Raw genomic sequence first — 286,635 nt, forward strand, 5'->3', positions numbered from 1 at the left:
TCCCATCACTGTACCACGTTGGGCAAGCTGCTCTCACCAATTTCCAGCGAAAGGCACAACAGCTCCTACAATGGCCTTGCCAGGGGGAAAAAGAAGTGTGGCTGGCTGGCTGGAAGAGTGACCAGGCCTTTCTTGAAACCAGATTGTTGAGGAAGTATGTCAAGATTTGCTGAACCCCTCTGATATGTAGAATGGAGACAGAGCAAATTGTATCCTTCTGTTCTCTATTCTGGATGCACGTCAGAAAGTGACCACCAGTGGGTATTACCCTCCCCCGACCTATTCATTAAATGCAGCGTCTATTGCTGTTCTGTAGCTGTGCTCTTCCAGGCCTCTTAAAGCGCATGGAGTTCTAGGCTCGACGAGCTGTCTCCGCCAGAACTCAGGCTCTGCACACGTTCTAACAGACACAGGAGGACACGTGTCGGCCACGGGCGGAGCCTGCCCCCGCAGCCTGGCTCCCGCCCTGTGCATGATTAGTACGGGAAGGGGCCAGGGCGCGGGCATCCATGTCGACACGTGTGCTTCTCTAAACACTTCTCCGTCACGGTTACAGGCAGTCGAGGCTGAGCGCCCTTTAAAACACGCCGGCAGGACAACTTTCAATGGCACCCCGTTAACTGGATGATTTATTCCTTTTGGAGGGACCCGGGTTGTTTTGCGCGCCTTCCAGGCTTGCACTCTCCGCGGCTTCTTCGAAGCGAACCTGGACAAAGTGATCCCCCAAAAATGGCCGATCCGAGATCTATGGCGATCCTGGGCTCGACCAGGCGGGGGCAGCCGCTGCTTTCTCTGCAAGTAGCGCCGGATGTCTCGAAGTGGGCTGGGCAGGGCTGAGTAACGGCTCCCTTTGTGTCTCCACGGCGTGCGCACGAACTTTAGGGGAGGCGGGTGGAGAGCGCGTAAGATCCCGGGTGATCGGGGCGGGGAAGAGAGAACTCAACTTTTCCTGCAAAAAAATGCTGCAGTTTTACGTGCGCACTTACTTGGGCGCAAGAAAAGCCCCGATGGATTCCAAGAGTCTTACTCCCGAGTAAACACGGCGGAACTTGGTTTGATCTTTATGCTCTCAAGCAAAAAAAGTGTATTCTCACATGCATTGAGATTCTCAAGGAGGCACACTTTGCTTTCTGAATTTAAAACACAGCAGTGGACTCTTGGGGTCGAGTTTAAAACGCGCGCGCGCACTATCTTGCAACTTATTGTTCAGCGTTGCGTGTCTTGCTTTCCAGGGCTTGCATTTCTTAGCCCCACGGAGAAAACGGGGGCTTGAGGAAAGCGCGCCTGCACAGAGCTGGGCCTTGAGAACAAGGGATGGGGTGGGGGCACATCATTAGGGTAGATGTTTACTCGGCTGCTCCGTCCCCACGAGCGGGCTCACCCGGGAGCCCCGCACGCGGGAGGCGCCGCCGTCGCTCGCCGTCCGCTGGGCGGGCGATGTCTGCAGGCGGGCGGTGCCGGGGGCGGCGCCGACGGCCGCGTCCCGTCCCCGGCCGGGCAGCGAGGGAGGGACTGGTGGGAGGCAGCCGCCGCCGCCTGGCCACGGCGGCTCCGTACTCTCGACGGGCAGCCAAGGAGGGCTCTGCCGTCCCCGCCTCCCCGGGAGCCGCCGGGGATGGGGAACGCCGAGAGCGGGGAGCCGGGCGGGGGCTCCGGGCTGCTGCCGCCCCCGCCGGGGAAAGTGCCCATGCCGGACCAGGGGGAGCTGGAGGAGAGATTCGCGATGGTGCTGGTGAGAGATCCCTCTTCCTTACCCCACCCCCGCTCCCGCTCCGATCCCCTCCTTGATCCCTCGCATCCCCTTCTCGACGCTGCTGCGGGTAGATTCCGTTGCAAGGCTCTCCTCGGTTGAAAAATCTCCCTAGTCCATCCTCGCTGCGGGAGGGATTCCTACCCGCCCTCTCGATAGGAACAGTTTCTCCTCCCTCTCCAACTTTTCCAGACACTTTTCCTGGCCCCCTCAGATATGGGACACCATTCTCTCGATCTCCCCCCCCCCCCCCCGCCTTCCGCGGGGTTTGCAGCCCTGGTGGTTGCATCCAGAATCTCCCCTTGCTGGGGTCTGCAGATCTCCCACCCTGGGCTCTTGCCTGACCGGGGCTCTCTGGTCGATTCCTCCGCAGGACAGATTACTCGCGGTTGCTGAGATGTTCCGGTAGCTCCCCTTCTTCTTCACCACAAAAGTTCCCAGAAGTTCTTTCCATCTCTCTTTCACCTCGCTCTCCGTTCGTTTTCGCTAGATCCCTCAACTGGTCTCAGCTTTATAAATCTTATCTATCCTCTTAGAGTCCATTAACTCATGATTCTGACAGATTCCTCCCCCTTTTGTGGCACCATTCTGAGTGGATCTCAGGCAGTCAGCTCACACTGGGAACTTCAGCGTTATCTTGGCCCATCGCAATGGGCCAGGAATCCAGGGTCCAGTGATCTTCCGTCCTCTTCCACAGCTTTTCTCCATCTCCACATTCTGACCCATAGCATGCCTGATCCCCAGTTGAAGTGCCTTCTTCCCCAGATCCTTTTGCCCATCTGCCTTGACCTCTTCCACACTTTGATCACTCCACCCCACAATCTGAGGTCCCATTTTTGTTCCAGTGGGTTCGCTCTTCCCAATTCCTTTGCAGCTGCGTTTCAAGCATCTATACCCCCCAATTCCTTCAAAATTTTCAAACCCCCCACCAAGACTGGATTCCTGCTCCCATGCATTAGGATCCTTCTGCAGTAGAAGCGTAGCATCACCTTGCTACCCTCAGCTACCCTAATGGAGATGCATGACCCCCACTTGCCATCCTTTTCCTTGGAACCATTTATCTTTCCTTGGTTGGCCTCTGATATCCAGTCCCTCTCAATCCAGTTTCTCCTTGCGGGACCCTGTGGATGATCCCTTTATCAACCGAGAGGCCTTGTTTGCTTGCGTTGTGAACCAGTTTTGTGAGGAGTGGTACTGGCAGGAATGTGGAATACCTCAGGTGCCCCTCAGCATCACTGCACGCTGTTGGCATGCATCCTGCAGAGGGCATGTAGGTGGTGGGTTTGGTGGGGATTTAAACTCTTGTCCTTGGAAGAAGGAAGGAAGCGGACCTGGTCTGGAAAGTTATGAGACTACCTTCTTGCGTCTCCACTGTGTCCACAGAAAAGGCCACTCTTAACTTGTGGGTGAAAGGAATTAGTCTCTGATTGGATAGCTGCTAGTGGCCCAAGCTTTGCCCAGGAAGAAAGGAAGAAGAAGAAGAAGAGGGATCAGGAAAAGAGGAGCAGAGAATATGGTCTTCCTAAGCAGGGTCTGGATGGTGCTGCTTGTTGTGAACCTTCTTGTGAGATCTGTAGAATATGCCCTCGCCCTTGGAGCAGAGTGGCTGGCCTGTTTAGCCCTCCAGATGCTCTTGGGACTCTTAACTCCTATCAGCTCCAACCCTGCATGGTCAGCGATTATGTGAGTGGTAATCTAACAAATCTGGAGAGCCATAAATTGTCCACACCTGCTGAAAGGGGCTTTGAGTGGGGAAATGTTCCATTTTTATGCAGGAGGCCTAGGATAAGCTTAGTGTGCCAGGCCAAGCTTTGTGAATGGGTGACTTCTGTGAATTCAAGGGACGTATTCACCTGATCATTTCACCTCTTAAAGTATTCTTATTTGTGTCTTTGTCTGTATAAGTTTTGCCTTTTGGAAGACTGCAAGGTGGTGGTTGTGATCTTCATGCATTAGAATTTTGAGTAGAGGCTTCTGGAGGTTGAAACCAAATCAGTGCAGGACCGGGACAATGCTCCTGTTTGTACATATTATCTGTTTGGGGAAGTTATCCCAAAGTGCGGTGTAATGATTGGGTAATTGGTTGATCTGTGTTAATTGCTGTGATGGAAGAACTGATAGGAAGGAATTCATTCCAAAAGAATTAAAGCCAGAAGAGTAGAGAGTGGCTTTGTGATTGCTCCTTAAACAGTGGAAATTTGACCATTTTGAGAACCAGAGTTCGTGCTGCCCATTTACTCATATGGAACATCCCAGTGGACGGCCCCAAGGGTTTCTTGGGAACAAAGGGACACTTCTGTGGTCATCTTTCTCTTTGCAAAGTAAAATTGCCTTTCCTTCCCTGGCTTTTCCAAGGAGATTCTCTCTTTGCTTCTTGACTTTTCATAAAAGGGTTCTGACACATCGGATGTGACTGTTGAGATTCAGAGACTGTGGCTGAGCCGTTAGAGATGCTTGTTGTGTAGAGAATGCTTGGGGATTTCTGGGGGATTTTTTCCTTCTTGATTGTGGAAAGTATGTTTGTTTTTTTCAAAATTCCACTCCAACGATGTCAGAGTGACAGGAAGCTGACAGCATGTGACACATAGTTCCCTCCTCTGTCCATTCTCCCTACAGTGGTCATGCAGCTGTTTGAATAGTTCCATTTTCACTCTGATTTGTAGGAAAAGGGGTTGTGTTTCAAAATCCACACGATACAGGGTTGTTGGTAATACATTGAACGTAAAGAGCTTATACTGAGGCAGATCATTGATCCAGCCAATCTAATATTGTCTGCTTTGAATAGCAGTAGCTTTCTGCATTAAGATCTTTTTAAGCCAGAGTTTTCATTTCTTTCTTTAAAAGGTAGCAAGTTTCTAGCTCTCATTGTTTTGAATATGTTCTTGGAAGCATGTGAGCTGTGCTTTCTGAAATTTCAAAAAACAGTGTGATGTGCTAGTCATGGGACTGGGCTAAACAAGATTTCCAGTGGTGGTGGGGTTAAAACTCATGTCCGGTATAGTTCTTTCAGTTTCCATGACTATCAAATCAGAATAAATTATTTAAAACAGTAAACATTGCAATTATGCAAAATAGGTGAAAGTTATGCACCTTTGTGTAAATTATATTGGTTACATAATTTATTCATGCAGAATTTGAATTCAGTAGATGCAGAATTGTAGGAATTTTTTTTGGTGTTTTGAAGATGAATGTGCAGACTATTCGTAGCCCTGGGCAAAGGTGGAACAATCTGCATTCATGAAAGTATCAATCTTATTAGCCAAAGGCATGAAGAAGAAGAAATCCATGTTATGTTCCTGTATATTCACAGCGCCATTCATCATTCTGATACTGGTGATTTATGATTTAAGCAGATGTATAGTACTTTTTTTTGCCTTCCCTGGGGCAGAATTAAGCATTATGCTATGTACGTGGTTGCAGAGGAGGGCACATATCAGAGCTCTATCTGTAGTGTAATTTGAGAGCCCAACTGAGTCTGTAACGGCCAACAATAAAACTTTCCCATTGTGCTACAGTGCTGAAGCAGCTAGTGATAAATCAGATGGATCCACTCTCCAATCTAGGTGCAATGTAGTTGGTCCGCTGTCCATTCCAGGTTTGGTGCACCAGTCCTGGCATAGACGCTGCATCCAGTTGCCCAGTTCTTATTGCTGCTATCGACGGGTCAGAACTTCGGAGTTATGGAAAAGCAGTGATCGCATCTGCTCTCTTGTTCGCTTTCACAGAGGTTCTGTAATATTCCCTGCAGTCCATAACACGGTTTCTCGTCTCTAATTCCGTAATGTAGGGCATATGGTTGTACGCTCCACTCAAGTGAAGTATATGGTAGTAAAGGTAAAGGGGCCCCTGACCGTTAGGTCCAGTCGTGACCGACTCTGGGTTGCGGCGCTCATCTCGCTTTATTGGCCAAGCGAGCCGGCATACAGCTTCCGGGTCATGTGGCCAGCATGACTAAGCCGCTTCTGGCGAACCAGAGCAGCACACGGAAACACCATTTACCTTCCCGCTGGAGCGGTACCTATTTATCTACTTGCACTTTGACGTGCTTTCGAACTGCTAGGTTGGCAGGAGCTGGGACCGAGCAATGGGAGCTCACCCCGTCGTGGGGATTCGAACCGCCAACCTTCTGATCAGCAAGTCCTAGGCTGTGTGGTTTAACCCACAGCGCCACCCGTGTCCCTATGGTGGTAGTAACCTGCCCTAGATGAGGGACAGAAGGACCATGGGGGTAGCATTTAACTAAGTTTTACTCCTAGTAGACACACTGGAATTAATGGACCTAACTTAGTCATGCTCATAATGTCATTTGGCTTGTTCTGAGCAAAAATGTGGTTGACTTCCATCCCAGATGTGCTACCTTGCCCCTGCAGTATAGGTTGAGATGGAAGACAGAAACACGCCCCTCCCCCATGTACACAATGCTGTGCTAGATCATGATGTAATGTAGCACAGGGAGGGCTTCAGGACAGGAGGGGCTGTGATAGCCCCAGACATGTCCACCTCCTTTGTTGCCCTCCTCCTTCCAAGCACAGGATATCAATTATATGTCTACCTGATTTCAGTGTAGACCGGAGAGGTGGGAGAGGAAACTGGTGAGAGAGGTGGGAAGATAATGCCCAAAGTTACACACTTGACAGTCTGTCAACAGCTATGTGTAAGTCAGGCCACACAGGGCCACCTGTTACACCATCTTGGGTAGACCAGCAGGTTGCACTAGTAGGCTGAGGTGCTGTGATGTTTGAGAGAAGCATAACTTATGATTGGTGGCGATGCAAGTTAAAAGAAGGAAGGGAAGATTCCCAAGGGATCATTGAAAATACTTGAAAATCTACTTGTGACTTCCATGATTTCACCCATGCATTTAACCAACTGGGAAACATTCTGTTGAAAACAGCCTGAGAAATCGCATCTTGAATTTTGAGGTCAAATCGCAAATTAAAAACCAGATTTTTAAATTGTATTTTGAATTATTCTGTGTTGTGAGACCTGACCAATATTGTGCTTTGAACTGGATAGCTTTGGAGGTGGGAATAAGGACTGGGGAGTCAACCCGCTCTTTCAGTTCCTTAAAAAGGATGCGGAAGCTGTGGCCCTCCAGACATGGCTGCACTTCAGCTCCCATCAGCCCTAGCCAGCATAGCCAATGGTTAAGAATGATGGGAGTGGTAGTCCAACACCATCTGAAAGTCAAGCAACATCTCCCCAGCCCTATTTTAAAGTGGATTGCCGGCTGGCCTCCTTGAACAACCACCACCAGTCTCCCCACCCATTTCGCCTGCCTTCTGTGGGCAGCTGAAGGGTCCAGCTGGTACCCATTGTGAAGCCTGAATTGTCCTTCCAATTGCAGATTCCTTCATTATAAGCCAATTTAAAGTGCCACATCACTGGGAGGGTTATCATAATATTGTTTGTGAATTGTATTGTCTGCCATTTACTTACTTGAGATTCTGGAACTGACCTTTAGAGTCGTGAAAGGCCTGGGCCCACCCTTCCTTTGGGAGAAAAACCTTCCATGCACAAGCTCTTCTGCCCTTTGAAATGGGCTGGGAAAGCCATCTTTTTAAATGTCATTCAACAAGCGGTGACATTTGTGGGGGCCGGGAGTGTATTTTGCTGGACCTATGAAATTTCTTTACCCAGTGAGGCCTGCAAACACCTTATCATCTTTAAAACATTTTTAGTTCCCAAAGCTTTAAACACGCCTCTCAAAACTGAGTTATAGATATATAGAAGATTGATAGATAAGAGATTTTTTAATAATTTAGTTGTGTAATTTTAGGCTGTTGCAGACAGCCAAAATCATGAGGGATGCTGAAGGCCTTGCCTCAAGTAGTGAATCTGAACTGCAACTAAGGATTGGTTTTACTGTGGCATCAAAGTTCCCTCCCATCGAAAACCTTTCTCCCGGAGATGGTACTTTTCTAGCTGGAGGGGATTTTTGGACGGAGGAGACCTCCACCTATACTGAGAAATAGTATAGCACAGGCAAAGATTTGCCATCTTAATGAGAATAGGGGCTAGTGTAGGTTTGGGGATAACATCTTGCCAGCGGGTTGGATCCTGAGGTCTCTCAGCTGCTCCCATGGGCCACTTTGGCAGGTGGGTTTGCAGAGTGTGGCCTCAATTGTTTCCTTCCTTTGCAACTCAGCAAAGACCTGTCTAACCCAGAGCCTTTTTCCTGCAGTGGCACAACCAGGTAAGATAAAGGTAAAGGGTCCCCTGACCGTTAGGTCCAGTTGTGGCCAGCTCTGGGGTTGTGGCGCTCATCTCGCTTTATTGGCTGAGGGAGCCGGTGTACAGCTTCCGGGTCATGTGGCCAGCATGACTAAGCCGCTTCTGGCGAACCAAAGCAGCGCACGGAAACGCCATTTACCTTCCCGCCGGAGTGGTACCTATTTATCTACTTGCACTGGCATGCTTTCGAACTGCTAGGTTGGCAGGAGCTGGGACCGAGCAACGGGAGCTTACTGTGTTGCAGGGAATCGAATGGCCGACCTTCTGATCGGCAAGCCCTAGGCTCTGTGGTTTAGACAGCAGCGCCACCCGCGTCCCGACGCAACCAGGTGCCTGTGAGAACCAATAGCCCTCCCAACATTGTTTCCCAGCGATTAGTATTCGGAGGCCTTGGATCCTGGAAGGTAGCCTGTATCCATGAGTAGCGGCCATGAATAGCTTTATCCTCTCATGCACACACATGCCCTGCCTCCAACATCCTTGGGCAAACTGGCTGCTTCTTATATCTTTGTGCGATTACCATGAAGGTCTGGAGGCTTCCCCCGCACCCTGAATGTAGTTAGAAACCTCTCCTCAAACAGGAACTCTGGCTTCTCAGGGTTTTTGATTGTGAGGGCAGTTTACAAGTGTGCACAAACAGGTGTTTTTTTAAAAAAGGTTTCCTGACCTTTGACTAATGATCTTGCACCTCGGGATGTTGTGACATAGCTTGTGACCTCTACCCCCAGTTTAACCCTTCACATATTCAGGCCGGTGCCTGAACACGGTTTAAGAATGTGTCCAGTTCCCTTTTAAAGCCTTAATAATTATTTTATTTATACCCCATTCATCTGACTGGCTGCCCTAGCCACTCTGGGCAGCATTCAATATAATAAAAACACAGCATGCACCAAACATTAACAGCTTACTGATATAGGGCTGTCTTCAGATGTCTTCTAAAAGTTGTGTAGTTGTTAGTCATCTGATGGGAGGGCGTTCCACAGGGCAGATGCCACTACCAAGAAGGCCCTCTGCCTAGTTCCCACTATCCTCACTTTTCGCGGTGAGGAAACGGCCAGAAGGCCCTTGGAGCTGGACCTCAGTGTCCAGGCTGAATGACAGGGGTGGAAACACTCCATCACATCTCATGGCAGCAAATTCCACAGCCAAGGTGCCCGCTGTGTGGAAAAATACTTCCTTTTGTCTGTCCTAAATGTCCCACTATTCAGTTTCATTGGGTGGCAGGGAGAAATATTCACTCTGTCCACTGTCCCCATAGCGCCAAACCTTTGCACTCAGACTGTTGCTGTAGCCCCCTAATCGTTTGGGTTGCCCTTTTCTGTACCTTTTGCAGCTCTACGATATTTCTCTCTCACACACACCCCTCCCAAAAGGTGTGGCAATCAAAACTATACCTATTCCAAGTGTGGTCAGACTGTAGATTCAAAGCATGGGATTCGCTCCCCACCCCCAGACGCTGTACACTGGGTTGACCACCAATATCCCTTTCATATACCACCGGTCTTGAAAGACCTACAGTGACTCCCAGTACGTTTCTGAGCACAATTCAAAGTGTTGGTGCTGACCTTTAAAGCCCTAAACGGCCTCAGTCCAGTATACCTACCTGAAGGAGCGTCTCCACCTCCATCATTATGCCCGGACATTGAGGTCCAGTGTCGAGGGCCTTCTGGTGGTTTCCTTGCTGCGAGAAGCCAAGTTACAGGGAACCAGGGAGAGGGGCTTCTCGGTAGTGGCACCCGCCCTGTGGAACACCCTCCCACCAGATGTCAAAGAGAAAAATAACTACCCAACTTTTAGAAGACATTTATTATTATTACAGTGGTACCTCGGGTTACAGATGCTTCAGGTTACAGACACCGCTAACCCAGAAATAGTATCTCAGGTTAAGAACTTTGCTTCAGGATGAGAACAGAAAAAGTGCTCCGGCGGCGCGGCAGCAGCAGGAGGCCCCTATTAGCTAAAGTGGTGCTTCAGGTTAAGAACAGTTTCAGGTTAAGAACGGACCTCCGGAACGAATTAAGTACTTAACCTGAGGTACCACTGTATTTCAAAGTCATTCCCTGTCAGTTCAGGTCCTATGATTGTATCTGAGAAGTTGGGATTCTTTGCCACACCTTAAGCCACATTTGATGTTTTATTATTAATTCATTCAGTTTGGTGTGAACCTTCTGGATCTCTTTGTCATCCCTTTTAATTTTCCCCACCATAAATAATTTGGTATTGTCAGCAAAGATGACCACAGCTATGCATAACCCTAACTCGGGGACATTTTGGAAGGGGGGGAAAAAGCATTAGTCTCAATACAGAACTTTGAGGGGTGGGGGTGTCCTTATCCTGGGGCAAGGGGAGATGGCTTGCTAATAGACAGACAGATCTGACCCATGGGCTATAATCCATTGTGAAGATCTTTACAGGCCCTCTTAAAAGAACAGGTGCTGGATTTTAGCAAGGCTCATACAGAATTTCCCCAGGAATTGTATTCTCCGGAAGTCGGTGAAGGATGTGGAGCGCCATTTGACTTTAACCCCTCAAGCACCAAAATCCCTTGGCTGACCCTGGGTGCAAGAACATTTGTGTGTGTCTCCTTTGAAAGGGTGTGTGGGTGTAGAATTATGAGAAAGTGCCAGATCACATTTATGCAAAGCTGAAATCTCCAAAGGCTCAAATGAAAATGAAAATGAAAATGAGGTGATTGATACTTCTCTACACTTTAGATTCAGGCTTCGAGTAGCTATAGTTTGTAAAGTTCATTTTAGCAACTATAAAAGCTAAAACAGTGGCCGGTCTTTTCCACAGAGGAGCAAAAAAAAAAAACCCTATGCAAAATAGAGGCTGCAATCCACCTTATACCTAGACCAGGGAAAACCCGTTATTACTCGTTGTGATCAGTTGTCTTTTAAACTTTAACTCTCAAAGCTTGCAGCACAATATGCAAGATCTGTCTCTGTTCTCCTACTTCCTCGCTTTTTCTCTCTCGGCTTCATTTAAAAAAAAATATATAAAAATATTATTATTAAAGGAAAAGAACCCAAGGAGAAACCTTATTCAATGGAATCCAGCTGCCTGGCTGGGTTGTGTTTCAGAATTTGGACTTCCGGTTTGGGATTTCAAAGGCAGCTGTCTCTGGCAGGGGACTGAATTTCCCACACAGCCATAGACACAATTACTAAGGGGATGGCGTAATAGAAGCATATGGCATCCCTCCTCGTGCAGTTAATTCCGTACAACGTTGGGTAGAAAAAGGGTGGAAATAGCTATCAGTTTCCTCTTGGCATTCTTCCAGCAGGAGAGAGAAGCTCGTACATCTTCGCAGCGTCCCATCTGGAAGAAACACCCAGGGCTTTATTCTGGCAGGGGGGACTCGAATTCCTTCCTATTCAGAGGGGGAACGGAAACTGACGTTGAGGGGGAATAGCAGACCGCAGCCTCCCAAGCAACCCAGATAGACTCCCCGCAAAGCAAGCCGAGTCGTCCAACGAGGGGACCGGTTTGGAAGAGCTGCCCAGTTGGGTGGGTTGCCAAGTCTCGACGGAGACCCAAACGCTTAGGCCTCATTACGGATTGCAGTCACATTGCATCACTTCCCTGGAAACAGCATCTCATCGAGGGGGAGGGCTTACTTTCGGAAACTTTGTTCCATGAAAGATGGGAGCCTTTGCTAGGGTAAGGGGCTGGGGGGACGAGCCAGGGAGCCCTGCTTCTGAGAGGACAGCGCTGTGGGTTTGGCTGAAGTGGGAAGGTGGGTTTACTGGCACTCTGCTCTAGCCATGCGGATACCCTGCCTAGAGCAGTGTTTCCCAACCTTGGGTCTCCAGCTGTTTTTGCACTACAACTCCCATCATCCCTAGCTAGCAAGACCAGTGGTCAGGAATGATGGGAACTGTAGTCCAAAAGCAGCTGGAGACCCAGGGTTGGGAAACACTGGCCTAGAGGATGCTGGGGAGACTGTACCTTGTGGTTGCTTAGCAACCACAGCCTATCCTGGAACAGGCAAAATGGCTGCCTAGGCTTAGGATGAAGCTGGTCACGGGCAAGAAATGGTGCGTGAAGCAGGGCAAGAGTTCTGTATCTAAATCAGGGGCTTGCAGGAGAGGATCCTGTGATTTCCAGTGTGGAAGGATGGGAGCTAAGAAGCTTGGCTGCAGCTTTTAGAAATGAAGGCCCCCTCGGGCGTCCCGTCATTGAATGCTTCAATCTGCCACCAACATGTTGTGAGGGTGTAATTAACGCTTGAAAAATGGCAATTGAGGAATAATTAGAAAGCAGCTGCAACTAATTCCAGGCTTGCAATGCTTTGGCTCCTCTGTTTGGATCTTTGGCGAAAATGTTTTGAACAATGGGGAGGGTGGTGGGAAAGAACTCTGATGTTTAAAAAGCAGTACAGCCTAATTGTTGCTTGTTCTTTTCTGAACACTGTTTGAAAAGTAAAGCTGCTGTCATGCTTCTATTGTCTGTTAGTTGTTAGCCATGCTGGAAATACTTGCATTGGAGGATAGGGCATGAGTTTGTGGAATAAAAAAAATATAAACTTGCCCAAGTTTTGCCGTGTAATAAATTGTGAGGTTGCGTTGCCTCTTCCCAGTGCTGGGTTTTAGAGCTTTGGGGAGTGTAGAGCAAAATCCTGGCTCCCATTCCCAGGCTGTCTTTTAGCATTGCCACTTGTTTCTGGCACGGCTACTGCAGCTTCAGCAGACAGACATCCAACAGGTACAGCATCTTCCCTAGTGTTTGAAGGTGCGGTGATAAAAATCTGGATTTTTTATATCTTTCTGCAGCAGTTGATGGTACTTTTCATGGGTGATTCTTTGGTGGTCAAGCACTTGGGGGGGGCAGAAGGGGGATTTAAGAGTTTGATCACCTTAGACTTTTATACTGGCTTTGAGAAATCTTTTTTGTATTGTGTATTTGACTTTTAATTTTGGAAGTTGCTTGGATATGTCTTGTGGAAAGCGATCAATAAACAAAACAAATGAATAATGATTGCCATGCAGCTGTTTAATGGCACAACTGCTTTGCCCCCCCCCCAAAAAAAGTAGAATAAAAAGACATGGGGACTCTTATTTGGAACCACAATATAGCTGGCCTTTCATTTCTTTAAACCATATACCATCTAAGACTCACATCGGTATGCAGAATTAGATACTATTCTCATTGTCCTAAGCAGATACCTTAGTTTAGCAAGCCAAAATGTCATTTTAACAGGCAGTCCATGTTTTCTAAACACTCATATAATGTGAGAGATTATGCAAATGCAGTTTATCTGTAGGCCTTTTAACAACAACAGCAGCAGCAACATCATCATCATCATCAACAACATTTAGATGCCTCCCATCTGCCTGGGTTTCCCCAGCCACTCTGGGTGGCTACCAACAGAATATTAAAAACACAATAAAACACCAAACATTAAAAACCTCCTGATACAGGGCTATCTTCAGATGTCTTCTAAAAGTTAAATAGTTGTTTATTTCCTTGACTTCTGATGGAAGGGTGTTCAACAGGGCAGGTGTTTCTACCAAGAAGACCCTCTACCTCTTTCCCCATAACTATATATTCTGTTTCCAATATGCATTTTGAAGGAATATGGAGGTGCTTTTATTTGCCAATTACTGGGAAATTAGAGGGTTATGGAGATTCAGCCCTCGGATGCCATAGGTTTTGGCCAATAAGTAACAGCCTTTGGCAGGACTGTGTATGTTCTGGGCTGCTAAAAAAATGAAGAGTTCTGCACCAAGAACCTCTGTCAGTCATGCAAGTTTTCGTATGTTTGCTTATTTTACAACTTTTTTCTGCTTCCCCTGGCTAAAGAAGGGATAAGGAATTGCACGTGCCTCTGAAACTTCACATCTCCGCCATATGAAAGCCCACTTACCGTAGTTCTCCCCATGGCTCCTTAGATTTTGCCAGGCACATTCCAGCCTAGTTTTTGCAGTCTTGAGGAACAGAAGCTTGCTTCTTTTCCCCCCCAAAAAAGGAAAGCTGAGATTAATGGGACATAGAATTCTGTGTCAAAATACCAACATCTACAAATGTCCCATGCATTTGTAGGATGCCCATAGCTGAGAGACGGACAGGGAGGGGAGCAGAACTGATCCTGAAACTCCACTTCCTGGCCCTTATGTTACACCAGACATTGTTTGTGTCATGTTTTGAAGCCACAGGACTAGAAACTTAGTATGAAAGAAAATCGAAATTCTTCTGATGCCACCAAACATCAAAATCCAAGACAGTTTGAGCCTACAAAGCCAATTCTGGCCCAGCTGCACTGGCTAATGGTTGCTGGAAGAAGAAGAGTTTGGATTTGATATCCCGCCTTTCACTCCCTTTAAGGAGTCTCAAAACGGCTAACAATCTCCTTTCCCTTCCTCCTCCACAACAAACACTCTGTGGGGTGAGTGGGGCTGAGAGACTTCAGAGAAGTGTGACTGGCCCAAGGTCACCCAGCAGCTGCATGTGGAAGAGTGGAGACGCGAACCCGGTTCACCAGATTACGAGTCCACTGCTCTTAACCACTACACCACACTGGCTGGACTTTGGGAAGGAAGTGTGGGGACTCTGACAGGGTCCTTGAGTCCTCCCACCTCCTTTCCGAAGCCTAGTTAGTGCTTTCCCAACTTTGGGGAAAAGGTTGGAGGGCTCTAGCACCCTGCCAGGGTCTCATGCCTCCTTCCCAAAGCCCAGAGCCTCGCATCAAAGGGGGGCATCAAATTTTGGCTTTGCTTCCGCCCTGCATGCGACAAGACAGTGCGCAGCCCACAGGTTCCATGTCAAAGTGCTCATGTGGCCCGCTTGGTCTGAAAAGTTGGGCTGCCCTGGTCTAGAGAATGCTGAGCAAGATGGACCAAGCCGGCTTCTCCTCTTTCTGATGCAATACAGTGGTACCTCTGGTTACGTACTTACGGTAATTCATTCCGGAGGTTCGTTCTTAACCTGAAACTGTTCTTAACCTGAAGACCACTTTAGCTAATGGGGCCTCCTGCTGCCGCCAGAGCACGATTTCTGTTCTCATCCTGAAGCAAAGTTCTTAACCCGAGGTAATATTTCTGGGTTAGTGGAGTCTGTAACCTGAAGCGTATGTAACCTGAAGTGTATGTAACCCGAGGTACCACTGTATAAGGCTATTTCATAGGTTCTGTTGTTGCCGATGAAGCTGCTGCTAAAGGCAGAGCTCAACAAGACAATTTAAGTACAGTGGTACCTCAGTTTACGAACTTAATCTGTTCCGGAAGTCCGTTCTTAAACCAAAACTGTTCTTAAACCGAGGCGTGCTTTCCCTAACGAGGCCTCTCTCCGCCGATGCCCTTCCACCATTCGGATTTTGTTCTTAGACTGAGGTAAAGTTCTCAAACTGGGACACTATTTCCGGTTTTGCGGAGTTTGTAAACCAAATCATTCTTAAACTGGGCTGTTCTTAAACTGAGGCATCACTGTACTAGGAACCTTAAAGGAGAATGACTGTGCAAGGCCATAGCAACTGTGGGCCCTGTAGCAAAGTCATTGTTTGAGATGGTATTTGTATGGTGCATCTGGAGTTCAACAGCAGTAGATTAACGCACATGATGTGTCAACCTTACTCAATCTAAGTTGGTCTGGGCATTGTCAGGGCTTGAATGGGAGATGACTGGAGAACCATGTGCACATTGACAGACTATACATTCAATATCTATATTGTGGTATGAAGTTAGCAGGACTGGAGAAAGCTATTTTGCAGCTCCATCTGTGAGCTTTTGGGAATATAGCCAGGAAGGGAAGAATCAAGACCAGAACAGATGCAAATAATGATTTTGTATGGGCTTATATTTGTCCTTTAATCCAACACTGTTGATGATCACACTCACCGCACAGATGCCATCACTGATAATTACCCTCTTGCAGAGCCCATGGTGTGTTGATACCCAGGCCTAGTTCTTCCACCACACACAACTTTGCACCACGTGCAAAACAGAATGACTGCATTTTGTAGGTTGCAGGGGGTGGCTCGGAGGGTGGACAACACAAGATGGTGTGATTAAGTTGACAATTATCCCATGATGTGCGTTAAGAGGGATGGGTGGAGTAAGACTATAGTGGAAGAATGATCTAATGACTGCATAGCTTACAGCAGGGGTAGCTAATGTCATATCCTCCAGATGTTGCTGGACTACAACTCCCATCATCCCTGACCATTGACCACGCTGGTGGCAGTTGGAGTTCAGCAACAACTGGAGGGCACCACATTGACAACCCCTGGCTAACCTGTGAAGTAGCCAATAATGGCAAATTTTGGAGATGAGGTTTTTAAAAAGAGGCTCCAAATAAGTGGATTAATTCATGTTGGAAGCTAGGGCCATGGAAGAGTGGAGGAGAAATTCCATTTGGTTCATATTTTAATATGTAATCTGAAATGCAGCTTTCTCTTTAAACTTGCACTTTTCTGAACATTGCAGTGTAGTTTGCCAACCAAAAGAAGTGTACAAAAATGTGTGTATTAGGGGAAACTGCATATATAAACTGCATCTATGTGGATGGAAATAACATACAAACATGCATTACTGTTACGTGAAATGTGTGTTTTAGAAATGTATGTATTGGGAGGGGAAACATGCTAAAATGTTGGTGAATTTTGGGGAGGACTTAATTGTAAACTGATGCAAAAATGTGGGAAATGAGAAACTGGGAGAAATCAAAGTTGACAGATCCTTCCCTCCCTAGGGCTGTATCTTCATTAGTAAAGGTAAAGGGACCCCTGACCATTAGGTCCAGTCGTGACCGACTCTGGGGTTGCGGCGCTCATCTCGCTTTATTGGCCGAGGGAGCCGGCATACAGCTTCCGGGTCATGTGGCCAGCATGACATAAGCTGCTTCTGGCGAACCAGAGCAGCGCATGGAAACGCCATTTACCTTCCCACTGGAGTGGTACCTATTTATCTACTTGCACTTTGACATGCTTTTGAACTGCTAGGTTGGCAGGAGCAGGGACCGGGCAACTGGAGCTCACCCCGTTGCGGGGATTCGAACTGCCAACCTTCTGATCGGCAAGTTCTAGGCTCTGTGGTTTAACCCGCAGTGCCACCCACGTATCTGCATTAGTATGTTTGAATTCCTCCCAATTCAAACTTACAGACTCACTGTTAAGACCGTTTTCATGGAAGACAATCTTACTCGGCTACGAGTGATCACTGAAGAAGAAGTATGTTTGAAGGGCAAAAGGCACCCATTGGCCCTAAGCATCTTGGTTATGTGTTTCCTGTTTATGGAGGATGCACTTTCCAGAGGGAGGCATGTGGCATCTCTGTGAATCACATCTTCCATTTTCCCGAAATTTATCCCCACGTGGAGGGGTCCATAGACTCTGCATCATAAGAGATGAAATTCTGTGTTTTAACTTTGAACAAACTGCAGAACCTGGATTTGATGGCAAAGGGGTATGGGGAGCAAGCAGGAGGTAGTTTAGGATGTATGGACAGGAGGAAATAGCCAGGAAGCCTTTGCTTCACAGCAGAACATCTGCACTGGAGAAAAGATTTGCTTTCCGTTTCCCTGGAAATCCCAAAGGCCAGCTTTTGCTCGCCGGTGATTTATGAAAGAAAAAACTTTGTTGCCATAACTAAACACAGGCAGATTTAGTGCGGCCCTGTTTTCTAAGGGGCTAACCCTACACATGATGTGCAAAATTGTGCAGTGGAGCCTAGGCAGTGTTTATTGTTGTTGCTTTAAATGAAAACCAGCTTGGGGAGGGGATGATTCTGAGTGAACAACCAGTGTGTGCACGCTTAATGCTTTCCCCATGCACCAAAACAGCCCCCCACAAACTATTTTCTTATGCTTGCGCACAAAATCTTAGTCATACATAGAATTCACCTGCTGAAATAAATGAACTTAAGTCCATTGATTTCAGTGGGGCTGCTCTGAGATCACCTTTAGCTTGTGATGGAGCCAAGATGCCCCCTATAACTTTTGGGCACACTCATTTGCTTACTCCAATAGTGGCCCTCCAAAGGGAAGGGGCCATTGGTCAGTGATGGAATGTGTGCTTTGTATACCTCAGGCGCAGACTCAATCTCTGGTATCTCCAGCTAAAGGAACTTGGGTAGCAGAGCTGGGATTGCCAGCTGCACAAGACCTTTGAGAACCACAGTTACTCAAATGAGACAGTCCTGGGCTGCAATGGAACTTGGTTTAAGGCAGCTTCATTCATTCAAAAACACACAGCTGGCAAGACAGGAGTGCAACAGGAGTGCATATGCCTAAGAAGTATACCAGTAAGGGCACACATACTGTTTCATCGCATTCCCACGTTATGTTGGGTGTACACCCAAACAAAATTGTCCAACATCTGAAGCCTTTCTTGACACGGCTTGAATGTGTGCTTCTCTTTTGCCCAGTTTTCAACAGATGACCACAATGCCGAATCCACAAATCTAAAAATACTGTTTTGGCAGCGTTGCACTTGAAATAAGGGATGCTGATTGCCATGATGTTCTGGAATACGGGGCAACCTTTTACCGTTAAGGGCCAGAACGTAAAAGAGCAGTTAAAACTGCCTTTTCTGGTGCATGCCTGAACCCCTGGGCTTTCAAATTCTTGATATCATATTTGCAGCCTGCCTTCTATTCAAATTGCTGGGGGTGGGGAGAACAGCTTTTATGTGTGCATGTGTTTTTAAAGCAAAGGAAATGCCGACTTGTGTGGTGTGAGCGGAACAGGACCACAAAGGCCGGAAACACAGGCGCATGGGCTAATGCTTGAGACGCTTCTGGCAGTATCAGCTGTAGGGATAGTTGCAGACCTAGGCATACCTGCTAGAAGAAAGCCAGTCCTGTTACACTCAGTGGGTCTCACACCTTCAAAGGTGTCTTTCAGGTTGGGCTGCTAAAGTGGGAAAGAAGATCTCTGCTCATGGCTGATGTTCTCAAAGTGGGGTGGTCCTCCAGAAATGTTGCTGGACTGGTCTCACAGATCTACAGCATGGGCAATGGTCAGAAATGATGGGAGTTGGAATCCAGCCTTTTATGGAGGGCTGCAATCCCCCCTCTCCACTGTTTTAAGATAATTCTGAAACCACGGGCAAACAAAGCTTTGTGACTCAGGGTGAGATGATGAGGGTTTAGTCTCATGGATTATCTGATGATTTTTGGAATACAAGAATTGTTGTGCTGGGATCTGACTGATGGTCTGCCCAGAACAGATCACTAGCAAATGTTTTTCAAACAGTAGCTAGTCAGATACCAGTGGGAAGTTCACAAGCAAAGGATCATAACCCTGTCTAGCCCTGCTGTTAATCCCCTAGGGAGGTGACCAGATGCAAAGGAGGATAGCATCCCATGCCTTTAGCAATGGTGAAGAAGAGGGTTTTTTCTCTCTGCAGGTGCAGCTACACATGCAGAGATGTCTCTGCTGAAATTCCCTCTTCTATATCTATTAAAGCAGGGAGGGGAAACTGGTGGGCCCTCAACACTGGCTAGGGTTGACGCGAGTTTGAGCCCACCAACATCATCTGGAGGACTACAGCTTCCTCATTGCTGTGTTAAAGGAATAGGCATCTGCAGCTTTCTTTTGCATCTGGTTAGGGCTGCTCAGTTGCAACTCAAGTTCCTCCCCTTTACATTTTCTGCCACTGTATTTTGGGACCTGCTATGGATACATCACACAACAAGCTAGCCAGGGAGAGGACATCCATGTGGGCAAATATTCCGGGAAAGAAAGGGTAGGAAAAGCCACAGTCACCCTATTTTGTGTCTTGGACCCACTTAAAAGCAAATGGAAGAATTGCTGGTTTGCAATCCAGGAATGCTATATATGGACACCTCAGTCATTGGACTTTGCTAGTCCACTGTGAGCATACTTGCCTTTCAACAAGGAGGTTGCGCTTTTGGCAATCGTGGCCATTAGTTCTGTGCTTTCTGGCTTGTGGCTATCAAACTGCCCTGTGGCAACAACTTTCTTAAAAATCCCACAGCAGTGGTTCTTAGTTGAGTTGGGGAGTGGCTGAGCCACAGCCCTGAATCTTCTACTCTGCTCTGCACCCCTTCCAACCAACACTCACATGCCTCTCCAGACACATCCTCTGGCTGCTTTTCTAGACACTGCTGCTATTCCTTCGCCATCTGAGCTGTTAATGGAAGAGTGCTTAGCTAGCCAAACAAGCCCTTTGTCAGGGAGGTTAGACCTGTGGCCCTCCAGTGCTGTTGCCCCACAGCTCGCATCATTGTTGGCCATTGGGCTGATGGGAGCTGAAGAATGCCTGGAGGGTTACAGGTTCCCCACCCTGTCTTAGCTCCAGTAGTTCCACATGTGAGCACGTAACTGCCATTCCTTGCCAGCAACACAGTAAACCTATCTGAACGCTTGAATCAGCTACAACCCTTCTAGCCCTTGGAGAAGAACTTTAAAGGTAAAGGTAAAGGGACCCCTGACCATTAGGTCCAGTAATGACTGACTCTGGGGTTGCGGCACTCATCTCGCTTTATTGGCCGAGGGAGCCCAGCATACAGCTTCCAGGTCATGTGGCCAGCATGACTAAGCCGCTTCTGGCGAACCAGAGCAGCGCATGGAAACGCCGTTTACCTTCCCGCCAGAGCGGTATCTATTTATCTACTTGCACTTTTGAACTGCTAGGTTGGCAGGAGCAGGGACCGAGCAACGGGAGCTCACCCCTTCGCGGGGATTCAAACCACTGACCTTCTGATCTGCAAGTCCTAGGCTCTGTGGTTTAACCCACAGCGCCACCCACGTCCCTTGGAGAAGAGCTTTAGGAGACAGCTAATATTTGTTGAGGCAACATTAGGGCTCAACTTCATTCTGATCCATGGTTGCTTACACGTGGGATGGGCAGAATCTGTCAGTTTTGGTCTCTCTCAGTTTCTGATTTTTCCAATCTTAAGTTCACTTCTCCACTTTTCCACATCAGTCTGAAATTTGAAAAGTTTCCTTTGAAAAGTTATCAGCATCTTTAATTTCTCTGCATATGTACACGCTTGCAATTTTCCTTAACATACACATTATTGCAAAGTGATTTCCCCTAATGCAGTTCATCCCTTCCCCTGCTAATATATGTATCTTCATGCACACTTTACCCCAGTTTTGCAAAATTCAGAGAGGTGTGAATTTTGAAGGTCAGCGCTGCTTTGTTTCGTGTACTGTTTTGGAAGTGAGATGTGGGTGGTGCTGTGGGTTAAACCACAGAGCCTAGGACTTACCAATCAGAAGGTCGGTGGTTCAAATCCCTGCAACGGGGTGAGCTCCCATTGTTTGGTCCCTGCTGCTGCCAACCTAGCAGTTCAGAAGCACGTCAAAGTGCAAGTAGATAAACAGGTACCGCTCCGGCGGGAAGGTAAACAGCGTTTCTGTGGCTTAGTCATGCTGGCCACATGACCCGGAAGCTGTACCCTCGGCCAGTAAACCGAGATAAGCGCCGCAACTCCAGAGTCGGCCACGACTGGAACTAACGGTCAGGGGTCCCTTTACCTTTACCTTTTTACTGTTTTGGAAAGTGTGAATGGGGTAGATTCGTCTTTAAATGTGAACTGAATCAAACTCCTCCACCACCCCTAAGCAAGGCACACCCACAGACAGACCAAAGTGGGGCTGTACTTTTACCCCCATCCCTGACATTTCACCTGCCTTTCCTAACAACCATGCATTGCACACATTTGTCTGTAGAGAAAAGCCAACACATGGGCTTCTCCTGACATGCAGGGGCTCCACGTGATTAGGACCCCTTGCTGTGTCGGTGCCCTGATCACGCAGAGTCTCTGGTATGCAAGGAGGAACTCGTGTGTTGGCTTTTTTATAGAGCAACCACACACAAAGCACAGTTGTTGGTATTTTTAAAAAGAAGATTGGACATCAGAGTTGCAGCACAGTTCCGCTTTGGTCTATATGCAGGTATGCCCCTTATGCTAGTCTTGCACATGTAGAGGCTTATGGGTGCCTTGATTCTGTGCTCTTGGTAACTCTTACCAGGTAGATATGAATCCTCCTATCTATGTTTATTCTATTCTTTGATTATTCCATGTAAGTGCAGGAACTGGCACTGCATACTGAGTTTAGAGACTTTCCACTTTCTCTGAGGGCTGGCTGAGGTGAGGAAACAAGCCCACCTTGTTTCCGGTGTGGTGTAGTGGTTAAGAGCAGTGGACTCGTAATCTGGTGAACCGGGTTCGCTTCCCTGCTCCTCCACATGCATCTGCTAGGTGACCTTGGTCTAGTCACACTTCTCTGAAGTCTCTTAGCCTCACTCACCTCACAGAGTGTTTGTTGTGGGGGAGGAAGGGAAAAGGAGATTGTTAGCTGCTTTGAGACTCCTTAGGGTAGTGATAAAGTGGGATATCAAATCCAAACTCTTCTTCTCTTCTTCTTCACCTTCCCAGCCCTTAATGACACAAAGAGGTTTGAAAGGTGACAAATGGTGCAATTTCAGAGGCAGTGGGAGGCGGGTTCGGTGTTTGAAAGGGCTAGAGGTGGAGCTCCAGTGCTTGGTACAGCTCTGTGCCCTGCCACTTAGATAGCAGAAGCAGAATCTTATGAAATATCAAGAGCATGCATTCATGTGCCTCATCTGTACAGCTGATGGGAATCCAGCTTGTCTCTGTGCAGAAGGAATTTTGCTGCTGCAACTTCCACTGCAGAATGTACCTGGCCTCGCCTAGGTGCTTTTAAATATGTCGGGTTCCACTCAGGCCTGCGCTTGGAGCTGTTGTTTCATCAGTGATGTAGACCAGGGGTCAGCAAACGTTTTCAGCAGGGGGCTGATCCACTGTCCCTCAGACCTTGTGGTGGGCCGGACTATATTTTGAGGGGGGAAATAATAATGAATGAATTCCTATGCCCCACAAATAACCCAGAAATGCGTTTTAAATAAAAGCACACATTCTACTCATGTAAAAACATGCTGATTCCCAGACCATCTGTGGGCCAGATTGAGAAGGCGATTGGGCCGCATCTGGACCCCGGGCTATAGTTTGCCTACCCCTGATGTAGACCAAAAGCTTACCTCTGAGGTGCTGCAGGCTCCTCCCCTTCCTGGCTCTCTGCCAGGCCCTGATCCAGGCAAGCACTTCTTGCAGCTCCCTCTTCTGTGTTAACTGATGTGCAGCTAGCGGAGCAGTTTGGTGGGGGTGGCTGAGGAGTCTGCCTTCTGTCTGTGGCTCTGGGGGAAAGCCAGCTAGGACTCCAGGCACCGCTCCCTGAATCTCAGTGGGGACTACTCTTAAGAAGGGCCTCCACAGAAGATCTGAATTCTGGGGAGGCAAATATGGGGAGAGTCTGCATCGCTAAAAGTCCTGTGTCCTAAATATCTAAAGGAGTGCCTCCTACTCCTGGTGAGTAGGAACCAGGAGAGGTCTAGCGCTGGGTTCCTTTTCTTGGCTTGCTCCTCAATTTAAGATGTGATTATTTTATTAGGTTTCTAGAACTCTAGTTTAGAATGCTTTTGAGTCCCTTTAGTGGAGAATACAGCTAATAAGCCTCGGGGGGGGGGGGGAATGAATGAATGGATCTAACCCACTCCTTTGCCCCTGACCAGAATGAATAACAGTTAAACCATTCCAGACAGAAGCTGATGTGACTATTTTCCAGAGTTTCCCATCACTGGGTCTCCACAAGCTCCCTTGGTAATTTGTTCCATTGCTTGGCTATTATTATGGTTGGAAAATTTCTGCTGACATTTTTTGAGCTAAATCTTTCCTCCTGCAGTTGGAGTTCATTCTCCTTTGCCACACAGGAAAGGGGGTGTGAGCACAGCCCCCATAGTTGCTGCTGCCACCCTCCAACTGCGTCACTCTGATGTCACCTCTGCCTCTTTTTTCTTGCCTTTGTCAACTAAGGTGGTTGTGGAGGAACTGCACTCTTTCCATCTGGTGTGCCACAGTCTCTCACCTGCAGCAGAGCATGAAATGCAGGGGCTGAGCTCCCTGATTTGAGCTCCATCACCCCACAGAGCATATATATGGGCTGTGTGCTTTGTGGTTGTCTTTTTAGATGCCAGTTTCTATCCCTTAAGGATGCAGAGATAGGCTTGAAAGTGTCTTAGGTGATGGCTTTTAAAACTCAAGGTAGGAGGGGAAAGGGTGGGTTACAATAGACGTAGTTCTGACCCTCCCTTTGCCTCATCCAAAACATGAATGACTTGTTTAAACTAAATTCACTCAGTTGTTGGCCATTTTTTCCCTACAGGCTTCAAAATCCAGCTTGGTACAGAATTCAAACTACTTAGTACAGAACATTTATATTCTTAGTACAGAGTATTTATTTATTTACTGAATTTATTCTCCACCCTTCCTCCCCAGAGAATCCGAAGCAGCAAACACACACACACAGTTTAACAACAAAGCAAAAATATGTTTAAATAGTCAAAACATTCTACAAACAATTACAATTAAAAACATGTAAAAGCAGCTGAAAACATTCTTCCGTTAAGTGATCATAGGATTGCCAGGAATGGTATTCTTCAGCCACCAAATGCCTGGGTAAATAGGAATGTTTTCAAATTCCTCCTGGAAGTGAATAATGATGGAGAAAGATGCACCTTGCTAGGAAGGGCCTTCCACAACCAAGGAACCATCACTGAAAAGGCCCTGCTAGTACCATTACTTGCCTGTATCTAAAAATATAAGGAGCAAGATAGTAATAGATAAGAGCAGTTTGTGCCCATTTTCCAGTCCTCTGACATTTAAGTTATGCTGTGAACCTGGGACCAGTGAGCACCTACAGAAGCAATGCATCCTGGGATACCACCCCCGGAAGCAAATGGGACCAGACATGAGAGCTTTTCCCAACCTGGCACCCTTCAGAAGTAGTTGGAACACCCAACTCCCAGCATGGCCGGTGACCAGGAATGATGGGAATCAAAGTCCATAACATCTGTCAGGCCACAGAACAGGGAAGTCTGGAGCAGTTGCTTGTCATCTGAATGCTTGATAGCAGCAGGTGCCATCGCTTTTTTTGTTGCCGCAAGAAAACATGGCAGTCGGGGAACGTCGTGTCTGATGCTCTAGCCGTCAAGGGAGCTCTGTTCTAACCTGCCGAATGACACTTAGCCTCAGGGGTTCCAAAACTCTCATCACCTTTTCCCAGGATTACCTCAGTGTCTTGCTACCTGAGCTTGAAGCCGCCAGATCTGAGGAAATTCCACCCAGCTTGGTGTCTGCCGCCTTCTCAAACATATAAAACCAGTGTTCAGCACCTTTCATGGGCTTGCTCTATAAAACACAGTCTAGGTCAAGGTGAGTGTCTTTATATTTTGGGTGGCTCCCATCCCACGATGCACTGTGGATTTTAAAGAGGACTTTGGAGTGGCACTCCTGCTTGCTGGACAAATGGGAGCCCATTGTATGAAAGGAAGGAAAAAACAAACAAATCCTTTCTCCACCCAAGATACAGAGCCTTTGAAACAAGGCCGTTCCTATGATGTGGTCCTCTATAAATTGTTGGACTGCAACTCCCATCATCCCTTACAATTGGCCATGCTGGCTAGGGCTGATAGGAGGTGGAGTCCATCAACATCTGGAGGGCCACAGGCTCCACACATCTCCTGCATGCACAGACACACAGAGCCATAATAATAATAATATATAATGATAATTTATCATTTATACCCCACCCATCTGGCTGGGTTTCCCCAGCCATTCCAGGCAGCTCCCAATCAAATATTAAAAACACAAAACATCATTAAACGTTAAAAACTTCCCTAAACAGGGCTGCCTTCAGATGTCTTTTAAAAATAGGATAGTTGTTTATTTCCTTGACATCTGATGGGAATGTGTTCCACAGGGCGGGTGCCACTACCGAGAAGGCCCTCTGCCTGGTTCCCTGTAACCTCAATTCTTGCAGTGAGGGAACCGCCAGAAGGCCCTCGGAGCTGGACCTCAGTGTCCGGGTTGAACAATGGGGGTGAAGATGCTCCTTCAGGTATACTGGGCCAAGGCTGTCTAGGGCTTTAAAGGTCAGCACCAACACTTTGAATTGTGCTCGGAAACGTACTGGGATCCAATGCAGGTCTGTAACTGAGCTCCAAGAAAAGAGAAATTCTGTGCTCCACCTAATTTAAGCAAATAATTGTGAACCCAAATCTGCTCAGCATTTTAAACCTTCTTACCTTTTAACCCAAGGAATGGTGCATTTTTCAACCAGTATGCAGGGGCTCACTCCTTTTACGCAAAGCCTTACTCTACGGTTCCTCAGTAGACACTGCACAGGGCATGTCAGGAACACTTGAGTTCCTCCATCCAACCTTTGAGTGCTCTGCCTTGACATCTTCTCCCTTTGCAAATCTCTCAACGGCAAATCCCTAGCCGTTGTAGAACTACGGCTGCTAGTTCTCAAGTCCCATTGTGCACGTTTCATCTAAGTGAAGTTTCCTTTGGCAGGTAGCTCTGGGATGCCGATGGCTACTAGAGTCATATAGGTGATCCTGAAGGCAGTGGACTACATCAGCCTTTCCCAGCCTTGGGATGCTGTTGGACTACAGCTCCCATTATCCCTGACTGAAGACCACGCTGTCCGGGGATGAAGGGGCTTGCAGTCATCTAGAGACCCAAGACTGGGAAACACTGGCACCCCTGTAATTGAGCAACAGTACCAGGCCCTGCTGCCAGTAGGTGTTGGGGCTATTCTAGAACCAGAAACCTTTGTTTCAGTGCATGTGGCTGCCCTTTGTGGTGAGGTAACAGGCCTGCACCTTGGAACATCTTACCTGGCAGTGATGTGTTCTCAGGGATCAGGAGTGGCCATCACCTACCCATCCTGTCCTTTGGGCCCTCCTGGACAGGAAGGGATATAAATGCCTTCCTGTTTGGCCTGGAGCTTTTCCTGAGCAACATGGCCTTCCTGCCTCTGGAGCATTTCTGTGTGTCCCTTGGCTCTGACTCCCTGGCTCCACTCCTGGCTTACCTCTGACCTCTGTCCCAGGCCTGCATGCTGCACGCTGAACAGTGTCACACTGAGAGCTAAGCTATCTTTGTAAGCCATCTTGAGCTGTGGGAAAGTGGCAGAAAGTATTATTTAAAAATACACATGCATGTAATAATAATAATAATGATGATGATGATAATAATAATAATAATAATAATAATAATAATAATAATAATAATAATATTTGAGCCCACCCATCTGGCTGGGTTTCCCCAGCCACTCTGGGCAGCTTCCACAGTGACCAAAAATACACTAAAATGTCAGACATTAAAAACTTCCCTGAACAGGGCTCCCTTAAGATGTCTTCTGAATGTCAGGTAGTTGTTTATTGCTTTGACATCTGGTGGGAGGGCGTTCCACAGGGCGCCACTACCGAGAAGGCCCTCTGCCTGGTTCCCTGTAACTTGGTTTCTCGCGGCGAAGGAACTGCCAGAAGGCCCTCGGTGCTGGACCTCAGTGTCTGGGCAGAACGATGGGGGTGGAGACGCTCCTTCAGGTATACTCGGCCGAGGCCGTTTAGGGCTTTAAAGGTCAACACCAACACTTTGAATTGTGCTCGGAAACGTACTTGGAGCCAATGCAGGTCTTTCAAGACCGGTGTTATGTGGTCTCGGCGGCCGCCCCCAATCACCAGTCTAGCTGCCGCATTCTGGACACATGCATGTACACATGCATACACACTTATACATGCAATCCCACAAGAAACTGAGAATTTGTCTGGTATGTTGGGCCAGTGACCCATTTTGGCATTATATGGTAATCGCAGCAGGGACAGTGGCTGGCTCTTTCCTACCTTACGTGTCTCTCCAGCAGGTATCAGAAGCTTTGGGTCTAATAAACCCTGCATTTTTCTCTCCCTGCCTCCCAAGCTTCTTGCCTATTAATGTCCAGCTCACTGAAGGGAAGGGCCTGGAGACCTGGCCTAACTGAAGCTTTACAGCTTCTTCCAACCTGGCAATTTGTGGCCTGAGTTGTTACCAAAATAAAAAAAGCTTGTTCTATTACGAGGGCAGAAAGTAGCCATTGTGCAAGGCAGGGCTTTCAATTATGAGGGACCTATATTTAGCTCTGTGTGGCCCTGCCTGCTGGAAGCAGATAGACAGTAGTTGCACCTTAGACAGGGTGTGGAGAAAATAGATAGATCTTCTCCCTGCCCGCCCTCCCGGCTGCCTCCCTTTCCGGTAAGAACTCAGGGTCACCTTGTGAGACTTGAAAACAGCTTGCTCTACATTATGGATGCTTCCCTGCAAGGCACAACACAGCTGCTGGAAAAAGTGGCTGGGGATTATGGAACCTGCCGCCAGAGGTTGGGTGTGCTCTCTGTGCCCCAAGAACCTGTCGCAGAATCCTCTGCGGTGCGCAGGGCTTCCTGGTCAGGGAAGCCAGTGTGGAAGAGGGTTCCTTGAAGGAGAGAAGTCTGAACATGAAAAGCCTCATGGTATGAGTTGCCTGTCGCATGATGCCGGGCTGGCCCAAGGCCTCAGCTGACAGTACATTTTGCTCAGTTCAGTCCCTTTGGGTATTTAAATGCCACTGGCAGCAGAAGCCTGCGAGGGAGGGTTTTAAAGGCTAGAGGAAGTGGGAACAGTGTACTTGCCCTCGAGTACAGCAACAACCTGGTATGGAGAGCTTGGAGGTGATGGCAAGGCGTATAGTCATAGCAAACTAACATGGATAGAGAACAATTATGTGAGTGTTAGTTCTTATATCGCCTGACACAGTGACACCACCCACCAATAAAGGGCTTGTGGAAACCCACAGTTTGCAAAAGTACAAAAGGGGGGAGCCTAAATTGAAGGGGATCCTAGGCAGACCTAAAGGGACTGAGAACGCTTAGTGGCCACAGAATGCTGACCGTGTTACGCAAGGGTAGAGGGATGGAAAACCAAGTTGGAATTGAATGAATTATCTTGGAAAGCTGAGTAAGAGCACTCCACACTACAACATTTCGTTGCAGCCCCCACTTGTCTTTCCAGAGTTAACAAGTGATTTGTTTCTCAAAATTGGTCTGGGAATCATACTACGTGATCCAGAAGTTCCTGTTCCAGGTATATGTGAGATGGTATTTCATTCTGTTTTTAAGTGGCAAAGGAAATGCATTTAGCACATGCTCAAATTAACCCATCCCACCACCTGCTTTTTTACTTTTTTTTTACTACATATGTAGAGCTGCACATAGGCTGTGAAAAGGTTCCAGGAACAACTATAAGTGAAGCCTAGCAAAAATTAAGCATTATATTTACCCAGCACTGTTTCTGTCCTTTTATCATTCTCCTTTCCAGGCAGCCACTGAATTGATCATAAATTCAGATCTAGCTAGCCATTCTGATAGGCTGGGGAAGGTGTAACTATTCTCCATTTAGCAATCAGCTTATTCATCCTGCAGTTTGCCTTGCAACTATAGATTGTCAGTCAGTTGGCCTGGAAGTGCTATTTTTTCTGTAGTGCCCAGTAATTTTAGATGATTAATAAATAATCAACAAAGGTTCTCCATCACCTCCCTTCCCAGGGACTCACAAAATGTCTCTGGCCACATAGGGCAAAAGTTGTGATTGAGGAATGGCAGAGGAGACGGCTGCATGGCTGTTTGAATTCCCCTGGAAGTTCATGCACTTTAAGCAACTGATGGACCTGCTTCGGAGTGTATATAGTCATTTTTGCTCAGTTAACCTGGAGTATAGCCCACAAGAGGGATGCTGGTGGCGCTGTGGGTTAAACCTCAGAGCCTATGGCTTGCCGATCAGAAGGTTAGCAGTTTGAATCCCCGTGACAGGGTGAGCTCCCGTTTCTCAGTCCCTGCTCCTGCCAACCTAGCAGTTTGAAAGCATGGCAAAGTGCAAGTAGATAAATAGGTACCGCTCCAGCGGGAAGGTAAACGGCGTTTCCGTACGCTGCTCTGGTTCGCCAGAAGTGGCTTAGTCATGCTGGCCACATGACCCGGAAGCTGTACGCCGGCTCCCTCGGCCAATAAAAGCAAGATGAGCGCCGCAACCCCAGAGTTGGTCACAAGCAGAACCTTTCATGGCTAGTACTGGTGTGGTTGCCAGCCAACTGGTTTTAACCGGGTCTGAGCATGTTGTCCAAACTACAGGAGAGAGAAATTCTCATGTGCACAAAGATATAATGCCAAAAAATCACTTAGTCACAGAGCAGAAAGAGCTCAAAGTGCTATGTTTTGTAGTGCCTCTGATGAAAGATTTTAACTGCAACATGTTCAGCTGAGTAAAATCATTTCATGCCCCTTGGGGGGACTCCTCCTTTTGCTCCTCTATCGGTGCCTTCTTTCCCTTGTTCCTGAGCAAGATGTTGACCTCTAGATATGTTTCCTGTTTCTTTCCTTTCCCTTTGCTTGAGTCTTTGGCAACGGGCTATTTTATAAATGAACGAACAATTTGCAAATGAGCCATTTCCCCCACTTTATACGAGATGGTGGCAACCGCAGATATTGTCTGTGGAAGTGGTGTCTCTGCTTGAGCCCTTCTGCTGCATGGTATGATATTCAGGAAGGAGTGAAAGATGAAGAAGCCATTGACTTGGAAGGAATCCAAAATTACAGCAGTGTACGCATTTAAAGCACATCCTGTCCCACAAGAATTCTGGGAAGTGTAGTTTGTTAATGCTGTGATTTGTAGCTCTGTGTGTGGTAAACCCCAGTTCCCAGGATTATTTCAGGGGTGTGCGATTTCAATGCACGGTGTGTACACAGCCTACATGTGTAGACCCTGGATGTTTTGGCCCTCACCATGCCGTAGTGTTGTCAACAGAGGCGTGTGGTAATACAACGAAGCTCCTGATATCACTGGAAGGAATTGACAGGGAAGGCACTCTTCTTAAGTGGCAGCAGTACAACAACAACAACAGGTATTAAGGCAATGTGTCCCCGGGTTAGAATGAAGCAGACACTCTGAAATTAATCTGGAGTGCTTCTGATGTGTTTTGAGATTAAAGTTGGCAGCTCAGTGGGGGTGGTTTGAACTTCTTACTACAATATTTCATGCCTCTTGGCTACACAAGCTTATACTGCAATAAGTCACTGTGCTTATTTAGCATTTATTTAAGCTATAATAGAGGACCTTGAGAGACAGGGCCCGAGGAGAGGCCTGAGGAACAGGCAGAAGGCCACATAGGCTCCTGAGCCTGAAGTTCCCCATCCACTGAAGTTCTCCATTTCATTGCCATTGAACTCCTACATTTTCCGCCTTTACACCAGGTGTGGGGAACCTTTGTCCCTCCAACTGTTGCTGAACTGCAACTCCCATCATCCCTAGTCAACAACTTTTGGAGCGTCTTGGCAACCCTAGATGCACATGTGTGGACATCTGGAGCCAACCTAGTTGTTATGTTGTGTTAAAGAAGGAAGCCTGTTCTCTAAGCCTGTTCTCAGCACAAATTCTTCAGGGGCACAGACCCCCATATTGTGTCCATATGTTTCCCCTTCTGGGAGTAGCAGCAGCTCCAGGAGGGAGGGAGATTTGGATTGGGGAAACAGCGTTAAACCCACCGTCCCCACTGCCATGACTCTGATCCACATTGCAGGAGTCCCTCAATAGACAATCTGATGTGCAATGTGCTCTCTGCAGGCAGAAAGTTTGAACACTGTTGCTCTAGAGCGAGGAAGTTCTCTTGGGTTCCCATGTTTATTTACGTGCCACAGGCAAACCTTGTCCTCATTTCAGCCCCTGGCATGAGAGGTAGCCTGGGGCAGGCGGACCAGGAAGAGGGAAAACCTAACAGAAACTGGAAATGGTAGCTAAGTGTTGCTTACAAGGCTGGCAGATCTGCAAGGAGAGATAAGAATGGGTTCCTTTCCTCTGCTTGATGGGATGGGGGGGCGGGGTAAAATGCCAAGGCTCTGCCCAAATCAACTTTTAAAAGTGCGCGTGCACACACACACACGTACGTGCACATGGAAGGCTGGGGGAGGAGTAAAAAAGAAGAAGAGGGAATGGGGTGTAATTTTAGCTCCTTGAAAGCTGATCTAGTTCAGGAAGAGCTAAAAGGAGGAGAACAGGAGGTAAACAAATGAGGTTGTATGTGGCAGGCGGATGGTGGGGGGACACTCAGTCCAGCTGGCTTGAGTTAACATGCTCTTTCATTGTCTGGGCCTTTTGGAGGTGAAGTTACAGCTCTAGAGTTCGAGCCAAGCAACACGTGGGGAGTGTGGGGGTGGGCTGGGTGGGGAGAAGTTGAGCTTCCGATGAGATTTTGTGCGCTTGCCCTGAGCACGTGTGCAAAAGGGGGGTGACGAGTAGTTTTCTCCTGCCTCCTGGTTTCTTGTTCTTTGTACTCTGATCTGAATACAGTGGTACCTCGGGTTAAGTACGTAATTCGTTCTGGAGGTCCGTTCTTAACCTGAAACTGTTCTTAACCTGAAGCACCACTTTAGCTAATGGGGCCTCCTGCTGCTGCTGCGCCGCCGGAGCACGATTTCCGTTCTCATCCTGAAGCAAAGTTCTTAACCCGAGGTACTATTTCTGGGTTAGCGGAGTCTGTAACCTGAAGCGTATGTAACCCGAGGTACCACTGTACAAGTCCAGAACTTGGTATACTGCCCCAGAATCCAGAGGCCCTCCATTCCTCCAAGATTCTAGCCCTTGCGGTTGGTGAAGCAGGCTTGAGACCTTAAAAGAGCCTTCGCAACCAGGAATAGGAGCAAACGTTCTGTTAGCTAGCCTGTGCCCCTCCTCATCCTTTTTCTTGCAAGAATAATTTAAGTGAAAATTACATTTTCAGACTTCATTCCAGGTGCAGAATTTGGCATAGATTTTGTTTTTAGAAAAGCAAAAAACACAGAGCATTCTTGAGTCTCCCATGGGAGACTGGTAGCTTTGTCGACCAATAGCCTTCGGAGGGGTTGCTAGTCATCCAGGGATCATTTACTTACCTTATTTACTTAGTCTCTTTGACAGCGCACACAGATTCACACTTGACGTCTCCCTGTTTTCTTCCTTCTTGTTCTGCCTTCTCTCTCCAGCAGCAACAGACTTTGCCACTTTACAAGGACACGGTGACTTACAAAGTTCATGGCGGGGAACGTGTTTCCTAATAGTTTGGCATTGCGCACAGGAGAGTTGGGAGAGTTGCTGTGTAACGTGGAGACATCTGCCCCTGGAATCAACTCTGTAGCATGGCCTGCCTGGCTCCCACAGTTGTCCCTGTCATCCATATGGAGCAACGGTGGAGGGAGGGTGGAGTAGACCAGAAACTTCAATGCATGCAAACGGCGGAACTCAGCTGAGCGCATTCAGTCCCCCAGATAAGGATTGTGTTGATGTCATCGCAGCTAAAAGTTAGCAAATGAAGATGGGGAGGAGCGTTATTTCTGAGCTGTTGCTTTAATACTTTCAACCTGCCTGTTTTGTCAGATAAACCATGGTTTATAATAAGGTTACCAGATTTTTTTCAAAGAATCCGGGGACACTTTTTTTTTTGAAAAGAGGAAAAAAAGTTATTGTCAGGACTGCCGCTAGGTCCCAGCTCACAGAGGACCAACGCCCAGTGGATGTTATATACAAAAGTCTTTATTAAAGTTTAGTTTCCATTTCCAAGCTCTGGGCGCGCAGACCCACGTCTTGACGCTAGACCGGCTAAGTCCCCTCTGACTCACTGCTCCACCCACACCAGTTTAAGATTCTAGCCCGGCTCCACCTCTTACGCTGTTCTTTCCTTCGCTGGGTCCTTCTGCCCTCTGGGGTTCCCTCCTTCCTGGACTCCTCTGACGCTGAGCCTCCTGAGTCTTGTCCCTCCCTCCGGCGGGCTTTAGGACCTGGCTCCCTTCCCGGGCTCCCCGCTGTGCCGCGCTCCTGTACATTTGAACTTGGCGCGCGCGCCCAGCCGGTGACTTTCCTTCTGACCGTTTCCCCGCTTCCTGATGTGGGCGTTGCCAAACCTGACTCCTCTCCTCCCTCTGGTGGTGAGGACACTGGTCCCGACTCCTGGGACTCCCCCTCCCCACTGCGCTCTGGTGGAGAAGCTGGTCCTGATTTCCAACTGCTGCTCAGGGACTCCCCGCTAGCCCCTTCCTCCTGGGGCTTCCCCCCTGGAGCCCCCCTCGCTCTGGCCACCGGCGCTCCCTTCTGTGAGTCCTCCGATTCGCTAGAGAGGCTTGTGGAATAACTCTGGCCACTGTCACTGCCTGCGCCCCCCTCGTACTCCTCCTCCTCACTCTCCATTTGCTCCCCCTCCTGTGTCTCTCCTTCTGAACCCCTGACAGTTATTATTATTTTTTAAAATATCAAGTAATATCTTCTTTTCTGTGGTCTCTGTCGCATGGCCTTCCCCTGGTCCCTGGCCTGCTCTCTTAGAGCGCTAGCCGCCGTGGAGAAGGCTTGGGTCTGGCCTGGGCTTAACCACGTGTCCTTGCCCGCCCAGTGCTCTCCTACCTCTCCTCAGCAGCAGTGCAGCAATGTCGGGGCTCCCCTCTTTTTTCTCCTTTCTCTTTCTCTCTCGTCCTTCTCCTTCTCCTCTCCTCCTTCTCCCTGTGTCTGCTCTAGGGTTTTTACTGGCACCGGAGCGCCGCTGGGCAGTCGGCTGGGTGGCCAGACACTCTTACTCCCAGCTCGATTTGGGTCGCAGGGTGGTGGTCAGTGGTTCCCCCAGTTGATGCGCTGGGCATCCCGGGTTCCCCCTTGGCAGTGATGGCGGTAGCGGCAGTCTCAGCAGCCCAGAGTCAGCCTGGTAGCGCACTTGGCTCTGGCTGGCTTCAGGAGCTGCTCACTGCCGTGGCATCCGCTATTTTGTCTCACCAGAAGTTCCCATATGATGTGTATTGTGCCATTGAACCAAACACGCAACATTCATTCCCTACTAATAAATCTACAACACTTAAAATATAAATCTGGGAACATTAAATGAAATCCGGGGACATTCCGGGGACAGATTTTGCCCAGGGACAGATTTGTAAATCTGGTGACTGTCCCCAGGAAACAGGGATGTCTGGTAACCATAACATATAAGCTGCAACAAGTCAAGGGCTCACACCTTCCCTTCTGCCTACCTGACTAAGAAGAGGACTCTGGAAGCATTTAGTTTCACTTTCTCTTAGGGGGTAGGCAACCAAAGGCCCGGGGGGCCAGATGTGGCCCAATCGCCTTCTCCATCAGGCCTGCGGACGGTTCGGGAATCAGCATGTTTTTACATAAGTAGAATGTGTGCTTTTATTTAAAATGCATCTCTGGGTTGTATGTGGGGCATAGGAATTTGTTCATTCCCCCCCCCCAAAAAAATAGTCCGGCCCCCCACCCACAAGGTCTGAGGGACAGTGGACCGGCCCCCTGCTGAAAATGTTTGCTGCCCCCTGCCTTAGACTCTGCTTGTTGTTTCATCCAAACTGGGAGTTTTGATTTGCAGTAACTGTGTTTAGCTTAAGTTGACCATAGTTTGTGATAAACCACAATCCCCAGTGCAGATGAAATGACAAGCTGTATTTAAGGGAAACGGATAGTAAAAACTGCCAAAGTGCTCCAAGCCATGCAGGACTCAGGAGGCAAGGCGAAGATAATCAGTGACTATATGACACTTTAAGGGATGCAGGTGACGCTGTGGGTTAAACCACAGAGCCTAGGGCTTACCGATCAGAAGGTTGGTGGTTCGAATCCCCGTGATGGGGTGAGCTCCCGTTGTTTGGTCCCTGCTCCTGCCCACCTAGCAGTTCGAAAGCACGTCAAAGTGCAAGTAGATAAATAGGTACCGCTCTGGCGGGAAGGTAAACGGCGTTTCCGTGTGCTGCTCTGGTTCGCCAGAAGCGGCTTAGTCATGCTGGCCACATGACCCGGAAGCTGTACGCCGGCTCCCTTGGCCAGTAAAGCGAGATGAGCGCCGCAACCCCAGAATCGTCTGAGACTGGACCAAATGGTCAGGAGTCCCTATGCCTTTACCTATATGACACTTTATCACAGTGCATGCGTTCGAGCCCCACATTGCCCAAAAGATCCCTGCATTGCTGGGTGGTGGACTAGATGATCCTGGTGGCCCCTTCCAACTCTACAGTTTTATGATTTTATGATTCCATTAGCCCAAAGGGTCAAGCTGTTGTGGTAGCTGGTGCAGAGTTCTGGCTGAGATGGAAGTAATTTTTAGACAACCTTTTTATTGAGCATCCAACCCATTTTGTTTGTACAAAATGTGTGAGGAGGTTGTACAGTGTTCATAAGATTTGTTTGTAGGGAGACTATACGACATTGTGTCAAACAGCTGTTATCTCACACTTTCAGTGTGCTTCCCCATCATTTTCCTTACTGCAAAATGTGTGAGGTAGTTGTGGTTGTTGCCAAATCTACATTAATTAGGCATACTGAAATTGTCAATATGTAATTGAATCCCACCCACACAATCGTGACCATATGGAAGATTTGATCATCATAATTTATTTTTATGCCACCATCCCATAATTAAACCATGCTCAAGGGCGCAAAAAAATTACATAATTACAGAAATATAACAAAATTTAAGTAGTCATGAACAATAAATGAAACCAATAAGTATACAATTAAATTAAGCAGTCCTCACATAATTCACAATAAGATCTAACAATAAAGATTTAAAAATACAATACCAGTAAAATGAAAAGTTTGCATCTCCAAAAGTAAATCCTGACACACACACCTGAGAAAAAGCTTGTAAACAATAGTCACTAGGTTTCTTGAGCAGCCAGTCTTGCAGGACTCATGGGTAAGATTTCACATGCCAGATTTCTCTACAATATACAGTGGTACTTTGGGTTACATACGATTCAGGTTACAGACTCCGCTAACCCAGAAATAGTACCTCGGGTTAACAACTTTGCTTCAGGATGAGAACAGAAATGGCAGCACGGCAGCAGCAGGAGGCCCCATTAGCTAAAGTGGTGCTTCAGGTTAAGAACAGTTTCAGGTTAAGAAAGGACCTCCGGAACGAATTAAGTACTTAACCCGAGGTACCACTGTACAAATGTCTGGGAGAAAAGATTCTAATGGAGCCACCTGTTCCAGACATAATGATGATGATGATAAATACAGTGGTGCCCCGCAAGACGAAGGCCTCGCAAGACGAAAAACCCGCTAGACGAAAGGGTTTTCCGTTTTGGAGGCGCTTCGCAAAACGAATTTCCCTATGGGCTTTCTCCGGGGACCTCTTTTAAATGCTAGCGGTGGGGAGCAAAGCCTTTCCCCCCCTCCGGCCTTCAGAAGAGGTCCAGGAAGGCCGGTGGGGGCCGAAAGGCTTTGCTCCCCACCGCCAGCATTTTAAAAGCAGTCCGGGATAGCAGGGAAGCGCTTCCCGCTATCCCGGATGGCTTTTGAAGGCAGGCGGCGGGGGGGGGAGCAAAGACTTTCGCCCCCCACCGGCCTTCAGAAGAGGTCCTGGACCTCTTCTGAAGGCGGGCGGGGGGCAAAAGTCTTTGCTCCCCCCTGCCTGCCTTCCGGGAGAGCGGAGAAACGCAGCGCTGCGTTTCTCCGCTCTCCCGGGAAGGCAGGCAGGGGGGACAAAGACTTTTGCCCCCCGCCCGCCTTCAGAAGAGGTCCAGGACCTCTTCTGAAGGCCGGTGGGGGGCGAAAGTCTTTGTCCCCCCTGCCTGCCTTCCCGGGGGCTTTTAAATCGCCCCGGGACAGCGGATAATTCCTCCACTGTCCCGGGGCGATTTTAAAATGCTGGCGGGCAGCAGCGCTGTCGCCTGCCAGCATTTTAAGATCACCCCAGACAGCGGAGAAGTCCTCCACTGTCCCGGGGTTTTTAAAATGCTGGTGGGCGGCAGCGAAGGCTTCGCTGCCGCCCGCCAGCATTTTAAAATCGCCCCGGGAGCGGAGAAGTCTCCGCTGTCTGGGGTGATCTTAAAATGCTGGCGGGCGGCAGCGCTGCTGCCCGCGAAGCCTTCGCTGCCGCCCACCAGCATTTTAAAAACCCCGGGACAGCGGAGGACTTCTCCGCTGTCTGGGGTGATCTTAAAATGCTGGGGGACGGCAGCGAAGGTTTCGCTGCCGCCCGCCAGCATTTTAAGACCGCCCCGGGAAGGCAGGCGGGGGGGGGAGCAAAGACTTTCGCCCCCCACCGGCCTTCAGAAGAGCTCGGGGGACAGACTGTCCCCTGACCTGGTCTGAAGGCGGTTTCCATAGGAACGCATTAATTGATTTTTAATGCATTCCTATGGGAAACCGTGCTTCGCAAGATGAAAAACTCGCAAGACGAAAAGACTTGCGGAACGAATTAATTTTGTCTTGCGAGGCACCACTGTACTACAAAGAACATATTGTTGTACTAAGCATGACATTAACACATCAGCAAGGTGAGGAACATCTTGGTTCCATCCATTGACAAGTTGACTGTTGGAATCCTGGAAGCCAAGACCCAAGTTTGGGGCAAGTAGTCTTTGGTCAGAGAACCCCAGCAGAGATTTAACATCACAAAACACGCAGCAAAGGAAAGCATGAAGATATACTGTAGGCTGTAAACCTTTTAAAAATGTGCCATTGCAGAGAGTCCCAAAATGTCCCCCTTTAAAAGCTCCATCCAAGCCATCCCACTTCCCTAGTGTGGAGCTAGACCATACGTTTGATAAGTTATTAAATGGTTTACTTACAAAACTTTAAAGGTCTGATTCATGTGCTTTTCCATACAGCGTCAGATAAGATGCACAGGCAGTCAAAATGTTCCTTAGTTACAAAAAGTTAAAGTTTCTAAACTACTGGTGTAGAAAAACACTAGTTTCAGACTGAAACAAAAGAGGCTGCTTAAAGCCATGCGGCTGACTGGAGCAACCAGCTTAGAGCTCCTTACGTATTGAAATCCACATGGAGCGAGAACCTTACAAGGACCAAGAACTGTAACAAGATGCCTTCTTTCTCCTTTTTAGAAAGAACTCTGTTGTAACTGTCAGTTGTCCTGTGGATGCGGACAAAGGAAAGGACCGTGAGTTTGGCCAGTCATCACCAAGCATAGGCACATGGTGAAGGTGTTAGGAAAATTCAGTTTCTTTGGATTCTGTGCCTCTCACTTGCCCGCAATCTTGAAATTTTAATGTACAGTTTTAAATATTGTGTAAACTGCTCCAAGATGTTTGGATGAAGTAGGATATGAATCAAAGAAATAAAAAGGCACAGGTATAAAAGAAGCTGCAATTTGGGGTAATAGTATTGCAGTCAACTGACTTTACGCAAGAGTAGACCCACTGAAATTAATGACCATGATTCACTTCTATTAATTTAAAGGGTGTACTCTTAAGTGAAAATTATTTGAATTGTTTTGCTGCAATGGCTACTCCTCTGGAAATACAGAGTTGGTATTAGGATGGCAAGCCACTTGAATATTCTGTCTGAAGGACCACAGAAAAGTAAGCAGATCTGGACGTCTAACTCTTCATAGATACAGACATTCCAGCCTCTATTGCAATCCTTCTTCTGTTTCTCTCTTAAGGCCTGGTCTACACAAACAACAGATAAAATGCCAAACCCTTTTCTGGGCTGCAGCAGTTCATGGTAGAGAGAACATGTTTAAATTTTTCACACTACAGAGAGAGAGAGAGAGAGAGAGAGAGAGCGCGCGCGCAAAAGCATTACATGAAGAAAAGTAACGGGGAAAAGCTAAGTTTGAAGCCTTCTCCCTGACTTCCAAGTTTTCTTCGTGTAGTGATGGTTCACTTGTAGCCTGAGGTGGTTCAGTTCAGGACCAGCCCTCTTGCTAGGGTATACCAACACTAGGGACAGGGCGAGATTGGTTTGGTTCACATATTCATGCACAAGTATGTAATTTGCACTTCCCAAACCAATACAGAAACGGAAACACAGCTATCCTCCCCAATCCACACTTTGTTGAATTCTGCAATACAGATCTCCCAATCTCAAAAAATGGGTACTAAAATAAAAAGAGCCTGTTAGGGAAAGGTCACACAAAGAATGCATATATTAGTTAAAATAATGTACCTAAAAAGGATTGTATAATGGGAAATGTCTTGCAAATATGCATGTATTGTGCAAAATGAATGCAAAAATGCATATACTAAACGTAATTGTGTACACTACAGAAATGCATATATTAGGAGACGGATTTTCATGTAGACTTCCCTTTTCTTTTCAAATTGCAACCTGATGTGCTGATACGAGAGACCTGCACCAAAGGCTGAAAAAATGAGAAACTAAAATTGACAGATTTGTCCATCTCACTTAATACACTTTCCCCTTTGCACCTTCCTCCCACCCCCCATTCTGCTGGCCTGCTGCTTTCTAATGCAGAGTGTGTCCCTTTATCCCCTGGGAGATGCTCCAAATTGGACCAGTTCCGGTTTGTTAAATGCCTCTCTCTCTCTCTCTCTCTCTCTCTGTGTGTGTGTGTGTGTGTGTGTGTTGGCCAGGCCAAAGCCCTTTTCATCTGCCCATATGTTGCTCTTCCTTCGCCTCCGGAGGGTGTGGGGACAGGGCTTGGCAATTATGCTTCAGAATATTTCTACCTTTTGTTTGAGAGTTGCAGCCAGGCAGGCATTTGTGTCAACTGAAAATACAGATGTTTGCCCACCATTCCTTCCTTAAAAAGCAGTCCCTTATCCCAGAGCGTCAGCTGATCAGCTAATGTCGTCTTGTTACCTCTCGGGCAACATAGTTTTATAACAATGCTGTTTCTGTCTCTCTTGAACAGGAATATTCCCTCTCCCCACTTCTCGACTTAAAAAACAAAACAAAAAACCATGCTGGAAAGAAACCACCATCTGCTGTTCTGTTTTTGTTTTTCCTCTCGCCCACACTCGCTTTTCTTCTTCCTCTTCTTCTTCAATGGAGCCTCCTTTTTTTCTTTTTTTTTTCTTTTTTAAAGGATACAGCCAACCCTTGCCCTAAACCAGTTATTCTTTGGCTGATTCCAAAAAAGATAGGCAGCCTCGAGCAGAACTCAGATGCTGGTGGGAAGGAACCTCGGTGACTGCATGACGTTCCATTTCCCGTTCACGCCAGAATGACAATAGTGGCTGGATCTTAACTTTGTTTGGAAAAGCTCCATGCATTGTAGTAATCAGCTGCCTGAGCTTCTGCAGAAAGTCTGACTGAGATGGGTGCAAGGCCAATTCAGAAGAATGTGTCACCCACGCTGCTAAGGGCCGATTCACACGACCTCGGAAGCACATGGGGCAAAGCTACGTGGGCTCTGTTGCTTGGGTGCATGTGTCCTGCGGTAGGAAGAGGTAATTGCTGGCTCAGGGGCTCAGACTGAAGCCCCGAGGCTTCTTATTTGGCCCCCACAATAGCTCCCTACTCAGTTATACGCCTCCTCCCCTTTCACTGCCCTCTACTCCTTTTGTAAACAACTGCTTGCTTACTTATGTTTTAGAATGCTTTCTTGTTATGTAACAGTCTGAGTCTTCATCGCAATATTGAAAACACAGCATATGGGTTAACGCTGTAATTATATTCCTCATTCCAACAAATAATAAAAATAATATGTGCCAGTCTAGATCTAACTATTTTTGACCACATGTTCTCTGAACCCTTTGCAAGGTCGCTGTTTGGAGAACTCTCCCTCCCCCCCCCCGCCACCTTGCAGCTGATACATGATTTTGCTCTAGTTGGCAAGCTCAGAACCAACTCCAAGATTACATTAGCAGCTCTCCTCCTCAGATAACTGGACAAGATCATTTGTGCACCAAAGGGTGTGAAATAAAACATGCAGTCATTCATTCAGGGAATCTTATAGCCTGCTTCCAAAACACATCTGCCGTAGAACATTCCCAAAATACGTATGCATAAAGTCAGCATAGCATTGCCAATATAGCGATCATACACCACATCTAATTGTATAAATGTTTCTGCCTATGGGTATCCAAGTATCACGGGCACTGAACTTTGAAAAAGCTTTATGAGATTGGAGCTGATGATACTTGTCTGGACTTTATTCCAGACCTATCTCCATTAATGTTCCAGAGCCTACCTTCTAGATCTCTTTCCCATTTCCCCCTTGCATAGATTTGCTTCATCTGTTGCCCTGATTCAGCAGTAAATAATAATTTTTTTTTCCAGTTTATACTTTTGACTTTTTTTGCATCTTAGACTGCAATCTTATACACACTCATTTGGGAGTAGCTGCCTTTGAACGCGGTGGGGATTCCTTCTAAAAAGAAATTCATAGGTCTGTACCGTTTACATTTTACATTTAGATCTTGGCCTTAGCCCTGCATATTTTGATTTCTTTACTACACCATATCTCATTTCTCACCACATTGGTCTTGTGAAGTAGGATATTTCTGTTCCATTTTACGTGATAGGAACGTAGTATGACGTGTTGAAGATGGCCTCCCAGGTAATCCACGACCAGGTTAAGTGCTGAACCCAGCTCAGTTCCAGAATCGTGACACCGTGTGGGAGCCAAATTCCTTGTTTTGGTGCCGCCACCACCCCGGCCTTGCAACAAACATAGTTTGGGCTTGAGGGCATGTTGCCATAGCAACTGCCCCCTTTAGGCCTACAGTGCTGATAAGGGCCTTTGCAGGAGTCTCACGGTGTGCGGTCTGAATGCTTATTTCCTGCTTTCAGCAAAGAGATATTGTGTGTGCGTACATGGGGAGGCAGGGAGTGTGTGCCTGCCATTGCCACAAAAGGTGTCCCACAACATGAGGCCCACTTTAGAACACGGCAAGAGAATGAATAACAGTATGACTCCATCCCGCCATTCTTAATTAGGAGTTCCAAGGAAGGCCACCCAACCATTATTTCAGGTCTACTAGATCCTCCTTTAGGGCGAGAACATGGGAACTTCAATCTGTTTCTCTCACAAGAGGCCTTCTAGAAAGGAATGTGGCCAAGATCTAGCAGTGCTTAACAGGCTGCCAGTTCATAGGGTCATTTTTGCAAGCCTATCAAGGGCTGGACCCTTCATCTGAGATTTACTGGCTGACTATCATTCCTGAATCAAAGCCAAGAAGCACAATCTGGCTTGCCCAAGTTATCTCCACAATCTGAAAAGGGAACCTATTCTACCCACCCACCCGGAGCCCGCCCAGGTGCCTGCAGGTGCTGCCTCTGGGATCCATTTCATGTGGTGGCAAGGCAGAAAGACTCGTTAAGCTAAAAATCTGGCATGCTTACCCAGAATGCCTTGCTTCTCCTCCCAGCCCCAATTCTATCAGTTCAGGAAATAAATGACAGCACCATTCCGTGTCTGCGGTTGATGAACCACAGGAAGTTGGTTTAGACAGGAAACATAAGTCTTTATGATGCAGTGAGACTTTGCATAAATGAAATTACCTTTTAGCACCACAGCAACTTTGTTAGTAAAGCTAAGGTGCCTCTAAGCGTGTCCAGGTATGAGGAGATGGCAGCCACCGGGTCTGCATGACAGAGCTAGCCAGAATGCACTTCAGACGTGCATTAAAAGTATGGCATTTCTTTGTTGGAGGAGGAAACCACAAAATTCGGATGACTGCAAATGTCAAAGGATGGCTGTGTTTTGGTTTGCATATTGTTTCGGAAGGTGAGGATTTGATAGGTTTGGCTTTAAATTTCTCCTCCATCCTTACCTGATAGGAAGAGGCTTCCTTCGTTCCTCCTGGGTTGAGGTCAGATGCCTCTTCAGCTGCTGCTCAGGATGGGATGAATGAGGCCTTTGGAGGGTCATGAGGGGGCCAGGCAGGCTTTTGTTTCTGATTGTCCCAAGTGTAGGTCCAGGACCAGATGGCCCCTTTTGAAGGCTCCTTTTCCGTTCTCATTGCCAACAGGTCATATTTGGTTTCTCCTGCCTGCCAGGTTCTAACCAGGACTCCTGGAGATGTTTAGTCAGAGTCGGCATGCAGCTGAAAATCTAGAGGAAGAAGAAATACTTAACATTTCTCCAGCAGTACAACGTGTTTCGCTTACGTTGTCTCAGGAATCCTTTCAACAGTTGTGTACAATAGGCCACAATCAGCCTATTTACAAATAGCAAACTTAATTCTCCGACTGCTAACCGTTAGCCAGAATGGCACCATCCACAAACTACAGGAGGGGAAACCTCAGATTTGCAGAACCCCAAGGTTTGCAGAAGTACAAAAAAAAAAACACTTTTGGGGGGAGACCCTGTAATGAGGACTATTATGGACTCACTGCCTGCACAAAGTGCTGAGTGACTTGACAGTGGAAGGGAGGGTTGAGAACTACTCAGCCCTGCAGTGTTTTGGTCCCAGTTGTCATTCTCTGTGTGTGTATTTCAGAGAGAGAGAGGGTCCGCCTCTTAAGCAATTGCGGGGGTGCAATTAGTGCCAGCACCGTCCGTTAAGAGTTTGGGTGTAATCTTCGACACCTCCCTTTCCATGGAGGTGCAGATTGCAGCTATAACAAAGGCGGCATTTTTACATCTCCGCCAAGCTAAGCAGTTGGCTCCTTACCTCTCTCGCCCTGACCTAGCCACTGTGATCCATGCGATGGTCACCTCCAGACTGGATTATTGTAACTCGCTCTACGTGGGGCTGCCCTTGAGACTGACCCAGAAACTCCAGTGGGTGCAGAATGCTGCAGCGAGACTCCTTACGGGGTCTTCGCTGCGAGATCACATTCACCCGGTGCTATACCAGCTGCACTGGCTCCCGGTAGAGTACGGGATCAGGTTTAAGGTGCTGGTTTTGACCTTTAAAGCCCTATACAGCCTAGGACCCTCATACCTATGGGACCGCCTCTCCTGGTATGCCCCACAGAGAAACTTACGGTCTTCAAATAAAAACATCTTGAAGGTCCCAGGCCACAGAGAAGTTAGGCTGGCCTCAACTAGAGCCAGGGCTTTTTCAGCCGTGGCTCCGATCTGGTGGAACACTCTGTCACAAGAGACCAGGGCCCTGCGGGACTTGACATCTTTCCGCAGGGCCTGCAAGACAGAGCTGTTCCACCAGGCCTTTGGCCAGGGCACAGCCTGACTCCCTCCCTCGGCAATCTTCGCGGAGCTCTGGCCCAATGGTTGCCAGTGGCTTGATTTGAATTAATTTTATAATGAATGGTTTTAGAGTGTTGTTTGTACTGTTTTATTGTTGTTAGCCGCCCTGAGCCCGGCTTCGGCTGGGGAGGGCGGAATATAAATATTATTATTATTATTATTATTATTATTATTATTATTATTATTATGCTACAACATGGGGTAAGTAAGTCTTACCATGCTCAGTAGAATCGGAAGCACATTATACTAAGGGTGTCTTCAGACTGTCAGTATTTTATGGGAGTGATTCGGTTGAATGCCAGAACTTTAGGTTTATGCAACATGCTCTTTAAATCAATCAATCCACTTTAAATAAGCAAACGAAAACCTGGACTTCTTGCAGTCTGGAAAGTGATGAGACAGTGCATTGAAAAATGTTGAATGAATGAATAGCTAATGAGAAAATGTATAATCCGGGTGAAAAACTCATTGTAGTGTAACTGCTCTGCAAACAAATCAAACAAATCAAAGCAAATTCTCAATAAAGATTGCATATAAACTCAGCCCTGCATAGGGCTTTGTGAAAGCGAATCAGGATGAATGCTCCACATAGAGGTCATTTGGAGGGTCCCTAAGGACAAATCTTTCAAAGGGCATCAACATTGCAACTCACTGGCTCCATCTTTTGGCCAAACAGAACCCCCCGCAAATGTTGGGCCTGTGGCCCCGAAGATTATGTGGTGAGGGGACATAAGAACTCACTGCTGTGGGGGCGGGGCATCACACATCAATGCAAAATTGCAGAAACAAAAGTACTAGTGTTCTGATATGTTTGAATCTTCATTAATTCATTAAATATTTGTAATAAAATAAAACAAAATGTAGCACTTGGCTGCAGGAATTCCACCCTCAGTTTCTGTCAGTGGGGGAGCTGCCACAAAATGTTGCAATGGGGCCTGCCCTCCCCTGCTCCCTTCTCCCAATTAACCTCCGTCTCCAGGGTCCACCCCCATGACATCACCAGGGACCACCCCTAGGTTTCAGGTTTTGGCTTCTGAACTAGGATGCTTCTGACCAACAGTGGAGGTAAAACCAACCAAGTTGGTGGCCGTCTAGTATTACTCTTCATCAGGGAAAGCGTAGCCCCCCAACCCTATTGTCCACAACCCACAGTCTTTGGTACCACGCGTGGCAAGCGCCTTATTGGATCATTTGAGGGTATCTAACTGGCTTGAGCCACCCCTGGCAAATTCCTCTGCAGCCCTAGGAAGCAAATCTCTTGGGTAGGGCCAAGGGTCTGAGTCACCAGTGGCTGCTACTGCACAGCTGCTTGGGCCTCTCCTCCCCATTCCCTCTGAATTCACAGCGCAGGACAGTTGTGGGTTGGGAACAGGATAGTGGAGTACTAGAAATGATTAAGACCAGATGGCACGCATGCCAGAGCTGTAAAGGAAGGAGTGTGCCTCTTATTTCCCCCCTCAAAGTTTATTCTTCGACTAAGCTAGCCTTGATGGTTTGGAATTGGCATGATTTCTTAAAAAGTAATGGGCATAGTCCCTGGGCATCCGCTAGGTGGGGATTTGGGCCCTGCAACCCATTTGATGTTGAGACCCCTGCAATGCACAGCCGTTCCTCCTCCGTTACCAGCATGGGGAGAAGTCAGAAAGGTTTCCATAGCTGGCAGCTGCAGAGGCCGGAGGGGCTTTGTTGAGAGCAATTTGGAGGAATGCGATGTGGGCCCTTTGCCTTCTCGTGGTTGCTCTCGTCACTTCTGATTTCTTCCCCGCTAGAACAAAAGTGACTTTGTTGAGACTCCCGTCCTCCTTGCATTTCCAAGGAGTCAGAGAGCGAGTGAGTCAGAGTCTGCGGGCTTTTCAGTCTGGCAGGTAGCCTGAGTAGAGCTGGCCCCGTTATGAATCAGTTCTGGGTGTGTGTATAGATGGAACCCTGGACTGGGCGGAAGCAGGAATGGTAGGAAGGAATAAATGTGTGCATGTTCATTGTCTAAAGGGCAAGTTTGTAAATGGTGCAAGAAAATGCATGGGGATGTGCATGAATGGGAACAGGAATAAATGGTGTGCTTATTTTTTCCCTATGCCACCTTTTGTACCTAACAACAAGGAGATGTGTAAAACCCAGGAGCAATCCATTGACAAAAATAAGACTAAAACGGCAGACACTAAGTCAATGGCAGGTAGTTAAAAGAAACCAGGTGGTATAAACAACCAGCAAAGGCATCAGAGAACAAAAGGGCGCCACTACTGAAAAGGCCCTTCCTCTGGCCACCACTAGGTGCAGGTTGTGGTATGACCAGAAAGGCCCTGTCTGATTGTCTTAATGCAGGGGGCAAGCTGATATTCAGAATGGTACTCCTTCAGCCAAGCTGATCCCAAGTTATTTAGGGTTTCATAGGTCAAAAGCAACCCATTAAATCTGGCTTGGTGGCATATTGGCAGCCGCTAACTGCTACGGACCTGCTCCTTTGCGGGGAGCGAAACCCTCTCTAGGGTAACCAGACATCCCATTTCCCAGACCCAGGAACCACCTAGCCTCTAGACTTCTATCTTGTTGGCTCTCAGTGGTGCACTCAATGGGTGGGTGGGTGGGTGAGAGAGAGAGACTTATGTATGTCTGTATGCATTAGTGTGTGATTGGGACAAGATTATATTCTGTATGATGGCAATGTGGGGATGAGTGTTTGTGTGCGACTGGCTCATGTTCTCCCGTATGAAGAGAACATTAGAGCAAGCTTCTAGAAAGTGGGTTGCAAGAATTTTCAGATGGGCATATTCCCCTCCGCCCCAGTTGAACAAGTTCCAGGCTTTGAAGAACTGTGTTTGTTAAACACATTATAACATGACGCAACTTTTCATTTTATTTAATTTTCCTGTGTAACCTGAGACCTTTCTTTACCCGTCCTCTCTGTTATTGCATTAAAGCACTCTCCTGGGGCTGGAAACCAGCACCGTATTATCTGTTGGTGTACACTCACAGCCTTCTCCACTTCGATCAGCAAATTCTCATCTTCCTCTAGATTACCAGTGGGGAGGCTGAGGCACAAGGCCTCCAGAGGCGATGTTTTCAGAAAGCTGTACTGTGGAACTGCCTGCCACAAGGAAATACTCATGGTGAAATATTTAGCAGTTTCCCCAAAAGGGATTGATTAGATATCCACAGAAAATGAAGCTGGTGATTGCCAAACCATTATACCAAACTCATAACAGAACTGGGTGAAACCAATCTCATAATATGAGGGTTTGATTAAGGTGAGGCATTGACAGGGACAGATGGTTCTCTGCCTGTGGGTTTATGGCATCCCTTGAAAGCATCATATACACTGATCTCCTTTGTTGGCATATTCCATCTGGCAATTGTCATACACGTTGTTCAAGAGTTTTCCTTTTCCTCCTTCCCCTTTTCATATAGGGCAAGGGAGATGGGTTAAGGGGAAAGCCTGAATTAGAAATGCCATGTGAATAGTTCATTCAATTAAAAAGGCAATGTGATGTTTTGATCTCTTTATGGGTGGTGGTGGTGGTGGTGGTGGGGAGAATACTAGATAGTAGTTGATTATTATTTTTTTAATGCCCAGAAACAAGAACTATGCATGAGACATTTGGGGCTGGAGCCACTGAGGAGCACATAACCCACTTATTCTTGGGGTTTCTGCATTAACAACAGTTTTGAGCCTAGAGCAGTGACGACCCTCCCCTGAAAGTGAGCAATTCTACTGCACCTCTGCATTGGAAATCCAGTGACACCCAGCAGATTTATTCATGGTGGAGGCTAATTTGGAGGAAGCAAGTCCAGAAAGGTGAATCATTTGGAGATGTAACAGGCAGGCTTTCTCTGCAGATGGCATTTTGGGCTCACAGGAGACTTGAACGATGTTCATTCATTCGTTCACCAGTTCATCCATAGCATGCTAGCAGCTTTCTTGTAGCAAACAGGTTCCACCTTGACCACTGTGGACAACGAACCACAGGCAAAAAGGGCTGAAAGCCACACGTCTTGGTTGATAATTGAGATCTGCTGGACTGGAGTGACAGCTCTGCCCAGGAAGCAATGCAGGAAATGCTTATTTCCCAGCTACCTTGCAGTGCTTTGACAGCATCCTACCTCCTCACAGTAGAACCCAAATTGAAGTTCATGTGGTTTCAAATCCAGGTCTTCTTGCCTGAAGGGCAGAGGGTGTGTGTGTGCTGCAGCCTTTAGCTCTTCGTGGCTTTATTATACCCAGAAGCTGCTCCTAGTAATCAGTTTTCAGTGTGAAGCTGTGGAACAGGGCTGTTCTGGTAGCTGAGGGCACCACAACCCATTCATGATTGTATTGGAGTGAGTCATGTTTGGTTTTATTTTTAGAGATTTCTTAAATTTCCTGCAAATGAACACTTCCTTGGCTTGGTAGAGGAGATACTGCAGGCACTTTGTACTGCTTTTATAGTCCAAAAGTGGCACACATGCTTTCAAAAAAGCTATAAATAAATGTCCTAATTTCCTCCTCGTATGAAGGAGACGTGGTGGCTCTTCTCTTTTTCCTTACTCTCTTGAATTTCTTACTGCAGTACAGGGAAATACTATTGAGCATGCCTGAGTCTTTTACCAAAAAGTGAGCAGTGTTATAAACTCCTAGACTGGCTGGTACAGGGTTGAAGAGGCAAGGACCTGGAATGAGGCAAGGACCTGGAAGGGCTCAGCCCTCCTGGCTTTCAAATTTAATTACAAGGAGTATCAATCAATCAATCAATCAATCAATCAAACAAACCTTTATTGCATTAGCATACAGCCATAGCAGGATAAAACAAAAATGCTAGAGACAAGCAACCAAACAAAATTCAAAGCCATATTACTGGGGTTATGACATTTAAATTACCCTAAGACAATAATGTAAAGATTTAGTTGCCGGCGCCGGGAATCTAGAATGCGGATGTATATAAAGCATATAATGGCCCCAAAATAGGCTCGGCACATTAGGTTAAAAAGGTAATAAAGAGTTAAAACAGGTCCAGGTCTAGGACACACTACCCAGTCATAGTTTCTACCCTGAGTTTCAAGGCCTGCACTATAAAGATTGCCACCCCACGTGAAACTTGGGGATTTGCGTCCACAAGAAGCGATTTCAAACAGTCTTCCTTAGATGTGATGGTGGACGGGATCAGGAGGAGGAGCTTAGTTCTTATTAGCTCATAAATAGGGCAGTAGAAGAAGAAATGTATGAAGTCCTCTACTTCATTCATTGTGCATGGACATAGACGCTGAGTAATAGGGGTCTTAGAGTAAATCCCCTGCAGGATTTACTCTGCAGGAAGGCCGCGGGTATAGAATGGAAACGGGCCATGGTAAACGCTCTTCTCAAATTGGGCTCCGTCAGGTCTATCAAGTAGTTGGCAAGAGATCTTACCACTTTCACTTTAGGGAGCCACATGGAGAGGCGAGCTGTGGTGGACTGTGCCCGGTCCATGGCCTCGTCTCTAATTACAAGGAGTAATTCCCCTGGCTACCAGCCTGTGCCTATGGCAAGGGGGAGTCATGCTTCATCTAGATGTTATCAAGGATGGAGAAAAGCGAGAGCTGAGAGACATAGAAAAATCACTGTATTTCTGTCTAGGGTTGCTGAGTACCTTGGTCTTCATCTGGTGTGTCACCCCAGAGAGGGAAGCAGAAAGGAAAGGATGAAGACAGGGAGACAGAGAGGAGGAGAGGAAGACACATGTAGGCTAAAGGATATAAAAGCATGATTTATTTATTTTTGCTGCATTCCTGTTTACCAGGAGCGGATAACCTTTTGGGCACAAGTGAAGGGGTGCCATATTTCAAAAAGTAAAATCCAGGACATCCCGAAAGTTGTTGAGTTCCTTTCCTTTCAAAAATGCCAAAAAAAACGTGATTTTTTTATTGACTTGCCTAAGATCCAGGACAAAGTGCCACATTTCGAAAATTCCCCCCGGATGTCAATTCCACCTTTGAAATCCAGATGTATGGCAGCCCTACACAAAGGAAACCTTTGCAGCCTTGGCTAACCTTCCGAGGGCCACTAGTGGGTGTGGGCACCTCTCATGCACATTCTCACATGCACACCCAGGCAGTACACAGATGGCCGCACAGAACACACAGAGTGGGGTTACTAGCCCCTCCCCATTAATCAAAGGGTTGATTTGATGATCAAGCAGAGAGGGCAATGTGCATACCCATCAGTGGACTGTGTCTACTTCTGGGAGAATCTTTCTTTCTTTCTTTCTTTCTTTCTTTCTTTCTTTCTTTCTTTCTTGACAAATTGACTGAACTGTAGTTAGTTAGCTATCCCTTGCTATAAAGTCTAACCTGAGAGAAAGTCTCATTGAACTCAAGGTCACCTCCTTCTGAGTAGGCAAGCTTAAGATTGCATTGTAAATGTGGATCCATGTTGCACCTTTGAAATTAAAGGAGGGCCGTTTCTTGAAAAGGCCATTGGTTCATTTCAGTAATTTTATTCCTGGGTTTGGCATGTTTTTGATTAAAATACTGGACACTAGACAAGTCAGTAGATTATTCTGATGTCCAGACCAGACCAGACCAGTTTGCCAGCCTGACCCATCATCGCCAAGTCAGCACATTGCTGAATGTAACCAATATGCTCCTTGACAATTCCATGTCTTGCCTACACAATCCCATGTCTTTCAAGAGAAAAAGGAAGTCCTTCCATGCTTCCCAGAATGTATTCCATAGAAGCAGTCCAAGAACTCCATCCACACCACCTGTCCCTCTGCTCCTCTCCTTAGAGCTCCATGAACCTCCCTCCTGACAAGGCTCGTCTCCTCCGACAATATGACAACGAGAAGAAATGGGACCTCATTTGCGACCAGGTAAGGTGGGGCTGCCCTGTGGTGGTTGTTGATGGGGTGAGATTGCACTCTGTCATTAAAGCTACAAATCATATCATGGCAGAGGCTGATGACTCAGACAGGGTCACTGCCAGAAACAACTTCATCTCCCCTTGAGCTACAGTTCCTCGACTCCCTTTAGAAGAGCAGACCAGATCCCCTTATCATAATGCATTTTTCCTACTTGACTGCTTAATTCTGTGTTGTTATGAGAATGCTATCCCTGTTCCCCGCATGATTAACGGGAAAACGTAAACATCTGACCTCCATGTGGGCCTGTTTCAGGCCATAACATTATTTTAGCTATTTATATACTGCACAATTACCAAAGTTTCTAAGCAATGGAAAAGCTCTTTCATTTGATTTTGAGGTTGCTTCCATGCCGGGCATTTACTGTGGAGCATAACTATTTTGCTCATGTACTTTTCACAGGGCATCTGCACAGCACCATGACCAGAACATTTGGCTCCTGTGCATTCTGCCACCTACCTGCTGAGCTCAGAAAATTCTACAGGCCCCTACCTACAGTGTATAGACACACCCAGCTACTCATAATACACTGTGGTACAATTCCTCCCTGTCTAATCAAGAAACCCACAAAATTTAGGTTCAGGGGAAGAGAGTGGGATGAAATTGTCCCTCCATTTATTTTCAGTCACCCCCTATTCCTATACATTTAACATCAGCTTGATCTGAAGTTATTAGCAAGTGATAATCCTTATCCCTATGTTATAAGCAACTTGGAGGTTCTTGCAGATCAAGGTGCTGATAAAGGCATAGGAGTGGTCCATGTCATTCTTCCCTAGTCAGTTGACAAATCCTATTAGCAGCTCTTTGTGCCGCTGCAACAGTAGCAGCCAGCATGGGTATCTCTCTTTGTGTTGTTGTCCTCTTAAATCCTCTCAGGTCCCAGCCAGCATAGCCAGCGGTCAGGACTGATGGAGGGCATTAGGTTAGGTGCCCCTGCTCTTTAAGGGAGGCCTAACAGATATGTGGGTTCATCATCCAGGTTACAGCGATGCATTTGTAGTAATAAACCAAGAGCCTATGTTCCATAAATCACCTTGGACAGTGACTGGGGACTCATGGAATAACGTTTTTCTCCGCCTGTGGGTTCCCAGATGAAGATGTTGCTTTAGACTGGTACAAAACCATGAGAGGGAGACCATAGGTTCTTACAGCCCAGTTCTGTGTATGCTTATTTAGAAGTTAAGTAAATTCCTTTGAGTGCAGTGGGGCTTGCCTAAGGTTGCAATCCTAAGGGGAAAGGTGCAGATTTTGCTAGCATTTGAGCGGGACAGAAGGCCACAGAAGAGAATGCACCGTATTTTTCGCTCTATAGGACGCACTTTTCCCCCTTCAAAAATGAAGGGGAAATGTGTGTGCGTCCTATGGAGCGAATGCAGGCTTTCGCTGAAGCCTGGAGAGCAAGAGGGGTTGGTGTGCACTGACCCCTTTCGCTCTCCAAGCTTTAGGAAGTTATCCACAAGCCTTCGGAGCGCGGCGGGAGTTCCTGCCGGGCTCAGAAGGCTTGCGGATAGCAGCAAGCTCCGGGAGTGAAGGAGAGGTTGCGCGCAACCTCGCACCCGCTCCCGGACCTGTTCTGGGGGCTGGGGTTGGGGGATGCTCGGGCTTCCCCCACCCCAGCCCCGCTGCTAAAAATGAAGCCAAGACAGCGAGCGGGATCCATCTCGCTGTCTTGGCTTCTTTGCTCTTTGGGCCTGGGGGGGGGGGGAATAATTTTTTTTCTTTATTCCCCACCCTAAAAACTAGGTGCACCCTATGGTCCGGTGCGCCCTATGGAGCGAAAAATACTGTATATGGGTGGAACAGAGAGTGGAAATAGCTTTCCTTTCAAGCTTATTAGATCTACAGGCATAAAGGAGCACCTGGAATTCAGATTACCCAGGAAGAGCAAGCCACCAGACAGCGTTGTCATTGGTGCAAGTCAGGGCAACCCTGAGGCTTGCTATGTTAACAAATAAATAGTGGGGACCTTTCCCCTGTGGTGACCTAGGCCAAGCTTGGCTCTGTGCTTTTGAAGACCTAACAATCATTATTCCTGCCTTCTGCTTCTTTCTTCTTCCTTCCTCTTCCCCGCCCACCCTTGACCTGGAACAGGAACGATTTCAGGTGAAGAACCCACCCCACACATACATTCAGAAACTGAAGAGCTTCCTTGACCCAGGAGTCACCCGGAAGGTAAGACGCTCAGAATACTATGCAAGTTCCATTCACAGATTACTTAAAATGGTTTACAAGACTGGAAACATCAAACAAAGCATTGGCCATGCAATATGACAGTGATGTCCTCCAGGGCAGCCCACTCAGGGCATGTTGCCACAAGAGGAACAACCTCCCTTCTCCAGCCCACGGCTCTGGGGATTCTCCAAACACACACCCCTGAGCCAAAATGGAGGGGGAAGTGCTAGCAGGACTCCATGTGCTGTCTCCCACTAGCACAGATCCTTGGTTGGCGCCAAGGCCGCTGCTCTCCCTTTGTTAATACCACTACCAGACTAGGGCGAGGCGGTCCTTCAATTTGAGGATTTCTTCAAATAGAGGCCTTAAAACAGAGCACGAAGCTATCCTAGGCCAAGATATCACTTGGCCTGGCAGCGCCCTTTCCACTGAGACAAGTTTCTCATCCTGAAAAGCAAACTCTGAGGCTAGGCTTTATAGCAGAGGTGGAGAACCCCTGCAGGTGTTATTGGACTCAAACTTCCATCAGCCACAGCCAGCATGGTCATTGGTCAGGGGTGATGGGAATTGTAGTCTGGTACAACTGGAAGGTGCCAAGATGGCTACTCCTGGTCTGTGCCATAGTAAGGAATCTCACAGGCCCTCCCGTTCTTGCAGAAGTAGTATTATTGGTATAAAGAACAAGGGGTATAGGAGAATATAAGCAGGGACTGGAATTAAACACAGAGAAGGTAAAGGTAAAGGTACCCCTGCCCGTACGGGCCAGTCTTGACAGACTCTGGGGTTGTGCGCCCATCTCACTCAAGAGGCCAGGGGCCAGCGCTGTCCGGAGACACTTCCGGGTCACGTGGCCAGCGTGACATCGCTGCTCTGGCGAGCCAGAGCTGCACACGGAAACGCCGTTTACCTTCCCGCTGGTAAGCGGTCCCTATTTATCTACTTGCACCCGGAGGTGCTTTCAAACTGCTAGGTTGGCAGGCGCTGGGACCGAGCAGCGGGAGCGCACCCCGCCGCAGGGATTCGAACCGCCGACCTTTCGATCGGCAAGTCCTAGGCACTGAGGCTTTAACCCACAGCGCCACCTGCGTCCCTAAACACAGAGAAGGAGGTACGAAAATAACGGATGCATTTAACCCGATGGTTGATCCTACCCTCCTATGTAGGCTTGATTGTAGATGAGGAAGGTAAATTGCTTGTATCCTGCTAGTAAAGTGTGGTCTTTATGCTTGTAGAAGTTCCGTCGGAGGGTGCAGGAATCCACCAAAGTGCTGAGGGAGCTGGAGATCTCTCTAAGGACCAACCACATTGGGTAAGTCATTGGTGGACCCTGTCTGGGTCTGAGATATTACTGCTCTAACACGCTCTGCATCAGCGTTCTTTAGCCTCGGTGCACACAGTGTTCTGAGGACTGCTCAAGGCTTCTCTTGCCTTAAGGCAATCACCAGATCCTGCCAACATTACATGGACGTGTGTCTTTGTTTATTGGCTGTTTATTGACCTAGTGGCATTTCCGAAATGCGAGCAACAAGATCCATGTTGGAGGCGGACTAAGCGGTGAGAACTAGAGACTGCAATCGACACACAAGTTATGTGGGGCATGAGCCAGCTATTTAAAAACCCCTTGAGATTCAATGGCAATGTTTAGCACATGCCCAGATCTCTCCCAATGAAGTCAATGGGATTTTAAAGTGCTTAATTTTGAGTGGATCATACATGCTATGTGTAGCCGGGGGGCAGGAGATTTACTGTGTGTGCAAATGGGTTAATTAGGTGGTGCAGTTTCCCAACTTGACTTGGTTCTCTCTCTGTTTTCAGTGTGTGTGTGTGTGTGTGTGTGTGTGTGTGTGTGTGTGAATAAGCACCTTCTTCTTAATTTGGGTTATATAATGAGGATGGTTTCTATAATAAAAGAAGCTGTATAGGTTTTGGCTAATACGTGGATTCCCAGGTGAAATGCAGCTGCTGAGGAAGAGGTGTGGAGTTTTAGCAGTCTTCTCAACATCAGTTAATTTCTGGAATTTACCCAAGGTGGGGTGATACGGATTAGATAGCTTTAAAATGGGCATTAGACAGATCCATAGAGGTTGAATCTTTTGGTGGCTACTAGTCATGATAGTTATATGGAACTCCCCAGATCGGTGGTAGCAGGAGATATGCCACTCAATACCAGTAGCAGGTTGGGAACATTGGACAACAAACCCTCTTTTGTAAAATTCCTGGAAGTGCATAAGCTAAGTAAGCTACAGCTTAGGACCCCAGGTTCTAATGGGCCTCCAAGGACATCTTTTAGAAAAACTAAATTTCAAGTTTTACCTAAGTGGTTAAAAAAATAATAGGCTTCTTGCTATATATATATGTTTTAATTAGTGTGTTAGCTTTTCGTTGCATCCTAACCTATGTATTGGTATTTTAATGGTTATAGGGGTTGCTCGTGTGTAAGTTGCCGCCACTCCTGGCTAGGTTGCCTGGTTAAACCTTTTCTGTCTGGACAGCCCTTCACTTCGTGGCTGTTTCAGTCGCTAGCAGAATCCGTCAGTGGGCGTTTCTTGAACCTCTTCCAGCAAAGAAGTTCTTTGACGCCAAGTCTCCGCCTACTCTCCCTGCGCGGAAGTCTTCTGCGCAGGGTGGGTGTGGGCAGCGGAGGACCCGTGCTCTCCCCGCTGGTCTCTGGCGAGGAGTCCTGGAGCCCCCTCGCCGATTCCCCCATCTGCCCCCCTTTATCCCTGGTGTTACGCTGATTTCCTTCCCCAGCCGATGAGCTGCCTCTCTCCCTGCTGGGCCCTTCTCCAGCATCGCTTTGAGCCTTGCCTCCGCCTCTAGCTCCGATGGCAGTTCCCTGACAGGTATATATGCAAATATGAACCTTTATCATTTTTGCTTTCGATGTCCTTTCTGTTGTGTTCTTTGTCTTCTGTTACAAAACCTTTAAAACAAAAAGTAAATGGGAGGAAGTTAAGAAAGAGGTGGGGACATATTTTGGTGATGCTGTGGGGCCTCTTAAACTTGAGATAGCTTAGGGTTCAGCATGTCTGCTGGTTGGCTGCTGTAGGAAGCCAGATGCTTCACTCACTGGCCCTCTGACCTGATCCGTTTGGGCTCTTAATGTCCAACTGTCCTAGGAATCAGTCCAACGAAGCAGAAAATGGTCCACCTGGGTGATGGTCCATTTGACAGGCAGGCCAAGGAAAGCAATAAAAGAAAAAAGGAGGGTGGGTTAGATGAGGACGTTCTTCTTCAACGCTTCCCCTCGGCCTGCTGATAATGCTCTAGCCTGCCTGAGAGGCCCCTATCCTCCCAAAGGTTCCCATGCCTTCTGTTGTGAGCTAGGAAATGTGCCGCTATCGCCACCTGTCCTGGCTCCAGCTGGAAGGGAAACGCCGGCAAGAGCAGGAAGCCGAACTGTTCCTGTCCTTAGTTTCTGGTCACTGCCGGCCGGGCGGGACTTCCTCAGGGTGGCTGGAGCTGACACGGGGAGGGGTTGCTTAGTCAGCAAGACTGTTTGGTCTAGGCAATGAAAGAGCGGCAGTTTGGGTGTGAGAGTCAATAACAAAGAAGGGGGGATTGCTAGGGGCTGGGGATGAGAGATTGTGAGTGAGAGCGAAATATTTTGAGGTGTCGTTAGGGTTTTCCATGAAATGGGGATGGTGGCGTCTGTGGATTCATGGTGGAGAATCATACAAGTGTAGTGCCAAAAGAGGCCTTAAGAAGGTTATCTATTCCAAAGCCTTGCTCCCAGACATTAAAAAGGCACCTATCCAGCACAAGGTCACAGGCTCTATTATCTTCTAGATTTTAGCAGGCAGTTGACGGAGAGCAAAGGGGGCCAAAGTCTACTGACGTGTTCAGTAATGTGCACCCGAATATGTCTAGGTCACTTGTTCTGCAGAAGTGCAACTCTGCCTCCCCCAACCTACTGCAAAAGTCATTTGCTAATATTATCTGCAAATTAAACCTTTTCCATGTAGCCCATAATATTAGCAACTGATATTTAGTAATACACATTGGTAACGACCAGCCATTTATATGAAAGCCAACTCACAATATTCTGTTACAAATGGGTGTGGCCAAGAAATAGAACTGGATGTGTGCTGAATTTTCGCGGGGTTCATTTTTTACATCTGTCTAGAATGGTAGCTTTCCTCAGTGTCCTTCCAGACAGCCTTTTTATTGTGCATTTATGCTGATTCTTATGAATGATATTATTGGAGTGATTATAAGAACCGCTCTTTCACTTCTGCAAAAGGTTTTGGGCGGACATTCTACCTTGTTTCCAATCAGCACATGTCCCGTGACTTCCTACCACAAATTGTTGGTATATTTTTGTTGTGCCCCTCCAGACAGAAATAAAACAATACTATTGGGGAAGTACCACAGAACAACTAATAAAGCAGGATGATGTCTGGAAGGCCCAATATAAATCCAGCCCTAATGCGCCATTATTGTATCAGTGCCAGCTCAGATACTCTTAGTATAGCAGGAGCAGGGATACAGTGGTGCCCCGCAAGACGAAGGCCTCGCAAGACGAAAAACCCGCTAGACGAAAGGGTTTTCCGTTTTGGAGGCGCTTCGCAAAACGAATTTCCCTATGGGCTTGCTTCGCAAGAAGAAAGCCCATAGGGAAATCTCCGGGGACCTCTTTTAAATGCTAGCGGTGGGGAGCAAAGCCTTCCCCCCCCCCGGCCTTCAGAAGAGGTCCAGGAAGGCCAGTGGGGGCCAAAAGGCTTTGCTCCCCACCGCCAGCATTTTAAAAGCAGTCCGGGATAGCAGGGAAGCGCTTCCCGCTATCCTGGACGGCTTTTGAAGGCAGGCGGGGGGAGCAAAGACTTTCGGCCCCCGCCGGCCTTCAGAAGAGGTCGAGGACGGAGGCTGAAAGTCTTTGCTACCCCCTGCCTGCCTTCCCGGGGGCTTTTAAATCGCCCCGGGACAGCGGATAATTCCTCCGCTGTCCCGGGGCGATTTTAAAATGCTGGCGGGCAGCAGCGCTGCCGCCCGCCAGCATTTTAAGATCACCCCAGACAGCGGAGAAGTCCTCCGCTGTCCCGGGGTTTTTAAAATGCTGGTGGGCGGCAGCGAAGGCTTCGCTGCCGCCCGCCAGCATTTTAAAATCGCCCCGGGAGCGGAGAAGTCTCCGCTGTCTGGGGTGATCTTAAAATGCTGGCAGGCGGCAGCGCTGCTGCCCGCGAAGCCTTCGCTGCCGCCCACCAGCATTTTAAAAACCCCGGGACAGCGGAGGACTTCTCCGCTGTCTGGGGTGATCTTAAAATGCTGGCGGGCGGCAGCGCTGCTGCCCGCCAGCATTTTAAAATCGCCCCGGGAAGTCTCCGCTGTCCCGGGGGCTTTTAAAATGCTGGGGGACGGCAGCGAAGGTTTCGCTGCCGCCCGCCAGCATTTTAAGACCGCCCCGGGACAGCGGAGAAGTCTCCGCTGTCCCGGGAAGGCAGGCGGGGGGGGGGGGGAGCAAAGACTTTCACCCCCCACCGGCCTTCAGAAGAGGTCGGGGGACAGACTGTCCCCGGACCTGGTCTGAAGGCGGTTTCCATAGGAACGCATTAATTGATTTTTAATGCATTCCTATGGGAAACCGTGCTTCGCAAGACGAAAAACTCGCAAGAAGAAAAGACTTGCGGAACGAATTAATTTCGTCTTGCGAGGCACCACTGTATTAGCCTTAGGCAAGCAACTATCTCTACTCCCTGTGCATCATGCTAGGGTGCTAAGGTTAGGAGCCTCTAATGCAGTGTGTGTGTATTACTGGTCTAACTTTTAAAGGTAAAGGGACCCCTGACCGTTAGGTCCAGTCGTGGACGACTCTGGGGTTGTGGCGCTCATCTCGCTTTACTGGCCGAGGGAGTCGGCGTACAGCTTCCGGGTTGTGTGGCCAGCATGACTCAGCCGCTTCTGGCAAACCAGAGCAGCGCATGGAAACACTGTTTACCTTCCCGCCCAAGCAGTACCTATTTATCTACTTGCACTTTGATGTGCTTTCGAACTGCTAGGTTGGCAGGAGCAGGGACTGAGCAACGGGAGCTCACCCCGTCGCAGGGATTCGAACTGCCAACCTTCTGATCAGCAAGCTCTAGGCTCTGTGGTTTAGACCACAGCGCCACCCGTGTCCCAGTCTACCTTTTAGGACTGTTTTAAAGATTAATGTGGGAGAGTGTGTGGATCACTTTGCACGATTAAATAAAGCACCACGTATACCTAATCTATTCTAATTACTACTAAAACCACAAAGGGTTTGTTGTGGAAATTACAAAGATAAACACTGACTGGAACTAAAAGTATGAAATTGTTTATAAGAGTCATAAGGAATAAATTACAGTGCCTCCTGTAAGTCAGTAAGAAAGGAATGCATCTTTTGTTAAAAGTAGGTATGTGTAAAACTCTTTTTGCTTTATAACAGTGCAAGCATACATGGGAGTTCTTTTTGGGACTATCTCTGATACTCAGCTATTGAAGAGGAACAGAATAAACAAGCCAGCTTATATTCCGCATGCAAAATTGCAGAAAGCAGTGAGCAGTGTTGGCTGCACAATACAACAGAATTTTGCACTTACTTTAAAACCAAGAAGGTGCTGGTCCTTAAGCCTGCAAAAAAAGGCTTGAGAGTTTGTGGGAAATGTCTGATCAAACTGTGGCGACAGGAATGATGGTCGTAGTCCTGGAGTAGCTGCGGAGGACTGACAGCTGTCATGACATACAGCTTCAGTGCCATGCCTATCTGTTTGTCCCTCCCCTTGAAGTGGAATAAATTATGCAAAATAAGCATATGTTTTGCATACCACAACGTGATTTGCATAATCTGCACAGCTGCTGGTTTCAGCTTTTCAAGGAGCAGAATGTGAGCTAACTTGGTACACAACATTGAAGGGTGTTGTTGTTTTAAGCACACGGCTATGACAAGAATATGGTCTGAAAAGCAGGCTGGGTTTGGAGACAGCATTGCACTTTTGATGGGAAGAGCCTTTTTTTAGGAATGTGTGATTGGGACTGGGGAGGGACAAGAGGGAGAAGAGCAGGCACTCGGAGCGTGATCCTTGGGGTGAGAATAGGAATGTTGCAAAGCGCACAAGGGAGTCCCTGTGTTCATCTTTGAAATGCCGAGGGGGGAATGTTCTTGCATGCAAACAGCCCTAATCTGCTACAAACAGTCTGCCTGCCCTTGAGAAAAGTCCCTCTGTTTTCCCGGAACTTACTTTTTCTTTCCCGTAAGCAGCGCAGCCTTGCCTATTCAACTCAGTAATCCTTCTGGAGGGAGGGAGGCAGTTCCAGAAGCGCAACCCAGTATGGGCATATTCTAGAGCAGCAGTGACATGTGCAAACATCAGAGAGTCATGGGTCACTCGCTTGAGGCACCTGGAGCTATGTTTTCCCTGCAGGCAGCCTTGGCGTGGCGCCTCTTTTGCTCCTGTTTCTCCCCACGTAACACAGAGGAGACTGGATTGCTTGGGTTCAACAGTACGTTCAACACTACTCCTGTTTAGCCATTTGGTCCTTCCTAAGCCTGTTATTAAGGGACGCGGGTGGTGCTGTGGGTTAAACTACAGAGCCTAGGACTTGCCGATCAGAAAGTCGGTGGTTCAAATCCCCGCGACGGGGTGAGCTCCCATTGCTTGGTCCCTGTTCCTGCCAACCTAGCAGTTCGAAAGCACGTCAAAGTGCAAGTAGATAAATAGGTACCGCTCCGGTGGCTCCCTCAGTCAATAAAGTGAGATGAGCACCACAACCTCAGAGTCGGCCACGACTGGGCCTAACCGTCAGGGGTCCCTTTACCTTTACCCTTTAAGCCTGTGATATTCTCTCTCTCTCTCTCTCTCTCTCTCTCTCTCTCTCTCTCTCTCACACACACACACACACACACACATGTGTACATGTAGATATGCATGCACAGTCTTGTGTCTTCACTCTCAGATGCAGTCAGGGACATGTAGACAGATTTGTCCGAGCATATGCACATGTGAAACTTCCTTAATCTTGTTCGACAATTAGTTCATCTACTGCAGCTTTATCTACTGGCAATAGGAATCCAGAACTTAGGGAGATATGTCTTTCCTGAGAGATTTTCAACTTTTTGAGACCGTCACCCTGCAAAATGTGTTCTCTCCCATGGACCTACAGTCAGAGAATACAGGCATGCCTGCTCATAAGCACATGAAAACATGTGCACCCACTCAGTTTCCTTTGATGCATACGCCCACGATCTCCTTTCCTGTACTAGAGCGTGGCTAGGATTGGATTTGCCTTGGGCAACTTCTGCTCCCACCTCTGTGCCCTTTAACCTCCAGCAAATGTGTTGAGGGCCCTAAAATAGCAGCCACTGGAGTCAGACAGGAAACACACAGGGGTGGAGGCTGGAGTTCAGACAGGCAGGAAATGGGCGGGAGTGTTGCTCCCCTGTCCCACAGAGAAAGAGAGGGAGGGGGAATGAACATATGCATAGTTCCAGTATCCAGATGATTGATGGACGAAATCACATTCAACCACGACTACTTCTGGAAATAACATACACTGAACAACCAGCCTCCAAACAGATGCATGCACCCTCCTTCATATTCCAGAGTTGGCACACCTACACAGAGAGAGAAACAAAGCCACAGATACACAACCACACACACACTCCTATACTGTATTCCTTTATTTCATACTCCACCTGGTTCAGTCCGATCCCTTGATGCAGAGTAGCATCATATTCATAGCTTCATGTTCCTTCACAACTTGCACCAGAGCGAGAAGGATGGAGAGAGACATCCCCAGCGAATGTCAAAGGGACTGCAGGGCCCTGAGCGAAACCCTCCCTGCCCAGCATCAAAAGATAACGCCCTGCCAGTTGCTTTATTTATCGGCAGCTGGGGATGCTGCAATCTCCCCGCAACACACATTGGGTGGGCCATGGCTGGCTTCCTTCTGAATTTTATCATGTTCATCTGTCTCCTTTGAACCCCCTCCAGTCTGTCCCTGCTGCAAAGGCACAGGGCCCCCAGACTGAATGAACACCATTCTGTAAATGAGCTGAACTTGATCTGTGTTATACAGAGTGAGGGAGCTGTTGATGTCTTGTGTCTCGTAGCCTCAACTGTGTTTAAGGCTTGGAGGCAGGCAGTAGTCTGGGAGAGACATTGCTTGCATCCCATCATGTTCTGTCTGTCTGTCTGTCTGTCTGTCTGTCTGTCTTTTGGCACTCTACCAAATCTGGCCAAACAGGTTTGTTCAGGTTTTAGAAACAGCATAACCCTCACGCTTTCTGCAGAACCTGATTAGAGCAGGTGAAAGCATCCACAACAAAGAGAGACTTTTCTTTGACACCATCTTAAACTATTTTGGAGGTGGAGGTGTTGTCTGTCTCTAGCCTTTATGAGCTTGATGCAGCTCCAAGCTTGCCTTTTTGGATTGCTTCTTAAAAACAACAATAAAAACAAAACCACTTCTTCCATAAAGCCTTTCTTCCTGGACCACCCTCACCACTTCTGCTCTGTCTTTACCACCACATCCTTTCAACTCTTTTCCTTTTCAGTTTCCCCTTTCTTTTATTATCTTCCTTCAGATTTGTTCTAAGTTTACTTTGGGGCTAAGTAAGGCAGTGTGCACTGGGTTTAGTGAGTTGCATGCTGATTTGTTACTGCTATTTTGATCTGTCCTGCATTCTGTGTTTTAATTGTGATATTCATAATGTTTATGGTTTTATTTTCTTTGTACGCTGCCCTGTTCAGTTTACTGGAGGGTGATCTAGAGACAGCTTTTAAATGAATACACATTCAATGGCAATTAATTAATCCGTGTGTCTACAGTAGCATCCTCAGCCACCCATCAATGGGTCGTGTTCAGTGCAGCATGAACCAAAATGTTCCATCAGCGCAAGCATTTCTGATTGAGCACAGAATGCTCTCCCCCCCCTCCATGCCCCCTAAATCCATTTCAGGTCCCCCCCTCCCCAACCCTCCAGAGCAGATTTGGGGGTGGTACTGTGGAAGGAAGGGGGAATCTCATGGCAATAACGTAATCTTTGCTAGTGCAACTATTCAAGTGAAAATCACATGATGGTATGATGGATAACGGATCACAAGTCAACTTCTGCAAGTCAACGTGAGCTGCCCTTGGGTAATAAGGCCCCATTTGGGGTTTTTCTTTTGCAGGTGGGTGCGCGAGTTTCTCAATGACGAAAACAAAGGCCTGGATGTGCTGGTGGATTATCTCTCCTTTGCTCAGTGTGCGGTGATGTAAGTGTCTGCATTTCCTTTGAGGTGCCCCAGAATCTTCCTGCCTCTTCATACCACTATTGGAAGCAGTGGGACTTTGAAGGCAGGTTGCTGGACATAGTGAGTGGGGAGAGTCCTCCAAGCTTCCCATAGACTCCGAGTTAGAACAGGATGCTTGGCTGGATGGACTGCTGGCCTGATCCAGAAAAAGCTCTTATTATGTTCTTATGAAACACATTTTTAGACAAAATCGGTCCAGAAGTATAATAAGCTATCTGTTTTTTTTGGTTTTATTTTTAAATCAGTCTTGGGGCCTAGTCATGTTCTCATTCAGAGTCCCAGGCAGGCAGAATAATGTTGTTGAATTCAACATTTTCCATCTGGAACATCTTTTTTTTAAAAAAATATTTTTTATTAATTTTCAAATACAAATTTATAAAGCCATATCAAAATTTATCACACATTTTTTTCTTTTTGGACTTCCTTCAGCTTCTCTGCCAATCATCCATTCTAGTTTTTATTATTTACACAGTTCCTAATTTTAATATTGCCTTTTAATATACCCTCCCAATCTTATTTTCTTTTTTACAATATTCCTTATACTTTCACAGAGCCTCTTTAAAACCCACAAGCGTTATCTGTTCATCACATATAGTCTGGAACATCTTTAGCTGGCAACCATCTGCTGCAATGGCTTCCTGGCTTCCCTTTTTCAACTTTTGTGATAGTCATCACCTTGGGGTATTTATTAGGGGCATAAATCTGCTTGCTAGTTGATTAATCATCTGGCCTTTCAGTGATGAACTGGTTATGCTAAAACTAATTCAAATATTATGAAAACCTCAGTTCAGGTGCCTTTCCAAGAAGAAGCGAGACAAATTTGCATCAGTGTCTGTGGGCAAGTTCAGGTGGCAGATGGCTGGGGTCACACTGGCACTGAAGTCAGGGCACTGCTGAAAAGGCCCTCCCTTTGGCCCCCACTCCACCTCTTCTGAGTGCCCCGAGGAAGATTCTTACAGTTTGAGGCAGGCTCACATGGAAAGAGATACACCTGAAGGCACTTTGATCCCAAGCCATTTAGAGGTGCAAAACAAGGGCAAGGAAACTCTTTCAACCCAAGAGCCACATTTCCTTCTGGGCAACCTTTTGATGCCAGTGGTGGAGCCAGAGGTAAAAGTAAGCAGAGCAATGAGACTCTGTACAGCAGGCTAGTTTCTGCACACATGCTTTAGCCTCTATATAGGCAAGCTAGAGGCATCACCCCCCCCCAGCCCGTCAAAAACACCCAGAAGAGGGTGCAAAACAGAGGGAGGGTATGGCTGGAGAAGATGTGTAACCTGGAGAGAGAGATTTGGAGGACCTCATTCACCCCCTGAATCATAAGGTCCCCACCTGTGCTGTAAAGGTTAAGGCCAGTATTTCAAACTGGGATTTTTAAATGGACCAGGAGGCCAGTGTAGTTGCTTTAAAACTCTTCACCGAGATGCAGAGAGCAGCATGGGAGCGACTTGTGAGTCCGTGCCCTGCTGAGCGTCCAGTTCCCCTTTTCACAAGGGAATTGCTTTGGCAGCAACCAGCTCTGGAGGTCTATCGTAATTGTAGTATTGTAGAGATGGAGGGGACCGCGAGGGTCATCTAGTCCCACTCCCTGCAATGCAGGAATCGTTTTGCCCAACGTGGGGTTCAAACCCACCACCCTGAAATTCAGAGTCTCATGCTTTCTGTGACTCTTTCCAGGATTCAGTGGACACAGCTCTAGTAGCTCCCAGGAAGCAAGCTGGTGTGTGCAGCACCTGCTCTAATGTAGACACCTGACTGCCAGGTGGTTCACTTCTAATGAAAAGCCAGCCTGTAGCACAGTGCAGATTGGCCTGTTTGCTGTGAGCACACATCTGATGCAGTGCTAGCTTGGGAATTTGTCATAGGGCAGGCCCAGCCTTAAAAGACATGTTTGTCTGTCTGCCTGCCTGCTTGCGTGTATGTATATATATATATATATGCCTTGTACCTGGTTTTCTTTGTGCTCAGTTCCTGCTTACGCAGGGGGAGATTTGAGCCTATGCCTTGTCGCATGCCAAGCTGCTGGGCTTGTGGCCTGTTGGGAGGAGACCCCGTGAATCCAGAGCTTGAGCGCTCTACGCAGCTTTTGTTCTCGAACGTCTCTCTCTGTGTACGGCTGGGGGGTGTCTGTGGGCATAGGTATGGTGTGTGATCCCTCTCTGCCCTCCAGGTTTGATTTTGAGGGCCTGGAAAGTGGTGAGGATGGAGCGCTGGAAAAGCTGAAATCCTGGAGCAGGTCCATAGAGGATCTGCAGCACCCCAGCACCCTGTCTGCACCCTACGCCAACAGCCTTGCTCGCTCTGCGCGCCAGTCTGCCCTCCGGTATGTACCTCTGCCCTGCTGCGCCTTCTGGTGTGTAGCCTTCTGAGCTCTGTAATAATAATAAACCCCCTCCCTGCTTTCTGCCCTCCAGGGGATGCCGTGTGCTGATCTCTTCTCCCCACTCCCATCCTTCCCCCTTGATGCTCCTCTGGCGGTAGCTGGCCATGTCTCCTCTCTGCTCCAGGCCTTCTCTTTTGCCATGCTCTGTTTGCCTGTCTTTGCTGGGTCTCCTGTTCTCTCTCTTTCTCTGTCCTTGTCACCTGGGTAAGTATTTCTGCACTGGGCTGCTGCGTGAGGAATTCTCTGCACGCTCCCCGGGCTGGACGGTGGCCTAGGTGCATGAAGATGTGTGCGGGAACAGAGAGGGGGCCCCTGCAGTCCACACTCAGGGCTGGTGGCCTGGTGGCAAGCAGGTGGCCAAGCGGCCAATGGGGACAGATGATCCAAGAGCAAGGTCCAAGACTCCTGGTACCTCGCTGTCCGGAGGTTCCTGTCCTGGGAATGGACATGGTTCAAACTCCAACTTAGTCACAGGCCCGTTGGCTAACTTTGGAAAAGCTCCTTCTCTCTCAGACTCTGATTCCCATCTGTAAAATGGAAAGAAAAACAGTTTTACCTCGCAGGGCTATTGCTCCTGACAATTTTAACTGTAAGCCTGATGATTCTTGATAATAGTAGGCATTCGGTACTTTGAGGTGGCTGGATATCCTTGCAGGTCCAGCAGAGAAATTCTGTGGTGTATTTGTTTATTATTTGTTTCATAAAAAATTACATACCACTTGATTGTAAAAACAAACGAGCACCCAACCACAACCTCAAAGCAGTTTACACATTGAGACAGCTATTGAGCAACAAGGGCTGCTGAAAGATTATTATCATTTTTCTCCTTCAAAGAGTGATGGGTGGTTTGAAAGAAGTATTGCTGTTTGTGGTATATACATTCATTTGGGAGGCTTTTGTGTTTACCTAAATCCTGCAAAACATAGTTGACCAAGATAAGAAACAGAACACGTTGAAACAATGCTTTTTTTGTATCATCTCCTACTCTTTGCCTCTAGCCTAAGAAATATTAAACCAAGTTTAGAGGGTACTCCAGGGATTCAGAAGACAGGATGCCTAAATGGTACCCATGGGTTGGGTGGACTCCTTTTCTTAGTTTGGTCATCTGGTTCCCTTTCCAGCTCATGACTTTAAAAATTGGGAGCTCATGAGTACAGACATTTTTAGTTTAGGTGAGAGAATCTGCATAATACCTGTGGGAACTCCATCTTGGATGAGGGTCGTGGCTGCAAAGGGATCAGTGTCTCCCCATACTGTCCTGGAGAGACATGGCAGATATATATGCTGACCCCCAACTCACCCAAAGGCTCAAATCAGGCCAAACATAGTTTTCCTCCTTGATCACTGAGCTTTTCGGCCCTTGTGTTCTTTCTGTGTCTCAAACACCTAGAGAGTATTCCAGATTTTTGACAAGAAACTTCTTTATTCCTTTTGGAAACCCCCATTTAAATCCCCAGTGTATTTACAATATTTTTGCTTCAGGTTTTTGGGAACTGTATATATATATTTTTAAGCAGCATGACTTTAATTTCTCCTTGTTTCAGCAAATAAAAGCTGAATGCCCTATCTCTTGAGGGGTGTTTGTTCATGTGTTGAAAGCTAAAACTGACAACGGTGGTCTCCTGGAACTTAGCTTTTAAGAAGATTAGCAAAACCCCTGAGTTGATCTTAGACTCCAAATGAGCGGTAGCCATTCAGCCTTTCTTTTACCAGCGAGAAACCCACATCTTGGGCAAACTTTCTGACAGAAGCTGGTGGTTCTAATTACAGCTCTCCCTTCCTGTTCTTAGCTGCGGCCGTGACCTCATCACTGGCATGGGGCAAACATTTTTTTGAGCCTCACTGCTTTTTCTGTGTGTGTGTGTGTGTATGAGTGTGCTAAATGTAGGACTCTCTTTTTGCCAGATACACCACCCTTCCCAGCAGGAAAGCCCTGAAGAACTCACGGCTGGTTAGCCAGAAGGATGACGTCCACGTTTGCATCCTGTGCTTGCGAGCCATTATGAACTACCAGGTAATGCTGACAGAACCGTTCTATTGCCTGCCTCTAGCTAGGATCAGGGATGCCTGTGGGCTGCAAGTCTAAACCCAACATTTCATGAGTGGGGAAAACTGAATTCTACCCTAGCAGAGTAAAATAAATCAAAATGTGTGCTTGTACTTATTTATTTACATTTGTAGCCTGGCTCTATCTAAAGGGCCTGGGATGGGTTGTGGGAGTTGGAAACAAGTGCAGATTGCAGATGATTGGACACATAAGACGTGTGTGTGTGTGTGTGTGTGTGTGTGTGTGTGTGTGTAATAAATCTGAGCCAAAAGAACATTTTTGAGGGGCTGGGGGGAGGCATGAACCCCTTTGTTATTGTGCGATGTGTGATATTCCTTTGAAAACGCATCATTTATTTATTTTTAGTAATGCCAGTTTCCTAGATGATTGGCACTATATAATGACTCCACTCCAGGCTGTGCCTGGGCTGCTAAATCAACAGTTTCACTGAGGTTTCACTGGTTCTTTCTACTCCTAATACGTCTATGCATTTCTTCCCCTTTTTGCATGTCAGTATGGATTCAATCTGGTCATGTCTCATCCTCACGCTGTCAATGAGATTGCCCTCAGCTTGAACAATAAGAACCCCAGGTAAGGCGGCTGGGTGTTCAGGTGCGCCCTGTGGAAACGTGGATAACTTACCCTCTATAGGTAGACTAATGTGGCTCTGTTTGTTCGGCTCTTAGTGTGTTTAAAAATGCCAGGTCCTGCTCGCCTTACAAGCATTGTCAAGCCTCTTCAGCTGTCCCTTGGGCTTCTCCTACCAGTAAGGGGTTTTAGTTGTGTAATGGGACTAAGAATTTCACATCCACAGAGAACTGCTGTCCTCAAAACTCTTCACAAAGAAGTCAAAGCTGGTGTCACAGGTGCTCCCCAGCCAAAGGAAAGCACACGGCAGATAGTTAACTCTTCATTGACAAAAGTGGACGCTGAGAATAGTTTCTAGGACTCTGAATACTTACACATACCAGTCTAGTGTCTAAGCTGCTGTTCACAGCTCTGCGCTCTACAGAGCAGCTGCAGGGAACCACTCCCCCTTCACCTTTTTATGGATCTCCCCCCCCCCCCAGTTCTGGGAGACAGTGGTGTGGGAGCGGGTGGGGAAGCCCCCAACCTCCAGCTCTGAAGCTGTCATGGACTCGCTGGGCACAGAGGAGTGGTGGGAAACACCAGCTGGGGAACCCCCAAGGAAACCCGCAGGGGAAGAAGGTTCAGAGCCAGGGGTTTGGTGGTGAGACAACAGAAGCTGCCTCTGCCTCTTGCCTCCTGGCAAGTAGAGGTCCCCACAAATCACTGCTCTCCCACAAATCCCTTCCCCTGGCGCACACGAGTCAGCATCCTTCTGGTCCCTGACAGCTGGAGACAGACACTTGTTCTTAAGTGAGCTGAAAGTGGCTTGAGAGAACCATCACATTCCATGAGGCCCTCCAGACAGATTGATGTTTGTTGTTGCATGTGATTGATGCAGTACTAGTGCACCAGGGCTAGATTTATACAGTGGTGCCCCGCAAGACGAACGCCTCGTAAGACGGAAAACCCGCTAGGCGAAAGGGTTTTCCGTTTTGGAGGCGCTTCGCAAAACGAATTTCCTATGGGCTTGCTTCGCAAGACGAAAATGTCTTGCGAGTTCCTGCGGGTTCCCCCCCCCTTTTTCTAAGCAGCTAAGCTGCTTATCAGCTGATCCGCTAAGCTGATAAGCCGCTAAAAGCCGCTAAACCGCTAATAGCGCTAATCCGCTAAGCTGTCAATGGGCTTGCTTCGCAAGACGAAAAAACCGCTATACGAAGAGCCACACGGAACGGATTAATTTCGTCTTGCGAGGCACCACTGTAGTGCATCATCCACACATTCCACCTTTTTAGATGTCCTCTGATGCTTCCCCAGTGTTATTGCCCCACACTCTTACACTGCAGTGCGACAAAAGTGGGGGTCCTCTAAGAAAGAGAACATTTGTGTTATGAAATGTTACAGGATTTCAGCAGGAAATTAGGGGGCATGCACTGATTGGAAAGGAAGCAGTAGAGCCACCCTTAAACGTTTGCTGCTATAAGGGTACCAAGGGGTTGCTCGAGAGCAATCAGGCAAATCCCTCCTGGTCGGCTGTAAAGCCTTGTTATTGGTGCCAAAAAAACCCTTCACCATGCAGAGCGCCACTATTCCGTGGCTCCCTCATTCACTGGCAGAATCTGAGAAAGGGCGGTCCTTAAACCTTCCCCAGCAGAGTAGTTTCTTGACGCCCAGTATGCACTTCCCCTCTCTGCACAGAAGCCTACTGCGCAAGGAGGGCGTGGGTAACAGAGGACCTCTCTCCTCCCCGCTTTGCCCAGGCAGGGTGTCCTGGCACTGCCTCGCCTCCCCCAAGCCCTGCAGCTCCTCTCCGCTGGAGGCGTGGTTACTCTCCTCCGCTGAGAAGGTGCTGCTTCCCACGATCTTTGGGGGCTCTCTGTAATCCATCCGCCTTTTCCCCTCTCACCCCTGAGCCGATGGCAGTTTCCTGACAGATAGATAGATAATACTTTATTCGGCTATAAGCCCACGAGGTAAAACCAATAAATAAAATAGCATTTTACATTCTAAAATATCAACTAAAATATTTCAACGCATAATCTCCTTCACATTACATACAATCTCTAGATGTACCGTATTGTGGCCTTGAATATAAAGATGGTGCATAGAGTTTACTAGATTTTTAATAGTTATGCAGCATTCCATGAAGTCTTTTCTATGAAAGAACTGAAATCAGGAATCTGGCAACCTGTAATGTTCTATAAGAGTCAATGTCCTGGAGTAGATAGGCTAGATGTAATTCAGGTGGTTTAGCAACAGTTTCCAAAATGATTGAACTCAGAATCCTTGATCGGGGAACAATATATAAAGGACAATTAAACAAGATATGATAAAGGGATTCTATTGATTTGTTGTCACATGCGCATAAAACAGAGGTTTTACCGTTAGAAAATCTATTGCTCAGCACATTTGAGGGGAACACATTAAATCTGGCTCTAACAAATGTGAATCTATGTGACGCAACCGATAAGGTAGACAGATATCGAGGTATCTGGGACATAGATGTAATGCCCTGATTTATCGGGGAACATGTACCTCCACCTGTAGTAAGATTTTGTTGCAAATCAACCTCCTCCAATCTTTGTTTGATTACCTCTTTAGCTGTAATTAGATCTAAATTTAGTATATCGGAAGGAGAGATTCCATAAGACAACAGTTTGGAATGGATGTTTGTTGCCCATGGGCTGGTGAATTCATCTCTCCAAAGGCACTGAATAAGATGGTAATTAGGCAATTTATGTCAAAGGGACAGCCAATAATTAAAGGCATGTCTCCACATCAGAATCTCTAAGGAGGGGGTCTTAAGTTCTAAGCGAATAGCAGAATTGCTTACACAGGAGGGTAGTTTCAAAAGGCGTCTGAGAAAAAGATTTTGCAATGTCACCAGAGGCATGAGGGCAGTTCCCTGACAGCTGGCACAAACAGTATTGAAAACAGGATCGTGTATAACTGCCCCAAGACCATCATGAGCACAAATCATAACAGATGCACAATAAAAAGGATGTCTGGAGGGGTCCGTGGTGTGTGTGTGTTTGTATGATACCATGGATCCCTCCATATATTGCCTCTGGTCAAACAAGATTTGCAGTTTTTTGATATGCTTCACAAAACCCTGCAAAACCTGTTTAGCCAACATGGAAATGGGATGAGTTCACACGCTATTAGCAGCCATCCCTCCTTCAAACTGCCATCGGCTCTGAAAAACAAACCGAAACAATGGCCTGCCTCCAGCTAGTGAAACTGATTTCGAGCAGGTTTTAATTTGCAGAACAGATGTGGACTTGGACAACTTTCCCCTGTTTCCTCATATTGTTTGGCCTAACCGAAATCTCTGTGCACAGCCAGAAAAACTGTCTGGGCCATGTTGTTGATATAAAGTGCATTGATCATCTGCAGTTTCCAGGCCTTCCATTGCAAAGTTGCTGGTTTACATCTTGTGTTGGCTTATCACATATCCAGTCCTGGCACTATATGATGAATGGGCATTTATACAGAGGGAAGCAAGCTCATGAGTGAACCATGTCCCTGGGGGTCTTTTGGTATGCTCTGCAAAGTAATGTTTACAATATGAACTGCAAAATATAATTTATATACAATATTTCTTCTTCTTGCATAGACGTTATAAGTTTGCACTTTTTTTATTGCCTCCCCTTGCCCTAACAATATTAATTCAGCATTTGAAAACGCATCTCGGTTAGGAAACTCCCTGCTGGGCTCAGTCTAATGACCAATCTTGCCCAGTGTTCTGTATTTGATAGCAGCCAAGGAGACTTGGGCTGTTTTTTTAAAGCCTTCACAATACTTCATCAGGATTTTAGTGTGCATTTCCCCCCCTATGTACACGTTTGCATGCAATTTTGCCAAACATGCACACTTTTGCGAACAATTTCCCCTGAATACAATGCATTTTTTTATACCACTACGCCATCTCAGCTCTCCAGAAATTAGAAGAGACACCAGGTTTTTTTACGACAGAAAGTGGCTTATGCCAAATCAGAACATTGGTGCATCTAGCTCAGTACTGCTGACACTGGCTGGCAGGTTTCGGGCAGGAGTCTTTCCTCAGTCCTACCAGGAGACACCAAGGATTGAACTTGGCACCTTCTGTGTGCAAAGTAATGGCCATTCCTCATTACATCTGGGCAAATCAAAGTCAGCCAGTGTCACCCACCTTGGCAAAGTGAGAGAGAAGGTACCTTTTAATAACTGCACCTTTTAATAATTGTGTAGAAGATGGAATTTCAGCAGGTATAGTTTGCATGAAAATCAGTGGGAAGCACTGCTTAACCAAGAAGGCAGTGGGGCCTGAGGAGCAAACCAGATACAGTGGTACCTCAGGTTAAGTACTTAATTCGTTCCGGAGGTCCATTCTTAACCTGAAACTGTTCTTAACCTGAAGCACCACTTTAGCTAGTGGGGCCTCCTGCTGCCACTGCACCGCCAGAGCATGATTTCTGTTCTCATCCTGAAGCAAAATTCTTAACCTGAAGTACTATTTCTGGGTTAGCAGAGTCTGTAACCTGAAGTGTATGTAACCTGAAGTGTATGTAACCCGAGGTACCACTGTACACTGTTGTTCAGATAAAGTTCTGCAAGCTGTCCTTTAATTGGTAAGGTGAGAGATACAGAGAAAAACAAGCTATTTTTCACTTGAAAGCTGCTGTTAAAGTGGCAGGATCATGCCAGACATGGGCGTAAAATACTTAACTGACTGACCAATTGCATCACAGATAACTCGGTTCTGCCCCCCTGACATAAAGCCTGCTCCCCGTAAAATAAATCCTGGCTCTGCCCATCTTGCCAGATATATGTGGAGTCACTCTGTCCCTGCATCCCTAGAGGGGGACCCTCTGTTTTACCTAGCATTAGTTGCCGCACCAAAGGATGTGTTGAGCTGGAAGCCAGAAATGATCAAACTGCACTAGGAGCAGGGGCAAAGCTGAACAGTCAGGGACACCTGCTGATCACAAAACCTACTCATGTGTTGCAAAACTGGAATAGACAGCGGTTTGTTGGAAGCATGGCCCCCTGACAGGAAAGCCTCAACTTTGAATGATAGGGGTAGCCAGTTTGGTACCCTGCGGGTGTTCTTGGACTTCAGTTCCCACCAGCCCCAGCCAGCATGGCCTGTGATTGGAGATGATGGGAATTGTAGTCCAACGACACCTGGTGGTTACTACGTTGGCTGCCCCTGCTGCATGCCTCTGCAACAGTTGCATCAGAGGGATGCTGTTATCATTGTGGGATATATTCTGCGTCACCAGCAAAATGACATTGCTTTTCTTTCTGGTTGGTGGCACATCCTTGCTTCTCTCTTTTCTCTCCAGGACAAAAGCCCTGGTGTTAGAACTGCTGGCAGCTGTTTGTCTGGTGCGTGGCGGCCATGAGATCATTTTGGCTGCTTTTGAGAATTTCAAGGAGGTGAGGACTAACCTTCAGCACCCTGGGGGAAATCAGCAACGGGGAACCTGCAGTTATTCTTGAGCTCCCATCAGCCCTGATCATTGGCCATGATAGCTGGGGCTGATGGGAGTTGGAGTCGCAGAAACATCAGAACGCCACAGGTTCCCCATACCTGGGAGAGACATGAAACTTGGAAGAGGAAGGGAAGGCAAGATGAGGGAAATAGATGCAGGAACGTGGCAATGAACGGCTAGAGGGGTGTGCGTGGGAGTGGGGACAATTAAGTAAAAAGTTGTGCGCACAAGGACAAATGGAAAGATAGATACGCAGGTTGAGGGAGGGAGGTGGAGGAAAAGTCGTGTAGCATACATGGATAGAGTAGCATTGGCCAACCTTTGATCCCAAATCAGAGCCCATGTGTTAGTGCCACTTAGGAGCAAACTACAATACCAGCACACCTTAGTACCTGTTTACCTCTGCTTTCCTGAGCTCAGGAGTGGGCCTCTACACAGGTAGCTCCACTCCACACCATAACTGCACTTGAAAGCCCACCAGTCCTATTTTTGGATGGCATAAAGCCCTGTAGCCTTTCATTCGAGGTGAAGTTGATTGAAGGCTCTTCTCTTGACACCCTCCGTGTCTGAGGTTAGACAGGTGGACACCAGGCCTCCTCACCCACATAATGCAATTCCTTCCCTACATGTGTGAGCCTGGCACCGTCTTTTAAGTGCCAAGCAAAGCCTGTCCTGTTTGCTTAGGCTTTTAATATCATCTGATCTGCCTTTTTGTGGCATCTTCTCCTCCCCACTTTTTTGTGTATTTTGTCTTAATGGATCCTGCTCTCTTAAATGATTATTATTAGCATTATTAATTGTTTTATTCTACTGTTTGCCCCCTTGAAACATCCATCAAAGGCAGGGAATTCTAAATCCAAAATTAAAATTTAAAAAGAGGTGGAGCCTGCATATGCAGGGTAGAAGGAGAAGGAGCCAATTTTTTTTCTGCCGAGGGATTCAAGCAGAGCTGCTTGTTCCTCCTGCCCGGGCTGCTCATGTGTGGCTGGGTAAAAGAATGAATACAGGAATGTGCTTGAGAATATCGGAATGTGCATGTGAATCTGGTAGAAGGGATGAATAGCTACGTGAAGGGGTACTTACGGAGAAGTCTACAAAGACTGCATACCGGGAACAGTCTGTATTTGGCTGGCTCACCAGTACTAAAGCACCCTTAAGACCCTGCTGTGCTCTCTGCTTCTCAGGTTTGCAAAGAGCAGCACCGCTTTGAGAAGCTGATGGAGTATTTCCGTAACGAGGACAGCAATATTGACTTCATGGTAAGGAGCAAAAGCCCTGGTGCCCTGAGTTGCATAAAAGCGCGAGTCACTGTTCTGTTTATGCCAGCAGCTCCCACAATCTGATGCAAAGGGCAGATTGCGGTATATACAGTGTCTCTTAAATACAAGATTATATACATGCTGTCACTGACCGTGCTGTGGGCAAGGACACATTCCAGCCAGGCATAAACAGTCGGGCCAGTGGGGAATCTGGCCAACAGAGTGTGGCCCAAGAAGAGTTCTGATATCCGGACAGAGCCGTCAGTATCTTCTCCACCCCTGCTGTGGATAATAGATGGACCAATGTTCTTTTTTTAAAAAAACTATTTAATCATTTTTTTGATACAAACATCAACCACAAAAGACACATACAACAAAAACCTTAATAACAATAATAACACAATTTGATAATTCAGATTTGAATACACTGATATACCTATGACTACACCTTTTTTAACAATATTTCCCCACCTCTCTCTCCTCCCACTACTTTCCACCACTATCTGCCTTATCACTTAAATATTTGTTCCAGATTTCTTCATATTTATCCATTCTTATTTTGCATCAACATGGACCAATGTTCTGACGCAGTACGGGCGGCAAGCATTTTGCACAGGGGTTCCATTCCTGGCCCCTCCGCACATTGGCGGAGCACACATAAGTGCGACCCACTCCATTTTACCCCTTTATGCCCCAGATCTGCCCTCTTCCCATGTGTCAGCGATCACATGCCAATTGGACTTGCCTAAAATGATCGCCACCTGCATAACACAGTTCCCTATATTTCTAATTACCATGTTCCAACATAGAGCTGCAAAACCCCAGTATTAAAGCACACTGCATCTGCATGCTAGCCGATAGAATTTTAGGAAGCAACATAGGAAGATGCTTTACTATTGGTCCACCCCAACTGGCAGCCGCTCTCCAGAATTTTGGGCAGAGGTCTTTTCCATCACCTGACTCCTGATCCTTTTTTAAAAACTGGACATGCTGGCATGAAAAGTGAATTTCTGCCGCTGAGCTGAACTCCCTCCTCTTAATTATGCAAAGCTCCTCCCAAAAATTATGGTAGCTGAGGTGCAGGGATCTCAACCCCAGAAGCCTTCCCCATTGTGCAGGAATTCCCATTTTACACTGTGAATTGGATTGGTAGAGTCTGCATATGGACAGCAAGTTACTGGGTACCTATCTCTGCTATGGGGTAGGGACTCTTTCCCGCCCCCCCATCCAATTTATGTACTGTGCAAAGACTGGCAGCGCTCTTGCACACAGTCAATATATTTTTATTGATTGATTTAATACCTATTAATCAACAACAAAACAACTCCTAAATGGTTTATAGTTTACAGTGCAAGCTGCATGGTTTACAGTGCAAAACAGTAACTTGGCAGCCTATGTTCCCATCTGCCTTTCCCAAGTGCTTCCACCTAGTGGGCCATCATGTATTTTAAAGGTCTTCTGCCTATTGCCATCTATCTCTCAATGCCTTTGCAGACCTAGGTCTGGCTCTTGCCTCTTCATTCCTTCTCCTTCCCAGCAAATGGATTGATGGTGGGACTTTTCACAGGTGCATTCCCCAACTGTGGTGTCCTGGAACGTAGGCTTTTTAAACATTTGATCCTGTATCGGTGGAACATCTAGACCAGGCTTCTGCAACATGGTGTATTCCAGATGATCTTGGACTCCCATCTCCCATCAGGCCTCAAACCAGTATGGCCAACAGCCAGTATAATGGGGTATTTTTTTTTAGTCCAGCAGTATCTAGAGGACAACATGTTAGGGAAGACCCTGGCACTCTAGACAAAACCACAGGGGAATGACAAATTGAAGTTGTGCGCCATAATGCCAGCTGCCCTCTCTCAATGTGTTTTTCAGGTGGCCTGTATGCAGTTCATCAACATCGTGGTGCACTCTGTTGAAGACATGAACTTCCGTGTGCACCTACAATATGAGTTCACCAAACTAGGTCTGGAAGAGTTCCTACAGGTAACACCCAGTCTCTTCACAAGCCAATCTAGGTACAGCTGATAGAACCTAGTCCCGGTCAGACTTTTTCCAAGAATAGGCCAAATGGCTGACAAAGATGGGCAATGGGGTTGTTCAGCTAGATCTGAACCTTTTATAGTTGCATGTGCTGCTGTCTCCTGCCCTTTTGGCGCCTGCATGCTCAGTTTGATATCTGCAAAGCGGCACCTACTTTAAGTAACTCTGGTGGAATTGCATCATGACCTGGGCCTTCCTAGATTTGGGGCAATAACTTTTTCTGTTTTGACTGGTGCCCATTCTGAGAGGTCCTCTATAGTAAACTCCTGAGGCTCCACAGAGCGCACCCTCTCATCACAGAATACTTTTAAATAGTATTCGTACCATGTCTGAGATGGGACAGTGTTAGTCATGGAGGGTCTCTTGTCAAGGGCTCCAGAAACTAATGCTGGAATCGTTAGCTACTGTTGCTTGGATTCAAAGTTCCCATTGTTTTTCAGTGAATAACTTGTTCCTCCTGCAAATTAAGATATGTAATTGGTGTTTCAATTTAAAGTATTCCTCCGGCAGTCTCTGCACACTAGAGTCTCTATAGTGGTGATATCTAGTTCTAACCTGTCCCTTTAAAGATAAACATTCATGGTTGAACCAACCAGTTGCATTTTTCCTCACCAGATTTTTCCGTGACTGGGGTTGTGAGCTTAATAGTCATGTGATCTGACACATGAATCATTAAATTTTCATATTCATGTATGGTCTCTTGATCTTTGTTTAGGTCCATTGATTTTAAGTTAAACTCTACCAGGGTGTTAAAGCTAATTAATGGTTGAAATTTCTCAGAACAACTTGTGACCATATGAGTCTGGGCAGAATGGCTTGCTCAGATCCATCAGTGAGGGACACCTACATGAGAGGGGAGGAATTAATAGAGAAAATCACAGGAAGGTGGCATCTACTCACACTTGACACCTAAATGCATAGGCGCTTAACGCAAGCAAGATTCCTGCATTTTCCCTGAGCTTAGACAAGTTTTGATAAGTAATGTTGTTCCTTCTAGAAGTCGTTGTGCCAAATCCTTGAAGCAAAATCGCTTTGAGGTTTGAATCACACGCTGTGCTGGCCTTCATGAAAAACATGGGTGTGTTACACTGCAGTCTTGTTCACAGATTTTTCTTCATTACCTTTTTCTCCTGGTGCACAGAAGTTACCTTTTGAGGGGAACAAAATGCCCTCTAGGCTTACAGTTATGATTATTGGCACAATATTTATGCACTAACATGCAAACTAGGCTGAAATACAGCAACCAATGTGATCAGTACCAAAGATCAACAAGAAAAAACAGCTGCTCATCCTTTTAGTAGAGGTGTTTTCAACTAGAAGTGAACTGTGTCCAGGCAGGACGTTTGTGTGTGAGAGAGACAGATTGACAGAAAGGCAGCATAACGTACTCCTATTGGAGAGTAACCTTCATTTAGAGTATCTTTTGGAGCCTTTGCTCCAAAATACAGGGTTACTCTTGTTAGCCTGTTGCAGCAAAAGCAATTAAGAGTCCAGTAGCACCTCTTCAAGACTATCAAATTTATAGTGGCATAAATGTTTGAGGTCCAGAACCCACTTCATCAGAGGCAGATAAAGATCGCCTGGAACTGAGGGTGCTTCCAGACGGGTGTTTGTTGTGAGATTGTTGCTCCTTATGCATTCGTGAGGAAAATCCAGGGGAAATTTGATAAGATTTTTTTTTTAAAAAACCCAAACAGTTGTCAATTACCTATTTGTAATACCACAACATTTTCAGTATGGAAGCACTCTTATGAAATGCCTGCTTCACATTTCCTGAAAAAAATATCTGTTAAAAAACCACAGAAACTTCCCTCTTCACAAACATGCTTAGGAGAGTTTCTCTTAATCCAGTGTTTCCCAACCTTGGGTCTCCAGCTGTTTTTGGATTACAGTTCCCATGATCCCTGACCACTGGTCTTCCTAGCTAGGGATGATGGGAGTTGTAGTCCAAAAACAGCTCGAGACCCAAGGTTGGGAAACACTGCCTTAATCAACACACATTTGGTTCCTTGTGCTATCTTTGAGCACTATGACTTCAGTTGGAGATGGACTGGTCTTTTTTCAGAGAGGCAGCTTGGGGGTAGGGATGGGTTTCTGCTTGTAATGTGTACATGTCTCACCATTGTCTCTGGTAAACAGGTTCCTTGGGGCTTGAATTGTTTCAAAAACCTACAGAACCTACTTGATCAAAGACAATGATGGGACTAGAAAATAAGAGAGTGATGCCTCTTTCAAGTTGTCTCCAGCTCCTCTAAAACCAACATTAACCTTTGCCTTCCTCCTCCCTTTCCCTTCCCGTTTGAGTTGCCAAGATACTTGTTTGCAGTCTGGTGGTCTGTTTATGTCTGCTGTGATGGCAGCCAATGCACTTAAAAATCTCATCAGGACCCTACTGTTAGTTTAAACCTTCCAGTTAAGGGCTGTGATATACTTTGCTGTGGAATAGTCGTCGATCCCAGCAAAAGCACTCCTTAGCAAGTGACTGATGGAATGGGAAGCAAAACCTTTGCAAGGCAGTGGGGGGGGGGTACCAAAAGAATTAAACTTCTCAAGCCCCAGCATCAAATAAATGCCTTGTTATTGAAAAGACTGGCCACCCTCACATGAAAATAGACAACAAAGCTGATTATTGAAGGTAATGGCAGGATGCAGAACAGTGGAGTTGGGTGTAAAGGCTGGGTGGAAATCCCAGTTTGATGTCAGTTTCTAGCCTTGGTTTCAGCTGAATCAAAACCAAAACAGACATTAGGAGACCAAGTCTTGTTCTCAGAACCAAGGTCATTGCTCGTTCAAGGGAAACAGGCACCAGTTCAGTAACAGGAACGAAACGGCAGAATAGAGAAGCTTAGTGGTACAAAAGGACAGGCCTCTTCAGAGGCACATTAAAGAACTTGGGAACTGAAGAGCCATTCAGGGAAGAGTTCTAGCCATCTAGCAGGAAGGGATGGAAACACCCTTCTGAGGTGATGGCAAGGCATGGCTGTGAAGTAAGTCAGACTTGTGCTAGTTCCAGACACTTCCAAGGGCATAAGCGGCCCTCAGACTTAATCTCACTTACTCGTCGTTCCTCCTTTCAAGGGATCTCTGGGAACTGTAGTTCTGTGGAGGGGGTCTAGGGATCTCCCACCTGCAGTTTCCAGGATTCCATAAGCCAAAGTGCTCTCCAGAGGCCTAATTAATCTTGGCATTTCGTCACATACCAACTTCGACATACCAGGGTTGACATCAGACTCACTTTATCATTGGGGCTGCCTCCAGTGCTTCCAGGTATGTACTATCAGATGAGCTGGGAGCGTGGAAAATATCCTGTGAGGATGTATCATGAGATGGTCCTCACTGTTCTGTTGTAGCTTTTGGGAGAGACTCAGTACCATCACGCAGCAACCTGGAAACTTGTTCCCTTTAAGATAATTTCCCCTTGCTTGCTGGCTTCATGCAGTTTTCTTCCTCTTGTGTTGCATTTTCGTTTCTTTCCACAGAAGTCGAGACACACGGAAAGCGAAAAGTTGCAGGTGCAGATCCAGGCTTACCTGGACAACGTATTTGATGTCGGAGGGCTGCTGGAGGATGCCGAGACCAAGAACGTAGCGTTGGAGAAAGTGGAGGAGTTGGAAGAACATTTATCACATGTAGGTGTACAGATACCCCCCTTTAGTTCACCAGAAGAACATAGGAATTAACAACAATAACAACAATATTTATATGCCACCCATCTGACTGGGTTTCCCCAGCCACTCTGGGCAGCTTCCAGGAAAATATAAAAACATAATAAAACATCAAACATTAAAAACTTCCCTATACAGGGCTGCCTTCGGGTGTCTTCTAAAGGTTATATAGTTACTCATCTCCTTGACACCTGATGGGAGGGCATTCCACAGAGTGGCTGCCACTACTGAGAAGGCCCTCTGCCTGGTTCCTTGTAATTTCATTTCCCACAGTGAGGGAACCACCAGAAGGCCCTAGGAGCTGGACCTCAGTGTCCGGGCTGAACGATGGGGGTAGAGATACTCCTTCAGGTATACAGGGCCAAGGCCATTTAGGGAAGAGTCCTGATAGATGGTTCCATCTAGTCCAGAATCCTTTTTCCAACAATGACTGATTAGATGCCTCTGGGAAGCTCCAAAGCAGGACTTGAAGGCAACTGCTCTCCACCATGGTTTACCCCTCCAACGTTTGGTACTCAGTAATATACTTCTTCCAAACATGGATCTTCCATTTAGCTTTCATGGCTAAATTTATTTCGTAAAATTTATACACAGCTTGGTTGTAAAAACAACAACAACAACCCTCAGTGAGCTTTGAAAAAAGATAAAACAAGAAAATCAAAGAAAAAATACAAACCTACTTTAAAATATACAAGTTGAAATACTAAAACAGAGGAAAATGAGTGTACCTTCCATTCATTTGTCTAATATCCTTTTGAAAGCTCCATAGGCCAGCAGCCATCACCACCATCTTGGGGCAATAGGCTAATTGTACATTGTGCTGAAGAAGATCCCCCAGCTGGCATTGGGAAGGGAAGGTGCAGTCGGGCTTAACTGCTGCACATTTGCAAAAACATTGTTATAACCATGAGGGCCAGCAACTTGTTTAAAAACAAGAGCCTCACGAGTCTGCTCCACACGTCAGATTTTGGACATATGGTTATCTGAGCAGGATAATGAGAACCGAACCGTCTTTTTTGACCAAAGGAAAGTTGGTGATCCCTATTTTCTTCCGCTCAGTTGACAGAAAAGCTTCTGGATCTGGAGAATGAAAACATAATGCGGGTGGCAGAGCTGGAGAAACAGCTGCTACAGCGGGAGAAGGAGTTGGAGATTGTCAAGGTATGTGGCCAGGAAAAAGCGATGCGGAGGCTTTCCGAAGAAGATGGGGGTCCGTCCATTGTCTGGGTTAAGTCATTGGTTTTTCTAACCTCCCTGGGATGCTTCCTCAGACGCTTCTCAGTGAAAAGATCTGTAACGATGGACAGGCTTCCATGGTAGTTGGCTCACCATTCCCAGTCCTCCTACCTATAGGGGGAGCACTGCTGTATGCCAGGGAACACTTTCTATTCAGACACGATATTCAGGATGACGGTGAGGCCTAGTGGGCGCAGGCCATGCTCCCCATGAACAGGATTTCTCGAGCGGACATGCCACGTTCCCTGCCTGGCAGGTCTGTGTGGAAAAGGTTCCCTGAAGAATGAAGCTTTGACAGACTCCTGATTTGCAAGAACATGCCCCATCAGGGTTCATCCTTGGGTCTTTGCACTGCAGAGATGAGGCACAATTCTTGCCTCCTTGAGTCATTACCTTCCAGGCTCTTTCTTGCATGCTTGTTGGTTTGGGACCTGAACATTTTTCCTAACAACCCTTTCTTAAGTCTTATCTTATGTGGGTTTTTAATGGGGCTCTAGTTCACAGGTCAAAGTGACAATGTGACACTCAGGACAGCTGGCAAATGGTCCCTATTCCCTTGCTTGGGGCTGACTGGGTTTCTGTGGACTGTCCATGCTTTGGCCCCATTCCTCCCTTGTGTGAGGATGTGGGTCTTCTCCTGCAGATAAATCTCAACTGTTCTGTTAAGGGGTCCAGGGCAGTGCTGGCATCGACCCAGTTCCCTGAGCAGTTGGTGCAATCAGCAGAACTAAGAAGCAAAGTTTTTTATTGGATCATATTTTGCTGCAGGTGGAGGGCAGCATATTTGCATCTTCTCCCCTCCCTTCCTGCTCGCCCTGCCCCCCAGGGGGAAACATGACATGCTCATAGGAAACAAATATGTCAGGCTAGTCTAGACCCCATTTCCATGCCAAGCCTTTTTGGTCCCATTTATTTATCTTAAACTTGCTTGTAAGAAAACCTCTAAGCAGTTTGCAAAATAAATAAAACATTAAAATTATCCATTGAGGGGTGGGGAAACAGTTAAAAACAGATACTGTATTTAAAAACATTCAAAAGATTATTAAAATCAACAGTGGTGAAAAATAGGCAAAACCCATGTAACTTCTGTGGGAATGTTGTAGATACAGTGGTGCCTCGCAAGAAGAAATTAATCCGTTCCGCAAGTCTCTTCGTCTAGCGGTTTTTTCGTCTTGCGAAGCAAGCCCTTTGACGGCTTAGCGGATTAGTGCTATTAGCGCTATTATCGGCTTTTAGCGGCTTTTAGCGGATAAGCAGATAAGCGGCTTAGCGGCTTAGAAAAGGGGGGGGGGGAGAGGAAAAAAACCCTGCAGGAACTCGCAAGACATTTTCATCTTTGAAGCAAGCCCATAGGAAATTCGTTTTGCGAAGCACCTCCAAAACGGAAAACCCTTTCGTCTAGTGGGTTTTCCGTCTTGCGAGGCATTCGTACTAGGAGAGGATATATTGATTTAATAGTATCCTTCCTAACTCGTACTTGTCAGTCAGCAGCAGAGTGCATTCCACAATATATAGCAGGAAATTAGTTGGTAGATTCATTTGAATCTCTTTACTTAAGCAATCCAATCTGACTTTGTTCATATTGGGTTTGGTTCCTGGTAAGTCCCCTTTTATCCCTCCTAAAAAGAATAAAGACACAAGAAGCTTATTTTTAAAGTAATAAGAAGTTTACTCACATTCAGTTCACAGTTGGATCCCTGAAGGCAGGCCTTAGCTTGTAGTTACAGATACAGCGTGGCTTACATCCTTGTAAGGATGGACCCATGTGGTACTGGCAGAGACCCAGCAGTGCAGTCCAAGCGAAGAAATGGCATCAGAAGAGTGTGGCATCAAGAGGAAGGTGGCTCCCTGATCATCCCCTTTTATGGGGTCTCCCACCAGAGTCATGCCCACCTACCTGGTCACACGAGGGGGAGGAAGCTCCCGACCAAGTGTGACAGGAAGTCCTCCTGGCTGGAGTAACACCCCCTGTGTGTCCACTCTGGGCAAACAGGAAGTGTTGTACTTGACTGCTTATGTTACACCCCACAACTTCTACATGTCTGTTAATTATCCCTGTGGAGGAGAATGTTAATTTGTCTAAATATGTACACACACACACACACACACACACACACACACACATTTAAGCGCTGCCCCTTAATTCTGCTAAACGTATAATGTGTCCCTTGGTCCTTTGAGACCCAGAGGCATCTGGCCTTGTGAACGGCCTCCAGCGAGTGGGAAGAGGAGGCCTTATTGATGTGTCTCTTCTGGGGCAGGAAACCTACGAAAGTGCCAGCAACCAGGTCCACACCCTGCGCAGAATCATCAAGGAGAAGGAGGAGGCTTTCCGACGCCACTATACCTCTCGCCCAGCAGGGGGAGACCACCTGCCGCTGCCGCCACCTCCAGGGCCGGAGGTCAACTTCAGCGACATCCCTGAGGACGACCTCCGCCTCCCGGTCCTGCCTCCCATGGAGGCTGCCCCTCCACCCCCACCCCCTCCTCCGCCTCTCCCCCCACCCCCTCCTCCGCTACCGGGTAAGTCCAAAGGAAAGAAACCTGCCATCTTCTCACACACGGTTGCACAGAGGGCGACTGTTGCTACATATATTTTTTCCGCCCCTGTTCTCTCACAGATAAGTGTCCGCCAGCTCCACCACTTCCAGGGACGTCTCCCTCTGTGATTCTCACTATGGGCTTATCAGGTACGTTTTGCCTCCTCCCACCCATCCACCTGCAAGACAGAAAGAGGACAGCAATGAAAGGCGCTGGGTGCTTGCTCTATGTGTGCTGTAATTTCACGAGTAAAAGCACAGAACATGGTTCTGGGTACAGAATTCATCTTCCTGTGAACCTTTCTTCTCTCTCTAAAAAGAACAACAGCCAAACAAACTATGTAACCAGCCTTTATGGTATGCTTGAACGTGTGTCAGCAGATCATGACTTAAGAGAAGTCCGTGAAGGTGAACCAAAACTGGGAACAGAAACTTGCTAGGGGAACCAACCCAATTCTCTTCCTTCCAGTGGCCCATTGGGACCGAGCTGAGCTGAGCCCTGACCTCTTCTGCACCTGTGAGGACAAATAATACTTTTTTCTCTCCTCTGTGCCCCCAAGCAATCCGGATTAAGAAACCCATCAAGACGAAATTCCGCTTGCCGGTCTTTAACTGGACGGCCTTGAAGCCCAACCAGATCAGCGGCACAGTCTTCAGTGAGCTGGATGATGAAAAGATCTTGGAGGTGAGGGAAAGGGGGAAGTCAGTCTGAATGGTGTGCACCGTTCTTTAAAACTTTTAATCTGTTGTATTTGTATCTACTGTACTTGTGCAGGTGAAACCCTTATCAGCCTATCAAGTGCAGCAGCACAGAACATTCAGTCGCTGAGGGAAACTGAACAGTTTGTAGTTCAGCCTCTTTGAGGGAAGGGAAAGTTGTCACTTTGGCCGCCGTCAGAGCCTCACACAAGAATTGAGAAGAGGCCCCAGGATATAGGGAAGCTAAGGGAGAGTGTGCCCAGAAGAAAGGAGTTTGAAGGAAGAATATAGAATAGGCGATGCACAGTGTAAGAATAATGAGTGTGAAAAAATGGTTGGTGGAGAATGAGGCTTCAGGAGAGGAGGAAGGGAGGGACGTAAGGCAAGGGAAGTGGCTCTATGGAGTGATTGAGATCAGCAGTGCCCGTGTACTATAAGGGAGAAGAGCGCAGTTCTATGAGACCTGAAAAGCAGGAGTCTATGAGAACAATGGGGGAGGGAGGGAATGAATGGAGGTGAAGAAAGGAGGAGCCAGGGAAACTGATGAATGGGGGGAAGCTACACACGATGTCATAGAGACAGGAGGTGTAGTGTGCTATTGGCAGAAAAGAAGAGAGCAGCAAAGGAAGGGACCTTTGATAGGGGAGTTCTGCCTCTTGGGACTGGTAACCCCAAAGAAGCAACGAAGACCAAATTGCTCACTCTCTCACTTTCTCTGTGAGAGAGAAAGAGAGAGAGAATTTCATGTATTATTGGAACCAACCAGCCAATTCTTCAACTTCAGGCTTCTATTTTGCTTTGTACTGATTCTTCACATACATATCCCACCGTTCCTCCAACACGCTCACTGGGCTCCCCGCCATTTTATACTCACAACAATCCTTAAATAGGAATTTGAACCTTGTTCTCCCCAATCCAAGTTCAGATCTCTAGTCACTTTTCCCTCCCTGGCTCCAAAAACTGAAGCATCTAATAACATGCTGTTAGCGGCTTTGAAATTCCTCCAGTAGTGAAAAGGCAAATTATGAGCAGCTTGAAATCAGAATGTATGTCATTGTTGTTGTCATTATTATTATCATTAGTATCATAATTACCTACCGGCTGGATGGGTAACTCTTTGAATCCTCTTTCCTCTTCCAGGACCTTGATCTAGACAAGTTTGAGGAGCTCTTTAAGACCAAAGCCCAAGGCCCGGCCATTGACCTCCTCTGCTCTAAGAACAAGGCATCGCATAAAGCAGCCAACAAGGTCACCCTGCTGGAAGCCAACCGGGCCAAGAACCTTGCCATCACCTTGCGCAAAGCAGGGAGGAGCACGGAGGAGATCTGTAAAGCCATTCACACGTGGGTATCTCTGTGTGTGTGTGTGTGTGTGTAGTTTTTCCTTCCACAGTACCCCTGAAATACATTTATTTATTATGTTTCCACCTTTTCTCTGAGGAGATCAAAGTGGCTGTCCCTTGGCGTATTTTATTCTGCAACAACCCTATGAGGTAGGTTAGGCAGAGAGAGAGAGAGAGAGAGAGAGAGAGAGAGAGAGAGAGAGAGAGAGAGAGACCCCACCTCAAGAAAGTTCACCTAGTGAACTTCATAGCCAAGTGAAGAGTTGAACCCTGGCCTTCCAGTTCCCTAGCCTGACACTCTTGCCACATCACCCCACGGGCTCCATTGGGCTTCCCCACTCCCAGCCCAGTTCCTTTAGCAGCCCCCCTTTCTGCTGCCTTCTGACACAGGGCCGTTTTTCCTCCTGCTGCTCTTCCAGGTTTGACCTGAAGACGCTTCCGGTGGACTTTGTCGAGTGCCTCATGCGCTTCCTGCCGACGGAGAACGAGGTCAAGCTGCTGCGCCAGTATGAGAAGGAGCGGAAGCCGCTGGAGGAGCTGTCGGACGAGGACCGCTTTATGCTGCACTTCAGCAAGGTGGAGCGCCTGACGCAGCGCATGGCCATCATGGCCTTCCTGGGCAACTTCAGTGAGAACATCCAGATGCTCATGCCGGTACGAGACTTGCCTCCCCTCTGTCTGTGCGAGCCCAAACTCTTTGGGCTCTGTCCTCAGCTCCTGGAAAGGAAGGGTTAATTTATGAAGCTAGAGGAGGGGAGTCTGGGAATGAAGTTCCCTGTCATGGTCTGGTCACCTTTGTCCCTTTTACCTTTCCATATATCTAAAAAGGGAGAAACCAAGAGAGTAGTTCTAGCAGCTGGTGAAGGAATGGGTTCCCAAAATCTAAAATCTGACTGTGCAGTCAGTCTGAAACGGGCCCCCAAATCCTCGTTTTTCCTTCTCCAAGGGTGCATTAGCACGTGGATTTTGGGGCCCATTTCAAACTGACTGCACAGTCAGATTTTAGATTTTGGGAACCCATTCCTTCACTGGAAAGTTTGCAGTCCCAAGCATACTTACTTGGGAGAAAGCCACATTGATTCTGGTGGGATATACAGAGGTTTGGACAGTAGGAGTTTGGGGATCATCTTCCTGCTTTAAGTTTCTCCATAATTAAAATATGTGCCATATTGTGATAGACATATATTGGTGATCAAAAGCTTTATTAAACACACACACACACACACACACACACACACTTCTGCTGCCCTTGAAAACAATTAAACCTGCACATTCTTTGAAATCAGGCGGTGAATATTTTGCTAGCAAGTGCAAACACCCATTGCATCATTGCATAACCTTCAGATTACCTAGCAGTCTCGTCGGAGGGTAGTTGACATATTTCACATTCTTTGCCACCTGGCTGTGCCACTGCAGCGAAGGGTGTTTGCCAAACAGCATGGCACAGGTAGTTCTTTAGTAGGTCACTTGTTTTGCATGTGCAAGGTCTCAGATTCAACTCCCACTATCCTCAATTTTGATAAGTGTTAGGAAATAACCATGGAGATCTGTTGCTAGTAGGGATAGGCATGGGTGAGCTGTATGGTCTGGCTCACAATTCTCCCTGGATGCTCTTGACCCATTTTTGTTACCTGCCACCATTGTGGTTTGTGATACCTTCTCTCATCTTGATTCATACATGCTAAGCCCTATCCTCTCCATGCTGGCACAAGCTTTCATGTGGTGTTCATAGGTTCTGCATATGAGCAAGACACATCTGGTTGACCCCTGTAAGAACAGACTGCTGGGCTCTTTGATCTGATCCTACTGGGCTCTTCTTACGTTTCTATGCTCACAGTTTTTCACTTTCCCTTCTTTTGCTTCTTACCTGGTCCAGAGGACTGAGGTCCAGCGCCGAGGGCCTTCTGGAGGTTCCCTCGTTGCGAGAAGCCAAGTTACAGGGAACCAGGCAGAGGGCCTTCTTGGTAGTGGCACCCGTCCTGTGGAACGCCCTCCCACCAGATGTCAAAGAGAAAAATAACTACCAAACTTTTAGAAGACATCTGAAGGCAGCCCTGTTTAGGGAAGCTTTTAATGTTTAATAGGTTATTGTATTTTAGTGTTTTATTGGAAGCCGCCCAGAGTGGCTGGGGAAACCCAGCCAGATGGGTGGGGTATAAATAACATATTATTATTATTATTATTATTATTATTATTATTATTATTATTACTTGGTTTTACGCCCCACTTTTCTGACTAAAGCACCCAAGACAACTAACAAGAAATGTTGATGTTGATAGTGATAAAATACAACAAAACAACTATTTATCCTTCGTCTGTCTGTCTTTCAGGTTTTTCATTAGCCTATAATAATTACTTGATTGCAGGCTTGGCAGCAGAACCATTTTTCATTTCCTTCAGTCCTTTCCAGGCAGTCAAGTAGAGCAGACAGCAAACATAGAGAGAGAGAGAGAGAGAGAGAGAGAGAGAGAGGACCATGTTTTTGCACCCAACTCCCAAGTCTTTATTTGCAAACAGAACCCATGTGCATACAAGTAGTACATGCACAGGCTCTGCTTGCAAAAGCACAGTAAACCTGTGAAAGTCAGGGAGGACAGTTTATCAAGATTTCCAGACTGATGTTATTTTCACGCAGTCTGTCTATTGAGCAGTCATCCCTGACTTGTTTGTGCAGAGTTTGAGGGGAGATTAGATGAAGTTGGCTACCAAATGAGCATTCATTCTGAGTTGGTTTGTAGAGAGGTTAGATGACGTTGCGCCAAGTAAGTGTTCCCCAACACTTCCCAGTGCATTTTCCCTTTCCCTTATCACAAAAAGGTCAAATTAAGATGAGGAAGGAGGTTTGTTGAGCATGACTTCCCATTGTATTTTCATTGCCAAGATGAATTTGACAGTATATGATTGCATCCCACCTCAAAACAGCAACCATCTGAGAGCGCCCTGTGTGAAAGGAACTTCTATTCAACTTCTGTTGCAGGAGAGAGTGGACCAGATGACCCTTTCGATCCCAACCCTACAATTCCATGATTTTACATTGACAAAGTGATGAGGTGCAGCAAAACCAATAATAATAGTTTTTGTCCTTTTTTATTTTTGCCCTCCTACAGCAACTGAGTGCAATCATTGCTGCCTCTGCATCTGTCAAGTCTTCACAGAAGCTCAAACGCATGTTGGAGGTGGGTTCTGCTCATGTGGAAGTACTTTCAAGAGAAACAGCAAATATGTGATGGGGGCAACTATTTCTGTTTAGCTTGCAGAGTATTTTGAGGCCAGAGGGCAGCTGTATCAGGGATGATGCTGTAGCAGAGGATTTCCTGCATAAAAACGTGTTGGGCTATTTGATCTTCCTTCCAACTCTGATTCTGTAAATTGCCAGGAGGCAAAGTAAGGGTTCAAATAGTGCCTCTGAGCATAGTGCATTTACCCGCGCTATTTAGGTACTGATGACTTCCAGGTTAAATGTCATAGCCTCCATGAAAGCAGTGAAATTAAGCACAGGTGGCCCAGGCTATTTTGGCTGGGGACTCCCTTCTATGACTTAAATATCAGACATGTCAAGCATCTATGTGACACGCCTGTTTTCTCCCTCCCAGATCATCCTCGCCCTCGGCAACTACATGAACAGCAGCAAACGTGGTTCGGTTTATGGTTTTAAGCTGCAGAGTCTTGATCTGGTAAGGAGGGGGCTAAAGGGGGCACATGAGCTTATGCAAAGGTATCCATCCCTACCCCTGTGCTCAGATAATGTGCCTAGGAGGAAGATGGTGTCCGTTCCCGCATGCTACACCACATGGCCATTCCGTTCAGGCGGCAGCTGTTTGTTTGTGCCACCTTGCAAGATTCCCAAACTTGTATTATTAAATTCCTATCTTGCCCTACAGCACAGCAACTTTCAGAGAGTTTTCTGTATGTGCTTCCGCTCAGACACATGGTTACCGTATTTTTCGCCCCATAGGACGCACTTTTTCCCCTCCAAAAATGAAGGGGAAATGTGTGTGCGTCCTATGGGGCGAATGCAGGCTTTCGCTGAAGCCTGGAGAGCGAGAGGCGTCGGTGCTTCAGGAAGCTATCCACAAACCTGCGGAGCCCGGCGGGAACTCCCGCGGGCTCACAAGGCTTGTGGGCAGCAGCCTCCAGCCCCGGCAAGTGTCCGCAAGCCTGGCGCGCCCGGCGGGAGGTCCCGCTGGACACGCGAGGCTTGGGGCGGCAGCCTGCCGCCCGAAGCACGGGGAGCCCTCCGGAGGGTGCCCCGTGCTTCGGGCAGGTGTGCGCAAGGCTTGGGGTGGCAGCAGCGGCTGGGGGGGGGGGAAATAAATTTTTTTTATTCATTCCCCCCCCCAAAAAACGAGGTGCGTCCTATGGGCCAGTGCGCCCTATAGGACGAAAAATACGGTACATGCACGGACCAAACCATACACGGACGCCAATTTGCAGAATTGCTCAGCCCTGCATACAAACCTGTGTGTCTGATTTCTTGCTTGATTGCATGCGTCCACGCATTTGCTCTCCCCGCCCCTTGTGAGCACCTCCCGTGTTTCAATTAATGCACACTGTGCAGATTTGATTATCTGCTTCCATGCGCCCCTATGCCTCCAGTCCACATGCGAATTTGCACTGCTTGTGCAGATGGCTGTAGCAGTGCCTTGACATTCTGTTCTTCCCCACCTCTACCCCAAAAGCTGTTGGACACCAAGTCGACGGACCGGAAGCTGACCCTCTTGCACTTCATTGCCATGATGGTGAAGGAGAAATACCCCGAGCTGAGCACCTTCTGGCAGGAACTGCACTTTGTGGAGAAAGCAGCTGCAGGTAGGGACCCTTCCAACCACCAGCCTATTCAAGGGGCAGCGCCAAGACCTCACAGAGGTGTCCCCTCTGTAGCTACTTCTGTCTCGCTCGCTTTCAGACATCATGAAAGTAGGATGTTTAAAGTGCATGTACATTGAGTGCTTATCCACACTTAACTTTCCTGGCACAGGCTGCACTTTAAAGCTGAACACCCTATTTTTTTGCCCCAGAGCTTTCCCCATGAAAACCCGGTCTTCAAAGCTCAATCAGAAAGCCCAAATTGTCATTTGTTTAAAGCAGGCATGGGCAAACTCAGCTCTCCAGATGTTTTTGGGACTACAATTCCCATCATCCCTGACCACTGGTCTGGTTAGCTAGGGACGATGGGAGTTGTAGTCCCAAAACATCTGGAGGGCCAAGTTTGCCTATGCCTGGTTTAAAGAGTGGGTTATCACGGAGAAAGCTCTGAGGTGGACACAGAGCTTTAAAGTGGGGACCAATGCCTGGAAAGAGCAGGGCAAAAGTTAAGTGTGGATAAGCCCTGATTGATGCTTACAGCAGGTCTGTTTTGCAGTTCCCCAGCTTTGCCACAGGTCAGGGATGAGGGAGTTGTGGTCCATCAACACCCGGGGGGCCACAGGTCCCCCATCCCTGACCTTAGAGCCTGCCTGCCTCCCTCTTGAAGCCTGTGCATCTTTTCTAGCCTTTTGCGAGCCGTGAAACTGGGCTGACACTCCCCAATCTGAGCTGGTTCCCGGGCTGACCCAGTGGTTTCTGTCCCACCACAGTATCCCTGGAGAACGTGCTGCTGGATGTAAAGGAGCTGGGGCGTGGGATGGAGCTGATCCGGCGGGAGTGCAGCTTGCGTGACCATAGCATCCTGCGCAGCTTCCTGAACGCCAATGAGGGCAAGCTGGACCGGCTACAGAAAGACGCTAAGACTGCGGAGGTGAGTGGAGAAGGAGCAGGCACGCAGCTCGGGGGGTGAGCAGAGAAGGCTCCTTAAATTGTGCGCAGGATTTGGAGCGCAAATCCTTGTATGCGCTATGTGGCATGTTAAAAAGCACCGGTCTGGCATATAGTTCAACACTGTGTCTGTCTAGCTGCATGCCAGATTCACGTATGGAAATCCTGCCACCTGCCTGGCTGTGTACATTTGCATACGTAGTACTTGTGCCAAATTTGACTAATCTGTGCTTGCTTGGTGTCAGATTTTTGCAATGGGATCCAGGGTGCATTTGTGCTTGTGTGTTATGTAAGCAGTTCCTATTTTGTTAGTTACATGCCAAACTTCCTTCACAGTAGCCCATGGGTGCATCACGTAGGACGTGTCGTTTTACGGGGTGAAACTTAATTTTTGCAAATTTCTTCACTGAGGGGTATTAAAAGTATGCTTTTGGCTGTGAGCAATTCAAATCTGCTTTTATTTTGTGGTTGGACAACATGTAGCTTGGTAAGTCTACGTTTGATGAAGAAGCGCATAAGCTGCTTTCGGAACACCAAATAATTCTTAATGTTGCCATCTGAATAAGTCAGGTAATGCTCAATAATAATAAATATTAATATTAATATTAATATATAATATATAATATATAATATATAATATATAATATATAATATAACTGCAAATACTTGGCAATCATTTTTAAAGATTTCTATGCAGTTTTATGCACATTTTACTTACCAAGCAAAACTACATTTTATTAATTTAACCAAAGTATCCTTTGAATTCCCAAGTCATGTCAGAACTTTTTAGCTCCCCTCATTTTTGGAAGTTGAAAAATTCAACACGCTCTGGTGTACCATCCCATTACCAGTCTGTTTCCAGCCCTGTTCAATTGGCAATTTTACAGAAAAACACAAAGGTTTGCATTATGTTTTGAACATATGTTATCACCCTAAGAGTACACATTTTTCTACACAATTTTACACTAAAATGTGAATTTTTTACATTTTAATACACATTTTGGCACTTTTTTGAGCCACAGTGAAGTTGGTTTGTTTAAACAAAATGTGGACCAAACAAAATCCCTGCGGAATTTCCTACAGCAGAGGTTGTATGCGCTCTGAACATCAGATTTGTGTGCCTTTTAAAGAATCAGTTTCATCATGTCTAATACGCCAGTCTGATGTGCAAAGTGGATCACACCCAGCAGGTCTGTACACGCAGGCCATGTGTCAAAAGGTCTCTTTGTGCATAGATTTTCATTCTGACCCCAAACTTGTTGTGCCAGCATCCTCCTCCCGTGGTAAAAGTGAGTGTAAGGCCACTGTCATCATCCATTCACACAGATTTCTTGTTGGCAGGAGGCCTACAACACGGTTGTGCGCTATTTCGGCGAGAGCCCCAAGACGACACCGCCGTCCGTTTTCTTCCCGGTCTTTGCGCGCTTCATCCGATCCTACAAGGTATGTGTGTTAGAGCAGTGTTCCCCAACCTTGGGCTTCCAACTGTTTTTGGACTACAACTCCCATCATCCCTCGCTAGCAAGACCAGTGATCAGGGATGATGGGAATTGTAGTCCAAAAACAGCTGGAGGCCCAAGGTTGGGGAACACTGTGTTAGAGAACCCAGGTCGCCTTAGAAGCCACACAAGTTCACGCCTTACCCTGGTGTAGAAGTGGGAGCCCACTTGCCAGTTCCCCACCACCAAGTGCTGCCTGTTACTGTTCCCAACAGAAAGTAGCCCTACCTGTCTTCCTGTGATTACATGTAGCCAGTGGGCAAGAGATTTGGAGCGCCCTCCCTGCATGCTCCTTCATTTCTCTTCCACACCAGCAAGGACCTCAACATGCTCCATAGCACATCTGCTCTTCCCTAACATCCCAGTCCTCCAAAGCACCTCTCCAAGGTTTGGTCCCTTGAGCAAAGCCAATCCATTTCCTTGAACCTCCATCACATGCATCAGCCACACCTTTCTGCTGCCATCACTCTGTTCCCATTGTTGGAGAAGGCTGTTGTGCCCTGGGTTCAAGTGCTGGCCAGGTGCAGCATTTGGGAGGAGTGGGGAGCAGGCAGGGAAACATTCCAGTGGTGCAAAGGGATGGCTTCCTTCTGTGATGAGATGCTCAGACTGAGGGAGTGCCGGACTATCCTGGACTCGTGTGGCAAGCAGTGGCCGAAGATTGGCTCTCTGGGAGCACCTGGTTCTTTGGACTAGGAAAACTTTGGTTTGTGGTTTTAGCATCCCAGATAGAGCTGTGAATTGTAGGGATTCAGTGCCTGGCTCACCCACATCGTCACGGATTCAATCCACACACGGCTCTTGGCAAAAGACCATGTCCACGTGTGCACCCCCTCCCTAGCCTGTCAAAATTCATTCCCATTTCTGCCCATTTATTTAGATTTCTTTCCTGTCCTGCCTGTAGGACTCACAACAACCCTGTGAGGTGGGTTAAGAGGCAGAGGGTTACCCAGGTGGGCCAGACCTAGTCACCCAGAGAGGGACCAGTTTTCCACTTGAGAATAGAACAAAAAGGTGCAGCTGTTGGTTATCGGGAGATAGATTTAGGCCACTTGGTATCAGGAACTTCTGGGTCCAGCGTGGGATCTATTCTTTTGAGGTTTTTAAGGGAACCTTGGAGCAAGTTTTGTTAAGCGGGCGGGGTCCTTTAGATATAGGACGTTCTGTTTCAGGGCAGTGGGTGGGGGGGGGGTATGGTCCATTCAGTCCCTTTCCAGCTCTGTGATTCCCACGAGGGCAACCCACCAGGCAGTGGGTTGTGCAGCTGAGCCTGGATTTCCTGTGGCCGGACTAAACGCTCTTGTCTACTGCCCCACCATGTGGCCAGCAACAGTAGTTGTTTTAGAGGCAAGGCCCATATACCTCTGGTTGAGCACCTGCTTTGCAAACCAGTCCCGGGCACCTCCTGTTTAAAAGCATCAGGGAGCAGGTGGATAGAAAGAAATCTCTGCCTGAGAGCCTGGTCTGGAGCGCTGCTGCCAGCCAGTGTAGACAATAGATAGGATAAAGGGCAGGTAATAAGAATATCTTATCTGTCTAAGGTCCCAGGGTGGGCTATAGCATTAAACACAATATTAAAAACAGTTTAAAGCAACTTACAACCATACAGATAAATATAAGTAAATAAACTAGAACTTCATAGCACATGTCAAACGGCATGACTTACTTTCTGCAGCTTAGCCTGCAGAAAATTTGCAAGGCAGTAATTGTGTCTTATATGGGATGCGGGTGGTGCTGTGGTCTAAACCACTGAGCCTTGGGCTTGCCGATCAAAAGGTTGGCGGTTCAAATCCCCACGACGGGGTGAGCTCCCATTGCTCGGTCCCAGTTCCTGCCAACCTAGCAGTTCAAAAGCACGCCAAAAAGTGCAAATAGATTAATAGGTACTGCTCCAGCGGGAAGGTAAACAGCGTTTCCGTGCATTGCTCTGATGTCGGTGTTCCGTTGCGCCAGAAGCAGCTTAGTCATGCTGGCCACATGACCCAGAAAAACTGTCTGTAGACAAATGCCAGCTCCCTCGGCCTGTAAAGAGAGATGAGCACTGTTGTGACGTGGGGTTTGTGATTTCAGCTCTCTTGACATAATATGCTGGAGACAGTTCTCTAGTAACACTTCTTTATTAAAGCAAACAAGACTGAGACTTGAGGAGGGGAGAGCTACATTTATAGGGACAGGGAACAAGCTAGAAAGGATACATTTTGGAGGGAACAATCTCAGGCAATCACAGTCCTGCCTTTTGGAGGAAACCAATAAGACAGAGGATCCAAATACAGCTGCTTAAATGAACCAATAGTAGCTGTACCCTCTGGAACCAAAAGACAGTTACTTTACCCTAATGCAATACAGACAATAATAATACAGATATAAAATCCTTTGACTCAATACACAACAAGCACCGCAACCCCCGAGTCGTTCGCAACTGGACTTAACTGTCAGGGGTCCCTTTACCTTTAATTGTGCCTTGCCAAATGGAAGATATATTGGACTAGATGGGCCCATGTAATTATTTGTGGAATTGATATTGACTCGAATGGTGGTATCCAGCTCAGCACAGATCCAAGTGATTGTGCCCGCAAAGTGCCAGGCAAATCTCTCCCAGCAGGCTGTTGGCCAACGGCCTGACTCAGTGGAACTCCATCTCCATATATCCCCAGCTAGGTGCTGCCTGGCTACTGGTTGGACTGTCTTCTAACTTTTCTCCCTGCTTCCATCTTCTCTTCCAGGATGCAGAACAAGATAACGAGATGCGTAAGAAGCAGGAACAGGCCCAAAGAGAGCAGGCGCTGGCCCAGGAAGCCAAGAGGCTGGAGAAGGTAGAGGGTGATGGTGCAGGGAGCCAGGAGACCAGAAGGGATGCGTTCTGGAAAGGGAGGGAGGGAGGGAGGGCGGGTGAAAGGAAGCCCCTCCTGCCGTTTGCATGGTGGGGACGGACATACTGTTATTAGCTCCTTGTCAACTTGCGTGGGATGCCTTTCAGTCCTTCATATCTCCTGCTGCTCCAAAGGCAGATTTGTAGAAGAGCAGCTCTTATTGATGCAGTTCTACCCCCTCCCAGGTTATGTCCCAAGAGAGAATGGGAATGGCACCTGGCACAGTGTTCAGGTAGGGCCAGAAACCGCCCCCCAGAAAGCTGCTGTTGCCAGTCAGTGTGTGTAATACTGAGGGAGATGGAACAACGACCTGACTTGGCGAAAGGCGACTTCCCAAGTTCTGATTCGGTGCTTTGTCGATAAATATGAATAGCACTGGCTAGTGCAGTTCACACGGCATTACCGAAAAGGACTCTCCTTCTGGGCTTTGTGACAGGGAAGCCAGCTGCTCATTAAATTGGTGCTCACTTTCCTGTAGTGTGATACTGGGAGAGAAACCACAAGGAACATTTTCTTTTCTAAGCTGGCCTGCTCTCCTGTGTGCCATTCTGCTCACAGCACAGAGCCTCGGCCTGCTGGGTCCAGTGGCAGATGGAAGTCTTTCCTTGCTAGTGAAACGCCTCGTGAGAAAGTCCACGCATGGCCCTTGCTGTGTCTCTGGGCCCCTTTTAATCCCTGAAAGAGAGAGAGGCACACACACACATATTTTCAAAGTGGCTGCACCTGTCAGTCAGGTAGGAGCGTCAGTCAGGTTCATGGACAGCGGGACATGGTGTGGCGACTGAGCTGGGGCTGTTTTTCCTTCTAATTCCTGACCTGCCCGCAGTTGCCTTTGCAGCGCAACAAGTGGCAGCAGCAAGAGTTGATTGCGGAGCTGAGGCGGCGCCAGGCCAAGGACCACCGGCCTGTTTATGAAGGCAAAGACGGGACCATTGAGGATATTATCACCGGTAAGCAACCCACCCGGAACGTCCACTTCCTTTGCTGTGCTCATTCCCCCCCCCCCCCCACCAGTGACTGTTGTGGCTTTGCGTGGGCAAAGAAAAGAAGGCGTTTTAGGCACTGCTTGTGCCCTCAGAGTATCTCTGGCCCTCTATAATGCTCCCCTCTCGCCCCTCCTCCTTTTTATTTACGTATACCATGATGTATTTGTGAACGGAAGTCTCCTGAAGGAGCAATGTTTTATTTCTTTCCCAAATGCTCTTCCTTTTCCAGCCCATCCCCTCCAACAATAAAGCAAAATGGGGCCTATATGGTGGGTTCTTAAGGGCCTGTCCAGCCTAATATCTGTGAAGCACACACACACGACACCACCGCCTTATTTTTGCCCCCATAAGGACTAGAAACTATTTTCTTTTTAAAAAAAAACCATGAGAAAGTGTGTGTGTTCAGGTGTGGAAACCACTTTCTGCACTCAGTACCACATTCTGTGCCTATTTGGCATGTCTGTGGCCCTGTTCCGCAAGACAAAATATATCATATCACGGCTCATAAATCAGGCCCCAGTTGCGAACAGCCTTCCTCAGGCTTAGGTGAGGAGTGACATGTGCCTGCTTCCATGCTGATGTTCCCCCGTTGTGGTATTTGCTTGGCTCTGTGAGGGTCTTCCCTGCCACCTGTGGTATAACACTTTTGTACCACCATGCCACTAATGACTTGAGGTGCTCAGTGATGAGCAGCAGAGATGGCTGATGTTTACAGCCTCAGGTGACACTCTGTTCTCCTGGGCAGAAGCACATCGTGCTGCACTTGGCCCCCAAACCAGCCGGGCCTAGCATATACCTCCTAGGAAGCACTGTGTTGAAAATGGGCATGGCTGGGTCATTGCGTGAGGCAGGGAAACTCCTCAGGGCAGCTTTTGCCCACCTGGTGCCCTCCAGTTGCTTTGGATCAGACCAAATCAGCCAGAGGGCACCAGGTTGGTTAAGGCTAGAGTAGGGTGACCAGCTGCAAAGGAGGCCAAGGTTCTTGTACCCTGAGCAGCTGTGCAGGTGAGGGAATTTTGGGCAGGGACAGCTTTCCCCACATACCAAACCAGAATTCCCTTGCCTGTGCACCCATTTAAAGCGACAGGAGCCATGCCCTCCTTGCCATATGGTCACTCTGTGGCTTTGCAGGCTGGACTGTCCCTAGGCCATCTCCAGTGTAGCCTCCTGAGAGGCGTTAATAATAACACTGGCGTTACCGTTCTTGTAAAACAAACCATTTTGCCTTCCAGAGGCTTTATTTCAAATGTGTATGACAGAATTCTGGCCCTGGGCTTCTTTCCCTGAGATAGTCCCCTCCTTGATGCACTATATGCCCCCTGCCTAAGACGTCCCGAGCATAGCTGCATCCACGTTCTGTGAAATAAGCCGCCCACCGTGTTTCTCGCTGTCTGACATATCTTGTATGTCTTTGTCCGTTCCCCTCCCACCCCGCAGTGTTGAAGAGCGTCCCCTTCACTGCCCGCACAGCGAAGCGGGGGTCTCGCTTTTTCTGCGAGCCATCCCACCATGACGAGCCTAACTGTTAGCTCCGCCCTCTCCCTCGCCAAAGGTACCCGTGGATCGTCTCTTCCTCTTCTGCATGCAGCTGCTCCCTCCACAGAGCCCAGGCTTCCCTCCTGCATGCCTTGCTGTCTCCTCCCATGATCTCGGGGCTTCCCAACCTCTTCTCAGAGGCCACACTCGGCAGAGAATCGCCATCACTATACAGCAGCCTAACTTCCAACCTGGTGCCTTCCAGGTATCTTTTTGACAACAACTCCCATCAGCTCCAGCCAACATGGGGCTGATGGGAATTGTAGTCCGAAAGCCAGGTCACGGAAATTTCGTTATGGAGGCTTATAGAGAGAGTTGCTTTGTCGACTCAGCGGTGCTGCTCAGGAATCATGACAGTACAGTGGTACCTCAGGTTAAGTACTTAATTCGTTCCAGAGATCCGTACTTAACCTGAAACTGTTCTTAACCTGAAACACCATGTTAGCTAATGGGGCCTCCTGCTGCTGCCGTGCTGCCAGAGCCTGATTTCTGTTCTCATCCTGAAGCAAAGTTCTTATCCTGAAGCACTATTTCTGGGTTAGCAGAGTCTTTAACCTGAAGCGTATGTAACCTGAAGAATATGTAACCTGAGGTACCACTGTAGTTGATGCCTGTGTGAGCTTCTCTTTCCTGGCTGCCTCCAAGGTGACCTGATGCACAAGACGAGGCTCCGGTACATTTCAATTAGTTGTGTAAAGAGAGAAGAGAGAAAATTTCCCCTCACTTCCACACGACAAGCTGCACCTGCCAGAATTCTCCTTTGGACAGAATTGCACACTGCCTTCCATCCTTATACATTTCCAGGGTTCTCTCTGCTAACATGAAGGATAGAAACTTGCTGGTTGATTTAAAGGACCAGAAATTAAGTATTTTAAAAGAAAAGTGACCCCCCTCAAAAACAAAAGCCCCTTCACTGCATCTTCCTTTTCATTGTTGAGAATCCCTGCATGGACCCAGAGGCATCATCTTGTATCCACAATTCTGTTGTCTATACCTTGCATGGTTGGCATGATGAGGTTGTTACAGACCCCCCCCCCCGTCTTGATTCGCATGCATCCAGTCTGTTTATCAGATCATCTTATCACACTAATGCCGTAGAGTAGCTTTACTAAATCCTCTCTTGATTGAAGAATGGAGGTGGGAGGGTGGGTGGGTGGGTGGGGGTTGCCGCCTGAATTCTTGTTGGGGCTGAAAACAGCACCATCTATCTGCAGTCAACATAGTGTGGTCGATTACAACCTAGGGCCAGTTTCCACAAGCAGCAAACTCTCATGCTATGTCTTCCTTTAGGGACTGTACCACTTAAGCGTGCCTTAATGTAGAGATCTGTATTTTGCAAGGGCACGTTCAAATATGCCTCCTGCACCCACCCAATACATCTGAAAGAGACTGTTTAAAAAACCATGGCATGAGATCAAGACTGCAAGCCTATGTATTTTTACTGAAAAACAAGTCCCGTTGAGTTCCATGGGGGTTTCTCCTGGAAAAGTAGCTGTATAGTTACAGCCAAAATGTATATTTTGGAGGAAGGGGAGCTGCAAATAGAATAATTAACAGTTTCATTTGTTCAAAATATGATCTGTATGATAATTTATCCTCCCACTCTACCCAAAACAGGCTATATTTTGGCCAAGCTTGTTTTTTTAATCAAAGAGGCAAAATTCATGCAGATTTTCATCTCCGGACTTCTTTCTGTTTCCATAAGAGCTGAATATGCAAACTGGGCGCAATACAGAGGCATACCCAAATCTTGCTGAATTAAATGGGAATTAAGTGCACACTGAAGTCTCCCGGAAGATCAGCTAGCTAGTGGCAAAGAAGGGTCCTCAGCCCTTAGAAAGCCACTGCCAGGCAGAGTGGACAAAACCAGTGGCTGGGAAGGAACCATAAGTGGGAAGAGAGCAGCAGTTGCGCTCAGGTCCTGCTTTGTGGGCCTCTCAAGAAGCATCTTGTTGGCCATTGTGAGAACAGGATGTGGGTCAAGATGGGCCATGGCCTGATCCAGCAAGCCTCATCATGTGTTCTTAATGGGCTGCTGGGCCAATAGTATAAGGCAGCTTCCTATATTTTTGTGTTCCTATAGATGCTTGCATGTATTTAGCACCATTAGTAATGATAGTAGTAGCTGTTGTCGCTGCCACCATTTTACTCATAAAAATGACTGGAAGTGACATACAAACAGATGTAGTAAATGCCAACTGTCAGACTCCTGCTTCAAATGTCACGCCAGCCATGAGTTTGTTAGGCAACCTTAAGGCCACTATTTCTCAACTTCAACAATATCTGCAATATGGGGGTAGATAATGCTGACCTACCTTACAGTTATTGTAAGGATGGCTGACATAATGGCCACAGACCAATACAAAATTAAGTACAGGTAAGGCCAATGGGCTTCATCACATTTAAGTCTGCGGCTGGATTGTCTGTGAAGGACTTTTGGTGCTCTGATAAATGCCAGGTCTGATTATTTAGGCATGCCTTGGCTTTCTCTGGATTACACTCAGTGGTCTGGACGGGTTTAAGCCCAAGACTTTCAAGGCAGAGACGAGAAACCTGTGGCTGCCACCCTGGAGTCGTTGGACTCCCAGTTCCCACCAGCCTCCGCCAGCCTGACCAATGGTCAGGGAATGATGGATCTGTAGCCCGGCCACATATACACGGCCACAGGTTCCTCACCCCTGACTTAAGAACATGTCCACGCACTGACGCCAGCAAACAGTGGGGAGCACAGGCAGTGTCCTTGGGGTGCCCCCATGGAGAAGGCAACACTGATCTGATCCCCCAGTGGTTTCCCAAGAGCACAGTGAAGTCCCAGCGCATGTGGACTGTGAGGGAATCAGTTGCACTGTTTTGACTGCAACTCAGGCAATCCCCACCATTAGCAATGTGCAGATAGAGCTGGGAGCCACAGAGGCTGGGCACCAGAGAGTTTGGTTTAAAGATTTAGCAGCTCCATCCCCAACCCCACCATGGCAATTGGATGAGCTGGTGCTTTTCCAGACCTGGTGGCTCCTTACAAGGCTTGGTGAGGGCAGAATCCAGCCCCCAGGGGAGAAGAGCTTTCCCTCCCACCCACCGCTTCTCAATTTGGCCTAATTTTTGTTTTTATCCCTTCCATAGCAGCAAGAACCATCTGCCTCTAGTCCCCTCTCAATTCATCCGTGGCATAGGGTAAGAAACAACAGCTTTCTGGATGCCCAGAGCCTTTTATCCTCTGCTTTGCTGCTTCTGCCTAAGTAGGAGACACCAAAACGAAAAGTTTGCCCTTGGGACAGAGAACTGGCCATGACAGTTGCCCATCATCCTCAGTTGCCTTCAGTCTTGCTCCATAGCCCCCACTGGCGGGGAGAGGGGGTAGCCCTTTTATTTCTCTAGCCTGCCACGGAACCCATTGTTTGATACTCAGGCAAAGAAGCGTCTCGTATGCTCTTGCCTGAAAAGGGGGAATGTGGAGAGGGGTGACCTGGGTGGGTGGTTATATGCCCCCAAGGGGCAAGAACTCCTGCCGCCTGCCTTTCACCCCACTCCAATTGGTACATGAACTGCCTCACAGTCTTTAATGTCCCCCGACAGCAACCGCTTATGCATTGTTTCTCCAGCAATTCTTTACTCCCGTCCTGACTGGCTGTTCCTTTCTTCCACAGAGCTCTGCCTACCCTGCCTTTCCAATGGGCTAACGCTGCATTCCCAACAGCCCAGGCCTAGTTCTCCTTTTGCCAAAGAAAAAAAAAACTTCCATCCTTTCAAACATTTTAAGCTGAAGAACCAAAGGGACATTTAGGAAGTGCCTTACTGCAACAGTATTATTGTTATTCTCTTATTATTTAAGGTGTATTTTTTAATCTGTACATATATGACCTTTCCTGTCAACCCTTGCTCCTCCTGTCCCCTCACTGAGCCAGCTCTGAAGGACAAGGCTGTTTCGGTTGTTTAGAAGTGCCTTTGGCCAGCAGGTGTCTGACTTCCCCCTTCTCAAGCCTCAGCCCTTGGAGCATCCGGACCAAAATTGCACTTTGACTGGATTGAGACAGAGGACATCATCATGGCTGGAGTCACAATGCAATGCGGGAGTGTGGGGTGTGTTTTTTTTGGGGGGGTGGGAAGGAAGAGTATTTCCATTAGTAGACCTTTGTGTATGACGCTAGTTTTGTGAACCAGCAACGTTTTTCTGGAGCAGCCTTCAGCAATACTGTGGTCTTCTTGGAGCAGCAGTCTATTGAGCTGGCATTGAAGAGCTTAAAAGCTAGGCGCCGATGGCCTTTCGAAAAACCACTGGAATCCTTCTTCAAAAGGGGGAACCTTCAGACCAAAAGTCTCATGTCTCAACTGCACGAAGTGAACCTGGTGTTTGCACAGCAGAGAAACGACGGTGATGAGCCAACCATTGATTATCAAAAGAAAGATCTTAGGTAGGTTACAGGCAACTTTTGATCCTGCCCGTTGTTGTTGTTTAATTGTTTAGTCGTGTCCGGCTCTTCGTGACCCCATGGACCAGAGCACGCCAGGCACTCCTGTCTTCCACTGCCTCCCACAGTTTGGTCAGACTCATGCTGGTAGCTTCGAGAACACTGTCCAACCATCTCGTCCTCTGTTGTCCCCTTCTCCTTGTGCCCTCCATCTTTCCCAGCATCAGGGTCTTTTCCAGGGAGTCTTCTCTTCTCATGAGGTGGCCAAAGTCTTGGAACCTCAGCTTCAGGACCTGTCCTTCCAGTGAGCACTCAGGGCTAATTTCCTTCAGAATGGAGAGGTTTGATCTTCTTGCAGTCCATGGGACTCTCAAGAGTCTCCTCCAGCACCATAATTCAAAAGCATAAATTATTCGGTGATCAGCCTTCTTTATGGTCCAGCTCTCACTTCCATACATGATGCTGCCCAGTTTTTATTTTTTTTTTAGTTTTCTTTTCTTTTTTTTAGTTTTCTTATTCTCATTATTTTCCAGAGGACCAAATTATGCTTCCAGTTCATGTCTGGTGTTTTAGACACAGCTCTCTTCTCATTTACTGGACCAAATGCCTTAATTCTCACCAGGTCAAATCTAGCTCACCTGCTATGTCCTCTTGAACCCTCAGAACAAGCACCAATGGTTATGTATGAATGTTGCATCTTTCAGAACCAGCTAGGGAGGGGTAGATCCATCTTATATCCCAATTGTGTCAATTTTGTATGTGTTCGTTCATAAGTCTGTTCCTGCATTAATGTGCAGTATTTTTTTTTTATGTACCAAAATCCGTTCTTAAATAAGTATTTTATCTCAGTGTATGCATTTCTAAATGCATGTCATCCTAAAATATGCCTTTTTGACGCATTCTGGTACATTGTTTGACCTGAGAATTTTTATTGCAAAATCCAGAGGACAATTATGTTCTGAATTGTGTGTTTGTCCAGGGTGGCTACATGAGAACTTTGTTGATTCACTTTAAAAGGGGGACAGAACGAAACTCTCTTCCATCCCTAAGGCCAGCCCCCAATACATTTGTATTTACCTGCAGTAAAAACACTAAATTGTAGCCTGGGAATCATCCTCAAGAAGTTAAATGGTGCAGGTAACAAAGATAGCAAGTGAGATATTAGCATGCAGGAGGGAGCCATTTTGTAGCCATTAATTCATTACTGTCAAAATGGCGCCCCTCTCTACTTCCCACTAAGTAACATGGAACAGAACCCATCAGCGAACATTTCATTGAAATAAATGGAATGAGCTCATTAATATCAGTGAGACTTTCAGCAAATAACTTTCCAGTCGATGTTACCTCATGAGGGTGCCAGGAATCAGCCGCCTCTGGTACCTGACTCATCATGCTAAATGGTAGACCACTTTTGGCCCTTGCACTATGATGGCCAATTGCTGCCTTCCTGTCTGAACCTCGGCCTCAGTTTCCAGGCCATGATGTTTCTTAAGACAATCGGAAAAAGAGGACCCACTTTATCTCCTCTTAACCTGCTTTTATGCTTCCCCCCTGACCAAAGATGTTAGTCCAGAAGTTATTAGAGCTGCAGATAGCATTAGGATAAAGCCATTTGACAATGAAAGCAGGATTGCTTCTTCAATTGTTTTTAATTCAGGGAATCAACTTTACTCCCTTGGGGGTTTAGCCACTTTCTGGAACCAGGAAGCAATTAGCTTTATGTGAAAGAGGTTTACATAGATCTTAATACACCAAAGAGGTCTTTAGATAGGGCTGGCTCCAACAGAGCTTATGAATATGAAGTTGTCCTTTTTCCTGTATTTGAATATTCATCCACATTTCTTTCCAAGGCCAACCCAGGTGAGTCCTGTTGATCTTTTGACCCCAGGCTCCAAAGCATGGCCAACTACTCACAAGAGCATTTGCACAGCAGAATGCTCCTATGTGACTTTGGCCCCATAAGTCTGTGGAGAGATAATTGGGATTTCAGAACACGTGCCAAGGCCCTGTGGCATCCTAGTTATCTAGACAATGGAAAGAATCAACCACTTGATCAGAAGGACTCAGCAAATCCTTCTGTTTGAGCACACCTGCGAAAAGCAGTGATGCTTGGCGTTCTAGAGCGTTAGTCATGGCAGAAGCATCTCCCTGCATTAACCGTCTGTATATAAACCGTGCCAAAGACTCTCAGGGTGACTCTTGCAGGGAACCCTGTGCTTATGGCTGAGCTATTGTGTCCCTGGAAAAAATGGCTCTGTGGTTTAGGCCTAGCACCCCTGCTAGGTTTGCACCTGTGGATTTGAATCCTGCCCAAAGGCAACCCAAGGCCTGTATTTTAGATGAGATCCCTAGGAGCCTAAAGCCTGCACTTCATAAGGTTCCAGGTTCAGGCCTCTCCCACTTCGCCTGAGACCTTAGAAAGCCACTGCCAGTCTGAACGAACAGGGCTAGATGGACTGATGCAGCTTTATATGTTCATCGTGTGCATGGTTACTCAGATGTAAAGCCCATTGAAGTCAATAGTCCTTACTCCTAGGTAAGGAAGCCTTAGAGCATGGCCCCGTCACTTTGCTGGGGTGCAGCAGAGCAGAATGGGTTGTAAATTTTGGAGCTCTGTGGAACAGAAAATAATTCCGCCGAAAGAACTGCCAGGTCCTAGACTGACTCATTTCTTTTTCTTTTTGGTCATTGTATGCTGGATATATTTTGCCTTTTGTTTCTGTCCTGTGAATATGAAGGTCTGACGTTAAACTTCATGTAAACTATTTTTCAAATGTTTTTTAAACTATTCAAAGAAGTCTCCAAACCATTTGTGGGTGAGGTGGAGAAATCAGTGTCCAGGTTTGGGAACCCAGGTATTCCAAAGAACCCAACCCCCACCACCACTGCAAAATCCAGCAGCCATTGCCACCTCAACATACTTTGCATATCAACTACCATCTTCACTTCCGTCAAAAATACAGCTGCCTCTAACTTCCCAATTTGCACAGGTTACTTGCAAGGAACCTTGCATCTTCCTCAACAGCTAGGTTCACTGAGAGGAAGGCCACTAGGCTGGGAAGTATGTCTACTGAAATCAGTCACATCATTCAATTCAGAGGAGGGGCAAGTGTTGATTGAGCCACTAAAGGCACAGGTAAATCTGCTGTGGGTCAGCCCAGTGTCCAACATTCTGTTTCCAGTGGTGACCAGCCAGATGCTTCCTGGAAGTCCTCTGTGGGTACATTTCACCTAAGCAAGAGTGGAGACTCCTTAAAGGTAAAGGGACCCCTGACCATTAGGTCCAGTCGTGGCCAACTCTGGGGTTGTGGCGCTCATCTCGCTTTATTGGCCGAGGGAGCCGGTGTACAGCTTTTGGGTCATGTGGCCAGCATGACTAAGCCACTTCTGGAGAAGTGAAACACCGTTTACCTTCCCGCTGGAGCGGTACCTATTTATCTACTTGCACTGGCATGCTTTCGAACTGCTAGGTTGGCAGGAGCAGGAACCGAGCAACAGGAGCTCACCCCGTTGCGGGGATTCGAACCACCGACCTTCTGATTGGCAAGTCCTAGGCTCTGTGGTTTAACCCACAGCGCCACCCGTGTCCCTCCACCCCTCCCAGTAAGGAGACTCCTTACTGGCCTTTAAATAGGTTTGCAATCAGCTACTCGGTTGGTTATTCCAAGTGACCAGATGGGGAAGCTGGGGGCATTGTGGGGAGGTAGCTGAGGCCAGGAAATACCAACAGAGATATTAGTGACTCAATGCACTAGCCGTTCTCATAGACTAGTAACTTTTGCAGACTTTATTTGCAAGGCTGCCTTTAACCACTCTGTAATATGCATACGTGCGGAAACGAGAACAGTAAAACAACCCACATTTTCAATGCCTACTTAATAGGTTAAGTGGAAATTTGAATTCATGTTGGTGGTTATGAGGATGGAACTGTGGCATCAGTGTTATTTTTCGGAAAGCTCATATATCAGGAGGGTGGTCAAAGGAATCTGGTAAGGAAATAAGGCTTGTGCTCTTGGTCTGATGGCCCAGTTGCAGATAAAGACCTGGCAGCCCTATCTGCAACTGGAAGGCAGTGGAAGAGAAACAGCTTTGTGGGTGGGATGGGCAGATACAGGGCAGAATGTATGTAGAAGCAGTAAGTGAAACGTGGGACACAAGGAGCATGGGAAACACTAATAGAGGCGCTGGGGGTGTATGTTATGTACGTATGTGTGCAAGAGAGAAATTCTGACAGGTTCAATTTGATCTTTATCCTGGTGGTGTATTAGAAGGATTGGGATGTGAGTGATGCACTCAGTCACTTGGAGACACCCCCCCCCAAAAAAAATGCTTTTGTAGGATGAAGCATGAGTGTTCCTGTCCACACTAAGAGCATGCCCCCAGAATCCCTTACAGTTTTTCACGTGTAGTGTGTATTTGGGGCTGCACTTTTAATCCCACTCTTGATGTCACATCTTCCTTCAACAACTGTGTTGCATGCAGTTGTGCCTAGAGAAAACCCGACACATGAGCTCCTACCCCTTTCTACATCTGGGACACCTACACAATCAGAGGCACTTCCAGGCAAACCTATTTATTGGACGTTGATCCTGATTTCAAAAAGTTCATGAGGTAATAGATACATGATGCCCACTGCTTATTGAGCATTCATTCTGATTTGTGTGGTTTTATGACATTGCATTAAGCAGTTGTTAACCCTCACCTTCCATTGTTTCCCCATCACTTCCCTTGCCACAAAAAGTCAATTTTTAACAATGGAAGTGCCTTCGTTGTGCATGAGTGCAAAATCCACTTTAATTGCATGGTCTAAATTTGCTGGCATATTATTGAATTCCACCTGCAAAATAGTGACCGTCTGGAAGAGGCCAGGTGCTTGATTACAGAAGAGCTCTTAAACCTTGATACTAGACCAGAGTGATCCATTTACACAGCCCATTGCCACAACAGTATGAACCCTAGCCTAAGTAACTACTTGGTTCTGGGTTCCTCTACTCTTAAGTGACCACTTTAAATCATGTGCCCAACTTGCTTACAGGATGAGAGAGTTGGATCTTGTTCACACACGCAATCTGTTGATTGCTGCAACAGGAATTGCATGTTTGAGGCTGCAAGGCTATATTTGCTTGCCTGAGAGTAAGTTCCATTGAATTCACTGGGGCCTACTTCTAAGTTGTCATGTGCAGGGTTACACTGTGCAAATGAGTTGTCACCAGATAAGCCAGAACATGTAATCCCAAATGGAGTAGCTAGTTTGCTCATTCAGCTGCCACACATCTTGAGGAAGCAACATATATTGGCTGTGACAGTACATAGCAATTCCTTGCAGCAGTATTAAAATGCTGTTCCTTCCTTCAAGGAGCTCTGGGTGGCAAACAAATTTCTCCCCTCACCACACTCCCAATTTCATCCACGCAACATCCTTCTGAAGTGGGTTAGGGTGTGAGAGAGTGACTGGCCAAAGTGGAGACTTGAACCGAGGTCTCCCCAGACCTCCTTCCAGTCCTCTAAGCCACTACACCAGATTGGTCTCAGTACCTCTTTGAGTCCTAGAAGATGGGGAGAAACAGCAGAGCAAACACTGGGCTCTAGTTTGGAGCTTCTGGAAGCACCTGGCTGGCTTATTTTGGAAACAGAATTTGGGCCTTGCTTTGACTCAGTGACGGACACAGATATGTGAATCAGCTCCCTTAATACACCACCACCAGCAGCAAGCTCACATATTTGTGTAATGATTCTTTTGCAGCAGATTTGAGGAAATCCAACTCTTGTGAATGTATATGTTTTTTTCTGGCACAAGGTTGTTGCATTTAGGTTTCCTGCACTGTATACCCAAAGCCACACTGCCAACTCACACGACACATTTGCCTTTTCTAGCAAAGAAACAGAGCTCTCTGTCAGCAGCCGCCAACCTTTGGGGGCTCATGGGCACATTTGCAAACCGGAGAAAGTGCCGCAGGCCTCTCTCGTACACACGTACATGCCCCAATGCTTCTTTCAAGCTGAACTTGGGGGAGGGGACCACATGGGCAAAAGGGAGGGCCTTTGTGGGCACATTTGCACCCACGGGCACCATGCTGGAAGCCCCTGCTCTAAGTCTTAAAAAATAAAATAAAGGTGGGTGTGAAACTGCTTACAAGTACGCACAGGGAACACTATTTTAACACTAATTGGAAGTGGGGAAGCTGGGCTACAGACACAGTTGCTTCTGGAGCAAACACTATTTCCCCACCCACCCAATAAGCAAAAGGGACCAACCACCCCTTCAAAGGCCTTTGCCACAGCTAAGAGGGCAAGCAAGGCTAAATCCAAGCAGGCAGGAATCTTCCTGGTGCTGCTTCTGGACACTTTACAGCGTATCCACTCCATCGTAGTCCTTTTGTGTAGCTAGATGTAACTTTTTGTACATGTGAAATATTATTGACTGTATTGTAAGCCAGTGCCTCCTCCTCCTCCTCTCCCACCCCCACCCCTTTTGAACTGTACAGAATTTCTACTAATGGGAGAAGGCGGAGAAAATAAAACAAACAAAGAAAAAGGCTATCCACCTGAGCTTTGTCTCTGAGGATCTGATTTATTCCCACCGCCATCATGTTTGCTTTAAGACCTGTGCAGTTTCCTCACCTCCTCTCGGCCACACTTTGCTTTTAGCTCCTGGGACAATGGGTGCCCATTTGACAAGAGATGGGGTGCAGAACCTTTTCCTAGCCCAAGGCTCACATTCCTATTCAGGACTCCCAGTGGTGTGCGTTGCCAGAGGCCAAAAGCTGGGCAAAACAACAGGTGCATCTTTTCTCTTTGTATTGAACGCTGCGTTCTAGAAGAGCCAGAGGTTTCTAAACATGCACACGGGCAAAATTAACCCCAGGCTTTGCTGAATTTAAAAACTCGTGGGTTTCTCTTTACTTCTGCTCTCTACCTACCTCAGGAACTTGTGTGCTTTGTTTTTAAGGTTTAGGACAGATCTGGGTGACCCAGCTTCTTCATCTCAAAATCCTAACGGTGTAGCCTGATAGCTGTAGCACTTGGGAAAGAGACATCCTGAAATCTCCCAACTTAGAACCGAGTCTACAAGCTGACTTTAGGACTACGAGTTACAACAGCCTATTTTATGTACTCCCCCACCCCACCTAGTGCTCTGTGTAAGATCTTGCCCAATGGAAGAGTTATGGAGAACTTGAAGGCTTGCCACACTTTTGTGACATTTCAGGTGTTCCCCCTAAAGGTACTACCCAACCTGCCAGATTTTGGAATTGCATTTCACATTTGCAAAAGAATAAGGAATTGGCAGGATGGGAGCTGTGGGGGGACGCACAACAAATGCACACGATAAAACAAACACTAGTGTACTGAATTAGATATATTAAAAGTGTGACATCCATCAATTTAAAAAAAATCAGTTGTGCAAATAAACTGATCAGCATTGCACAAATTGCTTATTCTTACTGAGGAATGTCTGTGTGCATATTTATTGTTGCATACACACAACATACTTGTGCTTTGTTTATTATATGCACTTCCATGATTCTGCACAGCTTTCCTTTTGTGACTTAACTCTCCTCCCTCCTTTGCACATCTGTCCCCAATGTGCAAGCCAGTGTAAAGCACACCTACGTTGCCCTCCTCCCAAAATCCCCTTCCTCACTATGCTGGTGAGCAGATGCAGCCACAGATTTGTGGTATGCAACAAAACACACCTACCCCAATATTTTTCCAAAAGGTCCAAGAAAGAAAGAAAACCCAAGCTTCAGATTTCTCAAATTTAAACCAATCTTCTACAGGAGGCCCACCAGAGAAGGATAATTCTAGTCCAAGTTTATTATAAATATTGTTTGAAAAATCCCACTGAATCCTCAACACACAAGGGGTACTGCAACCAGAAGGAAGGATCCAGTCACTGAGACAAACCTTAAAAAAAAAGAACAAAAAACAACCAGGAACATACATCCTGTCCCCATTCCTGGACCACATTCCCCAGTTAGGGCTGATGCTGTGATAAACAAACTGGACCCTGCCATTCTGGTTCTAGGCCAAGGAGGCTCCGAGCAGGCATAGCCCTGGTGAAACGTTGAGAAGAGATGCCATTTGCTCCTGTGCTACGTTGCCAACTGATGCACGGAGGAGCCCCTAACCCTATTCCCCCTAATCTTCTTCAGGCTGGATCCCAGAGCTGGTTCTGAATTTTAGGTCCAGACAGTACAGCCAAATCCTTCCTCCCTGTCTTGGTGGCTCCAAGCAGACAGGGGGAATCGATGGAGGCCGTCCCTGCCAGTGGGCAAGGCCCGCTCCCGACTCGGAAGCAAGCAGGGGGGGGTGGAGGGGGGCACTGCAGCCCAATTGTGCAGGTTCCGGGCCAGAGCAGTGCACACGCTTGGCTTGGGCGCTGTCGCAGCCAAAGGAAGGCACAGCCTACGCAGGAACAAGGACCAATTGGGTCTGGCGTGTGTGGAAGGGGAGCCTCAAAAGAGGCAGCGGTGGTTACTGGTCACCCAGTTGCTGCAGCAGAGTCCGGCGCCGACGTTCCAGCTCCCCTTCACTGAGCTCTTCGCTCTCTGAGGTGTCCCAGCCGCTCTGCCAGGGAAAGGAGCGCGAGTGAGAAACCCCAGCACCTTTGCCCGCCCGCCACCTCACCTTGTCGCCTCCTCCTCCCCACTTCCAAATCCTTCTTGCCTCTTCCCACCCACCATCCCTGATGCCGTTTGATTTCCTCCCAGGGCTCACCCGCTCCCTCCTGGTGCCCCGGGGAGGGGAGTGGCCTCTTCCCTCAGGTCGCGGAGGGGCCTTCTCTCGCTCCCACTCGTCGGGTCGGCTCGGGTCCTTCTTGTGCTCAGCTTCGCTTTCAGGGCTGTTCTGTAAAAGAAGCAGCTTGCAAACTCGAGGGCAAAAGGGGCCTGGGCTGGGGCAGACAACGGGGGGCTGCTAGCGGCCCAGCCAGCCCAGTGGTGACCAGCCCAATATAGGGAGGAAGATGGCAAAAGTGGAGTGGGCTAAGGCAATGCAGAAAAAGACTACAGACAAGGTTGTGAGGAGTCTGTGCTGGGACAATCAATGAGCCTTAACTGAGAAAAAGAACCCAACTAGCTGGCAAGTTGTGTTCTGGACACAAGGGACCCTGCTTCTTTCTGGATCCCCTAGCAATGCAGTTGCTGCTGCTCTGATCAGAATCCAGCAGTACGGCTAACCTGAGGCCCTCCTGGAGTTCTTGGGACTCCACACCAGCGGCATCCAGTATGGAACAAGAGTCACGGGTGATGGGATCTGGGAGTCCCGTGGCATCTGGAGGGCTGCACAGGTTTGCCCACCCCTGTTTTATAAAATCTGTATCTTCGATTACAAAGTTTCCAAGGTGGCTGGCAATATCAATGCAAAATATAAACAAATAAAAAAAGACAACACGGTCAAACGGAAAGAGCAGCAGAAGCAATAAGAACCAGCGGTGGTAAAAACCTGGGCAAATAAAAGCACTTTAATTTTGTGCCTGAAGCTAATCCAAGTTGAGTGTCGGGTGAGCCGCCTCTGAAAGAGAACAATACAGAGCAGAAGGGGCCACTGAAGAAAAGGCACTGTTGCTGTCGTCACCACTTGGCCTCTAAATGTGGGGGAAGGATACAGATATTGAAACCTTTATTCAGAAACTCCTCTGGTTTGAGATTTCATAAGGCATTGCCCTTGTGCCTTCAAGTACATCTTTGCAATCATAAGGTCTAGAATCTTTATTTGAAAAAGAAAGCTGAGATGCTCAGGATGCGGCCTTTTGTACCAGATACTGGGTAATGTGCTTGAGCCATCACAGAGAACACACACAAACACTTCTGACCACAGAATCATAAGGGCATGGAAAGTTTTCTGATTCTAATCTCTTTTCCCCGTGCTCCGAAGCAAAACACTCCATCACACTTTACCGCCTGTGGATTAAAGCACATAATGTCATTTACAGTGTGCCAAAAGCAGGCAACAGACATGAGAAAGTGTTAATAAATGAATAGTTGGCTAATGGTACCTAAATAGCTCTGACTAATGGTCCAAGGACACGTGCTATAACCACAGAAAAAGAAAACATAGATGCAGATCAGCCGTCCTGATCCTCCAAACATGAAACAAATCGAACCCACTGGATTTTCTAGCAGTCTCTGAAGCACTCGAGGCACTTTCAAGCACAGAACTTTTACATCTGCTCAGCTCACCTGAAATAAAAGTGCTTTTAGTGGAATCACAGTTCACACACTCAGCTGGCAACCTTTCTGTGTGCAGGAATCGGATGCAGAGAAAGCAAATGATGTACAGGTATGTCTGTGTGCGTCTCTGTGTGTGAAGCCTGCAAGACTGCAGCATCAAATGACGGCTCACATATGGATCTCTATGGGCACATTCGCTCCCTCACACCTCACCTTTCGACTGGGGGTTGGACTCGATGGCCCTTGTGGTCTCTTCCAACTCTATGATTCTATGACTCTGCAGTCACACAGGTCTCATTCTCACGTACACATATGTGGCTTTGTTCTACACAATCCTTGCACACTGGGTGATTTGACAGCAGAACGTGTGAACTGCTGACAACTAATGTGGCCTTAGTGCATGTTCTCCCTATAGGACTGGACGCGCGATGACTCCTTTGCAATCCCACAAACAGAACTTACGCGTCACCTTCCATGCGCTTCAATGGATGCAGTCCACACTCAGCCTCCATCCCCTGCAAATGCCGCCACTCATTGCGTTGTACATTAAATGGGAGATGATTCCCATAAATACAACATAATTGTGCACTGTGTACAGAACTATGCATCCTGAGAAATTTAGCTTTCTTTCTTGCTTTCTTTTTTTAAAGAATCCCTTAAATACTGCAAATATATACTAAAAATCTCAAAAATGCAAGAAGTTGGGGTGGGGAGAAACCAAGCAGGATTTCTTGAGGTAAAAGGGGCTTTCATACCATATTGACATTCACCATTACAGACACAGAAACATGAGTAAACAGCAACAGAGGAAAAGATGCAGCTAAGAGGAAAATCTGCTTAATTCACACTACAGAATCACAGAACTAGAAGGAACTTGGGAGACCATTTAGTCCAGGCCTCTGCTCTTGTAGGGCTCTTGCAGCTGCAGCAGCCTCCCTGGCAGATGGGTCGTCCAACCTCACTGCCAGTCTCACTATAGGAGAAGGCTCCTATAGGGTTCGTTCGTTCGTTCGTTCCTTCCTTCCTTCCTTCCTTCCTTCCTTCCTTCCATCTATCTATCTATCTATCTATCTATCTATCTATCTATCTATCTATCTATCTATCATCTATCTATCTATCTATCTATCTATCTATCATCTATCTATCTATCTATCTATCTATCTATCTATCTATCTATCTATCTATCTATCTATCATCTATCTATCTATCATCTATCATTCATTTATCTATCTATCTATCTATCTATCTATCTATCTATCTATCTATCTATCATCTATCTATCTATCTATCTATCTATCTATCTATCTATCTATCTATCTAATCTATCATCTATCACATGGGGCTCCCACCCAGCTGGCCTCCCACCCAGGCAATGACCTGCTTTGTGTGCCTCCACCCCTGGGACAAAGCCATGCCGGTCACAGAACTCCATTTCCCGATCGGTCAGCGTGGAACACACCTGGCCTTGCATTCCTAACAGATCCCTCCCCCTCAACGGTCCCCAGAGACCTGGCTTTGGACATATTGCTCCAGCCCCTTGCCTCACCCACACCTGTTTCACACGCATACTGCCACTGCTTGCTGCCGTGGGACTCACCGATTTGTGCCTCTTTTTCTTGCTTTTCTTCTTCTGCCTCTTGGAGCGCCTGGTGCTGTGCTCTGCGGGCGGGGGGGGGGGGGGGAGGAAAGACACAGCATGTGGGTGCTGGCCAGCTCTCAGTGGGAGCAGGCAAAAGAGCCGGTTCAGACTGACCCGCCAGCAGACCTCTGTGTATCCCTGCCCAGACGCACCACTGGCTGGATTCAGCAGGCAGGCAGAAGGGTGGCCAGGGTGTCACGTGATTCATGTGGGTGCCAAAGCCCCCTCTCCCATACTGGATTACCAAATAGGCAGAGTAGGCACTGGCCTATGGGCCCCACGCTTTTTAGGGGCCCCACCCCTTGGTTTATTAAAATTGTTGGTTGGTAAAATCACAAACGTATTAGGAGATAATTTGCAAGGGAGCCCCCGAGATTTTGACTGCCTAGGGGCCTCCATGGGGTTTAATCCAGCACTGCCCCTCACATACAGCGAACGGGTTTCTGTATACCAAAGGTGGGGAACCTCACACATGGCCCTCCAGACCACTCCTTTTGGCCCTCAAGACATTCCCCAGGCCACACCCCTCCCTGGCCCTTACTCCCCCCCCCCCCGCCCGGCCTCTACTTCTTCCGCCTGGCTGGACTGCATCCTCGTACTGTAATAATGGCTCTTGCTGGCCTGAGTGGACCTGCTATGCTGAGAGAAGGTTGACACCCCATTGCCTCACCCCCACCCAGGAAGGTGGCCCACTATGGCCCTCAGGCAGCGGAAGCTTCCCTCAGAATGGCAGTTTGAATCAACGACTTGGCTCCGCAAAATGCCCCGCTCTTACCTGAATCAGGTGACGACGACGGTCCTGAACCAGCCGATTCCGAATGGTTTCGTTTCTTGCGCTTGGCTGTGCGGTGGGGGTGGTCTGAGCCTGACTCTGAGCCCTGAGGGGAGAAATTTGCATTTGTCAGTCACCCTCTCCCAGAGGGAGGGCAGACTAGCGCTTGGGAACCCAGCATGCCATTAATAAACCAAGACCAAGACCTTTCTATGAATTATGTAAAAGGTAAAGGGACCCCTGACCATTAGGTCCAGTTGCGGACGACTCTGGGGTTGCGGCGCTCATCTCGCTTTATTGGCCAAGGGAGCTGGTGTACAGCTTCCGGGTCATGTGGCCAGCATGACTAAGCCGCTTCTGGTGAATCAGAGCAGCACACGGAAACGCCGTTTACCTTCATGCTGGAGCGGTACCTATTTATCTACTTGCACGGGCGTGCTTTCGAACTGCTAGGTTGGCAGGAGCAGGGACCGAGCAATGGGAGCTCACCCTGTCGTGGGGATTCGAACCACCGATCTTCTGATTGGCAAGTCCTAGGCTCTGTGGTTTAACCCACAGCGCCACCCACGTCCCTATGAATTATGTAGGGATTGCTTAATTTTACTGTATATGTATTGAGATGCTTTCATTCATGAAAATGACTTAATTTTTTTTGTAATTATGTCAATCTTATGTCATTATGTAAATCACTGCCAAGCGAGGAGGCAGAATCCTAGGGTGATAGAATGGACTGTGTGTGTGCTGCTATGTGGGCACACACGCCAGTTTTGGATAGACAGCTCCCTGCAAGTGAAAAATCTTGGACACCCATGAAAATGTCCTAGGCTAGTCTGCTCCTTCTTTGATGATATTTCCTTTTTCAAAAATCCCAGGCAATTGTGTACATGGGGGTGTAGTCTACTCTCCCACCACATTCCACTGCAGGCGTAGGCCACTGAGTTTCTCCCAACACTTCTTGCTGCAAAAACACCAACACAGACTGAGAGTTTCTATAGGACGGGGGCAGAGGGCTCTCTGCCACTTGGCTTTCATGAAGATGTCTCACCACCCTGACTTCAGTCACCCCCCTCCATCTCTTCCCACCACAGCCCCCTCGTCTCACCGAAGCAGACCGCTTGCGATGGTGCTTCTTGGGCTTTTTGGTGTGTTTCTTGGCCTTGGCGTGGAAATGCTGGCACTCGGTCTATGGGGAGAGGGAGACAAAGAGAGTGGTGTGCATGTGTGTGAATCCAAATTGCAGAAAAAATCCTGAGCTGGCCCTTCTTCTGGTACAGCCTTCCTGGCTTGTTGTCTTCTCCACAACCTTCCGTCCCCACTACTTCAGCCTCTCAACATCAGGCAATCCCACCCCACAGATTCCCTTAGCGGAAGTTCCCGCTTGAGGCTTAACCACTCTGACCCTCCCAATCAGCCCCTGCTCACCTCTAGTAGTTGCAGGAACTCACGGAAAAGGCGGATCCGCTCTGACTCCAGTGTGATCTGCTCAAATGCTATGTTGTTGACAAACCGCTCTCGGACCTGGAAAGGAAAGCCAAAAGGGGTGCGGGTGGACATGTTGGAGGAATTGGACATGGAGGAAAGCGTTAATTTCCTTCATGAGCACACATCACCCCAAGTATGAGATAAGCCAGCTGCTATGGCAATGGACTTGTACCATAAGTGATTAAGGCATGTTAGCTCAGTACTCAGTCAGTGAGTCTGTCCATGAGTCGGAGTCTGTTTTACATCTTTAAGCTGCAGCTATAGAGATACCGTATTTTTCGCTCCATAACACACACCCGACCATAACACGCACATAGTTTTTAGAGGAGGAAAACAAGAAAAAAATATTCTAAACGAAAGAGTGGATGTATGATTTTTGTGGTTCATGCTGTGGCCACAGACATGTGATCTGACAGTGAATTTGGAGTAGCCTAATGCAAAAATCCTGAGGATCCATGTGGATCCATGCTTTGTAACCACGTTTTTGCACCACTGCGGCCCCAGGCAACAGTGGGTGCATTTTTTGGGTGCAAGTTGTAGCCATGGACATGCTATGTGATCTGATGGTGAATTTGGGGTGACCCAGTGCAAAAATCCTGAGGCTCCATGTGGATCTGTGCTTTGTAACCATGTTTTAAGTGGGGAGGGAAGGAAAAGCACTCAAGGGACAAGGAGCACGCGTGGGGTGTGTGGAGAAGGATGCTGCTGATAATGCAGAAGAGGGGTTTAAGGGGAGAAGGCTCCTCTCCTCTCCCACTTTGCTCCTTTAAAGCAAGCAGGCTCTGCTTTTCTCCCTCCTCCCCGCTCATCCCCGGCTTAGCGAGCTGAAAAACTTTGCTGCTATTTAGCGAGCTGAGTGGGGAGGAGAGAGGGACAGAGAGCCTGCTTGCTTTAAAGGAACCAACCAGACAAGAACCAGACACTCCTCTCCCGCTTTGCTCCTTTAAAGAAGCAGGCTCTCTGTCCCTCTCTCCTCCCCACTCAACGGCTCTTCTCCCGCTTTGCTGTTTCAAAGCGAGCCACGGAGGAGGGAAGGAAGGGGAACCATGGATCCTCTGCTCACGACTGCAGCAGATCCCCCCCGCCATCCGTAGGCATTCCCTCCATAACACGCACAGACATTTCCCCTTACTTTTTAGGAGGAAAAAATTGAGTGTTATGGTGCAAAAAATACGGTAATTTGTGCTTGTATATCTGTATCTGCAAAGCCTACAAGATGTATGTATACAGTGGTGCCTCGCTAGACGAAAAGAATCCGTTCCGCGATTCTCTTCGTCTAGTGGTTTTTTCGTCTTGCGAAGCAAGGCCATTGACAGCTTAGCGGATTAGCGCTACAGCGGTCTAGCGGCTTTCAGCCATCAGCTGTTAAGCAGCTTATCAGCGGAACAGCTGATAAGCGGCTTAGCGGCTTAGAAAAAGGGCGGAAAAAGCGGGGGGAAACTGCGGGGGGACGCAAGATTTTTTCGTCTTGCGAAGCAACCCCATAGGAAAATTCATTTTGCGAAGCGCCTCCAAAACGGAAAATCCTTTCGTCTAGCAGGTTTTCCGTCTTGCGAGGCGTTCGTCTTGCGGGGCACCACTGTATATCAATGTTTGGAACTGTATTACTGAAGCCTTATCCTCTACAGCAGTAAACTATTTTGGACTTTAAGCCTCTGTGTGGTGACTGGAACTGGAGGCAACTTCTGCTGCATGGGTACCTCAACCTCAGACTCCCAACAGGATATCCTAACCCCTCCTCCTCAGACAGAAAAGGCTTTAGGTGCTTCACACGAAAGCTGCTAGATTATTACTGATGGAGGGAGTCATCCAGTGGCAATTAATGTCTTCGGACAATAAAGTGTTTGCATCAGCTGAATTAAGACAAAGAAAGTTTTCTAGGGAAGATCAACTTTAGGCTTTGGAAGCAGTCATTCCCAAAGCGCATGCTGCAAAAAATGAAAATAAGTAAAGGTTCCCATGAGGCAGAGAGCAGCCCACCCACAGAAAGAGGCATGCTGTGTCTTGGCACAAGTCCAGTCGTCCTCAACTGGGGCTAAATAACACTGCTATTCACTGGGTTTGATAGAATCATGTGATCATTCTTGATGCAGAATAATTACCTGCCCTCCAAAGGAGGCTGCCCAATGCACCTCTGCATGTGTCAGTACACTAGGCATTTAAAAGCTGTCTTGCGCAGAATCAGACCATTGGTCCCCTTTTGCCCAGTACTGCCTATACTTACTGGTGGTGGTTCTCCAGGATTTCAGACAGGAGCCTCTCCCAGATCCCCAGGAATTAACCTGGGACCTCCTATATGCAAAGCACGTGCCTTATCTCTGAACTTCAGCCCTGCTTGTTTTCCTCTCTAGTAGCCAATTCATGCAACTCTAGATAAAGGCAGCTGGAGCTGGTGCTGCAACCGAGTGCAGAAAACCTCACCTCATCCCAGGCAGTGTTGGGTTCCAGTGGAGGAGCTGCCTGGCGCAACATGCTCTTGAACGCCGCCTCCTTGCGCCGCATCTTGCGAGTTTCTTCCTTCTCCCGTTCACGCTCCCGTGCCTCGGCCTTTTCCAGCAGCTGAGGGCAGGGAAGCAGGGAACATCACTATACGGCATTCCTCTTATCCTCCGCTGGTCACAGAACCCGAATGGCCCTTAGGGATCTCTCCCATTCATTGCACTGAATGAGCAAAATTATCCTCCTTGCCAGATCAGGCATAGGAACATACAAAGCTGCCCTAAACTGAATCTAGCTATTGGTCAATCTAGCTCAGTATTGTCCACACAGACTGGCAGCAGCTCTCCGGGGTTTCAGACTAAATCTCCCATCATTCCTGACAACAGGCCAGGCATTCTGGGGCTGATGGGAGTTGGGACAACATCGAGATTGCCAGTGTTCCGCACTGCCCACCCCTAGCATAGCATCTTCATCCAGTGAATCCCAAGTCCTAGTATTATGAAAGAGGGTTGAGGATATCCTGCTCCCTATAATGTGCTCCTACAGTCTCCACTGCTCCCAAGGAACATTTCTTTGGAGCCAACAAGGGGCCAGTCACTGTACTGAAGGGGCATGTTGGCCCCTCCCTTTCAGATGCACTTAGCTATTGGAAATTGTGCTGTACGTCTTGTGCAAGCAACTCGGACTCCTCCAGGTAACCTATTTATAGAGCACTTATCCTGATATACTTGAACAAAGCTTATGCGGAGATTAGACTACTGAGGATTATTACTGTGGCTTTCAGCCAAGATGTAATGCTACGATGTGCATTCATCCTGATTTGCTTGTGGGATTTTGACATGTCTTCTCACTGATCATTTGTGCATCCCACTTTTTTCAACGCATTTCCCCATCACTTTCCATACAGCAATCAGTCCAATTATTTCTCTTCTTTTTGAAAGTGGAACTGACATGTGAGGGCGGCAGATCCCTTTAACTCACTTTAATCACACAAACCGCATTCGCTGGAAACCCTCCCACTGACAGTCTGGAGGCACACTGACGGACCCCTGCCCTACTCACACTGTTGAAAGTCAGCTTAATGTTGCCGGCATCCAGCGTGGCAGCACGCTTGTCAAAACTGATGACATGGGCGAAGTCCTCAAAGGTTGTGTTTATTTCTACGCTGAAGCTCCGGTCCTACCAAGGAGAGATGGGGGGGGGGGCACAGAGGAGAACAACAGAATTAGGAATTCCCCTATTTCCCTCCAAAAACCACAAAGTATCAAGAAAGCCTGTTCCAAACCACTCTCTCCAACATCTGTTACATCTCAATTTCACTCATTACTTTTTTTTAATTCAGAAAAAGTGAAATTGACACAAGGTAGACTGTACAGTGATACCTTGCTTTTCAAACACCTTTGGAGTCGAACATTTTGGCTCCTGAACGACTGAAAACCAGAAATGATTGTTCCAATTTTCAAACGTTCTTTGGAACCCAAATGTACGACGCAACTTCCGCGGCTTCCGATTGGCTGCAGGAGCTTCCCGCAGCCAATCAGAAGCCATGCCCTGGTTTCCAAACGTTTTGGAAGTCAAACGGATTTCCGGAACGGATTCCGTTCGACTTCCAAGGTACTACTGTACTTGTTTCTCTTCACAGTGAAATTGACACAGATATGAAAACCTGGCAGATTTTCTGCTTGTGAAGGAATAATGTTTCAAATGACACTATGGATTCATTGCCAAGAGAAGAAGTTTCTGGAAGAAGAACCGTGATTGCACAGAGGGAGAAGGTGCAGCCAGCTCTGGGATCATGGAGAGAAGCACAGGTTGGGATTCAGGAGAGGGAGCAGTAGACCAGGAAGAACTTATGTGTTTCATTCTCTCCATGTCCCTCCAATGCACACTATGGCCAGACCTTCAGAATGTCCTTGATAATCTTCTTTTCATCATGGAAGCGGGCCTTCAGGTCTTCCACGTAGAACTTGAACAGGTCCAGTGGGGTGGAGCCTGTGGAAGGGGAGAAGAACACATCCCATTATTCATGCCTGCAAGAAGGAGGTTTTTTAAGACAGTGGCTTTCGAACTGCCCCAGGATTCCTTAGACGTTTATCAGCGGCCCAGTAAATGACAAGACAACAATCCCTGGTAGACCGCTACCAGTCCCCCACCTCACCCAGTAATCTGCAACAACAGAAGAACAGAAAGTGTGTTCTCTGGCTCACTCCCAGTTCAGGCCAGGTGAAAGTGAAGAACCCTGTATCAATGGAAGACCCTAGGACATGGGTGAGGCAGATGTGGCTCCTCAAGATACTGCTGAACTACAACTCCCATCATCCCTGACCATCGGGGCCATTTTGGCTAGAGCTGATGGGAGCTGAAGTCCACAGCTTCCTCACCCCCTACCTTAAAAACATTCTCCAGAATCCTGTGCAATGTACAGACATTCAACAGCAGAAAAATCCATGCAGAAAATGTATCCCCCCCAAAATGCAGGGAGTCTGAAAAACACTGAGATAAGATAAGTTGCCTTAAAAACTTGAATGAAGCCAATGGGTGTCCCCAGCTCAGAGCTGCTAGCTCTGGTTCAAGGGCTTCAAGCATCAATCTTCATGCTGAAGATCCAAGGTTCAATCCTCGATGTTTCCAATTAAAAATCTGAGGGCTTGGATCCACTAACTGGAAATGATGACGGTTGTCTCTGGGATCTTCAACAGGCTAAGCATGTTCTCCTACCTCTGAGTTATACCCCCTGAAAACTAAACTAAACTAAAAAAAGGGGCAGAATCTAGGAATGGAAGCTCCCCAAACCCTCCAATCATCCTTTTCCTCCACTGAGCACTTTTCATTAGTAGAAGAGTGCTTTTTAATCCCATGAAACAAGCCATGTTGACCACCATAAGAACAAGAGAGAAGACAATGGTCTGTCTCTGGAAGCAACCATTTTTACTGATGCCCCAGGGTTCTTTCCTTCTTCAGGGGCAATTTCTTGCGGGTGGGGAGTTGCTTTCTTTGTTTCTGTGGTGCTTTTAAACCCCAGCCGCACTGACAAATACCACTCTTCATAGAAGTTGGGCTACGAACGTTCCGCAGTCGACAGCTTTATCTTCCCATTGGTTAGCTGGAACGCCCATCTTGTCACATTGGCTCAACTAAATCACTACCAGGAGCTAAATCCCAATACAGAAATTCACCCGATCCTGTGGAACTTTTTTGTGTGCCACAGCTGGTCTCACACCTACTGTTGAGCTTTCTGCTCTCTCTTTCAATACATCCCAGGCACCCCCCCTTCAGATGGGGGTCACTATGGGGAAGGGGGTGGGGGCAGGGGCTCCTGTCCATCGTCTGCTTACCAGGCTGGCCCAACATGTTGGCAAAGCGTCTGTCGGTGCTGAGGGAGGGGTACAGCTCCATCCAAGTGGACATGGAGTGCAGGCGCCCGCTCTCGTGCAACTCGTCCAAGAAGGCCTGAGCAAGAAGCAGCCTGGTTATTCTACGATAGAGCGAGAGAGATCGGGGAGTCAGCCCCTCCCCCATTTACAGGCCCTGTCGGGGGCGGGGCGGCCCATGTGCTCCAAAGCAGGCCCCCAAACCCCACATTCCCCCTAGGCAGCCCAAACACAGCTCATATTGGGAGGGGAAGGGGCCATTTTTTTAAAAGACCTCTTCTCCAAACATTTCCTAGGAAATCAGGAATACTTTTCAGCTCAGAGCATGCAAAATAGGCTATGCCTTTGCTCTGTTGCCGAACCATCTTAACAATTCCTTTATCCTCAAGATAATTGCAGGGGCATAAAGGGACGCGGGTGGCGCTGTGGGTTAAACCACAGAGCCTAGGACTTGTCGATCAGAAGGTTGGCAGTTCGAATCCCCGCGACGGGGTGAGCTCCCGTTGCTCGATCCCAGCTCCTGCCAACCTAGCAGTTCGAAAGCACGTCAAAGTACAAGTAGATAAATAGGTACCACTCCGGCGGGAAGGTAAACGGTGTTTCCGTGCGCTGCTCTGGTTCGCCAGAAGCGGCTTAGTCATGCTGGCCACCTAACCCAGAAGCTGATAGCCCGCTCCCTCAGCCAATAAAGCGAGATGAGCGCCGCAACCCCAGAGTCGGTCACGACTGGACCTAATGATCAGGGGTCCTTTACCTTTTTTTAAAGCAGCAGATGATTACAAATGCGGCTACAAGAGAGAGTATATGAAGCTGCCTTGTTCCCATCAAGCCCATGGTCCATCTAGCCTAGTAATTGCATACTCAGACTGGCAGCAACTCTCTGGGGTGTTTGGCAGACGTCCCCCCCCAACCCAGGCAGGGACTGAACGGGGACCTTCTGCAACCAAACCATGTGCTCTGCCCTTCGGCAAGGCTGCCTCCCACTTCCCAAACAGGGGCTCAGGGTTCCCCCCAGTGATCGTGCCCCCCCCCCAAAGCTGCAGCTACCTGGAAGGCTTCCCTGTTCTTGCGCTGCTGGCGCCTCTCCCGCAGCCGGCCGCGCTCACGTTCCTCCTCCTCCTCTCTTTCCAGGGTCCGGATGTGCTCCTCAAAGCAGATCAAGGCATCCTCCTTGTCCATGTCTGAAAGAGGTGGGAGGGGCCCGAGCTCAGCTGGGCAAGAGGGTGCATCACTCTGGGCCAGCCAGGTGGGGCAGGCTACAGCACAGGGAAACAGGGAGGGGAGTCTATCATCTCTGGCTGGGGGGGGGGATCTGGGTGGAGAGAGGCATGTGGTGCTGGAGGGGTGGGGTGGGGAGAGCCAAAGGCCGGGACATCTGAGCACTGCTTCTATGCCTTATAGCCCTAGAACCAAAGCTTTCAGGACTTCTAGAAAGCACAGCAAACTCAAAACAGGTCACAGCCAAGATGCCCACGCCAGCAGAATACATTTATGTCAAGGGGTTAATCACAGTATTCAGTATTTAGGATTTCATGGCCTCAGGGTCTCCCTTTATTTTATTTATTAGCAACAGATATTGATAGGTGTCTGAGCTTTTCCCACTTGCAAACGGAAGGGCTCCACCCCACCCCATTAGTGAGTCTTTTTCTTACTGGTGCGACATTTCTGTCGTGCACACAGAGCCTCAAGGAGCCCCTGTGATTCTGGAGCTTCCACCTGGGAAGGGTGTGCGTTCGCCTAGGGGGCTTTGTGCGGGGAAAGAGAGAAGGACTAGGAAGGTGGAAGGCGCCTCACTTTGCAGGTCTTCATCCTCGGCAAAGCTGGGGTTGTCCATGAGGTACTGCTGGGCTTCGGACCAGGTGGTCTGGAAGCTGACGCGGCTCATGCTGTCCAGGATGCTCTTCAGAGCCTGGATGTTCCTCTTGCGCAGCTGTTTGGCATGCTCCTGGGTGGGGGGCAGAGGACAGCATTGGGGGACGGAACCCACCCCAGCAGGGCTTCCTGCCCCCAACCTTCTCCATTATGAGGACTGGGGAGGTGATGGGCAGGGAGGGGATTCTGGGAGATGGAACGCCTGGATTCCATGCAAACCATCAACCACCTCTGTCCTCCTTTGCTCACTCTCCTTGTTTTCGTTTTACCTTCTCCTTTTTGGCCAGGAAGAAGAGAACATCGTCGTAGATCTCCTTGCGGTCACGCTCTGGCACCACAGCCCACACTTCCAGCTCCCCAAACATTTGCTCAGCTTTCCTGGGGGGACAGGAAAAGAAAGGAAGCAAGCAGCAGGGGGGTGTTGCTGCTGCAGGGTGGTCGGGGGGGGGGCATGCACACAGAGGCCCTTTGACGTGGCCACAGCAAGGAGCACCAAGCTCGATTCTTCTCTCTCTTTTTAACTGGTGCCAGGAAGCTTATTCCCACAGTACATGGAACACAGGTACATGTGTTTGTGTGAAAGGGTGTGCACTTGCTGAATTGTTCAGCTCAGCTACCATATTTTTCGCCCTATAGGGCGCACCGGCCCATAGGGCGCACCTAGTTTGGGGGGGGGATAAAGAAAAAATATTTTATTCCCCCCTCCCGGCATGGGGCTGGGGCGGGGGAAGCCCAAGCTTCCCCCGACCCCAGCCCCCAGAACAGGCTGCTATCCGCAAGCCTTGGGAGCCCGGCGGGAACTCCCGCGGGCTCCCAAAGTTTGTGGATAGCTTCTTGAAGCCTGGAGAGCGAGAGGGGTCGGTGCGCACCGACCCCTCTCGCTCTCCAGGCTTCAGCGAAAGCCTGCATTCACCCCATAGGATGCACACACATTTCCCCTTCATTTTTGGAGGGGAAAAAGTGCATCCTATAGGGCGAAAAATACGGTGGTTGTGTACAGAGGTACATAGGCTGTACGCTTGCTGCACGTCAGGTGCAAATAAGGGTACGAGTGTACAGCTCAGCTCTCTGACTGCAACATGTGAACACTCCTACTGGAACTGTTGGGAAATACAGGGCTATCAGAAACTCTGGAGCTTGAAAGAGGAATCTTGCAGGCTGGAGCTGGGACTTATGCCCGCTGATCTGCCACAGAAGGTATGTGCTTCTTCTTCAGGTACCAAGGGGAGAAGAGGCATGCAACAATGGCCATCGTGATTGGCCAGGCTTTAATATCAATAATAGGCGGTAGGGGCCTTCTCCCTTGCCTGGTCAACAGCAACCAGAAGCTACTTCTGCTCTGAAATTCAAACTCCAGATTATTCGGAATTTCCAGTTCCAGCCCCCTCAGTTTCACCAATGAGGACTCTGAGCTGAAGAATGATCCCACCCTCCTGGTCTAAGTTTGATTGGTGGGTCATGCCAGACCCCAACATGAAGCCTGGAACATGATGACTTGCACTTGACGCTGCCCACTGACTGGGCAGACATGGAGTGACACCTCCTTTGTCCAGGGCCAATCAAATCAGACTCAGAACAGGGTGGGAAGGGCCAGGAAGAAACCCGCAGGTGCCCTAGCTCCCTCCTTGAAGAGCCTGAAAGTGCCCCCTACTCAAAGAGAACTACCGCACTGGGATCCTGCCCCTCTGCAAGAAACCCGTCTGCAACTTTGGCACCCTCTACCTGTAGCGGGTGATGGAGCTCATCTTGCTGTGCTGCTCCAGGAAGCGCTGCAGCTCCTCTTTGGCTTCCTTGGCCCGGAGCCGGGCCTCTTCCTTCTCCTCCTTGTCCCGCTGAGCCTTGTAAGCATTGAAAGCCTGCTTCTTCTCGCTCAGCTTGGGCAAAGCGCTGGGGCACAAGGCAAGAGGGTCATCAAGGGTTGCTCTCCAGAGACGGCACCCGAGGGGTGAGGGAGAATGGGGGGCGGTGGGAGCAGGGGCAGGAGTGCTAGGGAATTCCCAGCCACACAACACTCTGGGCCAGGCAAAGTCTAAGACTAGCTGGACTTTTTCTCCTTCCTGCAATAGTCAGGATTTCCAACTGTGCAGTGAAGCAGGCTGGGGGCTGCAATAACATTGTGGGGAAGGAAGGGGCATTCGTTTCAGACTGTACCTGAACCGCGGGTCGGTGCTGATGAGCTTCATGGCCTGCTCCCACGACGCACTTGCTGGGACGCCCTGGAGCCAGAGAGCAGAAGCGTTTCAGCCAAAATGGCACCACCACCTTCCCATTCCAGCTTGACTGGCCCCACCCACTTCGCCCCTCATCTCAGAACCAGTTTACACAATCGTAGTCAAGTTTTTGCCTGGACTGCGCCAATGCAGGCTACGTGTTTGCTCGTTCCTAGGAGGGAATCTCTGGTCCTCCAGCCCGCCCACCTGCCCCTGTCAGTACCTTGTCCTTGAGCAGCTCCTTAAAAGCTTGTTTGGCTTCTTCTTTGTTGCTCCAGGCATTGCCAGGGCCACGGTCTTCCTCGTCTCTCCGGACAGGATCACAACTGGCCCAGGAAACAAACAAACCCCCCAAAGGTATCAGATGGAGCAATGGGCATGCCAGCGCTCAATCCAGGGTTTCTCTAATGAATTCGGGTCTTCCCTTCTCACAATGGCCAGCCAGATGCCTGTGAGCAACTCACAAGGAGGACCGAAGCTCAACACTTCTGAGTCCCAGGGTACACACATAAGGCTTTGTGGACGGGGGTGAATGGATATTAAAGATGGTTGCAGCAGGAGTTCTACTTCCTTCCCTTTACTCCTGCCACACACACCCATCCCAACCTCTTGGCAAAGGGTGGAAGCTTCAGCATCCCTGAAGGGCAGGAACTCAGCAGCCCCTCCCTCCATGGAGCCAAAGAAGTGGGTGATAGAATTCTAGCCTGTACCACTTCAGGCAGCCGGTGGGCATGTCATGTTGTTGTTTTTCTTAATGCACCTTAATAAGAAAATAAAACTTCCCTGTTTATACGAATCCAGCACATCAGGGACAGGGCCACACTAAACCTTTTCTCTCTGGTGTACTAGGCCCAATGGCCTAGTGTAATATGCCCCCAATATGCCCCCAATGGGGAAAAACAACAACAACCAGCCCACACCTCCGGCGCTAAACACACTGCAAAATGACACACTCCAGAGCTGAGCTCTAGGACCACCTGCAATAGTGTGTGTGGAGGGGAAACTGTGGCTTATCTTGCAGGAATAGAATACCACTTCCATAATCGTCCCCCACAGGGGTGTTCCCTTTCCAATTCCCCAAGGTGGGGGGGAAGAGACTCCACAACCCCCCCGTTTGAAAGCCAAGCCTGGATGGGGGAGCCTGTAGCTGTCTATGTGCTGTGGACCACAAGTCCCATCACCCTTGGCCATTGGCCATGCTGGCTGAAGCTGATGGCAGTTGGAGTCGTCGTCCCCCCAAAACCCAAGGAGGCCTTAATCCCATGCCCTCTCTGTCCCCCGCCCCTCATGTCACCTGCTTGCGATCTCCTCCTCAGCCGCAGTCGGCCCGCCCTCCGTGCCTGGCGTTTCCTGTCCTTCGATGCCCCCCGTGCCTTCTGTGTCTGAGGTGGCTGCGGAGGATGCGGTGGGGCTGTCAGGGCCCGACAGTGGTGCCTCTGGCTGCTGAGGCTGCTGTTGCCTCCTAAGAAAGGGGAGAAGATCAGGCTTTGGAACGCTGCGCGCCAGAACACACACACAAGAAACTGGCACCATTCATGTTGGTGTTGACCTTTAAAGCCCTAAACGGCCTCGGCCCTGTATACCTGAAGGAGCGTCTCCACCCCATCGGATGCTGAGGTCCAGCACCAAGGGCCTTCTGGCGGTTCCCTCATTGCGAGAAGCAAAGCTACAGGGAACCAGGCAGAGGGCCTTCTCGGTGGTGGCGCCCACCCTGTGGAACGCCCTCCCATCAGATGTCAAAGCGATAAACAACTACCTGACATTCAGAAGACATCTTAAGGCAGCCCTGTTCAGGGAAGTTTTTAATGTGTGACATTTTAGTGTATTTTGGGTGTCTGTGGAAGCCGCCCAGAGTGGCTGGGAAAACCCAGCCAGATGGGCGGGGTACAAATAATAAATTATGATTATGATTATTATTATTATTATTATTATTATACATAAAAGGTAAAGGGACCCCTGACCATTAGGTCCAGTCGTGGCCGACTCTAGGGTTGCGGTGCTCATCTCGCTTTATTGGCCGAGGGAGTCATGTGGCCAGCATGACTAAGTCACTTCTGGCGAACCAGAGCAGTGCACAGAAACGCCATTTACCTTCCCACCGGAGCGGTACCTATTTATCTACTTGCACTTTGATGTGCTTTTGAAATGCTAGGTTGGCAGGAGCAGGGACCAAGCAACGGGAGCTCACCCTGTTGTGGGGATTCGAACCGCTGAACTTCTGATCGGCAAGCCCTAGGCTCTGCGATTTAACCCACAGCGCCACCCGCGTCCCATTTTTATTATACATAGCTTGGTGGTATTCTGGATCCTTTGCTGTCCCTTGAGGCTCAGGTCCCCTTGGTGACATGAGAGTGCCTTCCATCAGCTTTGGCTGGCGGCCCAGCTACGCCCCTATCCGGACAGGGACAACCTAACTTCTGTCTCCTATGCTCTGGTTATACATGGGGCTGCCTCTGAAGACAACTGGGAAACTTCAGCTGGTGCAGAATTCAGTGGACAGGTTGCTCAGCAGGGCAAGACTGTTTGAGCAGTCCTGACCCAACTGCACTGGCTGCCAATTAGTTTCCGTGCCCAATTCAAAGTGCTGCTTTTGACCTATAAAGCCTTAAATGGCTCAGGACCGCAATACCTCAAGGACTGCCTTTCCCCATATAAACCAAGCCGGACCCCGTGATCATCCTCTGAGGCACTTATTCATGTGCCTTCTCCCATGAGAGTTTCGGAGGGTGACCACGAGGCCTTTTCTGCATTGGTTGTATGTAAGCCGTTCTGGGCCATTTGGGGCTGAAGGGCAGAGAACTAATGCTATAAATAAATAAATAAATAAATAAATAAATAAATAAATAAATAGCTAAATAAATAATTCTGCCACCTGCCAAAGAGATCTTTTCTCTCCTTGGCAAGGGCTAGAAGCAGGGGAAAGAGAAACAGAGATGCTGAACAAGGCTAGCACACCATAAAATAGGGCCTCTGGGAGCCTTATCACTGTGGATCTTGCCTGAGCCTCTTCTGGAGGTGGAATGGATGTTTTCAAGCTTCTTGCACTGTCCATAAGGGTTGTGACCCTCCAGGTGTTGCTGGCCTCCAAATCCCATCAACCCCAGCCAGCAGGGCCAGCGGTCAGGAATGATGGGATGTGGAGTCCCAACAGCTTCCCTTACCCCTTGCTGTCTCTAAAAGCAACTTCAACACAAGAAAGTTAGTTTTTTGGATGCTGAATTCTGGACCCGATGCCAGATTGTTAAGATGGATTGTTAGGCTGGAGGAGAAGCCCTTCCTCTCGTGAAGCTCCTCCACAGGGACTTACTCTGCTTCTTCTTCCTCTTCTTTGATCAGTGCTGAGGAAACAAAAGGCAGGGGGTGGTTACCATGGTGACGCTTGAGGAAAGGCAGGGCCCAGCCCCGGCCTAATCAGCTCCTGACGGCCCAGACCCTCACCTTCAATGTCATCAAGGTCACGGGGACGGGTCCATCGGGACTCCTTGCTCTGAGTGTTGTAGTAATAAGGTTTCCCGGTCTCTGAGCGGTACTCACGCCAGGGGCAGCGCGACAACAGGAGCTGAAGGGGGAGAGAAAGGACACCTTAGGAGCTGCCTACGCTCTTCCTAAAATGGTGGTGGTGACAAGGTTCCCTCACAAAAACTTCCACCACCACCCCCTTTTTAAAAGACAAGAGTCAAAAGGACCATCTGTATATTTGCGCGTATGTGAAGAAGCCAACGCCCAACACACTGTCACAGTCCAGAGTGACCAAGAGACAAAATGCAGGATGGGGCTATGCAGATGAGAGCAGGCGGGGGCGTCAGTAATTGGGGCACAAGAAGACAGGAACAAGCTTCACCTTGGCTGCAGTGGAGTCCCCAGCTGCACCCCCTATTTGTTTATTTATTTATTTATTTTTACTTTCCCCGGAATTTGCAAATGGTTGCCATTCACTCCTATGGGATAGAACGCTATAGTGAGAACCAGGCCTCTGAATACCAGTTGCAGGTGGGCAGTGTGCCTGTTCTCGGGTCCCGCTTGCAGGTTTCCCACAGGCACCTTGTTGGCCGCTGTGGGAACAGGATATTGGACTTGGTGGACTACTGGCTTGATCTAGTAGGCCTATTCTCATATTCTTCTGTATCTCCAGATATCTGGTGACCTGCTATCATGTCTCCTCTTAATCTTCTCCAGGCAAAACATACCCAGCAATTTCAACCATTCCTTGTAAAAGAAGAAGAGTTTGGATTTGATATCCCGCTTTATCACTACCCGAAGGAGTCTCAAAGCGGCTAACATTCTCCTTTTCCTTCCTCCCCCACAACAAACACTCTGTGAGGCGAGTGGGGCTGAGAGACTTCAAAGAAGTGTGACTGGCCCAAGCCGGATTAATCTCTCTTTATATAGTTAGAGAGAGGAAAAAGTTTGGCTTGTATATTTTTACTTTTTTCTTGTATTTGTTTGTATTTGTTTGTATGCCTGTTATGTATATAATGTTAATAAAAATGTATTTGGAAAAAAAGAAGAAGAAGTGTGACTGGCCCAAGGTCACCCAGCAGTTGCATGTGGAGGAGCGGAGACTCGAACCCGGTTCCCCAGATTACGAGACTACCGCTCTTAACCACTACACCACACTGGCTCTAGGATTTGATTCCGGGAACCCAGATGTGCTTTTTCTTTGGGCTGCTTCTGAATAAGCTCACAGGATTCCCCCCTCCCTTTGTCCCTTAGTTCCTATCTCTGGTCTGCTGTCCACTGCTCAGCATTCAAGATAACTCAACAAAGAGTAAGGCATCTATGTTTTGAATCTTAGGTACGCTCCGCCCCACCCTGCGAGGCTAACTAGGGCTCTCACTTCTGCCTTGGACTTCAGCTCGTCTGGCTTTTCCCAGCTTGACTGTTTGGTTTCAGAATTGTAGTAATAAACACGCCCATCTGGAGCCCGATGCTCAGTCCATGAAGGCTTCTGAGGAAAAAGAGGAGCAGAAAATGAGACTTTGCGGCAGGTTTCTCTTGCATGGATACCTTACAATTACACCATGTCAAAACAGATACTGGAACTGAGCAAAAAAATTTAAAATCCAGTGTTCTGAGAATATCAGCTTCCATTTTCAATAAATAAGTAGTTAAAAAAAAAGCAAGTTTCTAGCGCCTGTGGTTATGAAGCCATGTAGGCAACACCATGAGAAAATCTCCTAAGTCTCAGGGTTGTGGGAAAGGCTGCCTAGTAATAAATTTCCTATAGTCAAGGAGTTGTGAGGTTTTAGCGCCCTGTTTAGTTTCATGTTTACTTTTATGGGATACAGGTGGTGCTGTGGTCTAAACCATAGGGCCTAGGACTTGCTGATCGGCGGTTCCAATCCCCGCGACGGGGTGAGCTCCCGTTGCTCGGTCCCTGCTCCTGCCAACCTAGCAGTTCGAAAGCACATCAAAGTGCAAGTAGATAAATAGGTACCACTCCGGCGGGAAGGTAAACGGTGTTTCCGTGCACCACACTTGATTTTCTTTCTCCATTCTATATCATCAACAAAATACCCCTTGCAGCTGCTAGAGACCCTTCCCCAAGGTTCCTCATCTGAATCAGGAGCTCAACCATCCTATACACAAGCAAACTCCCCTCCCAGGGCCAAAAAACCTCCAGTTTTGTTTCTTGTTTCCCAACTTCTATTTGGGGATTTGCTTTTGCACAAATCCAGACGATCCAGCACTAGAGGAAAAGTTCCAGAGCAGATTGCTCTTCAGTCTCTCAAAACAAGGCCCAGCAATATGGGCACAAGGTTTCTGGGACAAAATACCCATGAAGTTATAATGCCACTGTGCAAGGCAGGTGCCGATGTCAGCAGCGGCAGCAAAGCACAAGCCACACACAGCAGATGCCCACTGGGCAGGTGTTCCGCAAACCACTTTCTACAGTATTAAAAACAATTAAAACAAATGACAGTCATAGGAATAGGGTGGGTCTTCTGCTTGCCACTGAGCTACGCTTCCTCCCCATGAGTTGTGCCTCTTCCTCATCATAGGCACTATCCAGTCAGTGCCTTAGCCACACCTCTACACAATGTTAACACTGACTCAAATAATTGTTCCAGCTGGGGGAAGAATCACATTTTCTCCAGCAACAGAAATAAAAGCTGGAGTTTTGAGCGCTGGGAACATGCAAACTAGCCGACCATGGAAGTGGAACCTTGAAGGAGGCTGCACTTAAATTCCCCACAATAAAAAGTGTGACAAATGAGCATTTAATTCTTCCTCTGAAACTGGTGCTTGGCCAGTTACTCACCACAGGGGCTCCTTGGGTCGCCGTGGCTGCAAATCAAGAGAGCAGATTAGACCAGGTACAGTGGCTTAGCGCTGAAGAGGTTCTAGGAACCAATTTCAATTTCTCTATAAAGGGGGAGCAAAAGGAAGCTTGCAGAAAAAACCATCTCATGTGGACTGGCACTGGATGGTAGGACTGCCAGTGTTTTCTGGTTAAAGGTGCTGTGCCTTTGAGAGCAACGAATCAGGCAAAATTTCAACGGATGTAGTTAATGCTCCTCTCTGCACTGAGTAGCTACAGCATGCAGCCGTAGAAGGCACAGTAACTCCATTGCAAAGAAAGACCAGGGTGAGGAGCAGCAGGTTTCTCTGTTGTTGGATTTTTCACACAGAGCCTGCTCCTGATCTGGATTCACCCTCCCCTTAAGGACAAATCCACTGGGGTACTCACCACTGGATGGGTCTGTTGCAGGACCTGCCTGTCAAAAGAGAAATGGGAACTAAATCAAGGGGTTTGGAACCTGCTCTGTCCGTAACTGGAGGGAATTTCTGAGCCTCAAGGCACTTTACATGTTGCAAAAAAATTGGCTAGGCAAAGTGATTTGGAGCAGAGAAGTGGGAGGCATGTGAAGAGTTAAGCATGTGTGTGCACGCTCATGTGCATAAGTGCTGCTACTGCATTCTAAGTCACCCCCTCCCATGACAACTTTGCTCTTGAAAAACAGGCCACTGGCCTCTCCTCTTGCCTATTTAATAAAGCCCAACAGCACCGACTATCTCTTTCAACACTCATCCACATACCCAGATGCTCGAGATACATCAAAGGCCAGCAAACGCTGCCACATCTGCCTGGGCCAAATTGATAACGCGACCCACAGCTTGGTGACCCAAGCAGCAGCAGCCAGCAGGAAACCCTTCTCCAATAGTGTGGCCAACCTTTTTCTTTATGACTTTGTCGTCATCAAGAGCACATTCGGAGTAATAAACAACCCAGTTTCAGCAGCTACTGCAGTACACATGCAACCCTTTGTGCCCTGGGGTTGTTTCGCCCTCTACTGGCAGGGAGAGGCAAGCAGGAATGTAGGCCACAGTCAAGATCATGGGTAGGCAAACTAAGGCCTGGGGGCCAGATTCAGCCCCATCACCTTCTAAATCTGGTCTGCGGACTGTCCGGGAATGAGTAGGATGTGTGCTTTTATTTAAAATGCATCTCTGGGGCATAGGAATTTGTTCATTTGCCCCCCCAAAAATATAGCTGGCCCCCCACAAGGTCTGAGGGACAGTGGACCGCCCCCCCTCCTGAAAAAGTTTGCTGACCCCTGGTCAAGATCAAAAGGCCGTTCTACTGATATGCAGGCATGTCACCAAACTCCTAGTGTGAGTGCAATTCCCAGCAGCCTTGCCACAAACTGGGGACCCTTATCTCACTATAACCCCCGAGGTCTATGCCCCTCCCAGATACTCACCCCTCCAGAGACAGCAACAGGCCCACCTGGCACCCCAGGCATTATCATCCCAGGCAGCATTGGTGGTACCATTGTGGGCATCTGGGAGAAACAACCCAAAAATGGTATAAGTCATAAGAAGATGGTCAGAAAGACAAACAAAGGCTTTGTGAGAAAGGCCTTACCTGCCCAAGGGGTGGCGGTCCAGGCATGGGTGGGATCATTGGGGGAGGAGGCATCATGCCTGGAGGCATGGGCGGCATAGGGGGCGGGCGCGGTCCCAATGGGGGCAATCCCATTGGAGGGAACGGAGGTGGGATCCCAGGATGAGGCATCTAGGAGTAAGGAGAAAAAGAGAAAGAATACACTCCAAGTCGCACGTATCCAAAACAGCTGCCAGCAACCACGGCATGACTTGGGCCTCTGTCAAGTAGAAGCAAATTGGGTCCAACATCACGGCAGTAAGAAGGCAACATTTTCACAGGACAACCCCTCCCACAGCAGCACTGCACTTCAACAGATAGGGAGGGCAATTGTGCACATATACAAGCTTACAAAATCCTACCGCAGACATGGTGAACTGGCAGACTGAAGTCCAGGCAACGGTCTCCAGTCCATGTTTCACACGCTGCAATTCTGCACCATGACTCAGGTAAAGGAAATGTGTAGAAAGACAACAGGATCTGAACTCCACCAAAGCCTGTAATGACCTTTCAGACTTTCACAGCATTTCACTGCCCATGACTGACAATTATCAGGAATGACTGGAGTTGTAGTTCAGCCACATCTGAAGGGCCACAGATACCCCACTCCTGTCTTATACTTTGCAAAGCATCATCCACACTATTGGTGCTGTATGGTTATTATGATAACGATTATTATTTTGCTGCTCCGGTATATAAAGAGTAGATACAAACACACACTCGTGCCACTTTCACATGTACTCAAAACACATCCTCACATTTATTTAATATTAAATTTATTTCTCCCGCACACAAACTTCTCCAAGGTGGATAAAGTACGATGCATCACCTGTCACTTATAAGACCTTTATACACTCTTGCACGCACATGCATGCACACACACACACCATACACCCCGTTGCACAGGATCAAGAACCGGAAGGCAGCTTAACATGGTGAGATAAAAGCAATTAACTTACAAAGGGAGGAGGCAGAATTGGTGGTGGCGGTGGAGCTGGAGGAAATGGGGCCGGCTGCCCAGGCGGAGGGCCACTGCCTGAATCTGGAGCTGACTGCAAAGAGAGAGGGGAAGGGAGAGAATAAACGAGGGGTGGTGGTAATTGCGAGTTTATTGCTGGGGAGGCAGCTAAAGTGAAAACTGGCGCAAGGGGTATATATTGGGTCTGGATGGGGCAAACCCAGGAATAAATCTTCGCTCAGCCCGCGACGTCCACTGATCCCCCTTTGGCAAGACACACTCTTGTAATCTAATTTCTCATGCAGTGTTATGAGGTTAAAAATGCCAGTCTGAGCTGCAAGGATGACTCCAAGTGTTAGCTGGCCTTCCTCCAGCCAAAAGAAAATGACTTGCTCCCTCTTTTCAGTTACAGCATAATTTGCATTTAATGTGTTGCTCCCCTAAACCTTGCCTTTGCCACCCCTTTGCTCCCCCAAACTAGTTTTTCTGGATCTCCCCTGCTGAGTTTGTTAGAATATACAAATAATAAGATCCCAACACACGATGAGAAATACTTTTCACCCCAAATGAATAGGCTTCAGTGGCTTTCTTTATTCTTTTGTGAAGTACATGGGCAAAAAACTGGCTTGGGATGCTACTGGCAGGAGACTCAAGTGTGCCTTTTAGTTAGGAGAACCAGTCCAGGAAAACAGGCTAAGCCAAATAAGAAAGGGTCTGCACAGTCCTAAACAGATGAAGACGTCCCTGGAAGCTAACAACTAAAGTCCAAGGATGCCTGCCTTCCCCTATTGCATTTATTGCAGGTACACTGCCTCCGGACATAGCAATTCACTTTAGCTATCATGGCTATCAGCCACTGATGGCTCTTCTCTTGCTGAATTTGTCCTGCACTTAAATAACAAAAGCAAGCAAGCTAATGGCCATCTCCCCAGCTTGAAGTGAATTCCTAATGTGTTTGTGTTCCCAGTCAAAGTGGTTTGCTTGTTGAGCACAGAGTGGCTTGCCCAGTGGGGCAGAGCTGCAGCAATAGCCTCTTGGCAACAATGTCACTGGTGCTCACCGGGAGAGGAAATGAGGCAGCAAGCTCAGGACTGTGTGTGGAAGCACCAGATTGGCTCCGCTAGAGCATTCACATGGTCCTGATCTTGGCCCTCCCAGTAAACACTTGTGTGGAGGCTACTGTTGTAGCTCCATCCCACTGGGGAACCCTTCTGCACAAGACAGGTCTTTCTCTGTGGTGTCTCCACAGTCATGGAACTCTCTCTCAGTTACCATTCACCATTTATGTTCTGGCTTTCAATAAAGTCTTAAAAACTTGTACCTTCCCCTACTGATTTTTCTTAAGAGATTTGGTGACTTCACGCCATTTCTCTCTTGTGTCTACTGGCCTGTATCTAATCAATGCTTCGTATTCTGCCTGATGGTCTACTGTTTTAATTTCTCTTTGCACATCACCTTACAAAGGGCTTGACCCTGAAAAGTGACTAGTAAATAACTGGGATAAATGAACAAATAATGAACATCCATTAATGCACTTCTTTGTGAAAAATGCACTTCTTTTTGCTATTCCTCCTGAATCTACTGCTTGTTGGTGATGCCAAGTTCTGACCCTGGATGTTTCTTTTGTCCAACGCCATTCATAATTTCATAAAACCAGCCATCCCTTTAATAAACACCATAAGCTTAAGGCAAATGCTCCAGCCTATTGATCCTTTCAGTTGCCTTTTTTCTATATGATAAGTGGAGGATGGCCAGGTTTGGAAAGCAAACTTGGATTAATGGGCACATACATAGAGATGAACTTGTAGGAGATGAGGATGACTGGAGCAGAAATGGAGAGTAATAAGGAATGTTGCATGAGCAACAACATTTGGTGGGAAATGGTAGCCTATCTAGAGAATGGCTTCAGTTGTTCACAGTAAACCAAATTTTGGCCTACCATGACCGGGCAAACTGTTGGCTCCTGAAGAACTCCCACCCACTTTTCCTTCTACCACAGGAGTGACACATGAATGGCACCAATGCCTTATTCCCTCCAGCATAAGAAGATCCCAGATTTGGAAAGAGTTGGGCAGGGACAAGACAATTCTGAATTGCCCTCTTCTATAACTGAGCTAGAGGAAATCTCAGTGTGGGGACATAACACGTAGCCCCTAATTTATTGCCCTAAATCAGAACACAACAAGCTGCCTCGTATCAAGTCAGATGATTGGTCTCTGTAGCTCAGCACTTGTCTACTGCTCTTCAGTCTTGGGTCCCCAGATGCTGCTGAGTAACAACTCACATAATCCCTGTCCATTGGCCAAACCTGTTGGGGATGATGGGAGCTGGAGTCCAGCAACATCTGGGGACCCAAGGCTGAAGAATGCTCTTCAAGGGAGTCTCTCAGTCCTACCTGGAGATGCCAGGGATCATCAAGCCAGGGACTTTCTGCATGGAGAGCATGGGCTTGACTTAAACTAAGCTACGCTCCTTTCCCTAACGAGTGACCTGGAAGACCTATTCTTAAACAGGGAAGCCATGGGGCTCTTTCAGCTTCTTGCATGGAAGTTCATTCTACTGCAATCTATCAAGGCTTATTCACTTCTGTGCTGACATCAGCAACCTTGACACTAGTTCCATCCTCAAGGTAGCTCTGATGCTCTCTGCCCAATACTGAAGTGATTTTCTAAGCCCAGTTCACTGTCTGGAATGGCCATTTGGATCCCACTTCGGCTGTGGAACAGACTTATTTTATATACACATTATCTGCCTGTGCATGCGTGTCCATGTATAATGCATACCTATCTAGGTCAATGTGTCCACGTATTTGTGCCTACACCTACACATTTGTCTACAATGTCTATCTATCTGCAGGTGGGCCTTCAAACATGCATCCTTCCACATGTGCCTATACTTAGATGTACATGACAAATAAAGATTACTCTTATGCAATTTACATTTAAAGGTGTCTATGTTTATGTATATTAATCAGTGCATGTATTTGTGCATTTATGTGCTTTAGCAGGTGTTCGTACCTATCCCTGCAAGCATACATCAGGGTGTGCATGGTATGACACATCCCATTTATTGCTGCGTGCTTGCTCCCATGGACAGTGTTTGTGTGCGATTATAGATATAGACGAGTGAGTGGGCATGGTGCAGTAGACAGGGTGCCTGTGGGAGTCTGGTTCAGATTCCTGCTCAGTCATAAAGCTCACTACTGGGTGGCCTTGGGAAGATTGCTATCTCAAGTGAATGTAGCTTCTCCTTGTAATCCCAAAACAATACTGTTAGCTTCAAATTCATCCCCTGGGCTAAAGCCGGTGTAAAATCTACACATGCTTTATGTGTGCACCTATTCCCACATCTGCACATGAGTGTTTGCACATGTGGGGTTCGTGTAGTTCTGCATGCACCTGTAGAGAGATCTGGATGCTTTTGCATTTCCCCCCTTCCTTTCTGGCATGGTGCATCTAGTTGCACAAACCAGGGTGCCTCACTATCCGGCTGCGCACCCTCCTCCCGCCTCCTTCCAGCACCCATCTCATTGCTCCGAAGCCTCCCGAGCGGGAGCAAGAAAGGAGAGGAGGAGGAGGAGGAGGAGGAGGAGGAGGAGGAGGCGGCGGGTGGGGAGCCCCATCACCATTGCCCCTTGGGTGCAAAAGATGTGGGGGGCAACGTGGCGCGTGGAGGATGTCCCCTCCGCCCCTCCCTCTCCCTTGCAAGCTTCCACCGTGCACACACACGCACCCCTCCGCCCCCGAACCCATCTCCGCCCCGGATCTTCGGGGGAGGGGGAATAACAAAGCGGCAGACATTACCATGGCCGAGCCTCGGATCAGCTGGGCGTGCAGGCGGGCAGCTCAGCCCACCCGGCAGTAAGGGCGGCCGCGATTGGAGGAGGCGGGCTGAGGGAGAGGGAGAGGGAGGCGGGCGGGATCCCGGGGGGGGGGGGGGAGGCAGAAGCGCGGGAGGAGAAGGGGAGCGGGCGAGCGAGGGCGGCCAGAGCTCTCCAAGGGCGAGAGGCGGCAGGCCGGGCCAGGGGTCGCCCAACCGCGGCGCGCGCTCTCCGCAACGTCATAAGCTGTGGTGTTTTTTCCCCCTTGGAAGAGTGCCTCTGAGCATGTGCGAAAAGCCTCTTTCCCACCAGAGGCGGTCGAAGGATGCGCTCCTCCTCGCGCCGAGCTGAGGAGAAAGGAGCATCCGCTTTAGGATGCGGCTGACGCCGCGCAGCCGTTGTTTGGGTGGGAAGAAGGGTCCTCCCCGCCTCCTGGGGGGGCGAAGAGGTGGTCCTTCGGATGGGGGGCAAAGCGCGTGGCAGGGGGGAGAGGCCGGGCTCTCTGCCAGGGTTAGAGGAGCCTCGCCATCACGAAAGAGGACCGGGGAAACACAACACGGGCAGCGCAGGACAAAATAAGGGACCACCAAAAAGAGTGGTTCTGAGAGGATGCGCTCTCGACGTGGCCTCATCTTGTCTAATCGTTTCCCCTGATGTTTGTGCGCCATTGTATGGCAAGCTCTTGGTCAGATAACACGAAGAGAGTGTATTCTGCCAAGTCACAGCTCTTTGTTTGCAGCTCTTTAGCTGAGAAAGCATGTCACAATTGGGTCCAACGTGCTTAAAAATAAAACATACCAAATATATATATAATTACAAGGGTCTAAATTTTATGCCCCACCACCACCTTTGTGCTTGTGGCTCAGACCAATTATTCCTCCAGCCTACCTACCTAAGTAAGATTGGTCCTCGTTATCAGCTCCAGTCAACATGGTCTGATAGGGCTGCCATATGTCTGGATTTTCCCTGACATGTCCTCATTTGGGGGGGGGGGTGTCAGCATTCCCCTCTGGCCAGATTTTTGTATTTTATATGAAATGTCCAGGTTTTTTTGGTTTTTTATTTCTTAAATTTTTATTATGACTATTCTTTAATTTTATATGGGGGGGGGGGGGTGTTAGGGCATCCAGCAGCTGCCAGAGCTTCCATGGGTGGCACTAGGCCTGGCAGGGCTTCCATCAGCTTTTCCTGGCACAGCCTTTCCAGGGCCATAGCTGTCAACTTTCAGATTTGAAAGTAAGGGATCAGCAGCCTCGAAAATAAGGGTGTTCAGCAGCCTCACGTGTCCCAGGGAGCCTTGAAAATAAGAGATCAGCAGCCTCACCTGTCCCGGGGACAGTCTATGGGATATCTAACAATCCGGGATAGCAGCAGGAAACAGCGCTGGGATAAGGGAATTTCCCACAAAAAAAGGGAAGGTTGACCGCTATGCCCAGGGCCGTTCGACTTCCCATCTGAAGAACAGGAGGCCAGCAAAGGTAAGAGAGGGAAGAAGGGGGCAAGGAAGGAGTCAAAGGTAGGGAGGGAGGGAGCGAACTGTTGGGATATGAGTCCTACGCAGCTGCAAACAAGCAGCTCAATGTTTACATCACATGGTGGAGCTGACCGTGAGACCGGAAGCTCCAGGGAATTCACAGGGATTTGTTCTTTGTGTAATATGAGATGGTGTGTGTGTGTGTGTGTGTGCCCCAAACGTGTCTGGGTTTGGGGGCTTTGGAATATGGCAACCCTAGAGAGATGATGGGAGCTGTAGTCCAAAAATGTGAAGAGCTATATATTACCAAGGTAAAGGTAAAGGGACCCCTGACCGTTAGGTCCAGTCGTGACCGACTCTGGGGTTGCGGCACTCATCTCGCTTTACTGCGAGGGAGCCGGTGTACAGCTTCTGGGTCATATGGCCAGCATGACTAAGCCACTAATGGTGAACCAGAGCAGCACACGGAAACGTCGTTTACCTTCCCGCCAGAGCGGTACCTATTTGTCTACTTGCACTTCCGCCGACCTTCTCATCAACAGGCCCTAGGCTCTGTGGTTTAACCCACAGCACCACCCACATCCCTATATTGTTTCAATATTTTAATGTATTTAAATTTTGTTTTTAAGTTGTAATCATTCAACTTGTTTTTATTATTGCTCGTAAGCCGCTCTGAGCCCGGCCTTGGCTGGGGAGGGTGGGGTATAAATAAAAATTATTATTATTAATAATAATAATTACCTTTAAAAGGAGCTTGATGGGCAGAAATCAGTCGGTGACTTACTTTCTTCTCTTTACATAGCATGGGGAATAAATACCGCCTTCACATTAGACTGCTGTTAAAAGCACAGTTATGGTGGCCTGGCTGATGGAAGCAAAGAGTTGGACAAAGTTGGGGTAAACAAATAGCAGATGAACACAAAAATGATTTAAATAGTCCCATCACAAGTGCAGGAAAACATGATGCAATTAAAAGCCTAAAAACAAATGCATTACACAGCTTCATTTTATAAAAATAACTAGTAACACCAATTTTATGTAATTTATTAAATGTGGTTATGGTAGGAGAGCAGATTCCATCTGCATGGAAGGAAACTCAAACTGCCGTTATTAAAAAACCAGATAAGACAGGGAAATGGTGTGTTTGTAACAGGCTTTAAATGAAAGACTGCCATCACTTCGCTTCATATGCTGTATTTATTTATTTATTTATTTCAAATTAGTTTGAAATTCCAAAAAGGGCTGGTTTGCATGACATGTGAAAAATTAACAGATTTGTTTTAAATCTGCTTAAATCCTGCTTAAATCCCTTAAATTTTCTTCCAGGTGGCTGAAAACTTTTGATACTATTTTTTTTTTTACTGAGCTTTGAGCCTCTGCAGCGATGAATTTGTTTATTTTTCTGCTTCCCCTCTAGCTCACTATATATGAACCACTAATCATGAAACACAAGACTATTACAGGCTGTTGTCTTCATTTCTAAAATGTTGACCCATGTAGATTTTGCAGGAATTTTTCTCCTGATGTTGGCTGCCTGGTTACTTTGTCTACACTCTTGCCAGCGGGTGGCGCTGTATGCCCCCTTTATAAATCCTGCATATGCTCCCTGGGGGATAAACGAAGGGATTGTTGTTTTCCTCCTTAAGGATAACCAATGCATAGCCTCCAACATTTCTCTGATGCAAATGTTGTTGTTGTTTAGTCGTGTCCGACTCTTCGTGACCCCCTGGACCAGAGCACGCCAGGCACTCCTGTCTTCCACTGCCTCCCACAGTTTGGTCAGACTCATGTTTGTAGCTTCGAGAACACTGTCCCACCATCTCGTCCTCTGTTGTCCCCTTCTCCTTGTGCCCTCCATCTTTCCCAACATCAGGGTCTTTTCCAGGGACTCTTCTCTTCTCCTGAGGTGGCCAAAGTCTTGGAGCCTCAGCTTCAGGATCTGTCCTTCCAGTGAGCACTCAGGGCTAATTTCCTTAAGAATGGATGCGTTTGATCTTCTTGCAGTCCATGGGACTCTCAAGAGTCTCCTCCAGCACCATAATTCAAAAGCATCAATTCTTCGGCGATCAGCCTTCTTTATGGTCCAGCTCTCACTTCCATACATCACCACCGGGAAAACCATGGCTTTAACTATACGGACCTTTGTTGGCAAGGTGATGTCTCTGCTTTTTAAGATGCTGTCTAGGTTTGCCATCGCCTTTCTCCCAAGGAGCAGGCGTCTTTTAATTTCGTGACTGCTGTCACCATCTGCAGTGATCATGGAGCCCAAGAAAGTAAAATCTCTCACTGCCTCCATTTCTTCCCCTTCTATTTGCCAGGAGGTGATGGGCCCAGTGGCCATGATCTTCGTTTTTTTGATGTTGAGCTTCAGACCATATTTTGTGCTCTCCTCTTTCACCCTCATTAAAAGGTTCTTTAATTCCTCCTCACTTTCTGCCATCAAGGTTGTGTTATCTGATGCAAATAGGGACATCCTAATCCATAATAATAATTTTACTATTTATATGCCACCCATCTGACTAGGTTGCTCCAGCCACTCAGGGTGCTTTCCAACATATATAAAAACATAATAAAACATTAAACATTGAAAAACTTCCCAATACAGGGCTGCCTTCAGATGGCTCTGGGGTCGGATAACTCCATATCCTCCAGTATTTCTCTGATGAAAAAAAGGACGTCCTAAGGAAAAACAGGACATTCCAGGATCAAATTAGAAACCAGGACGGCTTCTCTAAATCAGGAACATCCCTGGAAAACAGGGACACTTGGAGGGTCTGTCAATGATATTTTCACACATGAAAGCAGAAAGTCTGTGAGCCTTTTAGCAGACAATTTAGCAGCACCATTCCAGCAGTTCCATGGGAAGAAGAAACTACAGTTCCCAGGATTCTCTGTTCAAAGTGGTATGATATCGGTTTAAATGCATATGGGGTCTAAGAGCAGACCATGACACAAGGGGCATGTGAAAGAGAAACCTTTCCTTCCTGCCATAGCTGTCAACTTTTCCCTTTTCTTGTGAGGAATCCTATTCAGAATAAGGGAATTTCCCTTTAAAAAAGGGAAATGTTGACAGCTATGCTTCCTGCATGCCGATTCCCCAGTAAGAGCATTCAGAAGAACCTTGCTGCATCAGACCAAAGGCCCATCGAATTCAGTATCCTGTTCTCACTGTGTATTGTGGTAGAAAATTCCATCCTTTAGCTGTGCGCTATGTGGAAAAAATGCTTCCTTTATCTTCCAAGAGTCTTCCTCCGAAGTGTTAAAAAAATCATCCTTATACTGGATGACTCCAGGTCTAAATCCAAATACCCGAAAGCTGCTGGTGGCCACAGAGGGGGAAACTTCCACTGGGATGTAGCACAGAAAAACAGGAAAATGCCGTCTGTCAGAACAGACTATTTGTCTAACTCCCCCCAACTTTAATTTTCTATTACACAGAACATTTCATTGAATTACAGAGATGCTTAAGATAACAAGTGTAGATGGATTATGCATCAGTGTAGATGGATTATGCATCATAACCCTAAAATTACTCTAAATTATATACCATAAATCCATTTCAATATACATAATTTTCTCCCTTGTAGATTATCTCCTGTCCTTATCATTGCATCTTAAATTCAGTGATGTGATTCACATTGACGATCATTCATAACAAACATTTAAAAATAAGTGACTTGAGGTTCAAAAAGCTATTCAAGCATACTAAACTGGAACAAAGTGAACCCTATGCAAATGCCATATTTAACACTCCACAGCCCAGCATTACACATCCTGTATTGTAAATTTGCTGTATTTCTGCTGAGTCATTCTATACTCACCTAATAATGTGTATGGATTAATTGTGTCATGCACTGTATTATTCCAGTACAAAATGAATCAGCTCAGTTTCTCAACAAACTTATCTTGTTGCTTTCCTTCGCTGATCTTTATTATGTTTGTTAATTTAATCATATAAGCTATATCCCAGATGCTTGCTCTCCAGGCCTCCCTTGAAGCGGGGTGGGGAGCAGGTCTGGCTTTTTCCATTCCTGACATATAGCCATCTGGGCTGCTGTTAATAATGGGTTGTTATCTCCGAGTCTTCCAGAAGCACAATTAATCTGAAATATCCCAACAATATGATTAATGGGCTTTAGGTACTTCATAGGCCATTGGCTTTATTTCCTTACACCAAGACTGCATTTAAACAGATTGTGATCTTTGGACTTTCTCATCACCTGCTGGCTCTTTACGTGAAGATGTCAAGAATTACCTGTGTACGTTTGATGAACTACTTTTGGATTTGGAATGTAATAGTGTGGAATGAGGGGCGCAGGTGGCGCTGTGGTCTAAACCACAGAGCCTAGGGCTTACCGATCAGAAGGTTGGCGGTTTGAATCCCCACAACAGGGTGAGCTCCCGTTGCTCGGTCCCTGCTCCTGCCGACCCAGCAATTCAAAAGCACGTCAAAGTGCAAGTAGATAAATAGGTACCGCTTGGGCGGGAAGGTAAACAAGCGTTTCCATGTACTGCTGTGGTTTGCCAGAGGCGGCTTAGTCATGCTGGCCACATGACCTGGAAGCTGTATGCCAGCTCCCACGGCCAATAAAGCGAGATGAGCTCCGCAACCCCAGAGTCGTCCGCGACTGGACCTAACGGTCAGGGGTCCCTTTACCCCTTTACCTTTACCTTAAAGTGTGGAATATATTTCTTGCAACTTGAAAACATTGGGTGGCGTTCAACATGGCATATGTATGCCCAGAACAAACTCCACTTGCGGAACAAGACTTCCACCCTCTCCTCCCTCTGAACATCCCATAAACCTGCCCCCAACCCTCCAGAGCAGATTTCAGGGGCACAGGTGGGAGGGGGGCAAAGAGAAAGTCACTTTGCATAAACTGACCTTGTATTATTGTGCAAGCAACAACTCAGCTGAATCCTGCCTAATGTTCTTTGCCTCAAAATGTATCTCTGGGCACTGGGCAATCCTTTTAAAATTGGTAGGGCTGCCACAGGGCAGACAAATTTACCTCCAAGGCAAGGGTTCTTGTTATAGGAGCACAGAGTGCTCCAGGAGGCCTGGATCTTTTGCCCGAGATCTCCTTTCCACTTACTATCTTTCTCAATTCATCGAAAATTTTATTTTTGCTTTGCATACAGGGCTGCAAAGCACAATGCCCTCGAGACTCCAGCAAATCACCATCTTATTTTGCTCCAAGACTGAAATTCACCTCCACATATAAATGACCACATCCACATTTTACACAGATTTGTGCTGCGGTGGAGCCGAACTCTCTGAATCTAACTACCTGACAAGTTCCTGCTTGGAGACCAGGTCCAGCATTCAGATTGCTAGTTGGCCATTCATGAGTTAACTCAAGTTGGGGAAACCTGGCGCCCTCCAGAAGTCATGGGACTCCCACCAGCCCCAGCCAGTATGGCCAGTGTTCAAGGATGAGAGGAACGGCAGCCCCAACATCTGGAGGGCCCACAGGTTGCCCACCTCTGGATTAACTCAGCCATACAAAGCTGGTGTGTAGCATGTGCTCCATACATGTAGGTGACACAGACAATGATATCCTCTCGCCTGTGTGCTTGGAGGTGGGGGTTGCTGTTCAGCCGAAGTGTAAGAAACTTCCTCTTTTTAAAATCTTACTGTCCCTGGTGTCTTGGAATTAAACCCAGGAGATTTGAGATCAGCATCCCTCACTGGCCCTGTTCCTCACCGCAGGCGACGGCTCTGATCCTCTTCTGTGAGGAAAGTTTTTGCAGCCAGCAGTCTGCAGGGATTAACTGGGAAACATGAAATACAAATTTGCGCTAATCTCCTCCGGCCTTGGATTAGTGTGGCTACAAAGCTTCCGCAGCGCAAGGGCCAGGAGGGGACTCTCTTTTGCGTAGGGAATCAGGGTCAAGTTTATTTCAGTCTCCGCTACAAGGAGATTGAAACATTTCTTTTATCTGCCTGAGCAGCCAAGGCAAAGGAAAGGAAGAGACCAAGGCTGGGTAAACGAGACCATTTGCTTTGTCTCCAGCGCACTCCCACTCCCACAAACACTCTGGTGTTTGAAGCTGTGAGCCACAATCCATCAGCATCCTGCAGTCTCTTGAGAAATACTTTTGATGCATGTGCTTTTCCTCAAGCTGGCTTCCAAGTCTTCATTAAGCTGAAGTGTGTATAATTTAGACACCCATTGCACACGCACCACTGATAACACATGTGCAGGTGATGGCTTCATTGGAGTTCAGGAGAGGGGGTGGTTGCAGGTGTGGGAAAACACATCAGATAACATGCAAGGAATCAAGTCAAGTTCTGGTATGTGTAAAGCACAACTTGAAATGCACGGAGAGGGAAATCACCTCATTGTGTTTTAAGCTAATGTGCACATGCCGCAAGTTTCTAGACCTCAGGGGTTAGACTCATCAAAGGCACTGCAACTCTTTCCTGAATAAGCATATATAGCGGAGTGATTCAACTTTTCATTTTCTCCTGTTTTACCCAATTTGTTCTGTTAAACAAATCTTTCTTATTTGTTCAACTTCTGCCTGAGTCTCCCAAGTATTTAATTTTTCCTTCACACAAGAACCAAAATATAACCTGTGATTGTTGAAAATATTTATTATAGAGTATGTATGTAGGTGGGATCTGCCGCAATTGGGATACAGTGGTGGGATCCATTATATTTTGGTGGAAGCAAGTCTTTGGACTTTGGGAAGAAGGCACAAGGCTCTGGTAGGGCGCTAGAGCCCTCCCACCACCTTTCCAAAGCTGGGAAAGCACTAACTAGGCCAGGCATAGGCAAACTCGGCCCTCCAGATGTTTTGGGACTACAACTCCCATCATCCCTAGCTTACAGGATCAGGGGTCAGGGATCATGGGAGTTGTAGTCCCAAAACATCTAGAGGGCTGAGTTTGCCTATGCCTGAACTAGGCTTTGGGAAAGAGACAGGAGGAAGCTGCTATTCATCAAGGCAGAGCTGCAATGGCTACTTGAAAAATTGACAACCTGGGTTTGCTGCTTTCACCAGAATCTTAGAATCATAGAATCCTAGTGTTAGAAGGCACCCTGAGGATCATCTAGTAAACCCCTCCAGTGCCAGAATTGGCAGCTTTCCTGAGTAGTTTTAGTCTCTGTCTTTGTGGGCCCATTAAACCTTGATCCAAACGAAAAATGTTGTTTCTGTCAAAATTCCCCTTCTTCTCTATTTCAATTATTAATCAACATTTAGGACATGCAAGAAGTATTCGCAAGCGACAAAAATCTTCCCTGAGAGAGGGGAATCTTATCTGCAGTTCTTCTTCTGATTAATGCCTAACAGTTTAAAGCGCTGACGAATATCTTTGCAATATATGGTCTTGCATGTACTGTTATTGTCAAACTGATTACAACCTCTTAGTGCTATTACTGGCCAGAGATACTGTCTCATAAAATCCCTGCTGGAAACTGAGTGCCCAACACACCACCAGTCTGGAAGAAAAGCAAGCTTCCTCCTGCAAATAGAACGGACAGGGTGTGTACACACTATGTCGTAATGTACATTCAGGAGCCTTTGGGGGATGCTGTACACACAACATCATCCCCACGTCATTCCTGTCCCACATAATTTGTCAACCTAAAGCCCATTCTACTGGCACGGTTTTGTGCCAAGAATGTACAGTGGTATTTTGGTTTAAGAACGATTTGGTTTACAAACTCCACAAAACCAGAAATAGTGTCTTGGTTTGAGAACTTTACCTCGGTCTAAGAATGGAATCCAAATGGTGGAAGGGCACCGGTGGTGGGAGGCCTCATTAGGGAAATCACGCCTCGGTTTAAGAACAGTTTGGGTTCAAGAACAGACTTCCAGAATGGATTAAGTTCATAAACCAAGGTACCACTGTACTTCTCAAGCTCTTGTTACAAACCTGTGCACACAGGGCACCTTCTCACCTGCTGGCACTGCTGGCACCTCTTCTGCATGCTTTGCCTGTGCATGAAATAAGCAAAACAAGAAGCAGTACAGCCTCTGCATACTGTATACTCTGTATAGTGATCCTCTGTGTATATCCCTTGTATATTGGTACATCAGTACAACTGTTCCCAGCCCCCCTCTTTCAAAAGACTGAAAAATAATTTTAATTTTGAAAAGATATGTGGAAGCACTAATCGGGGTCGGTGAGTTAGAGAACAGCATTGCACACTAGCGTGATAAGATACCTACCTGTGTACAGACAACATGAAGAGTCGCTGCTGCTTTAGGCGACATCATCATGGGATGGTGTGTACAGTTACAAACCACTTTCTACAAAAGTGCAGTGTGGAAAAACAATCTCTGTGCATTGCGAAGGCTACCTGTGTACACAGCCTTAGAGCAGGAATGGAAAAGCAAAATTCATTGCTCCAGCTTTTCCAACAGATTTCTTCCTAAAGCCTGACATTTTATTTTCACTTGCATTCTGACATTCCCTTTGAAAGAAACAGTTGCACACTCAGGATCATGTTAGTGGTCTTCATAGAATTTTAGTCTTGGAAAGGACATCAAGGCTCTTCTTGTCCAACCCCCTGCAGTGCAAGAACCTTTTGCCCAACTTGGGTCTCAAACCCACAACCCCAAGATTAAGAATCTCTTGATCTGCTGACTGCAAGTCCATTTTGTTTAGCTAAACATTACCAGAAGAGGTGTGGAGCAACAGCAGCTATGCTGAGTATAGGGAAGGAACTAGGAATCCAAGTGGCAGGTAGCCAATCCTGACATCTCTCCTCCCCAAGGCTTCTCATCTCCCCAAGAAATTTTCATCTCCCTCTTTCTCATTCTCTCACTAGGAGCTAAGTTACTGTTGTCTCACAGTCTGCTCCTTACGGCTTGGTGAATGTCACCTTCAGCAAGACCTGATGGGGAATCTATCTCCAAATGTGGGGAATAGTTAAAGCTATGGTTTTCCCAGTAGTGATGTATGGAAGTGAGAGCTGGACCATAAAGAAGGCTGATCGCCGAAGAATTGATGCTTTTGAATTATGGTGCTGGAGGAGACTCTTGAGAGTCCCATGGACTGCAAGAAGATCAAACCTCTCCATACTGAAGGAAATAAACCCTGAGTGCTCACTGGAAGGACAGATTGTGAAGCTGAGGCTCCAGTACTTTGGCCACCTCATGAGAAGAGAAGACTCCCTGGAGAAGACCCTGATGTTGGGAAAGATGGAGGGCACAAGGAGAAGGGGACGGCAGAGGACAAGATGGTTGGATAGTGTTTTCGAGGTTACCAGCATGAGTTTGACCAAACTGCGGGAGGCAGTGGAGGACAGAGGTGCCTGGCATTCTCTGGTCCATGGGGTCACGAAGAGTCGGACACGACTAAACAACAACAACAACAAATGACAGCTCTCAGGAGTCCTTCTCCTGACATGAGCTCCCACTGATGAAATATCAACCAACAATCATGAACTATTAGCAATCAGTCAGTTGTACAAAATGTGGTTTGTAGCCCACCCAGGGCCAGATTTAGGTTTGATGAGGCCCTAAGCTACTGAAGGTAACGGGGCCCTTTATATGTCCAGCTGTCCTGTGTCAACAACAAATTGTTGCTGTTTTTTGTGTTGAATATATGCTATATGGTAATTTATGGACCAACTAGGTATCTAAAGCCATTTGCACGTAAGAAAATATGTATTTTGTCAAAGTAATTGTTGAACTGAAATACAATTAAGAGGAAGTATATTAATAGCGAAATACAATTAAGAAGTATGTTAATAGTGAAATAATTATTAAGCTCTAACTTAAAATGATTTTTATTCATAACAAACAATAATGCAAACACATTGGCATTTGGCAATAATAAAAGTTCCTTTAGAAACACAATTTACAAAGACTCATAATCTAGTCTCTAGAAACTTGCTACAACATAAAATAATAATAGGTGTAAATATATTATGCAAACTACTAATAATTATAAATAGCTTTATTAATATGAAATTAAGTGTTATAACCTGTACAATGCCATTGCAGTTAATACAATTCATTTTTAATATAATATCAATATCACCATAGTAGTCCACTAATGGGCGGGGCCCATTGCTTACATTATAGGAGCCTACACAACACAAAACACTTGCTGTATATAGGTTTTATTTTATTTGTTTTTTATCTTATATTTTGGAAATGTACATCCAGTTGTTTTTTCCTTTAATTTTTCTGGGGGCCCCCAAGACAGTGGGGCCCTAAGCTATAGCTTGTTTAGCTTAGACGTAAATCCGGCACTGAGCCCACCCCCCAATCTGAAAAGCTTGCTTATCAGAGGAGGAAGTGTAATGAGAATGTCTGCCATAAGTAAGGATCCCTTCTCTTGCCCTAACTTCCAACACATTGCAAATATGTCATTCCCCCCCCCCCCCCAGCACATGGTACTTATGACAGGTGCAAAATTATTTTTACATTTTCTTTGGCAACAAGGAATAAAGCCAAACTGTCTTTCTAACAACATTTGGTACCCTTTTCAGTGCTTGAAGTAAGGGAGGGTGGTATGGGATGCCAACCCACTTCTTTTTGGGTGGAACTAAAACCCCAAACCCAGACCATGATATTTCTTTTCAAGAGAAATAATTGAGTCTGATCTAACTAACCCTTTAAACGTCCTTAAGGATCCATTTTACCCTTCAAGGACCCTGATCAAGTGGTTTCTTTGTAACTGATGCTGCAAACACACCCAGAAAGAATCCTGGGAACTGTAGTTTGTTGAGAGTGCTAGGCATTGTAGCTCTGTGAGGGGTAAACTACAGTTTCCAGGATTCTCTGGGGGAAGCTCTGTACTTTACAAGTAAGGAGTGTACTGTGTCTAAATATTGTCAACGCAATTCTCAATAACCTCAGGCCAAAATTCATTTCTTACCCAAAAATACCTTTGTTGGCGACTGCTGTGTACGTTGCATAGCCACACGCTTCGTCACTGAGCCTTTCTCATTTTGAACTTGAGTATCCAGGACCTGCAGAAGGAGCATGGATGCGAGTCGAGGCTGAACAGAAATCAGAACCATTTCTGTGCCTATTTAATAGGTTTGGAAAGGACACAATAAACAACCCATCACTGTCAGCGCTGCTACACACCCTCACTGGGTTTACACGACATTTAACAACAATGAAATAGCTTATAACAACCGTGGGTCTCTCAGCAGAGGGATGACCACGCTTATTGGCCATTTTAGGTTACAAATGGGGGTAATTCTGACATGCAGCCAATTTGGCAGAGTTCAAATGATCTGGATGCATTTCAGGTCTCTCTGTGGGTGTTCTCTCTCTCTTCTCTCTTTCTCCCGGGGTGTGGCTGCACTTCTTCCTCAAGACAAACCAGAATCGCAATAGCAGCAAAGAGACTCAGTCTCAAGTCAGGTGCAGGCTTTAACATTGATCACGAAAACGTACTGATAAGCCCATTCCATTAAGATTTCAGCACAAAACTGCAGTTCCTTTGCCCTAAGTCTGGGCTTTTTGTTTTGAAACCCAGACAGCCTCTATGAAGTCTCTGTGTAGGAAAATCCACCCGAAGGGGAGAGAAAAAATAACTAGGAAGAGCACAGATTTCCAAGTAACGTTTTGGACAAGCGCATCCTTCTCTGTGTGAATCCACTTCCATCCTGTCACCTCATTTTCTAGCATCCATCAAAGAGTAGCAACTTAAGGATCTAACAGCCAACTCCGCAAAACATCCTTGAACTTCCAAAGGCTGGTGAAATTCTCCCCCCTTGCCCACTTCCATTGTTAAGTGTCAATGATAACCACCTCAACTTCCCTGGAGGCTCTCCTGTCTTTCATCAGCATGTTGATCATGCTCTCCGACTTGATCAGCAAGTTACAACCTAAGAAAAACACCCCGAAGATGACAGTCAGACAGAGGACACAAAGGACAGCAATTTGTACCATCCTTGCCACATGCTGGTTCTTCTGGACATCTGTGGCCACCGAGATCCCTGGCACCCATGCCCCCGTCACTAGGGTGCAGCAGGAGGTGATGAGAGAGTCCACTGTGGGAGCAGCTTCCCCAAGAGGGTAAGTGTCCTTGCTGGAGAACGTGGTATTCATCATCTCTGAGCTGGGTGGGAAGGAGATTGCAGAGGGCCTCTTCTGGCACAGTTCTTCTTCTTAAGGCTCCAGCAGCCTCCTTCTTGCAGCTGAGCTGGCTGAAGCATGTAAGTGCTCACTGAGCAAGATTGTGGCTGAGGGTCAGTGACAGACGGGGAGGGCTTAAGTGATGTCAAGATAAGAATTCTCTTCCAGCTGTGGTACATATTGCCATGCGATTTCTCTGCTAGAGATGCCAGGGAAACAATCTCTGACTCAGATGAGGCTCATAAAAGCCTGACTCAAAGGAGAGATGGGTCCTTTCAAGCTCTCAGATTCTCCTCTGGCTCAGATAAATCTGACCCGGAGAAGAATTGTCAGCTTTCTAGCCCTAATGGCCACTAAAACATCACTCTCCCTTTATTTACTGGTCCAACACTTACGGAGGAGGAGAAAACTGGACTTTCCACCAAAGGAGGATCTACCATCTTTTGTGACTCCCAGGTTTTATGAGAAGAAAGATGGATTTGGTACTTTGGAGCTTAGTGAGGACAGAAAGCTGGTTGCTTACGTTGCCTCAATAACATCAGGTCTCCAGATTCACAGACATCAGTGTATCAGGGTGTAATGGGAAAAGGGGGCTGCTCGTGCGTAAGCATTTAAGTCCTCCAAGCTTCACATCAGTTCCTAAACTTTCCCAGTTCGAGGAGCCATGGATGCGTGGCTACCTCAATCGCTGGCAGAATCCGTCAGTGGGCGTTTCCGGAATTTATTCCAACATAAGAGTTCTTTGACGGAAACTCTTCTTCTGGATTCTCTGCGTGACAGTTTCCTCTGCGGAGTGGGCGTCCCCAGCGGAGGTCCTGAGCACTCCCCGCTATTCTCACTGGAAACATCTTGGAGCCCTTCCTCCGACTGAGTTTCTGCAGGAACTCTCCCTCTCCCCCTACTGGTTCCTTCCTCCGCATCCGAGGCTCTCCTAGCCTCCTTGAGCCCTTCCACCACCTGACTCTCTGATGGCAGTTCCCTGACACAGGGTATCCTTGATGAGGTGCTGCATGGTTGTAGTGACAGAGGTTCCAAATGTGTCAGTGATCCGGTAAAAAATCCTGTATAGGTAGGGCTAAACAATTCTCCAGCCCATCACAAATAGATTATTTTCCTCAGCCTGGGTGGGCACCTTAGGTGGGCATTCATGTCAATTCATCACTTCTGCAGTGTTGTCGATCTTCTTACAGAGTTTCTCAGCAACCTTCTCATGATAGATTTGCTGTTTTGATCTTCTACACTTCCCAAGGGATACAATCCTCATAGAACGGCCACCACATTTGTTCCCTCACCTAACAGAACACCAGCTAGATCTGGTTCACCCCCATTTGCAGTGCATTCTGGGAATGCAGACTCACCAACAGGCATTTTGCAAGAATGATTCCCGAAGTTTCCCTTGAGACACGTGGCAATTATTGTTCCCTTTACCAAGAATCATGCTGTTCATCTGCAGCCAATGTGGCTCGACAATTGCATGACCACATTCCTGTCAATTTGACAGCTTTTCAAAGCTCTGAGGATCAAGCAAGTTTCTAGCCCTGAATATGATAAAGGGGAGAAATACACAAAGATGTTTAATCATCATCATCATCATCTAAGCCAAATTTTCTAAGGCCCAAAAGTTAAAAGAGAATGTACCGCAACTGCAGTTCTATTTACAAGGGAGAGGGTAGCATCACACAACCAACTCCCAGATATTCTCCATGCCTGCCTGCTTCCCACCTTCCAACCCATTTCTAAAACATTAGAGTTGTGAACTTTTCAACCAGCCTCTGTAGCTGCAGACTTGTTCTGCTGAAATTAGCATGTGAAGGTTTTTTATGACATGGCAAAATAAATGACCACGAGTTAGGGCTCATCCATGCATCCCTTTGTTGTGCAATTTCTACCATTTCTAGGCACAGGTCCAAGAGGTGCTTCTTCAGTCCCTCTGCTTTCCCCCAGAAAAACCTGCTGTTTACTGCTGAATCAGAATAAATGTCAATCTGCAGAAAACTTGACTGATGTTTGTTCTGATTCAGCAGTAAACAGCGGAATTCCCTGGGAAAAGCAGTGGAACCAAAGAACCTCTTGGAAGTGTGGGTGAACCCTTGTTGTAGATCAGGAGTGGCAAAGGTTTTTTTCAAGCCTGAGGATTGCATTATTTTACAGGAAACTTTTCATGGTGTGTGTCACATGCTAGCAGTGGATGTGGCCAGAGGCAAAAGTGGGTGTGGCCAGAAGTAAAAGAGAGAAGCGCAATGGATGTGACTGTACAATAAGCTACTTTCCAGCCATACAAAATTCATAGGTTTCTATAGCCACACATACATAGGCGCTGACTCCATGGGGCCTGAGGGGGCCCGAGCCCCCTCAAAAATTCGTTTGGGGGGGCTCTGCCCCCCCAATAATTTAAGAAAATTATTACCGTAAATTTCGCTCTATAACACGCAGATTTTTTCTCCTAAAAAGTAAGGGGAAATATCTGTGCGTGTTATTGAGCGAATGTGTGGTCCCTGGAGCTGACTCGCCGGAGCGCAGGGGCAAAAATCAGATCGGGCGGTCGGGCGGAGGGAAGGCGGAAGCTGCTGCTTTCCTGCATTCTGCCTCAGGGTCTTACTGCCCACCCGCTTCTGTTGCTGCGTTTGCTCAAACTCAACAAAGAGCAGGGAATCCCCTGCCCTCCTGGCAAGCAGAGGGTTAAGGAAAGGATTGAGTCCTTCCTTCTAATTCTTTCTTAGTCACACTGCGTGCAGGCTCCAGCCCACCACTTCCTCCTCTCCGTGCTCTAGGGACTCGCAGGTGGGAGAGAGAGGGGGGGGCTGGCCTGGGGGGGGGACTTTTGCCTTCCTTTCCTCCCCCTCACCCCGTTAAACTCCTCCCCTGCATTTTTAGCCAGCTGCTTCTCCGCACACCCCTCTTGTGCTTCTTGTCCCTTCTGTGTTTTTCCTTCCCTCCCCATTTAAAACGTGGTGACAAAGCACGGATCCACATGGATCCTCAGGATTTTTGCATTGGGTCACTCCAAATTCACCATCAGATCACATTACATGTCCATGGCTACAGTCTGTACCAAAAAAACCACGCACCCACTGTTGCCTGGGGCTGCAATGGTGCAAAAACGTGGTTACAAAGCATGGATCCACAGGATCTTTGCACTGGGTCACCCCAAATTCACCATCAGATAACATAGCATGTCCATGGCTACAGCTTGCACCAAAAAAATCACGCACCCACTGTGGCCTGGGGCCACAATGGTGCAAAAACGTGGTTACAAAGCACGGATCCACATGGATCCTCAGGATTTTTGCATTGGGTCACCCCAAATTCACCATCAGATCACATAGCATGTTCATGGCTACATCTTGCACCAAAAAAATCACGCACCCACTGTTGCCTACGGTCACAGTGGTGCAAAAACGTGGTTACAAAGCACGGATCCACATGGATCCTCAGGATTTTTGCATTGGGTCACCCCAAATTCACCATCATCTCACATAGCATGTCCATGGCTACATCTTGCACCAAAAAAATCACGCACCCACTGTTGCCTAGGGTCGCAGTGGTGCAAAAACGTGGTTACAAAGCACGGATCCACATGGATCCTCAGGATTTTTGCATTGGGCTATTCCAAACTCCCCCTTCATGGATCACTGCCTTGCCGTGGCGAAGGGGCTTGAAGAACTCAGAGAAGCTATGAACTATGCCGAGCAGGGCACCCAAGATGAACAGGTCATAGTGGAGAGTTTTGACCAAACGTGATCCACCTGGAGGAGGAACCGGCAAGCCACTCCAGTATCCCTGCCAAGAAAACTCCATGGACAAAGACAACAGGCATATAAAAGATATGACGCTGGAAGATGAGCCCCTCAGGTCGGAAGGCGTCCAACATGCTACTGGGGAAGAGCGGAGGGCAAGTACAAGTAGATCCAGAGCTGATGAAGCGGCTGGGCCAAAGCCGAAAGGACGCTCAGTTGCGGATATGCCTGGAAGCGAAAGGAAAGTCCAATGCTGTAAAGAAAAATATTGCATAGGAACCTGGAATGTAAGAACCATGAACCTGGGTAAGTTGGAGGTGGTCAAAAATGAGATGGCAAGAATAAATATTGACATCCTGGGCATCAGTGAACTAAAATGGACGGGAATGGGTGAATTCAGTTCGGATGACCATCATATCTACTACTGTGGGCAAGAAACCCATAAAAGAAATGGAGTGGCCCTCATAGTCAACAAAAGAGTGGTGAAAGCTGTACTGGGATGCAATCTCAAAAATGATAGAATGATCTCGATACGAATCCAAGGCAGACCTTTTAACATCACAGTAATCCAAGTTTATGCACCAACTACTTGTGCTGAAGAAACTGAAATTGACCAATTCTATGAAGACTTACAAGACCTTATAGAAGTGACACCAAATAAGGATGTTCTTCTCATTATAGGGGATTGGAATGCTAAAGTAGGGAGTCAAGAGATAAAAGGAACAACTGGCAAGTTTGGCCTTGGAGATCAAAACGAAGCAGGGCAAAGGCTAATAGAGTTCTGTCAAGAGAACAAGCTGGTCATCACAAACACGCTTTTCCAGCAACACAAGAGACGACTCTACACATGGACATCACCAGATGGGCAGCATCGAAATCAGATTGATTATATTCTCTGCAGCCAAAGATGGAGAAGCTCTATACAGTCAGCAAAAACAAGACCTGGAGCTGACTGTGGCTCAGATCATCAGCTTCTTATAGCAAAATTCAAGCTTAAACTGAAGAAAGTAGGAAAAACCACTGGGCCGGTAAGATACAATCTAAGTCAAATCCCTTATGAATACACAGTGGAAGTGAGGAACAGGTTTAAGGATTTAGATTTGGTGGACAGAATGCCTGAAGAACTATGGATGGAGGCTCGTAACATTATACAGGAGGCAGCAACGAAAACCATCCCAATGAAAAGGAAATGCAAGAAAGCAAAGTGGCTGTCCAATGAGGCCTTACAAATAGCGGGGGAGAGAAGGCAAGCAAAATGCGAGGGAGATGGTGAAAGATACAGGAAATTGAATGCAGATTTCCAAAGAATAGCAAGGAGAGACAAGAAGACCTTCTTAAACAAGCAATGCAAAGAAATAGAGGAAAGCAATAGAATGGGAAGAACCAGAGATCTGTTCAAGAAAATTGGAGATATGAAAGGAACATTTCGTACAAAGATTTCCACAATAAAGGACAAAAGTGGAAAGGACCTAACAGAAGCAGAAGACATCAAGAAGAGGTGGCAAGAATACACAGAGGAATTATACCAGAAAGAAATGGATGTCTCGTATACCCCAGGTAGTGTGGTTGCTGACCTTGAGCCAGACATCCTGGAAAGTGAAGTCAAATGGGCCTTAGAAAGCACTGCAAATAACAAGGCCAGTGGAAGTGATGGCATTCCAGCTGAACTATTTAAAATTTTAAAAGATGATGCTGTTAAGGTGCTACACTCAATATGCCAGCAAGTTTGGAAAACTCAGCAGTGGCCAGAGGATTGGAGAAGATCAGTCTACATCCCAATCCCAAAGAAGGGCAGTGCCAAAGAATGCTCCAACTACCGCACAATTGCACTCATTTCACACGCTAGCAAGGTTATGCTTAAAATTCTACAAGGAAGGCTCAAGCAGTATGTGGACCGAGAACTCCCAGAAGTGCAAGCTGGATTTAGAAGAGGCAGAGGAACCAGAGACCAAATTGCAAACATGCGCTGGATTATGGAGAAAGCTAGAGAGTTCCAGAAAGACATCTACTTCTGCTTCATTGACTATGCAAAAGCTTTTGACTGTGTCGACCACGGCAAACTATGGCAAGTTCTTAAAGAAATGGGAGTGCCAGATCACCTCATCTGTCTCCTGAGAAATCTCTATGTGGGACAAGAAGCTACAGTTAGAACTGGATATGGAACAACTGATTGGTTCAAAATTGGGAAAGGAGTACGACAAGGCTGTATTTTGTCTCCCTGCTTATTTAACTTATATGCAGAATTCATCATGCGAAAGGCTGGGCTGGATGAATCCCTAGCCGGAATTAAGATTGCCGGAAGAAATATCAACAACCTCAGATATGCAGATGACACAACCTTGATGGCAGAAAGTGAGGAGGAATTAAAGAACCTTTTAATGAGGGTGAAAGAGGAGAGTGCAAAATATGGCCTGAAGCTCAACATCAAAAAAACGAAGATCATGGCCACTGGTCCCATCACCTCCTGGCAAATAGAAGGGGAAGAAATGGAGGTAGTGAGAGATTTTACTTTCTTGGGCTCAATGATCACTGCAGATGGTGACAGCAGCCACGAAATTAAAAGACGCCTGCTTCTTGGGAGAAGGGCAATGACAGGCCTAGACAGCATCTTGAGAAGTAGAGACATCACCTTGCCAACAAAGGTTCGTATAGTTAAAGCTATGGTTTTCCCAGTAGTGATGTATGGAAGTGAGAGCTGGACCATAAAGAAGGCTGATCGCCGAAGAATTGATGCTTTTGAATTATGGTGCTGGAGGAGACTCTTGAGAGTCCCATGGACTGCAAGAAGATCAAACCTCTCCATACTGAAGGAAATAAACCCTGAGTGCTCACTGGAAGGACAGATTGTGAAGCTGAGGCTCCAGTACTTTGGCCACCTCATGAGAAGAGAAGACTCCCTGGAGAAGACCCTGATGTTGGGAAAGATGGAGGGCACAAGGAGAAGGGGACGGCAGAGGACGAGATGGTTGGATAGTGTTTTCGAGGTTACCAGCATGAGTTTGAGCAAACTGCGGGAGGCAGTGGAGGACAGAGGTGCCTGGCGTTCTCTGGTCCATGGGGTCACGAAGAGTCGGACACGACTAAACGACTAAACAACAACAACAATTCCAAACTCACTGTCAGATATTAAAAATCTTTATAAAATAGAGAATTAAATACATACAGAATGTTAAATTTTCAGTTTCGAAATATTAGTACTAGTTTAGTACTGTATTTCTATATTACTATAGTACTGTATTAGTTATTTTCAAATACTTAAATATTTTTAGGGTGTAAGACCCAATTAAAGCCCGTTACTTACATACAGTATTACAGTATTTACATACAGTATTAGGCATACTGTATTAACTTTATTAACTGTATTAAAGCATTAACTTTGAGATATTATTTTTATTTAATGACCCCTCAGCCTTATTCAAAGTAAGCTTAAATTAGCAATTTCACTTATTAATCAAAGTGCTATTACTGTGCGACAGCAATATTTTATGTTTTATTCTTTTAATGATAGTTTAGGATTTATTTAAATATCATTTCAGTCTTTTCAGAGCTATATATTCACCGCTCTGTAATAGTCTATAAGCATAATTGTTACTGTAAATTAAATTAGCTTTTTACGAAAATACCGTTCGTGTTTTTGTTTTGTTTCTTTTTTCAAAGCCAAAAAGTGTTTCAGGCTTGTCGAGTTTCCCGGAGTGTGGAGTTATAGAGAGTCGAGTTTTCGGGGTTCTAATGTTGATCATATGACTCTAAAATACTTTTAAAAAACTTTAAAACTCACTAATTTTCATCTAAAATTTAGAAAACTTCCCGGGGCAGGACCCCGGTATGGGCCCCCCCAATATTTTTTATAAGTCGGCGCCCCTGCACACATATATGCACTTTGTCTTCCATCCAGGATAGCAAGATGTGTTATTGTAGTTAAGGACACATTTTGTACAGGTAAAAGTACTTATGGAAGGTGTGGAGCAGGTTTGGTGAGAGGTATGCCCAGACAAAGAGGACTTGAGGACAGGTTTGTCTTCTGGGCCTAAGATTCCCCACAAGCCACAGTTGCAGCTGTGAGTTGAAAAGTTGACAGCCGTAGCTGAATCTTACCTGTTTTCTGGCCTTTAAAAGCTGCAGGCAGACACTGGGCTGCCTTTGCAAACCTCTCACCTTTAGAGTCACTTCAAAGCCAATTCTTACGCCGACTTTTAAAATTACGAACATGCGTAAGTAATGCGGCTATTCGCTTAGAAATGAAGATCCCCTCAGTGGAGTTAGTTATGTGGAGGAGAGTTTTGATCTATTGGATATCCCTATGGCATAAACTCCCGAACCACTATCTCATTCAATGCATGTGGCGGGATGACTTCACAAATTTGTGGTCAGGAAAAATCCATGCCAAATTGCTGTCCTATGAGATCTTGCCCACTGAATTGCTCAAACTGGATCTAAATGTGGCAAAAAGGTGTATAAATCAAAGGCTGGATGATGCGGAGCTATACCAAAATTTCGTAGCTGGTGGTGGAGCCTGCTCGCCGTTAAATTTCGGCAAAACCCCTATCTACCGCGCTCCATCCTACTTAACATCGCTTATGGCCGCATCTCACCGATATGCTTTCATTAGATCTAGGTTCAATGTCTTTCCAACAAACGTGCTGAGACAGATTCACTAAGGGCCAAGTCCCTTCAATGTGTGCTTGTGAAATGAAAACATCTGAATCTCTACATCATGTTATGTTTATCTGCCCTTTGTATAGTTCAGCCCGTGCTAGTATACTAAACCCCATAATCCAGCCTATGGCTGACAAACCAGTAGACCTGCAGCTTGCCTGGGTTCTTCAAGATGTGGATCCTTATATTACCCTACAGGTTGCTAAATTCCTAACAGCCGTCCTCTCATACAAGAGACGGAACGGAATGTTAGCTGATTATTGATAGTTATAAGAATTTTCTATAATGACATCAGATATTGATTTTAGTGTAGTGCCAAAAATTTTTAATCTTAATCTTAAACTTTTCTTATGAATGGCTAATATCCGTCCTTGTGAGTTGTGAACTGTTTTATACTACTTGTGGTTTGTACTAGTCCGCTGTTTTATTTGATTTGTTTTGTTGTGTTGTGTTTCATGATGGGCGTAAAGCCGAATAAACATTTGTTGTTGCAGGCAGACATTCTGCAGGTGTTGACCCCCCCCCCCATTATAGCTCTATAACAGGAGAAAGCATTGGTAGTTGAATTGCCTCCTGCCACACCCTTGTTAAAAGCACAGGAGCCCTTAGACTAGTGGCTAGGCATATAAAAGTCTATATTTCGACAAATGTGGAAAAACTTTTAAGGAATATTTGAAAACCTACAAGCTATCAGAGGAGATTCATAGAAGAGGTGACTGAAAGAACAGGCGGGGGGGAGGAGGAAATCCCCCGGGACTTGTGGTTTGGAAAACACTGTCATGTTTCTGCCATGTGAACTTTCTGTTCCCTTCAAGTTATTGTTGCCGAAATCATGTGCTTCTCATTTCCAAAATAAAAACAGCCATTCCTACCTTAACCATTAGAGAACAAGAGCTCCAAAAAAAATAAAAAATATGTAGCAGAATGTTACAGATAGCAGAAGGAAAATAAGCCCTCACTTTATTAAAAATGCATCACTTTTAAGTCAACATTGGGGATTATTTTCTGGCCTCGTTTTTGCATCTTTAAGATTACTTCAATACACTCATAGCTGAGTGGGGAATTGAGCCCTCATCTCCCAGATCCTAGTCCGACACTCTAAGCACTATACTGCACTGTCTCTACACATGTACAAGTGAAAAACAATACACCTTTCATTGTTGTACAGCTCAGCAATTTCTGCTCACAGACTGAACACCCCTTGAGACAGCATTGGGAAAACAAATTCCTGCATTGCAGGGGGCTGGACAAGATCACCTTTGGGGGTCCCTTCCAACTCTATGGTTCTTTGATTCTATCACCAAACAAATTCCAGAGGGACAATTGTGCTAAGTCAAAAGCAACAAAGAGTCTTGCCACACGTTAAAGGCTAGCAAATACACAATTTTGGCATAATCTGTTGTAGCACGGAAGCGTACCAGGACATTTCCCCATTTCCTCCCCAGCTAACTGGCTGCTTTATAATTAGCTACTGGTTAGAACTGGACATTATTGGGAAATGACATACCCCCTCTTTTTTTAAGTTCAGGAATATTAGGAAGGCTGACATTGGTTAGCTCCCAATTCAGTATTTGCACAGAAGTTCAAATGTGACCACTGGAACTGTCACAGAATCATAGAGTTGGAAGAGACCACAAGGGCCATCGAGTCCAACCCCCTGCCAAGCATTCTCTACACATCGTCTTGGTGTATTGCAGCTGTTACTGTTTAACATGAACTTTTTCCCTTGCGATGCTTGCAAAAGCCTGCAGAGAGCCCTTTTGTGTCCCAAATCTCTCTAATTAAAATTTACTGCAGCATATGTTTGGGATCTGATTTCACTGGAGCCTCTGTGTATCCTGCCAACATAAGCTTGTAATATGGGGCTTCTGATAAACCGGACAAGAGGGACTGTCCCCAGCCTAAGCTGTATTACAAAGCACTTGCCTGGCGTCTGATAACACCTCCATGGTTGTCCTGCCAACTTTTCAACCTGCTCTACCTGCAGCAGCTTAATAATGCACAGAAAACAGCAGGTGAAAATGTTGGTCTCTATGCTGTGAAAAGTGTCTCCTACTGATCTCTCCAGATCACACTTTTGTTAAAGGCTAAGCTATTGCCTTCCCTCCATCTCAGCAGGGGCAGACTTGGTAATATGGCACCCTGAACAAAAACAAAATTTGGTGCCCTCCCAATATTTATTTTTGTATTTTCACAATATTTCCTTTTGGTGCAGTTGCTTTTTAAAAGGTCTCAGTTGGTACCCATATAAATATAGGTGGTGGTATTATTATTATTATTATTGATGATGATGATGATTAGGGATGCAGGTGGCACTGTGGTCTAAACCACTGAGCCTCTTGGGCTTGCCGATCGTAAGGTTGGCAGTTTGAATTCACGCAACGGGGTGAGCTCCCATTGCTCTGTCCCAGCTCCTGCCAACCTAGCAGTTCGAAAGCATGCCAGCGCAAGTAGATAAATAGGTACCACAAGGTAAACAGCATTTCCATGCAGTCTGACACTTGTCACGGTGTTCTGTGTGCCAGAAGCAGTTTAGTAATGCTGGCCACATGACCCTGAAAAGCTGTCAGCAGACAAAGGAGTGCCACACCACATAGTTGAATGCAACTGGTCTTAACTGTCCATTATTATTATTAGTGCTCCCTTGGCTTGGCACCCTGTGAGGAGGAACTGCCTGCACCACCTTAAATCTGGCTCTGATCTCAGCTGGTAACCCAACCTGACAAGTGCAGTAATCGCTCAGGAATGATTAAAAAACATCGTTTTCCAGATGTGGCTTTGGAGAACTCAGCTGCCTAAAAAAGAAACTCAGATTGGTTGTCCTGATTAAATGAAATTCTCCAGTATATAGATCTTTCCAAAGTACCCTTCATAGTGCTATCACTTTACTGCAACATCTTTGGTGTTTGTTTGAGGCTGTGTACACATGACTCTTTACTCTGACGTCGGTGCATTCTCACTACTGGTGATGGAAGCCAACTACACAAGACATTTGCCACAATCCATATCTATCCTGTAATTTCTTGAGAAATGCTTCAGCGCGGTGCATTTTCCCTCAAGCCAGGTTCCATCCAATTTGAAAAGGCAAGTTGTGTTCCCTTTGCAATTAAGTTGAGGGGTGTCCATTTGAGACCGTTGTTGCGCATGTGCAGGTGACAAGTTCATGAATAGGAATTGTGGGGTTGCAGGCATGAGAAACCAAACAGGAGATGAAGGGGTTTTTGTGTGTATGGTGAAGGCAATTTGGGTTCAGTTTCTGCCTTTCACTCTCTCTCATATACCTCCTTCGTGAGAGAGGCAAGTTGCTTAGCCTTAGTGCATTACTAATCCCTTCCTTTTCTGTAATACGTTCAAACATACTGATTGTAAAATGTTCAGGGCAGAGGCTGCACAATGTTTTCAATCGCAAAGCCAGTGTGGTATATGTGCCATGGTTAGCACATCAGACTAGGACTGCAAGAACCTGGAAAAGCCACTGGGTGACCTTAGGCTGGTCACTCTCAGCCTTATCCTGCCTTTCAAGGTTGCTGGAGGATAAAATAGATGTCGTGGGGGAGCTTTGCATGTCACATTAAGCCCTTGGAGAAAGGAGTATATCACTGTAATAGTATAAACTTGGAGAAACACGGTTACTGCAAGGAAACCTGTAGCATAGCATTTGAAGAGCAGTGTGGTCTGTTGGGAAACACTCACCAAATTCAATACAGAACTTGGCAGTGCCTTTAAAGGAAAATCAAAACAAACTGGTTCTGGAAGTCTTCAATGTGATGCTGCTTGAGTCAAGGAAAACCAGCTGTGGAGAGCCCTTATTAAATACTGCCTGCGGTAGTATAAATACCAGCACATGCTCCCCCCCCCCCCAGCACATGTTTGCATGTGTAATTTAAAGTGTGTGTGTGTTTTATAAGGTGACGGATGAAAGTATATTTGTAAAAAGTAATATGCTGTTTAAATGATGGTTGAAGACCCTGCTGTGCCCCACTGTTACCGTTGCATTTGCTTTCACCCAAAGCAAGTGAAGAATAGCCTGTCTGGATGCCACACCCGTGTCTTGCTTCTCTCTTATTTTCTAGCAGTCTTTAATGGTCTTGGTAGCTTGCCTTTCATTTTCCCCTAGCAACCAAGATGCATCTTTAAAGTAGTGGGTTCATCTGAGGTCAGGTACTCCCTATAAGTTATTTCCACAATATACTATGTCACATTAAGTACAGGTGGATGTTATAGAATCGCATCCCCAAATGGCAAATCAAAGTCCAAAAACTTTCCAAAAATGGAAAGGGAGGGAGGTCCCAGGTAAGGAGGATTGGCAACATAACATGATAGAATATGCGGAGTTAGCTGGTCTAATGAATAGAAGAGAGCGAGATCAGGTATTTAAAAAGTGGGAAAATTGTGCACAGCTGAAAACGCTGACAGTATCAAAGTAAATTCAACAGTATAATAAATGTGGAAGTGATGTAAGATAAGAGAACTGAATTAGATGGTTATAATAAAATATGTAGGAATGGTGGATAAATTAAATGAACCATGGAAGGGGAAGGAGGGAAGTCATTGAATGTATGGTATAATGAAAGATGTTTAATTTGAGATGTAAAACTGAAAACTTAATAAAAACTATATATATAAAGAGGATCAAATGTATTATTATGACATAAGCTTTTGTGGACTTGGGGCCACTTCATCTACAGCAAGTGGATTTGAGTCCATGAAAACTCAGGCCTTGCTATACCCTAGTCTTCAAGATGCTGTGGGGTTCTGCTGTTTCTGCTGAACAGTTTCTTAAACAGCAGTTCTGCCCTCCAGTGTTCAGAGTAGCCAACTGTTCTTGAAATCTGGGAGAGACGTTCTCAGTTAGGAAGCATGCCTGTGTCTTGTTGAAAGTAGCGCTTCAGTTTGCTTCCTGTGTCTTGTTGAAAGTAGCACTTCAGTCTGCAGGTAGGGACTTGCAGGGCTAAACCCCAATAAAAGGATTCCTACACACACATTTAAAAAAAATCCAGCATGACAGCAGCAGGTTAGGCTAGAGTGCTTATTCTTGCTGCTTGGCTTTTGTATGTGCAAATGTTTTTTTTTTCTTCGTTTGGAGAAGCAATCATTCAAATATTGTCCAAAAACAATAACTTGTATTATTTGTATTATTAATTTACAGTACTTATATACTGCTGTTGGGTGGTTTTGCAACAAAATCCATACAAATAAATAAGACACAAATACGGAAAGAAAGAAAAATGATTAATAAAGCTCAAACGATTGTACAGATTGCCCTCTAGTGGCTTCCAGGTTGGCTGCAGTTTCAAAATGTATTTGCTCCAATAGCATTTTATTGCATAGATCCCAAACTGAGCCCTGTACTACTTCCCTCTCTTTCAACTGACCAGCATGTTGGGCAAAGTAATGTTGAGCAAATTACTGTGCAAGCAATTAAAAGAGATTCTACTTTTAAAGGAGTTGATTCAGAAATGGGTATGGGATACCGGTCCCTTTTAAAGTGCTTCTCAGTACAACCTTCACTTGTAATGATAGACGAGACGGTCATTCATGACAGGTGACAATCTCCTTTTATGACAATCACATTGGTAACACAGAACATTTGTCCTCAATAATCTTATCAACTGAAGCAACTGATATCACCATCATCACCATTACAATTAACTTCAGGTAGGTAGCCGTGTTGGTCTGACGCAGTCGAAATTTTATACACACACACACACACACACACACATATAACACCAACCAGATAGAAGTGTGCATGCACACGAAAGCTTATACCAAGAATAAACTTCGCTGGTCTCTAAGGTGCTACTGGACATTTTTATTTTATATATATATATTTCGATTACAATTAACTGTTATTGGTATGAGCGCTTTTTCACAAAAGCCATGGACCAATAATGTGGCGCTCAGGGTCCCAAACTTGGAAGTCCTGCCGATTGATGAAGGTCGGTGGTTCTCAAAGGCTGTGGCAAAAGGAGAGGATGATGGCAAGTGTAGTGGGAAGATTCAAGGACAATCAAAGAAATATCTAAACTATATTTAGGAATGATTCATGTCCTTATGTACCTACATTGTTTTATACTTTCTGGATGCCTCATGGTCATATTATAAAATAGCTGTTTTCTAAATTAAGCACTGCTCGGAGTTGTTTCTTTCTGTTTTCCAATATATTTCTTATCAATTAAAAAACCAGTGTGGCCCAGAGAAAAAGTTTGAGGACTACTGGCTTTCACTTTCTGGGGTCTCACTGCATCCAGATGCAGAGCGGGGATCTTCCGGAGGGCACCATGCTGGAAAAGCAACAACAGTTCGATTAAGTTAGCTGAAACAATGGAGGGTAGTAGTAAGGCAACCTATTCTTCCTTCACAGATTTCTTCTCCAAAGTAATGACTTGTGGTGTAGATTGTGTCATCAGACCTTGGCAAGGCTTAGGTGAGTGTTTTGCATTACCTTGAGTCATGCAAACGACTACATTGTCTGCCATGAAAATCAGGGGCAAGTTATCATGGTCAGATGTGTTGTTGGAGAGAGGTAACAAACTGAGGCAAGAGTAGCCGGAGTATGTCTTGGAGTTAAAAGGTAAGCTTGTTGAAGTGTGGATTACAAAAATAGTTACTCTATCAAATTAGTTGCCAGTCCACATACACAATCTCCGTGCTTTGCTCCCCAACCAGTATATTTTGATTTGTGAAAGCCTATCATCGCAGCCTCTGCTCAGAATGATCTATTATCCAGCAGAGTTCCAGATATCTGGAAGATTTCACTAAAATTGTGGGTTAAACCACAGAGCCAGATACATCAGCAAAGCTAGACCCTAGGTCTAAGCAACATCAGAAATACTTCATAAATATTTAATAAATAATAATATGTGGGGGATATTGTTCTTGTTCTTGTAGTATGTATTATTGTGCTTTCATATTGTAAACCGCCATGTGATCACTGGGTGAAGGGTAGTATAGAAATTTAATTAATAAAATAATAATAATAGTGCAGTTAGAAAATCATAGCCACGTCAATTCTCCCAATTCATGCTGCTGCTGCTACACTACTGGGAATTAAGCCATGGTTTGGCTTAGCGTTACATGTAATCAAACAAAAGGGTCACAACTTGCCTCACTCTCCAGCGAACCATGAACTATAACCAAGGGTTTGTTATTGGCTTATCGCTTGGGATTTGTTTGGGGAAAGAGAAACCTCAAGCCTGGTTTCATGCATATTGCTGGGCCAAACTATGGGTTAGCTCCTGGCACCAGTTGCTCCTTCCTGCTTAGCCAGTTTGGGTTGCTATTACCTCTAAATAAGACATCTATCTTGTAGCCCAATTCTTGAGTCTGCATTAAAACCAGTTCATGCTCTCTCTTGTATGCCAAAGGGCTTTCTGTTGGGATAGTAAAAAGTACTTTAATTTTTGCAGCTTTAGCCGTCTGTCTACTGCCTGCTGCAGTGTTGATTAAGTTGGTATCTACCCAGAAATGGAGTATTAGCTACTAGGATGATAAATTCAAAGCGCTTTCTCTCAGCCTACACCAGTGTTCTCTTACGATTATAGAACAGCTTAAAGAAGATGCAAAATTTCACCATACAACAGGATCAGAGTACAGTATACCTTTCATTTTAAAAAATCTGAAATCGCAAATTACACAGGTCTGATTGTTTTGTATTTTGATGATTCTGCTTCCAATATCAGGTTTTACAATATGAAGTGTTCCACCAAATAAGTAGAATAAAAACTGAAGAATTAAAAAGAAACCCCTCAGCTTTACTACCCCACACAGTAATTAAGACTTTGGAAAATGTCCTATAGGTGTGCATGAAAGCACTTTAGAAGATTTATTGGTACAGGTAGGTGGGATTTTAATGGAGTCACAGCTTGTGAGATAAAGGGTAACTCTCCCCTCACTGTGACTCCCCTCTACCAAGTCGCCATCTCCCTCATCCTACATATAGCAATTAGGCTTTTAAAAACGTTTGCATTGGCACCAATAGGAGTATTTTTAAACGTGTATTGTCATGTGGGGTGGAGCTAAGGGCAACAAGCAGCAGAAGACAAGGTAGAATTGAATGGATGGGTATGTGTATGTATGGAAGTAGGTTTATGGGGTGTGTCTGGCTGCTCCGCCACCCCCGGTCAACTAGCATGAGAAGGTTCCCCAGTATGGCAATGCCTATGGGAAGGTTCCCCAGGAGGCAATGCAGTCTGAATCTGTAAAAGGTTCCCAAACCATGCCTCACATCAAGCAAATATTCCCAGAGTGCTAAATGTGATTTGCCAGATCCAGTTCCTTGGTTGCAGAACACAATGAAGTCTTGTGCATAGTTCAGTAGCAGAATTCACTTTCTAGAATAAAGGGCTTTTAATGGGTTCATAACATATGGAAGTTAAGTCTATTTGCAATAATCATCCAGAAAAATACAGTTCCCATGTTCAAACAGCATTGTTTTGATTAACAGATGCTAGGAAGCACCAGGCGATGCCCTAGCTGTGAAGCTCTTTCAAGATTATAAGCTGCACCCAGACTCAATATGCTTGCATTCTTAACTTCAGACACTTGAAAAGGGCTGCGCCAGCAACCACCAACCTTTTGGGCAAGAACGCTACATATCAAGTTCGAAGTATGGGAAAATACACACCCACTCTGATGTAGACTATTAGACATATGCAGATCCAATCCCACCAAGAATCTTGGTATGGTTTGCCTTTCACCAAGTGGGAGCCAGTTACAAAATGGCTGCTGCATGGGAGGGGCAAGGCATAATACAAAATTAAGAGAACAGCCATGGTGAAGATTTTCCCACAATTGTATTTCCATACTAGAAATGGCTTAATGTGTGGAATTTGTCTTAAGGTACAAGAACCCTGTTTTTCCCAAATGCCAACCCTAAACCAAAGCCATCCTGGACCTACTTACTTGGGAGTAAGTCCCTTTAAACGCCAGTATTTAATTCTGTGTAGATATTGTACTGTAAGTTAAATATACACTGAATTCTTAATGAGTGCCTGATCTTTTGGCTCCTGCACAGACTACAAGCCAAATCTTATAGAATTGTAGAGTTGGAGCAGACCACAAGAGTCATCTAGTCCAGCTCCTTGCAATGCAGGAATATTTTGCACAATATGGGGCTCAAACCCACAATGAGATTAAGAGTCTCATGTTCTACCAACTGAGCATTGGCGTTTAGGGGACAAACATCTACTCACACTTATTGCGTAGTAGTATTTGCAGAAAGTAACTTCTAGAGAATACCTGATCTGAGATGAACCCACCACAGGAAAGATGCCTCCTGGTTTATATGGGAAAAAGGGAAACTAGAGATTCCAAGGACTAGAAAATAAGAAAGAAGCAGGATTGCTTGGTATTTACTTATTGTAGCTCTAACACTGATAGGCAGAAGCAACCAAGAAGGTTCATTTCACAAAACTGATTAGGTTATCTGTATGGTTTGCTTCACCACTTACATTCTAGAGACCTTTTTTCTTAAAGAAAGCTCAGTCTGGCCCCCCTATCCAGCTGCCAGTGAAGGCCTTCACAGTAACCATGGCACTTACCCAAGTTGGCAGCCCCTTGGGGTTTAGAATCACAGAAATGCATATTAATTTTTTAACTTCTTCTGGCCTTTCCTTAACACACTCCTTAAGCACTCACTTCTTTACATTCCTATCTGTCCCAGCCCTCCCTTCTCTCGTTTTGTTTTTTGTCTACCCTGCTTCCCACAAATATTCTCTACTAGGCTTTCAGTCTTCCATCCTTTTGCGTGTCATCCTTGTGCAGGGGCCATGCTAATCTTCTCTGTATCGTTCCAATTTTAGTATATGTGCTGCCGAAGCGAGCACTAGGCTTTCAGTCTTCCAGCAACTGACTTCAGTGGAGGCACATCCGATGCAAGGTGGTCATACAGCACAGCTGTTTGCAACAAATAGCATAAGCCAACACCAACGGAATCACATGCTTCTGAATTTAAGAAACAATTCAGATGTACTGATATATTCTCTCTGCTTCATTCCCGCATTTGAGGGACTTAATTTTGGTTTAAGACTTCAACAATAGCCTTTAAAAACTGAAGTTTGTTTACCTCTGGCAAGGGAATCAGCAAGGTTAGCTTCTTGGAGCTCATTCAGCCCTGGGGCTCCAGACAAGGACATTCTGGACAAGGTGATGACCTATCCTCAGGGCATAAACTACATTTCACTAACAAGTGATCCCCCCCCCAATGCTTGTTTGCATCTCAGATCAATAGTCTCTTAACAGCCTTTTGTTTAAGACTTAACTTATATGTTTATGGTTTCAGAGCAGCTGCTAAGTTGGAAACCAGTGGCAAGGCTAAGTTCATGTTATGTCTATCTGATACTATTAAAGGGAAACGTCTGGTTGAGAAGACAGCACTTCTATGAAATCCAAATAATTTAATCCCCCAAATTCCTTAATACGACACCTTCCTAAAAATGCAAGCTCACTGGGGACCCTCAATGCAAGTCAAAAAAGATGTGGAACTGTGTGCATTTGGAGTGCATTTAAGAGTTGGGGGAACTGAAGTATACATGGAAAAAGTATACATGTTTCTTCAGTATTAACAGCCTATATCAAACTCCAAGTGTCCCACCTCAGTCACACATATTTAGCTTGAGAACCCTTTTTTAAAAAAGTATTGCAGAAAACAAGTGTCAAATGCAGAAGCTCACCGTTTTTAAAGGAGGACAAACTTGCTTTTATTTTAGTCAAATCACAACATTTTTTTTAAAACTGTCAGTGTACCCACAACTTACAGATCCTTTTTTTTTTTAAAGACTTGCCTGGGAATATTACAATTTTCCTCCTTCAAACAGATGAAATAGTCCCACACTTTTATTCCAACTAGAAATTAAGTATTCCATTCCAACAAATAGTAAGAATACATGAAGTTACAGCCAGCCAGACAGTTGACAGCCATGGAGTCTTCAACAGTTTATTAGAAATAATGTAGACATTAAAAAATCCCCACTGCTTTAAACACAAATTGAGGTTTTTAGGCTTATCATAAACTGGTCAAAAAAAAAAAAAATAAAACCCCAAAAGAAGATCCAATAGTGTATTAACATTTTGTCACTCGCTTTCATACCAACAGTGCAAATACAATTTGGTCTAAATGTACAGATTGACAAGCAACAACGTACAGGCTCTAACCCCTCCATACTGAGATGTAAGAGCTTTGAGGATCAAACAACCAAATGTACAGGCTTCACCCATTTTAAGTTTTAAAGGGACTGCTAGTTTTAGCTAGGATATCTTGAACACTAACTAGTGATTAAATACAACAAAGTGAAGAGCATTAAACATTAGTGGAACATACCCTGAAGACACCCCAAAAGGTACAGCATGTTACCAGTTTAAATTTTGAAAGCCAATTAAAACATTGCTTCAGCCAGTTCTGTTCCAGGCATAAAATCTGAAACGTTCTAAGTTACCTGCTGTCCACAATGTGAGGGAGAAAGTACATATTTACCACTTCATGTAAATTGAGAGTTTTCCCATTGTTACATTTGATGATGAGGCAAAGAGGCGTTGTAAACCCTTTTATTGCAACTGTTTTTCTCTCGATTGCCTATACCTCAATTGTTTGTGTGTGGCTTTTTTTGTCTTGTTTTTGGAAGTCTGGAAAACCTTTCATGCATAACATTATTGCCTCACGTAGCTTAAGACTGCCCTGAACAATGGTACGCACCAATCATCAATGAAGCTGCTTAAAACAGGTTGAAGATGAGTTAAAGGATGCATTTTCTGCCTTTAGAGCTATCAACTCAGGAATTCTTATCTCAATTATGAAATGTTGTGATGAAGTTCTTTCCCTAAACCCCCAAAAGATAGCAGGTTCCCTTTACTCCAGGTCTGGCATTTCTGAAACAAAACAAAACAAACATTGAATACTGTATGGCAACAGCACTAGAATTAATGCACTGAAACAGCTTTCACCAACATCTGGTGCCTTCTACATGTTTTGGGCTACAGGCTCTCATCACCATAGTCAGTAATGAGTTGTAGTCCAAAATACTGAGAGGACAGCAGCTGAGGAAGTCTGCACTAAGTTATTGTTAGCTTTAACAATTTTGAAGAACAGTCCCACCTCCAAAGATGTAATATGCCCCACTAGAGTTACTGTGACAAAAATACATCAATACGCACAGAGCCATGTACCCAATGCTACTACGTCTGGCAAGAAGTATGTCCAGCAGTACACAGCCTCTCCCCTGAGCACACAGATGCCTGGGTAAGCTAACCAAAGCCTCTCCTACTGTTTACACATTTTCTCTATCACAGTGGAAATGAAAAATGTGTATTCCCTACCTGCCAGATTTTGGGGGGGGGGTGTTGTTGTGAACCCAAGCAGAGGCCATCTAAACAGCCAGGTTAATGCTTACAAAGTCTTTGAGTGGTGTTACAAACCATTATTCTGGCCAATTCTGAAAGATTACTCTCTTATGCCTCTTACACCAAGTTATTCTAGGTAGCTGCAACTCGCAGCACCTTGAGAGTATAGTGTATATGAAAAATTCATAATGGTTGTAATCATAGGGAAAAATGAAGTGGAGAGCGTGCATTCACAGAAGCATGCCTCAAAAGAACTGCAGTGGTAAACTTGAACATGTTTACAGTTTCTCTTCCATCTTGATGCTGGAGATCTGGGAGCAAGTTAGCATCTTGGCTTTAACTCCTGGAAGACCTGTTGCCTGCCTTGCAGGTCTTTTTCCCCCTGGCCTGGGAGGGTGGGGCCCCGATTGATTGCAGCCACAAAAGCTGAGGCTGCTGAACGGACTCTTGGGCTGTGGTATTTTTTTTTTGGGGGGGGGGAAATGTTGGTCTTTCGTTTTAGATTTTGTTGTGCTTAATTTATTGGTTTCGACTACTTTAAGTTGTAGTTAAGTATTTTCTTCATTTTGTAAGCCAGCTTGAGCATGGTCTGAACTGCGGAAAGGTGGCATACAAATTATGTAGGTTCTTCTCCTGTGTGCCCAGTCACGCATGAGTTACAAGAATGCAGAAGAAAGCCCTTCAATTACTAATACAGAATTTAACATGACCAGCTCCACTCTAGAAACAAGAGTGTAGGTAGAATAGTTCAATCTATGCCCTGCCATCCATCAAGAGCTTTTCCACCCCACCCTCTTTGGATGCAAGTGCAAAGCAAGTTTTTCCCAGGGTAAAGTCACCTTGAGGGAGAATATTCTTCCATTCTCCACCACCCAAGTAGCATAGCAGGATAGTAGGCAATCTTTGTCAGGCAAATGTTAATGAGGTATAGGAGGCACAACTTAGTAAATATTCATGAGAAGTGCCAAGAGTTTCCTCTAACTCTTTTGGATGTATATGGTAAGTAAACACAGAACAAGAGTCAACTTACTTTCATCATCGCTGTCTGGTGAATCCTAGGACAGAAACACAGAAGATTAGCAATTAAAGCCAGCTACGAAAGCAAGCCATAGCACAATATTTGCAAAATTACTTTGCCGACCTCTACAGGCAAGTATCTACATATCTGGAATTATTATGCTGAGCAGGGGTGGAGGAAGGGGGGTGCGGTGGGTACGAGCCACCCAGGGTATCACCACTGAGGAGGGTGACAAAATGTCGGGTGGCACTCACCATGGGGCCTGCAGCGTGCCCGAGCCATGTGTCTCTCCTGGGAGAGACATCGTGGCTTGGGTGCATGCAGACTCTGCGCTGCCCAAAACAGTCCACCTGCTGCCTCCCCCCCCCCCCAACTGTAGGGCAGCTGAGTGGGAGGATGCAAGCGGGCAGGCAGACTCTGGAGGCCCCACGGTGAGCCCCACCCCTGAATGTGCCGCCCCAGGTGCTCAAGCGGCTTCCTCCGTCGCTGATCCTGAGAACAAGGATTAGATATATTTTGATATGGAGTTAAGCCTACTTTATACATTAGCACCAAGAAAATTTGGACTCAATGTTTATATGCAACTGTGCATATCACATTTTAGACGCAGATAAGTCTCCTACCAAATGAGCATATTAAGTAGAGTTTGGATACAGGAATAAACTCTCAAGTAAGGATGGGCGATGCCTGGTTTTCAACACTGCAACGTATTACCAGCTAAAGACCACAATATACTGATATTATCACGATGTCTGAAATAAGGATGGAGCTATGTTGAGGCATTGGTTGGCTTCACGGTTTCCCCCATCATGATTTTTGCATAGCGTGTGCAAACATGTGCACACATGCACACACAATTCGCAATATATTACCAGTTCAAAAATTATGGAACAGACATCACAATATGGACTTTTAAACCTGTTTTGGAAAATATATTGGTATACTGCCCAGCTCTACTCTCAAGTTTCAAAAAAAAAGGGCAGTATTTGTGCAAAACATGACCTACCCAAATTTGCTCTGGAGGTTTGCAGGACACCCCATCCCCAGGCAAATTTAGGAAGCTGTGGGTAAGGGAAATTCTGGTGTGCGGCAGAAAGTCCTTCCATTAGCAGAAGCACATCATTGAATACTACGCAGAGTTTCCAAACAGTGACACTATACAAATGTCAATACACATCAAGTATTGACATCAGCCTCAAGCAGGAGACTAAAAGTTCCAATCACAGGGAAGCTACTCACATCGTCTGCTCCATCTACTTCTGGCAAATCTACATCTTCATCACCACCCATGTTGTTCATCATCTAAATGACGCAAGGGAGTATTAAGTAAAGTCGTGTTTTTTGTTTTGATCAAGCAAGTAAAAATAGTATATATGAAAAGGAGCCAAAATAACTATCAAAACCTCAGTGAGATCAAGATCAATGCCCAATAATTTAAGCTATGTCATCAACTGCAGAATGTTATGCTTACTTCAGAAAAGCGATCAAAATTGGACAAATCTTCGTCAGAATCATCTTCCCAGTCTTTCCAGTTGTTAAAGTCCACACTGAGCCAATTGAGCTGTGGATACAGAAATAAGGTCACAGGCAAGTTAGGCAAATAGCGATGGGATGGAGTCTATAGGAGCTTTAAGAGCTCTCAATTGAAGTAACACATTTCTTCTGACTTTTGTTCTACCTAATGAGTATTTTAATTCATTAGGAAAAATTACTTAACTTTGTTCTACAAGATAACCCTCTACTTGCAGGGGTTATAATTTTATTTTTTATTATGTATTTTGTGCTTTTATATTGTGATTTTATGTTGTGAAGCACCCTGAGACTTGTGGGTATAGGGTGGTATACAAATTTACAGTGGTGCCTCGCAAGACGAAAAGAATCCGTTCCGCGAGTCTCTTCGTCTTGCGAAGCAAGCCCATTAGCGGCTTAGCGCTATTAGCGGCTTAGCGGATCAGCTGTTAAGCGGCTTAGCAGCTTGGGAAAAAGGGGGGGGAAAGGAAAAAAAAACCCCGCAGGAACTCACAAGACATTTTCGTCTTGCAAAGCAAGCCCATAGGAAATTCGTTTTGCGAAGCACCTCCAAAACGGAAAACCCTTTCGTCTAGCGGGTTTTCCGTCTTGCGAGGCATTCGTCTTGCGGGGCACCACTGTAATGAATTAATAATGAGTCTAATGGTTTCAAAATATGACTCCTGGATGAGGATTACACAAAAAAGTCAAGATAATTTGACTTGCAAATCATAATTTTAGTTATTTGTTTATAGGCTAGGCTTTCAGACTCTAGAACAGGGCACAAAGTTTCTGGGGCATTATACACAGAATGAGAGCATTCATAACCAGCCAGGAACTGGGCAATCTCTCAGCAGAGTATCTTCACCAATCCCAAATAAATCAGTGGAGGCAAGAGCTCACTTCATTCTAACCTGATCTGAGGAACAGCAGCCAGGTGGTCTGCTACTATACTTTGAATGTTTCTGGGTACACAGAGAGAGATCTTCAGAGATAACCTATTCTTCCCTGTCTAATGTAAAATAAATGCCACAAAACCACAGAACTTATACAAAGTAGGTCTTAGTGTGCATTGTAACTGCCTGTAAGAATCTCTGTATGTTCAAATGGAGAATGAATAGTCCTAGGCTGGAGCCCTCAGAAAGTACATTTAGAACAGGGGCACATTAAAAAACTTGAGATACACCATATTGAGGTTAGAGTACTGTCATGAATAAAGATTTACCTTTGCCCTCTCTTTTGTTAATCGTGGCCACGACTGGCCAGATTCTCCTTTTCGTAAACAACATAAGACAGACCTGTCTGTTCTTTTATGCTTGGATTCCTGAAAAGAAAAGAAGTTCTTTAACATAGTAAGCATGTGCCTAATTCTTACACAAGGCTACAGATGAGGCCTCACACAACTGTGTTCCTTCATATTAAGAAAACACTCAAAAAGCTGCATTAGCCTTCTTGCTGAAATCTCAGCTTTCTTGGTAGGCTGAATATTTTGGGAAGCTATAGAAATGGTACAATTGAGAAACAGGTTCATCATAATGTTTATGAGAACTAGACTTCACTGGCATGAGGGAGCTTGCAGTTACTACAGTGGCAATTTGTCTTACCTGCCTCTAATTGCATTTTGACTACTAACACATGTCAGTAGTCAAAATGGTTGGAGTTAACCACCCCACATTTGTCAAGCACCCCTACCTTCAACGATCAAAGCATAATATCACATATTAAATGGCCATAAAATCTCAAGTATTGTGTAAGCTTTGCCATCATGCTTCCACTGCAGTTTCCTCCAAAAGTTATTAGGCAAAGCAGGCAGAGGGAAGACTCTGAGCCATGTGTAATGATGCAATTAAATGCTTTGAAGACTGAGAGCAACAGAAGCTGAGCAGCAATGGACAGAAACAGAGCTTCATGCTCTACTCCCTAATGGTAGTTACCAATTCTTTTTGAGAACTTAGTAACACATACATACGTAATCGAAGAATTAGAGGAATCAATAATAAATTAAGTTGGTAATTTGTCTACTAGGTGCAACACAATCAAACATTACATCACCTTTAGCTTTCCCAGGAGGCTACATGCTTTTACAGGATTCAGTACAATCAGTGTTAGAAACTGAGATATGAAAGCTAGGAGGCACCTTAAACCTATGTTATGGGCGCAACAATGGAATGTCTAGGCACACTTTTTAATAAGAATACAAAGCTGAAAATGAATGAACTGCAGCTAAAATATTATGTTCATTTTTCACATCGTCTAGTCCTTCCCCTGCCTACCCCCTCCCCCAAAGAGGGTTTCTTCTCCAATCTTCAGAATAATATCTGGAAGTGGGGAGGCAGAAAAAGGTCCACCTTTCCTTCTACTCTGCAGTTTTAATCAGAAACTGCTCGCCTTAATGAAATCCCATCACAAAATTTGCCTAGAACAATGGGAGTTTCAAACACTGAGTACAATATTTTAACTATTTCATTGTAATCAAACTGCACACTAAACGGCAGCAAGAGTCACCACCACCTATTTACAGGTTATATTTATAGGCATACTAACAAAGTGAAGTCCTGCGGTTTTTTACACCCTAAAATTAAGCATGCCATAGATAAATGAAAGCAACTTACATTTGGATCAATTGAATTATAAAGATCAATTTCATTTAAATGCTTGAAGTTATCGTTTCCTCCAAGACAACTGTAGGAAAATGAGAAACAAACATTAACACTGTCTCGAGAACAGGATCCAGTTGAAACACATGCATGTGATCTCTGTTCATGGTCAACTTTGGGGTGTTTTGCTTACCTGAACGAAAGTTTGGATTTCTCAAAATTTACATTAACATCTTTACTGTCTTCAACACAAAATTCAATAAAGACGTAGTCCCTTCGGTCATACCACTTCGCAGAAGCAGGCTGCCTAGAAAGGTAATTGGAGTATTAGAGAAAAAATGTACACAGCAAAAAACTTGACATAAAGCAATAAATGACTCTAATGAGTATGATGCTCGTGTTACACTAGCAGCTTTTCCTAGCAGCTTCTCTTTTTTTGCTACAAGTTTCGCTATCTACAGCAAAGCAAGACTGCAACAGTATTCAAAGAACTTGAAGAATCCTGGGCGCCCAGCCAAGCAGCTACTTGTCTTATGCAGGTGTCCAGAGCCCGCCCCTCCCACAATGGGATTAAGTCTCACTGAGCCTAATGGGACTTACTTCTGATTAGATATGAACAGGTTTTCACTGCAAGCAAGGTGTTTGACTTGAAACACAGAAACTTGATAGGAACATGTCTTTTGTTGGTAGCTTTAATTTCAGCAGGTTTTCCAGTATGTCAGGAAGCTGAGCAATATGCGCATCGTTTTAAATTCTAGTCTAGTGCTAAGGTGTTGCTGCACAATCACACATGTGAAGGCAACAGCACCATAAATATGGTGCTCATTGTCTTTATGAAATCCTCAGAAAGGGAAGCAGATTCACAAGTAGTGCATTGAAATAAGAAAAGTTAATGTTTAAACAGAAAAGCTCAAATGAACTATCCCTGCAGCAGCAAAGAATGTTACAAAAAAAACCCTAAATGTTTCAGAAGAAGCTCTGTCACAGACAAGTCAATATAATCCTTTGGTGTTCTAACCTGAGAAATATTCTATCAGAGTTTTGAATTTCTGAACAAGAACCAAAAGAGGAAATACTGATCAACTAAAACATGAGCTGAAATGCACCATTAAATTGCAGAAATAAAGAATGCTTATTTGAAAACCAGTAGCACTGTGATCTACACAATCAGCAGCAAGCTACTGACATGTTCATAATCCAGTTTCTCAGAAAAGGCAATGCATTATGGCACCACTCCATTTTCAGTCAAGAATTTGCACTGAAGCTGTCAACACCAAAGAAGAATTCTTGAATTTCCTAGTTTAATGCCAACACCCATGCCACACCTGGCTGCATTTCCCCCCTGCACTAGGTAGATGGTGGCCATGATGATACAATACAAAGACAGAATACTTCTGCACTGTCCTCCTATGGGCTTCTCCCCACCCATAGTTTAGGTCCCCCAAATATGGTGAACAAATTAGAATGTGAATATTTTTAGTTATTTCCATCTTGTCAAAAGTGTGTTTAAGCTGGACAGCAAAATAAACATAATTCTATCAGGTAAAAAAATGAAATAGAAAAAGAGAATGCATTCAGGAATGTTAGCAGTTTTTACAGCTGGCCTTCAATAATGCATTTATTTCTCCCACCTTTTCTTCCAAGGAGCTCAGAGTGATGTACATAGTTCTCCTCTCCCCATGCTATCATCATCACAACAAGCCTGTGAAGTAGGTTAGGCTGAGAGACAGTGTCTGGCACAAGGGAAGTCAGTGAGCTTCATGGCTGAGTGCAGATTCAAATTCTGATCTCCCAGGGCATAGCCCAGCCTAATTGTTACACCACACTGACTCTAGTTCATTTCTCCATATAATTTCAAAGTTTACAGGAGAATGTAACCACTTTGTTTATTCATACAAATTATTTTCCAACTGCTGTATCTCTAATACTCGATTTGCATCCCAATTTCTAGGGGTTTTTTGCTATTACCATCCTTATGAAACTAAGCATTGCCAATAAGTTCCAAGTGGACAGGAACCACCTTTTAAAAGACATGAAAAGGTAAGTATGTCAGATTACTTTGTATCAAGTGGAAAACACCATGTAGCCTCCCCCCTCCCTTTGCTGGTCTCTAAACTACAAGATTACATGCCTTTCTCAACCTGTGGGTTCCCAGATGTTGTTGAACTACAACTCCCATCACCCCTAGCTAGCAAGGCCAGAGCTCAGGGATGATGAGGGTAGTAGTCCAACAACATCTGGGGACCCAGAGGTTGAGAACTGCTTCCTGATATTATAAATCTTATTTCAGTTGAATATATTTTAATCCTTGTTAATCTTGTCAGTCATAACTGGAGTTTCCTAATTAAAAAAATACATGCAATCATAAGCCCAATTTATACAAATTTAGGCCTTCATGAGATAATGTTGTTGAGTTTACAGCATGACAGAACTCAAATGGAGCCAATGACTATAAGAACTAGGATCTCCATGATCATGCTGCCACTGTCATTCACATATTGGTAACATTCCTTAAAAAGGCTGCTACAGTAAGAATACCATAAACTGTTAGACACAGGGTTTAATCCAACAATCACTGCTCAAGCAAAATGACATCCACTCATGGGCTGGAATTTCTTCTTCCTCTCCTCCCCCGTAACCCCACCCCAATTTGCTCTGGAGGGTTGGGGGGAATCCCCTCAAAACAAATCTGATGGGCACAAAGGGGTACGAGAGGGAGTGGGTGTTCTGTTGCATGAGCAGAGGTCATTCCGCTTGTGCCATTACAGTGGTACCTCGGGTTATATACGCTTCAGGTTACAGACGCCACTAACCCAGAAATAGCGCTTCAGGTTAAGAACTTTGCTTCAGGATGAGAACAGAAATCATGCTCCGGCAGCGCAGCGGCAGCAGGAGGCCCCATTAGCTAAAGTGGTGCGTCAGGTTAAGAACTGTTTCAGGTTAAGAACGGACCTGCGGAATGAATTAAGTACTTAACCTGAGGTACCACTGTACTTTAATGGATAAAAGCCTGAGAATGTCAAAACCAACTCCCAAAATGCTCATAAGTCTAAGAACCAGGGCACAATGTAGTGGCACATATTTTGAACATCCTAGAATTGGAAGTACAAATATAAAACTTCAAATTTGTAACAGACTAACAAGTTCTGATGAACAGAATGCTGTGTGTTGAGGCCACAGAATCGTCAACTTTTGTTGCCATGGTCTTGACATAAACAAAAGCAAAGCTAGCATGACTAGCTACTGCAATCAAACCAGTAAGCTATCCAAAAAGCTACAGTTACAGATAGGTAGCCGTGTTGGTCTGCCATAGTCAAAACAAAAAAAATTCCTTCCAGTAGCACCTTAAAGACCAACTAAGTTAGTTCTTGGTATGAGCTTTCGTGTGCATGCACACTTCTTCAGATACCATGCACACGAAAGCTCATACCAAGAACTAACTTAGTTGGTCTTTAAGGTGCTACTGGAAGGAATTTTTTTTGTTTTGACAAAAAGCTACATATATACTTGCACCATTACTTCCTCTTTGAATGGATTTTCAACACATCTGTGCACTGTACCTAGGCCCAAATGCTCTGATTAAAATACAGTGGTACCTTGGTTTTCGAACTTAATCCATTCCGGGAGTTTGTTCGACTCCTGAAATAGTTTGAAAATCAAGGCACAACTTCTGATTGGCTGCAGGAGCTTTCCTGCACTCAATTGGAAGCCGCGTCGGATGTTCAGCTTCCGAAAAACATTTGCAAACTCGAACACTCGATTTGTTCGGGAGCAAAGCCGTTTGAGTACCAAGGTACCACTGTACAGCTTTTTATTTTACTCTGATGGTCCTCAATAATCTCCCAAGTGTCTCCTTTCCAGAACTGCTTATTGCAGTGTGTTCTGAATACAAGGAGGCCTGGAACTTTTAGATGGAAAAGAACACCAGTTCAACTCCAGAGATAATGGGCTCTATTAGCTATTAACCCCATTTTCTAACACATCTGTATTTGGCTATTATTAAAGATACTCAAAGGCATTTTAAAGTACAAACTGGACTCAACATGATTCAGGGGCTTGTAATATCAAAAGGGTGTTATTCACACAGTATGTTATTTGATTAAATAAGCTTTTGCTCTCTTTTTAGATCATCTGAACACATAAGCATATGTGCAATCTGGAACCCTGCGTTTTCAGGTTTTAAAACTGCATGGAGGCTTTTCAGCACTGTTAGATGTCTCCTTCAGAACTTCTCATTCAACATAAGATGTTTGGGGAGGCATACATTGGCTGGGACCAGCAGATCCCCTACATGCTCACTCCTCAAATGTTGCTTAAACATCCAGATGTTGTTGCTAGATGCAAGTGTAGTTCTAGTCAACTGCAGATATTGTGCAGATCTCAGCAGAAGCACTGATGCGCCGTACTGAGTAGTTCTTTGATTCAGACTCAACACCCAGTGCTCTACAAAGCAATGTTTTTGGCTTGTGCCCTCTATACTTAAAAGGTATGATCTGTTGGCAACATTGAGATCTTGCTTTCAGTTCTTTGTATCTGCTCTAGATTTAGCAAGATCAAACAAAGCCCCAAACTAAGCATGGTTTACAAGAATTTTATATATTTGGTCTGGAACCTTTAAGATAAAACAAACCATAAAATAAATCTTGATTTAGGGTAAGTTCACTTTGAGTGCAATTATAAGTTGCTCCACCCAGAGGGGCTCAGACAAACAACACACTTTAATAAAAACAAGTTACAGAAGACAGGGGATAACCTGCAAATAAACCTCAGGTGGGTGGAGGTGGCTTGCATCCTACTACATTTTAAATATGATTACTACTAAAGCCTTACATATCATGTACACTCTGAAGTCCACATATCTCTCCTCATTTACATGCACAGCCACACATCCCACATAAGTTCCAACTACAACAAACTGAATGGTAGAGCACATAACGTTTGTGTGCAAAGGACCAAGATTCAATTTCTGGCATCTTTAGACAGGGCTAGGAATGACTGCCCAAAATCCTACAAGACCACTGCCAGCCAGTAAAACAATACTGAAATAGATTGATCAGTAGTCTGTCTCAATATAAGGCAGTTTCCTATATCCTCAATTTCCTCAATCACACAATCATGTACACCAGTGTTTCTCAATAAGATGAGTACTGTAGACCCCATTTTCAAAAGCCAAGACACAGGCCCCCTCCCTACTTGAAAATTTTGTTATCTCTATGGTAGTTTTAGTTATGTGATTGGTGCCACGGACCCCTTGGGTGGGTTACATGGGCATCCTGGGGTCTGCAACCCACCAATGGGGAACCACTAATGTACACCATATCTCAGTTCACACATGCATCACTAAATTTGTACTTAAACCCATAAGACTCCATGCACACTCCCCCCTCACACACACACACTTTTGATACCTTGATTGCACATCCTATCACAAAACACTGAGTATTATGTAGCCACGTTGCAGCTTCATTCCCACCCACTCAACAAAGCCTGTTGTGTATCATTTACTAGGGGTAACAGATACTTACCTGAATGTGCTTCTGTTGCTAAGAGCTGAAGCCTCATCTCAGCCCTTGTTGCATTTAAAAGTGCCTGTCCCACTACCTTCTTGTGCTGGCTATTTTCTACCCTTGAAGTTGCTAGGAATATTCATTACTTTCAAGAAGCAAAGGGAAACAGCATAGTACTAGTAAATCAGGGTTTGTGGATGATTTTTTTTTCTGCTGTAGAAGAACAGTTCCTTCCCAAGCAACCTCTTGGCAGCTCTTCAGAGCAAGCAAAATGTCAATAATGATGGGCAGAGTGTCTATATACTATAGCAAGGATTTCTTATGAGATATAAGACAAGCGTGTGCTCTGCATACACAGACCTGTTCTATCTCTCCCCACTTGGTCCCACTTAGTGGAGGTTGTGCTATCCAATGTCAGCAGTAGAGACAGGTTTTTCCTTCACCACAACCATGGCTCCAAATGTATTGCTTTGGGTTTTTTTACACAATAGTAAATGGCAGTTATTCACTTATACAGTATAGGACAAATTGAAATGGTTTTACACAATGACAGCATTGCAGTGCAGAATACACTCTACTCTTTGAGGGAGAGAAGCAGTTTCCTTCTTCCCCATAGCTTCATTGACCACTGTCAGTTAATTTTATTCTTTAGAACTTAAAAGCACTCAGACCTGCCCCTTGCTGCCATATGTTCTGAAAATTGGTCACACTACAATGTGATGGAAGTTCCTTTTGTATACACATGTTCTCACTTGCCTTATTTGCCACTCCGGTTCCTTTACACAGAAGAACCATTTCATTTTGCTTTTTAATGTCTATTCTGATCCTACCTGACAGATATTATAATAGATCAAAAGAGGGGGAAGGAAGATGCATGTTTCATTTGAACAGAACCATGGGTAACATTTAAACTGAATCAATGCTAGGGAACTAGAGGCTATATTCCTTTCTACCATTCCATTTCCAGACTGCTTAAGCAGTTATTTGGGGGCGACTGTTTGTGGACCCATAACCAGTGTATTTAAAGTGACAAATAGATGCATGCCTGCTAAGAGCATCCCATTCTCATACTGTCTCTCAACGTAAGTATTTCTGTCAATACAGCTAATAGCTTCATTTGCTTTCAATTAAGGACTCTGGATCCAAGTCCTACATGAACATGTTGGCGATTTCAATCAGCATCAACTATGTAGGAGGTTGACTTACCTTTAGAGGGGCTGTTCAGTAATATAGAGAAAGTGGGAGGAGGAATAACTGCTGCAATTCTATATTACAACTATAGCTTCAGTAAAGTTAAAAAAACAAAGCCTATTTTTCTGGATGCATAATGACATACTGCTTGACAATGGCTGAACAAGTTTGTCTAAAGACTTGCATGGGCATTCTCTGGCGACAATGACTCAATTCTTACATAAGAGAAGATCATGGTTTGGGCATTTCAATCTGAGCCTCAAGTATGCATATGCCTTCCTAAATGCTTGAATTTCCATCCTTGCTCCCTTGGATGAAAACCATTGTTTTCAGGTATATATGTATCCTGCAAATGACTGCTTGCAAAAGGCATTATTTGGCTAAATACTGGAAATGAAAACTAGAGTTTGAAGTGGGCTTCCAATACTGATTTGGAAGCAAAACACAGTTTGCACATTTCAGATTTTGCAGCAAACTATTGCTTGACCAAACTAGGAACATGTTTGGACAGGCCCAAGGTTCTGGCAAAAAATTGTCTATTATTTGTCATTAGCTCTGAACTGAGTCACTGTTAGCAAGGCCATTTCACCAGTCATTAGAGCCTGTCTTCCTTCTAGACCACTTTAACTTCTTCACTCAAGACAAAATTAGAAGCAATTTGGTCATGGTACCAATAATGACCACAGGCAAAATGTCTCAGTTCCTTCCTTCCTCCAGATCCACCTTTTGTTGTTGCAAGACTGTTGAGTGGAGTTATAAGTGCAAGTGTTTGCATATCAAATAACATTTTATTTCATTAACAAGCTTTCAGGCAACATGTTTTACCTGTTTCTTCATCTTTCATTTACAATTCATTTTACCTAGAATAGTGTTTCTCAAGCCTTTTGGTTTGACCCCTCTGCCTTCTAATCTTCACTGTCTGAACTACCCACCTCTAAGCATCAACAATCTGGTCTATAGTTGTGTACAGAAACATTCACACAAGGTTTTACAGTACAAGTGTGACTTGCACGGGGCTTACATTCCAGGGATGGCACATGTAAGCAAAAACACATACCCAAAACCACCTGGAAAACTCATTGCCAAAGGAACTTTTAACCACTCTGCCTTGCATGTAATTTGCTGGATTTCAACTGGCTGACTTTCAACCATGTATAGTTGAAAATGCACCAGTATGCAAGATGCAATCATACTATATTTTGCACACTATACAAGAATCTGTGGGTCAGGGGCACAAATTCAACTAATCCATGGGGTATTACATGAGAAGCACAACAGGACATCTCTGAACCTTCGTAAGTAACGATGCTAGGTAATCATAATTAAAACAAGGCAGTAGCTCTTCCCAAACCACAATGAGATGAGACAGCAAGTGGAGGCAGCTTCTCTATGCCCAACAGAAGACCACTCTCCATACTGGAACAAAGCTTGTCATTTCAGATCTTTAAAAAAAAGATATCCTCAAAGCTGGAGAGCACCTAGCAAGGTCAGTAGTACCCTCCAATTTTTAGAAAGAGAAGGAAAATAGGCATTAGTAAGCCTGATTGGAAATAACAGGTGTTTATGACTTTGCCCTAACAGAACAGAAATTATTCTTGCTTGAGGTGGTTAGGGCACAGTGCATGTGTAAGCCCTCTGCATGCCTCTCGACATCAGACAGCCCTGGAAAAGACACAAGGTCCCAAACTCAGAGGGTTCAAAAGTTGCTATAAGATAATTAACACTACAAATTATCTTTTTTAAAGTTACAGATGTAGCATATTACTGCCTGCAAAAGCACTTCTGCCTTTTACTCATGTGGCTGTACAATCTCAGCTCTCTCTCTCTTTGCAATGGATCAGTTGCAAACGATTTGCCCACACACGTCTCATTTCCACTATTCCTCCGGTGAAACATCTCGCTAGGTATGTTACAGTCCCATTATTTATGCCAGCTTTACTTTCTTTCCCAAGCCCTGCCTGCCCTCTTCCTATGCTTATTCCCCAATGAGCCAGGCATCCCCAAGGACGGCTATCTTCTTTAGCATACAGGGTTAAGCGAGTCATATTACAACATTCCAGCCCTAACCACATGCATTATGTCCCAGAGCCCATAACCCACTGCATCCAGCTCCGGGTCTCACATGATGTGCTATTTCTTTCCCTCTCAAATCTTGCTGCCTAACTTCCTTTACGCCCTTGCCTCTCCTAGCCATAGCTGTCAACGTTTCCCTTTCTTAAAGGGAAATTCCCTTATTCCGAATAGGATTCCCCTTAAAAAAAGAGAAAAGTTGACAGCTATGCTCCTAGTAAAAAAAAAAAAAGCCACCTCACAGCCCTTCCAAAAATGAAAGTCAACTTCTAGCTCCAACCCCGACCCCTGAACGAGCATCCATTTTCCTCCCGGCATTGCCTCGCACATGCTTCCGCCTCCTAATTCCGGATGCCGCACAATAACGACCCATTTCCCCACCTTCCCAGCGCCGGGCCCGCCAGGGGGACGCCTGGGCAGCGCTTCATTTCTACAGGGAAACGTGCAGAGTATAAAATGAACGGCTCTGGCCGGGAAAGGCCTCCCTCGTGACCCTGGGAACCTTCCTGCGCGAAGCGTGGCGGCGAGGCGAGCGCACTCTGCACCTGCTCAGGGGCGCTTTCCCCCTCAGCTCTTTCTCCGGAAGGGCGCCGAGAGGCGTGGGCTGTGCCCTGGCGCAGGTTAAGCCCCGCGTCTGCTTTCTGGCCCCGCTCCATCGAAGGGGAGCGGGAGAGAAATGCCGCCTTTCCTCCCTTTAGCTCCGTCGCGGCTGATCTGCCTCGATCTGACCCCAATCCCTCCCGACCCTCCTCCGGCCCAGCAACAGATTAGCTCAGCCCGCCCCGCCTCACTCACTCACATGGCGGACGGCGTTGGCGGCGGCGGCGGCGGCAGCGCGTGTCCTCTTCCTCCTCTCCGTCTCTCCGAAGGGCTCGGCCAGAAACCAGCGGCGTCGGGGTGGGAAGACCCTCGGGCGAAGGTGAGGAGGCGGCTGTGGCGGCGGCGGCGGCGGCGGCCGGGACTCCTTCTCAGGGCTCAAAGGCTCAGGCCTGTTACCCACAAAGCACTGCGCGCGCGCGCTCTCGCGCTCTCCCTCTCCTCTCTCTCCCCCCCCTCCTCCTCCCGCCGCTCTGCCTCCTCGCTCCCTCTCAGGCAACGGCGGCTTCCAAGCGGGCGGTGACGCAGCAAAATACCCGCCCCCTCCCTCTTTCCCTCCCTCCCTTACACTACCCTCTCTCTCCCTTCAAAAGCCAGACGCCGGAACAGCGCATGCGCGCCACTCGCCGCCACCTTTGCCGCCGCTTCGCTGTCCTCAACCGCGCGCGCACCCAAGCCAAGCGGCGCCGGATCGCTGGCTGCTGCGCACGCGCCTACGGCCCTTCTCCCCTACGCGCGTGCGCGTCTCTGCTTTTCGCGCATGTTCTCCCTCGCGAGCGTTAGTCTAACTCCTACACTTCGACGCATGCGCTCTGCCAGTCTTTCGCGCATGTTCTCGTCCTCTCTAGATTCCCCCCCCCCCCGCTGCCAACTGCCCTCACGCGCATGCGCCGATGGAGAGAAGGGGGGGGGAAAGGACTTGTCTTAGTTACCTCTGTTCCTTCTCCAGGGCTGGCTCTCTTTGGTCAAGTAGCAGCCTTGCGCTCGCTTTCCTGGGGCTAAGAGGTGCCTCACGGCGTGATTCCATGGAGGTCTTGCGATATCTCGCCCAAACCCAGAAACCTCTTGGGGGGGCATGGAGGGGCTCCTTGAATTCTGCCACCTGAGGCGGCTACCTCAGTCTGCCTCATGCATGGGCCGGCCCCACCGATCCTGTGCTTGCAGTGGCTAGCAAATGCCTATGGAAAGGCCACATCGCTCTCTCACTAGCGATACTCAGCCTTGGCTATGGAGACAGGACAGCCATCATGATTAGTAACCCTTGATAGCTTGATCCTCTGTGATTTTGTCTCATCCCTCATCACAGGTCTTTAGAAATGAGGCTGAGTAAGGCGAGGGTGGAAATCCAGGCTGTTGCATCTATACATGACCTGGATGTATGTCTCCAACATAAGAACCACCCAGTCAAGAACCCTCACCAGGTCTGAACAGATTCATGCAGTAATTGAGAAGAAATTTCTCGGCATTGTCTTTGCTACCAGTGAGTCCCATCAGTGTGTTTTTGGCAATGCTATATCAAAGTCCAAGGAAATCAGCCCTGAGTGCTCACTGGAAGGACAGATCCTGAAGCTGAGGCTCCAAGACTTTGGCCACCTCATGAGAAGAGAAGACTCCCTGGAAAAGACCCTGATGTTGGGAAAGATGGAGGGCACAAGGAGAAGGGGGCGACAGAGGATGAGATCGTTGGACAGTGTTCTCGAAGCTACCAGCATGAGTTTGACCAAACTGCAGGAGGCAGTGGAAGACAGGAGTGCCTGGCATGCTCTGGTCCAGGGGGTCACGAAGAGTCGGACACGACTAAACAACAGCAACAACAACATCATATCAAAGTCCACTGTGATCATAAGCTGTCAGAGACAATCTTCAACCCTTTGGGAAGGTCTGCCAGTCTTCAGTGGATGCGTCTGTAGTTGACTAAGTATGATTTCCACATTGTGTATGCTAAGGGCACAGACATGGTTGTTCCCCACACTCATGTAGAAATTAAGATAAGGGTCAGGGGAAAGGGAATTCCATAGGCAAGGTGCCACTATGGAGAAGGCCTTTGTGTGAAGCCACATTGAGTGATTACTGGCTTTGGGCACGCTGCTAGAACATGTCTGAAGACAGTACCCACACAGCTGGGACTGGTATGTATGTTGTGATCTCATGGAAGCCTATGTACCACCAGTTGCACATGCATAGGCCTTGCAAAAAAGTCAGCGGACAATCCAGGAATGTTGGCAGCAGCAAGACATACTCCCAGTAATCGTATGGTTCATGTGCAAAGCAGGTTTAGCTGTTCACATGATTTCAGCACCAAACAGCAAGGCAAGTTACAAAGGCAACTCATAGAAGATACATATATGAACTATAGTTATACTGTTCTGAGAACATGGGTCACATTTTACAGAGGGGGAACACTGCCAGGTAATTGACTAGCCCAGATTTGTAAATCTGTAAATCTATGGCAGAATATTATTAAGAATATATTGCATACATAACATGTATGCAGGAGCGGTGCTGGGGTTTGCTCACCATCCACAGCCTCCCAATACATTTAAAATAATTGATCAATAAATTAACAGTGTTGGTGGAAACCTGTTTCCTTGCTCAAACTGCTCCTGCCGTCCACCCTCCCCACTCCTTGACCCCTAGTGGTCCCAGGCCCTAAAGAAGTTAGATTGGCTTCAACCAGAGCCAGGGCCTTTTCAACTCTGGCTCCGGCCTGGTGGAACGCTCTGCCTCATGAGACCAGGGCCCTGCAGAATCTGATTTCTTTCCGCAGGGCCTGTAAGACAGAGTTGTTCCGCCTGGCCTTTGGCTTGGAGCCAGTTTGATTCCCTCCCTCTCTTTCTCTCTCTCTCTCCCCCCCCCCTCTTTCTTTCTTTTCCTTCTCCTCCTGCGATGAGGCTACATTTTAATATTTTAATGTTCCATTATTTTAATGTTGTATTTTATTTTTGTTTTTAAGTTGTAATCATTCATCTTGTTTTTATTATTGCTTGTAAGCCGCTCTGAGCCCGGCCTTGGCTGGGGAGGGCGGGGTATAAATAAAAAATTATTATTATTATTATTATTATTATTATTATTATTATTATTATTATTACAGACTTCAGTTGCAATTCTGTCTTGGTTTCCTCTAATCTGAGGGTTTAGAGAAGCAAGGGAGAACTAGTCAATGATAAATATGTAGGGCAGGATTCACCAAATTAGGCAAATGCAGGGAGAGGAGCGATTGTTTGGTCTGGCAAGTTGAAATGCTGAAGGTTCTTAATAGCGTTATGTTGTATTCCACCCATTTATTTGCATTGAACACTGAAGCATTTACTCACAGGTGGTGGTGGTGGAACCAGCAGCTCCATTTAAAATAACATGTTTAATGCAAGTTTATTTGCTTGACGTGGGGAGGATTTATGATTATGTGATCAGAAATTAGAGTTTTAGATATCAGAATTGGTGTATAAATATCAGGTATCAGTGCAAACAAATGCAGAGGTTTATGGACAACTTTAGCAGAGAGGCCTCTGTGGGGGCCTATTTCCTGTATCTTCAGATTTTGCTACTATAGGCGGGGGAGGAGGGCAAAGTAGCTGCTTTGTTGAAATCCAGATGCAGATTGCTCTGAAAATCACTTTTGCCCTGTTTAAATTAAAACAATAGAAAGGTACAAACCCACTGGTTTTTAAAATACATATTTTTTATTAAAGATTTTGTTGTTTACAAAAATACATGTATTGTCTCTTTTTTCAAGTTGTGTTTTCTACAGATCAGTTTCATTTGTTGTGGGACATTGAAATACTTTACCGTAACTTGTACAACTTGTATACAGTGAGATTAAACAAGCCCCCCCCCCCACAGCTCTCTTAGTCTTAATTCCCCTCGTTTACTGACGCACACCCACTAAACCCGAAGTCAGTTGCCCTGTTGTTATCTTTTCATTCAGAAGCCCATGGATAGAAGCTGTTCTTTACCCTGTTGGTGTGGCTAATCATGCTTCTATATCTTCTGCCTGAGGGCAGGAGATCAAGAAAGTGCTGGCTAGGGTGTGAATCATCCCTAAGAATTTTCCTCACTCTCCTGAGGCAACGTTCTTCCGCTATTTCATCCAGCGGATTCACGGGACAGCCCATAATATATTGTGCTGTATTCACCACCCTCTGTAGGCACTTCCTATCAGTTGACGTCAAACCAGCGTACCACACCGTGATGCAGTATGAAAGGACACTTTTTATTGTGGACCGGTAGAAGGAGATCATCAAATGTTGATTGGCATCGTTCTTTTGCAATATTCTGAGGAGATGGAGTCTCCGTTGGGCTTGCTTAACCACCTGGGTTGTATTGATTTTCCAAGTAAGGTCTTCACTGAGATAAACTCCTAGGAATTTAAAGGAAGAGACTCTCTCCACACAGTCCTCCCCGGTGTACAGTGGGGTTAGTTCTCCTCTCTTCCTCCAAAAGTCCAACACCATCTCCTTTGTCTTGCTGATATTAAGGTGCAAGTTGTTTCCTATGCACCATGTAGACATTTTTTTGTTGCATACAGTATTAGGTTAGGAAGAAAAGAGAGGGGAAGAGGGAGAGGGGGTGGGTTGGGTGGTTATGCTTCTATAGTGGAACCTCAGTTTTTGAATGTAATCCGTTCCAGAAGTCCATTCGACTTCTGAAACGTTAGAAAACCAAGGATCAGGGGGTTCCAGACAGACAGGCTGCAAAGTCAATGGGGAAAAAATGAAAAATGCGCCTCAGAAGCCATTCAACTTCCAAAACGTGTTCGAAAACAGAAGCATTCACTTCCGGGTTTTCAACATTTGGCTTCTGCAACATTTGGCAGCCAAGACATTTGAAAACCAAGGTTTGACTGTACTTAACCTGAAGCACCACTTTAGCTAATGGGGCCTCCTGCTGCCGCCAGAGCACGATTTCTGTTTTCATCCTGAAGCAAAGTTCTTAACCTGAAGCACTATTTCTGGGTTAGCGAAGTCTGTAACCTGAAGTGTATGTAACCTGAGGTACCACTGTATTTCCTTTATTGGGAGCACTTCTGTTAATTTGGTCTCTTCTCAACACTAATCATGCCACCAACCACAGAAGTTAGAGGGATATATCAGATTAACAGTGCAAACTTAACCATGCCTACTGAGAAGCAAGTCATACTCAATTCAGTGGGGATTCTCCCAGGTAATGGGATTAGGATTTCAGCCCCAAGTCTTCTAGTAGTTAGGGCAGGCCTAGCCCACCCATGAGGCAAGGTGAGGCAAGTGCCTCAGGTGGCAGAATCCAAGGCGCAGCAGATCCACCCACCAAGGAATGCATTGCCAGCTGCCACTGCCATGGTGGCAGTAACAGCTATGGCATGCTCCTTGGAGGCCATATCTGCTGTCCCCTCAGCAACCCCCCTATGCTGCTTCTACAGTGGTCTCTTGGTGATTAGGAGGTGCTTCTGGATTCCTCCCACCCTTGTTCCTGATGCAGAACTTTACTCACCTCTTCTTCTCTAGTGGGGAAGCACCATTTTGTGGTTTGTCTCACATGGCCAAATGTCTTGGGCCAATCTTGGGTCAGAGGCACAGGATCCTACATGGTCCCTCACCTTGACCACCAGACTAAACAATGTAAAATATAAGGAATAAGTGGGAACCTACAAGGAACTGTATGTTATGTTTTTGCTCCCCTCCCTTTCTTTCCCTCACAACAGACATTTCACTGAAGGAAGGGACTGAACTCAGTTAAAACTTCCTGAGAGCTCAACCCCCACCCACCCACAGTTACTGCAGATGCAAAGAAAGGGCTCCCTGACTATCAGCTCAATCTGGGAGGATGTTAAACATCAAGGGTCTAAGGGAGAGACTTGCCAAATCCAGAGCATGTTTAAGAAGTACTGCAGGACTGTGGCTGCCAGAGACTTGAAAGAACACAGGAAGTTGGTTGTAATGCAGTTTTGGTTTTAATTCCTTCAAGTGCTATTTTCTTCTCTTTCCTTCGGCAGGTATCAAACTAAAGCAAGTTGTGAGAACTTGCGCCATAAACCTGCTCTGTGCTGGGGATTCATCCAACACGGGCACAGTAAGACAGAAGCACTCTTTGACAGTGGTTTGATGAAGGTGTTGTGCACATTTAGACCGTTGGTCCATCTAGCCTTACTAGAAGCTAGTCCAGTCCCATCAATGCAGGAAATCCAGATTTCAAGCATCTCCCAACAGATGTCTGTCCACCTGCAGTGAGGGAGAGGTCACCCAAAATCCTCTTAGCAGGAAAAGGCATGAGAATTGAACCTGAGACTTCCTGCATGCAAATCATAGGCTTTACCATTGAGCTACAGCCTCTCCTCACTGGGTAGATTGGTTTTGAGTGGGAGTGGGGAAGCTGTGACCCTTCAGATGTTGTTGGACTAAAACTCCAGTCATCAACCTTGCCATTGGGCCATGCTCCAAGAACATCAGGAGGACCACAAGACACTCCTCCATTCTTAGTTTAAATTAAGATACAGTGGTACCTCAGGTTACAGACGCTTCAGGTTACAGACTCCGCTATCCCAGAAATAGTACCTTGGGTTAAGAACTTTGCTTCAGGATGAGAACAGAAATCGCACGGCGGCAGTGGCACAGCAGCAGGAGGCCCCATTAGCTAGAGTGGTACCTCAGGTTAAGAACAGTTTCAGGTTAAGAACGGACCTCCAGAACAAATTAAGTTCTTAACCCGAGGTACCACTGTAATAATGATTTAAATCGCCAAGGAAAATGGCCACTTTAAACCATGAATTTGAATCCTGTTTCCCATTGCGGATTTGTTTGTTAGACAGCAGCCCCCTCATTCTAAGATCTCCTTTTGAAACTAGGAGGAGTTTCAGAAACAGCTTGTGATATTTAGCAAGGGGGTTCACAGGGCTTGTATGTGCCCATGCTTTTGCCATTCAAAGGGGAAAAGTCAATTTTGCTAGGCCTCTCAAAGCACTTGACCGTCTGCCTACTATATCTCTGAGTCCCAGCCCATGAAACTTGACCTTACCTTCTCCCAGCTGGTGTGTGCGCATATTATAGGGTCACATCCACACCATATGTTTAAAGCACATGGCTTCCTTCAAAGAATGCTGGGAAACATCAATTGTTTAAGGATGTTGGGAATTGCAGCTCTGTGAGGGATAAACTACAGATCCCAGAATTGTTTTGGGAAAGCTGTGTGCTTGTTCGTAAGAAGCACCATGCCAAAATAACTGTTTTCGCAGCATAATGCACATTTGCGCAGTTCCTTTGGCATGGTGCTTCTTATGAGTAAGCTGCCATAAGAGGAGATTTGCAGCAATCAGTTTAGTTCCATTTTAAATGGGCTTAAAGCTAGAATAGATTACGGATTGCAGTTCACAGCCATGAAATGGGTTACTAAAGCAGGTGAAGGGTTGTGAGAAGGTCCTTCTAGCAGACCACGTGAGCTTCTCTCAGTGGAAACCCTAAGAAACAAAATAACTTATCAAGAAAGCGCCTCATTCAGGTTTGCATTGAAAAATAAAATAATTATGAACCAAAACAAGAAAAGGGAAACCATGCTTTTCAGAAAAAGAGCTATTACTACTTTTTTGGTTTAAAGTTTTTTTGAGCCCAGGAACGCCTACCTCTTGCATACTTGACATTTTGCAGGGAGCATTTGAACATAACACCCAGTGCATATCATTGCCACAATGGAACTGCTACAGAGATAGGGCATGTCCTGCTTTGCGGGGGGGGGGGGGGGGGCAACTTTAAACAACATCAGACCAGGGCCGATGGGGCATTGCTCATGGAAGGGAAAGCTCTAGCCCAAGCCACTAGCCCTGTACCCATAAATATTAGGGGAGGGAGCCAGGGCACTGCGTCCCATCAACTATGCAATGGCTCTTTGCTCCTCAATTTAGGAGAAAAACGACTGTGGAGAGGAGAGGGGAGGAAGAAAGTCCAAGAACTATGTGGTGGTTAGATTGGGATTTTTCTCCTCCCTCCCTTCTTCCTGTGTGTTGGGTGATGGACCAGAGCCAGCCTACTAAATGTTTAGGGGATGTAGTTCTTCCAGAGGGCTATAGCTGCAGCAGCCTTTATAAAAACATCTGTGAGCAGCTGGACATACTCAGAATAATTCAACATAGTGCTAAGCAGATTGCCTGAGGGAATGATCCACCCTCTCCCCACCTACCTCCTGCATGCGGTTCTGGGGTTTCTCCTAACCCTCTCAGCCAGGGGTCAGCAAACCTTTGCAGCAGGGGGCCGGTCCACTGTCCCTCAGACCTGGGGGGGGGGGCAGACTATGTTTTTTTGGGGGAGGAAATGAATGAATTCTTATGCCCCACATATAACCCAGAGATGCCTTTTAAATAAAAGGATTACTCATGTAAAAACACGCTGATTCCAGGACCATCGGTGGGCCAGATTTAGAAGGCAATTGGGCCGGATCCGGCCCTCGGGCCTCAGTTTGCCTACTATGTGAGTCTCAGCCAATGCAGGGGCATGAGGGGAGGAGAGACAGGGAAAGCCCTGTTGCACTAGCACAGGGGCGGACTTTGCTAATGTCCTGTGTGAGGACAGCATTTGGCACCTCCCCATAATATTTATTATTTTCCACGGCCTCGGTCCAGTATACCTGAAGGAGCATCTCCACCCCCATCATTCTGCCCGGACACTGAGGTCCAGTTCTGAGGGCCTTACTGCAAGAAGCCAAGTTACAGGGAACCAGACAGAACGCCCTCCCACCAGATGTCAAAGAGAAAAGAAACTACCAGACTTTTAGAAGACATCTGAAGGCAGCCCTGTTTAGGAAAGTGTTTAATGTTTAACAGACTATTGTATTTTAATATTTTGTTGAAGCTGCCCAGAGTGGCTGGGGAAGCCCTGCCAGATGGGTGGGGTATAAATAAATTATTATTATTATTATTATTATTATTATTGTTATTGTTATTGTTGTTGTTGTTATTGTTATTGTTATTAATTTATTTTGGTACTGTTGCTTTTGTATGGATCTTCTCAGCAGGTACTCTGAAGTACTGTTAATGGAGGAAACTACACTGCCTTGTTTGAAGTTCAGACCATAAAAGTTGAATATATAATTCTGGTGGCAGGCAACTGTGATGATTTGCCCTTTCTTTAGGAACTGGGGCTTTTAATGCAATTTTTCCTCTCTAGTATGGAGCATTTCTAAGGATCCCGTTATTAATAAAATCAATGATGCATCTTCTGGCACCTTAAAAGACATGTGTTGAACCAAGGTGAACCATTCCAGAAGCTTTGCTAACGCCATCTTGGTAGTCAAGATAACCCCACAATTAATTGGTAGTGGTTGTAGCAATGAGCTCACGTATGTTTATATTCACTTGCGCTTGATATAAGCTAATTGGCATGCTTTAATGCCATCCTTATTTGAGGGCTTGGGTTGCTGGGCTCTGAGCTCAGAAAGATATTTAAGGCTTGGGTATACTTATCCGCATAAGTATACTTCTACAAACCTCAGAGTTCCCTGATGATTCCAATACCATCCTGTTTCTCAGGTGCCCTGTTTTGACTAGAATTCTGTCAGCACTTACAACCTAGATTTTTAATTAGAGGGAACAATTCCAGTCTGGGTTGCAATCTTGTATTATGGCTCCCAGCTTTAAGAATTAAGCCCAATCAATCATCCAGAAGCCCCCACCCCCCAATTCTGTTACTTTATTATGCCTAGCATTTGTTTTGTGCTGAATCTCTCTCCCTCGTATGATTTGGTTTTACTGTGTTGGCTCCTGTTCAAACATTTTATTGACTTTTCTGCTCTCGGCTTTCATTGTAGTGATTGTCTGGTTATGAGCATTTAAGTCCAAGCCGCCTTGGGGGAGTCTCTCTCTGTATGCACACACAATTTAGAGACCTCGCCCGAGGAGTGTAGCATAATGGCAGAACAAGGGTTCTGAACATCCCATTTGATCTTAAGAGACTGTTCAAAGTAGCCAAACACTAACTTTGGTAAGGGGCTGCTGCTTTTGATTTAAAATCTTTACTGGATTTGGGACCAGAAGTCTTTTTGATAAACCTGCCACCACCTTTGGGGATGTCCCAGTGGTGTCTGTTAGCCCATTTTTTTCTTTTCCTTCTCCTCCTGCGATGAGGCTACATTTTAATATTTTAATGTTCCATTATTTTAATGTTGTATTTTATTTTTGTTTTTAAGTTGTAATCATTCATCTTGTTTTTATTATTGCTTGTAAGCCGCTCTGAGCATGGCCTTGGCTGGGGAGGGCGGGGTATAAATAAAAAAATATTATTATTATTATTATTTTGTTTACACATAAATAATACTGGGTTGGTTCCAAAGGTACTCTTTCACATTCTTGTGCTCACAGAAGAGCCATTTCTCCCACTTGTGCAGCCTCTTGAGACAGTATAAACATTGTGAAATCTTGCACAAGGGTCTGTGGAACAGCACCTGCAGCCATTTTTCTTCAGCTCACGGTTCTCTGGCTCTAACTCAGTGTGAAGGACCTCGAAGATCCTCAGCATTTTGCTGAGGTCCTAATCTCTCCTACCACAGTGACAGGGATGAAGTGCCTTCTTAAGAGATGTAGGAGAGTATCCTAAAATAAATGCGGTCTGCTGAATTATAGGAAAATCAAGGTGCACAAATGGGGAAAATACTGTTAATCCTGAACAGTTGAAGGACTTAAGCATTTCCAACTATCAAGCCCATTTTAAATTTTGCTTCATCTAGATTGTTGTTTAGTCCCACCTCCCATGTCATATACTAGGGTGTAAGCCTCACTGACTTCAGTGTAACTTACTTCTGAGTAGAAATGCTGAGAACTGCAGTTAATTTCTGTGTAAGATCACACCTAGTCTTTGGGACAGAGATGCATGGTTGGATGGAAGTTGCTGAACTAGGGACTGTCCAGAATGGCTTAGAGATTACCTTTATAGTTCTTATACTGTATTGCTGTATTATAATAATGGAGGAGAGTGTATTATAAATTTGTCTAGAATCCACACATGAATTGAAGATTCAAAGGTTCAGTATTTTTGTATTTTAAAAAAATGATTTCAGAATGGCTTTGTCTCACATTCAGGATAATAAATTATCTCAGCTTTATCTTTCTATTAAATCACATTATAGGCCACTATTTCTTTGCTGTTTTTGTTCTCAGGAATTATCTATATGCAATTTCAGACACAGTCTTCAGCATATTTAGAGGGAAGTAGTAATTAACTTTAAGTTGTCACTTTAATATTTGTCATAGAAGTGTAGAACATTGCACATAGCATTAAAAATACACCAACCAACATGAGTTTGACCAAACTGTGGGAGGCAGTGGAAGACAGGAGTGCCTGGCGTGCTCTGGTCCAGGGGGTCACAAAGAGCTGGACACGACTAAACGACTAAACAACAGCAGCAAACTCAAGTGCTGAGTCATTACAGCTGTAGAGCCAACATGGGGCTGAAAAGCAAGGGGGTGGGATATCAACTTGCTTGGCAGAATCTCCCAAGGCTTGAAATAGGATTTATTTATTTATTTTTGGTGAGGAGGATCCTAAAGAGTGAACCCCACCTCCACATCTATTGGGGGGGGGGAAAAGCAACAGAAAACTGGGAACAGAATAGATATCCTTCAGAGACATAGGTAGCTTTGATAAATTTCCAGCAGTGAGAGAAACAGCATCAGTATCGTGGCCCAGTTCCTTGCCTGTCTAGCTGAACTAGCATTATGCGTATAGCTCCAATAGCAAAATAAAATGAAATGTGCAAATTGTCTCAATGGCAACAGGTTCCTGAAGGAGAAACTATTTTGGGGTAGAAGACCAAGCAATTTTGAATTAATTTCTTGGCGACGAGTTGTGTCCTTCACATAGACGACTCGCCCACCCCTGGATGGATTTTAATCAATTTTTTTTAATCAGAAGAAGCCTTGAGAGATTGGAATTCCGAGAAGAAAAGCTGGGGGCATGAGCTTTACCCTTTCCACTCCCAAATGTTTTCCCTCTAGGGCAGGGCAGCCCAACTTTTCGTTCCAAGTGGGTCACAAGTATACTTTGACATGGAAGCTGTGGGCCACACATTGCCTTGTTGCACAGGGGAGAGCAAGCCCCCCAAAGCTGGGAAAGCACTAACCACGCTTTGGGAAGGAGGCAGGACCACCACTCCAGGACCCTGACAGAGCCCTCATGTCTTTGGGGCAAATATTGGACCCTGTTCTAGGGAATATTTCCTAAAACTTCACTTTCCACCAGTTAATTCTGCACAAATAGAAAAGAAGGGAAAAAAACAGGCAGTGTTTACACAGTAGTGCTAGGCACCAACCTTCCTAACAAAAACAAGTATTTTGAACATGCAGTTATTGTACTGTTTGTAACGTAATGGGTCTGTGCCTGTGAACTTTGGATGTACATTAATAAGCAGTGATAAGTGATGGCAGGATCCCAAATATGAGGTAGCGTTTGCTAAGGGAATTACACCAACCAAAACCTCTCACACAGTGGCAGAAGTCGTTCTCTGGGATCAATGAAACAGAACAGACTGTTCTTTGCAGTGTTACCCAATTTCCCCCAGCACGAGTGCCTGAATAAACTGTTTAAAGCAGGCAATTTCTAAACTACAAACACTAGATCTAAGAATAAGCGTCAACTCTTCAGAGCCAGGAAACAGAACAGCACATACTGTATCTCTAAAGGAGCATTAATATCAGTCTCTAGTTTTCTGATATCCCAGTGGTTCAGGCAACTTGAATTAGTAGAATCTTTTCAGTAAGTAGGCAAAAGTAATGGGAGCATGCTGGTCCCAGGATCACAAACCACAACTAATAGTTTCAGTTTGAGTAATTGAATGTGTTGTTGACAACTAAGAAAAAGATGTGTGAAACCTTTGAAACCACAACTTTTATTAATTGATAGAAATAGTACAAATTTAATTCAGCTGCAATTTACTCTCCTCTGAAACAACCAAAAAGTTCCCCTTCCTGGGTGGCTACATCGTCAACTCCTGGGGGGAAAAACAGAAAATAAGAGAATTAGAAACTCTGTTTTCCCATAGGTGATGGGATGTGGAAGTGCTGCTGGGTATTTTACCAGTGGGAAACTGGCCGACCGTTCATCTATCCTGCACAGCCAGATGACCTTGGGGGGCTATTGTTATGGCTGCCTGAGATTTAAGATGGAGAGGATGCAGAACACAGCAAGCGTAACTCTAGCAGCAAGATAAAGCAATCAGATGAGGACAGGCAAAAAAGTGCCTGGTTCCCAAGTAGTTGCCTAGGATGTAACATTGAGAACTGATGCATTTATGTTCCCAAAGGACAGACAAATCTGCACTAGATGTTTCAAGTGGTTTACACTGAGAAGATTCTTCCTGCCTCCTGGAATTGCCGCCGCCTCCCTAACTGGGAGAGATAAGTGAAAGGTTCTCCTGGGCTTAAATCCTCTGCCCTGTCAACCAGCTCTTTCCTTTTAGCTTTTAGCTTACTGCATATTGCGAAGTGAAGTTTGCCCGACTGCTGGAACCGGGCTGTCTCAAAAATCCTAAGAACAAGGAAGAGGGGAAGGAAGAGGCTTGAACTGGCTGCCTTACTGCCTCCTGGAACCTTGGGAACTGCATTTCTGTGAAGAACCCAACTTACACGAACCAGACACTTCTCAGAAATTTTGCAAAGCTAAACCATGGCAGTTAAATCTGTTTGTAGGGTATACCTGATACATTTGATCTTACGCACTAGAGCAGTTTTGTGTACAGTACCCACTGACCCACACATGCCTATAAGCAGTTGCTGATGTTACATTGTTCAACATACATATATCCTGCTCAAGATCACAATAAAAAAATATCACTGGAAAAACTGTTTCATAGTAAATGCCATCAGTAAATCCAGTTGTCCAAGGCACACTGTTGCAAATGAATCTTAGTAAATATTAAGCTATGTTTAGATATACTTGAAAACATAGGTGTTAAAATGCATTGTGTTGCATTTGACTTTTCCAGGCATCCTTTCAATGCTGAGAGGTAGTTAAATGTTATAGTCACTGATGAAAAGCAGCTGCAGTGGGGCAAGAGATAGAAAACAATGCATTTCCAAGAAATGGATTAATCTGGTGGTGAAGTGATGACATAAAATGGCCATGAACTTTTTGCCATCTGTTCTCCAGGCTCTGGGTCCATGGGCCCTATGATAAATGTCACTCAAGCAGGAACTTACCATAATAGCGTTTACAATATCGTTACTGTTGTTCTTCAGGGCACGAACGGCTTTTGCCCGGGAAACATTCGCTTGGGACATCACTAATTCGATGTCTTTCACCTCGACACCAGTCTCGTCAACCTGGATGGGGAAAGATAATGTCTCAGGACAGTTGTTCAAATAGAAAGGAAGAATAGATTGAAGCAGACAGGCAAGTGAGTGTGCTCTCTACATATGCTTAGAACTCTAACCCCACAGCTTGATTTGGGCTCTGTGTCTGCCCACACCAAAGAGCCAATAAAATGCAAGCCTGGAATGGTAATGAATTTCTTTTGACAACTGCCCCTGCCTGTTAGGCAGCTAAATGTATGCCAGTTCATTCCACAAGAGGACGTTTTCTAAGTCCAGTGCAAGTACAATTATAGTCACTGGTATTCTGTGTAAGACATCCAATGATCATTAATAGAATGTTTGTATCAAAAATGCATCTTCAGTGCCCATTTCACTCCTGCTACCTGTCAATATCTGTGAGAAGAGAGCAGCTGGCTCTATTATTTCTATAAGGTAAAGGTACCCCTGCCCGTACGGGCCAGTCTTGACAGACTCTAGGGTTGTGCGCTCATCTCACTCTAGAGGCCGGGAGCCAGCGCTGTCTGCAGACACTTCCGGGTCACGTGGCCAGCGTGACAAAGCTGCTCTGACGAACCGGCACAGAGCAGCACACAGAAACACTGTTTACCTTCCCGCTATAAAGCGGTACCTATTTATCTACTTGCACTTAAGGGTGCTTTCGAACTGCTAGGTGGGCAGGAGCTGGGACCGAACGACGGGAGCTCACTCAGCCGCGGGGATTCAAACCGCCGATCATGCGATCGGCAAGTCCTAGGCGCTGAGGTTTTACCCACAGCGCCACCCACGTCCCATTATTTCTATAAGTGACACCAATTACAATAGTTTGGGGGCAGCAGAACCTAAGCAGATTGCTCATTGGGAATACGATCAAGTTCCCCTCCCCAAATTCAAACAGGAAGCTGGGATGATGGTGAACAAGAGACTGGGTGCATGACAACTCTCCATGACTGCAGAAGGTAAGAAAAAGTTGGGTGTGTGCACTGGTTTCACACTAGCCTGGTTTGAATATAATGCTGAATTATGGTTTATTAATCCATGGCTTAGCATAATGAGCAACAGTTTATCAATCCATGGCTTAGCATAATGTGAAAACTCTGTCCACTATAAGCAAACCATAATCTGAAGCCAGTTTATTGTTGGGTTATGGCATTATGCGGGAACTTACAATTATGCCTTAACCATGGATGGTCTGGCCACTCCATCCCAAACAAAGGCACAAATCAAGAAGAGCTGGAAAACAAACAAACCTTTGGAGGAACAAATCATGGCTTGGAGTTTTGTGTGTTGAAGGCCACTGAGGCACTTGTAGGGATTTTAAAAGGAGAAAACTTCAATGAAATATGCAATCTGTTTGGTATGCACCTGCGGATACGAAGGAAGCTGGAAGCTCACAAGACGAAGGCAAGGTGTTGGTTGGTTAGTGCAGGCTGCCCAATAGGGGCACTAACAATAATGAGACCACATGGAGCACTGAGCTGTACCCTTCACACCCACCCGAAGAACCATACTCTCCCCACACATCAGAAATCAAGAAACTCCTGATCAGCAGGAGAAGCTCTTCCTGTCTCATTCACCAAGGCTCTGAGTTGGCCATGAGTGCCAGTTTCAAGGCTGAAATTACTTATACAGAAAGTATGTGGCATACCTCTTCCTCTTCACTCTCCTCTTGTACAGTGGGAGTCTGTGTGTTTTCCTGAATGTTTGAAACGGCTTCTCCTTGCACTTTGAATTTCTCTGCAGCAGCCAGCTGTGCTTGCTGCGAGAGATCTTCAATCTGTTAAGATGGGTGAGAAAGAGAGAGGTCAGTGAGGCTGTTGCAACTGAAGTAAGCAAGCAACACAGAACAGAATGGAGGCCTCTGCAAGCACTACTGACAAGAACAACCAGCATTTCCAGATATAGACCCCCCGCTTCCGACTCCAATTTTAGAACTCTTCTCCCATTCCAGTGGCAGAGAAACTACATAGTGCAACTGTCCTGTTTTTCCAATTGCAAGGCCCCAAAGTCTAACTAGACATTCCTGAGCTTAGCTTACCTTTGCTTCACCGAATACTATATAGGTATCTGATGCAGGACTTTTGTAGACATCTGGCTTGGTGATGACAAACAGGATGTTCTTGGATTTCCGGATTGTAACCCTGGTTACACCTGTGACTTGACGAAGGCCAAGCTTAGACATTGCCTTAAAAGCAAAGGAGAAATAATTTTTTGGGTGGGTGGGGGAAGCAGCCACCGAGTATGAGAGCTAAACGAGTCATGGCAAGAACACGACTCTTTGGTTTATAGAAAGTCTTTCTAACGGTGCTAAAGCTACTCCAGTAGTGCAGCAGGCATTTTCTCCTCAATTGATTAACGAAACAAAAAACCTTTCCCCAAAAGCAAAACCAGAACTAGTGTCCATTCCTAGCTGTGTCACTAACTCTTACAGAATACTTACTCAAAATAACACTTCTCAAAAAACAAACAAACAAACAAACAAACAAACAAACAAACAAACAACAACAACAAAACCACAACCAACCAAAAAGCCCAACCAATTACTTTGTGTGTTTGGGGGATGCATGTTTGCTTTTGTAGTTTATGAACAGGGTTGGGAGAAAAGCCTAGAGGAATGGGCCCATGCTTAACTATGTAGTTTCCCTTGAGTTATTTCTCTCCTCCTTCGCTGCTTCTGTGAATGAAGGGTAACATTTCAGAGAAAGAACAAATAGGCACATAGATCAATCCCTTTTGCTGGTTGCAATAAAATAAGATTCTGGAAGAACATCCCAAGGAGTATGCTAAAATGATTATAGGTAAGCAATTGGGGATAAAATGTTTGAGTAGCTATTGCCTCCCCAGGCTGAATCAGCAAAACATCAGTCATTTACAATCAACTTCATTTTACCTTCCGGGCTTTCTTTTCACTCCGACTCTGTTTTGCTTTGCTAACTGGTTCTTCATCTATTTCAGCTGCTGCTGCAAGCTGCAAATAAAAAGTCCCAAAATGGAGTTAAAGGGATGCCAAGCAGAAAGTCCCCCTCCCCAAATACATTTTCTGACTGAAGATTTATTGTGCCCTCTTTATACAATGGAAGCGAGAGAACAGATTTATATGCACATGCCCATCTACCCTACAAGTCCTCCAAATCCAAGCAGGGAGGGCCAGGTATTTGAAAGCATGCCAAAGAAATCACTCCACTCCTATGTACTAGCATAAATTCATATACTGAAGTACATTATCTATGTGCCAAGTTAGGACCACAAGAGCACACAGAAAGGTGTTCTTTGTGCTTGTCCCATGATGTTAGAATTCTCTTCTGTAGACTTTGCGAGCTTTTTCACCACAGCAACTTTCCTCTTGCCTTTCACTATTTCAATTATAATCCAGATTGAAAAAAAATTACGGAGAATTGTAAAAAGTGTACAATTAACAATACTTGCTGTTTGTTATTCTTGTGTAATTTGCTTCTTTGTTTGCTTTTTCAAACTTGGGATTTTAAACACAGAACTTCAGACTGTGTACTCACTACCTACTGGTAAGAAGGCAAACCATCCTAGGACAAGGATGCTTGTTAAAGTATGTGTGGCTGAACAAAGCACACACAGTAAATTGTGTGTTAAGCATCCTGGTGTGTGGTTTTTTGCACATTGGCAGCTCTTCAACGTCACAGGTTTTGTGGCCCTGCCCCGGATGCCAATTAAATGCAGCCCAGTTATTTGCTTCTCACCTCTGTCCGATGTGTTGTGGCATGCGTAGGGTCATGTTCTTCAAGTTCTGGCACTGACTCATCGCTGTCAGATTCTGTTCCAGACCCTGCAAATACAAATGTGTGCAATCCTTTTTTCCCCATTTTGGCTTCAGCTGGGTGTGGCAGAGAAGCCCAGGGGAAACATGAAAGGCTTTGCCAACTTGATCATGCAGATTTTATCTCCCTTTTATTGTGATAATGCACATCAAGAAACTCATACCAATCCAGAAAAGTCACAATTATCTAGTGGCAGAGGCATTTATTCCCAATACAGGTAGCAAAGCAAACGACACAGAAAGAATGCAACCTACAGACAAATGACTTTGGAATGGAAGTGCTTTATGTTATCATTTTTTAAAAAAATATTTAACAGGCCATTGTATTTTAATATTTTGTTGGAAGCCGCCCAGAGTGGCTGGGGAAATCCAGCCAGATGGGCAAGGTATAAATAACAAATTATTATTATTATTATTATTATTATTATTATTATTATTATTATTAGATATAATATTTGTATCAATAGAGGTGCTTTGAGCTTTGCTCAGCCTGGGTTCAAGACAGTGCATATAAAACACTAGCTCTTTCAAAGATTAATTCAGGTCACTGCCTTCAGATATTACTACTAGAAATAGGTCTATGTGTATGGGAAAAGGTGAGGCAAAAAGACTTTTAAAAAGTTTTAAGAGTTCCAGCTAAAAACAAATATCTGGGAAAGTGTGGGTATTCTAGGCATGCTAATATTAGTTATAGTGTATGAAGAGAAAAGTTCCTGGCGGAAGGATCCTGCTTGCATTTTTAGGATTGAGATACCACTTCTACATGTAGGAGAATTGGCAGCTGAGCTCTGGCTTAATTCAATGGTTTGAGATTAGGAATGTGTTGCAGACTTGCATACTCTCTGCAGTTATGTCTTTCCCTTCCATGATTTGTGATTATGTCTTAATTGGGCTATCTCTAAATTGGGTTAGTCAGGATAGTTATGAGATGATCAGGGTCTTTATAGTGTGCTGGGTGTCATGGCAAACTGTAGTTATTGCAAAACATGGAAAGGAAGTAGAATGCCCAATGGGGGGAGGGGAGGGAGGTGGAAGTTGAGGAGCCCATAGCACATTCCCAATCACTCAATTTAACTTTGCTAATTCCTCGGCTTTTTAAAGTAACAAAACAGATTTTAAAAGCTCAGTTCTGAAATAGTGGCCTGGATATGCTTCACCTCAAGAACCTAGAATGAAGTTCACCACTGTCTTTTCGAATGATACGCACCCTTGTCTTTTTAGGACTAAGTGACTGTGATGTAAATGGGAGGGGAAAAAATGACTGACCAACAATTGTGAAAGGAACAAAATATATCTATAGAACACATTTCCTAGAACAAGCACAACTATTTTCTCACTTGCCAATGAATACAGTGGAACCTCAGTTTTTGAACGTTTCGGAAGCCAAACACCGAAAACCCGGAAGTGAATGCTTCCATTTTCGAATGCACCTCAGAAGTCGAATGGCTTCTGCAGCATGTTTTTTCCATTTTTACCATTTACTTTGCTGACAACCCTTTGATTTTTGAATGTTTCAGAAGTTGAATGGACTTCTGGAACGGATGACGTTTGAAAACAGAGGTCCCACTGTATTTGCATATGCACCAGACCACACTGGTAGCTAGGCAAAGCCTCACTTATTCTTGAATTTAGGCAGATGTTTGATTTTAACACATAGCATGTATCTTGTTTAATATGTCTTCAATAGAGAACTACTGCCAACATAAAAAAATACATTTCTGTGTAACCCCACCCCCCAGTGCAAGTACAAATACAGACAAAGCACAACTGAAGTGGATAGTGGACACTGCAATTTCTTCCAGAGTCTGGATAAAACATTACACAAGAGTTGGCAACACATGCTAAATCTATGAACATCTCACTTAAAGCACTTTTAATTAACAAGATGTACTAGATGTCCAATCACAAGCCAAGTACTAGGATTGGAGACAGAGGACTGCTACAGTGCTACAGAAAACAAAGCTGTGATTAGGGTTTCTAGGTTAGTGCTATTCCAGAAATACCAGCCAAGGCAACATTGATGTCACACCCTCAGTAAGACATTCACAACATGCTGAGCATGTGAAGTGACTCTCTCATTTGTGCCGTACATTCCTGTGCACAAGTCTCGATTCCAACACAAAAGGAGTTTTCAATTGGCTCTGACCACAACTGGTTACAGCTCAGCTTGGACTTACTTTGGCTTCACTTCTAAATACTACTTTTCTAGTCTAACAAACAAAGCAAGGAGCCCAAGGGAGGAAACTTGGGACCCCTTGCCCATACAGACAGGTTAGTATTCAGTGAGCAGTCTGTGATATCCATGCACACAGCAAACCAAGGAGGCAAATACCCTTATCATTCTTCAGGACAGGCTGTTTGGCAGGAGGAGGAAGAGGAGCAGGAGGAGCAGTTGCTGGGGCCTCAGCAAGGGCCACAGCTTGTTTGGGAGAGAAATCCACCAGGATTGGCTGCAGAGGTTGCTCCCCAGCAGGCACCTCTGGAGGGATCAGAGGCGGCAACTCGTCGTCTTCAATGACAGCAGAGACAGGGGTGGGGGGTTTGGGTGGCACTTCAGGTGCTAGACCAGATGCAGGTGAAACTGGTGATGGCTTAGGAAGCACAGCAGAGGGAGTTAGCTTTTTTACAGGGGAAGTAGGAGGTGGCACAGGGGAAGCAGGCTGAGTGAGACTGCTTGTAGCTGTGGCAGAAACAGAAAGATCAGCCGGTGAAAGAGGCAAAGGTGTTGTTTTTGGTGGAGGTGCCTTATCCCCAGCAGAGGCAGGGGTCACCAGAGAAAGAGGGGCAGGAGTGCTTGGGGTGGCAGAGGATGTAGAAGCAGCCAGTGGGGAAGTGGTGGCCACAGTGCCAGGAGCAGAGACAACAGGTGACAATGGGGAGGCTCCTGAGCCAGAAGCAGAAACAACAGGAGACGTAGGGGAAGCAGTGGGGGTCACAGTTACAGAGGAGTCTACAGAAGGGCCTTTGGGGCCAGCTGCAGAAGTTACAGGGAGAACTGGAGGGGCCACTGAGGGAGCTGTTGAGGGTACAGGGCTAGAGGCAGGCACACCTGGGGATACAGGGGGAGCTAAGGGCTCAGGTGCAGCTGCCAAAGGAGAAGCAGGCTTTGCAACAGGCACTGCGGGTGCCAAAGGGGTAGGAGCAGGCACTGTTGGGGCCACAAGAGGAGTTACAGGGGCAGGTGTAGGACCAGAAGGAGGCCCTGCTGGGGCCACAGGGCCAGGTGTAGGTGTCAAAGGAGATGCAGGTTTCTCAGGAGGCACCGGCTTAGAAACAAGCCCTGCTGGGCCCACAGGAGGTGCCAGAGAAGGAGCCACAGGCTGGGATGAAGAAGGAGAAGGTTTCATTGCTGAGCCTGTGGGGGCCAGTGGCTTAGGAAGGGTTCCTGCTGGGGAAACAGGACCAGAAGTAGGTGACAAAGGTGAAGTAGGTTTCATAGGTGGAACTGCAGGTGGAACTGGCTTAGAAGCAACCCCTTCTGGTACTGCAGGATGTGCCAAAGACCCAGATGGGGGCACCAAAGGAGGAACCACAGGTCCAGAAGCAGGTTTCAGAGGTGGCCCTGTGGAGGGAAGTGGTCTAGGAGGGACCACTGCTGGGGCAACAGATCCAGAAGTAGGGATCAAAGGACTAGATGCAGGCCCTGCTGGGGTGACAGGACTAGATACAGGCACTTCTGTTGGGGCCATAGGAACCGGCCCTGCTGAGGTCAAGGGACAGGAAGCAAGAACCCCAGGAACAGAGACAGGTGCCAGAAGAGGAGCCATGGGATGAAAAGCCACAGGGCAAGAAGCAGTAGATGCCATAGGTGGAACTGTAGGTGCCACTTGTTTGGATGCAGGTACTTTTGCAACCACAGGAGGGGTTATGGAGCCAGAAACAGGTGCCAAAGGAGGAGGCACAGCTTCGGCAAGAGGTGCCCCAGGTCTAGGGGGAGGTCCTCCTGGGGCCACAGAGCTAGAAGCAGAAACCGAAGAGGAATCGGGTTTCACAGGTGGCACTGAAGATGCCAATGATCTAGGAAGAGACCCTGCTGGGGCCACAGGTCCAGGAGGGGGTGCCGAAGGACTGGAAGCAGGCCCTGCTGTGGTTAAAGGACCAGGTGCAGGTGCTGATGGAGGCGGTGGTTTCACAGCCAGCACTGCAAGTGCTTGTGGCTTAGAAGCAACGTCTGATGCAACTATAGGAGGAGTTACACATCCAGAAGGAGGTGGCAAAGGAGGAGCCATGGGACTAGAGGCAGATGTCCCTGAAGTCACAGGGCCAGGAGGAGGAGCCACAGGATCAGATGTTGGTGGCAAATGAGAAGCTGTGGGTGCCAGTGGTTGAGGAACGACTCCTACTGGAGCATCAGAAGGTATAGGTCCTGAAGCAGTAGCCAAAGGAGGAGTCACAGGACTAGAAGCAGGACCCGCTGGGGTTACAGCGGCAGAAGGAGGGGCCAGAACAGGGGCCACAGGCTGAGAAACAGGCAGAGCTGAGGTTAGAGGGCCAGGTGCAGGAGATTCACGTTTCACTATTGGTACTGCAGGTGCCAACGGAATAGGAGCAGGTACTCCTTGGGACACAGGAGGGGAAACAGAACCAGAAACAGGTGCCAAAACAGGAGTCACAGACTTAGAAACAGGTGATACGGGACAAGAAGCAGACCCCACTAGGGCCACAGGGCCAGAAACAGGTGGTGAAGCAGAAGCAGGTTTCACAGATGGCCCTGCAGGTAGCAGGGGTGCATGAGCAGGCCCTGCTGGAGCCACAAACGCAGGGCTACAAACAGGTGCCAATACAGGAGCCGCAGGCCCAGAAGCAGGTTTCACAGGTGGCCCTGCAGGTATCAGTTGTCTAGGAGCAGGCACTGCTGGGGACAAAGGAGGGGCACCAGGGCGCACCACAGAAGCCATGGGGCAGGAAGCAGGAGCTGCAGGGCCAGCTATAGGTGCCAAAGGAGGAGTCACAGGGTGGCAAGCAGATCCCACAGGTGGCCCTGGGGGTGCCACAGGACTAGATGCTGGCACTGGAGAGGCTACAGGGCCTTGAGTAGTCACTGCAAAAGGTAGAGGAGAAAGAGGTGCTGTAACAGAATTATTGGGTCTAGAAGGAGAAGCAGGCGATATCATAGTGCTATGAGGCTTTGGGACTGTGGGACTGACAGGAGAGCTGAGAGGAACTGTGCTTGATACAACAGGGAGAACAGTGGGTCCAAGGACCAGAGGAGGAGAAACAGGAGCAACTGGGAGAATGAAGGGAGCTGGAATAGGACACGATGGCACCTGAGGAACTGGGCCTGCAGATGTTGCCAGTGGTGGGCTCACAGGGGTAGCTGGATGAGCTGAACTAAGAGACCCAGAGGAAATTATTGAGACTGGGGCAGAAGCTACAGGCCCTACTGCAATGCTGGGAGACAAGGGGCTAACTTTTTGTGCAGCATCAGCCAGATCCAGAGGCTTCAGGGGAGAGGAAGGAATCTGGGTCACCACGGCTGGGACACTAGGAGGCAAGGCTGAGCCAGGAGAGACTGACATTGGGAAGGAGGAGGAAGGAGCAGCCACAAAGGAGAAAAGCTGCCCATGTGAGGCAGCAAGGTCAGTAGGTGCTAGTGGAGTACTGGAAGGACAGAATCCAGCAAGGGGAGAGTTAGCATCATGGGATGAAGAGGGAGGGTGGGCAGCGCTAGATACAGAGGAGCCGGAAACAGCAGCTAAAGGAGAGAAAAAGTGAATCAATGATGAAAACATGGAGAAGAAAAAATGAATTATCTACAGCCACCCACATGGAAATGCATCTCTGTTACCTGTGAGGTAGAAATTGCTGTAGCCGCTGTCAGAAAAAAGTATCACAGTGCTTGTATGCCCCACCCCATCAACCAAGGCTCTTTGTATAGTGCCAATATTCCGCTGGAGGACATGTGCAGGATCAAGCCTTTTGAAAACACGTGACAGTGCACAGGCGAGCCTGACATACTTGTCACCACTCTCTCACTGGATGTCTCACTACATATCCAACTCTATTATCCAGATATCTGGTTGGGCACCCTCAACACATGCTATCAATAGAAACTCAATTATAGAGGAGAAAACAGCTAGTTCAAGAAACAAGTTGCAAAGTCTTACAAGTGCTGACATTTAATCTTCCATGTTGTGTCCGGGTACACAGATTTGAAAAGAACAATATACCAGTCTGCCGCCGCTTGAAAACTGCTTTGTAGTACATGTTCCATTTAAATGGCAATGACTCCTATATGACCCAAGTTAATCTGGTTGCAGAAATGAAGCTTGGGAACATGGTTTTTCACCTACCCTGAGGTTAGGCCAATGTATAAGCAGGGGCGATCAAAGCAAGATCTTCACACAAGTCGCATGTAATTTCAAGGTGTAGCCACTGGCATCCCAGGAACCACAAAATGCCAGTATTTTTTGAAACAGATACTGAAACAGCAATGCAAGGTACCACAGAACTTTTCACACCAATTCTGTGTGCCTGTCAACAGCAAGCACCCACAGAAAAAAAATCAAACCCTCCCTCTGGTAATCTAGATGGCAGATCAGTCCATAATACATTTCCTTACATTACTAACTTTGCTAACTCCAGAGAGAAGCTTGTATTCTACACAGTAACTTGTATATGATTTATGTCAGCTGAAGAGCGAAGAATAGAACTCAGGAGTGTGACTTTAACTACTTTAACCAAGTCTTTTTTTGCTAAATACTACGGTTAATGTAACTGCATCAACACAACACAGCAAAATGTTGTTAAGGAGACATACATAGGGACTAACAGCAAATACCTGGTGCTGGAATAGGAAGCTGAGAAAAACAGGCTGCAGGTGCTTCAGAAGCACCAGCAAAAGGGTTTGGAGTGGCAGGAGCTAAATGAGCAAGAGCAATAGGTTATTAATGGCAAACCAATAAGCTTGGGGCTAGAACCATCTAGAAGGTTCTATTCTCTTGGCTTATTCACAAAATGACAAATTAAGTCTACTGGGAACTGCCTATCTCTGAACTAAGATGCCTTCAACTTCAGGCTTGGCATAATTCAAACCTAAATGGGACATGCAAGCTACAATTTACACAGCTAGCATCCACCCAAACTTTTAAAGCATGAGTCAATCAGTGATGTTTCATCAAAGCATTAAATGGTGGATTAACTAATCTTAAATTATATGTGTGGCCTGAGAGTAGGTAGCTGCATTAGGAATGTCTGCAAGTCTACTCTGATGAGAACAAACTGCTTTAAATGAAGCCAGAAGCACAGCGCTCAGTGAGATCATGCAGGGAAGAGGAGCCCAGCACATGTTATATTAATGTTGACTGCATGGGACAGACGTCCGCTATCACACGCAACTTAAGCAGAAGGATCTTAGAATTCCAGAAACAGGAATTTAAGAGCTACTTCCATAACACTGGGATTGACCTTCATAAGGGCAGTAAAAACAAAATGGCTATAATACAACATGATAAAAGATTCTGAGGGGATCAAGGGTCCCTTTTTTGTACTCATCAGCTAGACTAGCAGATAAGTAAAAAATGCTGAGAATTCCCTCAAATCATGGGCTGCATCACTTCATAGGACTGGGACAACCAGAATTCAAGACACAGATTTAGCAGAAAGGTGATGAAAATGCCAGATTGAGCAAGTGCTCAGACTACACTAACACCAATTCACTACTTCAAAATTTTCCTTATTTCCAAGCTTTCCAGTAAGAATGCTAGAAGCCTCAGTTCAATGAGCGAGCTGGCTTCAATAATCATAACTGTCTCTCATGTTACTAAATAGTCCTTAACAGTAGATTCTAGGTCATGTTTCTACTAAGCAGATGAAGAAAAGAAGGCAAAGGAATTTGTGTTGGTCACTGAACTTTAAATGGTCGCTTGTCTACAGCTACTCACTGCTGTGCATCAGTTCTTGGGAAAATAGGTATACAATGGGAGAGCAAAATAATGGAATGAAGATTCTCTCTCTCTCACCCCCCCAAAAAAAAGTTAAACAAGGAAGGGGCAAGAACTACATGTAACCAGAAAGTTATAAGATTCATGCTAAGAAAGCTGAACCATTTCTTAAAATTCAACTATGCCATTTTAGATAAAACATGATCTAGCCTAAAAGAGAACTATCAAAGAGCAGGCATTCAAACTAATACAGTGGTGCCTCGCAAGACAAAAATAATTCGTTCCGCGAGTCTTTTCGTCTTGCGATGTTTTTGTCTTGCGAAGCATGGTCCGTCACAACTGCGGCTCTTCAAGCGGCTTTAGGAAAAAAGCGAAAAAACTCGCAAGACGTTTTTGTCTTGTGAAGCAAGCCCATAGGGAAATTCGTCTAGCAAAACGACGCAAAAAACGAAAAACCCTTTCGTCTTGCGGGTTTTTCGTTTTGTGAGGCATTTGTCTTGCGGGGCACCACTGTAGTCATTCTAAAGGATGGTGTTTAATCCGGGGGGAGGCAACCTAAGGCCTGGGGGCCGGATGCGGCCCAATCGCCTTCTCAATCCGGCCCACGGACAGTCCGGGAATCAGCATGTTTTTACATGAGTAGAATGTGTGCTTTTATTTAAAATGCATCTTTGGGTTATTTGTAGGGCATAGGAATTCGTTCACCCCCCCCCCCAATATATCCAGCCCACCACAGGGTCTGAGGGACGGTGGACCGGCCCACGGCTGAAAAAGGTTGCTGATCCTTGGTTTAACCTTTACGGTGGCTCACCATCTTCCGTCCCGCAAAAAAGCAGTAATAAATCATCGTCATCATCTGAAATGTGACATTTCCCCTAGGTCTACTGTAAATTATATACCACAAGTAGTACACCCAGGGACATCACAAGCAAACCATAGAAACGCCTTCTTAGGAAGACCTGCATACCATACTTAACAGCTGTTAACTCTTGCAGTAGTGTATTTAATCAGCAGAAATGTATGTTTCAAGTATCTACATTTACTTATTTATTTCACCAGCAGGAAACAAGATCTCAGCTTAAACAAAGCTGGCAGTTCTGGAGCCCTGATTCATTATAGGGTTTTTTAAAATAAAAAAAAATCATTTTAAAAATTAAAATGAAGTGATTTCAATCCCATCTTGCTGTTTTAACTTGAAACCTACCTGATGGCTCCAGAGCAGTCCCAGCCTGAGAACCCTTGCCTGCCACCTCAGGATTCTTGGTGGCAACTGGTTTGGACTCCTCAGTTGTCAGCATCACTTCCATGGGGACCCCAGGAACTGGGGGTAGAGTTACTGAAATAGTGTCAACTGTTCAGATACCGCTCAGGAAACCCAACAGTCTGCACATGCCTCAAGAGGTGATTAGCAATCAGTAGCATCCAAAACTGGGGGAAGATGTCAGTTATCCTCTGCAGCCCAGAGACAAATGGCACCAGGACTAATAAAAACCTTAATATATGAAGCATTATAGTGATAATCTACTCTGGAGAGGAAACTGGCAATTTAAGTTATGTTTCCTAGCCATCATGAGGATGTGGTGTCATCACTCTGACAGTCGTAACTCAGCTGACATCAGATTCTGAATATTAGTAGTGATGTATCAAAAGCCGATCTGGGCCAAGTTTACTGCGTCACAGTGGTCATGCAGGCAACCACTTCATAATGGCATAAAACGGATGGAAGTCAGTACAGGTTTTTGTTTTTTTAATGTAGCTACCACTAGCAGAGGAAGCAGTTAAAAACCTTCCCTGTTTGTATCACATTAGTAGCCAGTGCCTTTGAGGGCAGAAGGGCATATTCATGCACCAGACTGTGGTAAATATGAACAAGAATGGATGATGTACTGGATTTAGAACTAGTTGTATCAGTTCTTCTGTCTCCTATCTGCTTCTACATTCAGTGTGGGTGGCTCTGGAAAAGCTGCTGTGCATCTTCTTTGCCACTTCTTACACCCAAGAACCAGCAGCAAAGCTTGACTGGAGCACAGCAAAATCTATTTGCTGTGCCCCAATAATCTCCTCACAGAATTCTGTCTAGTGTGTCACACACTTTGCCAATATCAACACCGGCACTTACAGCTATCTCTTCTCTGCAACACAGGTGCCTTGGCATAACTCTCTAATGGGCCAGAATAAAAGCTTAAAACCAGTGCAGACTTTGCTAAGATTTGGCAGGCTCTTCAACACCATGACATCCACAATATGGACAGGCAGACATTTTCTGTTTGCTTCAGAGAAAAACTCCTCCATTCTATACAGCTCCATTTATTTATCCAACCGAACTTGTGTTTCCTCCCTGTCTAAGAGAAACTCTCACACCCCTTGGACAGAAGTCATTGCATTTACCAGTCATGCAGTGTACAGCATCCCCATGCGTAGGTGTGTGTATAGGAGAGACCCAGTCACAAAGTCATGCAGTGTTCCCTAAGCAGCAAGGCAGAAATGTAGCATACAAAGAGACCTGGTTCTCTGCTAACCAGCATCCATGATACCTTCAAGACAGATAATTGGAGACACAATACACAGGGAAGGTTTAGAGTTAGCATGTCCCAAATAAGAAGGATGCACGTGCACACAAACACACACTTCAGAATACAATTTTTAAATGCACTATCAGCTGAAAATTCTACTCCACTAGAATGACGCACTTTCACAGCCAACACATCCATCAGCTGTGTTATTGCCAAGTTCAGGATGCTTGGTAAATGCCAAATTATGTTGTAATCTTTTGGCTTGCAGTCACAAAACGATGATTCCCTGCTCTGTGCTTAAGATAGGCAGTGTTAGTGAGTGGATTAGAAAGTTATCCACTTGACATCTAGTAGGTTTCAAATAAACAGATTAAAATTCCTTCTAGTCTGAGGTCCCCATTTCAGTCACACCAGAGTCACCACCTCTCCAACCTTAAACAGTGGTCACCACCAATTTGCAAAAAGAAACATGTGTCACAAAGTAATGATGGATGATCATAAGCTTAACATCCCAATTCCCAACTGTCTCACACAGGTTTAGAAATATGAAGAGGTTGTATCCTTTGGTTCTTACTAAGCCACCTGCCTCCTTCTTCCTGAAGAATTCTTACACATCAAGCCATTTGTTAACGTGGAAGCATGATTGGGAAACAAACCATGTACAGATCCTTTAAAAAACACACAGTTTACTCCAGCACAAAAGGCCAAAAAGAAGAAAACCCAAGTCATTAAGCAAGTATCTAAAATTTGACCTAGGTTAAGATCCTCATTTCTCTAATGTTTCATCTAGTAATCACCCAATGTTAGCATACACACAAAAATCAGAAGCTGTTGTTAGTAGTTTTAGCATTTTGTAGTCTAAAAACCTTCAAAATGTGGTGGGATAGCAGTGTTTATCCAGCTTGTGATTCACGTCAAGCATGCTACTGCCATGTTCCAGAGAGAGACCATGCAACTCATCCAACGTAGAGGAGACTAAATGTGGTAAGAGCACAAGAGGACAATTTCAAAGTATTTATCTCAATTTCTTCAAAGTCATGATAACGTTTATATGGCAAGTTCCAAGTATTTTCCACACATTGTCTCATTAATCCTTACAGCAACATTGTAAGGGCAGCCAGGATTATTATCCCCATACTGCAGACAGGGGACTGAAGTTTAGAGATATAGTATCTCAGATATTGGCTTTTTGAAGGCTACACAGAAAGCTCATGGCAGGTGTAAGACTCGAACCAAGCTTTTTAAAGTGCAACTTACACATGACCTCTTTTACCATGCATTTCTATGCATGTCTACTCAAATGAAGCCCTACTGAGTTCAATAGGACATATTCCCTGGTAAATGTGCAAGACTGCAGTCCTAGACTCTTAGCCACTCTGCCACAATAGCCCTCAATTATTTGCAAGTTCTACCCTTCACAAATGGTTTTACCTGCCTTGTTAAACTGGCTGACTGGACGAGTTTCAGGATCCTTTCTGAAAGTGTATTAGTCATCCAAGGCACTAACCTGTCTCAGCATGAGGCTGTGGCAGCTCATGTTCTGTTGCTGGAACAGTTTCTGTGGCTTCACCAGGCATTTCTGGGAGAAGGGAAGTAAAATTCAGTCAATTTTTCTGCAGAATTAGTGTAAATCATTACAGAGTATCTAACCAAAATCTTGCTTCTCTACAATCAGAATATCATGGTAAGCTACATATGAACAAATTGAATCACCTCCTAGAGAATGAACACTGCTGCCAAGCACAATTTGTTCTAGGTAGTCACAGAAAAAAAATACATGCATTTAAAAACTTTTGTCTGTCAAATTACTTACGGTAACTTGCACCAGCCCCAATTTCTGTACTAAATGCATAGAAAACCATATCCACTGAAGGACTGTTGATACAACTTCAGGAGATCTGCCCAACTTCTGTATCCATAGTCAACTTTCATCCCTGTATGTTCACCAATGGGTTAAAAGCTTTTATTCCCTTCTACCCTCACCTAACCAAGTTGTATGGCAAGCAAGATTGGCATTATTACTATCAGCCATGATACCTAAGTTAACCACCCATGTTCAATGGCAGCATCCCAGACTATGGTGAGAAACAGAAAAGGCCTGTAGGATCCCCCCCCCAAAAAAAACATCTGGTTGGCTACTGTTGGAAAAAGAGCACAGGCTTAGGTAGGCCTTTGGTCTGATCCAGCAAGGCACCTACAGTGGTACCTCTGGATGTGAACGGGATCCATTCCAGAGCCCCGTTCGCATCCTGAAGCGAATGTAACATGTGATTGCGTGGGTCGCCGCTTTTGCGCATGACATCATTTTGAGCGTAAGTAATGTGCTCTGTTACTTCCGGGTCAGCGCAAATCGCAACCCGAAAATATTCATCCCGAAGCTACTCCACCCAAGGTATGACTGCATTTGCTTTGCTACAACCGTCATGTACCCAAACTATGGATACAGCGAGATCTTCCATTCACTCTCATGCGGGAGCTTCCTTACCCGTGCACTTCCTCCTTGACAGGCATAATACTCATCCCAACAGAAATAGTTTAACTGAACGGTGGGACAAACCTCAGCTCCCTTCATTTCACCAGGCGCTTAAGCCTGTGCCCCAACACGGACAGCCACCAACCCACTCAATGCCAACCTTCCTGGAACAGCAACGACCCTTCTTGGAGGAGCGCTATGAGAGCACCCCCTCTGAGCGGAAGGCCGGAGCCCCGCTTCCCCTGCTGCCAAGAGTGACACCCCTTTTCAAGTGGGGAGGGGGGTGGCAAGGGGGCAGGTGCGGCCCAGGGTCCTCCAGGCGTCGACCTCCAAGCTCCACGGGTGAGGGTCAGGTCCAAGCGGGGCGGGTGGAGAGCCGGGTCTCCCTCGCAAATGTCTTTCCGTCCCCCTCCGCTCTCCCTCCCAGTGGCCCTTCCCTTCAGGGCCTCCTGCCCCCGTCTGCCTACGAGCGGAAGGCCTTTTCCGAAGGCCCGCCGAGGCCCTACAACTCGGGCGCAGCGGCCTATTCGCGGAACCGTCGCTCGGCCCCGGAGCCCTGGGCTCGACCCGCCCGCCAACGCCGCATCTTTCCCCGCTTCGAGCCCCTGAGCGGCCCGAGGCCTCCCCGGCTTCGGGAGCTTCCCGCCTGCCCTGTCAGGGGGCTCGCCGAGGAGGATGGCGGCGGATGCAGACGGGGGGAACTTACTGTACAGGACGAGCCGGGCGCAAGATGGAGGCAGAAAGAGAGCGAGAGGCGGAGGGAGGGCGACTTCCGGTCCGAGCAGGAATGGCTTCCGGGTCCCCGCGGGGCTGCCCCGTGCGCTGTTCTATGGTTCCATGCGCTCCTCTCGCCGCTGCTTTTGCTTCCTTCCAGCCCTGCTCAAGCAAAAGCTGCAGTAAACACGGAAAGAACGAGCGCAAAGCCCTGCAGGAGTTCGTTGCCAGAAAGCAGGACATTTCAGCGCGGTGATCCTCAAACTGTACTGAAAACAGCCACACTAGTTTTGCGTGGCACACGGAAAGGGGACGGGAACCGCAATTGACAATCGGACGAGACTTTTGCGCTTGCTTTCCCCTCCTTCCGCCGCTTCCATTCTCATCGTGTGTCGTTGCCGTTTTGGATTGTGATCTTCAGGACAGAGAGCTTGTTTTGTGTTTTGGCTAAGCTGCGCTGCGAGTTATTTTGACTAAATGCTGAAAATAATCAAAAGAATCGACTAATCATGTTTCATGGGCCACTGATGTGCTGTAGTAGGACTCTGCAGGTTTGCGTGGGTATAGCCAGGGGTCGGGGGGGGCAGCTGCCCCCCAAATCAATAAAAATCAACTAATAAAAATTATTTTTAAAAAAGAAATATATTGGGGGTTTTCGCTGTTAGTCATATTCCTGAATACTTCAACTTCTTCTCAGTTGTCAGCCCGCTGACCATCAGCAAATCTTTTTTTGCCTGTGCATCCATATTTTTCACTAAAACCTTAGTTTCAGTTTTATTTAAGACCTGCAACTTCTCCATATTTCCTTATTTCCTCCAATAACTTAGGTACTGTACACTTGTCAATGGTTCTTCTACAGAAAACACCACATCACCTGCAAAGGCTTTTATCTTATAATTCTGGTGGCCCATCCATATTCCCTTTAAAGGTAAAGAGACCCCTGACCATTAAGTCCAGTCGTGGCCGACTCTGGGGTTGTGGCGCTCATTTCGCTTTACTGGCCGAGGGAGCCGACGTACAGCTTCCGGGTCATGTGGCCAGCATGCCTAATCCGCTTCTGGCGAACCAGAGCAGCGCGCGGAAACGCCGTTTACCTTCCCGCCGGAGCGGTACCTATTTATCTACTTGCACTTTGACGTGCTTTCAAACTCTAGGTTGGCAGGAGCAGGGACCGAGCCACGGGAGCTCACCCTGTCGCGGGGATTTGAACCGCCAACCTTCTGATCAGCAAGTCCTAGGCTCTGTGGTTTAACCCACAACGCCACCCACGTCCCTTTAGGTCAGAATCATTTCTTACTCTCCGCACCACCACCTCTAAGGCTTATATAGATTGAAGCAGTGATGGGGGTATCCTTGCCTTGTCCCCTTCTATATCTTACATTTTTTTCCTAGCCTACTTTGCAGGGCTGTTGTGAGGATAACAATTGGTGGCAGGGAGAACCATGAAGGCCACCTTGAACTCCTGGGAGGAAAGTGGGCTAGGAATGTCCTAGTAAATGATAAGAGGGGAGAGAAAAGGAGAATGAAATAAAAATAAAAATGAGAAAATAACAATTCACTAATTCTCCACCTAATCTCCACCAACCGCAACTAACACCTTTCTCCTCCACTCGCCTCACTACTAACCCACAATGGCCACCTGCAAGTCAGTGGCTTTAAAGAGAGAAGCAAGAGGTGTCACAAAGGAGGGCAGGTCCTTGTCACCGTGGCAACCCTCCCACCTGGCCCTGGCCCCACTTGGCCCCTCCTGAGTGGTGATGCTCCTCTTTCAGAACTTGGAGGCACCTGCTGTTCTGCCTGCAGCTGGGCTGCATCCACATCCTTCTTCCTGCAGCCCCATTTCCAAAGGGAGCCCATCCCCACATCCTTCAAGGCAGGCTAGGGGTCTCCATAGCTCAGGATTGGACCATCTACTTTGCATACGGGTCTTCTGTCCTGGGCGGCATCTCCAGGGGGAGGGGCCGGGAATGTCCATCCCCCCTTCTGAAACCCTGGAGAGCTGCTGCCGGTCAGTGCAGGCAAGTTGAAGGAGGATATTGAGCAGCTGGAAGGTGAGCAGAGGAAGGCAACCAGGATGATGAAGGGTCTGGAAACCAAGCCTGATGAGGAACAGTTGAGGCAGTTGGAAACCAAGACTGATCCATATTATAGATATTTAAGATAACATTAAACGAAACTGTGTGTGTAAAAAAAAGGAAAAAGGAAGGGAAACTTTGTTTTGTCTGTTGACTGTCAGGAAAGGAAAACCTGTCTCTGTCATGGGCTGTGTGAGTTTCAGCTGCTCTGCTGTGCCCTACCCCCTGTATCAGAGGACCTTGGTAGTGGTGGCTGAGCTGCTACCTAGAAACTGCTAACAGCCAGGAGGAAAAAACTCCTCATGGGCTACAAAAGTTCCAGTTGCAAAAGTTCTGCTTCCTTGTATGAAGAGCTGCTCAATGGGCTCTGCTGCCTAGGAGGAGGTAGTAGTGTAGCACCCTGCTTGTGGTTAGCGCTTAGCTGGAATGAAATATTCAACACAGCAATAGAGAAATTAAAATAATAATTTATTTGTCAGACAAATAAATGAGAGACACAGTGGTATATGGTTACCAAAGCTCTGCCCCCTCCAGCCCTGATGGCCAGCACTTATATTTCCTTAGCCCAGCCCCCTTGCTCCTCCTTTGGCTGCCTCTGTCCAATCAGCCTGGTTGAAATTCCTATTGGCTGTTTGCTAGAACCAATCATAGAAGATACACCCATTTCCTATTACCTTTTATGGGAGACAAAGAGCTATATTTCCTTCTATCTATAAATGGCAAACAAGTAGCCATATATCTTACATTTGCCTCAACAAGGCACCTTAATTACCAGATCACCTCTTGCCCTCCTTGCCCTATTGCCGTCCAAAACAGATGGCTAATGGTTTTAAATTTTTATCTTAAACAGAGGTCAGAGATCTTGGGTTCACATTCTCACACACGATCAATGAAAGATCTCCTTCTTTGGAGGTCTTTAAGCAGAGGCTTGACAATCATATGTCAGGAGTGCTCTGATGGTGTTTCCTGCTTGGCAAGGGGTTGGACTCGATGGCCCTTGTGGTCTCTTCCAACTCTATGATTCTATGATTCTATGAAATAAGAATCTAACATAAGAATCTAACATTTCTTACTTTCTAAATCCTTTGCATAATTACATTTAAGCCAATATATTTCATACATAACATATATAGATTTTTAGAAGCAAAGGCCTTTTCAAAGTAAAAAAGGAACTTAGTAAAAAACACTTTCCAAAAGCAACCCCCCTTTCCTGGCCAGCTGCTTTTCCCATTAGCTCTTGCCCTTTAACCTTATGAAAATGTGGCTAAAGTCTCTAATGGGAGGCACATGATATTATATTTTGTTAAAGAATGAATCCTACTATTTACCAACTCTTAATTAGTGCTTTTGCAGCTTGATTGTATTCTGTAGGGTCAGTAACCTAGTAACCTTTGCTCTCAGCCTGTAATTCCCTTTTTACAACTTTGAGAATTTTGGCTCCTGCTATAAATAAATCAGGGGGGCCTTTGTCCAGGAGGATAAACATCTGCCAAAAGCCAGCTGGTCTTCTGCCTGGCATAAAAACATATTTAAGCTCATTTTTAAAATACAGGCCTTGATCAGATGCCTCAGTAGAGAGCTGGCACCAGGGTAGACAAAGGATGAAGGCAGGATATGTTGCCTGGATGATCCTGGTACCCAATGGGCATGGTGTGGTTTCTATTCCAGATACTAATACTGAATGAAGTTGTATTATGATGATCTTTTGTAAACTGATTTGAGAGCCTCCTGGGTCTGTAAAATGTGAAATAAATATTCTACAGATACAAATAAAAACTAATCGTCTCATATGTTAGGGACCACTTTGGGAGATAGAGATAGAGGAAGTTCTTTCTTGAGTTGGTAGGTTTATATACATACACTAAAGACTTGCAGTATACAGTGGTACCTAAGGTTACATACGCTTCAGGTTACAGACTCCACTAACCCAGAAATAATGCTTCAGGTTAAGAACCTTGCTTCAGGATGAGAACAGAAATCTCACCGCAGCAGTGCAGCGGCAGCAGGAGGCCCCATTAGCTAAAGTGGTGCTTCAGATTAAGAACAGTTTCAGGTTAAGAACAGACCTCCGGAATAAATTAAGTACTTAATCTGAGGTACCACTGTATACATATACTAAGGTCTAGCAATGACACAACACTTATACTGTTCAGCACCCTTCATGTAGTTTTTTTCTGTTAATCCTTGAAGATGTTAGGGTGTGAAACCTAAGACGCTGGCAAGTTAGCAATGTCATGTGACTTTAAGTAGTCAAGCTCGTTAAGTTGTTAAGTTGCTCAGTATATAAAGAGTGTTTGTTTTCTCTGCCTGCGGGGCGTGAAGCAAAAATGTCTGAAAGCTCCGGAGGTGTTTCTGTTATCTGTCTGCAATAAACCTGTCTTTGGAAAGACAGGCTTCCCTGTGTCGTAATTCCTTTGCTACTGAGACTCTGAAGCTTGTACTGCAACAAGAATCTCTGCACTGGATTTAATTAATGCTCTGCAAAGAGAACTGTTGCTGGTTGCGCAGCGGAAGCATTTACTGGACCAGTACACAGACTCTCTTAGGTTATGGCTCCTTCTACGTTTCTACAGCTGTATTGTGTGCAGAGAAAGTGAAAGCAGCTTTCGGATGAGAGAAGACCGGCTTGGTCATAAATCCAGCTCTTAAAGGAACTGAGAGGCTGCAGAAAGTTGAGAGAGCTGCGTAAGTGAAGATTTACAGCTTCATTAGCTGCAAAAGGCTAGCTTGACCTCCCGTTCTGTTTTTGTTTTGTTAATAAAAACAGAGGACGGTGGTAGGTTGCTAGTGAAGAGACGGAAGGAAAAAAGTTTAAAAGGCTTCAGAGGAGGCTGGAGGCGTCTGAAAAGTGAGTAAAACAAATCCCAAGGGGAAAGAGAAGCAAGGGCACACAGAGGGAGTAGCAGCAGACCCCAAGAATGGCAGTGGAAAATTTCCAGGTTCCCTTTACAAAGTTGAACTCTGCTAATTACGTGCAGTGGTCTAAGAGGGCTCAAGTCTGGTTGGAAGCCAAAGAAGTGTGGGCTGACTATGTCCAGAGGCGAAAGCTGTTTGTGGCTGTTGCAGCAGATGCCACAGCAGAGCAAGAGGCTGCTGCACATGCTCAGAACAGGGAACATGATAAAATGGACACTAAAGCTAGATGCATGTTGATGGTATCGATAGACGATTCCCAATTACCTCATGTGGAAAATTTAAGGTCTGCATTTGAAATTTGGGAAGCTCTTAGGCGAATTCACCATAGAGCCACGCCCGGAGAGAAGGTGAACATTATACGTGCTTTGTATGAGTTGAAACTGAAGCCAGGGGATAGTGTGGTTGAACACACGTCACAGATGACTGAGTATTTCAACCAACTGTCATCTCTAGGTGTGAATTTTCCTGAAAATATTAAAGTTTATACTCTGCTTAGCAGCCTGCATGCAGGGTTTGAAAACTTAGTACTAACTTTACAAGTTTTGCCAGAGGAGCAGCTGAATATGAATTATGTGACTGGTAGATTGTGTGAGCAAGAATATCAACATCATCGAAAACGTATTGATAATTCAAATACCCCAAGGGTTGGATGTTCAGATAATTCCCAGCGTGGGGGAACTAGCAGGCAGAGCTGTAAGGAAGCCTCACAAGTGTCTGCTATGGCCAGCAAGTCATGTTTTCGATGTGGCAGCAGGTTTCATTTGATAGCAAAGTGTCCTGAAAAGCAACAGGAATTTCAACAGTCCAAGGTCAGTTTCCGGAGCTACAGGGGAAGACGACGTGAGAGCTACAAGAATCAACGATCCAGAGGGGGAGCAGGTGCTGATAAGGGACTATCTGCAATGGCAGCACAACAGAGTCCTAAAAGGAGCCAACAAACCTTGAAGTGGATAATTGACAGTGGAGCCAGTCACAGTTTAGTTCCAGCGACATCTAGTGGCAGCTTGAAGAACTGCAAGACATTGCCAGTTGCAAAAACTGTGACTATAGCAGACAATAGTAAACGAGAAATGAGCCTTAAAGGCACAATTTATGTTAATTGTTTGCAAACTAACCTTCCTGTTTTTGTTCTTCCAGGAATGAAGAATGGACTTTTGAGTGTGTCATGCCTGGTAAAAAGTGGTTTTAAGGTTGAGTTTGAAAATGATGTGTGCACCATTTCGAAACAGGGGAAGGAGCTAGTTAAAATTCCCTGTGAGGATGGGCTTTTTGTTTTGGATGAAGAGCAGTTAGCAGCAGGTAGATGTTCAACAGGTGAAGCGCAAGCTAAGTGTGTAAATAAGGCTCCTCATACAGGTTGTGCACATCTACTACACAGAAGGTTAGCTCATATATGCTTTAAGTATGTAAGCAAGATGCCAGATTTAGCTGAGGAGTGTAACATTAAACCCTGTCCAAATTTTCTGGATTGTTGTGCTTGTAAACATGCTAAGGTTAAGACATGTAACTATCCTAGATCTGACAGAGTAAGCAAGAAACCCTTTGAACTTGTGCACACAGACGTGTGTGGCCCTATGCCAGTCAAATCGCTTGGAGGTGCGAGATTTATGCAAATTTTGGTGGATGATTTTTCAAGGGCTAGTTGGGTTTTCTTTCTGAAAGAAAAATCGCAAGCAGCTTCCATCCTGATGGATTGGATTGAAGAAGTCGAATGTAAATTTGACACCAGGGTGCGTAAAATACAATCAGATCGTGGTGGGGAATATGTGAACCACACGCTGGAGACGTGGTTAAAAAGGAAAGGTATAGTTCATAGACTTACCAATCCCTATTCACCACAGGAGAATGCAGTTGCTGAAAGAAAATTTCGAACATTACAGGAAGCCATTGCTGCTTTGCTGTTTGATTCTGGACTTCCACAGCGGTTTTGGGCTGAGGCTGCACTGTATGCGAATTATACTTTTAACAGAGTGTACAATAGCACAGTAGGCAACACTCCTTACTTCATGCTATTTGGAAAAAAACCAAAAATTGATCATCTAAGAGTTTTTGGATGTCGTGCTTATGTGCTGGTGCCTAGGGCACAACGTAGGAAAGGCGATCCTAGATCTAAAGAAATGCTTTTCTGTGGTTATCAAGCAAACACAAAAGGTTGGAGATTTGTGAATGTAGAAGGCAATCAAACGAAAATCACAATCAGCAGAAGTGCGGAATTTTGTGAACAGGATGGTTGGAATAAAATTCATGGAAATCCTGACATACTATTTGACGTGGTGAACAGTAACAATGAAACTCAGGCCCCAGGGCAGGTATTAGTTCCAGAACAGGCTGAGGAATTTGAGTCTGAGGACAAGGGTGAGAAATCGTTTAGTTCACCCAAGTCTGTAAAGTCAGAATCTTCTAGCTCTAAAAGTTCACTTGTACAGCAAGAGAGACCTGTAAAGTCAGAATCTTCTAGCTCTAAAAGTTCACCTGTACAGCAAGAGAGTGTAAAGTCAGAATCAGAAAGTTCTTCAACTACTAGTGACAAACAGGTGACGACTAGTGATTCTGGGTCAGAGGGGGAAACTGAAGGAACATCACAGGAACTGTTAAGGCGTTCCAAGCGTGCCAACAAAGGTATACCTCCTGAAAGGTACCAAGCTATTAGTGTTTGGGCTGGTTTGGCAAATTGCGAACCTGAAAGTTTTGAGGAGGTTGAGCAATTACCCCAGGAGGAGGCCAGTAGGTGGCGTGAGGCCATGCAAAAAGAATTGAATTCTATGAAAGAACTGGGTGTGTTTTCCATCACCAAACTGCCAGAAGGTACCAAGGCAGTAAGTTGTAGGTGGGTGTACAGGATAAAGACAACAGCGATGGGGAAACCAGAGTACAAAGCAAGGCTTGTAGCTCGAGGTTTTACGCAAAGAGAGGGGTTACATTATTCCGAAGTCTATGCACCCACTTCAAGGAGTGAAACCCTACGGGCACTATTAGCAGTTGCTGCTCAGAAAGGGTTCAAAGTGAATCAATTGGATGTCTCTACAGCTTATCTTCATTCAGACTTGGCTGAAGAGCTCTATATGGAGCTTCCGCCAGGATTGAAAGTTGGTAAATCAAATCAGGTATGGAAACTACATAAATCTATTTATGGACTCAAGTAATCTGCTCATAATTGGAATGAGTGTTTGAATGACGTTTTGGTAGGCATTGGTTTTAGCAGGAGCAAGGCTGACAATTGCTTATATTTCAGAGGTTCAGGAGATGCTCAAGAATCTTTGCTTGTTTATGTAGATGACCTGATTTATACTTCAAAGACACAAGAACAAGTAAAAAAACTAGCCAAAGAGTTAAATAAACACTTCAAAGTTAAGAATCTTGGTGATGTAAAGGTCTATCTTGGTGTTCAGATAGATAGGACCAAAAATGGCAGTTTTCTACTGAATCAAAAAGGCAAGATATTGCAAATGTTGAAAAAGTTTGGCATGACAGAGTGTGCAGGCGTTAGAACACCAATGGAAATGGGTTTTGTAAAAGACAATGAGTTCAAGGATAGTGCTGAATTCAAGCGTGCTGAAATCTTTCAGTCAGCACTGGGAAGCTTACTTCATCTTTCGCAATGGAGTAGACCAGATATTGCTTACTCTGTTAACTTACTCAGCAGAGAAGCTTCAAAAACTAGTGTAAATGCATGGAAAGGAATTCAAAGAGTGTTAAGATATTTACAATACACCAAAGACTTTTGCCTTGAATTATCTGCTGAAGGACAAGCACAGATTACTTGTTGGGCAGATAGTGATTGGGGAAATTTAAAGGATAGAAAATCAGTGTCTGGCTGTGTAATAAAATTTGGTAACTCTCTGATTGGGTGGAGATCCAAGAAACAGAACCAGATTGCTTTGTCGTCAACAGAAGCTGAGTTCTGTGCCTTATCTGAGTTATGTAGAGATCTAGAATTTTACAAATGCTTGGCACAAGAGATGTATGAAAAGGCCATCACTCCAATCACTGTATGGGGTGATAATCAACCGTGTCTTAAGTTAGCACAAAATGGGCAGTTTAAAGGTCGTACAAAACATTTGGATATCCGCTTTCAAAATGTTTGTCAAACGGTAAAAGCAGGAATTGTTAAATTAAATTACTGTCCCAGTCATGAACATCAAGCTGATGGTTTTACAAAACCGCTTGGGTTTCAGCGGCATGAAAACTTTTGTGAAGAAATGGGTCTGAAGTAATTTTGTTTTTGTATTGCCAGCGAGAGGGGGTGTTAGGGTGTGAAACCTAAGACGCTGGCAAGTTAGCAATGTCATGTGACTTTAAGTAGTCAAGCTCGTTAAGTTGTTAAGTTGCTCAGTATATAAAGAGTGTTTGTTTTCTCTGCCTGCGGGGCGTGAAGCAAAAATGTCTGAAAGCTCCGGAGGTGTTTCTGTTATCTGTCTGCAATAAACCTGCCTTTGGAAAGACAGGCTTCCCTGTGTCGTAATTCCTTTGCTACTGAGACTCTGAAGCTTGTACTGCAACAAGAATCTCTGCACTGGATTTAATTAATGCTCTGCAAAGAGAACTGTTGCTGGTTGCGCAGCGGAAGCATTTACTGGACCAGTACACAGACTCTCTTAGAAGAGTGGTCAATATTGAGGGTGGGAAATTGAGGCAATATTGTGGCTTTCCTATTTAGCGAGTCTGTGGCAGAAGCAAGTTTCAAACCAGGGGAAGTCAGATTTCTAGCTGAGTCTCAAAGTCACAAGCTCTCATGTACTTTCCTGGAGAGGGTTATCTCCAGACTGATAGCCACATCAACCCACTGCAGGAAAAAAAGTGTGTTGCGGCACATTTAAAGGCTAGCAAATTTACTGTGGCTTAATTTTGGTGGGGGGGGGGCTGAGTCCACTTTGTCACACTATTTATACATACCTTTATGTCTGGCTTTTCTTCCCCAAAGGAGTCTACTTGATGCATAATGTTGACCACAGTGGGTAGTTAGGCAAGCATATAGGTAGTCAATTCTATTTTTCTAGAAAAAGGGGTGTTGGAATTCACCATGAACACCTCCCTATGAACACCTCCCTCGTTCTCTTAGAATGGCAATGGTTCCCACCTGAGAGGTGCCAGAACAGCTCTGGCAAGTTCCAGCTGGTGGGAAAACAGCCCTGTAACAAACTTGAGTACAGTGGCACCTCGGGTTAAGTACTTAATTCATTCTGGAGGTCCGTTCTTAACCTGAAACTGTTCTTAACCTGAAGCACCACTTTAGCTAATGGGGCCTCCTGCTGCTGCCGCGCCGCCAGAGCACTATTTCTGGGTTAGCGGATTGTGTACCCTGAAGCGTATGTAACCTGAAGCATCTGTAACCCGAGGTACCACTGTATATCATTTCCCAGAAAGCTTTTACCACCTTACATGGCCACCACATATGATAAAAGGTACCTTCTTTTTCTTTACATTTCCAGCAGGTATTTGTACTTGTCCTATGCATTTTTGCTCACTTGCTAGGAGTCAAATACCACCGGTACATGATTTTCATATAATTTCATAATAATTTTTCATATATTTTTTTTTCAGCGTACATGCTGTGAATTTCAAATCTGTTTTCCATAGCCTTTCCCAATCTGAAACCTGAATATTATGCCCCAAATCCATTGCCCAGTGTATCATTACAGATTTAATCTGTTCATCTTTTGTATACCATTCCAAGAGCAATTTATACATTTTCGACAATAATTTCAAATTGTTTTCTAACAGATTTTTTGTTTGTTTTTGACTGTCTTTTTTGTTTGTTTTTGACTGTCATTTAATTGGTGAAACTGTAACCAATCTGTTAATAAATCCCTTATCTCTTCAAAATCTTTCAGTTTCACCTGATGTTCCACCTCGGTTAACAGCTCTCTATATGTTGCCCTATTACTTCTCATATTTAATTTTTTCAAAGATATCACTTCAGGTTACAGACTCTGCTAACCCAGAAATAGTACCTCAGGTTAAGAACTTTGCTTTAGGACGAGAACAGAAATTGTGCGGTGGCAGCGCGGCGGCAGGAGGAGGCCCCATTAGCTAAAGTGGTACCTCAGGTTAAGAACAGCTTCAGGTTAAGAACGGACCTCCAGAACGAATTAAGTTCTTAATCCTAGGTACCACAGGACAGAGAAAAAGGTAGTCTAGGGCAGTAAGGAGAACGTGTGTGTGTGTTTTACTAAAAAAACACCCCTCCTAATAATACAGTGGGATATAGCTGAAAATGCGAGCACATGAATACAATATTTCGTCCAAGTTGGTGTGATGCTTTCCCAACTCGCAGTCCTTGGGTGATAAATTAGCAGTGCAAGGAAAGTACAAACATCAGAAGTGGAACAGTTACTTTTTGTACTGAGAACACAATTCCCAGTGTCATTTTAGATTTATGGTACCCTGAGACTCTTGTTTTCACCGCAAGAACAGCCACATCCGTGGAATTTGTTTTCTTGAAGCCGAAGGACCATAGCTCAGTGGCAGAACATCTGGCCTGCCTGCAGATGGGCCCAGATCCAGTTCCTGGGGTCTCCAGAATAAAGCTGGGAAACCTGCCAGTGAAAAGTAGGCAATACAGAGCTAGATGGATTTATGGTCTGACTCAGTGTAAGGCACTCAGTGTAAGGCATCTATGTTTGTGTGTCAAGGACAGCTGTTGTGGCCTGCATGTTCTTTGTGGGCTTTCACAGTTTCTTATAGCCCTTGGAAAAAAAAATCAATACCAAATGCTTCTGAATGAAACTTCAGCCGCTGCTTTTGCCACCTGTGGCAATATGCATGGATGAAAGATGTCACAGCACCAAAAAGGGTGAATTCTTACCACCTAAAAGGTGAATAATGCTGAGCATGATTTCTGGCAAGGCTTATACTTCAAGAGCTGAAAAATAGATGGGAGAATTCTGCAATTGCATAGTTTTGTGTGCAATCACAATTTTAATCATAACAACCCCTCATTTGTTTTGTAAAGATTTCTGGATGCTGATTGTTAATTAAAACAATACAAAAAAGTTTTAAAGTACAACTTAATAAATGAACGGGAAACATACTGACAGCACGAAGAAGGGGGAAATTGTTTAAAACTACTATAAAGGCTGTAATGACAGAGCCTAGGACTTGCAGATCAGAAGGTCGGCGGTTCGAATCCCCGTGACGGGGTGAGCTCCCGTTGCTTGGTCCCTGCTCTTACCAACCTAGCAGTTCGAAAGCACCTCAAAGTGCAAGCAGATAAATAGGTACCGCTCCGGGGGGAAGGTAAACGGTGTTTCCATGCGCTGCTCTGGTTCGCCAGAAGTGGCTTAGTCATGCTAGCCACATGACCCGGAAGCTGTACGCTGGCTCCCTTGGCCAATAGAGATGAGCGCCGCAACCCCAGAGTCGGTCACGATGGACCTAATGGTCCCTTTACCTTTGAAAGACAAAAGAATAACAGAGCTCACCACACCTGCAGACCGTGCTGCTGTTCCACTTCTACCAAAAATAGTCAGATTTGCTGCAGCCTGAGAAAAGAAACAGCCATGGGGAATGGAGGACAACTCTGATGGATGCTGCTGCTGTGTATATACCCTATAAAAAGGAAAGAGCAATTCAAACTCTTTGCCCCAGGCTGGGTGTGTGTGTGTGTGTGTGTGTGTGTGTGTGTGTGTGTGTGTGTTGGAGCTATCCTTCCACCACCCAGCCCTGCTGGCATCTGCTTGTGGAGGGATGCTAGTGTCCCTCCCATCAGCATTTCCGCACAAACGTGCAGGTAGAAGTGCTGCTGGCCAAAAGCCCTGATGTGGGGCATTCTTTGGGCCTAGTTGCTGCCTCAACTTCAGGCTGCTTGTTCCCCCCTTCTGTGCTGACTTGGCAGGGCAGCACATGAGGTGGTGGCTGTTATGTACTGAAGTTCTCACCCTGGGCCAGCAGGGCGATACTGTAGTTATGCAAATGAAGGATCGAAAGTGACGTTCAGTGATTGGATAGTTTTAGAAAGTTGCTACAGTAACGTTGTACCGGAGCTCTATATAAGCAGGCTGACTGAGCCCTTCAGTTCTGTTCTGTTCTGGCCTCTGAATAAACAAGAGCTGTTTGAAGAATTGCTGTGTCGTCTGATATGTTCACCCACAACTTAACAGTGGCCTTGCCACTCCATTAAGTACTGTTGGGCAGCAGCCAGGGTTGGGACTGAACCCCAAGTGAGGCAATTCCACACTAACCGCCTGGTGTGGAAGCCCCCTGAGCACTTCCAGGCTGTTGCTGTTTTGTGGGTTGCTGTTTTGTTTTCTCATACCAGAAAATTCAGACAACATAATTAGAATGGATCTGATACTCTTGTGCCATTAACCTGCTTCTGCCCACCCACCCTACTCCAAGTAAATTTTTTGTGTGGTAAGGAACATGGTAGAAAAATATGCTAGGAAGTATGGGGATAAGAGGGATGCAGGTGGCGCTGTGGTCTAAACCACTGAGCCTTGGGCTTGCCAATCAAAAGGTTGTGGTTCAACCACTGGTATAAAATTTACGGCATGTAATGCCCTAAGAGAGAATATTATGAAAATGATTTATAGGTGGTACATGACCCCAGTCAAGCTTGCAAAAATTTACCATTTGCCCGATAATAAATCTTGGAAATGCAAAGAGACTGAAGGTACATTCTTTCACTTTTGGTGGACATGCCCAAAGATTAAGGCTTTCTGGGAAATGATATATAATGAAATGAAAAAGGTATTTAAATATACCTTCCTGAAGAAACCAGAGGCCTTTCTCCTGGGTATGGTCGGCCAATTGGTGCCAAAGAAGGATAGAACATTCTTTATGCATGCTACAACAGCTGCAAGAATACTCATTGCAAAGTATTGGAAGACACAATATCTACCCACCTTGGAAGAATGGCAGATGAAGGTGATAGACTATATGGGACTGGCAGAAATGACTGACAGAATCCGAGACCAGGGAAGAGAGACAGCGGAAGAAGATTGGAAGAAATTTAAGGACTATCTTAGGAAACATTGCAAAATTAATGAATGCTAGAATGACGTTGGTTTAGAAATTATGTGGTTTCCAGCGGTAATGGTTTAAGTATATAGAAAAGAAAGGTTAAAAACTAAATGGAAAATAAGGGAGAGGATTTGCTGAATTAACAATTAGAAATTGGAATACAGAAAGGGGAGGTATGAGGAAGTCGGGGAAGTAAGGTATAAGAAAATAAGGGAATGAAATTATACTTGTTTTTTGTTTGTGTTTGTTTGTATTGCTGTTTTGTATTGTTTTTATAAAAATTTTTGAAACTTTAATAAATATCTATTTAAAAAAAAAAAAAAAGGTTGTGGTTCGAATCCCCGCGACAGGGTGAGCTCCCGTTGCTCGGTCCCAGCTCCTGCCAACCTAGCAGTTTGAAAGCACCCCAAAAAGTGCAAGTAGATTAATAGGTAAGGTAAACAGCGTTGCCATGTGCTGCTCTGGTGTCAAGTGTTCTGTTGCGCCAGAAGCGGCTTAGTCATGCTGGCCACATGACCCGGAAAAACTGTCTGCGGAGCGGACAAACGCCGGCTCCCTCAGCCTGTAAAGCGAGATGAGTGCTGCAACCCCAGAGTTGTTCACGACTGGACTTAACTGTCAGGGGTCCCTTTACCTTTACGGGATAAGAATTGCTTGACAAAGATTCCACAGCACACATTTGAAGCACATGGCACCCTCCAAAGAATCTAGGGCACTGTGTTAAGGGGGCTGAGAATTGTGACTCCATGTGGGGGGAACTAGTCATGTGTTAAATATGCTTTTAATGTACGGTGTGGCTCTCCATGCAGACAAATCAGAACTGATGCTCAATAAGAAGCCAATGTCCTCTAACCTCTGCACAAACTTTCTTCAAACAAATCAGGGTGATTGCTCAATGGGCAGGACATCTGGACGCAAACCCTTGTGTCTATGCAACCATTTGAGGAAACGCATGTAAACTGGAAGAGAGTAGGTTCTCTCCTTTCAGACCGTATGCAAGCTCACAACTTTTGTGGCTCTTTTGAAAAATTTATTTATGAAAATGTAAAGATTTTAGGACAACGGAGCTTTAAATATAAAGAAAACCAAAAAGGACAACATGAACAAATTCCTTCTAAGGTGATAAAATAAAACAGTCTTAACATTTAGCCTGTACAGAATTAAAAGAAAGATAACAACAACAGGAAAGTGGGGAAGGCACTGCTGGTTACAGCATAGATGTTGCATACATTAATGTACACAGCCTATAAAATACATGGAGCCAAGCTGCTCAGCCTGCTTTTTGGGTACTACAGAGGTGGGCAATGTACACATGGCTATTATGCACACTTCCTGCAACCCTCTCCTGACTTCCCCCCTATATTTTGTCACAAAAAATCATTCTGGAGCACTGTTAAGGCCTTATGCTGCTTTATTATAATACCTGCAACTCAGAGACTGATTTAGGCTGCAAACCTAATGACACTTACCTGGGAGCAAAAACCACTGAATTCAATAGGGCACACTTCCAAGTAGCCATGGCTAGGATTATGGTGTGTTTCAGTGGGTGTGGCCAAAAGTTTGTATAGCTCTGGCAGAATCTCTGTGTTGCATCAACTTAGCTTTTGTTTTCTTTTTGCTGCTAATAGAAATCAGCAGAGTCTTTGGTAGCAGGAGTGGGCAGGAAAAAAAAAAGACTTGGAGGCATATTAGGCTGAGAATTAAGCGCTGCTGCCTTAACACATGACCTGCAGATGGCATTTAGCTTGGTGGCTCACAAGCAGAGCAGGTCTGTTCTAGTGCCTCTCATGGGGGCAAAATGCAAACTCTTGAGAATGAAAAGCTGCCCAGATATTTACAGAAAATACCTAGCTTACATTCATTAACTCAGGACCCTTAATCTAAGAGGCATCCTACTCAAAAGCAAATGCATACTGAACTTTCTGCATTAAAAAAATGGGGGCAGGGGCAGACAAAACCAACAAGAACTATACTGGAAAATAGAGGATGATGAGGTAATCAGGGCTGCTTAGCACATTGCCTGTTGCCTCTTTTGCCATAAACGTGCCACAATGTTTTCTGCCGAGTTCTTGGTAACCAAATCAAGTCAGGCTCCCTCTCCTTTGAAGTACCATCCAGAATTTCCTGTTCTTTGAAGTTTATCTCAAGGAGAAACAACACCACACCATTTTTTTCTGTGCTAGTATGTGATTTAAACTCTTCTTTTATCTGCTACCAGTGAAAGACACATCATGTTGAGTAGGCTCCCACCTGATGCGGAATTTCAACACTACTGCTGAATGCTTAAATTTTAATCATGTGGGTGGTTTACATCAGGTCCTTTAGCCACATGGGCTCTGTATTCTGCTGCTGGCACCTACAAGACTGTGAGCTCCTAATTCTATTCTAATCACCAGCCCTTGGATGGGGGGGGTTATCATTACTTTGGTCTGCTTCTGTAAATGAAAGTGGTTGGCTGCTGCAAGAATCTAACTAGGCAGCTAAAAATACGTCCCACTGCAGATGAACACAGCTGTCTGGCTGCACGAAAGGGTCCTCATTACTGCACATCGAATGTCAAAAAAACTTCAGAAATCCAGTTGCATATCTAAAAAGAGAAAATATACCAGTAAGGCATAGTTTGAAGGTATTATCTAACATGTTCTGTAACAAATTAATAACTATAGTTATTATTCTGCCCTTCACCCTAAGGCTCCAGGGCAGGTTGAAAAATTAGAATACAATATTAAAAATAGTTTAAAACAACTTACAAAAGCATGCCCCAATTTATTTATTTTTAAAGCTGCAGAACTCTAAGGTGGCTGCAGGAAAAAGGCACCAAGCAGAAGTTGAGGAACATATCATTGATCACCCCCCCGCCCCGAAAAGTGGAGTATCTGCAGAATGAACATCCACACCAGGGTGTCTTTGCACAACGGTTCCAGAGTTTTGAATATTGCTGGATTTTTTGCAGCAAGTTTAAAAAAGAACAGGGATAACGAGGGGCATAAACTGGGAAACTGACACAATGATGGCTTTGTTTCTGGGGCTTTTTTGAGGATCGGTATAAATAGTACGGGCAACGCTATAAAAGGCATGTCTGGAGGGGCCCTTAAACAAAGCAAACAAAACAGCATTGTTACCCAAAATAGCCCGGTGTCGAGTTCCCTGCTCCGTAGCATGTAATACAATGTTCCCTGCCATCTGGACATCACTATGCTGTGTTTCCCTGACCTCCACTAGAAGCAGCCAGATACATAAAACAGAGAAGCCCAGTGTAACGACACCAGTGGAAGTTGTACCACGTTAGGGGGTGGTAATGAGAAAACTAGGGCAGCTGTTTTGGGTGACAGACCCACATTTCTTATCCGTGGTTCTGCCTTCAGCCTAAGGCTGTGTACATGCCATACATTTAAAGCACCCTCCCAAAGGATCCTGGGGTCTGTAGTTTGTTAAGGGTGCTGGGAATTGTAGCTCTGTAAGGGGCAACCTACAGGTCCCAGGATTCCTGGTGTGTGTGTGTGTGTGTGTGTGTGTATGTACTTTAAATGTATGGTGTGTACATAGCCTCTGTCACAGAGCAAAATAAGCCAAACTCCAAAATCAAGCCATACAAGAATAACCAAAGCAAATGTCAAAGTGAAGGATGCAATAGAGCTGCGGTACATATCTTCTGTAAAGCAAGGGTGTTCTGTAAAAAAACAACCTTCTAAAGTGCGCTTATAGGTCCCCAGTGACTGCATACAGTGGCAACAAACTGGTGTTTGCCCATTGGTTTGAAAATGTCTGTACAGGGGAGAAAGGGTTAAAATGTAGACCAATAGGAAAGCCGAGGCGGAGCCTACCTGTTTATAAAAGGGCTTAGCCCAAGTTTTGGGAGTGGGTTGTTGGTTGGTTTTAGTGGGTTGGTTGGTTGGTTGGGAAAGGCAGTTGGAAAAGCAGTTGGCAGGCAGTTGGAAATAGAGAGACAGTTAGTGCAGTGGGTTCTTGTGTGAGGGGAAGGTAGAAGAGATAGAGACAGGATAAAATAAGACTAAGAAGGTAAAGAGTAACAACGTTTGGAATGCAGTTAAAATTTGTTTGTGTCTGCAATAAACTACACTCTTAGAATCATAGAATCATAGAGTTGGAAGAGACCACAAGGGCCATCGAGTCCAACCCCCTGCCAAGCAGGAAACACCATCAGAGCACTCCTGACATACGGTTGTCAAGCCTCTGCTTATAGACCTCCAAAGAAGGAGACTCCACCACACTCCTTGGCAGCAAATTCCACTGTCGAACAGCTCTTACTGTCAGGAAGTTCTTCCTAATGTTTAGGTGGAATCTTCTTTCTTGTAGTTTGGAACCATTGCTCCGTGTCTGCTTCTCTGGAGCAGCAGAAAACAACTTTTCTCCCTCCTCTATGTGACATCCTTTTATATATTTGAACATGGCTATCATATCACCCCTTAACCTCCTCTTCTCCAGGCTAAACATGCCCAGCTCCCTTAGCCATTCCTCATAAGGCATCTTTCCAGGCCTTTGACCATTTTGGTTGCCCTCCTCTGGACACGTTCGTTTGTCAGTGTTCTTCTTGAACTGTGGTGCCCAGAACTGGACACAGTACTCCAGGTGAGGTCTGACCAGAGCAGAATACAGTGGCACTATTACTTCCCTTGATCCAGATGCTATACTCCTATTGATGCAGCCCAGAATTGCATTGGCTTTTTTAGCTGCCGCGTCACACTGTTGGCTCATGTCAAGTTTGTGGTCAACCAAGACTCCTAGATCCTTTTCACATGTACTGCTCTCAAGCCAGGTGTCACCCATCTTGTATTTGTGCCTCTAATTTTTTTTGCCCAAGTGCAATACTTTACATTTCTCCCTGTTAAAATTCATCTTGTTTGTTTTGGCCCAGTTCTCTAATCTATCAAGGTTGTTTTGAAGTGTGATCCTGTCCTCTGGGGTGTTAGCCACCCCTCCCAGTTTGGTGCCATCTGCAAATTTGATCAGGATGCCCTTGAGTCCATCATCCAAGTCGTTGATAAAGATGTTGAATAAGACCAGGCCCAAGACAGAACCCTGTGGCACCCCACTAGTCACTCTTCTCCAGGATGAAGAGGAACCATTGATGAGCACCCTTTGGGTTCGGTCAGTCAGCCAGTTAACTTGAGAACCTGACTGAGACTAAGTGATTTACTGGGGAGGACCTGGTTGGTGGCAGCAGATTAGTGGTGTACGGGTCAATAGTCCGTGAGACGACTGGGGGCTTCGTACGAACGCCACACAAACGTTTGGGAAAAGCACAGGTAGCACAAGCCAACCCTCTCATTCTGACTCAAGCCCTTACCGCTGGCCTTGAGACGTTCCTTTTTGTGAGATTTTTCCATTTCCTCCAGGAACTGCTCAAAGACTTTCACATATGGAGCCAGGCTGGTTTTTTTGTAATCTATAAACAGAAGACATACAACAAAGTATGTTGTCAGGCTGTTCACTTTCCATGCTAAACTAAATAATCCAAACACACGGCTGGGGAAGCTGTGGCCCTCCAGATATTATTGGATTCCGACTCCCCGAGCCCTAGGTTGGCATTGCCAATGCTCAGGGATTATAGGAGAAGTAGTCCAACAACCGCAGGAGGGTCTCAGGTTCCCTATGCCCTTTTACAACAGAAAAGGGAGTATGTGGCTGGATACACACCATCCATCTAAAGCACACAGACTGAATAATCCTGCAAACTGTTGTTTACCCTGGAGGGAGCTAGAATTCCTAGCACCCTTAACAAAGTACAGTCCCCAGAATCGGTTGCTGAGGTGCATGCGTGTGTTTTAAATGTGTGGTGTATACACAGCCTGTATCTCATCTGCCCCTGAAGGTAAGGGACACAGATCAGCTTTCTCCACTAGACTGAGATGTTTTAATACACTTCCCCCAGCCTGCTCTGAGCCAGCTGGGAGAAAAAGCAGCAGAGCTCTGGAACTTACAACAAGGCAGAGTGAGATTTGTTCCCATTCTCCCCTGCCACCCTCCATGTGCTCTGATCAGTGTTAAGAGAGTCAGTCTCCTAATCGCACATTCTAGCCCAGGGGTCGTCAAGGTCTTTGGAGGGTGGGTCAGTTCACCGCATCACAAACCTCCTGGTGGGCTGGAGTGCGTGTGCGCACGCGCATATGGCAGAGAGGGCTTCTCTCTCCCCCAGCCCGTCCCGTCCCGTCCCCCTGCCTACTTATCTAGGGTGCTGCCAAGAGGCAGAGGCTAATGGTGGCAATGGAGGAGGAATGAGCAGCCTGAAAGGGCTGCTTTTGGGCTGCTCGTTCCTCCTCCGTTGCCACCACCAACAGTGGAACGGGAGGCGGCGGCGGAATAAGCTGCAGTGGCAAACAGCTTGCTTCAACAAGGGGCTGCTGGAAATGCACTCAGCCAGCTCAACCTCAGCCCCCTTCTTCCTCGCCACCGCTCGCCCATTGGCTAGGGCCTCAAAACTTAGCAGGCGATTGGCCGGCGATTTGCTGCAGAAGGAGGAAGGATAGAGGAGGAAGGAGGTTTTGCCATGGTGAGGGAGAGGGGGGAAAATGTTGGCAAAAAAAAATTGGCGCCTGTGCCGCAAAAAAACCACCACGCAATCCAACCGCTGATCCATGGAACTTGCCATGGGCTGGTTCCAGGAGGCTCATGGGCTGGATCCGGCCCATGGGCCTTAGGTTGCCGACCTCTGTTCTAGCCCATGGGTCAGCAAACTAAGGGCTGTGGGCTGGATAAGGCCCAATTGCCTTCTGGATCCGGCCCGCGGACGGTCTGGGAATCACTGCATGGATCGCCAGAACGCGTGTTCTTTCCCTTGTCCTCACACAGCAGCAACAGCAGTGCCTCCTCCCTCCCTCCTCCTGGCTTCTCCCCACCCTACCTAGAGGAGGAAGGGGGTTGGGCTTTGTTGGTGCCAGCAGCGCTTGAGTGGCCGCCATTTTAAGCAGCCCCTCTCTGGAGTCCCTCCGCTGCCGCCAGCCCCTGCCACTTGCAAGACACAGGTAAGCAGCCACTAGAGCTCTTGCATCATCCCCTCCAAAATAAAGTCTGGGCCCCCCAAAGGTCTGAGGGACAGTGGACCGGCCCCCTGCTGGAAAAGTTTGCTGACCCCTGTTCTAGCCAAACAGGCTATAAATACGCACGTGTCAGGGTTTGGCCCTGAATGCGTGTGACATGTAACTCTGGGGCCAAGCCCCTTGCAGGCCTATGTAAGAACTCAATGGCTGCTGTGTATCTTTTGTTTCTTTAGGATAACATACGTTACATTTGTGCAACAGGACTCCCCCCCCCTCCCCAAATTTACTCTGAAGCACTGGGGGAACCCCTAAAACAGATTTAGGGGTTGTCCGGGGGGAGGAGAGGGGGAGAACATTCCATATGCAAGCAGAAATCTTTGTGCTTACGGAATGATTGCCATGGCGCTACATTGGATTCTACTCATTAATTATTATTTCTTTATGGGTGAGATTCAACCAAAGGGTCCCATCAATTTGTGTGATGCCCCCCCCCCCATCTCCTCCTTGGTGGCTCAGTGGGTGGTGGTTTGGCAGAACTCTGGAACATTGCATGTGGGGGAGAGAGAGATTGTCCTTTCTGGCAAGTGAAAATACTGGATCCTGCCTTTTCTCCCAAGTCCAAGGCAGCAAACAGAAAAATGTTAAGCCAACACAGTATAAAAAAACACACAGTACAGTTGTACCTCGGAAGTCAAACGGAATCTGTTTGACTTCCAAAACATTTGGAAACCAAGGTGCGGCTTCCGATTGGCTGCAAGAAGCTCCTGCAGCCAATCGGAAGCCGTGCTGAACGTTCGGGATCCAAAGAATGTTCACAAACTGGAATACTCACTTCCGGGTTTGTGCCATTCGGAAGCCAAAACGTTTGACCTGCAAGGCGTTCGTCAACCAGGGTACGACTGTACTTAAAACATTTTTTAAAACAATTAAAAAACCATACTAAAACTTCTAAAAATTGCAATATTGTTGTGATTATACAGTGGAACCTCGTTTTTTGAGCGTCTTGGAAGCCGAATGTTTCAGAACCCGAATGCTGAAAACCCAGAAGTACCGTATTTTTCTGTGTATAAGACTAGGTCCCCCCCCAATAATGTCAAAAATTAGGGGGGCTTTTATACACAGATAGTGCCGAGGGTGGACTGGCGATTGGTTGTTGCCCAAAAATAGGGGGCATCTTATACATGGGGGGTCTTATAGATGGAAAAATACGGTAATTGCTTCTGTTTTCAAACACACCTTGGAAGTCGAACGGCTTCTGCGGCATGTTTTTCCATTTTCAACACTGAAATTGCTGACAGCCCCTTGCAACTCGGTTGTCGAACGTTTCAGAAGTCTTCCGGAACAGATTATGTTCGACAACCAAGGTTCCACTGTATACGTTTTAATATTGCCTTATTACAATCTCATGTTTGAAAGTGGGTGAAGATTTCACAAGGTCTTATGCTGCCTTCTACGAACCTCTGCTTCGCCGAGAGTTTTCGGGCTCCCCGTCATTTTCTTTTGCATCCCCCTCATCATTGCTAACTGTGTCCAGCTCATGACAGAGGCGGCTAAAACAAAAGAGAAACATCAGGAATCCCACAAAACCTGGTAAAAAGGTAAAGGTAAAAAAAGGACCCCTGACAGTTAAGTCCAGTCTCGAACGACTCTGGGGTTGCAGCGCTCATCTCCCTTTACTGGCAGAGGGAGCCGACGTTTGTCCGCAGACAGTTTTTCCAAGTCATGTGGCCAGCGGGACTAAGCCACTTCTGGCGAAACCAGAGCAGTGCACGGAAATGCCATTTACCTTCCCCACTAAATTATTAATGGCTAACAACATTACAGCGGTGCCCCGCAAGACGAATGCCTCGCAAGACGGAAAACCCGCTAGACGAAAGGGTTTTCCGTTTTGGAGGTGCTTCGCAAAACGAATTTCCTATGGGCTTGCTTCGCAAGACGAAAATGTCTTGCGAGTTCCTGCGGGGTTTTTCCCCCTCCCCCCCTTTTCCAAGCTGCTAAGCCGCTTATCAGCTGATCCGCTAAGCCACTAAACAGCTGATCCGCTAAGCCGCTTATCAGCTGGTCCGCTAAGCCGCTTATCAGCTGGTCCGCTAAGCCGCTAATAGCGCTAATCCGCTTGCTTCGCAAGACGAAAAAACCGCAAGACGAAGAGACTCGCGGAATGGATTCTTTTCGCCTTGCGAGGCACCACTGTAGCTTCGTACACTGGATACACCAGTTACAATAATAATAGTAACAATAATAACTACTACTACTTATAGTGGTAGTAGTAGTTTCTGGGGCAGCAGAACACAGGTGTTGAAAACTAAACAGAGCAGGCACCAGGCAAGCCTCCCTAGGGGGAGCCCAAGGATCCCACCTGTCTCAGCTGCCAACCAGGCCGAGGCTCCCAACCAGGCAGATTTGGGGGGATGTGTGCTGATATAATGTTTTTTTTGTGTGTTTTTTAAAAAAATTAAAGCTTTGGATTTGGAAATTACATTTTTGCAATGAAGAATGCTATGATTCAGAAGCTCATGCTAAGCTTTGATCTTTCATTTTAGGATTTTCAAAATATTGCTGCGATTCCCTTAAAGGTAAAGGTAAAGGGACACCTGATCATTAGGTCCAGTCATGGACGACTCTGGGGTTGCGGCGCTCATCTCGCTTTATTGGCCGATGGAGCCGGCGTACAGCTTCCTGGTCATGTGGCCAGCATGACTAAGCCGCTTCTGGCGAACCAGAGCAGAGCACCAGAGCGGTACCTATTTATCTACTTGCACTGAACTGCTAGGTTGGCAGGAGCTGGTACTGAACAAGGGGAGCTCATCCCCTTGTGGGGATTTGAACTGCTGACCTTCTGATCAGGAAGCTCTAGGCTCTGTGGTTTAACCCACAGCGCCACTCTTCTAGTAACATTCTCTCCTCAAATCCACCTTCTGTATAACAGGGTGGAACTCTTTCAACAGCTTGGTCCTATGCAGTTTAGCACTCCCAAACCCACTGATGCATACGATCAGGCAACGTCGGGGAGTCCTCTGTATGTTGTTGGACTACATCTCCCATCACCCCTGACGATCAGCTGGCTGGGGTTGATGGGAGTTGGGGTCTAACAACACCTGGAAGGCCACAAGTTCCCCAGCTCTGGGCTATGCCAAAACTGAGGCAGAATAAAGTTGTAACCTAACCTGGGACCTTATTAATAAATCTCATCTATTACATTTTTTGGAAAGTTGTTTGTTCACTATGCATTTTGACACTTCATACAATATCGTAAAAAAATCCTGCATAATGGTTCTACAGATCAAGCAGCAGGAGGTTTTCCTTTATGTTTGGACATAACTGGTTACCATTTTGAAGCAAGGTGGCGGACTGAACCTTTCAAAACTTCAGTGATTGCAACTACCGATTTCAAAACTGCACCATTTATTTATTTTTTGTTTCTTAGAATTCCCAACCAATGAAGGGCACGAGGCTGCAGAGATATGAGGGTTAAAGGAAATTAAGAGTAAGAAACAGGAGTTTCCTCCCCTCGATTAAAAACAGCTACGGGAACAGTGATGCCTCTGTTAACCCAAGATGCTGTAATCCTCCTAGTCCAGTGACCTAAGGGTCTAACCACATGAAGAGCAGCTGATATGGTGTCTTCCAGATGCTGTTAGACTGCAATGGCCATCATTCCTAACTGTTGGCCAAGATGGCTGGGGCTGATGGGAGTTGTAGTCCAACAGCATGTGGAAGCCACCACAGTGGCTATCCCCAGACTACGCAGTGAAGGTAACACAGACTGCTGCAGCTGCTCTGTGCTCCAAGAGACAAATGGCAGCGTGTGCTGCGCTTCAACTTTCCATGTGCCCAAAGCTGGATCATTCGTACCTTATAGTGGGAACAGCAAATGGATCAAATTCATCCAGTTTCTTCAGGTCAATTGGAACTGAAATACGTCCTAAAGGAGTGCAATGAGCAAGTTAGAAGGGGCCTTTCTGGGTGCCAGCAGAGATATAACTCTACATGCTTTGGTGGGGAAACAACAGTACTGCTACTACCACTGACCAAGATGGTTTTATCTCACCCTTCCTCCACAGCTCAGAGCGCTCTAGGTGGCCCTCTTTGATTTCACCCTCTCAACAACCTTGCAAGGTAGTTTAGGCAGAGAGACAAGCGAGTGGCCCAAGGACACTGGCAAGAGTGAAGCTGGCACACCTAAGGGGATATGTGAACTCCCAGATCCAAGACCAAAGGCCCTAGCCAACACCCTATTAGATCCCCATCTTGACTAAAGGAAGGTATGTTGAAGCATCATGCAACCAACCTGTTTTGGGGTGAACACTGAAGGGGCTCTTCAACAAGTGGTTGATTCCTTTGCTGACATTCATATCTAGCCGTGGAAAACAGTACTGAAGCATGATCTCAGCCATTTTCTTGGGTGTGTTCTGGGAAGGAAGAGGAAGATTGGAAAGGGTTCAAACTTTGGAGGATCTTTTGTAGGCATTTGTTTTTCACCCCTCTATTAGAAGGAGGCTACGCTGTGGGTTAAACCACAGAGCCTAGGACTTGCCGATCAGAAGGTCGCCGGTTGGAATCCCCGCAACGGGGTGAGCTCCTGTTGCTCGGTCCCAGCTCCTGCCCACCTAGCAGTTTGAAAGCACGTCAAAGTGCAAGTAGATAAATAGGTACGCTGCTCTGGTTTGCCAGAAGTGGCTTAGTCATGCTGGCCACATGACCCGGAAGCTGTATGCCGGCTCCCTCAGCCAGTAAAGCGAGATGAGTGCCACAACTCCAGGGGTCCCTTTACCTTTACCTTACAGTCACAGAGGAAGGGTTGTGCCACCACAGCACCTAAGAGAGAGCACTCTACGACTGCAACGCTGAACAGTTTTATATTGGGGGCAGGGGTGGAATCAGCAGAAGGGGTTAGTGAGAAGTGCTTTTTATCAAGACGGGTTCAATCACTGCCCATCCCAACACTCCCATTGCTTTAGAATTCAGCTGTCAATCCCACTTCTTGGTCAAGAAATAAAACCTCGCCGGCTTCTCACGCTGCTTTGCTCCCCATCACCCAGTGCTGGCAGCCTAGGGACTTACCCAAAAGATTCTTATCATGCACATGCCCCCCCCCGCTACCTCAAATACTTACACCGTGTCTTTCCATTGCTTTCGTCAAAAGCTCCCAGCGCTTGACCGAATCGTGCTTTTTAATGAATTCCTGAAGCAGTTCTTTTCGAACTGGTGGCCAAATTGTTAAGGAGTTTCAAATCTGGTCCAAGGCCTGCTGGGGCCTGGGGCAGAGGAGCCCTGCTGGGTCAGACCAAAAGCCCATGGAGTCCAGCATCCTGTTTGCATAATGGCCAACTGGACGCCTATGGAAAGCCGACAAGCAGGATACGAACACAACAGGATTCTCCCACTCAAGTTCCCCAGCAGCTGGTATTTAGAGGGATGCTGTTTCTGCATCAGTAAAATTTGGGGCATCACATGGCAGGACGGAGTCTCAAGCAAAGATATGATCTCCCAAACTCACATTATCAGCATGCTTGTACAGTCATACCTCAGGTTTATGAACGCTGTGGGTTGCAGACTGTGCCAAACCCGGAAGTAGCGGAACAGGTTACTTCCGGGTTTCGGTGCTCGCACAGAATGACATCACGCACATGCACAGAAGTGCCGAATCGTGTCACGCAGCGCTTCAGGCTGCGAACACTGTGGGTTGCGAACGTGCCTCCCGCATGGATCATGTTCACAACCCGAGGTATGACTGTACTCCTGTCTCAGTAAGATATACACTGGCTCGGTCGTGTACACAGAATGGGAGATAGCAGGAACCCCAAGGATGTGCACTACGGGGAGCTGGCTTCAGGCACCAGGCCTGATGGCAGACCAACTCTGTGCTGCAAAGATTGATGCAAACGTGACCTGAATGCTGGCAACATTACCCCTGCCATATGGCACTCTCTGGCAGATTATTGCAATGCTTGGAGATAGACAGAAAGACAGGTTGTGCATCCCTAGCAGTGACCACAGGAGGAATGCCTGCTGGGAGGAGCGCAGAGAGAAGCAACGCCACGGTGCATCTGCAGCAGCACAACCAGATGCCTTCATCTGCCCCAGTTGCAACAAAACATGTCTCTCCTATATCGGTCTCCAATGCCATAGCAGGCGCTGTAGAAGAAGAAGAGTTTGGATTTGATATCCCGCCTTTCACTCCCTTTAAGGAGTCTCAAAGCGGCTAACATTCTCCTTTCCCTTCCTCCCCCACAACAAACACTCTGTGAGGTGAGTGGGGCTGAGAGACTTCACAGAAGTGTGACTGGCCCAAGGTCACCCAGCAGCTGCATGTGGAGGAGCGGAGACGCGAACCCGGTTGCTCAGATTACGAGACTACCGCTCTTAACCACTACACCACACTTGTAACCTTCCAAGTTTGAATTCACCCCCAAAGGCAAACGGATGCCAACAACAACAGCCGCTGCCGATACGGGATAAATCTGCTTCCTGACCCCTGCATCAACACAAGTGCCAGTAAACAGACCCAGGGGTATCTGGATTTTTGGCCCCATGGCCTTGACTATTTATTGCAGGGAAGGGGAAGCTGTGGCCCTCCCAAAGTTAATGGAACCCTAACCCCTATCATCCTTGGCCGTATACAATGTTGGATGTGAGTTGCAGCCCAACCTCTGGAGGGCCACAGGTTCCTCATCCCTGATTTTATGGGCATCTCACTAGTAAGATGTGCAGCACTCTCTGGCACGCCCCATAGGCTCTTGAAAGGATATTCTCTGGGACCAAAGCCAACACTTTTTCATAGCTCTCTTTACTTCCAAGAATGTCCTGCTCGACAAGTGCATACTCTCTGAAGTAACGCTTCACCACATTTAGAGATTCGCTGCAACAGAAGAGGGGAAAACATCAGAGAGTCAGAGGGGTAACTTTGGTGGAGAGGCAGGTGAATGGGCACAAGGAAGGTTACCGAGGGCATGGGCTGAAAGCACCGCAAGTGAACTATGTCGTCAATCATCTGGAAGCACAACATTCCTGCTATGTATATAAAGCTCAGTTATCCTCCTACGTATACAAAGTTATCTTTTATAAGGTGCTTTGGAGTAGGTGGGTGGCCTTTGCCCTGAAAGGTGCAGTATGTTTAGACACTCGCACACCACACATAGCATTTTGGGAAAGAGGGAATTTCAGCAGGAACAGCCTGCCACACAGAGGTGATAAAAGCCTCAATGGCATTTCATTTGCTCTTGCCTAGGTCTGCGGAAATATGTACAGTGGTATCTCTGGCTGTGCACAGGATCCATTCCGGCGCTTCAGTCGGATGCCAAGGAATTCGCAACCGGAGGTGCCTGTTCTGCGCATGCGCGCAGCAGGGTAGAGGGCTTTTGTGCATGTGGCGAAACCCGGAAAAATACTTCCGGGTTTGCCGCGTTCGCATCCTGAAGGATACGCAACCAGAGGTGTGCGTATCCAGAGGTACCACTGTATTGTTGAAGAAGGGAGCTGCGACATAGTATGGCATCATTTTGTAGTATTGCCACACCCAACCCTGGTAGAAGAGCACAAATATTGCTAGAAGGGAAACGAACAGGTCTTTGTTCTGTACAGATTGCATAAATAGGATGCATGCCAATGGGCATGCATTCCAGCACTTGCCCGCAGGAGGAGAAATGTAGATATGGCCTTGGAATTAGTAATGTAGCAATGTCTCTGTGCCCATTAGGGTAATGTGAGTTGAGTGGTTAATGTGCATAACAGCTGGCCATTGTGCACATCCACATGGGGAATGTGCACATAATCTGTCCATGAAAAGGGAATTCTGCACTTTCTCCAGTCATTATGCATAGTCTTCAATGGGCCTTTCCTCCACTTCACATCTGAATATTTACCCTTGGAGCTGCATTAACCACAGCCTACCCTAGTTTTGGGTCTAAACCACAGAGCCTAGGGCTTGCCAATCAGAAGATCGGCGGTTTGAATACCCGCGACGGGGTGAGCTCCCGTTGCTTGGTCCCTGCTCCTGCCAACCTAGCAGTTCAAAAGCACGTCAAAGTGCAAGTAGATAAATAGGTACCGCTCCAGCGGGAAGGTAAATGGCGTTTCCGTGTGCTGCTCTGGTTCGCCAGAAGCGGCTTAGTCGTGCTGGCCACATGACCCAGAAGCAGTCTGCGGACAAACGCCGGCTCCCTCGGCCAGTAAAGCGAGATGAGTGTAGCAACCCCAGAGTTGTCTGCAACTGGACTTAATGGTCAGGGGTCCCTTTACCTTTTACCCTAGTTTTAGGGTTTTAGGAGTAGCCCAAAAGCTCTCCCATTGCTCAAGGCTCTTATTATAGTCATACCTCGGGTTAAAAGTCGCTTCGGATTAAATCTTTTCAGGTTGCGTCCCGCATTGACCCGGAAGTAACGGAACGGATTACTTCTGGGTTTCGCCGCTCGCCGAGACGCTAAAAATGACGTCACGCATATGCACAGAAGTGCAATCCGCGTAGACGCAGGTTGCGTTCTGCTCAGGATGCAAACGGGATCCTGTATATAGAAGGCTCTTCTAAGCCCCCTGGTTCATGGTTAAGTGAAACAGAATGCCACTGAAGAAAGCTGCCCACGAGCCTCATCAATAGTTGCACCTATAGCTTCTACTCACCCTTCTCCATCAGAAAGCCACAATGCAGTCCATCCCTCCTTATTCCATAGTGATTCTCAGCACAGCTTAAAACAACACTTAAAGCTTAACATTTGCTGAATAACCAATTCAGGATGTGCAACCTCTTTATGCTAGAAATGCCATAAATTCCCTGGCTGTTGCCAGAACTGACCTGATGAAAGGGTGGATGTTGTCTGGAAGAGTCACCTTCTTGATGGTCTCTTCGCCACCCTGTGAAATATGGAGGTTTACTTTAGGCTGGTTTCTTTAAGCATCTTTCAGTCTATCTAACATTTATTGGATGAATTTCCCCCCTAAATTGATTTTTGATTTTATTGTTATTTACGCTTCATACTGTATTTTATGCTGGGTTTTTTGTAGCATCAATTAAGTGTTTTAAATTTGTTGTTAGCCGCCCTGAGCCCGGTTTCCTGAACCGGGAAGGGCGGGGTATAAATAAATAAATAAAATATTATTATTATTACAGTGGTGCCCCGCAAGACGAATGCCTCGCTAAACGAAAAACCCGCAAGACGAAAGGGTTTTCCGATTTTTTAGCGGCTTCGCAAGACGAATTTCCCTATGGGCTTGCTTCGCAAGACGAAAGCCCATAGGGAAATCTCCGGGGACAGTGGGGAAGCGCAGCGCGCCTTCTCCTCTGTTCCCGGACCTGTCCTAAGGCTTGCAGTGGGAGGTCCGGGAACAGAGGGGAAGGCGCGAAGGGCTTCTCCTCTGTTCCCGGGGCTTGCGGTGGGAGGGTTTTTCCTCCCCACCGCCAACATTCAGAACAGCATTCTGAATGTTGGCGGTGGGCAGGAAAGCCCTCCTCCCACTGCAAGCCTTCAGGACAGGTCCGGGAACAGAGGGGAAGGTGCGCAGCGCTTCTCCTCTGTTCCCGGGGCTTGCGGTGGGAGGAGGGTTTTTCCTCCCCACCGCCAACATTCAGAACAGCATTCTGAATGTTGGCGGTGGGGTGGAAAGCCCTCCTCCCACCGCAAGCCTTCAGGACAGGTCCGGGAACAGAGGGGAAGGTGCGCAGCCTGCTGCCCCGCGCGAGGGGCGCTCTTAAGCAGAGCGCCCCTCGCACCGGGCCGACATTCGCCGCTTGGAGAGCCCTGCGGGGAAGTCCTGCAGGGTTCCCCAAGCTGCGAATGTCTGCGCCGCGCGAGGGGCGCTCTGCTTAAGAGCGCCCCTCGCGCGGGGCAGCAGGCTGCTATCCGCAGCTTGGAGAGCCCTGCGGGGAAGTCCTGCAGGGCTCCCCAAGCTGCGAATGTCTGCCCCTCACGCGGGGCAGCAGGCTGCTATCCGCAGCTTGGAGAGCCCTCTGGACCTCTTCTGAAGGCGGGTGGGGGGCAAAAGTCTTTGTCCCCCCTGCCTGCCTTCCCGGGGGATTTTAAAATGCTGGCGGGCGGCAGCGCTGCCGCCCGCCAGCATTTTAAGATCGCCCCGGACAGCGGAGAAGTCTCTGCTGTCCCGGGAAGGGGGGGGGAAGCAAAGACTTTCGCCCCCCCACGTCGGCCTTCAGAAGAGGTCAGGGGACAGACTGTCCCCAAACCTGGTCTGAAGGCGGTTTCCATAGGAACGCATTGATTGATTTTCAATGCATTCCTATGGGAAACCGTGCTTCGCAAGACGAAAAACTCGCAAGACGAAAAGACTTGCGGAACGAATTAATTTCGTCTTGCGAGGCACCACTGTATTTCCAAGTCAGTTTACAAACAAGAAAACACTTAAATACAAAATAAAGAAAACTAGAAGCTCAAAACAGCCAGCAAGATTAAAAATGAATCGAAAATGCACCAGAAAATTCAAAATATGCAAAATGAGCTCTGGTTAATGCCACTCACCCCTCCACTGACAGCAAGAAATGTCATGCTTTATGGGCTTCCCAGAGGCAACTGGCTGGCCAATGTGAGAACAGTGCTCAAGTAGATGAGCCTGTGGCCCGATCCAGCAGGATTCTCTGTTAATACACTTAAAGATTGCTTCTGGTCATGACACTGTGCTCTGCCTTTCCTTGTCCTAGGGGCATGTCCCAACGTGACAGGCCAGTATAGTAGCTTAACTGGGCCACTGATTCTCTGCCCTCCAGTGTCACATAATCATAGAATTGTAGAGTTGGAAGGCACCCAACCCCCTGCAATGCAGAAATTAAGTTCCACCTCCTTCTGTCCTAAAGATACCACACCTTCACAAGGGAGAGATATTCCACTGCTGCAGAGCGGAGACTTGAAGACCACTTCCTGACCGATTCATCACACACCCAGCAATGAACGCCTCTCCGTCCCGAGTACACCCAGAGGCGGTGCTTGATGCCAAAGTCCTCTGGAGGTGCAGAAGAGCAGAGAAGAAAGCACAAAAGGCAATAGCTTTGACAAGAATGCATGAATAAAACCTTAGTGCTGCGAGTGCTCATAGCGTTCTGCATGCAGCATCCCAGCAATTCTTACAACAGTCCCGTAAGGTAGGCTGCCATTATTATTCTTATATTGCAGATTGGCTGGGGGGGGGTGTGGCAGCAAGGAAAGACCGAGAGTCAGAAGGAAACAGGCCTTGATCAGGGCTAAAGTGAGATTTGAGCAAGCATATCCTGAACTGCAATACCACACGTGTTAGTATTTATACCAGCAGATACTAACACCCACACACATACATAAATACAGCAATATAAAATAACAGGAGCATTCCATCGGTACAAAGCATACGAGGAGGGTAAAAGGGAAGAGCCAATTCAGCAGTTTACCAATCTGCAGATATTGCTGGCGAAAGTTAGGCTGCACGGGCTGACACTAGTAACAGAGGCAAAAGCATGAAAAGGAAAGTCAGGGAGTCCCCATAATTGGGAGGCTTACAGAAGTTGGTTGTAATCATATCCACTAGAAATTTAAGGAAAATTGACCTTTCCTGACTGCAGAATGATACATTAGGTACCCTCTTAAAGACACCATTCCAGCCCTAGGACTTAAACATGGAAAAGGAACCGTAGCTTTCATGTCCGTCCTGTCTCTCTGCTTGGATAGAAAAAGCTGCATCAGCACAGCAATGTGCAACCTCCTGTCTTTTCAGACCCAGAATTCACCTTTAATCACCATCTGCAGGATGAGACCCAGTTTTAAAGTCTTTAATGCATAAGCTTAATTTGCCCCCCATCTGTTTAGGTTGGAAGTTCCTTGGGACAAGGACCCACCTTCTTTTGCTTACACTTCCCAAAAAGGTTCCACAAAAGCCAATGGTACTAGATAAATCCTATATTATGAAAATATGGTACACACTGCTGGAAGGCGCTTAAACTATGACTTGGGCGAGTCTCCGAAAGAAAGGTGGACAAAATGGTCAGTCTGGCAACAGTTGCTACGTGGCCATTGGCCACTTACCTACGAGTGCCCGATCTATGATGCGGATGGCAATGGTCATTAGAGTCCAGCACTTGGGGCAGATCTCTGCAGAGCTGAAAGAAGAGTCGTTAAAAAATGAAGCTCTGATTAGTTTAAAAATATAACCCACGACTCCCACCCTTCAAGGAAGCTTACAAAACCATATAAAAACCACAACAACCCAGTTCAGACATTAGTTCTAGACTCTGGTTTATGGAACAGTGGAAAAATGTTGGGGCTGAGAACTCATCCTCTCCTCCGTTGGCTTAAGTACTAAGACCCTGGACTGCATTAATCCAGAGTTTTATGTTATGTCCAAACTAGGAAGCTCTAAGTTAATGTCCCTTAACAAACAAGGAAGTAAGTCAGGGTGTGATCTGCTAAATGCTCTTCAGCCCAAAGTGGGCAGTGTATTTTTTAACACACACAGCCCAAAGGCAGTGAACAACCAAATCCAAGAGGCTATTCTACAGCTTCAGGATTCAGTGGGAAGAGGCTCATATGTAATGAGTGGCAATTTCACTGGACATGGGAAGTCATTTGACACTGCATCCACACAGTGGACACCCCATGTTCTTGCACACATTCTGAAGGTTCAGAATGGAAAAAGGATTTTCTTTTAATGAAATAATTTGTACGATTTCGTGTTGCATTCAACACTTAGATCTAGCATCCTTACTATTATTAGGCATGTGGGACAAAACAAAGGGTGGCTTCCATTATCCAGTCCCCCTGCAATCTTCAGGCTGCAGGCCTATCCAGACTTACCTGGCAGTAAGTCCCGTTGAACACAGTGGGACTTACTTCCAGGAAAACATGCACAGGATTGCACTGTCAAGGCTCCTCCAGGTGACCTAGCTAGTCATTTGTACAACCCCCCCCCCTTCTGAATGAATTTCCCTGTCACTTTCCAAACTGCAAAAAGTCTGGTTCTTTTTTAAAGTGGATTTGTTGTGCCAGGGTGACAGGGCCCTTCAATCCTCTTCTACTGTACAGACCTAAAGTTCTGGTATCCACTTGTGTGGGAATCCTTCCCACAAAATACTGACAGTCTAGACTCCCATTTGATGTGCTGTCAAGGTTCAGGGAATGCCCACACATGGAAATAAAGTACAAAAACAGACAATAAGCTTAAAGTAAAAACGAAACAAGTTTCTAGTACATAACTGTTACAACAACGCTGGAAGCATAGAAGTGGGCAGTATCTTTTGAAGTTCAGAGCAGAACTCAAGAGTGATCAGTCAATGGAGAGCGAATACTCTACCCACCTTCCCAAACATATATAATTATCATCCTCACCATCAAACTGGCTTCCTGTCCCCAAATCACTATCCCAGAAGGGTAATAGAAATACCTGCAGCATCTTCTAACATCATCGTAATCTGTCATGTCTATATCAAATACGAGCTCTTTTTCCTGGGCCTGGAAGGCACCTAGGTGTACCATGTTGTGCTGGATGGGCTGCAGGGAAGCAAAAGGGAACAGAAATAACTTAGAAATGATAGCTGCTTACCATAATTTAGAATTTTATTTCCCTGCCTTGTGACAGTTAACTAATTGGGGTTTTTTTTCAACGGTTCCAGTAAAATTATGTTTGATCATATTTGTACGGTCAACAGGCCAAGTCTTTTTTAAGCCAGTTAAATGGTGGACTCTAGGGCAGGCAGTTTTGAAAACCTTTTCTAAATCATTTTTATAACAGGATTGAGGAACCTGTGACCCTCCAACTGTTGCTGGACTCCAGCTCCCATCAGCCGCAGCCAGAAATGCTAATGGCCAGGGTGATTATGGGAGTTGTAGTGCAGCAACACCTGGAGATTCCCTGGCCTGGCTTTATAGCATTGAAGTGCATACCTTGTGCGAATACACAGCCCCAATGTCAATTTTGTAAGGGCACATTTTCTGGATCTCTTTTTCCAATTCCAAGGGTGTGTTGAAAGATTGGTACCGCACGTAAATGTCATCGCGGAGCGTGAACGAAAACTCCCTTCGCTGAAAGTAATTCTTTGGCACTGCAAAAGGAAGATCACATGCTAGTTACATGGTGCAGCACAGTTTCTGCTTTGAATCTCAGCTCTTTCACGAAGCTGGCAAGGTGGTCCTAGGCAAGATGCTGTTCTCCACGCCCCAGTTCTCCTTTTGCAATATGGTGGAATAAGACAGCACACTGAACACTCTAAATGTGCTATATAAACGCTAAGTGTGATTATATTTTAGTCAGCCAGGTCGGCAATAATTCAGGAAAGTCCATACAAGAAGTCCATACAACCCTAAAAATTCTGCGGCCAGCAAAATGTTGGGTCCTCCTTAACCGTCCTCTATTAGCTGGGCTGGTCCTCTGTCCAAAAGTGTCTGCTATTTGCAGAGCCTTCCAGTACAATTCCACTTTAAAGCTAAATAACAATAAGAAGAGAAAGCAGAGGCCTTGAAGTTGTCCATCATTCGGTCATAGATCATTCAGTCACAGTCTTCCCCACTATGGTGACATGTATTGTATTGCACTAATTATATTTGCATTTATGCCAAATACATGAGCACGTATAAATTTTATACATGTCTGTGTTCTCTTTTTTAACCACACAGGTGGCCACGCTAGCCAATGCCAGACGGGGCACGAAGTTGGCAGTGTTACCTTGTATAGTGCTTCCAAACACAGACTCTTGGAACTGTACAGTTGGAAGGGACCCCGGGTGTCATCTAGTCCAACCCCAATGCAGGAAGATGCAGGTGGCCTGTATGGGGATCGAACCTGCGACCTTGGTGCTATCAGCACCACCCTCTAATCAGCTGAGCTGACTGAGTTGGGGAGCTTCTGTTTAGAAGAGAGGGGAACAAGCCCCGTTGTATATTGGGGGGGGGGGGCGCTGTGTGGAGAGAGTCTCTTCCTTTAAATTCCTGGGAGCTTACCTTAGTGAAGACCTCACTTGGAAAAGCAATATAACTCAGGTGGTTAGGAAGGCCCAACAGAGACTCCATTTTCTCAGGGTCTTGCGAAAGAACAATGTTAAACAACAACTGATGACCTCCTTCTACTGGTCCACAATAGAAAGTGTCATCTCATATTGTCTCACAGTGTGGTGCCTTGACAGCCACGGACAGGAAGTCTTTACCGAGGGTGGTGAACACAGCACATGATATCATGGGCTGTCCCTTGAGTCTGCTAGATAACATCGCAAGGGATCGTTGTGAGAAAAATTCTCAGGGATGATTCACACCCTGGCCAGCAACTCTTTAATCTTCGGGCAGGAGATATAGAAGTATAATCAGTCGTACCAACAGGCTTAAAACAGTTTCTATCCGGGGGCTGTTAAGCTGCTGAACAGAAAATAATATAGTGCAACTGACTTTCGGGGTTGGTGAGTTGTGCAACAAGCACACAGAATGCAATGAGATTGAGTGTTGGGGGGGGGGAGGGAGGCTCGATTAATTTATTGTACACAGGTTGTACATTGACAATAAAGTTATTATTACAGTGGTACCTCGGGTTACATACGCTTCAGGTTACAGACTCCACTAACCCAGAAATATTACCTTGGGTTAAGAACTTTGCTTCAGGATGAGAACAGAAATTGGGCTCCTGTGGCGCAGCAGCAGCGGGAGGCCCCATTAGCTAAAGTGGGGCTTCAGGTTAAGAACAGTTTCAGGTTAAGAACGGACCTCCGCAACGAATTAAGTTCTTAGCCTGAGGTAGTCCACTGTATTATTATTTCAGTTCATCGTAGTTGATAGTCCCTCTTCCACAAACCCACAGAACTTTTTCTTTTGGAAACCTATTGCTCCTGCATCTTGCAGTTGTGCGTTCCTCAATTAATTCCTCAGTTAATTACGACTCATTTCCCTTAGCTACCCCATTTTCTTTGATCTGGGCGCCTCCTCCCGTTCCAGCGCCCACCATGAAGGGCGAGACCAGGCGCGTTTCTTCGCCTTCTGCATATGCTCAGAGGCACCCGTGTTGCAAGGCTGTGGGGGCTGAGCCCCGCCCCGGAGCACTTACGCGCCTCGACCACCTTCCCCCCAGTTGGGGGGCTTCCCTTCCGCTCCCTCCGCAGCTCCAGGGTCCCAGGAGCGCGCCTCTTCCCCCCCGCCCGCTCCTGGCTCACCGTCGCCGTAGCGCAGCCACCGCCCGTAAAGGCCGAAGGGGAAAACGCGGCGGTAGTACAGCGGCAAAAGGTCGGGCAGGGAGCCGGGTTCGAAATCTGCCATGTCCGAAGAGAAAGCCGAGCGCGCGCGCGGGAGAAGCCAGGCTCCGCCTCCCGCGTCTCGAAGAACCAATCAGAGGAGCGCCGCGCTCGGGATTGTGGGAGTTGTAGTTCCGGCGAGAAAAAGCGGCCTCTGAGGGGCTCTAGCGGCCCTTTACGAAAATGTTGTTTAGTCGTTTAGTCGTGTCCGACTCTTCGTGACCCCCTGGACCAGAGCACACCAGGCACTCCTGTCTTCCACTGCCTCCCGCAGCTTGGTCAAACTCATGCTGGTAGCTTTGAGAACACTGTCCAACCATCTCATCCTCTGTCGTCCCCTTCTCCTTGTGCCCTCCATCTTTCCCAACATCAGGGTCTTTTCCAGGGAGTCTTCTCTTCTCATGAGGTGGCCAAAGTATTGGAGCCTCAGCTTCACGATCTGTCCTTCCAGTGAGCACTCAGGGCTGATTTCCTTCAGAATGGAGAGGTTGGATCTTCTTGCAGTCCATGGGTCTCCCAACAGTCTCCTCCAGCACCACAATTCAAAAGCATCAATTCTTCGGCAATCAGCCTTCTTTATGGTCCAGCTCTCACTTCCATACATCACTACTGGGAAAACCATAGCTTTAACTATACGGACCTTTGTTGGCAAAATAAATAAATAAATAAATAAATATTTAAAAAATTTAAAAAGTTCTCTCCTTTCTGAGGGCAGATGAAGGCTCTTATTCCAAGAGGCTTTTGGGAGTGGCATTTTTTTTAAGCGAAAGGGCATATAATAGTGTTGTGCTGTTTTTACTGTCTGGATTTTATGGTATTTTATGGTCTCTTTCTTGTGAGTAGATCTTTGGGAGCCTGCCTACCCTGGGAGGATTCCCAAGTTCTTTAAAGTGAGTTGTAACACACACCAGATCAGTTTCTGTTTTCAAGTTCATTTCTCCATTAAATTTGATTCTATTACTATAGAATTGTAGAGATTGTTCATTCTCTCCACAGCACTCCTCCTATTCCTTATGGTCTTGAGCACTGGCAGATAAATGCTGCCATCAAACTCTGGCCCAGCCTGCTACTCCCTGAAGTCATTCTGCAGCTTTCTTGGGATAATTCCCACAGGAATGTCATGAGCCACAACAGGGCTAGAGCTGGCCATACTCTTGCTACTGTGAGGTAAGGGCAATGCTTATTAGTCAACTTCACTTCCTTGGCATTCTGTTTTCTAAGCTCTGGAGAAGTTTCCAGGTGTTAGCTCTAAATAAATTATTATTTTGTCTGCAGTTGTTCCCTCCATCAGGAACTCATCGAAGACATTTCCCTGACTGAGCTCACACTGCAGGGTAGCCTCTCTAGTTGCCACTTTGCCACTGAGGATGAAGTCGGGTTTGTCTACCATAAGGCGCAAGGTGCAGGTCTTGGCTAGCCTGGCAATTGTGTTCACACCACTGAAATGGTCAAGGCACCTGCCATCTGTGGTATTGGCTCTGAAGCGCATTGGGGGAGGAACAGATAGTGGCTCAAGGGAGAAGTGCTGCCCCCTCCGCAAAACTCACGTTTGTTGATCCACCCACTTTTACCTCTGCCCAGTGTAAAAGTTCTAAGCTGAATGTGCATCAAATGCTATGCCTGTATGCATAGTGTGTGAAACTTAGTGGAGGTTTGCATTTGCAGGATTTCTGTTTTGCAGAGAACTGTAAGGTCCGTGTTGTGTATTGAGTCAAAGGATTTTATATCTGTATTATTATTGTCTGTATTGCATTAGGGTAAAGTAACTGCCTTTTGGTTCCAGAGGGTACAGCTACTATTGGTTCATTTAAGCTGCTGTATTTGGATCCTCTGTCTTATTGGTTTCCTCCAAAAGGCAGGACTGTGATTGCCTGAGATTGTTCCCTCCAAAAGTATCCTTTCTAGCTTGTTCCCTGTCCCTATAAATGTAGCTCTCCCCTCCTCAAGTCTCAGTCTTGTTTGCTTTAATAAAGAAGTGTTACTAGAGAACTGTCTCCAGCATATTATGTCAAGAGAGCTGAAATCACAAACCCCATGTCACAACAGTCCGTATAGTCAAAGCTATGGTTTTCCCAGTAGTGATGTATGGAAGTGAGAGCTGGACCATAAAGAAGGCTGATCGCCGAAGAATTGATGCTTTTGAATTATGGTGCTGGAGGAGACTCTTGAGAGTCCCATGGACTGCAAGAAGATCCAACCTCTCCATTCTGAAGGAAATCAGCCCTGAGTGCTCACTGGAAGGACAGATCCTGACTCCCTGGAAAAGACCCTGATGTTGGGAAAGATGGAGGGCACAAGGAGAAGGGGACGACAGAGGACGAGATGATTGGACAGTGTTCTCGAAGCTACCAGAATGAGTTTGACCAAACTGTGGGAGGCAGTGGAAGACAGGAGTGCCTGGTGTGCTCTGGTCCAGGGGGTCACGAAGAGTCGGATACGACTAAATGACAACAGCAGCAACAACAACAACGTAGCAAGTGCAAACAGGTGCTTTTGCAGCTAGGGTTGCAACAGAGGGTGGAATCTTTGCTTCATTGCTCATATTAATAGATAACTCATCCCTGGGAGTCTGGGCGTCTCTCAGAAGCAACCTGTTTATTGGAATCTCTCTCTGGGCTATATTCACAAGTTACAGCTTAAAGAAAACTGGACTGCATTGCTGCTTGTTTAAGAGCAATGTGCTGATTTCTATTTACAATGTTTTTGTGACTGGTTTAAGGTAAAACTTTGGAACTCTTTCTTGGTGTGAAGAGCTTTTTGATTCAGGCTCTGCACAAGGTCCAGATCAGGGAATTCTGCTTACATAATTCTCACAGCCCTGAAAGGTTGCTCAGGACGTAGCATGACCCTCAGCCTTATCAGCACCCTGCCAGGGCAGTTATCAGTTCACAGATACAACCCAGTACTTTGAACTTTTCTTCAGGGTTATGAGTTTGAGGTATTCAACTGTGTGGATCTGGCAAGACTTTTAATTTTTGGAATAGCCATGCTAGCCTCCTGGTGATGTGCAAGGAGAACAAAGGAAGGGGCTCATATGGGAGACAGTGAATGGGTGAGGTAAAGGTAAAGGGACCCCTGACCATTAGGTCTAGTCATGGCCGACTCTGGGTTTGCGGTGCTCATCTCGCTTTATTGGCCAAGGGAGCCCAGCATACAGCTTCCAGGTTATGCGCCAGCATGACTAAGCCGCTTCTGGCGAACTAGAGCAGCGTGTGGAAACACCGTTTACCTTCCCGCTGGAGTGGTACCTATTTATCTACTTGTACTTTGACGTGCTTTCGAACTGCTAGGTTGGCAGGAGCTGGGACCGAGCGACGGGAGCTCACCCCGTCGCGGGGATTTGAACCGCCGACCTTCTGTTCGGCAAGTCCTAGGCTCTGTGATTTAACCCACAGCGCCACCCATGTCCCTGAATGGGTGAGGACCCTCCCTCAATTCACAGATAGTGAAAAGGAAAAACAAAAAGAACAACCAGAGATTTTGAGAGGAGAGCAGTGAGTAGACCTAGAAGTAAAGCAGCTAGCTGGATAGACACCCAGAGACCAATGTTTGATATCTATTTGAATCCAAGGCTGTAGTTATGGGAGAAATAAAACCATTTTGGGGTGCTAATGCTGTGAACCCCTCCATTGCAGGCTCAGCTTATATAGTTGTGTAAATAAACCACATAGCATGAAGACACCACGGTCTCTGCTCTGCGTAATTCCAAAAGGAAACACGAACCCTGGAAAAGTGCCTGGGACCCCCTGGAATCTCGCACCGCTTGGTGATTGGGGTGGCAGGCAACACTGTTCTTATGTTAAATGCTGGTCTACCTGTTTGTGTGTTTCTAAGGGCCAAACAAAACATGATGCTAAATGCTACACCTGAAGTGCCATGATTGATTTTTTAAAAAAATGTTAATAGCTCCTGTGTGATTAATACCTCCTCCCTATTGACACAGTCTGAACAAAATCAGTTAAAATGCTGCCTGATGGCAATTAACATTGAAGGCCAACCACCATGGCATATATATACACCGTGCCCTAAATGAATGAATGTAAATCTTTGCACGAATAAAGGAGAGTTACATCTTGAAAAATTAGCGGGGAAACCTGAAAGAAGAAAGCAGGCCAAATCTGTTCTTGAAAGGCTTGCAGATAGCATTTACAGGGACATTTTGATCAGCTCCCCGCCATGCACTGTGACTGGTGCCTTGGAGAAGATGGCATGCAGCCAGCCAGCTGCAGGAATAAGTACTTCCCTGGCTAATGATTTCAGACAACTGAAGCAGGGAAGTCATTGAACTAAGCCCCAGAATGGTTACCAATTCATAGATACACAAAGTACTTTGGACTTTTCTTGTTTTGTCAAAAAACCCCCAACAACTTGGTGGCTGTTTTCCAGCCTATCCAGAACCTCCGTACAAATTCTGGGGTGGGATATAGGTGGAAAGGTTCACTAACAGAATGGATTAACGGATCTACTCTTCTGTTTGTAGAGGGTTCCTGTTTCAGACAGATTGGACAGTCAAGGTGTTGGTTGAGTTTTGAGGTAAGCAAAGCGTATTAACTTTTCGTTTGGCGATGGGAGTGCTTCCAGACAGTGACTTAATATTGTAATATTGTACACTAAGATAATCACAAATGAGTCATTGCCAACAGGTGTTTTTAATACAGAATTAGTGCCTGGAGAGGGTCAAGCTGGATTAAATTGGGAGGGAGATACAGGCTGGCATTTTGATGCCACTAACACCGTGTGAATGCTGCAAAAAACCTTGTGTGCATGAGACACACCAATCCACAACACAAACGCATCTGGAAGCATCCAGGGTGTGTTTAAAAGAAGAGAGTGGCTTGAATCTTAGCTATCCTTTTTGGAAGGAAGTTGGGTGGGTTACAGCTTAATAGAATTGTCAGTAGCATTGTAAGAAGACAAGCACTGTTCTTCCTTAGAATAATGAACCTATATGTCTGTTAACTTTTACAAGAATGACATCAATGGCTGCTTAGGGGGGGAAAGCCCATGGCTCCCTAAAGGCAGAGAAATGAGGTCTCTAAAATGGAATACAGGTTACAATCTGTAACTAGGGTGCCCGGATGCAAAGGATGACCAGCCTCGGGTCTGTAGCTGCTGTTGCTGAATGCCAGGTCGACACTGAGTAAGACCTCCTTCAGCCATGATCTGATGATGGATAAGGCTAATCTGGTCTGTATCACTGAGAGCTGGGTGGGTGAGCAGGGTGGAGTTGGTCTTACCCATCTGTTCCCACCTAGATACTCTGGGCAGCATCTGGGCAGACTTGAGGGCCAGGGAGGAGGAGTTGCTATAGTCTGTAGGGTTTTTGTCTTTCTCTTCAGGCTCTCTGTCCAGTTGGGTGGGATCTTGAGTGTATGTTCCTAGCACTGGGCAATTGGGACAGATTAGGAATTCTGTTGGCTTACTGTGCATCTTGCTGCCCAGCAGTTTCCCTGCCTGAGCTGGTCTTAGAAGGGGTGTTGAGGACTCCCAGACTGCTGTTTCTGGGGAACGTCAACATCCATGCCAAGGAAACTGACTCTGGGGTGGCTCAGGACTTCATGGCTTCCTTGATGACCATGGCGCTGTCCCAACATGTCACTGGCCCAATGCATGTGGCAGGTTAAACTCTGGACATTGCTTTCTCAGCTGAGCAGGAAGAGGGTGATCTGAAAATGTGGAATATTGACATCAGTCCGTTGTCAGGATCAGATCCCTTGACTGATTCAAGAACCTTTTCCACATCCTTTATCCTTACTAACTGAAACTCATCCAGCATAACAGGGAGGTGATTAATGCCCCCTTGAGAGAATGAATGGCTGTTAGAAGAATGGATTATGCTTAACTTTAAGTGAAAATGGCTGGCTGGGGTGCTGTGTGAGAATGTGGGGTGACTATAACCACTTATAGGTTTCTGCCTGACCCACCCCTGGTATGCAGCCCTTTTACATGCTGCAAATGCGGACATCAAGGGGTGGATAGCTCCCCCATCTCTCTTCTATTGCATGTCCTTTCCAGAAAGAGTCTCCCTGGAGCTTTTTTTCCTTTTAGGATCCCTCAATACTAAGCATAGTGTCTCCGTTAATTTCAACAGAGCAGTGCCAGTTTAGTTCAGTCATTCTCACAGGCAGGGACACAGTCTCAGAGATCAGGTGTAATGAACTCCAGGGCAGGCATGCCTTTGTTAATCATTACCCTTATGTTGTTCCTTAACCCTTTGAGTGTTGCAAACTGCTTTCCTAAGAGAACTTTGCTGCCCGATAACTCCAGAATAGGGACACAGGTGGTGCTGTGGGTTAAACCACAGAGCCTAGGACTTTCCGATCAGAAGGTCAGCGGTTCGAATCCCTGCAACGGGGTGAGCTCCCGTTGCTTGGTCCCTGCTCCTGCCAACCTAGCAGTTCGAAAGCACATCAAAGTGCAAGTAAATAAATAGGTTACACTCTGACGGGAAGGTAAACGGCATTTCCGTGCACTGTTCTGGTTTGACAGAAGCAGCTTAGTCCCGGAAGCTGTACGCCGGCTCCCTCAGCCAATAAAGCGAGATGAGCGCCACAACCCCAGAGTCGTTCGCAACTGGACTTAATGGTCAGGGGTCCCTTTACCCCTTTACCTTTACCTAACTCCAGAATGGGAATAATGAAGCCTGCGCCTTCATTAGGTGCCTTCAGGCACCAGGCAAAAAACATTCATTTTTAACCAGGTCTTTGGTTGAATTGATTTACATCCTATGCCCTTTCAAAATGTGTGTGTGTGTTTTTTTTGGGGGGGGGGTTAGTTATTGGGTGTTGGTTGTTTTTGTTCTGATTGTGTATTTTGTGGTTTAATATTTTGCTTTGATTCTGCAAACCGCCCTGAGACCTCCGGGTATAGAGTGGTATATAAATTCAATAAAATAAAATAAAAATAAACCCGGAATGCATAAAAACAACAAGAATTAAAAAAACAACCCTGCCATGTTTTGCTTCCTCTTTTAAAAGAAATACACAGTGAGCATGTGGCTCCTTTTGGCAGTCTTGCTGTTCTTTGTCATCCGATGGTACCTGGAAAGGCAGAAGGTGGAAAACCTCAGAGAGAAGTATGTCTTCATCACTGGCTGCGACTCCGGCTTTGGGAACCAGCTTGCCAGGCAGCTGGATGCTGAGGGGCTAAGGGTGTTGGCAGCCTGTTTTACACAGAAAGGGGCCGAAGAGCTGGAGAGGCTCACATCAGATCGGTTGAAAACTACCCTCCTGGATGTCACCAGCACAGAGAGCATTGCGGCAGCGACTGAGTGGGCAAAAGCGTGCGTCAGAGACAAAGGTACTGTGGCTGCCTTCCAGATATGAGCTTGAAGATAGTGTGATAGGAATTTTATGTTTTATTTATTTATTTATTTATAAAATTTTCAAATTTAACAATAAAAGAAAAACATTCCATTTGAGTTATACATCCAATTCTAATCTTTCCACTTTCAGACTTCCTTCAGTCTTTCTGGAAATTTTCATGTTTTCACAATTATTCACATTTCTTGCATCTGTATTGTTTTTTTTTTTTTAACCAAATTAATCTTAACAATTATTATAAAACAATATTTCTTTCCATTATTATCACAGAGCTTCTTGAAAACCTACAAATGTTAATTGACCTTCACATATATTCTTAATATACTCTGTAAATTTATTCCAGTCCTCGGTAAATCTCTGGTCTTGCCGGTTCCGAATTTTCCCCGTAAGCTTGTCTAGTTCTATCTAGTGATAGGAATTTTATGGTCTTAGATATATGGTAATGTTCATAAGTGTATCAACCAAGCATGTACATAGATCAGCACAGGAAGACCGACCTGGAACCATTTTGATTCCTAAACTGAGCAAATGTTTTCTCTGCAAGGTCGAAGTGGGAAACCTCCCCATTGTCTCTTTCCTCACAAATCCTGTCTTAAGGGCACATTTAAGATATGAATAGGGTGTGAGCCTGTGACCTGGCCCAGGAACTAAGTATTTATCATTACAAAAGACTAGCCAGGCTCCCCAGGCAATCCAATCAAGTAACCTGCCAGATAAACAAAGACAGGAGAAAAACAACATACAAATTTCTGTTTTAAGACCACCTTTTCTGTGATGTATGTATGATGTTTCTGGTGGTGGTTTTGATCTACAGGGTGGCAATTTCAAAAGTCTTTATAAGGCCTTGCGTGCCCTTTTTCTGGGTTCCTCCTCCTCTCCTGCAGGTGAGGGGAGCACCCTGTTGCAACAGATCAATAAAGATCAAGCTTACTGGCTGCTTTGCTTCTCAATATTCTCTGCTTGGCCTCTGTTATCCTCTCCTACCAATAGGGAACCTATGTAAGGACTCTATATGGGCTCTTGGATACCCCATAAGGGGAAAGGGCAAATTTTTGTTTACAACAATAGGGCGTGCTGCAAAGGGCAGGAGAGATACAGCTATATAGCTAACTATATTTTAATTGTGTTCACAAATAGCAGTTCAAGTACAGTAATAGTTTCACACAAACAAGGGAAGATTCAAAAGAGCCATTTGTGGTATCCCATGGCAACATAAATCCATATGTGGCTCAGCTTCTGGAGTCCTCTATAGCGACTGCATAGCCAGGTGTTTCCCTTAGCTTGCCTACATAGGAACACCTTCAATAACTTTTAAAGCTTCCTACCTATCTATTTTTGGCAATGCTCCATGTCCTCCCTCTAGCCAGCATTACCACCTGTTATTCTAGGCACACAATCCCTGCATGCTGTGATACGTTGCACACATTTGATTCTGCATCTGGCGAGCAAACTGTTTTACTACAAACCACAGCTATTTCAACCATTTTCCCTCTTACTTACTAAAGCACAGAAAAAGCATGCTGAAGAACAACACTTTGATACAGAAAGGCAGATTTTTAAAACGCAGCTCCCACAATCCTTGTCCATCACACATGGTGGGTGGTAGACATCTTTCAGAAGACATTCAGAAGACATCTTAAGGCAGCCCTGTTCAGGGAAGTTTTTAATGTGTGATATTGTAGTGTATTTTTGGTTTCTATGGAAGCCGCCCAGAGTGGCTGGGGAGGCCCAGCCAGATGGGCGGGGTATAAATAATAAATTATTATTATTGTTGTTGTTGTTGTTGTTGTATTGATGGGAGGTGGAGTCCAACACTATCGGCTTCCCCATCCCTAGCTTACAAAACCTTGTGAGTGCAGAATTTTTAGAACCCCCCCCCCCCCGAGCAACACATTTTGTTCTGAGAAAATTAAATTTATTGGTGTTCCCAAGCTTTGCTTAGCCTGGGCCAGATGTTCAGCATCATTTTATCGTGTTTTTAATAGTCCTTTGATTTCTGCCCAGAGTGGCTGGGGTATAAATAATAAATTATTATTTAATTATTAATTATGATGATGATGGTGCTAACTTGCTGCCTCTACTCCACAGGGCTCTGGGGCTTGGTAAACAATGCAGGGATTGTGGAAGCGATGGTACCCAATGAGTGGCTCGACAAAGATGCCTTTGTAAGAGTGCTAAATGTCAATCTGGTTGGACTGATTGACGTGACGCTACACATGTTGCCGCTGGTGAAGAAGGCCAGGGGAAGGGTTGTTAACGTGTCCAGCATTCTGGGGCGACTGGCTTTCTACGGAGGAGGCTACTGTCCATCTAAGTATGGGGTGGAGGCTTTCTCCGATTCTCTCAGGTAAGCTAACACTTCTGACATCACAACTGTCAAAATACAGTGCAGAGAGGGGCTAAATATCTCAGGCCCAGATCAAGAGGAGGAAGAAGGCAATCAATTTTGGGCTTTGCTGGCTGTTTCATCCCCCCCCCCCACTTCACAGCTGGGGACAGTGAAGCTAAACAATTACTGTATTTTTCGCTCTATAGGACACACCAGACCACAAGACACACCTAGTTTTTGGAGGAGGAAAACAAGAAAAAAAATATTCTGAATCTCAGAAGGCAGAACAGCAAGAGGGATCGCTACGTAGGGAAAGCAGCAATCCCTCTTGCTGTTCTGGCTTCTGGGATAGCTGCGCAGCCTGCATTCGCTCCATAAGACGCACACACATTTCCCCTTACTTTTTAGGAGGGAAAAAGTGAGTCTTATAGAGCAAAACATACGGTATGTATCCAATGCCATTTTTTTTTTTTAAATTATTAGCTTCCCTTCTAAGGAGTGAGGTTTTAAGAAGCACCTTTTGCAAAAATTTGGGCTGAAATGATGCCTACCTCTGTTCACTAGGTTAGCCTCGTCCCTGGAATGTGAGATAATTTTCTACGGACCTTGCAAAGGGTCCTTGACTAGCCAAGTAAGCTTTTGAGTTCAGCTGTTTACAATCACCTGCCCTCGCTCCCCAAATTCACCCTCACTCACCATTTCCTTTAATTGCCAGACCCAGATTCAAACTAAATTAAATATTCAATTTCTTCCCATATAACTGTCGTCTGTAGCCACAGTTGCAGGGGTAGGTGTGTGAACCACGTCAACCCATTGTTTCTTTCCAGGCGTGATCTCCGCCCATTTGGGGTGAAAGTAGCCATGGTGGAGCCAGGCTATTTCCGAACAAACATGACTAACATCCAGCACAGCATCAGCGTCCTCGAGCAGCAATGGGTCCGCACCCCACAGGAAGTCAAAGATAGCTATGGACAGACCTACTATGAGAGATGTGAGTCCTCCATGTGGTCTGTGGGGAGAGAACTGGGGCTGCCATTGAGATAAAGGTGGAACCTAGTGCCCTTCAGATGTTGTTGGACTGCAGCTCCCATCAGCCCAAGTCATCATAGCCAATAGCTGGGGATAGTGGGAGTTGGAGTCCCGCAACACTTTGGAGGGCCACAAGACCCTTGCATTTGCGAACCTCTGCCAGCAGAGCCTCCCTGTCCATTTGAAGGATGGGAGGTTTGCCCTTAATATTGGGTTGCATCCACACCATACATTCAAAGCATGTTTATACCACTTTACAGTCATGGATTCTCCCAAAGAATCCTGGGAATTGTAGTTTACCCCTCGCGGAACTATAACTCCCAGCACCCTTAACAAACTACAGTTCCCATGATTTGGGGAGGGGAGCCATGATTGTTAAAGTGGTATACCGTGGTACCTCGGGTTACATACGCTTCAGGTTACAGACTCTGTTAACCCAGAAATATTGCTTCAGGTTAAGAACTTTGCTTCAGGATGAGAACAGAAATTGTGCTCCAGTGGCGCGGCAGCAGCAGGAGGCCCCATTAGCTAAAGTGGTGCTTCAGGTTAAGAACAGTTTCAGGTGAAGTACGGACCTCCGGAACAAATTAAGTACTTAACCCGAGGTACCACTGTAAATGTGATTTACAGGTATGGTGTCCTTGGTGCTGGAGAATCATTTTGAAGCCATTTGGGGGCCTTCTGCCCTTTTCGCAGTACAGTGGTACCTCAGGTTAAGAACTTAATTCGTTCTGGAGGTCCGTTCTTAACCTGAAACTGTCCTTAACCTGAGGTACCACTTTAGCTAACGGGGCCTCCTGCTGCTGCTGTAACCGCCACTGCGCAATTTCTGTTCTCATCCTGAAGCAAAGTTCTTAACCCGAGGTACTATTTCTGGGTTAGCAGAGTCTGTAACCTGAAGCGTCTGTAACCTGAGGTACCACTGTAGTCATCAGTCACAACTCAGGCACTCATTGGTTAAAACAGTAGAAGGTGGAAGCAAGCCCAATATCTCACAAAGGAATTTTGCTCTGTGTCATTTGTTCCAAAGGAGCTAGAGACTTAATACGTCTTTTTAAAATGAAATCTCAGAGTCTGCCCTGTGTTGGTTCTGGGCCCAGTAGTACAGAGGTGCCCCTTGTACTTACCCCCTTTGGTGGCCCTGATTCCTTTTGACGAGTCAGAATTGTCTCCTAACATAGGAAGGGGGGAGAGACCTGATTCTGCAACAGCCTCATCTGCTGATTTCTGCAGCTTGTCTCTATGATTTATGGTTAGTCCCCTAAGGGTTCTATCTTCCAATTTGAAAACAAACTCATTGGGAAAAAAGACCACCTGCCCTTCTTCCTCCCTCAGACTTGGCAAAGTCCCAACTGCTCAAACGTTTGTTGATTTCTTTAATGGAACAGGGAATGTACCTTTCCAAATTCAGAAAGTGCTCTTTTTTGGGGGGGTGGAGGTGGGGGAGATGGTTGAGTGATTAGCACCAGTTCTTGTTGTTGATTTGAAAACTGTTCATATGCCACCCTGTCTGTCTCACAGAGAACGACTTCATATCCTGGTGTCTATTTGCAGTGTTTTGGACCACAAATCTTTTCCTCTAACTCCCTCTCTTTTTCTTCCCAGGGCGCCAGTTGTGCAAAGAAGCCCTCATAACTCGATGCAGCACTAACCTCTACCTGGTCACTGACTGCATGGAGCATGCCTTGACGTCCCAGCACCCTCGCACACGCTACTCTGGAGGCTGGGACTCCCAGTTCTTCTTCGTTCCTCTCTCTTATATGCCCACAGCGTTGGCAGACCTTGTTCTGACCTGGTCTTGGCCCAAACCTGCTCAGGCCGTGTGAAGACAGTGTCGTGAAAATAGTGGCTAGGGAAAGAAAAAGGGGGATTGGGTAGCCAGATGCAAGAGAAGAGAGACAAGGCTCCTACGCTTTCAATCGTTGTGCACAAAAGGGAATTTCAGCATGTGTGGTTTGTGTTGGTAAGCTGTACATGTTGCATGTCCCTCTTCTATGTACAGTGGTGCCCCGCAAGACGAATGCCTTGCAAGACGAAAAACCTGCTAGACGAAAGGGTTTTCCGTTTTTCGAGGTGCTTCGCAAGACGAATTTCCCCATGGGCTTGCTTCGCAAGACGAAAACGTCTTGCGAGTCTTGCAAGTCTTTTCCCTTCCCCCCCTTTTTGTAAGCTGCTAAGCCGCTAATAGCGCTAATCTGCTAATCCGCTAATAGGGGTGCTTCGCAAGACGAAAAAACCGCAAGACAAAGAGACTCGCAGAACAAATTAATTTTGTCTTGCGAGGCACCACTGTAACTATTCAAGGTTCAGGAGCCTTCTCTGCTTCTGCACAGGTTGCTACATCTCACACCTTCCTGAGATTCTCATCTTTCTGAATTTTCTGATGGAGTTCTCCAAACCAATAACGTGTCTATAAGGGTCAGGAACAGAAACCAGTCAAATGAGGATGATCATTATTTGTTCACATCATTGTTGTTATCAAGTCACCGAATAATAGAACTGTAGACTTAGAAGGGACCCTGAGGCTTATCTAGTCCAACCCCCTGCAATGCAGAATCTCAACTAAAGCATCCATGACAGATGGCCATCCAACCTCTGCTTAAAACCCTCCAATGAAAGCGAGTCCACATCCCCCAGGGAAGCTTCTTAGACTGAATAAAGAAGAGGCATCCCCAAGTCTGCAAATGCCATGTAATCAATAACTTTTTTGGATCTGATGATTCCTTTACACTGACATGAATGTAAATTATATAAGCTAAGTAACTTGTACTAAACAGCAGACAGCGAGGCAATTCATGTGTCTGGTGGAAACCAAACTGCAGTAGAATGGAAGCAGCTGTCTTCCTCCCACTTAAAGAAATAAAAGACAGAGAGAAACCAAAACTGACAGGTCTGCTCACTCCTAGCTTTTAGTGCGCCACTTTGTTTTCCTTCTGAAAAGCTTTTTGCCTTACTAACTGGATATTGGGTAGAAATTCAACAGGCACAACTCTGTCCCAGTCTGGAGGTACATGGAGAAAAGGGCTGCCCCCAGTAATGTTCCGTCTGTTGCGTAAAAAACACCTGGCTTCTCAAGCTGCAATTCATGCAAGAGGTGGTGTGGGAACCTCAGGTGTAACCCTCAACTTCTCGTTTGTTTGTTTGTTTTATTCTGTGTCAGCTAGTCCGGACCTCACTGTAGAGATTGTGGTGAGGGGGGGATTGGAAGTTTCTGCTTCTTCCATTCATCCCATTCCTCACACATAAAATTTGATCTAACTGTAATTAGTTCTTGCTTTTTAAAAAGCTTTCAAAATTTTCTAAAATACATTCAGGATATATTCATAATAGATCATATACTGTACTACATTTGCAAACAAATTCCTTCTCCAATAATTAATAAAAGTTCATTGCTGCACAGTGGCATCTCGGGTTAAGAACTTAATTCGTTCTGGAGGTCCGTTCTTAACCTGAAACTGTTCTTAAGCTGAAGCACCACTTTAGCTAATGGGGCCTCCCGCTGCCGCTGCACCGCCGCCACATGATTTCTGTAACCTGAAGTGTCTGTAACCCGAGGTACCACTGTATTGTGGCCTGACTCCTTTGGACCCTATGTCATGAGGTACTTTGGTAAAAGAAAAGAAAAGAAAAAAAAGAGAAAAGAAAGAGAAGAGTAAAGAAGAAAAGAAAAGAAAAGAAAAGCATAGGCCAATTTATTTTCCTATTCTGTGATAGTAGTCACATTTTCTAATATTTGATATCTAGTAAAGAGGCACCTGCAGTAATTATATAAGATAATTAGAAAATATCGAGAGTTATTAAGATATTTGTCATAGGCAACTCAGAAGTCCTAAACTGCACACATGAACACCCCAATAGATCTTGCTCCCTGATTAGGTTTCTAGGGGAGCTCCAGAGCCCAGCGCAGATCAGACATGGATCTGTCTTTCTTCCCTGTTCTCTATCTACTGGCCAGGTGAGAAGGGGGGGGGGAGGGCACATCACTTTCTGTATTTTTCATTCTATAGGACGCACCCAACCATAGGATGCCCCTTCCATTTTCCTACCGCTTGGCTGAAGGGGCGCTGCGCAGCTCTCCCTCTCTGCGCTCCGGAGGCTTCAGGCGGCTATCCTTGAAGCCTTCGGAGCGCAGCGCGAGGTCCCACTGTTCTCCAAAGGCTTCAGGTTCCTTTTGCTGAAGCCGGGAGAGCAAGACTCTCCCGGCTTCAGCGAAAGCAACGCGAAGCCTCCGAAGCACGAAGCGAGTGCTCCCTCTGCGCTTTGGAGGCTTCGCGTTGCTATCGCTGAAGCCAAGGAGCCTGCATTCGCTCCATTGGACGCACACACAGTTCCCCTTAATTTTTGGAGGGGGAAAAAGTGCGTCCTATACAGTGAAAAATAGCTTTTGCAGGACGGCTCAGTCTTTTGGGATGCTAATCACGGTGCTTAAGTCTCCAGCCATGGCCATTGTCTTGCAATTGCCTAGAAAAAGGGAATGGTTTGGAAAACTTGTTCTCATGCTTTCTACTCCCACTGATACAGAAGCCCAAGAACCGGAAGGGGCCCAGGGCATCATGCAGTCTGACCCCCTCAAACCTACATCAATATTCACTGGATTGATTTCTGTTCTAGGCATGGAGATGAATAAGTGAACAGCAGCAATTGCCACTCCCATTACCATTTTTGTCGGACTTCTCCAACATCCTTACTTGCAACAGGCTCTCCTAGTCGACTGTAACATGAGGAACTCAGAGTAGCAAATCTCAGCAGCTGCTTTCTGACTCCAGCCTTGACAACATTTCTTTTTACCCTTTACATTGCAGGACATCTCACATTTCTGAACTTCACAATGCAAGAGAGAATATATTTCAGAGCACCAGATGCTGGCAACAAATGAGAGAGCCTTCCTGCTCTGCTTCCTGACTCACTGATTTAGTAAAACAGCAAGTAGATAAAGAAGAGCAGTATAACCCTATAACATCCGCTCAGAGATAAGGAACCCTGCGATGAAATGTAGTGCAAACTCAGCATCAGCATCTACTTTTTTTTATTGATTTTAATTCGTTTTGCCACATCAAACATTAAAACAAACAAAAGAAACATACATAACACATACACACAAAAAAGAAATACATAAAAAAGAGAAATAATAATAACGAAAACAAAAGAAAAAACATCTCCTAACATAAGATACCAACAAATTAACTTACATTTGCTAAATAATAATAATAATAATAAATAATTTTATTTATATCCCGCCCTCCCCAGCCGAAGCCGGGCTCAGGGCGGCTAACAATAATCAAACAATCAAATAATCACACATTCAAAATATTCATTATAAAAATTAATTAAAATCAAATTAATGGCAACCAATTAAGCAATATTCTATGCAGGTTGCCAGAGGAGGGAGTCAGGCTGCGCCCTGACCAAAGGCCTGGTGGAACAACTCTGTCTTGCAGGCCCTGCGGAAAGATGTCAGGTCCCGCAGGGCCCTAGTCTCTTGTGACAGAGCGTTCCACCAGATTGGAGCCGCAGCCGAGAAGGCCCTGGCTCTAGTTGAGGCCAGCCTAACCTCTCTGAGGCCTGGGACCTTGAGGATGTTATTATTTGCAGACCGTAGGTTTCTCTGTGGGGCATACCAGGAGAGGCGGTCCCGTAGGTACGAGGGTCCTAGGCCGTATAGGGCTTTAAAGGTTAAAACCAGCACCTTAAACCTGATCCTGTACTCCACCGGGAGCCAGTGCAGCTGGTATAGTATAGAGTTGGGTGTCATCGGCATACTGATGGCAACCCAGCCCAAAACTCCGGACAAGCTGGGCGAGGGGGCGCATAAAGATGTTAAAAAGCATTGGGGAGAGTATCACACCCAGAGGCACTCCACACATCAAGGAGTGACACAATGACAATTCCCCCCCAAGTGCCACCCTCTGTCCCTGACCAGAGAGAAACAAGCGCAGCCATTGAAGGACTGTGCCCTGGATCCCCACGTCGGCAAGGCGGTGGTCCAGGAGTTTGTGATCGACCATGTCGAAGGCTGCTGACAGGTCTAGAAGAATCAGCAGCCCCGACCCGCTTCGATCCAGCTGCCTGCGGAGATCGCCTGTTAGGGCGACCAGAGCCGTCTCGGTCCCATGACCAGCACAGAAGCCGGACTGGAATGGATTCAGAGCCGATGTTTCATCCAGAAACCTGCCAAGCTGTTCAGCAACCGCTCTCTCAATCATCTTACCCAGGAATGGAAGATTCGAAACCGGGCGGTAATAGGATAGATCTAAGGGATCTAATGATGTTTTCTTTAAGAGTGGGCGCACCACTGCCTTCTTCAATTCCTCTGGGAATATCCCGGTGCCAAGGGATAAATTGATGATATCCCCCAGGGGGGCTCCGCACCTCGTCTGGAAACGCTCTAATCAGCCAAGAAGGGCATGGGTCGAGAGGACAGGTGGTGGGCTTTCCAGCTCGGAGGAGTCTGTCCACATTGGCTGGGGATATCCGGTCAAAATGGTCTAATACTGGACCCGAGGACAGTCAAGGAGCTTCCAGTTCCTTTAGTGTATCCAAATTGGCAGGGAGGTCATGGCGGAGCAACAGGACCTTCTCCGCAAAAAAGCTTGCAAATGCCTCACAGCTGTGTGTCAAATTGTTATTTAAATTAGGCTGTCCTTCAAGGGACGTTATACTAAATAATTGTGCTGGGCAAGAGCTAGCGGATGCAATGGAGACCGAGAAGTAAGACATCTTAGCGGCCTTCACTGCCATCTCATAGGTTTTTATAAAAACCCTATAAGATGTTTTTGAGGCTCCGTCATGGGCACCCCGCCATACTCGCTCTAGCCGTCTGAGGTCCCGCTTCATTTTCCGAAGCTCCTCGGTAAACCAGGGAGCCCGGTTTCTGCGGGGTCGCAGAGGGCGCTTAGGTGCGATCTCATTGATGGCTGCCAGGAACTGGATATTCCAGCCCTCAACTAGCTCAGTCAATGAGTCACCAGGGGGAGCAAGGTCCCGCAAGGCTTGGCGGAATCTCTCAGGGTCCATCAGCCTCTGTGGGCGAGCCCAAATCAGGTTGCCACCTAAGCAGGGTGGGGGTGGAAAGTCAATCCTGGCTTTCAGAGCGTAGTAATCAGACCATGGCACCTTCATCGAAGGAGACATGATCACATCTATACCAACACCAAAGATCAAATCCAGCGTGTGGCCTGCTTGATGTGTGGGGCCCGAAACAAACTGGGAGAGCCCTAGTGTTGCCATGGAAGACGCCAGGTCCAGAGCCTGTGAGGAGGGAGTGGCATCAGCATGGATGTTGAAGTCCCCCAATACCAATAGGTTAGGGAACTCCAAGGCCCAGGGAACTACACCACACGGCTTCTCATTCTCCAACACTGGAACTCATGGTCATCCAATGAAGTTGAATGTTGGAAGGTTCAGGAGATGGGGATGCCCACCCACTTGGATGGTTTTAAAAGTGGATTGGACAGCCAAGATGTCTATGCTCTGCCTCTACAGCTGGAAGCAGAAATGCTTCCAAATACCGATGGCTGGGCATTGGTCTGATCCAGAAGGTTATACCTTCCATATTCTCTGCTCTGGGCTCCCCAAACACATTTAAATGGGAAGCATCTTAAAAGATATTGCAATATAGCTGCTCTGGTTCCTTCTTCCTTCTGGTTTCCCCCCATCTAAATTGCCTCCTTTCCCAGCAGCTATGAGGAGGAAAAATTCAACGTAGATCAGCAAAATGACTCCAGAGGCTTCTCCTACACTGCAAATGCTGGCTAATCAGTTTGAGGTCCTGCAGCTGCTTGTCAGTTTAAATTAAACAGTGGCGTAGCGTGGGGGGTGCAGGTGGGGCGGCCGCACTGGGCGCAACATCTGGGGGTTAGGGTTAGGGGGCGCAAATCCATGGGTCAGGGGGTGCAAATTACTTGTTTTGCCCCGGGTGCTGACAACTCACGCTACGCTACTGAAATTAAAATCTTGCAACACTGATTATGATATCTGTGCTTTTAGAGAATATTTATTAAAGTTTCCAATAGTAATACAATAAAAATCAAAAAGGAAAAAAAAGTAACATACATACAAAAATAAGAAAAAAAGAAAAAATAACATACATACAAAAATAAAAATGATTAAAAACACATAAAATTTCCGTTACTTATTTTTCATTAACTTATTTCCCAGACCTCCTCCTACCTCCCTTTTTTGTATTCTGATTCAAATTGTTGGTTCAGCAAATCCTTATCCAATTCCTTTCTCAAACATCTTATCAAGAAAAACCTTAATTTTACCATATTTTAAAAACCACTTTTTTACTTTATCACTTTATCCAAACTTAACTCTCATCCAAACCTATATACCGGTACTTGTTCTTAAAACATTTCCCTAAGATCGAAAGAAAATTCCCTTCCACGAATTTCCAATTCTCCTAAAAGTAAGACAAAAAACCCCCAAAACAAAACAAAACAAAAAAGCAACTTATATTATGTACACTTTAAATTCCCATTTTTTGTTCCACCCATCCCCCTTCCTGGTTTCAGTCCCCAACAAATCTCAAAATAAGACCATCAACCCGGTGATCTTATGTCCGAGGCTCTTAAATCTCTCTCATAGCTCCTCTGCCAGTCTTTTTGATAGTCTTTTTCTCTTCAAAGGCAACATTATTCTCCTTCTCAATTTTCTCTGTTTGTTCAGTTAAGTAGAATTCCTGTACCAAGTTCTTATCAAGTTAATTGCTAGTACTAGCTCTTGTGCCCAAAGTTGTAACGTTTGGAGTCAAAACACCTATTTGCCCTTGCAACTTCCCCAAGAGAAAAAAAGTCCTGTTCAGTTCAGACTGGATTTCCTTACCAACTGCCATTCTTAAGCATATCAAGGTCAAAAAACAATTTCTCAGCTGGTTCTTAATGCAATGTCCCAAGACTCCCTCCAGGGGGATTTAAGTTTCTTTTTACTCCTTTCAGCACAAAACCAAAAGTTCCATACGTTAAATTGTAGCAGTCCTTCCTTCTTTTAAAATATAAACTTGTAACCAATATAAGCAGCAGAGACAAAGTCCTCTTTTTGTATCTTGACAACTAACTTGACAGCTGTCAAATTGTTCAATTGCTCATCAACCGGCTCTCACAGCCCACTCCCGGGTCCAGGGTGGGGGGTGGCACATCAATTTTTAAATTTAGTTCTTCTCCTGCAGGTTCCCCTGCTTCCAAATAATTTTTCTTGTAATCTCAATTAGTAGAATTAAAATCTTTTGCAAAAGATAAAGCTCTCCACGACCTTAGTTGGAGGTTCTTTGCTTTAGAATATTTACAGAAAGGGGAGGCGGACTTCCTGTTTGGACCTTCCCCGATCAGTGCCGAATTTAAAGATATTTAAAGGATCCAATTTCCGTACTACTCACGGGTTGTTGTTTTAAAATCCCAATTGTTCCAGGAAAAAAGGCAGCGCTCTCCGGCAGCAGCTATACGGCTTCGCTCCACGGACTTCCGGGGTGGCGCCTTCGGCAATGGCTGCCTCCCTCTGAACTGGAGGGACCAGCTCCGCGCGAAACGGGTCGTATCCGCTGCGGCGAAGTGGGGACCCTCTCAAAAATCACAGGCGGATGAAGCCTGTGACCATGGGACTCCGCGGGCACCTTTAGTGCCTCCCCCAACCCGCTAAGGAACCCACCAATGGGCTCCGAAGTGAAGAGGGGGAAGTGGCGCGGTGCTGAGAGTCATATCTGTGCTTTTAGAATCAGGTTGATCAGTGGACATTATCAGACAGGAACATTTATCTTCATACAAAATGAAGTTTCACTGTGTGACTTCACAGAACAAGCTGCTGTCAAAGGCACAAAGCAATAATCTTTCAGGTTATTTGGCAATCCTGGTATTAGTTGATTCTAATACTTTTTAAAATGGTCATACATTTTATTTTTGATATACAGTGGTACTTCGGGTTACATACGCTTCAGGTTACATACACTTCAGGTTACAGACTCCACTAACCTCGGGTTAAGAACTTTGCTTCAGGATGAGAACAGAAATCGCGCTCCGGCGGTGCAGCGGCAGCAGGAGGCCCCATTAGCTAAAGTGGTGCTTCAGGTTAGGAACAGTTCCAGCTTAAGAACGGACCTCCAGAATGAATTAAGTACTTAACCTGAGGTACCACTGTATTGGGAGTCACATGGCTGAAACCTGCAGGGAAGATAACAGACAGAGTATAAGGGCCAAAGGCACTCCTGGGCATCAACAGCAGGGCAGCTAAAATCTCCATGGAGAATATGAATCGTGCAGAATGTTATAGTCAAAAATACATATGTGAGGAATCCCCAATTAGATCTCCCAATACCTTTTTTATTTAGAAGTAGCATCAGGATCCAGAGGCCTGAGTTGCTTTCAAACAAGGTCTCTGTTGTGGAGTATCCATAATAAAAATGCACAAGTATGGTAGGAAGGTGCTTAATGTCACTTAAATAAATGTTTCATAAAAGTGCTATGAGACTCACTCATTCAAAAAGAACCTTCCCTTCTCTGCAGGTTAACATTGGAGCAGAATACTTAACCCACACATTTTTTAATGTTGGGTAGCTCACAAACACCAATGGGACCCCCTCTTCACTCTAAGCTCTCAAGAAGCATCTTCGTTCTTCCCTGGATCATGGATCAAGCAACTCTGATTGACACAGGAGAGACTCTGTAGGTTTGTAGGTCCAGATTACTGCCAGGGAAAGCATAACCCTCTGGCTGTGGGCTGGCCGCCCTTTTCTCTCCACTCTTCACTCTCTGTTCACTTCAGCTCCCCCCCCCGGATTTTCCCTGTCTGCTTTCCTCTCCCTCAGGCTTTGCACATTCACTTGTGTCTGCACACGCGCACACATTAAATTAAGCCAATACAGTGGTACCTCTGGATACGAACGGGATCCGTTCTGGAGCCCCGTTTGCATCTAGAATCAAATGTAACTAGTGATGGTACATCTGCGCATGCACGCGCCGCTTCTCCCCGCTTCTGTGCATGCGCGTGACGTCATTTTGAGCCTCTGCACATGCGCAAGCGGCCAAACCCGGAAGTAATGAGCTGCTACTTCCGGGGTGGCGCCATCGGAAAATGGCTGATTCCCCTTAACTCGGAGGGGACTGGCTCCGCGGAAACTGGGTCTTTACCGCTACGGTGCAGCGGGGACCCTCAAAAATCACAGGCGGGTGAAGCCTGTGACCGTGGGACTCGGCGGGCACCTTTTGCGCCCCCCCAATCGGCAAAGGAGTCCAGTTCTGGGCTCTGGAGCAGAGCGGGGAAGTGGCGCTGTGCTGTGAGTCATCTGCTTTTTCCGTGGAGTGAAGCCACGAAGCCGTTGCCGGAGAGCGCTGCCTTCTTCCTGAAAATTTGGCACTAAGATCAACGATCCGTGAGTAGGTCAATTTGGCAATTAAAGGAACTGTATAAAAAGATTTGACACCGAATGCGGAGAGGTATAAACAGGAAGTCTGTCTCCCGTTCTTGTAAAGGAAGTAAAGCAATGAACTTGTAAGCTGAAACCTCAAAGGACGTTTTTAAGGATTACAATCCGAACATCAAACAAGCGTTATCCCCCCTTTGATACAGGGGAGGAGGGGGGAAAGGATTTGAACAGTATTTCCCTGCAAAAAGAGAGAGCAAGAGCAGCCAAATCCACCGCTCAAATCCCTGAGATCGGCTTCTGTGAACAGTAAAAATGCCGTACTGGGAAACGTGTTGTTGCTGAAAGTATTTTTCCTTGCAACAGTTAACTCTGCGTTTGAAGATACAATTAAGACACAATATTACTGATTGGTTTCTCCTGATTTCAAAGTATTAGGCAATAAATAAATTGAAATAGAAACTGTTGTCCTTTGGAGACCGGGGGATGAAAGGGGAAAGTAAGCTACTTTAAAATATTATGGACTGTTGTTGTTACTGTGTCCCCCTAGAGGAACTTTGAAATTGCTGCAAGTGCAGCTGGATTAAGGGAATTTTCCACTTCAAAACAAACTCTGACTCTGAGTGTGTGACTGACCTTGATAGACTCTGACTCTGAGTGTGTGACTGACCTTGGCTTTTATCTGGAGTGTTATGGCTGATGGGAAAGACAAGTTAGAGTCCCAACAAGCAACCAGATCTGGCAGAGTACTTCGTACAGACAGTGGGCTGCAAAGGAGAGCTTCGACATCTGGCCCTTCTGGCCTGTCAATAATAACCCCATTGGCACAATCTAAGCCTAAAGGTATGGCTGCTGCTGATGCCCTGGCCCAGGCTCTTAGTAAAATAAATGAATCTTTGGATAAAATAAGTAAACAATTAGCCGAGGCATCGAGTAAAATTGACCAAAACACTACAAGTATTAATCAAAATACCACAAGCATTAATAATTTACGTCAGAAGGTAAACATTAATACTGAGACCATCCAGAAATTAGTACAGGAATCAACTTCAATACGAAAGACAGCTGATGAGGCAAAAGAAATTGCAACCTATACAGCCACTGTTGTAGAAGAGAAGTTACCACCGATACACAAACAATTATAAGACCACAGATCAATACTTTCTATGATTGAGTTGAGGGAGAAACAAGCTAATTTAAGGGTCAGGGTGGTTCCTGAATTGGAGAAAGATAATTTGATTGAATTTCTTACAAAGGAATTTGCAGACTTTTGGAATCCAGATTTGGAGAAGGACAGCTTCAAGATAGTGAGTGCTTTTAGACTCGGGAAAGGAGGGAGAAAGAATAGAGCAAGAGACTGTTTGATTACCCTCCGAACAAAAGAGGAGAGAGATAAAATCTTGAGTCTGCACTTCCAGAAGACTTTGGTGATACATCAGTCAAGAGTGGAGATATTTAAGGATATTCCAAAACATCTTTTGGACCTTAGGTCCAACTACAGGGACTTGACTGCACTGCTGAGAAGTAACGGAATCTTTTTCAGGTGGGAATTCCCTCAAGGCCTGTCTTTCAGCTACAAAGACAAGAAGATAAAAATAAGATCAGAGGACGACAAAACCAAATTTTGGAGAGACCACGGAGAAGACTTGCAGAAGAAAACCGAAGGAGAGTTAAGAACACTTGTAAGTGAAACTTTGGATATACCAGATCTACCTCCTGAATTAAAAGAGCGTTTGAAGAAGGTGATACCACCAACAGAACAGGTACAGGCACTGGGTGCAGTTGGAGGAGAAGCATAGTATCTACATCATGGCTCTGCAACTATTAAGCTGGAATTGTAACGGTTTGAACTCCCCTCAGAAGAGGAGATCTGGGTTTCACTTATTAAAAAAGGAACAATTGGATCTGATTTGTTTACAAGAAACTCATATAACAAGGCTACACAGGAAATTGTTGATTAACAAAAGACTTGGTCAGGAGTTTATTTCATCGGACAAGGTAAAAAAAAAGAGGAGTTGTGATTTATGCAAAAGAGAGATTGCAACCGAAATTTATATTCAAAGATGACCAAGGAAGATTTGTGGCAGTTGAAATTCAAATACAGGGAGACTTCTTTAAAAAGTTGCATGAGATCCTGATGGACTATTTGGATTACAATGTAATTTTGCTGGGAGACATGAATGGAGTGGTATCTACACATATGGACAAGGCACAAAGACAGGTAGTCACCAAGGATGGTAGGCTACCGAAAACCTTTTTTGAGATGACAGACAACTTGGATTTAGTTGATATTTGGAGAATAAAGAACCCCTTGGCTAAGGAGGGAACCTTCTTTTCTGAAGCCAAAATGACATGGATTAGAATTGACCAAATATGTGTAACTAGAGGACTGGCTCCAAAGACAAGAAAAGTGGAAATTTGCCCAAAAACCTGCTCCGACCATAACGCTGTCAAGATGGAGATGAAACTAATACCAACTGGTTCCTTCAGATGGAGGATGAATGACACCTTATTTAGAGATGAAGAAGTTTTAAAGAAGGCCCAAAAAACCTTGAGAGACTATTTTTGAGATAAATATGAACACTGATGTGGAAAAAAGAGTAATCTGGGATGCCAGCAAGGCGGTTATGAGAGGGTTCTTGATACAACAGAATGTATTAAAAAAGAGAATCCAGAATGATAAGAAGGACAACATTTTGGAGAAAATAAAGGAAGGTGAAAAAAAATTGAGAGCAAAACCCAAGTCGCAGGAGATTTTGAGAGAAATAAAGTTATACCAAGTGCAACTTATGAAAATGACGAACCAAGAGATTGAGTGGAAAATTAAACAAATGAGACAAAAGACATTTGAGTCAGCTAACAAATGTGGGAAACTGTTGGCTTGGCAAATGAAAAAAAGACAAAAACTAAATACAATCACAAATTTAGAAGTGGAAGGAAGGAATATACAGAACCCAGCTGAGATCAGAAACTGTTTCCAGAGGTATTTTAAACAACTATATACACAAGGGCCACAGAGAGAAATCGACATAGACCGATTCTTGAAGGAAAATGGATTACAAAAAATCTCTCAAGAAAATAAATTAATGTTGAGTTATAAAATAACTGAACAGGAGGTAGAAGGTGACATCCAGAATATGCAATTGGGCAAATCTCCAGGACTGGATGGACTGACTTCTAGATACTACAGATCCTTAAGGGAATGGTTAGTACAACCTTTGAAAGAAGTCTGTAATGAAATAATGGAGGGGAAGATGGCACCAGAGTCGTGGAAAGAAGCATATATTACACTTGTACCGAAAACAGAGACTGAAAAGATGCAGCTCAAGAACTACTGTCCCATATCTCTGCTTAATGTGGATTACAAAATTTTTGCAGATATTTTAGCTAAAAGACTAAAAAGAGTGTTAGTGGAAGAGATACATAAAGACCAAGCAGGTTTTCTCCCAGGAAGACATCTTTCTGATAATGTGAGAAATATAATTAATATCATAGAGAAATTGCAAGGGAATATAAATACTAAGGCAGCTTTGATATTTGTGGATGCGGAGAAAGCCTTTGACAACATTTCTTGGACTTTTATGAAAAAGAACTTACAGGGTATGGGGGTAGGCCAAGGTTTTGAAAATGGTATAAGTGCAATATATTCAGAACAAAAGGCAAAATTAATTGTAAACAATGTGGTGACGGAAGAATTTAAAATAGAAAAAGGGACACGACAAGGCTGCCCAATTTCCCCATTGCTTTTTATATCGGTCCTGGAGGTTTTGCTGAACATGATCAGAAGGGACCAGTTGGTTAAAGGTATACAGGTTGGAGCCAGACAGTACAAATTGAGAGCATTTGCAGATGACTTAGTATTGACGTTACAGGAGCCAGAATCTAGTACTAAAAGGGTTTTAGAACTGATTCATGAATTTGGTCAGGTCGCTGGGTTTAAATTGAATAAGTCAAAAACCAAGGTTTTAGAGAAAAAATTAACACAAATTGAGAGAGAGAGGTTTCAGAACATGACAGGTTTAACAGTGGTTAAGAAAGTTAAATACTTGGGAATCAATATGACAGCAAAAAATGGGAACTTATTTAAAGATAACTATGAAAAATGCTGGGGTGAAGTGAAAAAAGATTTAGAAATATGGTCAAATTTGAAACTTTCATTGCTGGGCCGTATCGCTGCTATAAAAATGAATGTATTGTCTAGAATGTTGTTTTTGTTTCAGGCATTGCAAATTGTGGACAAGATGGACTGTTTCAAGAAACGGCAGAGAGATATTTCAAGATTTGTCTGGCAGGGCAAGAAGCCTAGAATAAAATTTAAAATATTAACGGACGCAAAGGAAAGAGGTGGATTCGCTTTGCCAGACTTTAAACTTTATTATGAATCAGCAGCTTTCTGCTGGTTGAAAGAATGGCTACTTCTTGAAAACACAGACATTTTGGATTTGGAAGGTTTTAATAACGTATTTGGATGGCATGTGTCAGGAAACTGTCATCGGAGCCGAGTGGAGAGGTAAGGCTCCCCAATGATGCCGGAGAGGGAACTAGCAAGGAGAGAGAGCTTCCGCTGGGGAAGGAAACCAAGGTGACACCAGGAAGAAAGGAGAGGCTGAGAGTACCTTGGAAGGAAGGCTCCGAGACTCTTCCAGTGAGATCAGTGGGGAGAGCGCAGGACCACCGCTTGGCACACCCACTCTGCGCAGAAGGCTTCCGCGCAGAGAAGCGAGGCAGAGACTTGCTGTCAAGGAATTCTTATGTTGGAAGAAGTTCAGGAAACGCCCACTGACGGATTCTGCCAGTGACTGAGACAGTCGTGCTGTTAGGACTGTCAAACCGGGGAAAGGTTCAGCTATACAACCAGCTTGGAGCAGTTTGGAATTTACGCACAAGCAACCCCAATTCCCATTACAGCATGCATATCTGTGGTATGATAAAGTCAAAGCGCATAAAGCATTTAAAAACCATATTGTTAGGAAAGCATTGTTTAATGTTTGGATAAGATACAAGGATTTATTGGAAAATAAAACCCCAAGGTGGCTGTCACCGATGGAAGCGAAAGCTCAGAAAAAGCTCAATATGGAGGCTAAATGGCCGAAATAGTGGGAAATTTTGGAACAAGATGGAGATAGACTAAAACTGCAGAGTTTTGAGAAACTAAGGAACAAAGTGCGAGACTGGCTTCATTATTATCAGATAATGGAGGCATATAATTTGGACAAGAAAATTGGCTTCCAGGTGGAAAAATCAAAATTAGAAACAGAACTGTTAGAACCCAAAACTAAGAATTTGTCAAGGATGTATAACTTGCTGTTGAAATGGAATACTCAGGATGAAACGGTGAAATCTGTTATGATTAAATGGGCACAAGATGTTGGATACAATATTATGTTTGCTGACTGGGAACAGTTATGGACCACAGGTATGAAGTTTACGGCATGTAATGCCTTAAGAGAGAATATTATGAAAATGATATACAGGTGGTACATGACCCCAGACAAGCTAGCAAAAATCTACCACTTGCCCGATAATAAATGTTGGAAATGTAAAGAAACTGAAGGTACATTCTTTCACCTTTGGTGGACGTGCCCAAGGATTAAGGCTTTCTGGGAGATGATATATAATGAATTGAAAAAGGTATTTAAATATACCTTCTTGAAGAAACCAGAGGCCTTTCTCCTAGGCATTGTTGACCAATCGGTGTTAAAGAAGGATAGAACTTTCTTTATGTATGCTACAACAGCAGCAAGAATACTTATTGCAAAATATTGGAAGACACAAGATTTACCCACTCTGGAAGAATGGCAGATGAAGGTGATGGATTACATGGAATTGGCGGAAATGACTGGCAGGATCCGAGATCAGGGAGAAGAGTCAGTGGAAGAAGACCGGAAGAAATTTAAAGACTATCTACAGAGACATTAATGAATTAAAATTAATGAATCTTAGAATGATGTTTGAATGAAATTAAGTGGTTTCTAGCTATAATGGTATAAAAGAATATGAAAAAAATGGTTTTTTTAGTAAGTAAAAATTCAAGGTTATAATAATTTAAGATTAAAGATCTGGGTAGAAAAAAGAGGGAAAGAAACTGCTGAACTAATAAATTGAATTGGAATACAAAAAAGGGAGGTACGAGGAGGGCCGAGAAACAAGTAAATGA

The 286,635-nt window shown here is 46.1% G+C and overlaps 6 protein-coding genes, 4 long non-coding RNA genes and 2 pseudogenes across 38 annotated transcripts in view; 5 read left to right on the forward strand and 7 right to left on the reverse strand.

Moving 5' to 3' along the window:
• The first annotated feature begins 1,485 nt into the window (after positions 1-1,485).
• FMNL3 (formin like 3) lies at positions 1,486-103,699 on the forward strand. The gene is given in 29 exon segments (XM_083729376.1): positions 1,486-1,732; positions 51,457-51,540; positions 53,680-53,760; positions 54,993-55,069; positions 63,891-63,974; positions 66,184-66,336; positions 68,302-68,410; positions 68,958-69,034; positions 74,338-74,431; positions 75,672-75,746; positions 77,622-77,732; positions 81,269-81,418; positions 82,514-82,615; positions 84,952-85,213; positions 85,312-85,380; positions 85,791-85,915; positions 87,070-87,272; positions 87,691-87,925; positions 90,379-90,447; positions 90,865-90,945; positions 91,951-92,080; positions 92,848-93,008; positions 94,367-94,468; positions 97,248-97,337; positions 98,221-98,344; positions 99,818-99,842; positions 99,844-99,932; positions 103,037-103,087; positions 103,561-103,699. Coding segments are annotated over 28 exon segments (3,102 nt in total). The 5' UTR covers positions 1,486-1,615; the 3' UTR covers positions 103,060-103,087; positions 103,561-103,699.
• Positions 30,987-33,256, forward strand: LOC310840250. Its single transcript, XR_014561872.1, has 2 exons — positions 30,987-31,886; positions 32,847-33,256. It is a non-coding gene; the product is annotated as an uncharacterized lncRNA (long non-coding RNA).
• An 8,420-nt stretch (positions 103,700-112,119) lies between the features above and the next one.
• PRPF40B (pre-mRNA processing factor 40 homolog B) lies at positions 112,120-141,850 on the reverse strand. Of its 7 annotated transcripts, XR_014561835.1 has the most exons (27): positions 140,929-141,051; positions 137,127-137,219; positions 136,150-136,299; positions 135,986-136,066; positions 134,971-134,998; positions 134,542-134,567; positions 133,117-133,227; positions 131,718-131,838; positions 131,587-131,617; positions 129,574-129,741; positions 128,503-128,605; positions 128,221-128,285; positions 127,792-127,956; positions 126,339-126,447; positions 125,992-126,142; positions 125,245-125,453; positions 124,162-124,276; positions 122,727-122,818; positions 121,889-122,005; positions 120,809-120,946; positions 118,328-118,423; positions 118,008-118,088; positions 116,909-117,011; positions 115,831-116,153; positions 114,771-115,589; positions 113,041-114,714; positions 112,120-112,890 (listed from the first exon to the last, which is right to left on the reverse strand). XR_014561835.1 is itself a non-coding variant. In XM_083729374.1 (26 exons), exons 1-26 carry the CDS (start codon positions 140,929-140,931, stop codon positions 112,798-112,800), a joined length of 2,565 nt encoding a protein of 854 aa, XP_083585500.1. In that variant the 5' UTR covers positions 140,932-141,850; the 3' UTR covers positions 112,120-112,797. The 7 variants fall into 7 exon arrangements, 3 of the variants coding, with proteins under 3 accessions (XP_083585500.1, XP_083585499.1, XP_083585501.1); XR_014561833.1 differs by lacking the exon at positions 114,771-115,589 and having other exon boundaries at positions 113,041-113,908; positions 116,092-116,153; positions 125,245-125,378; positions 140,929-141,159; XR_014561834.1 differs by lacking the exon at positions 114,771-115,589 and having other exon boundaries at positions 113,041-114,224; positions 116,092-116,153.
• Positions 141,851-154,131: 12,281 nt separating this feature from the next.
• On the reverse strand, positions 154,132-154,455 carry LOC310839560 (protein reprimo A pseudogene; annotated as a pseudogene). The gene has a single exon. The product of its transcript is annotated as a protein reprimo A pseudogene (transcript).
• Positions 154,456-171,100: 16,645 nt separating this feature from the next.
• Positions 171,101-173,909, forward strand: LOC310840252. The gene is made up of 2 exons (XR_014561874.1): positions 171,101-172,596; positions 172,703-173,909. It is a non-coding gene; the product is annotated as an uncharacterized lncRNA (long non-coding RNA).
• Positions 173,548-190,484, reverse strand: PTGES3 (prostaglandin E synthase 3). The gene is made up of 8 exons (XM_083729537.1): positions 189,900-190,484; positions 180,526-180,639; positions 180,348-180,417; positions 178,961-179,059; positions 177,698-177,787; positions 177,466-177,528; positions 176,239-176,263; positions 173,548-174,737 (listed from the first exon to the last, which is right to left on the reverse strand). Coding segments are annotated over exons 1-8 (483 nt in total). The 5' UTR covers positions 189,902-190,484; the 3' UTR covers positions 173,548-174,717.
• A 12,030-nt stretch (positions 190,485-202,514) lies between these two features.
• Positions 202,515-221,652, reverse strand: NACA (nascent polypeptide associated complex subunit alpha). Of its 18 annotated transcripts, none has more exons than XM_083729314.1 (11): positions 221,320-221,472; positions 219,648-219,719; positions 216,832-216,948; positions 214,526-214,606; positions 210,077-213,439; positions 207,668-207,753; positions 206,845-206,922; positions 205,993-206,139; positions 205,603-205,731; positions 203,844-203,966; positions 202,515-202,636 (listed from the first exon to the last, which is right to left on the reverse strand). In XM_083729314.1, exons 2-11 carry the CDS (start codon positions 219,715-219,717, stop codon positions 202,622-202,624), a joined length of 4,209 nt encoding a protein of 1,402 aa, XP_083585440.1. In that variant the 5' UTR covers positions 219,718-219,719; positions 221,320-221,472; the 3' UTR covers positions 202,515-202,621. The 18 variants fall into 18 exon arrangements, with proteins under 18 accessions (XP_083585440.1, XP_083585430.1, XP_083585446.1 ...); XM_083729304.1 differs by having other exon boundaries at positions 216,832-216,963; XM_083729320.1 differs by having other exon boundaries at positions 210,077-212,785; positions 221,320-221,471.
• A 14,635-nt stretch (positions 221,653-236,287) lies between these two features.
• PRIM1 (DNA primase subunit 1) overlaps positions 236,288-286,635 on the reverse strand; it is a 129,195-nt gene continuing 78,847 nt past the window's right edge. For 3 of the 4 annotated variants that reach the window (XM_083729436.1, XM_083729438.1, XM_083729437.1), the window contains exons 3-14: positions 256,125-256,282; positions 255,625-255,731; positions 254,271-254,344; positions 253,085-253,221; positions 251,069-251,127; positions 249,030-249,139; positions 247,394-247,485; positions 246,569-246,689; positions 246,133-246,202; positions 243,736-243,827; positions 240,588-240,686; positions 236,288-237,866 (exon numbers count right to left, since the gene is read on the reverse strand). In XM_083729436.1, the coding sequence (XP_083585562.1) occupies positions 237,847-237,866; positions 240,588-240,686; positions 243,736-243,827; positions 246,133-246,202; positions 246,569-246,689; positions 247,394-247,485; positions 249,030-249,139; positions 251,069-251,127; positions 253,085-253,221; positions 254,271-254,344; positions 255,625-255,731; positions 256,125-256,282 (1,139 nt within the window). In that variant the 3' untranslated portion in view covers positions 236,288-237,846. Of the gene's footprint in view, positions 237,867-240,587; positions 240,687-243,735; positions 243,828-246,132; positions 246,203-246,568; positions 246,690-247,393; positions 247,486-249,029; positions 249,140-251,068; positions 251,128-253,084; positions 253,222-254,270; positions 254,345-255,624; positions 255,732-256,124; positions 256,283-258,370; positions 258,515-286,635 lie in introns of those variants that run through there. The other variant, XM_083729439.1, reaches the window with a different exon arrangement.
• On the reverse strand, positions 259,143-260,145 carry LOC310839069 (checkpoint protein HUS1 pseudogene; annotated as a pseudogene). The gene has a single exon. The product of its transcript is annotated as a checkpoint protein HUS1 pseudogene (transcript).
• LOC310840185 (17-beta-hydroxysteroid dehydrogenase type 6-like) lies at positions 262,106-270,954 on the forward strand (the record flags this gene model as incomplete). The annotated part of the gene is made up of 6 exons (XM_083729477.1): positions 262,106-262,214; positions 262,929-262,981; positions 265,426-265,747; positions 267,859-268,117; positions 268,927-269,090; positions 270,734-270,954. The coding sequence occupies exons 1-6, from the start codon at positions 262,121-262,123 to the stop codon at positions 270,952-270,954; spliced, it is 1,113 nt and encodes a 370-aa protein (XP_083585603.1). The 5' UTR covers positions 262,106-262,120.
• Positions 270,931-272,282, reverse strand: LOC310840234. The gene is made up of 2 exons (XR_014561853.1): positions 271,416-272,282; positions 270,931-271,120 (listed from the first exon to the last, which is right to left on the reverse strand). It is a non-coding gene; the product is annotated as an uncharacterized lncRNA (long non-coding RNA).
• The window catches only part of LOC310840257, a 4,873-nt gene continuing 116 nt past the window's right edge, over positions 281,879-286,635 (forward strand). The window contains exons 1-2 of the long non-coding RNA XR_014561878.1: positions 281,879-284,953; positions 285,387-286,635. The exon at positions 285,387-286,635 is cut by the window's right edge and continues 116 nt beyond it. This is a non-coding gene — a long non-coding RNA (uncharacterized lncRNA). The remainder of the gene's footprint in view (positions 284,954-285,386) is intronic.

The sequence above is a fragment of the Podarcis gaigeae genome, assembly GCF_964106915.1.
Source record: "Podarcis gaigeae genome assembly, chromosome: 2".
In the NCBI taxonomy this organism is placed as follows: Eukaryota; Metazoa; Chordata; class Lepidosauria; order Squamata; family Lacertidae; genus Podarcis; species Podarcis gaigeae.

Coding starts and splice junctions, on each gene's coding strand:
- PRPF40B (XM_083729373.1), bottom strand. Junction 122,006..122,726: donor TTATCAAGGACATTCTGAAG/GTCTGGCCATAG, acceptor TCTCCTTGGTAG/GACCGGAGCTTCAGCGTAGA. Junction 120,947..121,888: donor TTAAGCTGACTTTCAACAGT/GTGAGTAGGGCA, acceptor CCCTGCCCTCAG/CTGCTGGAAAAGGCCGAGGC.
- PTGES3 (XM_083729537.1), bottom strand. Junction 177,788..178,960: donor TAACAAAAGAGAGGGCAAAG/GTAAATCTTTAT, acceptor CTGTATCCACAG/CTCAATTGGCTCAGTGTGGA. Junction 176,264..177,465: donor AAGTAGATGGAGCAGACGAT/GTGAGTAGCTTC, acceptor TTTCTGTCCTAG/GATTCACCAGACAGCGATGA.
- NACA (XM_083729304.1), bottom strand. CDS start 219,717: ATGCCTGGTGAAGCCACAGAAACTGTTCCAGCAACAGAACATGAGCTG. Junction 214,607..216,831: donor GACTGCTCTGGAGCCATCAG/GTAGGTTTCAAG, acceptor TTGCTCATTTAG/CTCCTGCCACTCCAAACCCT. Junction 206,923..207,667: donor CCACAACACATCGGACAGAG/GTGAGAAGCAAA, acceptor TTTTATTTGCAG/CTTGCAGCAGCAGCTGAAAT.